Raw genomic sequence first — 268,802 nt, forward strand, 5'->3', positions numbered from 1 at the left:
ATGTCCTAAAGTAGCCCAGCCAGAGCCCTGACCTTAACCCTATCGAACATCTCTGGAGAGACCTGAAAATGGCTGTCCAATGGTTATAGGCTGCAACATGAGGAATTTGAAAAACGTGAAGGGGGACTGAATTAGGGATGGGTAACTTTCACATTTGAACCGGTACGGTACTGATTCCCAGTACCTGTGAACCGATATCAGTACACAATGGTACCCATTTTTAGTACTTTTGAGTGTGAATAATATGTAATAAAAAATGTAATATAACCTCAAAACTTATGAATTTTCAATATCAAAAAACTATCAAATATCAGTGTTTAAAAAAAGTGTTTTTAAAAAATTACTCCAACATGGAAAACCTAAAATACTATAACTACCCAGTGTTTTTTCTTTATATTGCACAAATTAAAACCCAGCCCACTAACTCCTATTACTCTAATTTCCCCTCTCAGAAAAATGTGCGTTGGGGTCCATGGAGGGAGAATAAGTTTAAAACAAATGAACAACAGAGTATGGAGTCAAAGTAACTAAAAAAAATAAATAAAAGGTATAAAATTTTACCGACTGAAGTATGACAAATGAAAGTAAACGCACTACTTCCTCAACCATAAACTACGTGTACTGCACATCTTTCCTCATGCAGTTCTTTTTCCAACAAAACTAAGACGTCATCTTTCCCTGGTAAGGCAGAGTCTGCTCCTCACTCATCAATCAATCATGTGACCGTCCACGCAGAAGCATAAACGTCACACACAGGGTCTGTTACATTATATTTGTATACTGCAAAAAGTTAACAGAAAGTGGCGATTCATTCTACGATGAAATAAGCAGTGAGGACGAGCCTGTGGCGAGCAGGAAACAGTGGGAGCCGATCAGCCATGCTTGTTTTGTTGATTCAGTTAGCTGCTAGGCTGCTACCAACGTCATTGCTCACGTACGTACAATGCTGGGTTCGTGTCCAGCATGGAAAATTGACTACTCTTCCACTCTCTTGCACTCACAAGGATGCGTTTAGGTACTGAAACATGGTACCATTTCATTTTACAATCAGTACTGGGTAGTACCGACAGAATTTGGTCGGTGCCTATAAAAGTACCAAATTCGGTACCCATCCCTAGACTGAAAACTTTCTGAATGCATCATACATAAATAGAAAAAGTGGAATGGCAACTTTTGATCATCTGTAATGTGATGCAACAAGGGCATTACTCCAGTTAAAAAGACTGAAAAGGCTCAAACTGTTGCTAAACTTAAGTGTTGATATAAATGTGCCTTAAAGATAGTGATTCCATAAGTGCTTCTATGTTGTCATTTCCTTATATTTCAGTACTTATTGGCTAAAACAGTCTTAGGCTGAGTGCAGCAGAGGCAAAACACTTTACCCAAAACATAACCTCAATTTGGCTTTAAAGGAATAGCATGCAACCTTTAAAGGTCACATATTACTCAAAATGCACTTTTTCAGGCTTTTCTAACATAAATATCTTCCCCTGGCCTGTCCACAATCCCCGCAAGTATCACAAAAATCCCCCCCCCCCCCTTCTCCACCTTTCAGAGAAATGTGTGCTGAAACAAGCCGTTCTCAGATTTTCCCCTCATGATGTCATGTGGAGAGTTAGCCCCGTCCCCAGGTTCGGTTGGCCCTCCCCTATTGGAAGAAAGTTCTGCATTCCTCTCCTGATCTGAAAGGAGGATCAGGAGAGCCACATCCATTAAACCACATTCATTCCCTGAGAGGGGTGTGGTCAGGGGCGGAGTCAGACAGCTCAGTAACATTTAAAGCTGCAGACACAGAAAAGAGCTTGTTCTGAGCAGGGCAGAAACAGAGAGGTTTTATGACATGCAAGTATCCAATACTGGAGACATGTTTAACCTCTGAGACCAATATAAAACTTGTGTTAAAGGAGTCAAATATGTGACACAGATAAAGCAGCTGTCAAAGACATCCTGGCTAAACATTTTGAGTAATGTCTTTCTTAAAAAGAAGAGTAAAGTGCAACTTTCTCTGAGTTTGTTGTTCTCAGCTTTGTGTTTACACCAACAGGACGGCAATATCTTCTGCTTGATTATGTTTCACTCAAAACCATGTTTTTCTTTGTTTAATATCAATTCCTCCCCGTCCAACCATTAGCTCTGCCCCAATGTGGCAAACGATTTAAGAAGCAGCATGCAATTAATGACTGATACTTCCACAACAATGGTTAATGAAAAATAACTGTGCATTTAAAACTGAAAATGTAACCATTTCAGATGTTGAATATTTGATTCATAAATGTTAAGACAGACCACCAGGAATAGATAACTTAGAGGTCAAATTTCTTAATTGCTGTACCATACCATCATTTTATTAATTTAAGTGTTGAGAAATGTATTTGTCCATCAGCATGCAAAATAGCAAACGTGATTCCACTCTCAAAGACTCCAGCCGCACCTTTCTGTGGTTCTATAAATGTGTTGTCAGCTTTAGGAAAGATAATGGAAGGAATTATTTGAACAGATACTAACGTATTTTGTTGCATATTGCACCTTTAAGTGTAGAGCCAATGTTCTTCAAATGCATGCTTGCACAGAAGAGGCACATTTACGACAGCATAAACTACCAGGCTGTATCTACATTGTCAAAGGCTCAGTGCCGGTATATTATAAATATATCTAACATTGTAGGATGCCGTCTTAGCAGTTTTTGTTTCCAGAGAAAGCTCCCAGACTAATGGCCTTTCATTAATGTACTGAAGTAATAAAAAGCATAATCCATTCTTTAGCCTTCTCTGTTTTTAATATCCCTTTATTCAATACTTTTAACACCACAGTAAACATCGTAAATCTATTTTCTCCCTCATCTTTCTTGCAGGGTAAAAATGTCAAGCTGTTATAAAAAACATTTACAGTAAAAACAATGAAATGACTTTTAAATTTTAGGGCTCATTATCACAGGATATAGAGCAATTTATCTCAATGTTGTAACGATGCCTGAGCTGTGTTAATGGAAGAGCGTGTCAAAGGGATTTTCTCCAGACATTACATTCAAATTGGTTGACACTATTCAGAGTGTGATGTGGTAAAATGTGAATTAAAACCAAACAAAGCTTTCACAGATGTTTTAAACTAAAAAACATCAAGGCAAATGCTGCAGAGCTGAGGCAAATACAACTGGTATGAGTAGAGCTTTAGTTTTTATCCCTCATGGTCAAATTTCTCATTTAGTATAAAGCATGCACTTTCATGTGTCTATATTAATGTGACCAGGAGAAGTGGTCATTTAGAGAGAGTTAGTCATGTCAAGCAGAAAGCTGCTGCTGTGGCGCTCTGCATGTCTTAAAGCTGTGAAAGAGAAGGATTCAAATATGCAACTTTGTTGTTTTTCTTTCAACAGCATTCAGAGAACAAGAAGAGTCTGCCTAGGTGTATCCAAGAGCTGGTTCTAGTAAGATGGGCTGATTTGAGGGTCTGTCCATACATAAAAATGTGGTCAATGCTCAATAAAATAACAGTTACAAGACTCCACAAGATAAAAAATGCCAGAGGGTAAAAAGAAACCAAACTCTTGGCAAAAATGATGGTCATGAAATAAACCATCCTGATGTTTCTTTTTGCTGCAAAAGTATTACACTAAAAAACACTGAGAGCAACCATTCCATCAGTGCTCCAAAATATTCCAGCATTTTGAACATACGTACACTTCATTCATCTGAGGTGCTCTTATCTCTTCAGAAAAGGAACAGTATGAAAGAAAATGAGACTCATTCTCAACTTTTAAATCCCATTCACACCACCTCAGTTCTTCTGGGATATTTTTAAACCTGCAGACTTCAAGAGTCCAAAGAAGGATTCCTTTTCTTAACCGAGCAATCAAAGATCCCTGACAGCTTCTTAGGTTTGCTTCAACATACAATTCACTCACATAGTTATGCTTTAGTTGAACATGTCCATAATTTGGGTTTTAATAAGAAACCATAACACTGTTTTTGGTGTTGTTTTTATGAATAGCTCAAGGGTTCTCCACAGAAAAAGAATTACCTATAACTGTTTTTATTAACAAATCTTTTGCAGACTGAAACAATAGCAATAAATGTAGTAATAAATTCTTCTGAATTATTTTAAGCCTATAGGCCTTTGTATTATTTTTTATTTTAGTTACCAGGTTAGGTTTTATATGCAGCTTTCAGAGCAGATATTTAATACCTGTCTTACTATAACTATGAGTGAAACATGAGCAAGCTGAATGAAGGCCCGTGTGAACACAGAGCACCGATTCAGAATTTTTTCTGTTCACACTGACAGTAAGTTTCAAGTGTCTTGATTTGGGAATCAAATGAATGCATTTTGTGTGTTTTGTGATGTTTTTAATGATCTGGACTTTTAGATTTATTATTTAAATTCCAAGTCTACTGATTATTGTCCTGGCTGATTATTAAGGCTGATATTTGGCCGATTATTGGTACCTGCATTTTATTGACCTATAATTGATCAAATGAATGAATCAAAAAGTACGCTACTTTGGTTCCACTGCAAAGTGTGTCTTCCCCCATGGTTTAAGTTTCACTCTCCACAGCATGGATGTAGTTAGGCCTTTTTTTGCATCTGAAGCCCCCCTAAAATGTTTCTAAGCCCACCCGACAATAATAACAGTGACTAAGTTAATTAAGGAATGCACCAGACAATTCTGTTACTATCTGTTCGATGTATAGCCTTGATCTATACACCAGACAATTCTGTTCAATGTATAAATCAAGGCTATTCCATTAGTTTTAGATGAGGGCCAGTTCCTAAAGCCGGGTGTACACTGTGCGATTTTCCTGCAATTCAGCCACAAATTTAGAGTCGCACGACTCACTTTGAAGTCGACCGACTTTTAGTCGTATTGGGCATCGTTTGTCGTGCTGTGTACAGGGGTGTACGACGGCCGACCACAGCCCGACTATGACCCCATGACCAGCTCCCAGCTGGTTGGAAGGATTTCTGGTATGTTTGATATTTTGGTCGTACGACTCCAGACACTTCACAGCAACAGCAGAAACATGAGCAGAATAAACAACTTTGGAGGATTGTTTTCCTTTGCAAACTGTCAGACAGCGTCCTAAATAACCATGACAACCATCACTTTCTGATGCACGCTCGCTGTGATAAAGGAAATAAATGAGCAGGAAATATTCCTACCCACTGACCTGCAGCTGACACAGAGGTGATGCTGTTTGTGTGTGAGACCTTGAGACCTTGAGACTTTTTAAAAAGGTTTCTGTAACAGTCCGTCCCAACTTCAGTCACACAGTGTGAGCACTCAGGTCGTGCAGGACCGTCAGACCGTGCGCAATGGTCATGCGTCATAAGCGATTCAGTCGCACAGTATGAGATGACATTCTGCCATGACTGTCATATGAAAGGCTTGAAATCGTACAGTGTATACCCGGCTTTAGACAGGTTCCTAAAGAAGGGCCAGAGAGATGTTGCACAGCATATGCATGGTAATTTTTAAGAATTCAGTCCAAGTGTTTTGGATTTTTTCTCCTTCTTTGTATGTACAATACAGATAATGGCAACATAATCTTTTGTCTAACACTCATGCCACCACTAGTGATGCTGATTTAGCACTTTCTCATTCTGCACAAGTCTGTAAAATGATGAACACCTTTGAGGTTACCCAAAAACGTTCTCAGAGGAAAAACTCTAAAACTAAGTGGAAAAAAATGCAGTATCAAAGTCAGCACAAGTTGCATTTCTTCAGCCAGTTTTACCAGTATGGAAGGGCCCCTATTTCCAGTGGGACTTTGAGTGGTCAGTTCCTCTTTTTTCAGCTCCATTTTTGTAGATCGACATTAAACCTAAATGAGCAACAAAGCGATGAGTGCTGGCTTAACATCACAGTTAAAACTGTCACCGTGAGCAGGACCGCTGTGCCTCAACGCAGTCTCACAGAGTTTTGCCTCAGTTTTAACACCCAGCACATATTTCTTTAAATTATAAGTTCTAAATGTAATACCCAGCAATTCTAAATTGAAATTGCCAGAGCAGCCTGAGTTCATGAATAACAATGAATTCATTTCTTTACATTAGAGTCAGACTTTGAAACAGGCTGCTCGTCGTCTCTGGTGTTTTCACTCTGTTGCACCACACCGCGTCAACGCAGCGTGACTGAAGCTCACAGCCGGCCTGTGAACTCAGCAGATAGATTTATGAGGAGGAGGTCTGCTGCTCAGACAACAACTATCCACTGATGAGAGGACACACAAACACTGCATCAGCAAGTTTGGCAATTATTACAATGACCCCCCCTCCTCCTCAGGCACACACCACCCCTCCCTTTAAAGCTTTTACACAGATTTCCTCCACTCACCTTTCCTAATAATTAAACCTGATTAAATTGAATGTGAGATAACGGCAATTATAAAAAAGCCAATTAACAGAGGGCTGATGTGCTTTGTGGAAATTTATAGGACATTACACTGATGATATATGAATTTATGGGGGCAAAAACCCTTTTTTTAATTCAATGATGGGAAAGCTACAATCTGAGCCGCCCACACACACTCTGAATATAATTGAGCATGAAGGAGCCGTACAAGGGAGTCCACCTACTCAGTGTGCTTCATAAAATGGTCATTAAACAAACAATGGCGCACATACAAAGTTGTGGTGTTAAACATTTGTAATGGTCTGTAATTATACAGCAGCGCTAAAGCCAAGCTCTTACTACAAATCTCCTTTCACCTCTCCTCTTGTAAAAAAAAAGGAAGCAACAGAAAACACCTAAGCCAAATTGGATTCGAGAGATGAAAAAAAGATGTGCCTCTTTTTATCAGTGTCCTCTGTCACAGATCTCTGAAGTGCAGCAGTGTACTCAGGCACAGCTGTAAGATAGCCTGGATAAAAATACCACCAAGGCAGGGATTTCTTCTGTTCCTTTCAAGTCCTCTCAGCCTTTAATAAACAGCACAACCCAGTTAACGCCAACAAACCAGACAAATTACATCACAGGTGTTTATCCAGAGCACGCTCCGCTTTAGACAGAGACTCATTTAAAGCGTAATGACCACATGGCTCCTGATACAAGTAGAACTGATGAGCTGTCAGCTGGGCTACATAGGATTTCCTGAAACTCATCCAGTGCAATGCAAAATGAGAGGAAAAGGAGTTATGTAAACCTTCACTTAAGCTCTGGATTCAGCTCCTTTCACACGCTCTGCACACCTGGAAATGGCCTGATTGATATTCTGCATATATATATATATATGTATATATATATATATATATATATATATATATATATATATATATATAGTAAAAATGCAGCAGGTAATATCCAAGAGAATTCAACGCCTGTCCTTCAAACAGTTTGATCTTCGCGCACTGAACTCAGTCGTCTACATTTGCATGCACAACTAAGCTGAACTACCCCTCGGATCATACTATGTCCATTTTGAGGACATTCATCATTTTTATCATCATAATTTGAGCTGATAGTCATATTTTTTTAGATTGTGGCATCAAATTTGGCCAAAGTTATCATTTTTCTTCATATTTAAAAAAAAAAAAAAAAAAGTGTTGCCCATAGAACTCTACTGACGCCAAATAGCTCCATCCTTGTTTGTCCAAAATCTGGACGATAGACTTCCATTAAGAAACCCATTTTTTGACTGTCTATGGCACCAAAACAACATCGCAACCTTTTCTATGCAGTCAGTCAATCACCAGGGCCCTAAATTTCACCATTCCACAGTGATCCAGCAGATAGTGCCAGCACACCATTTTAACCCCTTCAGCAACGCGCCTGCAGGATTTCTTCCATGGACTCAGAGTGTTTGAAGCGCTATTTCATCCACTAAACATCATCAGAATTAAATGAAACGATTCATGCCACCAGACATGGATGTCTGAAAGTGGGCTACATGTGTAAGGAAAAGTTTGTGTGCTCCTACGTGTGTGCTCAGGTAAGAATCTGCATCCAGAATATGGACATACAATGACAGATGGAGCTAAAATATGGCATTTGGCACTACAAAAAAGATTTCAATGCATCAAAATCAATTTCACTAACCATCACTGACATGGCCCAGACTGTATTTATTTTACAAAAGTTTTTTTTTTTTTATCTGGATCATGGGAAATATGGTGTTTTTGTGTTTTTACCATAAAAAATAACAGTGACATGGTGTAAAATAACTGGCATAAAAAGGGTGTAACATAGTTTTTTTTTTTTTTTTTAGTGGTCAGGGTTGAAGTTGTTGAAGAGATCTGAAGTAGTGAAGTAAAAAAAAAGTTGAAAAATGATTATTTTATTACAGTTTTCTGTATGTCCAGAATATGGACAAACAAGGACAGATGGAGCTAAAAATTAAAAGGGAGCAGGAGCTACAGCTAAAGCTCTGTTAGGCCATTTAAATGGACTACTGTCCATCAGGGGATAATAAGTTTACTGACAGAAGAATGTCTGACCCTGCTATGTAAGGATGCAAAATATTTGATTTTTTTTGCGGATATCCAAAATGCAGAAATTTCCTCTTTAATTCTATCTGATACAATACCAACATATCTGCACCTTTTCCATTCTTCTAATCCTGAAAAGTTCATGAAATAACACCAAAAAACACATTATTTTCAATTTAAAAGGACATTAAAATAGCTGATGATGCTGTTTATTTATTCTCTAAGCTGCTAATTCCCAAAGTCTGGGTCCCAGCCCATGGGTTGGTCAGTAGTTTTTTTTTTTGTGTCCTGAGTTTTAAGAATTTTCCTCCCTAATGTGACATGTTTGGCTCCAGTACACGCTAAAGCCACATGGGGGAGCTCTACCCTATCACACTCACCCCCTCCACTATAATAAAATATAAACCAGCCTCTTCCAGCCACTGAATGACAGGAGAGCTAAGGTCACTTCCATTCTTGAGCTGTTTGGTCCGCTTTAAACTCTGATCCATTTCCCTGGATAGTCCAGTTCGTTTGGAGCGGTGTGAAAGCTCCTTTGAACTTGCTCTTAAAAACGCGGGTCTTGGTTTGCTTCTGGGTGACTTCTTGTGAAACACTTAAACTATATGAACACCAAAGCAAGAGCCAAAATCCCAAGTAGGCATAAATCTGGTGTTGCGCCATTGTTTATGTGGTAAAAAAGCCGATGGAGACAGATTTCTGGTTTCTGTTCTGCTTCGTAGGGCTGGGCAATTAATTGCAAATTAAATAAAATAAAAATATGGCCTGCTGCAATTTATAAATCGCAGAAGTTGCAATATTTCTTTAACTTGAAATTTGTCAAAATACCAGTTTGATATATTCATTTTTTGCAGCAGAGATTCATGTGTCAACACAGCGGTCCATTTAAATGACATACTTCTCCCTAATCCCTGCTTGCATCAATGCTGATGCACCATGATGCTGCTGCTGGCAAAGCTTCACCTCCTCCACCCAAGCCTCCTTCTTTATAGCTTAAAGCTGGTTGCACCCTCATATTCAGATTCATGCAACTATGGATGTAATAACTTCATAGTTTTTATTACACATTGTCATGAATGGATATACATAAATATCATATGCACTCCCTGTAAAGTCAAAGCATGCTGCTTGACTAACCCAGGGAGCATCTTTTAAGCAGAATCTTCTCTGACAAGTTGAACTCTATATCCATTTCACAATTAGATGGTTAAATGTATGATGAGTTTACCTTACTGAATGTATGTTATAATATAGAATGATTTATTGCTTGCATTTTTTTGACAAATACATAAGATGAGAAACCTAACAATACTCGCATACTGAATTACAATCGCAATATTGGGGAGAAAAATCGCAATTAGATTATTTTTGCAAATCATTCAGCCCTACTTCACAGTCTCACCAAATGTCTTGTATGCAACAAAATCTGATTGGCTAGATGTCACGATAACCAGCCAATCAACATTTGAGCCTGGGCGCCACCTTCACAGTAAGCACCTGGTATCACTTCCTGTTTTCCTGCTGCTACTGTGATACTCGGTGCCTTTTCTCCTGCAGATGGACTTTGGGCTAAGTTGTTCTGGCCAACAGATGAGCCGTTATTGTCATCTTCTTCAGAAACATATAACAGCTCTGTGGATTGAAAGCGAACCAAACCATATAAAAGTGCAACAATGTTGTCATATCAGCCCCCAGTCGAACCAAAGTCCCAGGACTTTCAGGTGTGAAAACATCCAAGCACGGCCTATGTGATGGAGAAGCCCCCCTTCTGCACTCATATAACAGAAAGTGAAAGCTCAAGACCAGAGTGACTCCAGCCATCTAGCATCAGCCATCAAGTCAACCATCCAACTGAGGACGGCACAGAAGACAGGCTGGATAAGCAATAAGGTGTGGAAAATGAAGTTTGTCAAACAAACTTCATGCTGGCTTGTATTAAAAATGATATGATGTTAAAGCAGTCAAAAACATTTATCTAGGCACAATTAACCTGCCTAATCAGTTATAGATCAGGCGAATCAGGTCATGAAGGGTTGTACCTCCTAAGACGTGGGCTACGTCATTTATAAGCCATTATCTGTTGATAAATACTATGCTGAAAATATTGTGCATTCCTAGTGATGCCCCCTTTCAGCGCATAAATATTGAACTCTTTCTCAGACTCTGGTAGACACTAAAATACTGAATCATTCTGAATTTTCCTTCTATTCATGTGCTTTAGTGTGTTCAACTACGGCTTTCATCTGCTTTTATGCTTCCCAGTAAAAGCCCTGCATGGGAACTGTGGAGCCCGTGCTTGAACTGACAGAGGGGGAAATTTAAGCGTATTCAGGCTCATTGCAGATGACGTCACCCAGCATCTGAGAACTCCCCATGAGGGGCAAGTAGTGATTTATATGTCGAGAAATGCTAACAAAAAGACCATGTTCTGTGCTGTTCATGACTATACCAAATGTTCAAAGAGCAAAAATATAGACATTCTTATTTTTTTAGCTACTTTTGTGTACCAAAAGTAGTGAAATATTCAGGCAAAAACATACAAATCTCAGAGAAACAGTAATAGGCAGGAATTTAAAAAGCCACAGTCTAAAGCCTGGATGAGCAGTGCAACACAATGCTCATGCATGGTCCATTTTTAGAAAGTGGTCCAGTTCAGTTTAGTACAGTTTTGCCATGGTCTGGCACATTAACGCGCTAAGGTCTAGGGGTGTCCTCCCTTTTTACATTTTTTAATTCACTTTTTTAGGTACTTGCACATAACACAATACTCAAGTGTTTTTAGGCCAGGCATTTTTGTCCTAGATGGCTGTGTTGATAGCTATTTTTAGCCCAAATGCTTAATTCTTTTCAAATCTGATCTTTGAAAAACGTCTTCTAAAAACACACCTTCACTCGGGGAGGAATTGTTTTGGTGCTTGATAAAGGTTTACCAAAGCCTTAGCCTCACAAAAGTAGGGGAATATATGAATAAAATAATAGGTAAGTGCAGAAAGCATGTCTGAAATGAAATTGTGTCTTATTGGTTTTTGAAGCATCAATATTATCTGTTGTTCTATTTTCACCAAATGTCCCAAAAATGAGATAAATGAGGCTGAATAATGACTAAGGTTTTGCTTCGCCTTCGTCGATGATCAACAGGTCTAATTCTTTCCTCTCACTTTGATCTCTGGCTTTACTTCTCCAAAAACTGTGATAGGCAGGACCTTAGGGATTCCAGATTCTCCCATTCACATAAGTGTTTTAACCGCATTTCTACAACCTAAAGTGACAAAAATATTAATAAAAACACAGCAAAAATGTCACGAAAACACAGTGGTGCATGCGCCAACCTCAGAGGTTTAAACCCTGATCTTACCCTTGTTTCCTCAGCTGATTTCCGTCTCACCAAACTCCAGCCTTGCTCGTTGCGAGGTATCAGTTTTAAATGTGGATTAAATAACAACAACACATGGAGGAAAGGAAACTGGCACTCAAACAGGAGCTAGCTAGTGGCTCATGTTAAAGAGCGGTTTCGTAGCACAGGCTTGTTCGTGAACGGTTAATCATAACTCAGTGGCTTATGGTTGCTGTGATATTGTATCGCCTCTACACCAGGTAAACTGGTTAAACTTTAGAAAAAATACCTGTTTGGTAAAGCGTAAGGATCATACTCAATGTACACAGAAATTTTCTCAATGATAATTAAAGCATAGAGGTCCATTTAAAGCTGTAAAGTATTAACTTTCCTCCATTCTCGCTCAATCCTAAGGCTGTCCCCCGCCTTCCTGACCCCAACAGACATTCGATATGGCATCAAATTACTGACTGCCACTGTGCTATCTGTGTCTGTTAGTCTGACTTTGAGAAATCTGATTTCAGTCACATGTTCTTCAGTCTTTTAGAAGACCATTTTAGTTTGATTAAGACAATAATCTGACTTTGTGTGTGAGTGTGGCTTCGACAGTGTCCTTTTCTACAATATGTCCTGTTTCCCACTCTTTTATTGGACAGCAAAATTCTCAGAGATCACTGAAGGTCGTGTGTGAATGGGAAAAGAAATGTCAGAAAAATGTCAGAGCAAGCTGTCCTGAAAATTTCAGGTGTATTCTTTGAGTGGGCTTTAGTTGCATGTGATTGAAAAAAGGATGTAAACCATGTAGGCACTAATGAGTTAATACTGAGTCCAGACTTAATTTGATCTAGATTATAGTTTAAACCGGCCTTGTAGTCCCCTGATTTGAGTTGTATTTCAGTTTTCAAGAAGGCTCCAAAAACAGCAGCCCTCTTTGGTGTGCAGTATGTCGCTCCGCTCTCTCATTTCTTGGTCCTTGCTTGCTCAAGGACACGAGTCGCAGGGTTTAAAGGACTGCCAGGGGCAAAAGAAGAGGATCTGGATGTGTGCCACAGCAGTGGGGCACAGGACCACAGCAGTGGATCTTTTTGAAGACAATTACAGATTAAAACTGTCTGCTGAGCAGCAGACAGAGAATCTCTGCAGGGTTAATATAATGTTAGAGGAGAAAGATCCTATATGACAAGCTGCGATGGGGATACCAAAGCATGAGGACAGACACATGGTGAGACAGGAGACAGCATGGGCTGTATGCTTAGTACTTAAAGATGTAGACTGAAGGCTATCCTTGCTTGATCCCCTTTTGGATCTTGTTAAGCTCAAGGATAAAATGAAGGGAGGGAAGATTGGATATTCCTCTCAGGAATCCCACAGAGGTGTCTCATTGGAAAGCACCTGGCGGCTCCAATTAAGAGAGAAGACGGACTTTTAAAAATAAAAGAAATCAAGGCAGTTCTCTAAAGCAGAAAAAGACCTTTAGTCTTTATCTTTTCTTTATCTTAATGACATTTTACCCAGCAAAGTTAAAGCAGCATTTAAGGCCCAGATTGGATTTCTTCTTCGCAAAACAAAGAGTATTGTCCTAATCACAGCAGAACAGCAGAACATTTCCCTCCCTAATTATGCTTCATTATGCTGCGCAGGCATTTTTCTACCACCGATTTGATCCCCTCATTTCCTGGAGCGTGTTATCAATTTTCATCACTATTCGCAGCGAGACGCTGTGTCCTGCAGCTTTATGACACACAATGCTCAATTAGTATCATACTGGGTATGGATACTGAGAAGGCCTTGGCATATGGCAAACATCATTATGATGCACTTGGAGCTGGTGAGTCAGCACTCATCATAGAGCCTGTGTCAAATCCAAGTCATCCTTTGAGCACTGAGAAAGACGCATCGTCCAGGTGGACTTGCACAGTAGACACGTGAGATGCAGGTTGAGTGTTTGTGGCTGACTTTCAGGAGGTGTGTGACCTTTAGTTCTTTTATCTTAAATATCCAATTATTCATAAACAATGCAAAAAAAAAATGCTGCAAAGTTAAACAAAGCTAGTTTCATTTGTTTGATAAAAGCAGAAGCCTTTGAATCCAGGTATTATCAACAGATGCTGACCAAAGCTGACAGGAAACATTTTTCAAAGAGCATTTCAGGTTAAATTTGTTTCCCTCATGACAGAAAGGATTCATTAGCGAGGCCACAACTGCTCTTAAATCTGCACTGTCTGGCTGCAGGGCAGTAAAAGTAAATGCTGCTCCCTTGTTGTGGCACGAAAATGACTCAGGCAAAGCCATGTGCACGGGGAGTGAAATTAACAGAAGCTTTGTTTTAGGAAAACCACAGAGAAAAGCAGACATTTGTTTGAAACATGCAGGTTTTGTCATGTTCTGATTTGAGCTCTGAGGGTCCCTCAACACTGCAGGGCTCTGTCACTTATTTCCTGTGAAGATATTATTGGCAGTGAGATGAATTTTGATGCAATAACTTGAGGAGCCAAGAGGTAATAAAGCCCCAAGGTTTCTGTGGCACAAGAGAATCCCTGTCACATTGAAATATTCATGAGATAAGTATTATTTAAGGCTGCTTGGGTTTGTTGTACAGGTGCAAAGCCACTGACACTTGCTGCAGTGGCTCCCACAAAAAGAACTATTGTCCTGCAAAATAATGCAACATGGCACCTACAGTTAAGTTTGACTGGCACCATCACCCAACAGGAACTCATTGGATGCTAATGCCCTGCATTTGATATGACCCATCTCTCACAAAACCTCACGTGAACCCTTCCTATATGGTTCCCCTTACTTTCTTTTCAGTTTCTTTACGTCTGGCTGCACAGTCGATAAGAAAAAGCACATTTCTCCAGTTGAATCAGGAGACTAGAAGACACACAGGCAATTAGGCTGAAAATGTGCTTACCTCCAAAAAGTAGAAGCACCGACTGAAGCGCAATGATATGCAACATGTTTCTTGGGACAGCTGGGAAAGCGAGAATCCCCCCACTTGAAAAAAAAAATCTAAAAGGAAAAATCGCTCAATTCAAAGACAAAATCCTTCTTGCAGCATCGTTAGAAAAAAAAGGCATCTTTTGTGGCAACAATGTCCTGCTTCATCCAGCATTTCCAAATGCTACAACAGCAAAAAAAATCCAAGTGCATGTGGGAAACAGTTTAAAAAGCCTCGCCAACTATTTCTTCTCTGTTTGTTTTTGTCTGGAGAATTCAAAAGCAGAAACTTGAGCGCAGCTTTGCGTCACTATTTGAGACATTTTTGGAAAAGAAACGCGCAGACACCTGCCAAAATGTCTAATCCCAAAGTGATGCATCTATTGTCATACATGTTGGCAATGATTCTCAGTGAGCTCAGAAAGTGTTTGCAGCCAAAAATAGCCCAGCTGATGTCGTTCTCAATCCCTGGGACTCCTCAGTTGGTGTGCTCCGTCTCCTCGGCATCCCCGGGCTCCTGAAGTTGTCCACTCTGCAGAGAGGGAAGTCGAACACTTGTGGACGAACTGAAGCACTTCCAGCCCGGCATCGTGTGCGGGAAAGAAATAAAAGTAATCAAGTTCAAACAGCAGCCCAGGTCAGCATAAATCCACACCCAGGAAACCTCAGCGTCTGGTGAAGTCCTGAGCGCAACTCCAGCTGCACGCAGCAGCCACAGCAGCGCGCGCGCACGGCTCCGCTCCTCGTTCAGCTGCCACTTCTAATTTCACTTTGGCACCAAGTGGCTCGGATATTCCGCGAAAGTCCGGGTTCAAGCCTCCATCTTTCGAGGTTTATGTAGACGGGCTGTAGGCTTCATTTCCAGCGGAGCTTACGCATTGTCACGCGTCCAATGCGCGTCGAGAGGAGCAGAGGAGAAAAGCCTACAGCGGTGACAAGAACTGGATGTGGCGCACGTCGAGAGGCGTGTGGCGCTCCGGCAACACATCAGTCCTCAAAAGAGGCAGCGGAAACAAACATAGACATAAAATCAAACACTTTTTAAAACAATTACCATCACATTAAACCCTAAAGTCGTCTTCTCTTAGGAGCCGTTCTTTTACGCATCGCTCTCTGGGGACGTTTTTACTAAACTCACATGTTCGCCTCTGCTCTAAAAGCCCTACAGTTTCCCTCTGACACAGCTGCCCTCTGCGGATAGAAAAGACTTTAAAAGTTGTTCTCGGACATGTTCAATTGATTGCTTGATTGCGCCACTTGGCAGGCACTAGTGACCCCGTGTGGCCTGGGAGATGAACTGAACAAGTGCTCAGGCACAGAGAGTGCATTTATAGAGCAGCATGACCACACAAAGCAAGTCAAAGTGCTTTACAGGGCTAAAATAAAACATTTGACCAAAAAAAAAAAAAAACAGCAAAAGATGAAATTTATTGAAATATAACATAAATTGAGTTAAGAAAATAGTATTATGTAAAAATAAAAGCTTAAAAGATCTGCTAAGCATCTGTTTTTGGGACTTTCCAGTGTTTTAGGGCTCTTAAGTCCCTCTACAGAGTCTTACCCTCCCAATGGAGACAGAGTCACCTGCTGGTTTTGCATAATCTAAATGTATTCTGCTTAACAAGTCATCCTAAAACATCTCCCCTAGGATCCAGACCAGTGGCGTCCAAACATTTTTTTCTTTTACAGGGGGCCACAAAAGCAAAATACAAGGAAGCCTGTGCCCCTTTCATATACCTTACCGTAAGTGTATTAAAGTAAATAAAACCAATCCAGTGTAGGATGAGATGTGCTGGATGACTGAATTTGCTGTCAAGGCAAACAGCCAAACAATATTAAGTATTTTGCCATGGCCAACACCAGATCCGCCTCTGGTCAGGATGAGGACGGCACTCTACGGAGCAGAGAGGGAAAACACTGACAGCTCATTTCTACATCTGGCACAAACAAGAGCAGGCTGCACAGAGCAACCAGGCTTTATAGGAGGGTCGGTGCTTGAGGATGAGTGTGATAATCAGGCCTTCAGACAGAGCAGACAGAGGAGCAAATGGACAGGAACTCTGCTCAGAGTTCTTTTCAGATGTTTGACTCAAGATATTATTTATGTCAACATGGCCACCCATGGGGGGGGGGGGGGGGGGCAAGGAGGAGAGCAAAGACGGTCCATTATAAAAAGATTCTGCAATAATTACATGTCTATGCATTTGATGTAATCTGTGTTTTGTCTTTTTAATGTGTGTATTTGCTGTGGAATTGTATGTATTTTAAAGGCCTATCTATAGCGACAGGCATTGCAAATCAGCTCTGGCTACAAACGCTGTGGTGTGGCAAGTTCACTTACTTCATACTCGTCCCTATATAAACTAAAGTTAAGTAAATACATTCTTAACCTAATTACTGGCCAGTTCAATCTATGCCACAAAAATATACTATCTATTTTTACTCAATTTCACCCGTTTTTGTGTAAACTGCCTTTTTTTAAACGATGAAGCCTTTCTTTGGTTTGGGAAATCTTAACATCGTGGGGAGGCCAGTTGGACTACTTCACAGCTGAGCCATGCAGGGTTAATTTTGGTAGATATTTTAATTTTAGTCTTAGTTTCTGATTGATATTACTTTTATTTTTAGTCATATTTCAGATTTTTTTTTTTTTTTAGTTTTAATCTAGATGGAAGACAAAAACAAAAAAAACATAGTTCAAAGTTTGGTCATTAAAATCAAATATCTTATATTTGAATCTTAACTCTTAGTCAAGACATTTATTTTCTTTGAAAAATTGTAAAATTGGGGCACAGATGGCCTAGTGCTGTGGATGATTATCAAAATCAGAAAATGTGCAGAGAGAAATATGTTGTGGTATTAAGGGTATGTTTGAAAATACCCCTGTAGACTCTAAAACATTGGCTTAATGTTTGATCCATTTTGCAGAAATCCTTCTGTCAGTCATTAGAAGTGAATATGATGCATGATAAACATATACTCATCAGACTGTTCTTGATTAAAGCTGCCATTTTCCATGACAACTTTCCACTTTAGGCACTTTGAGAGTTTAATTTTACCTACCAGAGTCACCACAGATCAGTTTCCTGCCCATTTTTCCCACCAATCACAACACAGAATTTTAGCATCAAATCCAGTGATTGACAACATACCAGCCTTTGAAATATGTAGCCTAAATATCGCGATCGTCCCCTAGTGGCAGTGGCAATGGACAAAAACATTAATTTAGTTTTAGTTTTTAGGAAGTTCGGCCCCTTTAGTTAACCTTGCAAAGCAGATGGATACGTTCGTTTCCTTGTTTTTCACTGGTGAATCCATCTTGCAAATCTCCTGTCTGAAAAGTTTGGGCCCAGTTAGAAAGTGACAGGACCAATCAGCGATGAGGACAGTACTTGTAGGTGCGGCGGAGTCATGACATAAGCAAGAAGCAACAAGAAGCCAGTGTAATTATTTTACAGATGCTGCTAAAGTGCCAGTTTTATCAGAACTTGACAACATTTCTTCATTAACAGAAGAACAAAGAACAGCAGTGAGTTGTTTTCTTTTCAAAAATGACAAAAGTCACATACTGACATGTCTATAGTCGCCATGGTTTGCATTATTCCTCAGTAGCTGCGCACGCGCACCTCGGTCACGGCTACGTCACGTGTTTTTTTTGTTCTGATTGGCCCGTAAAGATGTGGCAGACAGAATTTTCATCCAATCACACTTCACCTCTGCCTTTTTCCAATCACTTAGAACTGAAGGTTTACCAAATGGATGTGTGAAACACATCCATCTGGCGTGTCAGGTTACCCTTTAGTGTCTTCAAAGAAAAAACCTGGCTCTTGTACAAATGATGACCCTGGCCGAGTGGTTAGGTCACGCCCCAAGTACAGGGATGACCTAAGTTCAAGTCCGGCCTGTGGTTTCTTTCCCGTGTATTTCTCCCCCACTCTCTTATTCCTATTTATGACTCAGTCCTCATCCCCTCTCTAAAGAAAGAGCCCTAAAATAAATCTTAAAAGACAAACATTGCAAAATAAATACAATCTAAAACACTCATTGATGCTCTATAAATACTTTGATTTAAAGTATACTGATGAAAAGACTGATATGCACAGTAGAGACATGTCATGGATTTTAAATGTCCAGCTGTCCAGCACTAACGTTTTACTCTTGTTTTTGTCTCCTTGATGACAATAAAACATACTTTTTTTATCACCAAAGATTTAATATAAAAGAAAATAGTAACACTGAAGCCATAACTTTGGAGGACCTTTGGAACCCAAAAATAACTTGTATCAATACTTTTCACCTTTAAAAAGAGGTGAATGCTAGCCAAGATGCAAGCGCCAAAGCTACAGATTCCACACAGTTAGTTAATATCAATAAACCCCATCTGTGGGCAGGCATGGTTGTCACCATTTACAATGTTGTCTTAGTAAAGTAGGGGAAAAAGCATGTCAGCTTATCCTTCACGTCAAAATGTTTGTTCACAATTAAGCACACACTTTGAGTTCTTATGTGGGAAATATTTGTTTTCATTTCTAATTTTGTTTTTTTTGTTTTTTGTGGGCCAATTTCAAATTATCCATAGCCTAGACACCCCTGATTTAGGCTCACAGTGTGCTCCATCTGTGTCAGGTATAGTCCGAAGCTGCACCGCAAACCTCCTGCAGGAGTTCAGTGGTGGAAAGTCCACTCACAGTCTTTACACTTCAACCACTTAGACATTGCTCCAGTTGTGAATCATCCCAGTTTTCTTGACCTATTTTTAGACATTTTTGATGAGTTTATTTTTGCTTATTTAAATGAAAAAGTGCATATACTTGTGTGTTAAGTCTGCTGATAGTAATGAAGGATTACTATGAATATTCAGCTCTGCATGCACAACAGACCGTGGACAACAGAGAGATTAAATCAGACAAAGAAAGGAGGGAAAGTGTCTCTAATAATGTCAGAATTCTTGCATTTTATGTATGACAGTCAGATATAAGTTACTGGTAGAAGTTACAGGTGTTTCATTCTAGTAATCAAAAATATTTTCCTATGAAGACAAAGGAGTAGAAGTGCTAATCATATACCAATGCTTTTTGAGCACTTTGGTCTTACTAAACTTAGTTGAAGATCTAAGTTGGCTAATGCATCGCCTACTTTCAAACATATTTTGCCTTGTAAAAAAAAACATTTTAATACTGTACAAATCCTGCCGTGTGCCTGGGATTGCTTGTCAAGGACAGTAGTATTAATTTTTCACCCTTGCAGCCCCTTTTTGAGATGAATTAAGCCGGGTTTTTGTGTCCTGATGTTTTCAGACTCATTCTACTCGGACGTTTATTAAATTTGTTATATTTGTTCCTGCTTTAAAGTGCAGAGAAAAATCCTGGATTTCAATCTGCTTTTGCAGCAGCCTTCTGAGAGGCTTCATGAATACATTTTCTTTAGTATTGCCCAACAAATAAATACACGTTAGGGGGAAAACTTAAGCTTTTGTGCAAGGACATGCAGGATAGTTGTATATCATTTTTAATATTCATCACCAAATCTTTACATGTTATCCCAGGGCACTATGTGCCCATAATTTTATTGTATTGTTTGCTACTTACTAAGTGGGATCTTGTGATGCAGTGATGAGGGAAAACTCCTTTTACAGGCAGAACCAGACTCATTGTGACCAGTCAGCCGTCTGTGGTCACTAAACGGACTGAAAAAGTGGGGTAGAAGGAGATGCATCATGTGTGTTCCTTTTATAAGTGGGACTTTAATGTAAGCTGTTAATAAATTCATCAAAATAAAAGTATCTGAGCTAAGAAACTGCAATGAAATATGGTTAATTTAATCCGATAATTGATTCAACTGAGCGCCACGCAGCAGATTTGTTTCTTGTGTGGAGCAGATGGTGTTGTGAGGCAGAGATAAAACACATTCATGAACGCTAAATACAGAAATATCACATGAGATAGCCACCAGTTCTATTCTAATTAGTATTTGTTTCATTTCTGTACGTCTGCCATGCTGTGATCAGCATTAGTTTGGTTTGAGTTTTTGGATTTTAGGAGTCGTGCTGTTTTAACGTATGATGGATTTAATTCAAGCTTGGTGTCATTCACCAGAGGAATCCCACAGCATGGTAGCAAATGTTGATTCCTTCATTTTAGTTCAGAAAAATGTATGTGCAGGAAATTACCAAACTTTGTGGATCTGAAAGTGTTTGAGTTCATTACATCCAAAGCAAAAATATTTTACAATTTAGTCATTTGCGTGATCATTTTTTCAGTTTGCATGAACTGAATAGAGCTGAAAAGGAACTTCAGCTTAAAAAGTATGGTCTAAACCAGGGGTGTCAAACTCAAGGCCCGGGGGCAAAATCTGGCCTGTGAAAAAGTTAAATCCGGCCCGCAAGATTATCTCATATTTCTGTTATAACTGGCCCATCAGTGTGCAGATTTCCCCCAGTATAAAAATGAAAACTGATCTTTGATGATTTAAGATATCCTTAAGTCATAAAATCTGAAAAAGTAAGGAGTAAAAATATTTAGATAAGAAGTCAGGAATGTGGGAAAATAAATTGATCTGTGTTTTAATTTCATATTTTCAATTTTGCATCTCATAATTAGGATTCAGACTTAGGATTTTTACTTTTTATTTTGTACTTTGAGCATTTCAACTCATAATTTTGACATATTTAATATTTTGGCCTTTAAGATTCATAATTCTAGATTTCAAGTCATATTTTGACCTTTTTAACCCATTATTTTGTATTTTTTATCTCATATTTTCAACTCTAAACTTTGACTTCATAATCCTACAGTTTGACCTTTTAGACTCACAATTCAAAATTTTGAATATTTTGACTTTTAATTTAATGATTACAAATTGTATTCCATATTTTGACCTTTTAAACTTTTAAACTGATTTTGACTTTCTTTCTAACATATTTTCCTTTTGAAATATTATTTTTCAATCTCAAATTCATGGTTTGACCTTTTTTGTACTAATAAATTTACTTTTTTTTACATTGTGAGCCTTTAACTTTTTAACTTTTTAAAAGTCAAAGTCATTTATCATCAGTCCTAATTTTTTCATATGTCATTACTGGTGAAATAAGGTTGACAGTTTATGGTTAAAAAGGTGACCCTGTTAGGCCTTCAGGTTAGACCTGAATCCAGAATCTGGCCCCTGCTGTGATTGAGTTTGACACCCCTGGTCTAAACCTTTGATTTTGTTTGTGGTGTTTGCAGAACTCGTGTCTGAAAAGCAAACAGAGAAAGGAAATGACTCAGAGATCTTTCATTCACAGATGGAGTAGAAGGATGCTTTTCCACTTAGTTGTGATATTTGCAAAGCAAAATCTCTTGAACTACTAAATCACAGCCACAGCCCCTGCATTTGTCATAATTTTGAGCTTTTCTGGCTGTCTTCAAATTCCATTTTTTTCACTTTATTTGTACCTTTGCCTCCACCTAAATGTGTGCAATTTGATCTTGGAAACAAATTGTACAGCTGCAAAAAGCATTAGAGGTACGGGGGGGGGGGGGAGAAAATGTTGGTTTAGAGCAGTCACTTCCAGAGCTGTAATCTTGGGCTGAAACATCACTCACACAAAGTCTGGTAGCCGTCCAAAATAGCCCTACTGCAGCCCGAGAGGCAGTCAAATCCCTTGAAGCCCACGCTACACTGAGGTCCATTCAACTGCTGGAAATCAGAGCGAGCACCAGCAGAGTCAGAGTGGCTTAGGTTACATCTCCTGTCGCTGCAAGTCATTACAGAAAGTAGACGGACTCCTCTCTCGGCTCTGCATATGGTAAGTCCATTTCCCCGGTTAAATTACACCGACTCAGACTGCTGCATAAACCCACAAGCCATCGATCTCCCTCCAAAAAGACGACAAGACCTCTAGATTTGGAAATGGAATTTTTAAACAGCTAGAGAAACTCCAGGCAATATTTTAAGAGATGCCTGGGAGGCAAGCAATTGTGTCTCGTCGAAGGTGACGTGTGGACTCTCCGAGGACAGGTCTTGAGACTTTGAAGTCTGGAAAAAGGTCTCAAGTCTTTGAAGTGCTGGAAAAGATCTGGAGGCTTTCATTCCTCGCAAATACACAGAAGACTGAAATGTCAGGTACATGAAGGTACAACAACAACCTGCAGATTCAGACTCCTATCGCCTCATTTTACTGAAACATTAGACACAGATTTTATGTCAAGGATAAGGTGTTTCTCTCATTACTTTTGCATATTTTTGTTGGATATGAGACATTTTGTGTGAGCGAAAACACAGAAGCTATGTGTTTGAAGTTTCCTAACCTCACCCCATGACCTTCAGTCACTCCCTGGGGTATATACGATCCTCTCCTCTCTATTATACATAATGAATCGCCCCTTGTGTCTTCTTTTTTGGTGGTATCCTTCATCCATGACCTTAGCCAGCCTCGGTGGCTTGTCCTCCAGTCAGATGGCAGACAGGAGGCCCCAAATTCATCACCACCTTTCATTCTCCTCCCCTGGCCTATCTGATCTATGATAGCATTAATAAAAAACCCTGGCTCCCGAATGCCCCATCGCCCTCTGTGCCCGGCCCACTCCCAGCCTGCACAGATTACCAGCAGCCCTCCACAGCCCATTAAAACTGTATTTACTTATCAGCCTCTCTAGGGCCGTCACTCTGTTTTCAAGACTGATGCCCAGAGGGGAGGCAAAGGGTGACCTTCCTGTGGCCTACAGTGTGCTAAGTCAACGATCCCCAATGATTTATTTGCTGCTTAAACACTACTGAAAGCAATCAGTCTGCCTCAAACAAGACATAGATGTTTTGACTATTCAGCAAATGTAATGAGACAACCAAAGAGTTTAATTTGAAATCAGTTTATTAGGACAGTTATGGGTACTGGGCGCAATTGTTTTCTGAGTAGTGGTTTAACAAAAGATCGATACGACTCCTAAACTGGTCCACTGAAGGTAGAGCTAACAGCGCCTTCCAAGTCCCTCTGCTTGTCCTCATCACGACAATCACCAGGAAGGTCTGCACTTCTGAGGGTGTCCATGGGGTGGCATTACACGCTGACATCACTGATTAAAAATATCGCCCTGATAATATTCTTCTGTCGAAATCCATGGGATGTTTAAACACGGCAGGCTGTTGCACGGGACGTGACGATTCTTTTGACCAATCCGCAGTGGGTCTATTCCACTGTTTAGGCAGCATAAGGGTGCCTAAAAAGTAGGATGGTAGGGGTCGGTTGTTTGGGACCCTTATCTGAGCATGCAGACGAAAAGTCAGAGTCTTTCTGTCCCTGGTCCACCAGGTCTTACTCTACTCTTGCAAGGCCTGGATTCTGATTGATAGCCAGAGGTGCCAAATGGACCTCTTTTGCAACTTCTCTTCAGCGCATTTTTTGGTGTTGTGCTGATGCTGATGTGCTCAGCTGAGCAGGTATAGACAGGGTCAGCTGCTAGATACAGGAGCGAAAGCTGTGCTTCTACAGGCACCTGGCGCTCTTTCCCAGGCCTGATCCAGCTCTCCACGTACTGGGTGCCCAGGACCCGTTGGGTAGGACCAGACGTCACGGTGGCCACGTGCATAATGTAGGGGTCAGCTGGGAGGATTTTATAAGGTTTTTAGGGCAGACCTTCAGTTAAATAGGGGGTATTATACTTTTCCAATTTTTAAAACATAAATATAAAGTCACAATGTTAGGTGTCCATCCTTCACGTATGCAAATTTTCAAACAGCAAGATAAACGTATGTGGCAGTAATCTTGGAATTAGGGTTAGGGTAGACTACAAACTGATGAAAACGGTTTGTGGGGAATCTCTCCGAGATCTTCCCGAGAAGAGGTTTTGATGGAGCCAACTGATGAGGTCATCGCAATAGGATCTCCTGACTGGTTCGTCCGTGCTGCCGTCAAAGTGGAACAGACCACCCCCACAAGGCCTTTTAGCCATTTAGCCATTTGTTAACACAGTAATTAAACATTTACCAAACAGATACGTCCCGCTCTATCCTTTGCTGCTGCTGGTTTTCTTCCCCATCTCTCTCTCCAAATTATCAGGGTCAGACTCCGGGTCTAACACGTACGGACATATATCAAAATTCGCCACATTTGACTCAGTCGGACCGGTTCATTCAAAGTTTACATAGCCACATTAGAGGGGGCGGGCACAAAACATTGAGTCCTGCCGCCAGCCAGCCGGAAAATCGGCCAATCGGAGGAAAGCAGGTCCGTGGAGGGGGGGGATGTTAAAGAGACAGCAGCAAAAACGAAGCCTTTCAGACGGAGGTTAAAATAAGGGGTTTTCAGGAAAGATGGTGTAAAACCTTAAAAAAAGGCATAATACCCCCTCTTTAATGAAGATATGACTTATTGTTTCTGAGGATCAATAGAACCATTTATATATTATTGTTTTTTGCGTATACAGTTTCTGTTTTTGGCCACTAAATGGAGCTGCATGTATTCAAGACTTAAAGTTGATCTATTTTTCTCCTCTTGGCTAACTAGCTCCTTTCCAGGAGTAACTATGCAGTTTCAATGTTTTGGCCTTAACCTTTGGTATTTAAATAATATTTTTGTCTGGAGAGTCATGCTCAGGGTTCTTTGACATGTATTTATGTTGATGTATGTATGTCTTTCATTATATATTATTTCTATTATGTGTAAATATATATATATATATATATATATGTGTGTGTGTGTGTGTGTGTGTGTGTGTGTGTGTCTTTGTACAAGGTATTAATGAGCAGTTGTGTCTTTACCAAAAGAACCTAGAGAGTTATTTTGAAAGCTGTACCTGTTCTGCTTGACATGCATCTTGTATTTAAGGTGCTCTTCCTCTTGTTGTTCACATTGCTGAAAGAGACCACAAGTCGAAACGCGTCATTTGTGCCTTACCCTAATAAAACTGCTTACAAGGACATTTTTCAGTGGCCGAACCAGTATATGCTCCCATAAACAGTAACCTTGCACATTGCTTTGTAGCAAGACAGTGCTTTTGAAACCACAAAATCTTCATTCACATCCGCCATGTCTTGTTGCTTCTGTTCTTCAGCCATTCAAGTTAGACAAGAGAAACTAACAGCGCCCTCTGCTGCTCAAAGGAAGGAATACTGCAGGGTATATTTTTGTTGCATATGGATTTAAATTGTTCATAGTTTTTTATTGTATTGAAATTTATTGATACATTGCAAACTGAATATTTAGAAATATGTTCTTGAAATGTAAAAAGGCACTTTAGCCTGGTCAGCTTTGGCCCTAAATGACCAACTGCAGACTTACTGCTCGATAATTGAATTACTGATTGTTTAAATTTTGATATAACTTGGCTAAAGATGGACATTAAAATGCTACAAAGCATTATCATACCATTAATTCAGTGCATTCCTCCTCTTTCCCCAAAGTACGCTGGCTGGACCAAAGTCTTTCACAGTGCTGTGGTCGGGTTAGCTTCATGTGTGCCATTATTTTTGACTGACAGTTGAGCAATCACGATAGCATAAATGGGACAAGGTGAACTCTCCTCATTCTTCCTTACACAGACAGTTATTTCTTATCAGCTCCAATGTGTCATGGTCTACTTTGGGTGTGCTTAACTTCCCCTGACCTTTAAAAAGGCCGATTATTTCCATCCGCAATCTTCGCTCGGCAATACGCTGCCAGCACAAAAGGATATTAGGCCCAGACCTGCTGCTCTGATAATTCAGGCTCACTCTGTTTAACTGAGAGAAACCAAACCACAATGCCCTGCCACTCTATTATCATTTCACTGCCTTTAGCTTCACCGGTGGTATTAAACCACCTTTCACCTCTGAGTGTGGAGCTTTTTTAGGGGCTAAAGACTTCTATATGCATGTGTTTTATTACTTCTTAAAAGTACTTAATATCCATGGTAATTAACTTTCCTTTATGGTACGCCCTTTCGGGACACACCACACACTTTGAATAGTCAAGGGTAGCAGCCTAAATCTCCTTGGTGCTGGGAGGCTCCCATGTCTAAAGCTCCCCTGACACCACCATTTGATGAAAATAGAGAGAATCCAGAGGGAGCCAACAGGTCTAAATGTTTAATAGATTTTTTATTTTAGGTGTGATAATCTGGTAATCTGAGGTGCAGGGGGGTTACATCTATCACTGAGCGAACAAATGAAAGTCTTATTGTGTCCCGCTTCCTTTCACCTCGGGAGGAAATGTGAACCAGATAAATGATGGCCTTGTTTCAGCGGAGGCTCAATCCATTGCCAACGATTTGCGGCCAACAAAGTAATTTCGATACCGTTCTTTGTATTGATAGATGGGACCTAAATTTAATAAAGAGCCAATTTACTGAGGGGTAAAGGAATGGAGCTGCAGTTATCTTCCCTCTTTGCCTCCATCCTACAATCCAGCTCAAAATTAAATGGAAGAAAAGGACAAACAGCACAGAGGGGGATGTTTTTGACAAAGCTTTGCTCTTAATTACAACCATTACTCTTCAATGCCTATAATCCTTGTGGGCTGTTTTCTGACGTATACCGAGAGCGGTCAGACTGTAATGATCGGAAATTTTTGTAACCTGTTTTATGTCTGTTAACTGAAGACTAAGACAAAAAAACAGCTTGGCGGTACAACCTGCATTTCCGAGATTACCTCTGGGAGAATGCAGAAACAAAAGTAGCTGTGGGGATTTTAGCAAAATGCCCTTTTTGGATGACTGCAGAAATGCATCACATTGAGAATGACACTGGCTCTTATTGTGCTCGAATAGTATGGCAGAACTTCCTTAAGAACCTGCACAGTTGCTGAGTCTCAAACTAAGGCACCACCAGGATTTCTAGGCCCCTTGGTAAACTATTAGGCCCCCAACCACAGCTTTGGCCAACCCAATTATATAACTGTAACTACACCTACAATACACAGATGACTCAAAATAAGCCTTAAATAAGGTAATCTAAATTTTCACCTTCACTGTTTAACCATCTAACACATTTGTCTATTTTATAGTATAGGGAAGACGTGACTACTATGACCTCATTTGGTGGACAGCATAAGTACTGGTTTTGATATTAAGGTCCCCATTTTGCTCAATAATTATGCTCAAAGGGTATTTTTGGGCCATAAAAGCAACCAAAAGTAACACAGTAGATAAGCCTTACTATCAGTGACCATGCCAAATGAAGTGATTTTCTTTGAGGGTGCTCACAAATAGAGACACTTACAGACAAGACTGAAAGAGGTATTTCTAAGAACACAGGCAGTAATCTTAAAGCCTCAATGCCCACATACAGTACCTATAAAAAGTGTTTTTGACAAAAAAAGAAAAACTACATTATCAGAGTGATTGCATAAATATTCACCCCCTTTAAAGTGATTGACCTAATTCAACAGAGGTCCAGCCAATTGAGTAGTCTCACAATTAGAGAAGATACCTGTGTCTGGGAGGTCCAGTCACTGGTTAATCCATAAACTGTACCTGGCTACCATTACACCATGAAGACAAAGGAACACTCCAAGCAACTCAGAGAAAAGGTTATTGGAAAGTGTAAGTCAGCGAATGGATCCAAAAAATTCCAAGGCACTGAGCATCCCCTGGAGTTCAGTTAAATCAGGGGTGTCCAAACTATGGCCTGGGGGCCAAATGTGGCTCGTAGTCCATATTTGAACGGCCCGCAGCAAATTCTAGAACATTAAATTAAATGTAGCCCACATGAGATGATGAAGCTTGTACTCAACTGTATTAATCTTTTTAGTTTCAGCACCAGGCAGTGATACCATGTTGAATCTGTAAACAAACATTTTGACAAGATAATATTTTGATCAATAATGTCCTGATGGATTATTGCAGCACCAATAGTATTTCAGGAGAAGAGCCAGTGGTGGCCCCCCTGAAATCTGACTGGCCCCCTCAAATCCTGAAAATAACTGTGTATTTGCCTTTTTAGCCATTAAAGACCCTGTAGAGTGAAATTCAAAGTTTTTGTCTTAACACACTAGAAATGTTGGAATATGGTTGCTGTAAACGTGTAAGCACTGAGATCTACGTGTGACTGAGTTTTGGATTTGGACTGATAGAAAGTTTTTCCCCTCTTTCCTGGCTGGGTTTCATGTGGGCGGGGCCAATATGTGGGCTCATGATGTCATGAACCCACAGTAGGGAATGACCCCGCCCCTCTGACTCTACAATATAAAATCACAGAGCAGTTCATCTCAGTACAGTCTGTTGTTAGCTGATGTCACTGCCTTTATTGAAAGTTAACAGTCAGTTAAATGCTGTTTTTGTTCATTGTGAGGTAAATTTGTCAAATCTATCTGCTACAGTGGTCTATGGATCATTTAAAATATCATAACAGAGATTTGAGCCAGAAAACGGACTTTGTCTCTTCTCTGGCTGCGCTCTGATCACAAGGTCAATGAAAGGTCAAGGGGCGGGCTAATAGTGTGAGTGAGAGCTTGCCTCCAATCAGATTGTAACATTTTTTAGATTTGGTGGATCATATTTCTTCTGAGTAGGCGTGGCTTCAGCACATTCAACAGACACGCCCACACCATCCTGGTGCGGAATTTACTATTTCATTTTTTTGATTTTGAAGCCTAATTTTATAAACTTAAAGATGTTTTATCCGACTAAAATTTGACCTGGGGCCTCATAACACAGTGACCTATCATACATCAAACCTAAATACCGATTCATTTTCACTTTACAGGGTCTTTAAAATTTGCGTCTCAGTCGGCTCAATCGGATACAGGACTGCTCTTATTTGGGGGAAAACAGTTTTAGGTTGACTGAAGATTATGACATGAACATAACTGCAGAAAGAGGAACTTAATATGGATTGAAAAGGAATTAGGGGATCAGTTAAAAAGGTAAATGACTGAGAACACAAGGTGAGGATTACTTTTCACTCATCCACTGAGATCTCTGTGAGGTTTTCTTAAAAGTAAAATGAGATATTTAGCAGCAGTGCTGGACTTTTTACATCAGTGTGGCTGCAGGGAGATGTTTGAATATGCTGAAAGAGAAAATAAAGCATGCAATTAATGTGATTTAAAAAATAATGCTCTAATTGTGGATCCTAATCTTATTGCTATTAATGCTCACAGAATGAGTGAGGAATCATGTTCATTATCCTGATAAGATTTCCTTCATTATGACAGTTATGATTTATGACACATAAAGACATAATTAAATACAAACTTATCTCATTATGTTTTGTGTTGTTCCTATAAATATCAGATGTATTATTATTATTAAGACAGGAACAAATCCAAACAAAATCACATATCCATCTCAGGGCCCCTTCCTCCATCGAGGCCCTTGGTAGCCATCCTCATTTCCCTCCACTACACCGCCCATGGCAGCGTAACTGAAGCAGACTTTTTCCTGGGTGCTTCCTTCCACCCACAGTTTCAGTTGTCTGACAGAAACAGTATGCTCCTGTGACCACACGGTGGCAGAGACACAAATTAACTTTGGAGAGGAAAAAGAAGATTGTCTGCTTCACCAGGGAACCCCGACAGGTGTGTGCACAAAGACGGAGGACACTAATCACTGACAGATTAGTAAAAGGAGGGTAACAGTGGATTATTCATGAACTCATGGCTCAGAAAGCGAGCGCAAATTAAGACACTTCAGGCACATTAGAGAGATGAGTGAGCTGCTTTCCTTTTAGGGAACAATGCTTTATTGATCACTTGACTTGGATGATGAAATAATAATTGTCCTCAAAGAGACTGAGTGACATGATTCATATCTTGATGAAATGGCTGCACTTTGTTTTCCACTTCAGAGGAGGAGATCTCCATGAGCCACACAGACTCACTCAGCTCTGTTTGTTTGTGCTCCTGCACAGCATGCATACAACAACATGATGGGTTTTGTTTGCCGTCATGCATGTGTAAAACGGTGCACTCATGCATGTGCTGTATCATAGCAGATGTGTACCACTGACTCACAGCCCAGACACTTTGTGTATCGGTACTGTGCTGCACTGCTGCCACCTAAAGACGGAGTTCATAGAAACCACCGTCAGCATACTGGACTTCAGCTCTATAATGGACACAACTGCAGTCACAGCTGTGTCTCGCATAATTTAAGCATTTTCTAAATTTACACCATAAATTTTGGTAAAACATAAGGACAATATGAGCTGCCTTTATTTATCTTATTTCTCAAAAATGAACAATACATTGTGTTTTTCTCATTACTGAACATCCTTTTGTTGAATTTAGGTAAGAATGTACTTTTATTTTGCAGCATTAATCTTTACACTCAAAAATTCCACTTTCAGCACATCCTCATGTTTTTCTCTGATTCATCATTCACAAAAAAAAAAAAAAAAAAACACTTCATTTGTGTTGCTGGTGGTCTTACAGAAGCATGCTCAGTCTCTTTGACTAATTTGCATGACCTCACAAAATACAAAACACAGAATTCCACAAACCACATGTTTAGTTAAAATGCGCTGTCATTTAAATATGCTGAGATCAAACTCAGCCTCACAGATGTGTTAAAAATTACGTCTTTTGTAAGCACTCCTTGACGCTTCTCAAAGCGAGCCATCTGTCACCAAACCCAGAACACAGCAGGGGTTTCTCTGCTGAACAGGACAAAGGAGACTGTTAGCAGCCAGATGCTGTCAGCAGAATGGAAAGGTTGTCAAAAAAAGAGAAACATCTGAAAGCTGCTGTCTCAGTATGATGCACCATATGGACAAAAAAAAAGCAGTTTTTAGAGGTGAACAGCATTTAAAATGTAAAATGGTAATCAGCAGTTTGATCTCTGGAAGAGTCAGACAGTAGCAAACTATCTCTTACAAATAAAAGAAAAGAAAATGTTGAGTGATTCATAATTTAACACATTCCCTTTGTCCTGATGGTCAAATATAACCACCATCACTGAAATCTTTAATTATAAAAGCTTAAAGCTACAATAAGCGGATTTTCTTACAATTAATGTAAAACTACTACTTCTATGTTTTAAACATTTTAGTTAAGCTGTGGAAAAGAACCAGACAGCAAAATGTGACTGGGACAGATATGTTCTACTGTTAAGCCCTAGCCTCTTTTATTAGGCTACTGCTTGAAATTTACAGTCCATCTTTAAATGAGTATAACTCTGTAACTGCAAGTTCTATTTGAATGATCAAGCATTTTTGCCTAATTTTGTTTGCAATTTTAGCATATATATATCCCATAAACATAATGCAGTTGAAGTCCAAAAATCTCCAGGAGGTCAAAGCACCAGATTTTGACATTACCTTTTTAAACTTTCCTGCCACTAGAGGGCTATCAGGACAAAATAAGAGAGATTTTAGTAAAAAAAAAATATCCAGGTGAAATCCCCTCTTGTGCCAATTTGGCACCATCTCTGCCATTTGAAAACTCTCATGTGTCAAACTTTTTTACTCATATGCCTTTATAGGTGGTCACTGCATCATGGAATTCTTTTTTTCCCTCAAATCGAACAGACCTCCGTATATTTCCCTTTCAAAGGAAGTCTTACAAATGAACTAAAGTTTGACACCAAGAGGGGAAGATTAATTTTCAGTGGCACAAAAAATAACAAAATGAAGTGCAGAAAACTAAAAGACACTGTTGAAACAAATGGAAAATGCACAAACATGACTAGAATTTTCAGGGAGGCTGGGCCTTCAAATGACACCATGTTTGTGTCTGTAGTACCAGGCACCATCCTGTAGGGGGCAGAAATGTCTAGCTATGTAGCACAGCAGATACTTTAACATGTGGTCATTGATTTGAGTTGGATGTGGTGTGGGTAAAAATGGTTTATTTGAGCTTGTAGCTGAGCTTTTTCTGATGTGTAACATGACTATTTTTGTGCAAAAATAGAGTGCAGGACCAAATTTGGTCCCGCTAGGGCTTAAGAGGCTAATTTTCAGTCCAGATTGGGAAAACATGTGTGGCTTAGTGTCTTTTTGCACAATGGGCCTGATCTGGTGTGGAGTCGTATGACTGCTCTGTAACAGTTTTGGACCAGAACAGGTCCAGATGAAAGGAAACCAAGTTAATTTTTGGCCCAAATCTGGTGCAAAACTGGCCCAGTCTGTGCTGGCTTTGAGTCAGATCTGGACTGAATAGTGCTAGCTTTGAGCCGGACTAACTGGTGTTGGACTAACTGATGATAGTGAGGCAGATGCTTGGGAAGCGTGGCTTTTGAGGTTTTGTGTTTACCTTTTAAATAACGCTGAAAATGCAGTTACCCTGCCTGTTTTTTTGTATTATAATAATTTATTGGTGCTTGTAGGAACACTAACGTTATGAGATCAGGGTTTGAGGCATCAAAAAGTAAGTTTAAAGACTTAAATACCTGAAAAGAAAATATAGGTGACTGTGCAGGTGCTTGTTAAAAACAATGCAGAGGTGACATGCTGTGAAAATGTTTGTCTTAAGTGGGATATTTTTGTACAGGATGGTTATGATTATGATTCAGATGTACTTGGGAATGTTTATACTTATACGTAGTCTAAAACACAAACTGTCAGAGGGATTTGTTCAAACAAAGCTGGTAAGTAGAGTAGAAAGACGTGCTGACTGTGTTAACCTGTGCTTGGTTGTGTTTGATGAAAAAAAATTCATAAACGTTCAGTCTACATGGCAGTACGTTGTGGGGTTTCTGAGTTCAGAAAGCATTAGTAAGCTATGGGAAAATTAAATATATCACTCATTGTTCAGATAATGACAGCACACGATAAACTATCTGACTCATCAACACAGAAAAACCTGGAAAGCTCTTCTGTCTGTGGTGGCTAAGTGTCGTTTTATGTTGACATGCTATGGGGGCATTTTGACTAATACAGAGTTCAATAATTTCACTCTTAACCACAAAAATGAATTCCACAAAATCTTGTCAACTGAACCTACAGTGGTGCACAATCAAAGAGATAACTGCTGCAACATAAAGGCATGTGTTGGTATGATCTGTTTTCAATGCAGGGCTGTCTGAGGGTCCGAAGATCACAAGCATCCAACACTGACCTTCAGCCTCGTCCTTTATGCACCGAGATTTCTCAAGAATCTCTGAATCTTTTGATGATATGTTCATTTTTTCTGAAACTGTTCCACAATTTTGAGAAGCAGTTTTTGCTGATTGGTGAACCTCTGCCCATCTTTACTTCTGAGAGACTCTGTCTCTCTAAAATGCTGCTTTCACAGTCATGTTACTGACCCGTTGCCAATCAACCGAATAAGTTGCAGAATGCTCCTCCAGTGGTTTTTTATTTTTTACCTCTTACTTTACAACCTTTTACTGCCCTATCCATACTTTTTGAGATATGTTGCCATCAAATTCAAGATGAGTTAATATTTTTCATGAAGTGGTAAAATGTCTCAGTTTCAACATCTGCAATGTTGTTTATGTTCTTTGGTGAATAAAATATGGGTTTATCAGATCTGTAAATCACTGAATTCTGTTTTCATTTACATTTACATAGCGCCCCAACTTTTTTGGAATATGGGTTGTATAAATGGTTAAAAGGGATAAGGTGAAATATAAGTAAGTGCTTAGTTTTAAAAAAGACAGTTATAGAAAGTATATTCATATAGGCTAGGTTTGTAGTGACACTGTATTTTAAAAAAGAGGAAATAATGATAGGAAAATCATTGATAAGAGGGCCTTTATGTATCAACCCCTCCCTTTGGAAACCACTAATGTTTAAGATTTCAAATAATAACTCCAGATTACCTTTTAAAAGAAAGAAAGAAAGAAAGAAAGAAAGAAGTGTTCAAGATGTTACTGTGTTTTATTTTTAGCCTATTTTGTCAGTATGATCTGAGTGTGATGTTCCCTTTCTGTTGGTTTCTTCCTACTGGGTTTTTCTTGTTATCGTTTAAGTAATATACACCACCTTAAGGCAAATGGAAAGAACTTTTTAAATACAATGCAGCGTTGCTATAATTTGTGTAAAGTCAGTGGCTCAAGTAACAACCGCTGAGGGGAACCTTGCTTGTGCTTGAGTTTCGGCGGAAGGAAAACAGTGTAGGACAGGTGTGGGCGTTGCTGAGGCTTCATCTACTGATAACTGCCAAGCGTGCGTTTGTAAGTTTGTTTCATTTTACCTCGTTTGAAATTATTTTTGCACATAATTTAGAGGGCAGTGAGTGATACTTTTAGATAGAAATGCTAAGAAGTGAGAATGACGGTTAGCTAGCACGCTAGCTACCTAACTTTATCTCTGCCACACTGAATTATTTCAGTGAACTTGGAAATCCATTGTCTGAAGTTATCAAGCTAGTTGCGACGATAACAGCCCCTTACATACATTCAGACTTTGTCAATGTCCATAAGGATTCAAATATTTTCTCAAGCGTCCACATTAGCAAGTTAGCGTGAAGTGTGACTGAACTATCAGAGATTATCAGCCCTCTGAAGTGAAGAGATAACAGGCCTTAGTATGAGTGGCATTCCCTTTAACACGGACACTCCCTCTGTTAATAAATGTTTATCTGTTTGTCGGTGTCTACCAGTCATTGACTTACAGTTGCAGGGTGAAGGAGCCATGCCGTTCCTCCATGGGTTTCGTCGGATCATTTATGAGTACCAGCCGCTGGTGGACGCTGTGATGTGTATTTTTGGGCTGGAGGAAGGTGGTGGAGGTCACGAGGACAGGTAATGCTGAAGTCAGAGATGTTTTTAATCTTTTTTTGCAGTGTTTCTGTCAAAAATCGAGTTGTAAGTCTTGCTGACTGACGTCCTTCTTTTGTTAATTAGTACATCTAAAGGGTTGTCACACTACCAGGATTTTAAACTTGCATATAACAAAAGACACCCTAAAGATACCAATACATGTTTCAATACCAGGGCAACAAAAAAAAAAAAAGAAACGTCTGCTCACTGTCTGAATTGCAGAAAACATACACAATGCTATAGGTCAACACATTTATGCAGTTTAGACAGCGTACAGTTATTTGCGTGTAGTTTTCTGAGAATTCTTTCTTCTCCAAAACACCTGTAATAGGATACAGATGTGGTTTTTTTAACACTTTTGAAACTTTTTGATCCTATTATTATAATAACAGCATATGTATCATTGAAAGTCACCTGGAAATGGAAAAAGGATCCAATTACCAATCATTTTGACAAACTTATACCTTAAATATTTGGCTTTGTTTGGAGGTTTGGAGAAGTTGCCAGGTGTCTGCAGGGTCTTGAAAAGTATATAAAGTTGATAGATTAATGTAACAAAATGAAGGCTTGTTAAAAATGTGCAAAGGTGAATGCAAGACCATTTTAATTTACATTTTTTTATATTTGTTAGTAAAGGTTGTGGTCTAATTTTTGTGCTTTTGTTTAGTTTCAAGCACAGGTGGGATGCCATTAGATCTGAGGTCAGCCTGCACGCTTGTTGATGTTCTGGCCTGTTGAGCTATCAATACCTCCTGAAAGCTTCACTAAGTCTCTATTTAGCAGGTTAACCATGTGATGAAATGATATGTGCATGTAAATGATGGGCAAATGCAAGTTTTCTAAGGAATGGTTGGAGGAGAAGGTGTTGCAGATGAGGATGGGGGCTGATAGTTGTTAATATTTTACAGGATTTTGCAAATAAAAAGCAGCTTGGCTGTGAAGTTTTTACCAAGTGTAACACCAGCACAGACTCTGTTAATTTAAGCACTGCTACTATGTTAATGAAAGCTTTATTTACATACCACAATAGCAAATATTGACTATGTTGTCACATTTTTATCTTACCATCTGCACAAAACATGCACATAACCGTGTCGCCAGTGTAACTGGTTAGAAATTGAAGCTGCAATGGGGTCTGAAAATATATATTGAGAGGGTCTGGAAAAAGGTCTTAAAAGTATTAAATTATCATCAGATTTCCTGTAAATAGCATGAGTTAGTAAAGAAGTGTTGAGTAGAAATATTAGTGGCTTATATATTTATTCATAGAACACAGACAGGAATATAAATACAAACCTTTAAATGGCAAACTTGAAAACCACATAAAGAAGAAAAAAAATAACAAAACCATTAAGGCAGTCTTTTCCAGATTGCAATGTTGTGTTCAGCTACTCAGACACAGAGACCCTACTGAATAATTTTAACCTCCTCTGCATGTCCACCTTAAATTATGTTGCACCTTTCAAAACCAAATCTGTGCAAAAATCAAAGGTAGCACCATGGATAAATAATTCATTTGCAAATATAAAAGAGAATGTAGAAGAGTGGAACAGAGATGAAGGAAGTCAAAGCTTGAAGTACATTACCAACAAATGAAAGCATGTATGATCTCTTTTAATGAACAGGTCAGGAATGCAAGGACCAGCTTTTTCTCTGATTTAATTCACACTAATAAGCACAGCCCTAGAGTCATTTTAAACACTTTTGACCATCTTTTAAATCCTCTTTGGATTAGTAAGTGTGAATCATCTGCTGAGGAATGCTTAAGATTTTTTTTTTTTTAATAACAAAATCAGTGAAATTCAATAAAATATCATACCTCCTGATTCACTTATTGATGTCTCCTCTCCCAGTCGTGCTATTTTATCTAGTTTTATGCCCATTTCTTTTAATGATCTGATAACTACTGTTGCACAGGTAAAGTGCTCAACAAGCTCAGCTGATGTACTGCCCCCTAAATTTTTCATTGAACTTATGGATGTGACAGCCCCTTGGTTACTTACAATAATTAACAGCTCCTTTTCATTTGGCAGTGTTCCACACTATCTAAAAACAGCCAGTGTCCTTCCACTCATCAAAAAACCTGGTCTCAACCCATCTGACTGCAGTAGCTACAGACCGATTTCTAAATGACCTTTTATTGCAAAAATTCTTGAAAAAATTACCTGCAGGCAATTACTGGAAGTACTAAAACAAAATTACATCTATGAGAAGTTCCAGTCAGGTTTTAGGGAAAATCATAGTGCTGAAACTGTGCTTATTAGGGGGACAAATGATCTTTTTAGAATGGCTGATGCTGGTGTGTGCTCTGTCCTTGTTTTGATAGATTTAAGTGCTGCCTTTAATACTGTTGACCACAGAATTATGATTGAAAGGCTGCAGCACTGGGTTGGTTTATCAGGGACAGCTCTGAAGTGGTTTCATGCATATTTATCAGATGGAAAGTTTTTTAATATCAATTTAGCTGTGGAGCTGTGGAGTCCCACAGGATTCAATTTAAGGACCAATTCTATTTTCATTATATATGTTACCGCTAGGCCAAATTATACAGAGACACAGTATTTCATTCCACTGTTATGCCGATGACGCACAGTTGTATCTTCCGGTGAAACCAAACATCAGCACAAATCTTTCTGACCTTACAAACTGTCTAAATGATATTTCAATGTGAATGTCTGCAAACTTTTAAAAACTTAATCCTTACAAAACAGAAATCTTAACCATTGGTCCTGATAAATTTCAACACACTATAAAGTCCTCCCTCGGTTCTCTGTCAGTAAACCGTGTGTCAGGAACCTTGGTGTAATTTTTGACAGCAGCCTCACATTTGAAAAACATGTCAACAAAATCATCCAGTCCTGTTAATATCACCTTAAAAATATTGCCAGAATAAGATCAGCACTGATTTTTAATGACACACAAACCATTATTTATTATTTTATCTCTTCAAGACTGGAATAGTGTAACGGCCTATTAACAGGTGTTAATCAGAAATTAATAAAATGTCTCCAAACAGTAAAAAATTCAATTGCAAGACTTTTAACTAAAACCAAGAGGAGAGAGCATATTACTCCTGTTTTAATGACCCTGCACTGGCTGCCCATTTTTTTCAGGATTGATTTTATTTTTTATTATTATTATTATTATTATTATTATTATTATTATTATAAGACTAACTAGATATCAGACTTCACATCTTTACTGCGGAACTGTAGTTTATGTAACAAGAAACCAAAAGTTAAAATAGAAATAAGCATGAGACATTGCCAAAAAAAGTATAAAATGCATTATTTTTAAAGTAGTTGGGTACTGTCCCATTTAGGCGTCTGTTAACAAGTTTCTCAGTCGTTTTTGTGCACATCCAATAACAGAGAAATTAACTGATCAAAACATTCATTATCTGATTAATACTTGGCTAAAGTACGTTCCATACAAATGTTATACACTTTGAATTAGTGCCTCTTTCTGCTCTTCTTTCCAGGGGCAGAAGCCCTGATGAAGAGGCTGGTCTTTGTAATTCTCTTGTGGAGCTTCTGGATCGGGAGTCCCAGTCAGAAGTCTTCCTGGAAGGTATCAGCTACGCTCTGTTTAAGATAGCCGAACACGGACTGGTCTATGCAGCTGAAATCCTTCTACGCTACAGAGCTGACCTGAACTTTGAAGGTGAGAAAGTAAATACACACAAAACTGACATAAAGAAGTTCATCAGAGAAGCTAATATTCTCCTGTTTGCCACTCATTAATTCTAATAACTCATTAATTATCAAATATTTCTGATTGGTCATGATGCATCAAGTATAATGAAGCATTTTTGTCAGTCTGCATCTGCAAAGGCATGTTTGTAAATTTAGCTGATGCGGATTTTAATAATAACTGTTAAATATCTTAAACAGCTTTTGTTCTCTTTGCAATGAGGCACACTTTTCTCATCTAAACATTTTTTGAATGTTATAATATATAACATTCTGAAATATTCTGAAAATAAACTTTAGGAACGAGCCACATTTTAGGATGACATCAAATTCTATAACACTGTAAAACTGCAAAAATGTTTTTTTTCATTCTGAGTGTTTTTTCCTATGTTGACTAGCATAGAGTTGTCACAATACCAAATTTTTTTACCTTTGATATGTTTCAAATGAAAGTCAAACTGTATTGGCAACACGGCAACAAAAACAGAAAACCAAAGTACCAAGTTTTAGGTATTTTTTTTTTTTACTCTTTGACACTCTCCATAGAGCACATATATGTTGGCAACATCTCTGTAATGAAACACCACAATGCATTATTGCAATTAAGACCATTCACTCTCTCTCTTGAAGACTCTCTCTGGTTCAAATTACAGCCTTAGATCTCACGTTTTTTAGCTTTGGTATTTCCTAACTATATGAGTCATTTAAGCATCTTATTATATATCACTGGTTCCCAACATGGGGTCTGAGACCCCCTTGGAGATGCCAAACACCTAAAGTGGGGGTACGAGGCTTTTTCTAGTCCTAGATAGTCAATTATTAACTAAAATCATGATGAAACACTTGTTAAAAGTTTATACAAAAGTTTTTCTGGTAAAAAATGTGTAGGCTTTATTTTTTGGGGGGGATTTTTTCAATAAAACAAGTAAATTGCTGTTGATTTTTGACAGCAGTGCATCAGCTTTTCTTCCCGGTGGGTCTCCGGTGTGCTCAGCTTTTCTTAAATGCAAGGGGAAAAACATAGGATCCTATCTTATCCTAGCTCTTGGCTTCTCTTCATGTGTAAATGTGGGTGTCGGCTATGTTCGCAGCAATATTTCATGCATGCATATGACCTTCTTCTTACTGACTGTACTGAAATATAAGTGGAGTTGTCTCCTTCACTTTTTACACAAGGAACTGTAAACCATATGTAACATGAGCAAGTTGTCATCCATATACACACAGAAGGATAAATCTCCCTTTTTGCAAATTGCTTTGGAAAGTGCAGCAAGTCTTGCTGCTGTGACAAAACCTGCCATGGCTCATCCAGACTGCGCTGTGGTGACCTCATGTGCTCATAAAAAAGTCTCTCCCCAGGGACGTAATTAGGGGATCCCGACAGAAGCTGCTTCATTCATCTTTCACTTTTCTTGAATGTCTCTTTCCAGAAAGTTAACACTGACAAATGTTCCCACATAGCACAGAAAATGTTCAAGTTGTACTCTACAGTCTTTTGGTATTTGCTGTCTTTTGCCTTTTTGTTAAGGATATACAGTATGAGCTTATGCAAGCTGTCAGAGAGACTCAGTCCTGGAACTTGAGCATACATCATTTTGAAAGTTTCCACTTTTGTCAGTGCAACATTATGTTCTGATCATAATGTATGCATTAAAGAAAGGTTTCAGGTTTAAATTAGAACATGTGGGAAAGAACAGCCAGATACATACTGGTCTCTGACACTCAAAGATCACTAAGAGGGGACATTTATTATTATTTCCATTATTATCTGCTTTTATAGCCAAGTTGCTGCAATCTACAGGAGGTAGAAAGGTTCAGCATAAAGAAAACAGCCTTACATTCAGAAAAACCCTGAAGAAAAATCACTTCACCTTAACGTTTTGATACCAGGTGGCTCGCAATAACAACATTTTAATGTTTAATAGTATCAAGGAGTGAAACAACTTAAGATCCTCTGTCATATTTTTAACTCAAAGCCCAAAAGAGAAATACAGAGAGAGGCTGCTGTCTAAATTGATCAGAAACATTGGAAACGCCTCTGTAGCAATACCTTGCCAAAGTTTTTGTGCAGTCCAGACAGGGTGCATGAGTTTTCCTACACTTACTAGTTGTTAAAAACAAACAGAAAAATCAGATATTGAGTTCCTTGGACATCCATTTTTGTTGCAAAGGTATCAAACATGACTGGCAGCAGTTAGAGTAGGTGCCCATAAACTTAGCCTATAGTCTTCAACTGCTGCTACTACAGATGAGGACGAAATTGTTGTTGCACACAGACACAAAATTATTTCACAAAAAACAAAAACTACCAGGGTCAAAAATAATAACCCTTTTTGATGTTCATTGTCAGTTGTGTCTCCTTTTTGCTCTACATAAGTTTTAACCTGAGTAACTTTACTTTTACTTGAGTACAATCCCCTTTACTTTGTCCACCTTTGTTGTCTACACAGTAGCACGTAGCTTGAGAATAATTCCACATCAGATTTTTAAACAGCTGTTGGACACAGCAAAGTGTTGATATCTCATTTCTGTGTTGATTTTAACTCCCAGAGTGCAATTTTAACTCCATTCTGAGTGAAATGGTCATCAGTGTTGGAGTTAATCAACAGTCTTGATTTACCAAAGAATAAATTAATGAAAGCTCTGTCTCTGCAGTTTCAAACCTGGGTGTATGTGTGGGCTGATTTCATCATCATGCCCTTGGGCAGAGCATTTGGATGTATTTTAGGTGTTTGAGATGAAACTATAGGGGTGGGAGAAAAAATCAATACAGCATAGTATCGCAATATTTTGTCTGGCGATAAATCGTATCGTCTCGTCCACCAAGTATCCATTTTTTTCAAATTAAATGCTTATATGAACTTAAGTCTATAATAATGGAAAAATAAAATCAATTGTTTGTCCAGTGAGGTCGGCAGAGGTGACTGTCATAGAGCAGGAGAAAGTTACTACAACAAACATGGCAGCAGCAGGAAAAGGACATGGACATGAAATATGAGGTTTGCAAGAAGTGCTACATGAGAACAAAATACTGCAGAAATACGAAAAGATTAATGCTAAATCAGCTAAACAGTTGAAAATCGTACAGATCGCAATATATTGCAGTATATAGTATTGCAATGCTCACTGTATTGCAAAATGTTTAAAATCGCAATAATATCGAATCACGACCCAAGAATCGTGATAATATTGTATCGTAAGGGCCACTAATGATTCCCACCCCTAGTATTTATATTGATTTAGTTGTGTTTGGATGTTGCCTGTTAGTAATCCCTGCTGGGGTTCTTTAGGTCAGTGATTCTCAAACGTTTTTCACCCAAGGCACATCTGACATTAAGCCAAATTCTCACAGCACACCATCTTTATTTCCATGCAGTGTCGCCTCTCTAAATTTTCTTATGTTATTATTAGTTTATTTATAGTTGTAGCAAGAATGCATGCTTGTTCAAATTCACAATGCTACACTATTTGGGAACAACTGAATTACTTATGAAATGCTTATGAAACAAAGGCGCGGTAAGAAAATACTAGAAATACGACAGAAGATGTTACTTTTCTAAGTATGTGTTAGATTTTTTTTTAATGATACTTATGCAGTCACAGTATTCACTCATGGTGGTACAAATTTCCAAGACACCAAGACTTCCCTCTAGGCACACCATCTGAGAACCCCTGCTTTAGGTCATGTTTCTGGTGGATTGTTGTTTTTGATGTGACACCTTTGCATCATGAGTGAAGTTATCCACTGTGTTAGAGTTTGACTTAAGATTTTCCCAAAGGACCCACTTTGACTTGAGTACAACAGTCATGTACTTTCCACCTCTGTTGTGACATAAATACTTGTTTCTCCTCTGCAGACCCGGTGTCTTACTACAACCCACTTCACATAGCAGTTTTGAGAAACAGGCCAAACATGGTGAGGCTGCTGGCCGGACACGGAGCCGACATCGAAAAACGAGACAGGGTGAGGCGACCAGCAGTTTCTAATGTATGTCCTCTCTGTGTCTTGACAGCCTCTTTGCTTTTTTTAGTTAAACGTTATATACGCTATGTTTTAGATCCATGAGAGCAGTCCTTTGGATCTTGCCTGTGAGGAATCCGAGAGGCTCCCCTGCCTGCTCACCCTGCTTGACCTTGGCGCTGATGTGAATGCAAGAGACAAACATGGTAAATCTACATGTCTTAGCCTGATTCAAAATTTGTTTTCACAGTCATTCATTTAACAAACTGATTTCTTTGCTGCCTTCAGCAAAAACACCTTTACTCCACGCCTTGGCTAGCAGCGATGGGCTCACAGTGCACAACACCGAGAACATCCAGCTTCTACTAGAGAGAGGTAATGACAGTAATAGACACTTCATTACCTCCGCCAAGGAGGTTATGTGATCGGCAGGGTTTGTTTGTTAGTTGGTTAGTTAGTTTGTTAGTTAGCAACATTACTCAAAAAGTTATGGACGGATTTTCATGAAATTTTCAGGAAATGTCATAAGGAAAAACTGATTTGATTTTGGGAATGATCTGGATCACCGTCTGCATCCAGGAATTTTTTAAAGGATCTTCACTATTAGGAGATGGGGCTAATGGCAAACGTCTGCACTCTCCGAGTGCTTTTCTACTTTTTACTGTGTCCTCTTTGTGCTTTTGATTATATGAATACCCTTTCAAAGGATTAAGGTTAAAGCAATGCATTTCTTAACTTTTGTTAGTATGATTGATTCCTATCCACACACATGAGCACTGAAATTAAAGTTTCAGTTTTTGTCAGACTAAAATATACACAAACAAATCCTTTGACTTATGCATGTAGCGACAGACGGACAAGATTTTAACCACATCGTGTTGAGCATGAAGATATCTCCTTTTGCCATACAATAGTATAAACGGTCTCTTCTGTGTACTCTCAGTAAAATAATGTGCACCCTGGCTACAAGATGCCTTTTAGGTAGACTTTGCTTAATCTCTCTCGTCATCCAGTGTTTTTGTTTTGGAAAACTCAGAAAACTTGACTTTTTAATAAGGCCAAGGTTCATATTTACCTTCTTAAAAACAGTCACTATTAGTTCAACCAGAACAGAGAAAAAAATGGAGAGACAAATGTCCACTTGGTTGTGACAACCCCAAACTCAAGCTGCTTACAATATTAGGAGTTAAAACCAAATGTCACAAAGAACAAAGTTATAATCCCTTGTGTTTAATCAAGCAATTACCCAGTCTGACAGATAAAGAAAAAGATTTCCTTATCATTAAATTTAATGAAGAATTAATTAAAATGTTTATATCACCACTGTTTTCAGAAAATTAACATTGAGTGTTCAAAAGCTTGTGTAGCTCTTTTCTAGTCCGCTGCCCACTTAAAGTGCTGTTTACACCACAGCAGTGGGAGCACTTTAGAGTTCAGTTTTCCCAAGGACACTTCAGAGAGCTGGGGATGAAACCCCTAACCTACCAGCAGAGAAACAACCAACAAAATGGAAAAAACGAAAAACAATGATTGATGATTGTCTAGGTTTTTTAAGATCTATGTAGTTCTACTGCAGGGTATCTATACTGGCTCAAAGGGAAGTAAGGATATTTTTCTGCATTGACTCTTATCGGTTATTCATGGAAAATAAGCTTGGATTAATAATTTCATATTTATATGTAGAAAAAACATATTTACTCCTCACTCTTTGTTATACAAAATAAACACCACTGGGGGGCGCCAGTGAAGCTCAGTCAGTAGAGCATGGACTACATGTGCAGAGGCTTTAGTCCACATCTGCATGATGTCTCTCAGTATGTCCAGTCTCTCTTCAGCTATGTATTTCTACCTAGTAATCAGTCATAATTATAAAATGCAAATGTAAGTTGGCAAGATAATGATTTATTATTAATATGCTTTTCTTTTTTTTTCTTTGTTTTCTTTTTTTTTTTTTTTTTTTGCTGCTATAGAGAGTTGGGTGTGACGTAGTCAACAAAATTATGACAAAAACATGAGTGAAAAACTGTTAAACAAGACTAAATTTTCCATGTCTAAAGAAGATGTTTGATAATAAAAACTATAACAAAAGTACTTTTTACCTGTGTTACCTGTGGACCTCTGGTAATTTATAAATTATCCCCTGACGTCAGTGTTCGCTGCAGTGCATTCACATGGGATAAGTGACGTCTGTAATGTACTCAGATTTACTGACATATCCGAAGGAAAACATGAATTTGCACTACAGCTCCAGCAATGACAATGCACAGTGAATTTTTATTTCTTAAGTTCACGCAAAAAAAAAGGCAGCGTCATATACATCATATTCTGCATGTGATGTCTTTTTTTGTCGTATACATACTGATAACGAGTTTCCAGGAGACAGCATGTGCTAAATTGTTTTTTTTTTCCTCTCTACATACATGTAGACTTTTAAAACCATTTATTAGATCGGTAGCAAGCTGTCAGTGGCCAATAAGCTAGTGAACAATCTCCCCTAACTCTTTCATTACTCATCAAGGTTACTTAAGTCACTGTGTATCCACAGCTGATCAGACTGAGAAGAAAAGGAAGGTAGTCGTGCATCCCTCCTGTTAAAATATGAGAGAGCAAGATGTCTTATGTAAGATATAAACCTCTCTTGTCATTTTAAACCTTTTACATGCTGATATTTTTTAGTACTCTTTCAATTTGGGATCCAGATACATGCACAAAAAAACAAAATGCCATAAATTACAGAGAGGCTGATTCGCACAGGATTAGTTTTGCCTGTGGACCTCTGTGTGCTGAAATATGGTAGATCATTTTTTCCCTGCAAATTACAGAAATGGTTGTTTAGCAAGGGATTAAAAACACAGATATCCTGTGCAATTATTATAAAGCACCAGGGGTCCCTAGGTAATACTAATCTTGTGTGAATATGGTTTAAGTGTCAGCAAGACACAACCCAAAAGTCAGCTGTGGACTGCTGCACATAAAAAAGTTGAATTTCCAGTCAAAAAGCACATGAGCATCGTGCATCAAATGAAACCAAAATGCAGTTAATCTGACCATGTTCAGATTAGAAAAACTGTCAACTTTCCTGTGAGTAACATTGAGCCATACTTTGTCTGCTGCTACTTTAGGACATTCATTCTCATCAACCACTCAAAAACGCCACCCAAAACTTTATAAAAAGTTTCATTTGTTAAAGAAAAAAGTAATCCAAAATCAAAAACAGGAGATTGAAAGCCAAGTATTGATAGTGCACAATCGGATTATAATACCGCCATAATTATTCGAAAATTTTGCTAATTAAGTTGGCCTAAAGAAAGAAAATGTTCTTACTAAAAAGTAATGTTTAAAATCCAATGGCTTTTTTTTTAATGGAATATAACTGGACTAAATGTTTTGGAGTTGCTGTTGACTACAACTTTAAAGAGTAAAAATGTCTAAACTAACTTAAACTAATGAGAATTTTTAGACTAAATCTAAAACATTGGCCATAATTAACACCGCATGTTGTCTGATGTTGAAGAGTTATTAAATGTCTCTTGCAGAATTTTTCAAGCTTTAGGACTGTTAGCAAAAGTAGCTTGCAGCGCTAACCAGGAAGGCTACTTAATGTATTCATGAAAACTATAGTTCACTGTTTTGTAAATATGCCGTTTGGAGTTCAGATTTAAAACTATTTTATAGTGTCCTCAATTCTACACAAAAAAAGTAAGCAGCTGAGGTGGGTAGAGCTGACAAGGCATCTCTACTAGTAGTAGTAGTAAATTTTAATGTTTTTATTTAGAGTCCCCTGGTTGTAAAATCTACATACTGTGGCTTTCAGGGTATTCATCTTCTAATTATGCAATGTCTCTGTTAAATTGCTGGTGTAATATAATAAACAATTCATCCATACATAGAAAAAAGGGATCTGACATTAGTTGACTGTTTTTGAACGCAGAGTTCTGAGTGATGTTTCTTCTCTGCAGGTGCTGATGTTAATGCCACGACTGTAGACGGAGAAACAGTCAAGTCCTTGTTGGTGTTTCTGGTGAAGGAGGCTCTGGAGGCCAGCGTGGAGGATGCGGCTGAGATCGGTAACTTCTGCGTCAAAACCACACGGCTGCTGCTCGCTCACGGCTTTGACCCCAGCTGCTGTCTTGACTGTGAGCCCTCACTGACGCAGACCAGTCTGGAGCACTTTGACCTGTTCTTCCCTCTGGCTGTGCTCTTGATCCAGAGCGGAGCCACTCAGGCTTGTATATATCACCTCGAATCCTGTTGGTCTCTTCACAACCTCCTCTTCCAGAGACTCCATGCTGCCTTGCAGCAGTGCTCCGATCAAAGTCACGCCTCTGAGCTCCTGGAGCAAGCAGAGGTGCTGCTTGACTTAGCGAGGGTCGACTCCCCTACGCTTTATCGGCATCCCGGGCTGGAGCTCCCAGCGCCCGGTCGGGACTCCCATCCCTATGCTCAGGCTCTGACAGACCTTCACAACCGTGCTCTAAAGCGGGATGCAAGCCCTCCTGCTCTGCGATGTCTCTGTCGGGCATTCATAAGAGGCCACCTACAGCCTTGGCCTCTTGCAGACAAAGTGAAAGCTTTGCCGTTACCGGACAGAATGAAGGACTTTCTTCTTCCTGAGAACACATACACCCCAAAGCCTGGATGGGACCGATTCAAGCCTCAACAAAGCCAGCAGTGATGATGCCACACTTTGCTAAAATCTCAGTTAAAAAGACTGAAAAGGCCCGTGTATTTGTCTGCAAATGAACAAACCACTGAGGCCTTAGCTAAATCTATATCGTGTACAGTCTGTGCCAAATGAACAGACAAATGTGTATATGTTTACAGATTAGTTAGATTGCAATGATTAACAGTTGGTCAAACCATTTTAATGTGTAAAGAAAACTGCAATGCAGAGTGAAAGCCACCTGATGGCAGTGTTGCTCCTGCAGCTCAAGAAGCTGCTCAGATGTCAGGGTCAAAGATTTCGTTATTCATTCACAATGCAGCCTGTTACAGCTGTTCCAGCGCAGTAGGCAACATCTATATTTTATCTCCTCAACATGATGGTGGTGTTGTACTGTGGAAGTTGGTTATCTTCTCACTTAACATAAAAGTGGATGATTAAAAGAGCTGTATGTGCGTCACAATCAGTCTCCTGTAGCTTGTTGTTTCCAGCACATGACATTATTTTATGTTTGTAAACATACAAGTGCTTGTGAGTGACCAGGAAGTGGCAGCACAGCACTGAAACAGACTTGTAAAAATTACCCAAGTAAATGGTGATATTTAGTTGTGTCCACAGAAGAAAGAGAAAGTGGTGAAAATAAAAAGCAGCACGATGGGAAGAGTGTGCCTGTCGTGGTTGTGCTGTGACATAATGTGTCTGCAGTGTGCTGGTGTGGAAAGTTTTCCCAAGCATTCTTAATGCTTATGTTTAAATTCAGATGAATTTAGGGCCCCCTTTCCCTTTCATTTTTTAAAGCCCCTACACATGCACGCAACCCACTCTGCACAGCCAGTCTGTGGTTAAAAACAAGAGCGCCTCAGAGAGACATACTACGATAGTAAGGCAACACCACAGTGCGTGTACATATGTGTTTGCGTCCATGCGTGTGTGACGGGCAAACTAAATAGGACATTGTGTTACACAACTAACCCCTTCCTGACATTGCTGGAGCTGGAGTGGCTCCAAGGCTTGCAAGCGCTCCAGCTCCTCTTGGTTATCTAGGTCACAGCCTCTGAGGAGAAGAGCCTCAGCAGCAGCAAGCAGCAGCAGCAGCCCTGCATGACACACGCTTCACTCTCCTGTCTGTCTGAATCTCTTGACAAAACCTCAACACCGGCCCTGGTCGAGCAAGAGACGGAGGGAGGGAGGGAGAGCAGCGAGGGGGAAAAAAAGTTCAGGCACGGCATATAGGTTGGAACGGTTGTGGGGCGTGCTCATGGAGGACACATGGAAATGGAAAAGGCAATGTTGGATTACACTTATACAATACACAATCTGTAGGAACATAATCCACACAACAATCACAACGCTGAGAGAGGGAGAAAAAAAACAAGCTTCTTCCATAAGAGTCCAATCCCTGCTTGTAGAAGGCGATAGAATAGAGATAGTGGGGGGAGGGCTAAGCCAGTACACTCTCCATCCAGCCTTTATTGGAAAACTGTGCGAGTGAAGCTCGGTACTGAAATTAGTTATTGATCTATTCTCTCCCTGAAGCCCATGGGTCTTTCCCACCACACCTGCTCATTCTCTCACAGCCTTTTCTTTCACCACAACACACTGTTTGTCTCAGCTGCTGCTTCAAGCTCCTGCTTGTTTTGTGGTTCTTTTATTTTCTGCACATCATCTGTATGCACAAGTTTTTTCCAAAAATAACATCTTGATGTAAGAGAAGGTTAATTTTCCGTCAAAATGTGCAAGGTCTCTATGCATGAATCAAGATACTTTTACATAATTTGTATTCAACAGAGCATGCACAGTAATTCCATGATAAACCTTTAGCTTTATAAAAAAAAAAAAATACATTACATAACGTGCTTTCTATGTTGCTCTCTTTATTTAAAATCCTTTCTTTTACATAACCTCTTTCAAATGTCTATTCTTCCTAGCCATCTTTTCTGCTTGGAACAGCGGAAAATTTGATAAAATAGAAGTTTGTTCATTTCGTACTTAAAAAGGAAAAGGACATGTAATAATAGATAGTTGAGTATGTTTTTGAAGGATAAACCTGCAGTAATTTAGAAAAAAGGGCTCCATCCACACTCATGAATTCATAAAAAGCACTTGAGGATCCAAATGAACTTGTGCATTGTTCATATTTGTCCTAACCATAAAACCAATTTGGAAAATCCATGTTTAAATACGCCTGGACAACAAAAACTTCAATTTCAGTTTGGACTGGTTTTGAAAGTAGGTTTGTGTTTGTCTTCTTTTGTCTGTTTGTTCAGGTCATAGTCTGGCCCTGACCCTTTAAGTAGTTATTTTCATTTAATTAATCTGTTTCCATGTTTCACAAGTGTCCCTGACACCGTCCTCTCTATTTGGACCATCTTCAGCACTGAAAGTTACTCAGTATAGAAGCTTGAATTATGCCATAATTGCAAAGAACAAAATGCAGAAGAGGGACACATAATGATGGCTAGATAAGTAGTTTTTAAGTATAAACCAATAAAAAATCTAATATTGGATGAGGGGAATAAAATAGGCTTGATTATTTTTATTATAGTGAGTTTAAAGGGCTACTATTAAGGTTAAAATGTACTGCAGAAATGCATGTATATCACTTGAGCATTTACTTTTGGAGCAAGACCATTTTGCATTTAGATGACAGTTTGAGCGGTTTAAGCTAGTTAACTCTTGGAACCTCAAGCCAGTTTTTTGTTTTTTTTTTGGAACTTTCTTTTTATTTTGCATTTGTATAAATACAACACTGGAGATGCTTTCAAACATACACTTATCAGTCCTTCCATCCTTACATGACATTACTCTTTGAATTAGTTTTTTACACAGGTTCCACTGAGTCGTCCTTAAATCAGTCCTAGGTAGAGGTCCAAGTACCTCAATACCTGTTACATATACATAGACCTAAACTTAATTACAACTACTACAACCAGCTATATGGTTGCGAGGGCTTACATAACTCAAGTCTATTCAGTTACTACCAAAACAGTATTTTTCCAAAAATGTAAAAATATTTTAATACATTCCCATCCGTACTGAAAAATAAAAGTTGTTTTGAACTGAACAAGCGTATTCAAATAAAGTACAAATTAATACACAATGAAAGAGAAAAAAAAAAGAATAAATAAAAATAAAAATAAATAAATGAAAATAGAGGCGACTAGAGTCCAGGCATTGCCTGAATTACTGGAGACCATTTTTCAACAAATCTCTCTGATTTCAACTGTAGCCTTGCTGTAATTTTTTCCATAATCAGAACATTCCTTAGCCTTTCTCTCCATTCCGTTATGCTAGGAGGCTGTGGTTTCAGCCAGGATGCTGTTATTGTTTTCTTTGTGGTTAAAAGCAAAATTCTCAACAAATAGATCAGATCTTTATTGATAGAGTCTTCTGGAGCTATACCCAGCATGACAAGTGAAGGATCCATTATAAAAGTAATACCCAGAATCTGTCTAATTTCATTTTGAATATTTTTCCAAAAACCTAAAATTCTGGGACAGTCCCAGAATATGTGTGTAAAATCCCCAACCTGACCACAGCCTCTCCAGCACAGATCAGATGTACTGCTGTATCTTGAAGTAATGAATGGAGTGTTAAAGTAACGCATTTTTATTTTCCAGTCAAACTCCCTCCACAATGGACTGTTGGTTAATTTATGTCCCTCTCTAAAAGAGTCTTCCCACCTTTCATCCGTTATGATAATGTTTGCCTCTAATTCCCATTTCTCTTTGACCCTTAAGTTATTGTCTTCAGATTCATTTTGTAATGCTTTATAAATCCTTGAAATAACACCTTTTTTTGTTTCAGTTTCTGTAAATGCCATAAACACTTCTTCTCAAGCCAGTTTTAACTTTTTCAGCTCTGCCTTTATTTTTCATGCAAAAATGCACATAGGATCTCAACCCTTTCAAGCACAATCAAGTTATAGACATCTATTTTTTCAAGGCAACCCTGACTATCCAAATAGGTGTGCAGCAAGGATGTCAGGTGAATGTGTCAAAAGTTGTATAACCAGAAAGACCATGTTCAAGAACAAAAAGGAAATTGAATCTCATAGACTTTTATACAAATCCCTCTCAGATCAGCAATGAACAAGTCTTTCTAAATCTGTATTTAGTTCCTACAGTCCTTGTCAATCAGGAGAAAAAGATGCTGACAAACACACAGCAGATACTTTCACTATTGATTATCCCCATAAAACCAATTCAAACTTTGCATGCATGTGGTATTCAGCATAAACAATTGTCATATTATCATGGGTTTAGCAATGTGGATTTGTTGAATCAAAGCTTTGAATAAACACAGCGCTTTGTGCATGGATTAAAAATGTTCTGGAAAGGATGTAAACACCAGGAGCCATCCATACGTCTGCACAAAGGTAGGCCTCAGATCAAGATCTGCTCCCCTTGTGAGTTAAAACAGATACAAACACTTTCTTCAAATTGTCCTCAGAGATGTGTGTCATCTGAGGAAAGCGAGACGGTAGATACAGGTGGGATTTAGTGCTACTGGAAGCCGATAGCAATGGCTGCCGCTAGTGTAGCAATTAGCTTGAATGTAACTATAATATAGCAGCAGTTTCATCAGAACTGGACCACATTTCTTTCTGAAATAGAGTTAATAACACCACTTAAAGCATTTTCATGATGGAAAAAGTGTTTCCACTATTCTACTTACCTGCTTTGGCATGAGTTTGTGAGAGTTATGGGATGGCATTGCAGAGTGAGTCGGCATACACAATGGCTGCTGGTGTAGCTCAGATGTATCGACAGCAGCGGTTTTATCAGACTTCAACCACACTTCTTTATGAAAACAAGAGCATAAAGCCACAATGACAGCTTCTCTTGGCAGAGAAGATGTTTTAGCTCTTCTCCCAATAGGCCTCAGCATGAATTTTAGCCACTGATGAGCTCTGTCTGGCGTATCAGTTTAGGGCAGATTAGCATAGCACAGGAGGCACCAAAAAAGGCACAAACAGCAGTTCTTCATAGTGAATTTCAAATTGAAAAATTTGAATTAAGACATTTTTTGTTTGTTTTGATTAGGGGCCTGAGCACTGGCCTTGGTGCAAGGACCCTATTGGAATGCAGTTTCAGTATTATTTTTCTACCTCTTCAGTCACATTTTCCGTATGCCAGAAAATTTACCAAAGTTGGCATTCACATCAAACCTGGTGAAAATTGTGATATCTCCATGGTTTCATGGAAGATATGCTCAATTGCGTTCCCTTAAGGCCCCCCCGTAGAGGTTGTTTTTGTTAGTGTTTTTTTGTTCTGCATTTTGAATCAGTTTATAATTGGTTCACAGTTCTTTAACACTCAGCACACTTAGCAAATAACCTCAGCCCACATAGAAATTCAGAGCACAGGCCAAAAAAGACCATCATTTTTCTCAATGTGTGTCACTTCATACTTTTAAAAAAAATAAAGAATGGCATATATTTTTTCTACTTATACATCCACAGGACTAATTAGACAAGAACGTATCCAGGCTGAGGCCAGTGGTGGCTATGACAAAGGCTACCCCAGTAGCCATCTTTAAATTCAAGCCTTGCATAGCAGATGGATTGGCAAAATTCTGTCACCGGTCAGAAACATCTTGCAATCTGAAACATTTTTGCCAGGTCTGAGAATTAATTGAGTTATTATCTTTGAAAAACTCTTGAGCACATTTTCACGTCTTAACTCAGATTATTGTTCAAACTTTGCTTTAAAATATGTCTTTGTCCTAACAACTGCCCTTTTGTGCTCAGATTTTCTCTTTGTTCTAGGAATCTTTCATTGTTTGCTCAAATTGAAACCATTTCCTCAAGTTTCTTCAACTGCCTTTAAATCTGCTATGCTCTGATTTATCTCTGTGGGCAATACAAAACTTTGTCTGCTTGTGTACGAAACTTTCTGTGTGCACACAAAAAACTTTCAAGAGAAAGTTTTTAGCATGCTCCTATTTTAACCAACCAATAGGAAACAGATATGGAGTTGATCAGTTATATTTGCTCTGCCTGTTGTCACTGTGCTGATCTCAGTCAACTTCCAAGCCCTATAACTCCAAAACTGTGGCTGCAGAGTGCAGATCTCAGATGTCCCCTCTTGCAGATCACAGCTGTGAGACGCTGGGTCAGTCAGAAAGGAAATACAGGCTAAAACTTTCAAAATATAATCAGATAACTTCTGGTGATGCCAAAAGTTAAAAGTCAGAAACCTGACCTGTAAAAACTGATTACAAAACATTTAATAAAACCGCGTAAACAGACTGCTTAAAGACAAAAGCTTGTCCTCCATGAAAACATTGTAACGCAGCTAACATAGCTAAAGCTAACATTAACAAAGCTACGTAAGCTGTGTAGCTAGAGCTGACAAAGCTAGGGTAGATACTTTAGCTGTAGAGCTAAGTTACCTAATGTTGCTACATTTGCTAAAGCTCACACTGTGTCGCGAAAGTTAGTAAAAGTTAGAAGAGCTACACTGGCTTATATAAAAACACCTACGTAGCTCATGTAGCTACATTAGTTTTACCTAAAGCTGACAGGGCTCAACATTTATGTAACTAATTCTGCATTGATTGGCCCATGATGAATGTGACTGACTGAATGTTCATCCAATCCACCTCAGAGATTTTATTCAGAAGTTTTGCCCTTCCTGAACACAGACTATGGACTATGGGTAGTTGCCTACATGAATATTGAATATATCTCATGCACTGGATATGCAGAACAGATATCACATATCCGTATAACAGATAGAAACAAAGTCTGGCTTCGGTACTGAAAATCAAGAAAGAAAGTGTTACCTCTTTGCTCACACTGTCCCATACATGCATAGAAATGCATGTATAAATGCAGTGATTGTTTTTGTTTTTGACAATCAAAAACAGGTCATCTCTGCTGTGGATAGTGTAAACTGTATTGCCAGGTTGCTGGTGATAGCCTCATCTGACACCTCCTACCTCCTGACAGCAGCATTATTAGGCATTAAAAATAACTGTATAGACATGATAAATCTTGATACTGATGGGTTTATTTGTTTTTGTTAGCCATGTATTTAACCTAGCAAAGCAGGTGGTTTGGCCAGATTCCATGTCTGTCACAAGCAGGGATTAAAACTATTTTAAATTCTTGCTACTAAAACCACAGCCTTCCTTTCTTGTTAATGTGTAATGAACAAGCATGTGCTGTTGTGTACTACTGCAATGAGAAACAGAGCCAGGGGCAGCACAAAGATGGTGTACCCCATGAGGGGATATCACTTTGGGCCTCAGTGCAACAGCTCAAACTGACAATACACAACTACTGTAACCACATTCCTTTCAACCAAATCCCATTTTTTCTTAAAAAACCACATACAACAATGTAACATTGAAATTTTAGCTAGTTAAGAAACAAACTAATGCTAATCCTGAAGCCTCTTTGTGAGCTAAAAACAAGATCATCGGCATAGACGCTTTGTAATATGTACTCATTTTTAATGTCTGAAACTGCTACAGGGGGTTGGTGTTAGATGTCACGAAAACAGACTTCTTTTATTAAATTGTCTTGTGAGAAATACATGAGTAATACTTTACTGTTCATAGCAGGATTACATTTTTTGTTAAAAACAGAACTTAAAAATGTACAGGGCAGATCTAACCTTGCAAAGCAGATGGAGTCCATGTTAGTCACCAGGCAAATCCATCTTGTGAAGCTCCGATGTCTAACGTTCTGTCACACGTGAAAATGGTTTGGACCAATCAGCATCATTTGAGGAGAATGAGGCAGCATACAGGTGGGGTTAAGATACACTAGAAGCCGATAGCAATGGCTGCCACTGGTGTAGCATTTAGCTCAGATGTAGCTAAGCTGAGCTCCATCAAGCATGGACGGTTCTGAACCCTAAACAGAACTAAAAGCAACTAATAAGGGGAAAAAATGTGTTTAAGATTGCATTACTGTGGCAGGTTCTGAGTGCCGGTTTTGGCAGGCAGCTGATCTCCTCTCTGTCCAGTACCGGTACCATTAAAAGATTTTGGTACACAGTTCTGGACCGTACCAGCTTATTTTCATCACCAGGTCTGAAAACAGACTAGACTAATCAGTGTTATTTGTGGTGAATAGGGCAGAAGCTACAGGCTGAGTTTGGTTATACTGGAAGCTGATAGCAATGGCTGCTGCAGGTGTAGCGATTAGCTTGGATGCAGCTATAGTTTATCAGCAGATTTATCAGAACTTGGCCTCTTCATTAAAACAAGAGCAAAGAGCCAAACTGTAAGCTTTTAGTGGCAGAGAAGATTTTTATGCACTTTTCTCGACTGGCCTTGCACGAGTTTTATTCACTGACAAGTTCCAACGATCCTAAACTACGTCAGTGCCTACTGCTGAGCTTATGTTGCCCACCAGAGCTGCACATGCCTGCTACCTCATTTTGTTTTGTCACTCTGATCGGCCCATAATGACTGCATCAGACAGGGAGCGCAGATGGTCAAGTGGTTTAAGGCGCCACCCATGTTACGCGGGCGGCTAGGGTTTGAATCCGGCCTGTGGCCCTTTACCGCATGTCTCTCCCCACTCTCTTCCCTGTTTCCTAGTCTATCCACTGTCCTTCTTCTATCAAATAAAGGCATGGAAAGGCCCAAAAATAAATCTTTAAAAAAAATGAATGCATCAGACAGAATGTTCATCAAATAACCTGCTTATAAATTTTTGGAAACGTTCAGCCCTTCCTAAACACATTGTATGGGAGGTTTCCCAGATGAATGTGAAATATATCAGTGCAGTGGATAAATGACAAAGTCAATCTGGCATTCAAGGCCATCGTGTAGATGCATCACTATTAGTTTTAGTCTTTTTCATAAGTTTAAAACTCCTCAGAGAAGCTTTATAGAATAAAAATGTGAAGCACTATGCTCTTGAGCAGAAAAAAGAATTTCAGCTTTATTTATATAAATCCCTGACAATAAATTCCTTTCTGAAATAAACTGTATGACATTAGTTTTATTTAAAATTCCTTTGATTGATGCCAAAAACAGGCTGTTTTTGTTTTTTGTTTGTTGCTTTCTGTTCAGCTTGTTGGCTGAGTTCCTTGTCGGGTCCTAACCTTTTTTCATTCAGCACCACGTCACCAACTGAAAGACATCAGGGTCTATTCCAGGCCTTTTTCCTCCTCTATTGAACGCAGCCTGAGCAGAATGTGCATCTCCTTGTCTTTCACGAGACATTGTCTAGACACGGGATAATTGCAGACATCACTGAACACTCAGCTGCTGCCTGAAGCCTCATGGGAGACGAGGTGGACTTTGGAGGGAAATGTCCAGCAGTCAGTCAGTCAGTCAGCGGGGGGGGGGTCACAAGCACACAAACGCACGCCCCTTCCCAGATTGCCTGTTTATGTGTGCGTTTGCCTGCATGTGTTTGCTGGTGTGAAGAGAAGTGTGTGTGGGAGCGAGAGAAGCAACGAGAGCGCAGACATTGAAACACACAGTGCTCATAACCGCAGATGTGGTGACTTCATCAGAAGAAAATGTTCCCCGTCCTTCTGCTCTTCCAGCGTTGATGGAGCTTTCACAAATTAATGGCTACTAATGCTAAAATATATGTAGAACTAAATCTCACTCTTCATATTCTGCTCTCAATCTACAGCGTGTATTATCTGCTGGAAGATTATTGTTGTTTGGCTCTGATACCTCTAAATGTAGAGCTTTGGCTGTGGGGTGTGTTTGTGCATGTGTGAGCTGTGGATGGGGGGGGTTGGTTGGTCTCTGAGAGATGGTCGCAGGTCGCCGGGTTCACCCCGGGCGCAGGACTAATCTCAGTGGGGGTTGGATTGGAAGCAGGATAACTGAATCCTGTCAGGGCAGGCCACCTTCTCTGTGAGCTCCAGGTGTTGGTTCCTCTTTTTGGACTGAGGCAGACTAGCTGTTGTGCTAACCGCCCTTTTACTTTAATTTTTCCTTAATATTTAAGGTTAAAACTCGATGATCTGTTTGTTACAGGATGAAGTATTTCAGTTTAGATTCACTGCTTGTAGGAAAGTTGAGAGAACTGGCTGGAGAAATGGCATTTTCTGTCAACTTTCACCACTTTCATACATTTTTATACCAAATTTGCAGCTTTAATTTTGCTTTAAACAGTTTAGACAGCATATCATTACATTTAATACTTTTGGGCTATGGTATTACTGTTTTTAATGTCCTTGACCAGTAAAAGTAACTAATTTTCCTCGTACAAGTTATCCACACACATAAAAAATTAAGTTACAGACTAAATAATGTGTTTCGTTGTGAGGTCAAAACATCATAATGCATTTTTATTGTCGTTCAGTGTACTACACAGTACAGCGAAATACATTCAACACTGCTGAAAATGCCAGTATTGGTATTGGCAAATAAATCCAATACAGCATTGGTTTCCAACCTTAGGTCCAAGAGACCCTGGGGGTTTCCAAAGATCTCGGGGGGTGCCTGGCTCTGTCTTCTCTGAGGTTGTCAAAATAAGATTCAGACCCATTCACTAGAATCATGGTTATACACTGACTGAATAGTTTATGCATACATTTTGGTTTGAAAACCATGTGTAAACTTATTTTCTTGTAACCTTGCAAAGAAGATTAATACACCTTTTTCTGTGTTTCTCACTGGGGAATCCATCTTGCAAAGCTCCCGTCTGAATCGTTTGGGCCCAGTTAGAAAATGACGAGGGGCACTTTCAGGCGCGGTGGAGTCATGACGTAAGCAAGCAGCAGCTAGAGGTTGGTGAAATAATGGTGGAAGAGACTAGCGTGGATGCTGCTAAAGCGCCAGTTTTATCAGAACTTGATGACATTTCTTCGCTAAAAGAAAACAAATAAAAGCGTTGAGTTGTTTTCTTTTAAAAAAACGACAAAAGTCTTGTACTGACATGTCTACAGTCGCCATGGTTCACGTCATGCAGTTCTTTATGGAGTTTACTCCTTAGTAGGGCTGCAGCTCAGTAGCGGCTATGTCACGTGTTTTGTTGCTCTGATTGGCCCGTAAAGATGTGACAGACAGAACGTTCATCCAATCAACCTCCGAGTGTTTTTTCAAAGCCTCTGCCCTTTCCCAAACTCTGTGTGTGAGAGGTTATCTGGTGTGTCAAGTTAATTTTCTTGGTTTTATCAATAAAACAAGGAAGGAAAAAAAGGAATAAAGGCTGGGAACCACTGCGAGACAATATTGTGTGATTTTACATTTTGCTGCATTTAGCCATGACATGTTAGTGAAAATAAGAAATCCATTCTTCTTTGTTGCTTGAAAACAATGCACACACAAACCACCATTTTTAGAGCAGAAAAGAAGAAGTCATGATGAACACACTAAATGTTGACAATGTGGCAGGATAGAGCTCAACAGTGCCTGCCCACTTTTTTGGCAGCGCTGGTTTTGGAACTGAAATTTGCCATTCAAATGGGCTCTATGCACAAATCACTTCTGCATTTGGCGTTAGACGGCTCCCAAACTACCGGTCGGGAGATTGAACACAGAAGAGAACAGCGTATGATGGCAGATACGTTGCGGTTTACTCACTGTTTGCACAAGTTTACCCAAGCTGACTGTCAATGACAAGTTAAATTTAACTGAAGATGTACATTGCAGCACACAGTAATGATGTCCAGAAGTGCTATTAACCCATTTTTAAAACATTATTTTAGCATGTTTGGATGCCATTATGATAAAAAGTAAACACAAAAAATTGAAATAAACAAAAAAACTGTCGAATACACGCAGCATAGGACGGTTTAGATTCTGTTTTGGCTTAGCACGTATCGGTAGGCGGAAGTTGTAAAGCGTCGCACCCTGCCATGCATAGAGCCTATCCCCCATAGACATTTCGTAAAATCCTTACTCAGGTCAGGTCAGGTATGGAGCATATGCCGGTTTGGCACTTTGGTACTGCTCTGTCCTCCTGATGGCCATTACCCAGGCCTGTGCCAGGACCATGCCTCATCTCTCCAGGTATCTTCCCAGCTGACCCCTCCACAACGCACATGGTGGCCCCTGGCGTCTGGACTAGCCCACAGCGTCCTGGACACCAAGTATGCAGTGAGCTGGATCATGCCTGGAAAGTGCACCATGTGCCCTGTATAAGCACAGCTGTTACTCCTGCATCAAGCAGCCAACTCTTCCCATCCCTGCTCTCCTGATCACATCAGCATTAGATACATGGTCTTACTAACGATACCCAAAAATGCGCAGAAGTGAAGTCTTTACAAAGGAAGGGTTGGTAGACATTTTCATGGTAACTGGAGACCCCACCAATCAGAGACATTGCTGTGACACTCAAGGACTGTGGGTGTTGTAGTATTTTTGGCTGAGATAAGGAATAAATTATCTATTTTTTTAATCCAGGTCAGTATCTGGCGAACGTATGTCTTCTACAGGAGCATATACCATCGTTTAACACTCATAAGTCTAGCTAGGATACTAAAGATAATATGGCTAATAATCAAATCCACCATGGAGAAAATGAATGGGATTTTCACTTCCAGAACCACATTGTTGAGCTCTATTTTACACTTAAAAGTCTTTGAGAGGAGGCACTACTGTTTCAGCTTCAACACAACCAATTTCATAAAGCATCGGAAGACCCGTGAGCATAAAGGAGCACGATGATTTCACATCCAAAACAAAGGAGACAAAAGAGAAATTTCCCAAAGACAGAATAAAAGCAATGAAGATGAAGAGGACATACTCGGTAGGTCTGTGAAATGTGAGTTGTCATTTTAACATTTAGCAGTAAAACTCAATAATTAGCAGGAAAAACAACTTTAAGTGTCAAAGAGAGACTATACTGTACATTTGTGTATATGTTGAGCCATGTTCTGAGTTCATTGTGGGGTTGAAAAAAATATGACAGTTTTCCACTGCACAGTCGGTCTAGAAAGTTTACATCAGTATCAGAATCAGTACTGGGAAGGGAAAATGATACATCTGAAAAATCTCTACTGTAAGTAGTAAGACCAGACAGTAACGGATTGTTAAAAAATGGGTTGTGTTAACTAGCTATGTATTTGTATTCACCCAAGTCACGGTTTTGTGCACATAGACCAATGACAAAGGCATATAACAGTGTGTGCCCACTAAACTAGGTGGCAGTAATGCTTGTATTTGCTAACTGCCATTAAACAACATGCAAAGACAAGAAAAAATCAGGGAGAGCAAAACACACGAAGAAGCAAAGTTGTATAGCAAGGACAGCCACAGAGCAGCAGCACCTACTGGCTTCTTCTTCCTCCTCAGCTTCTAGGCACTGTTTTTAAAAGCCTTTGGATATGAAAGTCGAGCATGTCTAAGACATTACCCATGTTGGCACATTTGAAAGACCATCTGCAGATATGTATAAGTAGAGAACACTAACTACAAGTGTTAAAATAGGCACTCTGTTCAAGCTCCGTTACAACATCCTGTCCTGTTTTACATAAGCCAGTCTGGGGTCCTTAACTGACGTATTGCATCTGCTATTTACAAACAACTGTGTGAGGGTGTCATGGCACAATTCATAAATTAAATACATTGTTCTGAAATGCATAGAATTTATTAACGTTGTATTTAGGCATTTCACAGAAGACATAAGGCTTTATATCTCTTTTTTTCTATATCTTTTTTAATGTTTTCCTCTTTTTTGTCTCAGAAATACACACTACTGGCTGTACCAGCTATCACAGGTAATTATGAATGACACAAGTTGGAACACTTCAGTTAGGAACAGTCTTATCATTTATTTAACCATTTTATTGCAAAATGGATGTACTGTTTTACTTGGTGGAGAAGACTCTGCTCAAAAGATGCTCCCTGGGTTAGTAGAGCAGCATGCTTTGACTTTTCAGGGAGCACATGGCTAGAAACCCCCATATGGATAGATAGATTAATGACAATGCGTAGTGAATACAGTAAAATGAGTTAAAAACCAATTAATCCATAGTAGCATTAATCTCAATATGAGTTTGCAACAAGATTTATGCTATAAAGGAAGAGGCTGGGGTGGTGGAAGTTAAGCTTAGCAGCAGCAGCGTGATGCATCAGCATTAATGCAAGTAGGGATTAGTAAGAAGTACATCACATTTAAATATACTGCTGAGAGAAAGAGCTGTGATTGGCTGTGGGAGCTGGGAGGCGATAACTGGGATCAGCTTGCTGTCAGCTGATCCCAATCATCGCATTATTACAGCTGGGCATATGACTACTGTACACCTGAATGAAGTGGTCCAAAGTCCTCTTTTCAGATGAAAGTAAATTTTGCATTTCGTTTGGAAATCAAGGTCCCAGAGTCTGGAGGAAGAGTGGAGAGGCACAGAATCCACGTTGCTTTAAGTCCAATGTGAAGTTTCCACAGTCAGTGATGATTTGGGCTGCCATGGCATCTGCTGGTGTTGGTCCACTGTGTTTTCTGAAGTCCACAGTTAATGCAGCCATATACCAGGACATTTTAGAGATCTTCATGCTTCCTTCTGCTGACAAGCTTTATAGAGATGTTGATTTGATTTTCCAGCTGGACTTGGCACCTGCCCACACCGCCAAAGGTACCAAAAACTGGCTCAATGACCATGGTGTTACTGTGTTTGATTAGCCAGCAAACTGGCCTGACCTGAACCCCACAGAGAATCTATGGGGTATTGTCAAGAGGAAGATGAGAGACACCAGACCAAACAATGCAGATGACCTGAAGGCCACTACCAAAGCAACCTGGGCTTCCATTACACCTGAGCAGTGCCACAGGCTGATCGCCTCCATGCCACGCCGCATTGATGCAATAATTCATGCAAAAGGAGGCCCAACCAAGTATTGAGTGCATAGAAATGAACATCGTCAGAAGCCTGACATTTCTGTTTAAAATATCCTTTTTTTGATTGATCTTATGTAATATTCTAATTTTCTGAGACACTGAATTTTGGGTTTTTGTTATCTGTAAGCCATAATCATCAACATTTCAAGAAATAAAGGCTTGAAATATTTCAAGCTATGTGTAATGAATCTATATAATATATGGGTTCTGAAATGAATGACAAAAAATATTGAACTTTTTCATGATATACAAAATTTTTTGGGATGTACCTGTATTTTATGAGTCAAACTCAAAATTATCATCATACTCAAATGTATTTACACTCCTCAAAGTCCCTGTAAAGTGAAATCCAAACTTTGTAACACACCAGATATTTTGAAATAGGGTTGCTGTAAACATGTGAAAACAGATCTATGAGAGACTGATTTTCTTTATTATTTAGACCATTAGAAAGTTGATCACCTCTTTCCTGGCTTGGTTTTAGTTGGGTAGGGCAAATATCTGAGCCCGTGACATCAATGGTCTTGATGGGGAGTTGCCCCGCCCCCCTGATGCTACAGTGATATAAAATCACAGAGCTGTTTATTTCAGTACAGTCAGGTGATGTTACTGCCTTCACTGAACATTAACAGCCAACTTTAAGAGGATTGTATTTCTCATAAGTGGGTGTGGCTTCAGCTCACTCAACGACACACCCACTCCATCCCAGAAAGGTTTTACTGCCTAATTTTTCATAATTTTGAAGCTTAATTTTCTAAACTTAGTGATGTTTTTCATGACTGAAATTTGACCTGCCATACAACAAATCTACAATTAAGATTTATTATCACTTTTAGTTACTTTAAAAACTTTTACATAATCAGTTACGACAAATGTTTTGATTATTTTAACTTGTTCGGTTTTACAGTGTAGCAATATGCTAAAAAAAAAAGCATTTAACTTCACAAAATCTAACTTTGAAGTGCGTCGAAAGTGTTCCTTTTAATTTGAGGAGCTTTACATTAGATTAATTGTGTTACTGCTCCAACTTAAAAGTACAGGACTCTCAAAGTTCTTCACTATTTTAGCAGCAGACAAAAATCCACCACCCCTTACATTTGTACAACTGACGCCATTTCACAGAAATTCCAGACAACTGGCGCCTGAGCTCTGCCTCTGAGAAGGACATGATGAATAGGACACACCCTTGGTATGCTAGTGAATGGTAGAATATATGGCATACTGCAGTGTTACAGCCTAGATTCATTACAGCCTTCTCGCCGTAGCTCTTTAGAGTGTCGTTCTCTGTGCTTTTCCTCCCTCCTGCGCTTCATGCTGCTCGCTCGCCTATTTTTAAAAAAGCTCCAATCTGAGTGAAATGCACTGAGGCACCAGTAAGGCGAGCTACAGCTCTTTCCAGCGCTGGTTCCTGATCCACCTCTTTGTTGTGGTCTATGCATGCCTGCTCCAGTCACATGACTGCGTTTCTATGGCAACTCGGGTTTGAGTAATCATTTGCGTTACGACCTTTATTCCCTTGAGGAAAGGGGAGGGGGAGGTTAGACTGAGCCTGTAGAAAGAGGGAGCAAGAGGGAAAGAGAAAAGACAGGCAGAAGGGGAGCGGCGGAGAGGCACAGGGAAAGAAAACAGCAGCAGTAGAGGGAGATTTCTGCAGTTTCTCGCCTTTATATTTGCCATTTTTTTTCATTCTGCACGCCAACCTCTTCCTCTTAGAATTGAGAAGGAGACAAAAAAGCAGCCTTTAAACACTGGGCTGTGTGCTTTAAATTCACCCTTTTGTGTTGTGACTCACTCGTGGTTGGAGAGGCAGCAGGCATGTATGTTTCATAAGGGGGCCTACACTCAAACACGCCTCCCCTTCGTTTCTTCTCGGGAGGGAAAGCAGCGCTGTGCCACATGTGCAAGTCTCAGCAGAAACAGATTCTGTATGTTCCTGTTTCTTGCTCTCCCGGCTGCGTTGTCATGGTTACCGAGCTAGTCTCCCCCTCCCTCCCTCCTTTCTTTTTTCTCTCTCTCTCGCCACCGTTGGGTGATTCAACCCATCAGTTGGGTTGTGTCATCTCCTAGATGGAGTTTGTAGCTCCCACATCTCCTAAATGGAGTTTTTTTCTCTCTCAGTTTGAGGCTTGTGTTTCAATTGGATTCTAGTTTGAGAAAATGTTGAGCGCGGGTGGGGTGAACGGGTGGGTTTTCGAGGTGGGGGGGGTGCCCAGCATTGACAGGAGGGGGGCTGGTGATAGACACTATGGGGGTTGTGGTAGAGGTGCTGGTGCTGGTGGTGCTGGCTGCTTCCAGGTGCCTGCATGCGACTGGGGCTGAATATGAATGAGGGGCCCCGGTTCTCCAGAGATGGCGGCTGGGGAGAGAGCTGCTAAATCCAGAGAGCAGTGGAGCCTGGCTGGTTGAGAGAGGGCCCCCACAAGCTGCTGACAGGAGCTGGAGCTAGCCATCACGTTAATTAGCGTTTTTTACTCCGGCAGCAGCAGCAGCAGCGAATAGGGGGAGTGGGTTAGAGAGGGATGTGGGGGTGGTATATGACTCATAGACACAGTATGGTTTATTCATGATGGAGGAAGGGGATGTGTGTGTGAGAGAGAGAGAAAGAGGGGAAACACACGTTTGATTTGCACACACAGTTTTCAAAGTGTGTGTGCCGCCTTAGTTGATCACTGATTGGCACCAGGCCAAGATATTATTACGTCTTGAACATAAAACCCTTCATTGTTGTTGTCATTGAAGGGTCTTTGCTATAATTTTACAAAACACAATTAAAATGAGCTACTTTTACATGAAACTTGAGCTTTCCTTGGATTTTGTCAGTTAAAATAATAAGAGCCACACTCAATCTGCTACATTTCTGATCTATTTCTGCTTCCACTGTTAGACTTTATTGATCCTGGGCTTTTGATTCCTGTCTGGAAAGCATCAGACTGATGAAATGGGTTGTTGGTGCCCCCTCTCATAGGTGACCTGACCTTGTCTCCTTCGTCTCAGCCCCTGACAGTGATCCTCAACCCCATGAGGGACGCATCCGATCAATAGATCGGTCTTTTCCCCATGCATAGATCTCACAGGACTCCCCATCTGCAGGTCCGAGAGTTGCCGCACTATGAGGAAGATTCCAGAAGAAGCATCTCCTCCTCAGTCTGTTAGCTCCTTTCATGCCAGAGCAGGAATACGAGAGCTTTTTTGTGTGTTTGTTTGCATGTGTGTGAGTATGAGAGGGTGTAAGGGGGGGTTACATTACAGCTATGCTATTGTCTAATTGTCTCCTCTTATCATTAGTGACAACCATGACCTCTGTTATTGGCATATCTGCATTCTGCCTGCACTGCAGAGCCTCCACCACACTACACTCGCAGCGTTTTCTCTCCCAAGAGCGGCAGGGCCCATGCCTCATAAATACAAACACAATCTCTCCTACACCTCCTGACTGCAGGACAGGACTCCACACATATCTGCCCGTGGAGCGCAGCCCATTTGCATACATATTAAAGTGACGCCTCAGAAAAAAGGAAGAGAGAGAAAGGGGGGGGGGGGGGAGGGGGGAGTAGAGGGGGGGAGAGAGAGAGAGCGGGTATATGCAAACAAGGCTTTCATCTAATATGCAAGAACCGGCATTGCTCTGGCATAAATCTGCATCTGAGCTCAGGCAAAGAGAGCCGAGCCCATTTGACAGTAAATGGGCTGGGGATGGCTGTCAGATGCACAGGGGAACACTGTGTTACCCCACAGAGAACCGGGCTGATTGATCAGCATGGCATGTCACATATAGCACCAACTACAAGGCAACAATAGCACAAGCTAAGTAAAAGCTATGGATGGTAATAGAGAAGAAATGAGCATACATGATAGAGTATGTGAGGAAAATGTGAAATTCTTGAAGGGAAAGTTCAACTTTTTGCATATTATGCCAGTTCATTCATTGCTGGAGAAGGAAGAATAGATAAGAATTAAATAAGAATAGGAATAAATTAAGCCAAGAGGTACTGGTGAGTAGATTATGTTACTTTTCTACAAAAGTAGGCTAGCTGTTTCCCTTGTTTACAGTTTTATTACCATGCTGAGCTAACCTGTTAATACTATCTTTATATTATAAAAGCTGCTATAAAGTAAAATATTTTCCACTGGATCAGAAATTTTAAATTTTCAAGACTAAGATGATGAACACCGAAATTGTAAATAGCCTTTTAGCATTGTCACTCTCAGACGAAGGGATGCTTTTCTATACACTATAAAGTCAATTATGTGTGGTGAACTTTTTCGTGAGTAAAGGACAAGAGGAAACATTTAACGGGCTAACCAAGTAGTTGTGGCACTATCAACAGGCTAATAGTTATTGCACTGTCAACAAGCTAGGTGTTAGCCAGTTTCCTTTTTAGTAGGCTAACTTTTTTCCTTGTTTCCGGGCTTATTACAAAGCTAGGCTAACCTGTTCACACTATATTTTACATTTAAAAGCTGCTATAAAGTAAAATATTTTCCACTGGATCAGAAATGTTAAATTTTTTGAGACTAAGATGATGAACACCTAAATTGTATACTTGGTAAATAGCCTTTAAGCATTGTCACTCTCAAATTTTCAGCATGCTAAGCATTTAGCTAAGAAACTCAACTGCTTTTTCGAAGTTTTATTTCTGTTTTTTTTCACTCAAGGATACCTTTCTACTCACTATGAAGTAAATTATGTGTAGTGAACCTTTTGAGCCTGAGTTTAAGTACAAAATGAAAACAGATCAAATGGGTTAACCAAGAAGCCTAGTTATGGCACTGTGAACAAGCTAGTAGTTATGGCACTGTCATCAAGCTAGAAGTTGTGGCACTGTCAACAAGATAGAAGTTATTGCACTGTCAACAAGCTAGTAGTAATGGCACTGTCAACAAGCTAGAAGTTGAAGCACTGTCAACAAGCTAGTAGTTGTGGCACTGTCAACAAGCTAGTAGTTAAGGCACTGTCCACAAGCTAGTAGTTATGGCACTGTTAACAAGCTAGTAGTAATGGCACTGTCAACAAGCTAATAGTTATGGCACTGTCAACAAGCTAAAAGTTACTGCACTGTCAACAAGCTTGGTGTTAGCCAGGTTCCTTTTTAGTAGGCTAACTTTTTTCCTTGTTTCCCGGCTTATTACAAAGCTAGGCTAACCTGTTCACACTATATTTACATTTCAAAGATGCTATTAAGTAAAATGTTTTCCACTGGATCAGAATTTTTAAGTTTTTTGAGACTAAGATGATGAACACCTAAATTGTATACTTTGTAAATAGCCTTTTAGCATTGTCACTCTCAGATTTTCAGCATGCTAAGCATTTAGCTAAGAAGCTCAACTGCTTCTTCGAAGTTTTATTTCTGTTTTTTGTTCCACTCAAGGATACCTTTCTACTCACTATGAAGTAAATTATGTGTAGTGAACCCTTGTGCCTGAGTTCAACTACAAAATGAAAACAGATCAAATGGGCTAACCAAGTAGTTATAGCACTGTCAACAAGGTAATAGTTATGGCACTGTCAACAAGCTAGGTGTTAGCCAGTTTCCTTTTTAGTAGGCTAACTTTTTCCTTGTCCCTGGGCTTACTGCCAAACCAGGCTAACCTGTTGACACTATATTTACATTTCCAAGCTGCTATAAAGTAAAGTATTTTCCACTGGATCAGAAATTTTAAATTTTTTGAGACTAAGATGATGAACACCTAAATTGTATACTTTGTAAATAGCCTTTTAGCATTGTCACTCTCAGATTTTCAGCAGGCTAAGCATTTAGTTAAGAAGCTCAACTGCTTCTTCGAAGTTTTATTTCTGTTTTTTGTTCCACCCAAGGATGCCTTTGTACTCACTATAAAGTAAATTATGTGTAGTGAACCTTTTGAGCCTGAGTTCAAGTACAAAATAAAACAGATCAAATGGGTTAACCAAGAAGCCTAGTTATGGCACTGTGAACAAGCTAGTAGTTATGGCACTGTCATCAAGCTAGAAGTTGTGGCACTGTCAACAAGCTAGTACTTATGGCACTGTCAACAAGCTAATAGTTATGGCACTGTCAACAAGCTAGAAGTTGAAGCACTGTCAACAAGCTAGTAGTTGTGGCACTGTCAACAAGCTAGAAGTTGAAGCACTGTCAACAAGCTAGTAGTTATGGCACTGTTAACAAGCTAGTAGTAATGGCACTGTCAACAAGCTAGTAGTTATGGCACTGTCAACAAGCTAGAAGTTGTGGCACTGTCAACAAGCTAGAAGTTATTGCACTGTCAATAAGCTAGTAGTTATGGCACTGTCAACAAGCTAGAAGTTATGGCACTGTCAACAAGCTAGTAGTTATGGCACTGTTAACAAGCTAGAAGTTATGGCACTGTCAACAAGCTAGTAGTTATGGCACTGTAAACAAGCTAGAAGTTATGGCACTGTCAACAAGCTAGTAGTTATGGCACTGTCAACAAGCTAGAAGTTATTGCACTATCAACAAGCTAGAAGTTGAAGCACTGTCAACAAGCTAGTAGTTGTGGCACTGTCAACAAGCTAGTAGTTGTGGCACTGTCAACAAGCTAGAAGTTGAAGCACTGTCAACAAGCTAGTAGTTGTGGCACTGTCAAGAAGCTAGTAGTTATGGCACTGTCAACAAGCTAGTAGTTGTGGCACTGTCAACAAGCTAGTAGTTGTGGCACTGTCAACAAGCTAGAAGTTGAAGCACTGTCAACAAGCTAGTAGTTGTGGCACTGTCAAGAAGCTAGTAGTTATGGCACTGTTAACAAGCTAGTAGTAATGGCACTGTCAACAAGCTAGTAGTTATTGCAGTGTCAACAAGCTAGAAGTTGAAGCACTGTCAACAAGCTAGTAGTTGTGGCACTGTCAACAAGCTAGTAGTTATAGCACTGTCAACAAGCTAGTAGTAATGGCACTATCAACAAGCTAGAAGTTACTGCACTGTCAACAAGCTAGTATTAATGGCACTGTCAACAAGCTAGAAGTTATGGCACTGTCAACAAGCTAGAAGTTATTGCACTATCAACAAGCTAGAAGTTATTGCACTGTCAACAAGCTAGGTGTTAGCCGGTGTCCTCTTTACACCAGGTTCTTTAGACAAATATTTATTACTGTGCTGTTATGAAGGATGAAAAGATCATTCCATCTGTCCAAGAACACAAAAGCAGCAAGGTTAAAACAGAGAAAACGTACTAAAATCCTCTTAAATTGCGGATATTGCGACTCGAAAGAGAGCCATGCTGTTTCCTAAAGACATGGACTGTGGACAATTATGTGGTTGTAAATTAAGTTTCCTGACATTCAGAATGGAGCTGATTTCAAGTACACAAAGCAGAGCCTGAAAGCACACATCAGCCATCATCTTTGATCAATGTGGAACTGAATTAACTTTGAAAGTTTTTAAGTTTCAGATCAGTTGTTTCTCTGTAATCTACTTACTTCTTTTTACTTTACCAAATCTGTATAAAGATCGCTCTGTGGTTGTCAACTCTGTTTTGGAAAATTCTGGCTGTATTTCAAAACCAAACCAACGTACCCAAGCAGTCAAATCCAGATAAATTTTAAAACCATTTGACAAATTCACGCAGTACAGCTCTCAACTTTCATACTGTGACATAAACCATTGAGGCGTCGGATATGTTCACTCCATGAAGCGTTCACGGGAATAAAATCTTTAACAAAATAGTGCTAAACCACACTGTTCCCATGACATGCTATCAGTGCTCTAGCTGTTATTCATACTGGAATAAAGAGCATTGTGGCAGTACGGCAGTAGTCATTAAGAACAGCTACAGTGGCTTCTAATAGTGGGCGGATGCATTACACTTTAGATGGATTGTGGGCCTAGACTGATAACAAAGGAATCTGGATTTGACCGGATAGCCTTCTACTTGCGTGCATCCCCATGTCATACAGTAGTCAGCTGCACGGTGCTACAGATACTAAGGCAGACTACACTACTGTGATAGAAGCTTACTGTTCCAATGAGATTAAGGTAGTTATTCATGTAAAACAACTTCATAGTCTCAGTAAAGGGGGAAACTAAGGGAAAACTGTTGCAGTTACAGTGGTAGAAAACGGGTCATGCAGAATATGGCATTAATGAGTGCATTATGTTGATTAGGGATACACTGATGTATGGGTAAATTGTCTGTATTTTCCAACATCAGTCCTGTTGGGGGACATCAGTCCATCAGCAATAGAATGGGGCAAAGGCCGATGTCAGAAGTTGATGTGTAAATGTTGGTTTGCAACAACTGCTTGCAAGCTAGTACACCTGACTCCTGATTTTTTTATTGAGCAGAAAGTCATCTGTTAAATAAAGTCTGATTAGTTTTCATGGTCAAACATCAAAGAAAATGTCATTGGTTAGGGTCTCTTATATTGTCTCAGTAAAGATCAACAACCTGAATTTCTCAGACTGGTTAAACTGATCAATATCAGTACCAGCATTGATATTTGCCAAGATTTTCAAAATCCTTACTTTTTTAGTATTGACTGATGAATACATTAGGTATTAGTAGGAACTCATTGACAAAATAACATTACATTTTTAGGGAACAAAAAGACCATGGATCCCTTATTTGATATTGCTTAAGAAGAGAGGACTGAGATCTGCCAAAGGGTCCACAGCGTCTGTAAGAATTTTCATTGAAATTACCAACTCATAGCTGTGCATCAGTATCACTTGACCTCTAGTAAATTCTGCAGAGTGGGGCTCAATGTTGGGCTGAAGTAGGGACCTGCCTGTACGTGGTTTGGGATTACATCACAGTTAAGAGGTTCTGGGTGGTGAAATAACAGGGGAACAAATAAATCCAGGTCCTGCTGTTTGCCAGCCTGGTTGTTCTATCCAGATTAGAATATCAACCTAACAGTAAGTGGCTGATTATAGCCTTTGCAGTCACTAAAAAGCTTCTGTACGGAAAATGGAAAGATGCTTCCACCAAGATTTGGGGGCCTTTCCTTTCTTTTATGTCATGACTCCTTATCAACTTTGACCTGGTGGTGAGAAATGATCCATGGAACAAATTTTATAGGCCTGTGTGTGACAGGAAACAATTCATAACCCTAACCCTAACCCTAGGATTGAGTGTTGCATTAAGGACCGTAGTAAGGCACCTACTCTAACAACTGAGTTAAGCTGGCCCCTATTCCAGAAACCACTTTGATAGCAAGGTAATACACTGGATCATACTTATTTAAGAAAAGTCATTCTCATTAAAGTCTGGATCAGTGCCTTTTTTAGAAAAATGGATGCCCCCCCCCCCAAAAAAAAGTACACTATATGGACAAAAGTATTTGGCCACACCTGTTTATCATTGTTTCAAATCAGACCTGTAACCACAGATGTATAAATTCAAGCTCTTAGCCATGCAGTCTCCATTTACAAACATTTTTGATACAAAATGGGTCGTTCTGAATAGCTCAGTGACTTCAAGCATGGTACATGCAATAAAACTCCATCCCTGCTGGATATTCTACAGTCAATTGTGGGTGATATTATTAAAAGTGGAAGTGTTTAGGAACAAAAGCAACTCAGGCATGAAGTGGGAGACCATGTAAAATCCCAGGGCAGGGTCAACGACTGCTAAGGAGCACGGTGTGTAAATGTCGCCAATGCTCTGCTGATTCCATCGCTAAACAATTCAGAACTTCCACTGGCATTAATGTAAACATAAAAACTGTGCAGCAAGAGCTTCATGAATGGGTTTCCATGCCTGAGCAGCTGCATGCAAGCCTCACATCACCAAGTCCAATGCCAAGCGTCAGATGGAGTGGTGTAAAGTGCACCGACACTGGACTGGAACAGTGAAAACATGTTCTGTGGAGTGATGAGTCACGCTTCTCTAGTAGTCAGATGGGCGAGTTTGGGTTTGGCAGATGCCGGGAGAACGTTACCTGCCAACTGTGAAGTTTGGTGGAGGAGGGATAATGGGGTGAGGCTGTTTTTCAGTGTTTGGTCTAGGCCCCTTATCGCCAGTGAAGGACTTAATGCTTCAGCATACAAAGATATTTTGGACAATGCCATGCTTCCAACTTTGTGGCGACAGTTTGAGGAAGGCTCTCTTCTGTTCCAACATAACTGTGCTCTAGTGCACAAAGCAAGGACTATAAAAACATGGTTTGATGAGAACTTGGCTGGCCCGCACGGAGCCCTGACCTCAACCCCATCGAGCACCTTTGGGACGGACTGGAAAGGAGATTGTGAGCCAGGCCTTTTCGTCCAACATCAGTGCCTGATGTCATAAACGCTCTACAGAATGAACGGGCACAAATTCCCACAGAGACATTCCAAAATCTTATGAAAAGTCTTCCAAGAAGAGTGAAGGCTGTTATGGCTGCAAAAGGGGCCCAACACCAACTCCATACAGTGGCATTACAGTGTTGTAATGTTGGTGTAATGGTCAATGCTTTTTTCCATATAGTACCATTATACCACTAATTTGAATGTGAACTGACAAGAATGGTGAATTGTTGCACTTCATTAGTATGTTACCCCTAAAGTTTTTTCTTCTGAATTATTCATTTTACAAGGATATGTTTAAATGAATATGTGCTCCATGACTCCTTTATCTTTTATATTTTTGCAGTCTTATACTTAGAGATAATTAACGGTATAATCTGACTTTATGTTATTATTTAAGCTCATTGGCATTAAAAGTACAGCTGTTTCTAGGCTTAAACTTGTTATTATACTTCTAAATTTGTTGCCTTTGCACCAAAAAATCCCTTGCATGTCTAAATGTACTTGCCAATAAACCTCACTCTGATTGTGGTCTTGATTCTGTTATGTAAATTATTGTCCCGGAACAGGTAGATTTCAGAAGAACATATTTGCACAAGCAAAAGTGGAGCGCATGATGGCAGTGCTAAAGCAACAAAAAAAAGTGCAGTGTTGAAAGTTTTCTGCAGAAGTTGGAGCTCTACCACAAGCTCTGGGTTTCCCCTAACTCTGCGTGTATTTCATGTTGGACACCCTTGAACTCCCTTTCCTGTTTTCCTGCCTGAGCATGTTGCAACGAAGTACACCGCTCTGTCTGTACAGGTGATCTTACGCACAGGAAATGGAAACTCTGAATGTGCGTGCGCCGTGCACGCTTGTGTGTGCGCTGTGCATGTTGGAGTACGAGGAAGGGGGGGGGGCTGAAACAGGATATGTTGGGAATAACACAAAGCACAAAAAAGTGTCACATGATCTGAAACACAGGGTTGATTTATTTGGCTTCAGAAAGAATCTGTTGCATGTGGTTTGGAGGGGAGAATGTTTTCCCTCTTTGCTCGCTGTGTGCTCAGACACAACACATGGAAACATTTTCGGAGAGGCCATGGGTCTGCGAAAGAAAAAAAGCTCCAGACATTTTATTTCTTCTCCTTCTTTTTAAAGCTTTTTCAACTCTTTTTTTCTAAGCTGATTGAATTACATACATCTGCTCGCCATATGTAGACATTTCTCCTTAATGAATATTTGTGATTCATTTAAGGTCTGTTCAGTGCAATTATTCAGTGTTTTATAGTTTATTTTGGTAAATCTGTTGATTGAGTTCTGGGCTTGTCACTGATTCCATACAAGTGAAGCATGGATATATCAATGAACATCCTATTTACAGCCTCAATTTCACTCTGTAATAAATACACTTCCACTCACATGAGACAGTTGCAGGTCTACTCTATTGTCTGCCATAAATATGCTGGAAGGGTTGGTTAAATATTGATAACACCAATTTTCTGCCCCCCCTCAGCCCCCCACATACACACCCTCTCTCCATCACCACACACACAAACACACACACTCACATCTTACACTCGAACCAAACCCCTCCTTCTTTCTCGCCTTCTATCTGGCGGTTATTTCACCCTCACAGTAACCTTGCTTATGCATATTGCATATGTAAATAAAGCCCCCCGCCTCTGAAGTAATTGTGTGCATCTTCCACAGAGCTGCAGATCTCAGCTCTGTGTTTAAAAGGATGCACTGTGGAAAGGCTGAATACGCTTTGTTTGGCATTGATTCCTGTTTCTGTTTGGACTCAGCCAATCAAGTCAAAACTACAGATTTATTGATAAGAAAAGTACTGGAAGTTTATTTTTTGCAACTCGTTTTCTGAATTATTAAGACTAAAAAAGGAATTAGTAACAGATGGGGCTGAGTCTCTTGCTGAAGATTTATCTAAAATCCTCTACAAACACAAATATGAAGAACTTAAGCATGTTTTATCTCTAAAATTGAACTTCAGAGCAAAAAATTGTCTTTATTTGATCACATTTTTGCTGGAGTTGGCTGCATGGTGGTGCAGTGGTTAGCACTGTTTCCTCGTGGCAAGGTTCCTGGTTTTACAGTGCATCCAGAAATGGGAATTTTCTTCCAGATTTTTGCAAATCCTCTCAGGCTTTGTCAGGTTGGGTGGGGGCAATTGCTGGACATCTATTTTCAGGTCTTTCCAGAGATTTTCCATAGGGTTCAAGCCAGGGCTCTGACTGGGCCTCTATAGGACATTCACAGAGTTGTCCCTAAACCATTCCTGTGTTGTCTTAGCTGTGTGCCTAGGGTCATTGTCATGTTGGAAGGTGAGCCTTTGGAACAGTCTGAGGTCCTGAGCAGGTTTTCAGTGAGGGCATCTCTGTACTTTGCTCCATTCAGCTTTACCTCAACTCTGACCAGTTTTCCAGTCCCTGCTCCTGAGAAACACCCCACAGCATGATGCTGCCACCAGCATTCTTCACTGTTGGGATGGTATTGGGCAGTTGATGAGTGGTGCCTGGTTTTCTTTTCCTTTTTGCAAACTCCAATGGGGCTATTTTGCATTTTGCTCTGAGGAGAGGCTTCCATCAAGCCACTCTGCCATTAAGTCCAGATCAGTGGAGGGCTGCAGTGATGGTTGTCCTTGTTCCTATCTGGAACTTTGTCTCATCTCCACACCACACAGGACCTCTGGAGCTCAGTCAGAGTGACCATCAGGTTCTTGGTCACAACTCTTACCAAGGCCCTTCTCCCTCGATTGCTCAGTTTGGCTGAAAGACCAGCTCTTGGAATAGTCCTGGTTGTGCTACACTTCCATTTCAGAGTTATGAAGGCCACTGTTCCATTCGGAACCTTCAGGGCAGCAGAATTTTTTTGTAACCTTCCCCAGATCTGTGCCTTGCAACAATCCTGTCTCTAATCTCTGCAGGTAGTTTCTTTGACCTCATGGCTTGGTTTTTGTGCTGATATGCATTGTCAGCTGTGAGGCCCTCTAGAGAGTTGTGTGTCTTTCCAAGTTATGTCCAATCAATTTAATGTAAAACTGATGGACTCCAATCAAGATGGAGAAACATCTCCTCACTCCTCAGTATTCAACAGGCAACTGTCAGTGGTATTATATCAAAGTGGAAGTGATTGGGAACGACAGCAACTCAGCCACAAAGTTGTAGGCCACTTAAAATGATGGAGCGGGGTCAGCAGATGCTGAGGCGCATAGTGCACAGAGGTCGCCAATTTTCTGCAAAGTCAATCGCTACAGACCTCCATTCTTCATGTGGCCTTCAGATTAGCATTCAGTGCATAGAAAGCTTCATTGAATGGGTTTCCATGGCCGAGCAGCTGCATCCAAGCCATACATCACCAAGTGCAATGCAAAGCGTTGTATACAGTGGTGTAACGCACGCCCCCACTGGACTCTAGAGCAGTGAAGACATTACGAATCACTCTTCTCCATCTGGCAATCTGATGGATGAGTCTGGGTTTGGCAGTTGCCAGGAGAACAGTACTTGTCTGACTGTATTGTGCCAGTGTAAAGTTTGGTGGAGGGGGGATTTATGGTGTGGGGTTGTTTTTCAGGAGCTGGGCTTGGCCCCTTAGCTCAAGTGAAAGGAACTCTGAATGCTTCAGCATACCAAAAGATTTTGGACAATTCTATGCTCCCAACATTGTGGAAACAGTTTGGGGATGACCACTTCCTGTTCCAACATGACTGTGCACCAGTGCACAAAGCAAGGTCCATAAAGACATGGATGAGAGAGTTTGGTGTGGATGAACTTGACTGGCCTGCAAAGAGTCCTGACCTCAACCCGATAGAACACCTTTGGGATGAATTAGAGCGGAGAATGAGAGTCAGGCCTTCCCTTCCAACATCAGTGTGTGACCTTACAAATGGGCGTGTGGAAGAATGGTAAAAAATTCCCATAAACACACTCCTAAACCTTGTGGAAAGCCTTCCCAGAATAGTTGAAGCTGTTATAGCTGTTCATATACGAGTCAAGGCAGGTGAGCAAATACTTTTGGCAATTTAGTGTATTCCAGTTTCTTATTTTTTTGAAATTTCTGTTTTCATGTTGTCATGAAAGTGTATTGAGTTTCTATTAATGAAACAAAAATGAATTTAAATGGTTGCAGCATCAGACTGTGTTACAGATGTTTCACCCATCTGGAAACCACTCATAGACAGTGTTTGGGAAAGGGCAGAGCCTCTGAAAAAACTCGGAGGGTGATTGAATGATTGTTCTGTCTGTCACTGCGCCCCTACCGAAGGAGTAAACTCCATAGAAAACTACATAACGTGAACCATGGTGACTGTAGACTTGTCAGTACTCGACTTTTGTCATTTTTGAAAAGAAAACAACTCAATGCTGTTCTTTGTCCTTCTTTTAACAAAGAAATGTCTTTAAGTTCTGATAAAACTGGGCTTTCGCAGCATCCACGCTAGTCTCTGTTGCTTGCTTATGTCACGACTCCACTGTTTCCCCGAAAGTACTGCCCCTTGACGCTGATTGGTCTGTCACTTTCTAACCGGCCCAAACGGTTCAGACGGGAATTTTGCAAGATGGTTTTGCTAGTGAGAAACAAGGAAACGGGCGTATCCATCTGCTTTGCAGGGTTAGCATCAGACAACAACATTAAAAAATGAATGAAGTGAAGAGGATTTGAATTCTTTCTGAATGCACTGTATTCCTGGTCAGCGAGGAGGTTTGAATGTTCTCCCTGCATGTGCTGGTTCTCTCTGGCTACTCTAACTTCCTCCCACAGTTAAAAGACATGCTTATAATGGTGACTGAAGACAAAATTGTCCAAAGATGTGAGTGTGCCTGCTTGTTTGTCTCTTTATATCAGCCCTGTGATTGGCTGGTGGCCAGTCCAGGATGTATCCTGCCTCTTTCCCAGTGACAGCTGGGGTGGGCTCCAGCCCCTCAACAACCACAAATGGAACAAGAGATATAAATAATGAATGGATAGATTTATCATTCATGTCAAAATTGAAAGAGATTTCAAAACACCCTTATATTTGACATTTTCTTGATGCCTTTGAAAGACAAGAGCATCAGAAAATATCAGTCCATCATCTACTCTGCTTATCTCATTCAGGGTCAAATGTGGGGTGGAGCCAATCCCAGCTGTCATCAGGCAAGAGGGCGAGGAAGATCCTGGACTGGCTGCCAGTCAATCATTAGGCTGACATATAGAGAAAAACAACCAAGCATGCTCACATTCACACCTACGGGCAATTTAGAGTTGCCGATCAAAGGAATATTTCTGTATTTTGAAGCTATGCTGTGTAAGGTAATAGTAGTACCATAAGCCTCTTGTGATTTCAATGAGCATTGCCCTTTAAGAAAGGCTTGCAGGTCATTTCTGCAGAGAAGCAAGGTTTTACATCATAATAGATGGGAACAGTTTCTCCACATAATTTGGGGAGTAGCCTGCAGCCTGCATCACTCCCCATCCAGAGTTTCCTGCCTTACTGGTACCTGACATGCCAGATAGACTGTTTCATCTACTGCATGGATATACCTTACATTCATCTGGGAAAGCTCCCATACAAAGCATTTGGGAAGGGCAGGACTTTTCAAAAAACATCTCGGAAGGTGATTGGAGGAACGTTCTGTCTGTCACATTTATGACGGGCCAACCAGAGCAACAATACTAAGGTTCAGCTCATGCGCATCACCTGAGCAGATAGGCTACCGCTGTGGTAGTTATGAATGGTGGAGCTCTGCTGTGAATAAGATGAATGCCAAGGTCGCTTTTAGAGACATGCAAAAACATACTGTCTGCCAAGACAAGCTTGTGGTGTGATCCACTTTGCTTTATCTACACCCAAGCTAATAGCTACAACAGCAACAGCGATTGTATGCACCAGCAGACCCCACCTGTAACGACTGTAAACCCATGCTGTAGCAGGTGGGCAGAAGAGTGAAGACATCTTTTCCATCATGAAAAGCTTTCAGTGTGGCTCTTTTCTCTTGTTTTAATTAAGAAATGTTGTCCAGTTCTGACAAAACCGCCACCGTGGCTACGTCCGAGCTAATCCCTCCACTAGCAACCACTTTATACAACCACTCACAGTACAACTAACCACCACCCTGTAACTCTCACAGACTCATGCCGAAGATGGTCAGCAGAAGAGCGAAAACTTCTTTTACATCATGAAAAGCTTTAAGTGTTGTTTTATTCTTTATTTCATACAGAAATGTGGTCCAGTTTTGATAGAATTGCCGCTATGTTGTGGCAGCCATTACAATGGCTAGTACAACTGAACCCCACCTATAACTACCATGTCAGAAAGGCCCATCTGAGTGCGATCCCAACCAGGAACCATCGCCAACATCTGCGCCACCATGCAGCCCTATTAATGCATACGTTGTGACCTCATTCAGTACAGAGTTCCCATTTGTTGTCCTATAATCCAGAAGTATTGCATACTTTAAGAAGAGAAATGGATTGTCTTTACATGTGCAAAATAGACTCAAATGCAGTACACTACTAGTGCACTCAAAAACGTCAAATTATTAAGTGTAGAATGATGGACAGTTTGCACCCTAAATGAATATTGGTGACAAAGCAGATATTGTGCTATTAGCATGCTAGCAAGCTAGCTAATGCTAGCAACGACTTGCTAGCTAACATGTTATTAGCAATCATTTGGAGGGGAAAGTTGTGCTTCACATCAATGTAGACCATCAGTGGAGTGCTAAGCCCAAGCTCAAAAATCAGTCAAAAGTTTCCAAAAAGGCAGCACATCTCAGAACCCAAGTTATGGAGGACAAAACAATACAATTTTTACTAGTTTATTAGGCTCACATTACAAACAAATGCTTATGCGTTTCGGCACAAGGCTTTCATCAGAGCACTTGTTAGACTGAATCTACAGATTCCCTTTGAAAACAACTCACAAGAGCAGAGTCACGCCACAGCTGGAGGCTGTGTCTGAAAGAACCAATCACCTCTTTGTCTTTGTTAAACCTGCAGGAGCTGATAACACTTCACAACCAAGGTAACTTCTACAACACAACACATATCTTGTACATCATATTACTTTAAGAAACATTTTAAGCTGAAGTCATCATTGAGTCCATTTGGAGTCATTGTATTGGAAGCATGGATCCAAAACATTTCTCTCTGGGCTAGTCTCCACAGGATGCCTCCTCCTCTACTAGGCATTGTGATCTTGTCAATCCCGTAGAACTTTAATGAGAAGGGTGAACCATGGTTTGCCTCATGATAATGTTTGGCAATTACATAGTCCATGTTACCTGTACGGATTGCTGTTTTGTGCTCTGATATCCGTTGCTTGAGAGGACATAGTAGCATATAGATAACATGAGTGGTTTTACAGTTTATAAGGCCTCGGATTGGGATTTTCTCTCCAGTGTGGGGGTGATTAAATGGTTTTGTATTTGTTGTATTGTTGTAACAGGCAAAGTTACCACAACTGTACATTCCAGCTGTTATCAGCATTGTGTTTTTCTTTTTAGTGATGTTCCCATACATGACAGTGTTTTTAATTGTAGGCACTCTCCAGAATGAAAAGAGGAGTGGAGATTTACAGGTGTTCTTTTAATGGTGGTTCTGCTTCTAAAACATGCAAGTGTCTCTTAACCACCTCTTTCATTTAAGAAGCGCAGACACACATGGTCTGGAGTCCTTGTTTTTGGCTTGTGAGCCAAAAGAACAGAGCGGGAGTTGTTATCAGCTCTCTGTATGGCTTTTTCAATAGACTTATGTGTAGCCTTGTTCTTTGTACCGATTTGCCATGATAGCTCCTTTCAGAGTGGAGGTCATCAGCATCAGAACAGTTGTGTTTCAGTCCTAAAAACTGTCCAGTTGGTATATTTTTCTTAAGATGCCTGGGGTGTTTGCTAGTAGCATGCTGAATTGTATTACGTTCCATTTCCTTCCACAGATGGCGCTGTCGCTGTCCCCATTGCAGTCCCAGCTTGTTGCGGGTACCAGTTGGATTCATATTGCATATACTTGCAACTCAGTACCAGATGTAACAGTTCCAATAGGAAGGTATTTGGAGGATTTTGTGTTTCTTCTCTCTTGGACAGGAAATAAGTAGTGGCATAATTGTGGGGGAATGTAGCCATATAAATTTTCAACATCAAGAGAGGCCAGTATTGTGTCCTTATTTAAAGTATAGTCATTCAAGCATCTAAGTAAATCCTTTGTGTCTCCAAGATGGGCAGGTATGTTTTCAACAAAATCTTTCAAATAGGCGTCCACATGTTTTGATAGTGGTTCAGTCACTGAGCCTCTTCCTGAGACTATTGGCCTGAGTGGAGGTTAGGTGGGGTGTTTGTGAATCTTAGGAAGGCTGTAGATAATAGGGGTAACTGGATGGTCAGTGGTCAGATAGGCATATTCTTTTTCCATAATCCATTTCGACTCCAATGCAGCTTTCAGTAAATTGTCAATTTCAGATTTGAATTCATGCAGAGGATTCCTTTCCAACTTCCTGGAGGTGGGGCTGTTCAAATATTCAAGCATTGTTTGTTGATAATACTCTGTATCTAGGACAACAACAGCTCCTCCTTTGGCAGCAGGACGAATGGTTATCTCTGGGTTTGTCTCCATCTCCTTTAGTGCACCGTGTTCCTCATGATTCAAGTTAGAATATTTGGGGCCTTTATCTTTCTTTACCACATCATCAAAATCCCTTTCAACTAGTTTGTTAAATGTCACAATCACAGGACTTAAGTTGGTTGAAGGGCAAAATGAAGATTTTGGGGCAAAAGGGGAGTTTTTTTGTGACCCAATATCATTTTCTTCATCCACTAATGGTTGTTCAGAGTATTGTACACTTCTATGGCGAGGGGAGAAGAAGTGTTTTAAATGGAGCTGACTCATGAATTTATATGTGTCAACTTTTCGCTGGAAAGCATTCACTTTATTTGTCACTGCAAATGAGAGACCTCAGCTCAGAATAGAAGTTTGAGAGGGAGTGAGAGGAGCTTTGAATAAACTCACCACTGGTGACTGAAAAGTCATGGAGATCTCCTGGGCTGTCCTCTTCCCTCGTTTGCCACGCCTCGTTTTCCTCTTCCACGTTGGTATTGGCGGGGTGGGGCTAAAAAAGTAGCTCCATGGTTGGTTGGAAGATCCTCATTCTCACTTTGTGTGCTTGAGCTGTCACTCACAGCTGTACTGTGCTATACTCAAGAAGATACAGACAGCATTCTGGTGCCCCATACTGCATTTGAGAACTTAGTGCAAATGCTACAGACATCAAAAGCCTTTTCAGTAAACTCGAATATTTGAGAAACAAGTATCAAGGCTGTGGTGGCATGCTGCATTCATAGCTAGTCAACAAAATATTCTGAAGCACCTCTATTTAGGTAACAAATCAGAAAACTATCTCAGCTGAGTGTCATAAAGAACAACATTGTAAAATTTTAGCATGTCTTTAGGCCAATCCTGACTTCCAAAAATAAAATAATACATCTTAAATATTGATATCACACCTGTTCTTCTGCAACGTCTGACACATTTCTTTTTATTGCAAGTCATTTTACCACACAGTGATCTATTGGCTCATTGTTTAAATGCCTATAAGGATCTACTTAAGTATAATTAGCTTGATATGAGGACACTGGGCTTTTTGAGGTGCTTGGACCTTGCTATTGTAGCCAGGGAGTTTTTGGATGTTGAAGATCTATTTTGATGCTATTTATTCCCTCTTGGCTCCTTATTTATAATCAGAATACATGTTGTAATCTCTGACGGTAATTTTAGACATATAACTCATTTGATGCACACCTATAAAGATTATATCTTGAGGCCCAGTGAAGCCCAAAGCCCCAGGCTGTTGCTTAGCTTTGCCAAGTGGTTAAACCCCCTATGCCCAAAGGACACACTGTAATGCGTCAACCTCTAACCTTTCAGGATGCCCTGTATCAGTGCTGCATTTAGTCAGTGCGCATCATTTGACCGTTTTTATTAAGTTGCAACTGTACAGAGTAAAACTAGCACAAAACTTTACTGAAGAGACCAAATTTAATTCATAATTTCTCCATGATTCCATGATAGATGTCAGACTGGAAGTAGTCCAGCAATGGTTGCTATAAAAGGGGGTCTGTGATTGGTGGGTTAGGCGGATCAGTCAGAGAGCCAGCAAAGGGTTGATTTCATAAGAAATTCAGCGACTGTCTCTGTTTTTTTTTGTTTTTTTTTTAAAGAAATGCCTATTAGTGTTCACAAAATATAAAAATTAAATCCACTGTTGGCACAAGCAGTTTTTGTGTTTTTTAAAAAGAGAACAAGTAGATATATGAGGAAAAAAATAAATAAATAAAGGAAAAGAGTATATCAAAAATATGCCTATAAGAGTAATCATGATGGTAAATCAATAAAATGTACAGTATTTATACACTTAAATATGATTACAACAGTACATTAATAAAAGGTTAACCCAAACATTATACCAAATTGATGGTCTATATAGTAATAACTTTAGTAACACTTCAGCTTATCCGAGGCCGGGTCTAAGATTGATCTATTGGTCTTTGAGGTTTATGCTATGGTTTATTTCCAGAATGTTTCTATCACAGCACTGCTCCAAAACATGTGAGTAAGATCTCCTTAGGCAATTTAACTTCTCTGGCACACAGGAGATGTGCTGTCATTAAACTCTAGTCTGTTTTGGATGTAACACATTCTGTTAAATACACTAAATTGAATTGGTCTCTGCTTTGTAGAGACTAACACAGTTTGTGATTGCTCTAATATTTTTGCCATTCTTCTTAATCATAAACATAACCTACGTCTGCCTCCCATTTTCTTTAATAGATGTCACATCATAGCCAGGGAATTTCCCACTAATGGTACCATATATAGACGACATAAGACCTCTACATGTGGTGGATATTATAGAGGCATGTTTCAAAGGGACTCTCTTTGAGTATACATGGAAAATATCCTTTGTGTTTTCTTTTATCCACTGTCTTACTTGCAGGAATTAAAAAAAAATCTGATTATGAAGATTAAATTTCTCACTTAGATGTTGGAAGTTGGCAAATGAGACAGTTACATAGAATTCAGCATCTGTTTTTTTTTTTTGTTTTGTTTTTTTTCTTATTCCAATTTTGCAATGTTCTGTCTACGATATGAATTGAAAGATTTGGGTTACCCCATAAGGGAGTCGTCTTAATAAATGAAGTATCTAGTTCTAGAAGTGAGTGAGATTCTGGCCAAGCATTAGATTTATTGGGTATTATACAATTATCTGTGAGAGTTATCAAGCTTGTTTTTTTGTTTGCCTAAAAATCGAACTGTAGTTAAAGATGTATTCTTTATTTTATGTGTTCTATTGAAACCCACCTAACATCACTGTATCATTTTCATCTTCTTTATCATCTTTAAATTGTGTCTTTGCAACAATAATAATAGTTACAATAATAAAAATAATAATTATGATAATAATGATACTGAAAATACCTTTAATTTAAAGTCTGCTGGAGTAAAAGCACACCGACTTAAGTTTTAATTCAGCTTTCTTCATTGACCGTCACGGCAGCAGCCAGTGGTGGGCAAGCGAGATCTCCTCACCCGTTAATGAACTTTCAGACACCAGTGTATACTGGTTCTTCTCGCCAGCTAACCTGGCTCCTCTTCAGCCTTTGAATCTAGTGATTTTTCACTGAGTCTTTTTGCCTTGTCTTACTGCATTTTTTTCCTCTTTTTTGCAGTGTCTCCATCTCTCTGCCAGTGCATCTGCCAACCATCAGCCAGTATACTCACCATGTTTGCACTGTAGTTGTTGTCAGGTAAAGTCTTTTGACCTTACTGCCTCATCTGGTGCTGTGCTTCTGGGCCCTTGTCATATTATCATCATAATTGTTTCTTAACATTAGAACTTTAATTCTAATACCTATATAGGGGCAAGACATTGTATTTTTTTGGTCTTCTACTTAGGTAGAAAAGTAGCAGAATTATCTATTTAGAATAAAATGTAGCTCTTGACAGGAACATCAATCTATTTAGAATAAGAAACAGCCCCAGATAAAGCATTACCCATTTCTATATGGGTAAAGACATTGCTCTATAATGAGTGGGAAACATTTCTATAAGGAATGAAAAACAGCTGTGACATGATTACAACTGCAACACTGTACTGAGTAAAAATGTCTCTGTAATAAGTAAACTATGTTCTGTTTTACTCTTTATTGAGTTCCTGTAGAGTTGTTTTCATTTTGTTCATCGTGGAGTACATAATCATCAATAAGGGTTAAATAAGAACACTTTATAGAGTAAAAAAACTGAAATATTACTCTGCAAGCAGAGTGAATTTTGCTCCAGATAGACTTGGACCAAATGTTATATTTGGATAAAATTTACCCCAGTAAATTTACTGTGTTCATATCAAACAATGGCAAATCAATGTCCTCAGACATTACAACTGTACTGGTTTATACTAGTGATTACTCTGAGGATTGTTGACTTCATAAAAAATCTTTTTTTTTTTTTTTTTTTTTTTTTTTAATGGCCGCAACACATCTCAAAAAAGTAGGGACAGGGTCATGTTAACCATTGCGTGGCATCCCCTCTTCTTTTAACAAAAGTCTGTAAACATCTGGGAAGTGAGGAAACCAGTTGCTGGAGTTTTGGGAGAGGAATGTTGTCCCATTCTTGCCTGATGTAGGATTCAAGCTGCTCAACAGTCCTGGGTCTACTTTTCTGGATTTTTTTGTTTCATGATGCTCCAAATGTTTTCTATTAGGGAAAGGTCCGGACTGCGGACAAGCCAGTTCAGCACCTGGACACTTCACCTGTGAAGCCATGCTGTTGTGAATGATGCAGTATGTGTGTATGTTTAGCATTGTCTAGCTGGAATATGAAAGTCTTTCCCTGAAAGAGACGCAGTCTGGATGGGAGCACGTGTTGCTCTAAAACCTCTGCTCTTCAGCAATGATAGTTTTTTTCCAGATGTGTAAGCTGCCCATACCAAAGGCACTAATGCAACCCCATACCATCAGAGATGCATCCAAGCTGGATGGTCCCTCTCCCCTTTAGTCTGCAGGAAATGGCGTCTGCGGTTTCTAAAAAGAAAAAGAATTTCAAATTTTCGTCTGACCACAGAACAGTTTTCCATTTTGTCTCAGACCATTTTAAATGAGATTTGGCCCAGAGAAGATGGCGACGTTTCTGGATCGATTGGTGAACCTCTGCCTTTCTTTACTTATGAGACTCTGCCTCTCTAAAATGCTCCTTTTATACCCAGTCATGTTACAGATGTTGCCAATTGGCCTAATTAGTTGCAAAATGTTCTTTTTCACTAGCAGCACTCACTTTTACAGCCTTTTGCTGCACTGGCCCTACTTTTTTTGGGATGTGTTAAATTCAATATGAGCTAATATTTTTCATGAAATGGTAAAATATCTCAATTTTACCATTTCATGAAAAATATCTGCTCATATTTCATCTGATATGCTGTTTATGTTCTACTGTGAATAATATAAAGGTTTATGAGACTTTCAAATCATTGCATTCTGTTTTTAGCATTGTTTTTTTTTTACATTTGAACGTCTATATAAGCCTGTCATGTTTTTGTTGATACACATGTATGTAAGCCTCTCCTGGTCGTGTTTATGACTGTTTCAGATGGAAATGGCACGTCGTATTTTTTCATTCACACTGGGTGGTTCAAATGAGAAGTTAAGGAGACAACAAAAGGCTGATCCAATGAATATCCTTATTTCATTCATTAAGTTTGTTTGTCCTTTAGCATTTAATCACCCAGTCCTGTACATCCATATAGGCAATATTTCTCAGGTTAAAGAAAAAAAAAACAATTTTGATAAAGTATAGCAGCTCCTTCAAAAACTGAGACTACAGGTCCAGCTGACATTTGATCTGACCTTTGCTTCTGTCACAGATTGTAGGTTGTGGTTTCTCTTCAGTGATGCTCAATAAATCGTTTGTTATGGTTTATTTTTTCCTCGGTGTGACATTTTCACACCTATTCCCTTTCTTACCACATGCATCTAAGTAGCAGTGCTATTTAGACACCCATAATATGATGTTTGAAATAATGGCATTTGAAATTCTATCAGTCGTGTTGTGTTTTTTTCCTTCTGTCGAGCACATTTGACCCACTATTCTTTGCAGAATGTGGTAATTCGGCGACATTAAAGGGTTTTTGAGCATGAACTGTCTGTTTAAGGTCATGTCACAGCATCTCAGTCAGATTTCAGTCCGGTCTTTCACTAGGCCACTCCAAACCTTCATTTTCTTTAAGGCATTCAGGGGTGGTCTCGCTGGTATGTTTTGGATCATTGTTCTGCTGCATAACCCAAGTGCTTATAAGTCTGAGGTCACAAACTGATGGCCAGACATTATCCTTCAGGATTTTCTGGTAAAGAGCAGGACCTATGGTTCCATCAGTTGCAGCAAATGGTCCAGGTCCAGAAACAGCAAAGCAGCCCCAGACCATCACCCTGCCACCACCATGTCAGACTGTTGGTATGATGTTCTTTTTATCAAATGCTGTGTTAGTTTTACTCCAGATGTAACAGGATGCAAACCTTCCAAAAAGTTCAACTTTTGTCTCGTCAGTTCACAGAATATTTTCCCAAAAGTCTGAAAGATCATCAAGATGATTTTTGCAAATGTGAGACGAGCATTTGTGTTCTTTGGGTCAACAGTTGTTATCGACTCGGAACCTATCCATAGATGCCATTTTTGTTGTTCTGTGTTCTTTTGTGATCTCTTGGATGAGTCAGCGATTTGCTCTTGGAGTAATTTTGGTAGGCTGGCCACTCCTGGGAAGGTTCGCCACTGTTAGATTTTCTCTTTTCGTGGATAATGGCTCTCATCCCGGTTTGCTGGAGTCCCAAAGCCTTAGAAATGGCTTGGTATCCAGAGTGACTTTGTTTCTCAACTGTTCATAAATTTCTTTAGATTGTGTAAATAAATAGATAGTAATCAGGCCTGGCTATACCTGAACTAACCTTTCCAAAAAATGAGATTAAGCAATTAATTCTAACCTTGCAAAGCAGATAGATACCCTGGCTCCACCTATGATAGTAGACTTGTACAAAGAATTAAAGACATTTTATAGGACAGGTCTAGGGTTCCTATACTTTTCCGCCTATGACCCCTGGAGGTGGTTAAAGTGTACGATGTTGCCCTAAAAATCATGTTCATTTACATTTTAGGTAGTATTTGTACATTTTACTTACATTAGAGCAAAAATCTCATCCAAATCTTCTGTTTTTTTTTTTGACTGAACTCATTTTAACACTATTTTTTTTAAATAAAAGATCAAATTTACCACTTTAAATCATATCAAATTTCTCTCTGTTTTTTTTGAAAGCATCGTAACCCCCTGGGGGTCCTGACCCCCCCGTGCTCTAGGGGATCTTTTGCACTAAAGAGCCAAGGAAACCCCTGCTGCACTAACCTTGCAAAGCAGATAGATTCTCCCATTTCTGTGTTTTTCACTGGCAAATCCATCTTGCAAAGCTCCCGTCTGAACCGTTTGAGCCCAGTTAGAAAGTGACAGGACCAATCAGCGATGAGGGGCAGTACTTTCAGGCGTGGCGGAGTCATGGTGTAAGCAAGCAGAAGAGACTAGTGTTGATGCTGCTAGAGCGCCAGTTTTATCAGAACTTGATGACATTTCTTTGTTAAAAGAACAAAGAACAGCATTGAGTTGTTTTCTTTTCAAAAACAACAACAGACAAGTACTGACATGTCTACAGTCGCAGCATTATGCAGTTTTTTATGGAGTTTACTCCTTCAGTAGGGGCGCAGCTCGGTAGCAGTTATGTCACGTGTTTTGTTGCTCTGATTGGCCCGTAAAGATGTGACAGACAGAACGCTCATCCAATCACCCTCCGAGGTTTTTTTCAAAGGCTGTGCCCTTTCCCAAACGCTGTCTATGAGGGGTTTACGTGCCAGGTTACTGCTGCACACTATAGACTATGATTTGGAACCGTGGTTCTCAACTGGTGGTTTGGGACCCAAAAGTGGGTTGCTAAGCTGTTTTCAGTGGGTCATGATTGTGTGCCTGGGAAAAACAAGGCAAAAAAAATCTGTGATGTATGGAGGCCCTAAGCTGACACACATCCATGTATTCTATGTTACTCCTTATACTCTGATAACAAGTACATTTTGGTTGTTTTCTTAAGATCTGGGCTTATTTATTGTGTTATCTTGGGAAAACAAAGCTGGTTAGAAACAACCCCAGTGTTATTATTTAGGTATTTTTCCAGTGATGTGTTATTATGGGAAACTAAGTTAAATAAAATGTATGCATGAAGGTCTCTGTGCTTCTTAAACATGTTTGTTTCCTTCCTTCAGTCATGTGCTATGCTCAGTCTAAGGTCCAAACTGCAACATTTCCTATTAAAGAAGTTTGAGAGGTTGAAAAGTTTTGGGGACTTTGGGTTGTGGTGTTTCATTAAAGGCTGTGCTGGTGGGTCCTGAGGTTAAAGTAGTTGAGAACCATTGCTGCATGACTTGCACAGAGTGGCAGTTGTATAAAAATGTTGTGTAATTATATGGAAAAATGCAGATCTGGAGAGCATATTACATTAGACTGCCATTATCATCACTATTAATGCCATTACAGATACATTGATTTTGATCTCATTATAATTCTCAAATGTTCTATAAAACTCACATGGCACTGAATCAAATACACACTTGCTTCTGCATCCCACAGCAGTCTGTGCCATAAAATATGATATAAATCTGCTCTCTGCCACTGAAACTATATTCCAGGGAGAGCCAACATGTCACACTCCAATTTACACTATTATCAGAGCATGATAACTATAATAGTGGCTGTCCTCCTGATTCACGTATTTGGCAGGAAATCAAAGTCACATCCAGGTGTGCAGTATGATGTCAGCCATCTGTGTGTGTACACACAAACAGATGTGGGGCACGGATGACAGATAATCTCTACAAAGAGCTCCTACCTCACACATCTGAGTGCAGTGACAATATTTCTATTATGGGAGGCAGTCTTAATGACATCACTGTCAGACTCAGACTGAACATTCATAATTTACTCTGTATGTGTGTTTGTGGATGTGTGTATACTGAACCTGTTATTCATGTACCGTAGAGCCTGGTTTTCCAGGAAATGTGTGAACTCTTTGAAATCATGCATATTGTTCAGCTACTGTTACTTTTAAAGCTATTTTAACATAGTAAAGTATTGAGCTTTTACATCTGATATCCCAAATTCAGCTCCATCTGGCCCTGCCCAACATGGATGGCAAAAGGAACACATTACTATCTAATGCCACACACCAGTTTCATTCATGCATTATATATTTCCCATTCATCTGAGAAACCTCCCATGTAAAGTGATTGGAAAGGGCAGGACTCTTCTGAAAATATGGGCGGAGTTTAGATCAGTTGGTTCTCTACTCTCCACAGAGTTGGACAAACACTGAATGGATCAACACTGGCAAATAACTCTAACACTAAAGACCATCTCATTCAGGAGTGAGTTAAAATGACACTTTGGGAGTTAGAAATCTGAAATGTTTAACACTGAAAATTCAACACTCAGTTTTGCAGTGTAGTAGCCATGTAATGCTCTGGTTTTATTCTGAGCTCGACCCACAGGCGCTGCCGTAGTTTACGAACAGTGGAGCTTGTTGGTGGATAAAACTCATTTGGTGGCAGTTAGGATAAAAACATCTCTGTCAAGAGAAGCACTCCATGTGTTGCTTTGCTTTTGTTTTGATAAGAAAATGTGGCCAATCTCGGATAAAACTGCCACCATGCTATGGCCATTGAATACACTGGCTTGCAGTACAACTAAAGCGGGGTACACACATCAGGATTTTCTAAATCTTAAGAGATTTTTTATCTGTCAGAGACCCCACACATGAAGATAAAAAATCAGGCATTGAACAGTTTTAACTGTACTGTGTGTGGTGTGGGCCGATAATCTCAACACAGCACACCACACACGTCATGATTCTGTCCCACCACCGATCTAGAATCTCGTCCTCCAAGCCAGAAATCTCGCGTGACCACATGTGATCTAATAAAAACGACGAAGAAGAAACATAGCAACAACCGGAAAACAGCACGCAACATCGAAGAGGACATACAAGAAGAGGGAATGATGGTGTTCTTGGGATTATTTTTAATGGAAAAATCACAAACCAAAAAAAAAAAAAAGATAAGACTGTGGAGAAAATCCTGTAGACAGCGCGAACACGGATTTTATAGTCTACTGGGCAAGCTAGAGATGAGTTGTTGTCATAGACATTATATACATATATAATGTCTATGGTTGTTGACAGCTCGCTTCTTGATTGGCTACGTACAGTTCCACGTCACAATTCACGGAGTCGTGACTCGGGAGTCATCGGCTTGCCCCACACACGAAGATTTTTGGTCGTAAATATTGAACAAGTTTAACATTTACGATTGTTGGCCCCAACTGTTTTTGAAGCCAATTATCGGAACAAATTCACTCTTAACACACCTCAGACCACAGGATAATTTTATACCCTTATAATTTTATAACCTTATAAGACATAAGATAATCGGGCGTTTGCTGTCCTTGGTCGGGAACAGGGACAATTGGGACAAAAAAAAGCCCAATTATCTTTATGTGTGTACCCCGCTTAACCCTAACCCTCCTGTAGCTATGGCAAAAGCAGGTCAGGAGAAGAGCGACAACATATTTTCAATCATGAAAAACTTAAAGTGCCCTCTTTTGCTTTTTATCTAAGAAAGAAATGTGATCAAGTTCTGATAAAACTGCTGCTATACTACATACGGGCAAAATGCTCCACCAATGGCTGTCACAAAGGCAAAAAATACAGAAACAAAAGGAGAACCCAAATGCAAATAACTCAAAAAATGATTTAATTAACCAAACAAAAAAATTTACTTAAAATAAATTCAGGAAAGCTACCACTAGCAGACATCAGTACTGTGGTTAAAACTGTGACCCTGTTTACAGGTGATTTTAAATTGAATGAGATGCTGAAAACAAGATAAGTTGCGAAGGTCTGGTTATGCAGTATAATGAGTACATTTTGACATTTTAATGAAAAACTAAACCCAGAAGTATTTGCGTGGACAGCTATGTAGGCATCAAGGCTTTTGTGTCAATGCCTCTGTATGGAGAAACGCTTCTTTCAGTTCGGTCTTCAGAAGTTTCTTTGTTTGTGAGTGCCCTCGAGGTGATTCAGCTCTTTTGACAGAGTCACTGACGTTTTTATCAAGTGTGCTGATTCCATTTTGTTACTTTCTGTTATCATGTTATTGCTACCAAATACACATAGAAGGTAAGTTTCGACTAAAATGCAAAGTAGCCCTATGTCAACTCTGGCACTCAGGCCATCCACTATGGTCAGGGACATCATAATAGTACCATGTCTGCAAAAGGATAGAACGTTGTATTACACTAAAGTAAATTAACGTACAATATACAGTGGCATAACATGATATATCAAACTATATTTTACCTTTCTTTGGATGCAGTACAGTAGAACATTGCAACTATAGGGTCCAAATGGTTTGGTATAGTTTAGTACAGTATAGTTATTAGTATACTATACTAATAACTATACTATACTATAGTATAGTTATTAGTATATTCTATTAGAGTATGTTGTATAATATAGACATTATGGAATATTTTTTGTAATGTTGTATGGAGCAGGGATGAGGTTTAAACAGCCTTTTCTAAGTCTGGTCACAACTTCTCTGTTGGATTGAGCTCTGGGCTTTGACTTGGCCACTCCAGAACATTCACCTTGTTGTCTTTAAACCATTTCTGCATAGCTTTCTCTGTATGCTTCAAGTCATTGTCTTACTGGAAAAGAAATCCACTTCCAAGCTGTAGTTCTCTACCAGACTTAATAAGATTATCCTTTCAGGATTTTGCTACATTTTGCCATGTATATTTTACCCTCTACCTTTACAAGCCTGCCAGGGCTGGCTGCCAAGAAGCAACCCCACAACATGATGCTGCCACTGGCATGGTTCACGGTGAGGATGGTATGTTTGTCTTCATGTGCAGTGTTTGGTGTCCACCAAACATAGCATCTTGTCTGCCAAAAAGCACCATTTTGTTCTCAATAGACCAAAGAACTTTCTTCCACTTGACAATGGAGTCTCCCACATGCTTTTTGGGTGAACTCTGGTTGAGAGTTTTTTCAACAGTGGCTTTCTTTTTGCCACTCTCCCATTGAGCTTTGTGCTGATTAAGAAGCCCGGCAACAGTTGTCGTATACAGAGTCTCCCATCTCAGCTGCTGAAGCTTGTAACTCCTTCAGAGGTGTCTTGGTGGCCTCTCACTAGTGTCTGTCTTAAACTGTCACTCAGTTTGTGAGGACGGCCTGACAGATTTACACATGTGCCATATTCCTTCTATTTCTTGATGATGATTTAACTGAACTCTGGGTGATGTTCTGTGCCTCAGAATGTTTTTGTATCCATCCTCTGGCTTACACTTTCCAATAACCTTGTCTACCAGTTGCTCGGAATGTTCTTTTGTTTTCTCGATGTAATAGTAGCTAGGAATACTGATTGAGTGACTGGACCTTCCAGACGCAGGTGTCTTTGTACCACAATCACTTGAGACACTCTGCACTCTGGTGATCATCATTTCACTAAATGTGAGACTACTTGCACCAATTGGCTTGACCTCTGTTGAATTAAGTCAGTCACTTTAAAGGGGATGAATATTTTTACAATTACTTATTCTAAATCCCATATTCTTATTTAACTGACATTACTTTGAAGAAATCTGTTTTCACTTTGACATTGTTGGTTTGGTTTATTGTACTTTTTTGTCAGAAAAGCCAAATTATGATTGATTGATGAATCAATAAAATGGTCAGACATGCATGTATAGGCACTGTATGGTATGATATACTGTATCTTACAAAATTATATTTTATATTTTACCACAGGGTAGTAAGTTATTTCATACTGTAGTCTGGTGTTGCTTTGCAGATACTGTATAGTAGATGTTATAGTATAGTTTGGTATAGTGTAGTGTGGTATAGCATGGTATATAGTTTATATATAATATATATTACTATTACATATATTTTATAGTATAGTTATAGTTTGTTGCTGGGCAACCAGAGCAGATGGCAAGGCAAGGCAAGGTAAGGTAAGGCAAGTTTATTTGTATAGCACATTTCAGCAACAAAGCAATTCAAAGTGCTTCACACAGGACATTAAAATACAAAGACAAAGGAGAAAAAGAAACACAATGAAAGTATTTTAAATGAAGCATGTAAAAGGTGATTAAAAACAGAAAATAAGACCCACAAAAGATAAAAACAATGTTTCACATTTCTGGCCAATACTGGAAACTTTACATATAATCACTCTTATGCCCATTAAATCTATTTATATTCAAATTAAAATGTTATAGTAAGAAAAGGTGATAAAAACAGCAAATAAAAACCAAAAAAGATAAAAATACACATATTAAAGTAAAAGTTACAGTGCAGAGGTCGAGTGAAAACAGAAAATTTGAAAAGTAAAGCGTTTTTTAGTCAAAGGCAGCAGTGAACAGGTGTGTCTTCAACCTTGATTTGAAAGAACTCAAACTCTCAGCACACTTATTGTTTTCTGGGAGTTTGTTCCAGATATATGGAGCATAGAAACTGAATGCTGATTCTCCATGTTTAGTTCTGACTTTAGGGACACAGAGCAGACTGCACCAGACGACCTGAGCAGTCTGGATGGTTCATACTGGACTAAGGTCTGATGTATTTTGGGCCTAAACCATTCAGTCCTTTCTAAGCTAACAGGAGTATCTTAAAGTCTATTCTCTGAGAGACAGGGAGCCAGTATAGAGACCTCAGAACAGGAGTGATATGGTCCACTCTCTTGGTCTTAGTGAGGACTCGAGCAGCAGCGTTCTGGATCAGCTGCAGCTGTCTGATGGACTTTTTAGGCAGACCAGTAAAGATACTGTTACAGTAATCAACTCGACTAAAGATAAATGCAGCAAGAAAGATGCACTCTTAAGGTATATCTTGAACTTGTAGAGTTATTTCACAATTAAGTTGACAAATGTTGAAACCTGTGAAAATAAAGCAGATGGATGGTCCAGGACACCTTTGAGAGAAAGAACGGAAAATTTCCATCAAGACAAAACCCAAAAAAGGTAAAAAGAAGACCTCAGTATCAACTACAACTCCTGGCTAGCTTAAAAGCAAACAACAACTGCCAGGAACTGCAACGGAACACTGCCTGACAGGAGACTGAATGCTACCTATTGAGGTAGCATGGGGCGGTGCGTACGAACGCAGCGGCCCGGCGCTCCATCACTAGCAGCCAAACAAAGCCCTTCACTTACACCAGAACTGACAGCATGCCCACAGAGTTTATATCTTTCCTGATGAAGATTATCCTGAGAACGGGACGCTCAGAGGACATGGAGCTGTGCAACATCTACAGCCAATGGGGAGGAGGCAGTGATGGCATTGTGCGAGAAGGCGAAAGACAACCAAGCAGGGCTACAGGCTAGGCTAAGAGCGGCCCCACACACACCTGCCGTACTAAGCATCTTCCTCCAGGTGCCCACTCCCTCGCCAGCAGTGTTGCCAGATGAAAAAAACAACAATATCATACTGCAGCTTTGAAATTATCATATTTTACAAATAACTATCGTACATGTACAGAAACGTGAGCAATGAACTAAATACCACAGTAAAGCACTGTCCTGCACAAAGCACTGATGCATCAAGGAGTATACAAGACGGCAACTGTGTGCCTCACACAACATAATGGAGAGCAGTCTATAACGCAAAACAGTACTTCCGTTTTTTTAGTTTACGTGTGACGTGCATGAGTCACAAGGCTGATGCGCAAGCAGGGTGAGAGGTGATGTTTTGATTGGCAGGTAGAGCCTAACACGAGAGCAGAAGGTGTGTCAGTCAGGTGCTGTATGGTGCTGATGTGATCCCATCTCAGTCAAGCTGACGTGATTAGTTGCTCTCAAATCTCACAGTGTTCGGTTGTGGATACATTTGAAAAGGCAAAATTATCGTATATTAAGTTTTTTTTAACTATTGATGGTACATTGTACAGGGGACACAATTATCGTACAAATACGATAGTTATCGTACATCTGGCAACACTGCTCGCCAGCAGGATGGATGATGTGAGGCTGCGGATTTCTAACCACTGCTTGGACCACTGTGTTTGCTGCAACAGAGAAGAATACCACACCTAATTTTGTTGCATTTTTACATTGCAATGACAATAAACGTCTGTCTGTCCGTCTATCTATCTATCTATCTATCTATCTATAGTATAGTATAGTATAGTATAGAATAGTATAGTGTATTATAGTAAATTATAGCAGATTAGAGTATAGTATAGTCTATTATAGTATAGTTTAGTATATAATAGTATAGTATAGTATAGTATAGTATAGTATAGTAGAGTAGAGTATAGTGTATTATAGTATAGTATAGCAGATTAGAGGATAGTATAGTATATTACAGTATAGTATAGTATAGTATAGTAGAGTAGAGTAGAGTATAGTATATTATTGTATATTATAGTATAGTATATTATTGTATAGTATAGTATAGTATAGTATAGTAAAGTAAAGTAGAGTAGAGTAGAGTAGAGTATTGAATAATATAGTATAGTATAGTATAGTATAGTATAGTATAGTATAGTATAGTATAGTATGGTATGGTATAGTATGGTATAGTATAGTATAGTATAGTATAGTATAGTAGTACTGGTGAATAGTATAGCTTAGTTATAAGACAGAAATGTGGTAAGTGCTGTACTGCTCTTGTCTCCAGCTCTCTTCTCTCTGCTCTCTGTTATTTTGGGGGTTGGGTTTTTTCTCCGTACTGAGTCTGCATGCAGAGGCTGAGGCCCTGCTTCATGGAACAGTCATCCTGAGTATCTGAGGAAAGTGGAAAATTTCTACTGTGAGCTCCACATTTACCCTTTTAGTTTGACTACCCTGGTTAGTTTACTTTCCAGCATTCATGACCTACTCTGGTTTACTGTTAATTGTAAGACTGTGTAGCTGATATATTTCATTTTATGAATCTTTCTGTCAGTAACAGTAATTAACGACAGTATGAGCTGTTTTAGTGTACCTATTCTATTCTATTCTATTCTATTCTATTCTATGAGTGTTATGAAATTAACATAACAATAAATTTGCTAAAGCAGCATCTATAACAATACAACAGTAGTTATGACAAGCAGTACATTAAGAATCATATTATCAGCTAATGATGCTATGATTGACAGTTGACCAGTCCTGGGTGTATCCCACCTCCACGCAGTGGCAGCTAGGATTGGCTCCAGCCCCCCGTCACCCCCAACAGGATAAGCAGTATAGATAATGGATGGATGATGTTATGACAACAATAGTACTTACTTTATCTTACTCTCATGCATGTTCTTGTACTACATAACTATACATTACATATTTCCCACTTGGCATTCTTTTCTGAATTCAATTATATCCTGTTCTGTTCTACTGCTCTCCAGCACACTCGCTTTAATTCTATAAGGTACCAGTGTATTTTTATCCTGCTCCATTACAAATCAAAGGCTTTTTCACTCAAGTTTCAGGATCACTGTTTTAATGCGTAAGATGTCAAATTAATATCATGTACTCTATTCAATTCAACTATTTTCTTTTCTTTATTTGGTCATTTGTGCATGCTACTACTCTATTTAATTCTATTCTAGAGTCTTAAGTTTGTAAATAAGGTACCCATATTGCATAAAATAGCATCTAAATAGAGCTTGATAGTCCCGTTGGACACCCTACTAAGTCCAAGACCCTCAGAAAGCCCTACTATGGCTTCATACCAAAGGAATCATAGCAAGATAGATCATGTTAAACTATTGAGATGTGAAGATTCTGAATAATGTTATTCATAAAAGAGGTGGATATAAAAATGTTCTGTAGTTCTGTGGCTTTGTTAATTGAAAAGAAAGATTTCAAAAGTATTTTCTCTAATCGAAATGATATCTTTGAAATGAACTATTATGCATATTAGACATATTGACCTAATTGGATGAGCATTGGTGTTTTCTATCAGTATGTTGTACAAATAAATGTACTATGTAAATTTGTGTTTGGTAGATCATTACTTCTTGGCAATGAATCTTCTTCCATCTACTGTTGGAAAGTCTGTTTAATTCCATGTTTGGCATTGGCAGAGAAGATTTGGCAAATTTTTCATGGGCGCAACCCACAAACTCAGCTCTGCTGCTCATCCCACAAATGCATGTTCCTTACAAATGTGGCACCATTTAAAAGGGAAATAAACATGCTCTCCATCGGTAAAAGATTTATTGCCAAGAAGCTTAGGTTCAACAAAAAAATAATCTACCAAACACAAATTTACTTACTTTTGTGTTAAGTTAAGATGTCTACATTTTGGAGAAAATGTATGAAATATATTCACATTGGCTGCCATTCTGCACTCTTTCAGATGGAACTCATCTCTTAAGATTACAGTAACAACTTTATTGTTATCTTCGCTAAGACTGCACTAGGGTTTGAATTTAAATGGTTGAAAGGATAACACTTAATAGGACAAAGAAAAATGCAGCCAAAGAAAACTGAAAAAAAAAATGTCAGCTTGCATGTGAATCCGTTCTAAAGTTTTCGCTCCTAAATGTGTAAATCAAGTGTTTCTTTGTACCACAGACATATCAAAGACTCTAGTTTTGATCTAATGAAGTCAACATGTCTTAATATGCAGGGTTCCTCTCAGCAAAATGAAGAGGGGCCTCATATTTCTCTTTGCCTGGGGCCTCCAAATTACTGAAACTACCCCTGATTCCATGCAATCACTCACAGTTACGGCCCGATTTGTTCCATAAGTATATGGTGCCCTTGAATTCTTTACACTATTCTACTCTACTACTCTATTTTCTTTTCTCCTAATGCATAGATGTATGAAGTGTGTTTTTCTTTTTGTGTGGATCTTTAACAATAAGCATTCAGTGTTTGCTACAGTGATAGTCTGCACACTGACCCCTCTTTGGAAAAGTTATGAGCAACATTCATACATATATTTACTTTTTCTATGTTAATGACCATTTACTTTATTCTTCTCTGTTATATTTGGCTCATATTCTTCTATAAGGTTCTGTTCTCTCCAGTTCTATCATATTCTATCTCACTCCAGAGCATTATATTTCCTAGTCTCTGATACTTTCTATTCTAATCTGCCTCTCTCCTTCTGCTCTGCTCTATTCTACTTTTCTACGCTCAGTAATTTGGTTGATTTTTTTCCGCACTGAGGTTTAAAAAGCTCAGAACACATTTAGTGAAATGCAGCATGCCAGCTCCTACGTGCATTCTGAATGAGGCTTGTAGTGATATTTGCGTATAACAGAAGCACCGCCTCCCTCCCATTGGACAATGTGTACGTGAGGGCGTGGCAAGGAAAGATGAGAGTTGCAAATCCATGCCCTTACTGGGAAGACATGGAGCGCTATGGACACAGTCTACACGAATGAAGTGGGAATCTCAACTAGAGACGTAAATATTTCTCCGGTGGGTGAAACAAACGTTTTGAGAGACTGAGAGCAACGAAAGGGTGGCCCGGTTGAGGATGGAGTGTGCATTTGACGCACAGAACCTTATCTCCATTTCTTTGAGGAAAATCCAAAGCTCCAGGACGCAGAGAGGAGGCATCAAGCTCCACAAGAACTTACTGGTAACGTACGTACTGAGAAACGCAAGGCAGTTTTATATGAGCAAAAACTTATCGCAAACACAGAGGACGCATCACTACGAGGACGTAGCTGCAGTCCGTGAACGGCACGAATATCTAGAATTGACTGGGAGCTTGTCGGAGTTGACCGATGACTTCTACTGCAACTTTACTGGGGTTGAGTCGGACACTTGGCACTGCGGAGCGCACCAGCCCATCGGCCAGCCTGCAGAGGTGGCGCACCAAGACGCATCTGCCTGCGCAATGGTTCCACCAAGTGACTCTGAACTGATGGTTTCGGAAGCCTGTTGGAGTTGTGCGGACAAATCCTCGTGGGACGTACCGGTCCTAAACGCACAAGCCAACCAAAAGACTGTGCTGGACTTGGACACGCATGTGGTGACTACTGTCACGAATGGATACTTCCACTCAGACTGTTGCGCGCAGTCAAAACAGCCGCAGGGCGCGCAGTGCTACAGTAAAAAGCGAAAGATGGACACAAGTTATCATATTGTTGATCCAGAGTTTTACTTGCCAGACTTTGGGCCGTTTCCTTGTAAAAGGATGAGGACTGATGATGACTCGCACACAGACTCGGATCAGTTGGACAGCACAAACATCTCCAACCTGATCTCAGTGTTGGGCTCAGGTGGACTATCTGAGTTTGTGAGTTGGCAGCAGACGGACCTTGAGCAAATATTCGCAGCTCAAACTATTTGTTTAAAACACACACTGTTAACAGGCAGCGGCTGGACCAGAGCAATCGAAGCATTTTGATTTGAATGATTGTTTTTCTTTGTACCGTTTTATTTTATTGCCTTCAAATAAACAATGACACGACTGCAATCTACTCTCTACTGTGTTATTGAAAAATGTTGTTGAAACGTGATTATATCGAGCAGTTTCTTCAATTTCTGGCAACTTTTGCACTTTTCCATTTACGGTGCTGATAATAATTCTGTCTCACAGTACCAAATAACCCAACCTGTGATTTAAACCTTATTTTTTTGGTTATTTCGTGTCGGGGTACAGGAGTCTGTCTTTGGTTTGTGTTTCCTGAAGGAACGAGTTGCCACTGTTTCACTGGATAGATGTTGGAAGAGCGCCACCATGTGGTCAGAAAAGATCTGTGCAGCCTCGTGCACCAGATCAACAGAATATCAGCCTGTCAATGTAATAGTTTTATCAGGGCTTGCTTTAATAAATCAATAAAAAAATAAAATCATTTAAAAAGAAGTGATGCATTGATTTTGCATTGCATTTCAAATCCTTATAAATTATATCAGGTTACTAGTTTGGCCTGCACTTGCATGCGGGTTTGTTTTAAAGTGTTAGGTGACTACTAGTATTTTTCTCGTCAGCTTTATGCAATAGTTTATTTAACATGTATGACTTATACAACTAAAATAACAATACTAGCCTATACTTCATGGTTTTATGGTGTGCTTTAATGTTGGCTATTCTTCCACTAAAATGACTAGGTTGATGACATGAAGCAAGCTGTAATTATTATACTCAGTATTTCATGATATAAGTGGGGCAGGTACCAAACTCCATTTATAAAAGCAGGAATTTTGGAGTCAGGCTCGCGCTTGTCTTTCCTCGGTGGTCCGAGGGGGGCGGATGGCTCAGAATAGACAGAGTGCTTGTCCTTGAGACATGACTGCCCGAGGGTTTCCCATCTATATTCCCGGGACAGTCAAGTACTTCAGCGCGTCTGTCGGACAAGATGTTTGCTGTTTTTGTCAGAGCCGCGGTGAGTCCACCGTTAATCAGTCTGCATGTATTTTAAATGCGTAATAACAAACGCAGAGACGTAAGGTTTGAGTTTACGGCACCAGGCTGAGTGAAGGGGGTGGGGCGCTGCACAGGACAGCAACAATGTCATGATATTAGGTTAAAATATAACCCGTGTTTCAGCACTGTATGCTGTCACTGTGTTCTGGTGCTATTTGTGGGGGTTTGTATCAACTAAGAGCGTCGTTAGCTGCTCCCCAGTTTGACATTTAGGAAACCGTTAGCCTAGCATAGCCGTTAGCATAGCGTTAGCTTAATGCGCATGTTAAAAAAAAAGCCACAGAAGGCTGTCTTCGTAGCTGCAGTACATAAAAAATAATAAACTCGCTGTTATCCTATTTTTAATAAAATGTATTTTGGCTTATAAAGCCAAAACATGACAAGAATACTGCCGTAACAGTGTCCATAACATTGCTTTATTTTGAAGGCTTCACCGGATGTTCTTTATCGTTCTTCCGTCAAGTGGCGCATGTAGGCCTACAGTTTTAATGGTTTATATCATTACAAGACTAGTAGGTATCGAAAACCTGCCAGCATTTAGCAAACATGACGACCTATATTCTAAATACCTTCATAACGCCATCGTATTAAGTTGTTAAATGCAGTTATATTTATTGCTTTCGCGTGTGTTTGTTTAGGCTACCACTCCTAACTCTGTCACCTTTCTATTTATAAGCTGGCAGAGCCATCACCAGTGTGTCCAAACAAATAGTAGGAGTGCTCTGCTCACTTGTTTTGGTGTCAGATTTCATCGACTGAGTCACCTTACTGCAAGTGTTTGACTTTGTTAACGAATAAACAACACTTTCATCTACTCTTAACTTAAACCCACTTGCACTAGGTTATTAAGTTTTAAAATATGGATTTGCATACATGTAATATAATATGAAACATTTCAACACCTGGATTTATGAGAAAGCATCATTGTTCTAAAATATCAGTCTTTTAAGAGAACTGGAAAATAAGTAAGTTAAATTCAACACTTAAAGCACCTTTGAGGAGATTTTTTATGATACAAAATGCAATAAGATTCGTAACATATATGGCCTGCAAAAGTAGGAAAATTAGTAAGAATAGTGACTATTATTTTTGTATTTTTTAATCGTCAATAGCTGCCACCAGGTTGATATCAAGGAGTTCCTCACAGGAGCTCTCAACATTAATATTAAAGCAGGGAGCCTAGTTGAAATGAGGGATACATAATATTGGATTTTTGCTGATATTTGATATGCTGATATTTACAAATTAATTTTAGCTGATAGCAATACTGATATTTGAATATAATCACTTAAGACCTAAAAATTGAGTCCATAAAACACACAATTTTAAGTATGAGGATGGACAAATAAACAAATTTCAGTTCTTAAAACACACTATAAAGTGTAAGGAATGATGATGAATAAAGAAAAAGACTTAAGCTGACGTAGGTATGTTGTTCCGGCCTTAAACTCCTTTTACTTATGCATTGTACGGCAGATTTTTCTAGCCAAAATATCAGTTGAAAGTATTGGCAGAAATGTTCCTATCTGCCGATACTTAAAATTCACTATCCACTAATATCTATCGATACTGATATCATGCTGATAATATTGTACATCCCTAAGCTAGAACTTAACATTTTGACACCTAGATTTATGAGATATGGTAGCTCATAATACAGTCAGTCTTTTAGGAACAGAAGTAAATACATTGAATGAAAGTAAGTAGTTACTTTAATGAGTTTTTTTGTCATGCTTATGAAACAATGTGCAACTACACTTCAGGTCATATATGACCTGCAGAAGTAAATGAGAAATTTGTGGGATTAGTGACTATTATTTTTTTTTTTAGATATTTTTAATGTCTTCTTGATAGCTACCACCAGATGGTAAATCAAGAAATTCCTCACAGGAGCTTAGAACATTAATATCAAAGCAAGGAGCCTGTAGGTAATTAGTTCAGATTAGGGATGCACGATATTTGATTTTTGGGAATATTCGATAGCCGATATTTACAAATTAATTTTTACCGATACTGATATTCAAATTAAAGTTCAGACCTAAAACTTCAGTCCTTAAAACACACAATTTAAAGTTTGAGGATGGGTAAATGAGCAAAGTCCTTTAAACACACTTTAGGATTTTAGGATGATAATGAATAAAGAAAAAGACTTCAGCTGATGTAGGTCTAACTAATTTATTTGTTTGTAAGACTGAAAAGGGGTGATTTTTCTATAGCCAAAATTAGGGATGGGTATCGTTTGTTTTTTTCCCCTGATACTGGGGGAAAATCGATGCTGTTTATATGGCGTCGATGCAGTGCCTAAATCGATACTTTTGAGGGAAAAAAAGTGTGTTGAAAGTCAGCAGGGTAATTAAGCTATCTGGGTATCTTCGTCTTCTCTTGGGTTTCCAGCAGGCTACATGCCTTGTGACACCTGGCTACCTATTATGTGACTACACAGCTAGTAGTATGTTTTAAAGGGGGTGGTACATTAGTAAAAAGATATTACAAGGGAAAAAACTGAAATAATTGACACGGCAGGTTTACGTCGGTTATAGGCTCTAAATGTTGCTTTTGATTATTTTTCGATTAATTGCCCAGCTCTTAACTCCTTAATCTTACAAATGTTTTATGAAATACATGTGGTTTTTTGAAGTTATATTTAAAAAAAAAAGACAGAGACACTTGGCTTTGTAAAAGTGACAAGCATTTTGACATTACATGCTTGTGTGATTTTTTTTGTCTGTGTACTCTCCACCAGCAGATGAGTATTTGTGCTGACTTAGATTAGCCTATGTCTTCCAGCTGCGGCCTGGCATGGTGCGGCCATGTCGCCTGGTCAGGCCAGTGACCCAGATCCCAGAGAGGTCCCTGGCGCACCAGGAAGGGTTACCAAAGCTACCAGTGCCGCCCTTGAAGCAGACATGTGAGCGATACCTTGCTGCTCTGGAGCCCATCGTCAGTGAGGAGGAGCTGGAACACACCCGGCAGCTTGTGGAAGAGTTCCTCAAGGGCGGGGTGGGGGACAGGCTACAGAAAGGCCTGGAGCGACGGGCACGCAAGACAGACAACTGGGTAATATCAGATATCAGGGTGTCTGAATATTTTGGTGTGTTAGACATCAGTATGGATACAGATCTGTCTTAAAGTTTGCAAATACATTTCAAAACAGAAGCACAGAATATGATGCCCTCTTACTGTTGTGTTTACGTAGCTCTCAGAATGGTGGATGCAGTCAGCCTATCTAGACTGCCGTATGCCCGTGGCGGTGTACACGAGCCCTGGGGTCGTCCTTCCACGCATGCACTTTCAAGATCGTCAAGGACAGATGAGGTATGAACCCAGAATCAACAGTGAAATCTGTTGCTATATGAAACTAATCTCTATAAATTAAGACACAAGAAGAGCTGGGACTTCTGAAGGTTCCTGTAAATGTTTTGAATTCATAAAATAGCATTTTGAACCTTTACTGTTTTTAAGCACATCCACTGTGGCTTCCAAAATATGATTTACACTGTGTTGAAGCGTGGCATGAACTATGAAGCTGGGGTTTCAAGCCGACCTTTGAGCAGGCTTCCTTACACATGCCTATTTAAAGCCCTACGGCTGCTCACAACATTGCTCAGCTGTTTTTGGCTACTATGACCCATGGAATATGCAGTGATGATGGCGGCACCATGGAGGAATACTCCAATGAAAACAGTTAAAGAGTTGCAGGTGTGCTGGTTGCAGTATATGCTTTATTTTCAGCCATACAGTACTATTAGATAATATGGAAAATGCCTCTGTTTCTATTAATTGTCACTAACATCATGGTGTCTTTAAAACAGGTTTGCTGCCAAACTCATAGCAGGGGTTTTGGACTTTAAAAAAATGATTGACAGGTGAGTTTTGCTCATTGGAAAATAAATTTTATCATCAATGATGCATGGTGCTGAAAAATGTGAGTGGTTAATAAGTGATGTTGTGTCACAGTGAAACCCTGCCTGTAGAGTACCTGAGCAAGAAGCCGCTGTGTATGGACCAGTATTATCAGATCCTGTCCTCCTGTCGAATCCCTGGTCCAAAAAGAGACACTGTCATGAATCATGCTATCGGGAAAACACCTCCCACTCATATCACTGTGGTCCACAACTTCCAGGTATACTAGATAGATTCTGTTATTCTTTTACTTCTCAACATGTCAGATAAACATTTCAGCAGGTGAATACTTAGAAATGTCAGTATTGGTGATGCTGGCCCTTCTCTCCAGTTCTTTGTATTAGATGTTTACAACAGCGATGGCACCCCGCTGACTGTCGACCAGCTTTACATGCAATTAGAGAAGATCTGGAACTCCTCTTTGCAGACTAATAAGGAGCCTGTTGGCATTCTTACGTCACAGCACCGCAACACCTGGGGAAAAGCTTATAACAACCTGATTAAAGGTGGGCAGAGAAGGAGAAGAAACTAGGAATGCTCAGTGTCTTCCTCAGCATTGAGAGAAAGTTTGCAATGGGAAAAATTCATCTTAAAGGATTTTTTCTTTCTCCTCAGATAGAACAAACAAGGAGTCAGTCCGTGCCATCCAGAAAAGCATCTTCACAGTGTGTCTGGATGCTCCAATGCCACGTGTGTCAGATGAGATGTATCAGAGCCGTGTGGCTGCTCAGATGCTGCATGGAGGAGGAGCACGCTGGAACAGCGGCAACCGCTGGTTTGACAAGACATTACAGGTCAGTCTCCAGAGAAATAATCTCTCATTTAAAGTAGAAGCATGGCAACTGGGGATGAGAACCTCAGGGTAGCTCATCATACACTACCATTCATGGCCCATGATAACAGTGTCACAATACATCCAATAGAAGCGAGAAAAAATGTGATACAACAATACGTCATTGTTCTCACATGTGATAGGGCTCCCTAGTTTCACCATATAAAGAACACCCTTACAGCAGTAGTCTGTGGAAGGGAATCATCTCTTCAAAATCCTTAGACAGTACAATATTAGAAAATTAACATTCAACTTCATAATATATTTCAGATTTATAAATTGACAACCATATCATTCAGTCAATCCACTAAATGCCTTTGGTAGAAACAGTCTTTTATAATTTATGTTTTATCAACTATCAACAGTCATAGTGACAGTAGACATAGTCTTTAAGAGTTGTTCTTTTTCGGTAATTGTTTATTACGTTCAGTATGTGACAATATAACATATTGCAACAGTCGTTCTAAACTATAAAGTCAGGGCAACATTTGCAACTGCAGAAATCTATAAAAACAACAGCAGAAGCTTCAGTTTTCACCTAAGATGTTGCACTTCAATCAGTGAATTTCTGGGAGGCACAAACCAGCAGATGTCATAATATATTCTCTCCTGCTTCTCTTTCATGGATGTTGGTTATATAAAGATAAAAACAATGTAAAAATACATGGCAAAAAATACTTGGGTGGCTGTAAATACACCTGGGTGGCCCACTCAAGTATTATATACAGGTGCATATCAAAAGTGAGAATATATCGAAAAAGTTTTTTTTTTTTCCTGTGAGTTTTAGAATACCACAAAGCATCAGTCCTATAAAAGGATTTATAATTCAGAAATGTTGACCTTCTGGAAAATTCTGCCCATTTATGCGTTGAGTTAGGTGAGCATCTCGGTGACATGGCATCGAGCCAATCAGTCCATGGCACTGCTGGGGTGTTATGAAGCCCAGGTTACTCTTCAGCTTTTCTTGATTGTTGAGTCTGGTGTCTCTAATCTTCCTTTTGACATTTCCCAAGAGATTCTCTGAGGTTAGTGTCTGACAGTAATACCAGGGTCAGCAAACCAGTTTCTGTTAGTTTTAGCCTCACTGTGGACAGGTGCCAAAATGGTAAAGGAAATCAGGATTTCCATCTTCTCAGCAGATGGAAGCACGAAGGACTCTGAAATCTCCTGGTAGACATCTTACAGCATTCTGTGCCTCTCAGATCTGTAATTTTTTTATTTTTGTGAACTGTACGCCGTAACCATCTAGATTCAAACAAAAAAGTCTTAAATGTTTTACTTTGTCTGAGATGAATCTAGAATACATTAAAATGATCTTTCTGAACTAAATCATGGGAAAGAATGAACTTCTATAGATATTCCAATTTTTTGAGATGCACCTGTATGGTGAGAAACTGACAGATTTTGATGTGCAGGTATTAATAACACCTAACGAGACAAATATTAAAATGTTATTATCACAAATATTGTTCCTTGTTGTTGTTTTATTTTTGTTTTGTTTTTCTGCCCTCTTCCTTCCAAATTGCTGTCCTGCTCTTTCAGAGGCATTGTGCTATACAAGTATAGTATTGCTGGGGCCAAACAATAGGAGCAAAAAAATACTGTCATTTTTATTTAGAAGCGATCATTGAAATAGGCATTTTATATTTGTATCAAAAGGGTCAGGATGATGGTATATTTCCATCATTTAGACTTAGAATGTGCTTGTAAATCTTCCTCAGTTCATCGTCGGTGAAGACGGCACATGTGGACTGGTTTATGAACATGCACCTGCAGAGGGTCCACCCATCGTGTTTCTCATCGATCATGTTGTTAACTACATGTAAGTTAATCTAAATTTTGTAGATTTCTATCCACGTTCTTAAGGAGCTGAAATAAAGTGTTGGATATTTTCCCAACAGGCGTAAAACAGAAATGATTCGCTCTCCCATGGTTCCCCTGGCCATGCCACAGAAATTACGATTCAACATCACACCAGAGATTAAAAGGGACATTGAGAAAGCTAAGCAGAATATGAACATGTAAGTAACATGCAGCGTGATATACTATGAATGTCTCGTGTTTGATTTGACTAACTCCTTTCCTCGGTTTCAGAATGGTGCATGACTTGGATGTGAAGGTGTTAATGTTTACTCATTTTGGGAAAAATGTGCCAAAGCAACACAAGCTAAGCCCAGATGCCTTTGTGCAGATGGCTTTGCAACTCGCCTACTTCAGGTAAGAAATATCTTCCTTTGGCTGAAATTATGCTCCATATTGACAAGTGTGTGACTTACACGGCGTATCCTTGTGCTGATTTTGAATTCCAGGATGTATAATATTTGCTGCTCAACATATGAAAGCGCATCATTACGAATGTTCAAATATGGACGAACAGATGGAATCCGTGCAACTACTGTAGACTCTTTTAAATTTGTCCAGGCAATGCAAGACACAGCTAAAACGGTATAGTGGAATTTACACATTAGATATGCAGTTTAAGGTGTGTCAGCTGTCTGACTGAAGAATAAATATTTTCAACAGAACACAGACCGGCTGGAGCTGCTGCAGAAGGCTGTTCAGACACATAAGGAGAACGCGTACAATGTAAGAACTGGACTGCTCAATAAGTACATCTTTTAAAATTCTGTCAGCATCCGATAAATCTAAAGGTTCACATCAAACTCTTTTTTTAGGCAGTTCATGGACAGGCCATAGACAGACACCTTCTGGGGCTGAAGATGCTGAGTATAGAAGACCTGACCTCCATGCCTGAGATATTCATGGACACATCTTTTGCTGTAGCTCATCATTACAATCTCTCCACCAGCCAGGTATGTTTTTATTTAAGACAATCAACAGTCTGCTATTACTGAGGATGTGATTATTTGTCCTCATGTTTGTCTACGTGTTTGCGTCCTCGTCCCCACGTCCAGGTTGGCTCCAGGACAGACTGTGTGATGTGCTTTGGTCCAATGGTGCCAGATGGCTACGGTGTGTGTTACAATCCCATGGATGAGCACATCAACATCGCCATCACGGCCTTTAACAGCTGCGAGGAGACGCACGCTGCCAAGTTTGCCCAAGCTGTGGAGGACGCTCTGTTGGACATGAGAGCTCTGGTGGAAGACACAGCCTCAGCCAAGCTGTGATTCCGCACAGGAGCCTGGCGTGGCGATTGTGTCCCAGCGGGCTGTGCGGGAGCTGAAACTGAACCAGTGCCGGAGTCGCTGGCAAAATGCCACGCTGACGTTGTTGCACAATGTACTGAGTGTGCTGTAGCTCATGGGAAACTGGCTATCGAAGAGAGTACAGTGATTGACTATTAGTGCACTGCCTTTGTGAGGAGATGGATATGCTTTATTTTATTATATTGTGTTATATATAAACTTGAAATGAAGATAAGTGAATGATTGTAGTGGTATTACTATTTATTTCTTTGGTCATTTGATAACATTTCCTTGTCCAGTCTTCAAAATGATTGTATCCTTGTATGACGTAAAGACTTTGAGTCCTTTTGTTCAGTTTTTTATTTATCTAGCAAGCATGTAAGTGCAAAACAAAAAACAATATTCCCATCAAAGTCTTTCAACTCAACAGAAAAGATGTAAAAGGCCATTACAAACTGTTACACTAAGGAAAGGTGAATTATATACCTCAAACCTCCTTCAAATATTTAATATGAAGTATCAATGACTTATAAAAGAATACTCAGCTCGAAAACTCCCTTTGTTATGAAGATAGTCTCCATGAAATTCAATCTCTGCCATATTTCCAGACGACTTCCACTGAAACAGCTGCTGGCCTTTAAAAACAATCGTCTTTAACACGTCCATGTCTCGAATCTGAGCAGAAGACAAAACAGAGCACCAGTGTTAGACTCATGCTCTTTCCTAGCAGCATTTTAGAAGAAACCGGTGTTAGATTGTGTCCGCACCATTATATATGTAGACTGGGAGTTGGTGGAGTTGAATACTAATCCTATGTGCAGGGCTTGGATTCTGATCTTCACTGCAGGAGGGGCGTTGATCAGGACTCGACAGGTGTGGTTGGTGCCGGACGTTGTTGGGTTCTCAAAGGAGCCGCTCCAGGAAAACAGCTGAATGTCACAGTCTGTGCAGCAAAGACGGTGCTTTAAATGCACAGGGTTAAACAAAATATCAGGGACAACCCTACAATTAATGCAGGTAGTCTGAGATTTTCTGAGCTAAAACGGTTTATATGTGTTAAGATTGTGTCAGATGAAGATTCAGCTATAGGGACAATTTTAGACTCCTAACATGCTAAAATGTTTGGATGAGAAAGGGACAAATTAAACCACGATACATTAAAAAAAAAAAAAAAAAAAAAAAATTATGTATATATATATATATATATATGTATATATAGTAGATTAGTGAAAGCCACTCTGCAATCTTATCTAGTAAAACATAACCTGACATGCTGTTTCATATATCCATTGCATGGGACATATTCCAGATCAATCTGAGAAACTGCACATAGTCTGTTTTAGAAAAGAGCAAAATCTAAAAAAAAATCTTGGAGGAAGATTGGATGAACATTCAGTCATTATGGGCCAATCAGAGCAACAAGACATGACGTAGTCAGCATGCACAACACTGTAAGTAAACTGCATAATTTTAGCTCACCAGGCAGCTGCTACTATCAGTGGAGCCAGCTGGTAAATCAAACTTAAGTCAAAAGCAGTCAGGAGAAGAGTGAAAACATGTTCAGCCAAGAAAAGCTTTCAGTGCAGCTTTGAATAAAGAGTTCTGACAAAAACTACCACTATTGCTACATCTGAGGTAATTGCTTCACTGTTGGCAGACACTGATTACCAGCTTGTAGTGCATCTAAATCTCGGCCAAAGCTACCTCTGCATTCTCTAAAAGTGGTGCTGATTTGTCCATTCAGTCCTGCAGTTGAGAGCCTAATCAAATTATACTTTGCACGGGGACTTAGCAATAAGGTTGGGGTTTAACCCAGAATCATCACATTGTTATTTACATCTGGACTTAGAAGAGACATTTCTGTGAACTGCGGTGAACCTACCACTGCTTTTAGTTTGGTTTCTTAAATATTTTTTGACTCAATACAGTTTTAAATATATCACTTTCTAAACTTGAAAATTTGGAGTGTATTTAGTCAAAACTTACATAATCTCTAAAATGTCATTTGTTTACCTTTAAATTTTAAGGTTTTTTTTTCTTTAAAAAAATTCATAGATCCCCTAAAATTTTCTACATTTCAAAGGGGCCCTAACACACCTTTTTAATGATTTAAAGCAAGAAATTCAGAGTTTAGTGTCTTGCAAATGAATGACTTTATAATCTCAAAAACGTTATGTAAAAAACTTTCAGTCTTTAACTGTATGGCTGAAATTCGAATGTTGTAAACAAATACTATTCCTAGACAGTTTAACAAAAGAGCATGTCTAGACTGTATTCTTTACAGGCATGATGAGCAGGGAACTAAGCAAGTAAAGTTAAAGTGGCAAGAAAAGTTACAGGCGGAAAACCTGGAGCAGAACCAGACTCATGCTGAACAGTGATACACTGCAACTGTGTTGGTCTTACAAGATGATAGATGGAAAGAGAAAAACAGAGAGATTATCAGATTAAACAAATGTATGGCTTCAGTGTCAATACTAATGATGAAAGTATCTGTAGATTAGCAGCAATATATGAAAACCAACTGATCATTCTCCTTTTAGCTCTAACAACTATAATGGTAATAAAATGAGAGGGACTTAATAATAATTATAGCTGCTGAAGTGGAGCAGCTCTTAGATTCAAATAAGCAGTTATAATAATGACTAGGGCTGCAAGCAGCACTGAAGGGCCCTCGCCCCTTCAGGCACGTCGGGATGTGTCGCATTCGCCGATATATATGGGAATAGTGGGGTGTTGGCAAACCCGGACAGTGTGTTTCAGCACAGCAGAGATGTAGATCATCCCAGGAATGCATTAAGTGAGAAAAAAGGGGCACAGAGCAGTTTGTGTATGAGTTATTACTCCCCTCTAACAGAAGGTTGCAGGATGACAAAGGACTATATTCATATGTGGAAGCTGTCAGGACAGGATTCATCATGTAAAATTCTAAAAAGATAAGACACATTATGTAAGAGGTGCTACTAGACCCTTAAAGTCAGGGATGCTACAGCAAAACCCTAAAGCAACCATTTAAATATGTAAAGTGGTAGACCCCGATCATAGTTCAAGGGTCCTGAACCTGCGGTCCTGAAACTGCTGCCTGTGAGCCTGCAGATAGGGACTACTGCAAGAATGCCTGTGTAGATGTGACGCTGTCCATGGTGCTAGATTGACAGCTACCACTCAGAGAGAGTGAGGAAAAAAGACACTCTAAAATGATTTCATGTGCTTCTCTTCAGCTGATTTCAAGTGGGTCATGTAAAGGCGTTATTTGGGCTTGAGGCACTGCTCATTTTGATGCATTTCGTGACTTTTTGTCTTTCTCTGATCGTCCAGAACAAAACAATGACTATTTCTCCTGACTTCAGGAGGTTTCAATGAAATTTTCAACTATGGCATGTCTTCTGACTATACACTTAACATGAAGGTGTTTGAATGAATGCCCCAAGAGGAATTTTGAAAAATGTAACCTCTGCAACATGCTACTTTTAAACCACAGAAATCAAAATGACAGACTTACTATTTGTTACATGGTATGGGTCCAAGAGGCTTTTTTTTAGATCTTTAAATGATGTATAAGCTCAAGAAGTTTCAAAATCCTAGGTTAAACCTGCTGCAGGGGCTGAATTACTGAATTACACTACTGAGTATTTCTGTGCCAAGTTTCATGGCTTTGCAAGTTTTGTAAACATCAGATAATTCTACTTCCTGTTACATGGCAAATGAAAAATTGTCATGGCCACATCGTTTTAGGTAAGGACTCTTGACCTTCAAATTTGAGTAAGGTCAACATTGGGGGATGTGCCTGGTGTAATTTCAGCAGGATTTGGCCAATCTTGTAATAAAGGGAAATTTTCGAATCCAGCCTGTGGCCCTTTACCGCATGTCTCTCCCCACTCTCTTCCCTGTTTCCGAGTCTATCCACTGTCCTTCCTCTATCAAATAAAGGCATGAAAAGGCCCAAAAATAAATCTTAAAAAAACAGAAAAGTTTCATTGCTCTACATGTCTTATAACCATTTGAAAAATCTACTTCCTGTCGCATGGCGAACAAAAAATCACCATGGCCACGCCTTTAGATGTAGATCTTTGACCATCCAATATGTGCAAGATAAACTCCTTGGGAACTGCCTGAGCAAATTTCAGCATGATTTGTCCATCCGTAGAGGAATCGTGACGCAAAAATCCAAGAGAAGTAACTTCATGTTGCAAGAGGGTGGCGCTGTGCAATTTATCAAAATTTCAAATATGAATGTCTTCTGGGTGGGACTGTCATCGAGCACATGAAATGTGTCTCAGATACAAGGATGTATATCAGAGTTATGACTGATCAAAAACTGATGGCGAGACAAAAAGGCGACTTTTTTGTATATCGCCCCGTAGAGGCCTCGCGCTCTGACGAAAAGTTACAGAATTTTGTACAGATATAAATCCACTTTTCTAGGCTGTCCTGACACAAATTTCATGTAAATATCTTCAAAGGACTTTAAACAGCGGCTTGTGCTATCAGCCTTGACACTCCCTGTCACCACTAGGTGGCGATTTGACTGAAAAAAGTTATAACCAAATGAATGTGTGCAGACATGGACCTGCCATAAATCCAGGAAGTTTGAGTCAGACTGGACAATGCATGGCTGAGTTACACCTAACTTCCTGTATTTCCAAAAATACACAAATTTGAGTGCTCGCCATGGCCACACCTTTTGACTAATGAGAAAGTCCTGATTAACTTTCCTTCATCCATGTCTCATCTACCTCTGTGCCGAAGTACAAGTTGATCGGATCAAATCCCTCAGAGGAGTTAATCCAGATACTACCCCTGTAACAGGGCAAAAATACCCCAATTTTTGCTAACTTATTCAAAATGGCGGATTTCCTGTTTGAGATAGAAGAATGGTCCCACTGGGTTTCTTGTAGATCTCCCCAAGACGCATCTGTCCACAAAATTTCATTAATTTATGACAAAGACAAAGGAGGATGGCTTAACTTTTAAAACTTTTAGGGGGCGCTAATGAGGCAATTCTGAATTGGCATGTTGCAAACCAGGAAAATATCAAATTTTTCACAAGATCGGATGCACCTGCAAAGTTTCATAACTTTTTCAATATGTTAAGGGCCTCAAAAGTCCATGCAAACTTTCCGTTTTCAGCAAAAACAATTAGGTCCTTGCACCTTCGGTGTTCAAGCCCTAATAATAGATATCAGACTAATGATAGTTTTAGCAGATGGAGTCGGGCAGATCCATATTAGCAGACCACAGCAGTAAAGAGCACAATATATCGCTCTGAAATAGTTTCAGCTTCCCTGATTTAATTGCAGGCCTCTTCTACTGGATTGCATTAGGCAGTGCAATTGTTAAGAACATTGCACATATCTCTCTGGATTCAGTTTTTGCCTTTTATGTTGCAACACACTCAAACAATGAGCTCACATCACTCATACTTGCATTGACTCTAAAAAAGCCGGTGCAGCCTCCTCTCTCACTCTACTCACCCTGATGGCTCTTTTTTGTGTTTTTCCGTGAGGTGTAAGTGAACATGACTCCGCTCCCAGGGGTGAGCGAAATTTGACGCACCAGCAGTACGTTGGTTCTGGTGGTCAGTTCACTTCCTGCTACCTGCTCGCACTTTTTCACGAATGCCAGTCGGTCGAAAAATGCAACATGCTCCTCTGTAGAAATGCAAAAGAGAAGCAGACGTTTACTACATGCAATAGTCATGAAAACACAGTCATACATATTTGTTACAACCTACTTCTCCTGCAATTCAAGGAGCCAGACTCCACTCTAATATGAATGACCTCATCCAGGGGCCGACCTATGGACACGATACAGCGGAGGCTAACATTCCTTAAATCCACAGTTCCTGATTCTTCCAGGAGCAGCTGTCCACATGAACCTGGGAAAAAAACAGATGCTGTGATGTTAATCCTTTAGCTCCAGCTCTTACTGAGAAAAGCCAAGTAGTCTGAGTTTATTTAAGCTCACTCTGTTTAGGTGTTGGGGCAGTTGTCAGGGTTCGTGTGATGTTCTCTGTTGGACTTGGAGTAGAGAGTTGTACTTCCTCTGAAACATCAACCTTTGCTTTAGTTTGCCCTTCAGTTGTGACATCTGGGGTTGGTCGCACATCTCCACAGGTGTCCATGTAGCAGCCCTGGATGGTGATGGGCTTGGGCATGTGCATGCAGAATAGAGGGCTGATTGGCTCTGGGTTTGAGGGGCCCATGCAGGATACCGCTCTGGACTGGATGCCATACCCACAAGGTACCGAACACTAAAGAGTACACAGCAAGTATTTTCTTCTATTATTACATTCATATTAGCAGCTGGTTACAAGCTTTTTCTTACAATTTTACATTTATTTGGCACACTGCTGAAAATGAAGCTTTAAGATCCAAAACCACCCTGGTGGGGAAATAATTTCAGTCTCTGTGAAGAGTTTTGGACTGGCTATGAAACAGGCTGGGATTAAAACGGATGCCTTTTTATGTTCTCATAAGGCAAAAAAAAGTGTCAATAGCTAGATTTATTACTTACACATCGTATTTTCCAAAGCCTGTAACTGCTGGTAAAACATTTTTCACTGTGAATATTCACAATGAGGGACACATTTGGCTGTAAAAGGAAGGAGGATATCTTTTTTGTTCGTTAAAAAAGGACTGCCTGTCCTTGTATGTATCTTGTATTTATTCCATAAATCAATCATGGTCAATATATATATATATATATATTTTTTTTTTTTTTTTTTTTTTTTTTTTTTACCAAAAAAGTTACCAAAAAAAAGCTCTTTAATGTTAAAGTGAAAACAGATTTCTTGAAAGTAGTGTCAAATGAAAAATTCGTAATGTAAAATAAGTGACTGCATAAATATTAACCCCTTTAAAGTGATTGTCCAATTGCCCAACTCAACAGGGGGGAGCCAATTAGTGAAATGGGGATCGCCTGAGTGTAATGAATGTTTATGTAGTAGTATAAAGACACCTGTGTCTGTAAGGTCCATTCACTGGTTAATCTGTATTCCTGACTACAATTATACCATGAAGAAAAAGAACACTCCAAGCAAACTCAGAGAAAAGGTTATTGGAAAGTATAAGTCAGGGGATGGATACAAAAACATTTCCAAGGCACTGAACTTACCCCGGCGTTCAGTTAAATCCATCATCAAGAAATAGAAGGAATAAGGCATATGTGTAAATCTGTCTAGATCAGGCTGTCCTCACAGAGAAAGTTCTTAGTTCTGATGAGACAAAAATGGTGCTTCATGCCCATCAGACGGGACGCCTGTTTGGCAGACACCAATTCTGCACACCACCACAAACACACCATTCCCAATGTGATGCATGGTGGTGGCAGCATCATGCTATGGGGAGGATTCTTGGCAGCTGTTGAAGGTTGCAAAATATAGCAAAATCTTGGAGGACAGTCTTTGATTTATTTTCAAGCAAGACAATGACTCAAAGCATACCGCAAAGGTGACAAAAACTGACCAAGTGAATGTTCTGGAGTCGCTGAGTCAAAGCTCAGACCTCAATCCAAAAGAGCAGCCTTACTTAACCCTGCTCAACCAAAGAGCCAAATTGTTGAAAAATGACTTTGCAAGAGCCACAATCTAAGTGGTGAAAAGGAGTGAAAATGAGTTAAAGTGGCAATAAAACTAAGTTTACATGGCAAAAATGGTCCAAAAGCAGCAAAAATTTGATGAAAAGGGGCAAAATAGGCCTAAAATTGCAAAAACTTGTTAAAAACAGCAAAACTGGGGTGAAAAAGCAGGAATAATGGGTGACTAAAAAATGAGTTACAGGGGGCAAAAATGGTCAAAAGGCTGTAAAAATGTATCGATAATGAGTGAAAAATGACTTAAACGGGCAAAAAGCAGCAGGACTAGCAAAAACGGGACAAAAGTGGCCCTCAATGGCAAAAGGCAGCTTAAATGGGCGAGAGGTGGGAAAAAAGGGGGAAAAATTGCAAATAGCAGAAAGCAGGATAAAAGTGGTAAAAACTGGTAAAAAAAAAGGGGGGGGGGGGCAAAAATAGGATAAAAGTGGCAAAAATGGGTCAAAACTGTGCAAAGTGCATTTTTTGTGCCAGGTTTCAGGGCAAAAACGAGCTTAATAAGCAACAAAAGGGATTAAGAGTTAAGTGGCAAGAAAAAGGGGGAAAAATTACAAATAAGGGCAATGGAAATACACAGACAAAAAAATAAAGGTTGACAATTAAAGCCAGCTGAACAAGAGTGGGCAACAAACTAATTAATGTAGCTTGCAACTGATAATTTCTGAGGTCAAAGTTTACCTCTTTTTAAGGTATTCTGAGTGAAAAATATTTCAAATGAAGACACAGAAGAGCCACAAATCATCACAAAAGAGCCACAGGCTAAGTATCTCTGCAATTGAGAATTTGTGGCTGTTAACAACTGATCTCCATATGTCCCAAAGGTCAGAACTAACCTGGGAAAAAAGGAATTTAAATTTGCTGGTCCCTCAGCCTGGAATGATTTACAAAAAGAGTTGAAACTCAATGAACTGATCTCATCGGACACTTTTAAGAGAGGGTTGAAAGACTTGGAAGCAGACACATCTGGATGCAAATGCTTTGATTAATTCAGGCTGATTCTGGTAAATAGCTGCTGCTTAAATTCTTGAAGTTTTTTTTGCATATGGACTGTATATCTTGTATTATGTCGTATGACTGTTTTTATGTATGTCTGAAACTCTGTTCCCTGCTGCTGTCTTGGCCAGGACACTCTTGAAAAAGAGATTTTTTAATCTCAGTGAGGTTTTCTCCTGGTTAAATAAAGGTTAAATAAAATAAAAAAATACAATCCCATGATAGAGCTCAAGCAGCTTTGCAAATAAGAATGGAGGAAAACTGCAGCATTCAGCCTAACTGAGACCTATTTACACAGATTCGGTGCTGTGATTGCAGCCAAAGCAATGCAGACCCTTATATGTTTTATTTGATTGGCATCTCTTTGTAGACATCTGTTTTCACTTTTACATAAGGGAGTAGTTTTGTAAATTTTGGGGTAAAAAAAAAGCAAAAAAGCCAAATTATATTGGCCATGATTGATTTATAGGATCAATAAATCATTCAAGGGGGTGACTACTTTTTGATAGGCACTGTATAAAATTCTTTACAATTTTTTAATGCATTTTCAAAGTTATAAATCTGTTATCTCCTTAACAGATAATACCCATCCTTTTTTCTGCTATTTTGAGCCTCTAAACTCAGAGGCGTTACAGCACCCCCTTAGCAACTGAAAATGTTTTTCAGAAGTCATTTACCCCAAGAGTGATAAACAGTCCTAATGTTGCAAATAACTGATAAGAGCCAACCCATGAAATCAACATTTCTACTGTTTTAATGTATAAATTTACTACTCCAATAATGGGTATAATATTACATGGTGCAACAACAGTGACATCATCACTTCATGGTATGATCCCTAATCTAATCTTTGCTATTCTTTCATCTCTTGTGATCATACCTGGCTCCAGGGTTTCACCTCCCACCTAAAGGTGCAGACCTGCACCAGGCAGGGTACTGTGGTGGCTGGTTTGACTGCTGCATGGCAGTTCTCCTCAGGTACCACGCTCTCTCTGCCATGGAGGAACTGGACACATGACACAGTCCTCTGAGCGACACCCAGATCACAGGACACAGAGCAGGGTGACGTCCTGAATACTTTCCACCTGGTGAGACAACAGTGACATTCAAAACATTATTCCTTTGCAAGAATAGATTTCAGACATTTGTGTGTGTTTTTGAGTACAAGTGTGTATTATATTTGTGTGCATTACCTTGCTGGACAGCTGTGTAAGTTACATGAAACCACTGCTGCAGGTTTGACAGAGTCACTGCACTCTGAATCCTCCACCACCTCCTCCTCCTCCTCTGTTTCTTTAGCACAGTACAGCACCCTGTTGGCCACCCCTCCTCCACATGTTACACTGCAGACTCCTTGCTTAGAGCGCCACCTGGTTGTTACAAAAAACATAAGATTTACTACACTTTATGATACATATATGCTGTATATTAAGGTTTTTGAGCTCACACTGGAGGGCAGGGAGATGTGCTGCAGGGCTCAGAATGAGGTAGAGGTTTTGATGAAGCATCACAGTGGAAGTCAGGCACACCCAGTCTGGTCTGATGCTCCACACAGGAAAACCACACCTGCAGGGTTCCTACATAAGCATCAGGCTTTGGTTGACCTTATCTGATGAGGGTGCTGGGTCTTTTTTAAGTTGCGGTTAGTGTATCTTTCTTCTTACCGTTGCCACAGGTCTTTGAGCACTGGCTGATCACAGGGCTCCAAACGTAAACAGGAGGCTGACTGGAGTGTGGAATCAAACCAGACTTCAGCATGGGCCGATCCTGGTAAAAGAAAAGCTGGTTCAGATGTGATTCGCATCTTAAAATAAGAGCGAAATTTCAGAGCTGCTCTGCTTTACCTCTCCCTTAGATTCCCACCCTATTGGGCAAACATCCACCACACAGGGCACAGACTCAGATGGTTTCATGAGCTTTGAACAAAAGCTCTGATCCACTTCAACATCCTGACCATCTTCTGGACGCACACAAGACACGGCACGCTTGGCTTCTCCTGGCCCACACACTGCTGAGCATTCACCGGGCTCTGACACACGCCATCTGTAAGAACATACACAAAGGTTATCACAGAAAACTGATATAGGATAGAGGGAAGCAGTGCAGAAGCTTTGTATTCTGAAGCCAAAGTGTTTTCTGTGATTCCTAGAACTGTTACAGGCAAGGAATGAACATGAGCCTTTTGATTTCCCACCATCAATAATCTAATCTGATCATCCTCGAGTCAATGCTGGGCATCTGTACAAAGTCTGACAAAAGGAAATTCCTAAAATCCTTCAGAAGGCCTTCAGAGGTAAGGTGATCTTGACCTTTGAACCTTCAAAATCTAATTATTAATAATAATAATAATAATAATTCATCAGACTAATATAGCGCTTTTCTAGGAAACTCAAAGATGCTTTACAGAACAAACGAAAACAAAAACACAACACAAATGGGACAGGAGGAAAAACATGAATGGTTAGGAGTCGTATGCATTGTTAAACAGGTAAGTTTTGAGTGATTGTTTGAAAGTGAGCAGAGAGTCAGAGTTTCTGATATGGAGGGGGATTGAGTTCCAAAGGGTGGGGGCGGCGATATAATTAAGTTATCCTTAAGCTATAGCAGACATTTGTGATAAATTTGAAGACAGTCGCTCAAAGCCTTCTAGAGATATTTCTCTGGACATATCTGGACATACTAGTATACCATGCAAATATCACGAGTCTGAGATAAAATCCCTCTACACCATCAATGAAATATCATGTTCACAAGAAAGAGGCCCTTTGACATCGACGTGTGGGCTATGACCTCTAAAAGTGAATCAGTTCATCACTGAGTCATAGGGATGAACATGAAGGATTTTTGAGCTTGGCCCTTGTTCTCAAAATATAATAATTTATAATTGAGTGAAACTAATGATAAATTTGAAGACAGTACCTCAAAGCATTGAAGATATCATGCACACAAGCAAGGGCTGAACTATAGACTGCAGAGAGAACTGGACAAACTCCGTGTGACATCAGCCGTCTGCTTACAATAGGCGGACACAGACAGCTCTTGAAACCAATCCGCTTCCATATTGAAATCGCTGCCTCAACCGAACTTTGGATCAACCTAACAGCCTGCCCACTAAGCGTGACTTCCTGTCAGCTAGCTAGCTAGCTAGCATTCTGGTTGACAGAAACATAGCTTCTGCCAGTCATGCTATCTGTCAATCAAATGAGGTGCGTCAATCAGTGCGCAGTGAGGTTTTTCCTAAATATAATCTAAACATTGTGGTACAAAAAAATTAACCCCCCGTACAGTGAGGGCACATGAAGACAATAGCTAATGCGACAAGTTTGTTTATTTTTTAACCAGGCTGTAAACCAATTTAATTAGTAGTGTAAAAACTGGCGTTTTAACAGGTGTCCAGACAGGACTTCCAGTGTTTCTGCAGCCAGCCTCAAGTGGACACTTGCTGTACTGCAGTTCTTTGCACTTCCGCATTGGCTTCATTTTCCAGGACTGGAGGTTGCCACTTGTGCTGAATATGAGACTCTTTAGCCTCGACCTTTGACCTCCAAAATCTAAAAAGGGTATTCTTAACTCAAAGTGTACATTTTTATAAAAGTTTGAAGAAAAAAAATCCCTCAAAGCATAAATCCTCTAAGACCTTCAAAGTAGTCTAAAGATCTCTATTAACAAACTAGGGATGAACATGTGGCCCAGGCACCTTGAACAAAGTTTAAAGCCAGACAAGCATTCTTAAGGCACCCTGTTCATAAGAATGACCTAGAATGAAAGGGATTAAAATGGGGCACATTGACCTTCTAATTAATTTATCCCCATTAATTTATAGTCAAGTTGGACAGTTTTGCTAAATCTGAAGTCTCACAGCATAAATAAAATATAGTCTTCCAAAGCAAGGGATGAACATAAGGCCCTTTGACTTTTGGGTTATGACCTGCAATAATCTAATTGGTTCATCCCTGAGTCATTGTGGACATTTGAACCACGTTTGAGAAAAAGAATTCCTTCAAATCATTCATTTTGCATTCACAGTAAAGGGATGAACATGAGGCAGTTTTACCTAGACATACAACCTATAAAATCTAATCAGTTATTCTTGAGTCATAGTGGATATTTCTGCAAAATTTAAAGACAAAGCAGTCCAAAGATATTGGATTTACTCTTAAGGTATGAAATTAAGGCTCTTTTATCGGGATCTAGGACCAAGAAATCTCATCGGTTATCCTTGATTCAAAGTGTAAATTTATGAAATGTTAAAAAAAAATACCTCACATTCACAAGCATGGTATAAGATGAGGCCTAATGGCCTGAACCTTTAACTAATAACCTAAGAATTTAAAACGATTTATCTGTGAGTCATAGCGGACAAGTGCGAAGAATTTGAAGCCAAACCCTCAAATAATTCTAAAGGTATCCTTTTCATAGAAATGTCCTTGAAAAAAGCTGAACATGAGGCCCTTTAACCTGTGAACCCCAAAATCTAATCAGTTCATACTTGTGGTGGGATGAACTTTTGTGCAAAAGGTGAAGAAAATCCAACAGAGTGCTCTTGAGATGTCCTGTCCATGAGAACTGACCCGATGGATGGACAACCAAAAGACATAATGCCTCAGGCCTCGGCTATCACCAGAGCAGAGGCATAAGTAGACAAAGAAATAGGGAGAAATTAAGCTGATGAGCTAAAACTAGAAACTGTTAATGAGGTTTCTTTATGTTTTGTGTATGTTTGCCTGCTTTTTCAATGAAAATTTTATGTAAAGCAAACTAAATGAATATGTAAGAAAAAACAGAAATTAATTATCGATAAAAAGCAAACAGGAACTTGGCAGAATAAACCCACATAAATGACAAATAAGAGCTGAGTGTTTTTTAATAACAGTTTTAATGGACCTTCTGGGTATTATGTTGATTTCCTTGAATTATAATTAAAATTATCCAAGTGTGTTCACACGAAAATTAAAACATCTTTCCAAATTTTGATTTTGTGAGTGAGTATTAGAGCATCAATCCTGTAAACAAGTCAACAAAGTCAGGAGTTTTAATTAGAAAGTAATGTGTGATAGTGAAGTGCCAGTGAGACCTGAAAAGTGAGAAACAACTGCTTTTAAAGTCAGAGAGACTCAACAGGATGGTCCAAATTAAAATGATAAGTAGAATCATTGTCAGCAGTATGAAATCTAAAGACAGAAGAATGTTAAATGTAGATGTAAAAAATTGCAGGAAGGAGCTTGTCTGTAGATAACATCACATCTTACCTGGCAGGACAGTGTTGCAGGTTACATTTTTCAATAGTATCTGGAGCAGCATCAGTCGTACATTCAGAGTCCGGAACCATCACCACTTCACCTCCTCGTTCCTGAACGCACCCCACAGGACGCACTCGCTCTCCTCCACCACAGGAGGCGCTGCAGGGCCCAAACATCCCTGTTTCCCACCTGTAAGACAGTGAATTATTCATGAGTGCCAGTTTGTGCTGAGCTGCTTGTGTGCATCAGTTCATCTGGAGAGAACAGTATGAACCTTACCTGGGGGGACAGGGCGAGAGCTCACAGGGTGTGGGTGGTAGAGAGGATGGAGGGGGGGATTCACAACTCTGTTCCTCCAAATGATTGTTTGTCTGTTCATCTACACAGACATGTAAATGCTTCTGCACACCTGTCAAAAATGTGTTTATTTATGGAGACAGAAAAATACTTTCACAAATAAGATTCAATTAAAAAAGCCCTACAAAGATGAACATCTTTAAATTTTAATTTTACTTTGTTTTCATTAGATAGCTAGCACAATTTGGTTGTTTTTTTAAGGACTCCACCTCTGTATCTTGAGAACAACATTTCCGGTTTCAAATGAGTGAATTTCCCAAGATCTCCCAGCATCTCTTGAATTCAGCTCAGGTTCCTCCCATTTCTCTGGATCTTTGCTGAGATCTTTCTATACCTTGATTGGCATCTACCTGTGCTAAATTAAATTGATTGGACACGATTCAGAAAGGCACACACCTCTCTATAGAAGGCCTCACAGCTGACAATGCATACCAGAGCAAAAACCAAGCCATGAGGTCAAAGGAACTGCCTGCAGAGCTCAGAGACAGGATTGTTGACAGGCACAGATCTGGGGAAGGCTGCAAAAACTTTTCTGCTGTACTGAAGGTCCCAATAAGGAAGTGGCCTCCATAATTCTTAAATGCAAGAAGTTCAACATAACCGAGATTCTTCCAAGAGCTGGTCACCTGGCCACACTGAGAAATCGGGGGAGAGGGCCCAAGTAAGAGGGGTGACCAAGAATCCAATGGTCACTCCATCTGAGCTCCAGAGACCCTATGTGGAGATGGGACAAAGTTCCAGAAGGACAACCATCACTGCAGCCCTCCACTGATCTGGGCTTTATGGCAGAGTGGTTAGACAGAAGCCTCTTCTCAGAGTGAAACAAATGAAAGCCCGCTTGGAGTTTGCAAAAAAAAAAGCACCTGGAGGGCTCTCAGACTGTAAGAGACAAGATTCTCTGGACTGATGAAACCAAGATTGAACTGTTTGGCCTCAGTTCTGATTGTTATGAGTGGAGGAAACCAGGTGCTACTCATCACCTGCCCAATACCATCCCAACAGTAAAACATGGTGGTGGCAGCATCATGCTGTGGGGGTGTTTACAGCAGCAGGGACTGGGAGACTGGATGTAAAGAGATATCCTCAATGAAAACCTGTTGAGCAGCACTCAGGACCTCAGACTGGGCCTAAGGTTCACCTTCCAACATGACAATGAGCACACAACCAAGACAACACAGGAGTGGCTTAGGGGCTGAGAATGTCTGTAATTGCTGCAAAAGATGCTTCAACTAAGTTGTAAGTAGAGAGTCTAAATACTTATGTCGATGTGATATTTCATTGTTTTCCTTTACATTAATTTGCAAAAATATCTAAAATCCTTTTTTATTTTGTTATGATGGGGTACTCATTGTGGATTAATGAAAGAAAATATGAGTTTCAACCATAGTAGCATCAGGCTGCAACACAACAAAACTGAAAAAGTGAAGGGGGGGCTTAATACTTTCTGAATGCAATGTATATTTCTAATTCTATTTAACAATTTGTGTTTCTTTCTATTTTGTGTCTTTAAAGCATGATTATTTATTAAATTAATTCAGTAGACATCTGATGGTACTTTTGAGAGGAAAATCAATCTGGCATGTACAGTTCCAATGTTTGTATGAGGAAAAAAACACTGTAAATAGGTTAGAAAAGGCTTTATCCAAACAGTCAATTTTTTCAACACAAATGGCTCCCTTTTTTAATCTTATTTATACAAGGCATTTGCTCCAACATCAAGAAAGCAAAGATTATGATGCAAATCACCCTGTGAAATTAGAACATTCACATGGACTATTTTATGTTTTGCTACTTACCTGAGCCACAGGAAACAGAGCAGGGTGTTGTGATGACAGCCCATTTGCCCTTAGGTTTGCTGTCACTGATTCTGGCTGGTGAGTAGAACTGATAGCTTATATTTGGATTTGTTTTCTCTCCATATTCTTTACCGTACTTGCGGTAAACCTGTAAAAGGTAAAAAATGTGCATTCGTTTTTCCAATCTGGATTTCTTTTTGTGTCTTCTTCAGAGATATAGAGTTAGTTTTTCATTTATTTGGCCTCAGCTGAACAAAATTTGTTCAAATTCTGAATCAGACATGAAATCACACACATCAAAAATGTCCTCTGTCTGACCTGTACGTGTATCTCTTCCTGCAGTGGCCCAGACAGAAGCAGCTCCTCCATCTCAGGCAAAAGATCAGGGGTGAGGTGGAGGTGATACTCCAGGCGGTTATCATCCAGTGGGGAGGGATGGGTCATATTCAGTGCCATGCTGCCCATACCAGACACAATGTACTGATCCCCAACCTTTACAGCTGTGGACACAAATTTGTAAGATTTTTTCTGCCTTTTTGCTTTTTATGATAGGACAGCTGAAGAGAGACAGGAAATGTGGGGAGAGAACCAGGAGCTAGACATCTATCAAAGAGCTAAGGCTGAGAGTGGAACCTGCGCCTGAAGCAGCAAGGACTGTATCAGCTGAATATGCTCTGCCAGCAGAGCTGACCAGGCACCCCAGGCACATCATCATCAAAATGTAGCCCTGCTTACTCTGATTTAGAAGCTGGAATGATGACACTCACCCATGTGTGTGAAGAGGGGTGCCATGTTGACAATATGAACCTGAGTGGCGTTCACTGGCAGAGAGAGGAAGGTGGTGTACTCTGAAACAGAAAGGAATGTAACATAATTGAGGGAATAACATACAGAATTCCGGGTTTTAGACTTTTTTACTGATCAAACTAATCATTCATTTTGTAACAAACTGTTTAAGAAAATCAATTCTAAAACACTGGAAACAATATATTTTAAGTGCCTTTATATGTTATATCCATGCTGTGCAGCTGTCCTTGTGTACATGCTAGAACAACTGAACCTTGCCGAAGCCCACCTCTTGCAGGTGTACCAGGGCCAGGGAGGTACTATGCCTTAGGGAGCACTTACACTAGTCAAGCAAACTGGACTTTGAGGCTCAAGAGTGCTTGGGCACAGTATGGATTACCTTGTCTGAGTGCATCAGGAGGACTTTATTTCCAGTAAAAAACCCTTATATGAGGTTATTTGGTAGCGTTGTTGATCAATCTGGGTCTAAATCCTGACATCTCAGCATACAATTTCTACATATTGTGCCTGAACTATGCATAGAACTGCCTTCTTCAGGTTGAAACCTGGCTATAGCATTTGAATTCTTCTATGGGATGATCTGGAGGTGACATGTGGTGCTAGCTTTGTCACCACAGAGCTCAACAGTGACCACCCACCTCTCAAGAGGCTGTGGTTTCATAAGTAAACTTCTCCATTCAAGTCCTCTGTAGTAAAAATGATCATCAACTTGTAGCAGCCTCTGTAAACATTTTCATAGTGCCTGCTGACTCTGCCAATCAGAGACATCAATGTGACATTCTAAGATTGTGGGTAGCATAGTCCTTTTCAGGTCGGGTCGGAGATGGGAGGTTCTGTTGCCTGTGCTGTTCTGGCCTCCTGATGGCCCATGCCCCATCTCATATCCACTATGGAGAAAATTACAGTGCAGCCAGTACTCCCAGAATGCTTTGCTGCATACTCCAACTCAAGCATGTGTGCAGCAGAGCAAAAATGGAAGATGTCAGCATTTATAAAACAGTTTATTCTCCCTTAATGTATTAAATTCATCCACAAAATGACAATGGCAGTTTACTTATCAGTAGCTACACAATATCAAGTGCAGTTTTCTACATATAATTAAGGATTCCTCTTCCTGATGGTCTTATTTGCTTTTGTACTTCATATGGACACATTACTATTAATTCTATTCTGTTTTATAGGCAGATAAAACTCTTCACAAGGGCTTTAAATAAGTCATAGATAATCCAAAAAGTGTATTTGCTGCTATAGAATCTGCTGAATAATGATCTATAGTTGTTTTCTACCTTTAGCTTGTCCGCCAGTGTAGGAGGCCGAGGTCAAACTGCAGGTTGATCCATCTCCTCCACACACTCCACACACATCCCTCACTTTCCCTGAGAGCAGCACACCATCACAGCCAAACAGCTGACCAGAGACAAACAGAAGACGTGTTAGTCTGAGAGTAATGAACAAAGTGTGTAAGCCTAAGCATGCATCTTTTTTCTGCCATGCTCACTCTCACTGAGTCATCTCTACCTGACATCTCCCTCTCAGACAGGCAGCTGTGGAGCCAAACGGAGGCGGGTCATCAGACTCACAGCGAGTACCGTCCACAAACTGAGATCCTCGGCTCACAATGAAGTCTTCTCCTTCGGACTGGCACATCAGTCTGCACTGCTCATCCCCTGGTTATGATGAGAGAAGGTTTTTAGATTTTTCCCTTTATATGTGGAAAAAAAAGGCTTTCTAAAAGCTTACCTTTTGCAAAGCCTACAGCAGGGGCCCAGGTGTAGAAGGAGGCAGTGTTTGGTTGCAGGTAGAGAGGTTGGAGGTCTGTTTGGGAACACTGCTCTGCCATGAAATCCAGCTGGGTGCTCTTGCATGGCTGCAGAAATATTTTCAAAAGTACAGAAGTACTGATATATTTGTAGCTCCTGACACATCTATACCTTCAGCCACCATATAAGCATTCTGTGCAGGACACTTTTCTTTTATCTAAAATTGATTTTGAGATTATCTGACTTTGCCCCGAGCTCATGGTCCAACTTTTAAATGACTTCTGTGCCTCTGAGTCTCTGGGTCATCATCAATCCATCAATCCTCCTACTTTCTGGAGGCTTCTTAGTGAAACTTTGACTGCTCATTACTCAAAAAAGATGAATCAAAGTGGGATGATTCCAGGTACAATGATCCACTGAGTAAACAGTGCTGACCGACTATATAAAAGCCCATTGTAAACAAAACATGAGCAAGAACCTACCTGCTGGTGACAAAGTTCAGCTTCAATATCCGGGCCCTCACATTCATTCCCTCCAAAAGCAGGTCTAAAAAAATGACACAGGAAATCTTAAAGTAGCACTAAAATAGGCTAAGATGAACAAGTTTCCTTATATGAGTTGCTTTTAATACCTTGGGTTATTGCACTTTCGTGTGCGATGAGTGACTCCCCCGCCACATGACCGTGAGCATGGGGTGAACTCCGACCAGCTGGACCAGGAGCCATGCACCACCACAGACAAGCTGAGCTCATCTAAGGACACACAACGCCCCCTCAGACACCACTGCAAAAGAGGAAAGCACATCATAAAAAGACAGGAAACTGGAGAAACGATTGCACCAAAATGACTTAGATGTGGGGGAATAGTAACCTGATTAGGAGCACACTCAGTCCCATCCAGCAGAGGGACAAGGAGACGTTTGCAAGAGCTGTCATCATCAGGGTTAATGTGACAAGACAGGGCACGGCAAGCTGGCTGGTGGAAAAGGAGACAGAAACAGTAACTAAATGTAGTCATACTGTGTTTGTAATGTAAGATGCCATCTGGTGGAAAGACGATGCTATTGCAGCTGACTCACCAGGTCAGGGTTGGTGAAGGAGCAGGCTCTGGCAGAGCTTCCGAAAGCTATTCGGCACTGATCATCAACTCCATAATATAGTCCAGGTTTCCAGTCCTGCAGGGAGCCTCCCAGAGCTGGCAGGTCCTTAACACACTCAGCTTTACCTTCACTGTAAGCATGCATATAGTAGTTATTTTAGACATAAGAACAAAAGCAGACATGGATTATAATGGACTTTGATTTGAATAGACTTTGATTAATATGGAGTTGCCCCCTTTTGTAGCTCTTCTTGAAAGGCTTTCTTCAGTGTTTCTATAGGAATTTGTGTCCATTCATTCTGTAGAGCATTCATGAGATCAGGCACTGATGTCAAACGAGAAGGCCTGGCCCATAATCTCTGTTCCAGTTCATCCAAAAGGTGCTCGATGGGGTTTAGGTCAGGACTCCGTCAAGGTCTTTTACACAGAACTCATCAAACATGTCTTTACAGTCCTTTCTTTGTGCACAGGAGCACAGTCGTGTTGGGGTAGAAAAGGGCCTTCTCCAAACTGTTGCCACAGAGTTGGAAGCATAGCATTGTCAAAATTGTCTTGGCATGCTGAAGTATTAGGATTGCTCTTTACTGAAGGTAAGTACAAAACAAATATGGGCATCTCAGCTGAAACTGTATAATGTGCCTGTAAAAAGTAGTCACCCCTTTGGGTGTTTTACCCTTTTATCGATTTTATAAATCAGTCATGGTCAATATAATTCAGCTTTTTTTGACAAAACAATACAAGATAACCTCTTAATTTCAAAGTGAATACAAATTTCTGAAAGTAGTGAAAATTAAACAAATATATGCACTGTATAAGTTACTGCATAAATAATTACCCCCTTTAAGTCGGTATTTAGTAGGTGCAACGGCTGCAATCACAGCACTGAGTCTGCACATCTGGACACTGTTACTTAACTCCATTCTTCTCTGCAAAACTTCTCAAGCTCTGTCAGGTTTTTTTCAAGTCCAGCCACAAATTCTGTAGTGGATTGAGGTCTAGGCTTTGTCTCAGCCACTCCAGAACATTCACCTTGTTGTCTTTAAACCATTTCGATGTATCTTTCACTGTATGCTTCAGGTCATTGTCTTACTGGATAACAAATCTTCTCCCAAGCATAGTTCTCTTGCAGACTGAATAAGATTATCCTCCAGGATTTTCCTATATTTTGCCACATTCATTTTACCCTCTAACTTTACAAGCCTTCCAGGGCCCGTTCTCAAGAGGCATCCCAACAGCAAGATGCTGCCAGCACTGTGCTTTACAGTGGGGATGGCGTGTTTGTGGTAATGTGCTGTGTTTGGTGTGTCTACCAAACATGGTGTGTTGTCTGGTGGCCAAAAACACCATTTTGGTCTCATCAGACCAAAGACCTTTCTTCCACTTGACCATGGAGTCTCCCACATGCTTTTTGGTGAGCTCTAGTCCAGATTTAATCTGAGTTTTCTTCAACAGTAGTCATTGGGGTGAATACTTTTCTAGGCACTGTAAGTCTGCGATGTTAAGACAGCATGCAGTTTCCTGCAGAAACAAGAAATTTGGCAAAATATGGTGCCTCAGACTTTTTGTTTTTTCATATATCCAAACAGGGGTCGATATGTTGGATTTTTATATCATATTATGTCATGTCATATCCTGTTGTATTGTACTGAAATTCTAAATTCCGTAATTGCGACACCCCTAATTTCTATTCATGTGATTGTATTAATGTCACAAAAATGGCATTATCAAACTCTTTTTTTTCACTATCCAAAAAGGTGTCAATATTGTTGGATTTTTGTATCATATCACATTGTGTCACATCATCATATCTTATCGTATCATACATCATACCATATCAAATTCCATAGTATCATATCATATCAGAGTTCACAATTCTGGTATTATGACATCCCGAATTTCTATCCTTGTGCTCATATTAATGCCACTAATAAAACAATAACCTTTCTGAATATGTAAAAAGGAGATCTATAAAACAGCCTGAGGGAAAATATTAATATAAGAGCTGCCAAAGGAAAGGCCTTTCAGTAGCATCAGGCCTGCATGATGAATGAGAATCTTTGTCCTGCACAGCTGCTCTGCACAGGTGAGCCCACCTGAAGAATGTGAACAGCTGCTGTCTGCTGCAGGAGGACCAGGTCAGATCCACACTGTTGTAGCCGCCGTCAGAGGCCATCATGAAGCCGCTCCTGCCGCAGGTGTTTCCCACCCCGTCGTGGTTGATCCCAAAGCTGCGTGAACGGAATATAAAACACCAGCAATATAAATCTCTATTGCTATATCAGGAAGCTATCTTAATGACGTTTTTTAAAGTCTAATTTTTTTGGTTGGTGGTGATTTTTAAAGTTTTCACTCCATTGTGTGGCAGAACCGCTCGATGCAATTAAATTTTAAGAGTCTCCTCTCTGAGGGTTTGCTTCATTAAACGCTCTGTTGTTACTGCTCTCTGTACTCAGAATGATTCACTTTATTCTATTAACCATACAACATTAAACTGCACTTTTAATATCTTTTTCAGTCTTTGATTGCCTTATAATTTATGAAAGTGTTCCCAGACAGGCGTATAATCTTTGTTACTTATTATGAGTAAAATATTAAATGTGCTTAAAGTAAAAGCTTTCTTGACACAAAGTTAATGCCAAATTTCTACTAAAACTTTTATTGGACACTTTATTCTACATACATGTTTCATTCTGTGTTTGCCTTAGTGTAGTCTCATAGTTCTGGATATAGCTTGATTTGCTGTGAACTGCCTGCAATGCTTTCTGGATTAAAATGGACTTTAAGTTAAAGTAGTATGGAAGCCCTGTATGGACATGCATTTTAAATCTCTATTTACTCTATTTTCCCATGAAATCAGGTACATTTAAGTTGTTTTCTTAAAATCCTGACTTATAGTTGTTGTCATTTCAGGATAACACTGGTGTTTTGTTATTATACAGACAGATTTATCTCATCATCTTGAGAAAACAAAGCTTGTTTTCCTTTCATAGCACAATAATTTTTGGTGATCTACAAAAAAGCAATCATCTGATCACCATAGTGATTCAGAGGCCTCAGGCAAAGAGCAATAAGAGACTCTTCTTCACTTAGCTAAAAGCAATCATAGCTTTTGAAGAAATAAACATTCTGAAGCATCCCCTCAATTAAGAAAGCCACTGAACTTTAAAGCATATTCTCAGTAATCTACACTAAGAACCCCATCATGACTAAGTGAAAACAGGATTTTAAAATCTGTGTAAAATTATCAAAAGAATAACACTGAAATATCATCTTCAGGTTCCTCCTATTTCTCTGGACCTTTGGAGTCCACCTGCCCACTTGGAGCCCACTTTGCTTTCACATGGAGGTTTTTTCAACCTGTGGGTTTTCAAGTGGGCCTTCATGTGTTTTGCACTGAGGAATGTCTTCTATTTGGCCACTGTGCCATAAAGACCAGATCAGGGCTGCAGTGATGGTTGTCCTTCTTTACCTTGGTCACATCTCCACACAGGACCTCTGGAGCTCAGTCAGAGTGACCATCAGGTTCTTGGTCACCTCTCCTACTAGGCCCTCTCCCCCAGTTGCTCAGTTTGACTGGGTGACCAGCTCTTGGATGAGTCCTTGCCAATTAAAACTTCTTCCACTTGAGAATAATGGAGACCACTGTGCTCTTGGGAAACTTCAGTGCAGCAGAACTTTCTTTGGCAGCCTTCCCCAGATCTGTGTCTGTCAACAATCCTGTCTGTGAGCTGTGCAGGCAGTTCCTTTGATCTCATGGCTTGGTTTTCGCTCTATTTTGCATTTTCAACTGCGAGGCCTTCTATAAAGAGCGATGTTTCCAAATCATTTCCATCAATTTAATTTACCACAGGTGGACTCCAATCATGGTGTGGAAACATCTCAGCAAAGATAAAGAGAACTGGGAGGAACCTGTGCTAAATTTCAAGTGCTGTTGCAAAGTGTCTGAATACTTATGTCAATGTGATATTCCATTTCTTTCTTTGTAATGAGTTTGCCAAAAAATTCAGTTTTCACTTTGTCATGATGGGGTACTGAGTGTAGATTTATAAGAGAAAAACATATTTTTTTAACTGTAGCATCAGGCTGCAATGTGACAAAATCAGAGGAATTAAAGAGGGGTCTGACTGCTCTCTGAATGTAATGTACTTAGCCTACTTGTCGCTTCTTACACGGTTAACAATATAAGTCAGGATTTCCACATCCCTCAAAGCAAGGCCTAAGTTATACAAATTGACAATATGTTCTTTTTATAGGTGTAATAAGTTTCTATGTGACATCAATTGGAAATTGCTGGTTATCATGGGAAAACAGTAACTTAAATAAGGGGATGCATGTCTACTTAAGGCCCCCATAAAACGAGTAAAGTAAACTCAGCAGGTATTTAAGATTTCAAACCTTTTTATCCAATACACACCAAAGATCAAGACAAAATCTCAAGGCACACTTAATTCATATCGATGCAAACAGCCTCTTTTACACATGTTACAGTATCTTTGATTGACATTGGGGTTATTTTTGTTACCTATTATTATTTTTCCTTTTTATGATTCTGTCTTAGCCAAATTTTAAAATTCTGGTTTTCTATTTATTGTGCGGTAGATGTGCTTACAGCATGGACATTTGACAAACTTCCCTTTAAGGATAAGCTTCATCAAAACAGTCCTATCTTATTGTTCTCTGTCTTCAAAATGATTCACTTATATTTTAAAAGAAGTTGTATTGAATATAATGATATATGAGATCTTCAATGAAAAGAGTGATATCATTTTGTTGTTATGATGGGGAAAAATATGAAACATCTCAAGGGAAAGATTTATAATATTAGGCCATGATTTATCCATTCTTGGACACTCTCTTCTCCTTATACATGTCTTGTGGTACTCTTGGTCTATACAGTCATGGACGAAAGTATTGGCACCCCTGGATTTTTTCCAGAAAATACACCATTTCTCCCAGAAATTGTTTCAATTATTATGGTTGGGGCTGACACTTTTGCACCCTGAGTCTGCAGGACAGCCTGAATTTGTGTGGAAGTTGACTGAGGATGTTTATCCACCATTCCAACTATCCTGTGTTGTATTCTTTTGTCAATTTTTCTCTTCCATCCACGTCAGGGAGATTAGCCACAGTGCCATGGGTTATAAACTTCTTGATACACACAGTGGACCCCTTTCTCTTCTCCATGCTTGGTGTGACACATGCAGGCACACAACACAAAGGTTGAGTCAACTTTTAGACATTCTAACTGGCTTCAGGTGTTCTTTCTAGATCGCCAGCACCTGTTACTGCCACAGGTGAGTTAAAATGAGCATCACATTCTTGAAATAAAATGATTTATCCACAGTTTTAAAAGGGGGCCAACAATTTTGTCTGGCCCATTTTCTGAGTTTTGTGCAAAATTGTGTCAATTTTGTCTTTTTCTTCGGATTTTTTGTGTTGTTCCAATGCACATAAAGGCAATAAATGCATGTATACCAAAAACATTTGTAATTGAAACAATTTCTGGGAGAAACGGTGTTCTAGAAAAATTCCAGGGGTGCCAATACTTTTGTCCATGACTGTATATCTTCATTTTGGCTTTTGTACTTGCACCAAAAATGCAATACTTGAAACTTACAAAATGTTTATTAATAAGGTTAAAAAACTGAACAGTGAATGCTGATTCACCTGTGGCCAATTTCATGAGCGATAGTGATCCCGAGGTCAAAGCCGGTGTCCTCTGTGATCACACAGCTCCAGTCAGTGGAACAAGCTCCGCCCAGCTGAGCGACACCTCTGACCTGCTTGTTCCCATCAGGCAGCTCCAGGTCATACCTGTGTGTGATGGTTAACATCAAGTCAGAGGCAGTTTGAACATTTGTGAGATACTGAGATCACATTTATTAACAACACAGTGAGCTAAAGGTGGCATACCTTGTAATGTACACGAGAAGATCAGCATGTAGAGGGTCTGTGTCATTAGAGGGGTTTATCCTCCTGCCCCAGTCACACACACTTCTCAGACACGAGGTGATGTTGGTGGACATCTGGATCTCTGGCTAGAAGAGGAATCACAGAGACAAAAGTAAGGCAGTGATATTCAAAGCAACTACTGTAACAGTATAAGCCTTGTGTCTACTTATTCTTAAATATGATAAAAGCAGTTTAATACTAAAGTAACTAGACTGCATGCCACATAAAAATCTGATTGTATGACTTATAATAAAGCTCCTCTTACCTCAGGCTCTGTAAGGATGATCATGCGGACCAGGTGCACCCTCATGTTGGCACCCAGGGTCATGTCTCTCAGCAGCTCTGAGGCCTGGATGGAAAATGAAGTGTGATTCAGTCTCATACATATATATTTATACAGTTGCTAGAAAAAGTATGTGAACCCTTTGAGATTTCTTGGATTTCTGCATAAATTGGTCACCAAATGTGCTCCGATCTTCAAAAATGATATGTTTTCGTGTTTTTATTGAACAAAACATGTAAACATTCACGGTGCAGGGTGGAAAAAGTATGTGAACCCCTAGGCTAATGACTGGTTGACCCTCTTTTGGCAGAAATAACCTCAACCAAACATTCCTGTAGTTGCAGATCAGACCTGCACAACGGTCAGGACAAATTTTGAACCATTCCTCTTCACAAAACTGTTTCAGTTCAGCAATATTCTTGGGATGTCTGGTGTGCATCGCTCTCTTGAGGTCATGCCACAGCATCTCAGTCGAGTTGAGGTCAGGACTCTGACTGGGCCACTCCAGAAGGCATATTTTCTTCTGTTGAAGCCATTCTGTTGTTGATTTACTTCTATGCTTTGGGTCGTTGTCCTGTTGCATCACCCATCCTCTGTTGAGCTTCAGCTGGTGGACAGATGGTCTTAAGATTTCCTGTAAAATGTATTGATAAAATTGGGAATTCATTTTTTCGTCACTGACAGCAATCCGTCCAGGCCCTGAGGCAGCAAAGCAGCCTCAAACCATGATGGCCCCTCTACTGTATTTCACTGTTGGGATGAGGTTTTGATGTTGGTGTGCTGTGCCTTTTTTTTTCCACACATAGCGTTGTGTGTTCCTTCCAAACAACTCAATTTTGGTTTCATCTATGGACAGAATATTTTGCCAGTAGTGCTGTGGAACATCCAGGTGCTCTTTTGTAAACTTCAAATGTGCAGCAATGTTTTTTTTTTGGACAGCAGTGGCTTCCTCCGTGGTGTCCTCCCATGAACGCCATTCTTGTTTAATGTTTTACTTATTGTAGATTTGTCAACACAAATGTTGGCATGTGCCAGAGACTTCTGTAAGTCTTTAGCTGACACTCTAGGATTCTTCTTCACCTCATTGAGCATTCTGTGCTGTGCTCTTGCAGCTATCTTTACAGGACAACCACGCCTAGGGGGAATAGCAACAGTGCTGAACCTTCTCCATTTGTAGACTGTCTTACTGTGGACACATGAACATCAAGGCTTTTAGAGATACTTTTGTAACCCTTTCCAGCTTCATGCAAGTTAACAATTTTTGATCGTAGGTCTTCTGAGAGTTCTTTTGTGCCAGGCATGGTTCACATCAGGCAATGCTTCTTGAGAAGAGCAAACTCAAAACTGGTGTGTTTTTTATAGGGCAGGGCAGCTTTAACCAACACATCCAATCTCATCACATTGATTGGACTCCAGGTTGGCTGACCCCTGGCTCCAATTAGCTCTTGGAGAAGTCATTAGCCTAAGGGTTCACATACTTTTTCCACCCTGCACTGTGGATGTTTACATGTTTTGTTCAATAAAAACACGAAAACATATCATTTTTTGTGCAGTATTAGTTTAAGCAGACTGTGTTTGTCTATTGTTGTGAATTAGATGAAGATCGGAGCACATTTGATGACCAATTTATGCAGAAGTCCAAGAAATCTCAAAGGGTTCACATACTTTTTCTAGCGACTGTATATTAGGATGCGCAATGGAGCAACATGGCTGCAGCACTGCTTCTATATCTTATCGTATATGATATATATCAGTCCACCAAACTAACACAAACCTCCTCCACCTTCCCCCCTGACCACATAGCTGTCATAGCCCAGACAGCGTCACCAACTTCAACAGACCTAATCTCAGCATGTGCAAGAACTCCAGGAAGTGACAAGGCTAATACTACCCTTCCATGTGGTCCCAAATTGTCCCCACAAACAAAACACAGCAATTCCTGATGCCAACATTATACATGAAGAGGAATGGCACAGAGAGCACAAGAGAAGATAGCGGCAGAGAGAAATGTCTGAAGAGAGAGTTTAAAAAGAGGACAGGGGAAGCAGAGGCAGGGTGAGGTGCCCTCATCAAAGCTTAGCCCTCACCTTCACCAGATCAGGCTGTTGTGTAATGTGGTTGGGTATAAAAAGAGCATCAAGGACAGGAAAAGAGAGGATGAGGAGGGGTTCATCACATCGTGAAGGACTGCACTGGAAAATAGTGCAACAATTCAAGAAAAATGTTTCTCAAAGTAATGGTACAAAGAATCAAGGGATTTCATCCTCTGCAGAAAATGATTTCTTTTAAAGATTCAGAGAAATCAAAGAAGTCTGTGAATGCAGGAGACTAGGCAGAAGCAGGACTGGACGGCTGTGATCCTGCTTTAGAGGCAGACATGTTTATGAAATGTTTGCTGGTATGTTTCCACTATATTTAATAATTATTAATGCATGTATGTATATACTTTATGTGTTACATATTTGTGTGCATATATTAGTCTGTTTCACCACAGGGCCTGATGAACTATGACCTGGGGTTGAAGGAGGAGGGGTACCCAGGGTCAAGCTCGACACATTTCGACATGCATGTCTCTTTTGTATGGGCCTTTTCAGCTCTGGTAATATGCCTGGTAATGTACTCTGCTTCAAAGATGCAAACATTATTTTCAACAGGTTACTGTCATGCTACTGGTCATATGCACGGACATCCAGAGCACTGCCAGGGTTGTGTCAGTCCTGCTTCCCACCCTGTGGTGCCTTCAGGTAGCTTACTTGCCACATCTGCACCTTACATCAGACTCATTTTGTGGCCCAAACATGACTGAAAGTTCTGCAGTGTTGTATATTCTCGCACTTTTTTTTTATTAAGATAGTCTTCAAACGGGATACAGTTGTATTACTGTCTATATTGTTCAGTTTTCCACACAATCAAACAAAAAAAATGAAAAAATAGCTGACACAGTTCTGTAGTGGACATCCCTGCATGGCTAAGGGACGCTTCCAGTCTCAAATTGTGAACACAGTTCATTGCTGCATTCACCAATGCACACTTAAACACAACCTAGATGTGATAAAAAATCATGACTCTGCAGTAAAAGAGCCAAGTTGTAAACTGGTTTACCTGCAGTCCTGAGTTAATCTTTGCAAAGCAGATGGTTTCGCCCGTTTCAGTGTTTCTCACTGGCTAATCCATCTTGCAAAGCTCCCGTCTAGACAGTTTGGGGCCAGTTAGAAAGTGACAGAACCAATCAGTCTCCATAGGCAGTACTTTTGGGCTCGGCAGAGTCGTGACATAAGCAAGCAATGACAAGAGGCCGGTGCAATTATGGCGGAAGAGATTAGCGTGGATGCTGCTATAGTGTCAGTTTTATCAGAACTTGATGAAATTTCTTCCTTAAAAGAAGAACAAAGAACAGCAGTGAGTTGTTTTCTTTTCAAAAACAACAAAAGTCGTGCACTGACATATTTATAGTCGCCATGGTTCGCGTTATTCAGTTCTATATGGAGTGCACTCCTTGGTAGCGGCGCACACATACCTCGGTAGTGACTATGACATCACGTGTTTTGTTTCTCTGATTGGCCCCTAAAGATGTGACAGACAGTACGTTCATCCAATCACCCTCCAAGTTTTTTTCAAAGGCTCTGCCCTTTCCCAAACACTGTCTATCAGAGGTTTTCCAGATGTGTCAGGTTAGTCCTGAGTTGTCACCCAGTGAAAATATCTGGCACATTATAAAACATAAAATATAACAAAGAGGACCCTAATCTATTGAACAAGCAAAATCCTACATCGGTTTGGTAAAACTCATCTACTTGGTTCCCATAATACTTCCAAAGTTTTCCTAAGAGAAGAGGTGAGATACAAAGCGGCACACATGACCCTGTCCCAACTTTTTTAAAACCTGTCTATCATCAGCTCTCATCTTCTATGGACTTTATGGCCACACCTATTAATTAATGAATCCAGGTGTTTAAAAAAAAGCAACTAGCCATGCAGTCTCCATTTACAAACATTTGTGATACAAAATGAGTCTTCCTAGAAGAGCTGCAAAAGGGGATCAGATCCATTTCAAAGTGCATGTATTTGGATAGTCATTACAGCCCCTGTTGGTGTGATGATCAGGCAGCTGAATACTTTTGTCTATATAGTTTATATTGCATATATCCACGTTGGACATTTGTTTTTAATTATGGGGTTTAAACGTTTCACAAATTATCATATTCTCTTTTTGTTCAAATTTTACACAGTGTCCCAACTTTTTGGGACATGAGGTTGTAATCTCTTTTACCAGCTCAGCTCTTATGATAGTGTTTGTTTAAAATTTGGGGGCACACAAAGGTAATCAATACTGTTATCCGTACAGAAAACCTTCCTTTCCAGTGTGTTTGTGCTCAGGCTTACAATGTTGAGGTTGGTGAGGATGTATCGCTCTGTGTCCTGCTTGTGGACCAGCTGGACGTCAGGTCCGACCACCACCAGGAGTTCAAGATGTGTGACATCAGGCACTGCAGCCGATCGAGGCAAACGCACCAACTCTGTAGGTAAGGAGATTATGGTAAAGGCAAAAGACAGTCAACGGTTATATGTTAGGTAAGTAAAAAGACATTTCTCTCCTATATGAATAACTTTTTAATTGTCCCTAACTCTCAGCCACCTACCTGAGGCATCAAAACCAGAAGAGGAAACTATTTCTCTTTGACTGGGGGAGTGATGAAAAGGCTTTAAAAAACACAAACAATGGCAGCATTTTAGAACCTCCACAAACGGCAGCTTTAAACCAGTGTGACTAAACTTAGATCTGTGGCCTAAATCCGGAACAAAAATACAAAACTATTTCAGAGCTTTTGTGTTCTTAAAGTCATTTCCATGTAAATCCAGTAGAACCCAGTTATGACTCTCTGCAGGCTTTTTTACAGGATGATAAACAGTTTAAAGTTGAAGGGTTCAATGTACTTTGCAGAAGCAGTGGAATCACTAACCACAGTGCTGCTGTTCTCCCGCAGCTTTTCCACCTACCTCGTCCAATGGAGAAGTCATTAGAGCGGCAGATCCAGGCCGCAGTAAGAGTAGACAGAGTAGAGTCATAAAAACCATGTTTCCTCTCGTCTCTTCCTGTGCGTCTACCTGCTCTGCTTTAACTCTGGGACAAAATGTGACCTCCTCTTCAGCCTAGCAGAGTGAGTAATGTGGGTTTGAGTAAACAGTGGGGTAAAGTTGATGAAGGACATACGTCATTTGGTGCTTTTTTTTCTCTCTAAGTTTGGGACCAAGAGGGCAGCTATCATTGGTTGAGCCTCCTTTTATCATACTATGACTAATTTTGTCAATTTTGCCTCTGTCATTGAGCAATCACAATCACAATCCTTTAAGACTTTTTGTACTTGAAACTTTTCAGATGATGACATTAAATCAGTGACTGCAGCTGCATGCTAAATTTAGCCTTCAAAATCAACCTTTGAATGGTACTTATATTTATATTTAGCCCTTTCACAGCTGCAATCACTTCTGGATTAAGCCTCATTAACATTTAAAAACATTTTTTGTGGGTTGGTGTTACCCATTGAAGCCATTAGAGGGCAGTCCTGATCTTATGTGGACCAACTGAGAGACACTGGAAGGGAACAGAGGCACACATATCCTCCACAAGAGAGCAACAAAACACATCCACTGTGTTTAAAAGAGCCATAAAATATTTCCAATGCTAATGAACTAATTTATATTCAAAAGACTGGCTGTGAAAACTGTTATAAAAAGCATTAAAGACAGAATTTAAAGTCCTATTCCCCCATTGGGTTATGGCTCAAATAGTTTCCTTTTACTACTTCAAACAGGGCCAGATTTTACAATAAATTCAATATTCAGCATTTGTTGAAAATAAATCTTCATAAGAACATAACTAATCGTGATGATTTTCCATGGACACGTATTATTCTGATGGTTTTCTTTAGATGTAGACAGATTTATGCAATTACCTCTATAAAACAATGATGGTTATTCCATGAAAACATGTTATTCCTAATTCTTCTCTTGAGATAACTCATTTACATCATCAGCTCCAGATAATAATGATGGTTTTGATGAAGGCATGCTACGTAGCAAAATTTTAGAAGCAGGACCACATCTCAACCACACCTCTTCCTGCGTTTCAATAAATTCAAACCTGCCTTTCGTTCTCATATTCCGCAACTCACCCTCCTCTTCCTCTATTTCTCTCTTTATTCTATCCGTAGGGTCCCTGGGAGCTACAGCGGATTCCCTACATTTCCCCAAACCAACCAGCAACTGCCAAATCGCATCCTGTTGATGGTGTAGTCCTTGTTCGTGAAACCATACATTTTCTAATTGTTTTCCTAAGATATAGATTCATTCATGCCATTACATTTAGATGATAATATTTTTTAGGGATGCGCGGTATTATCAGTATGTTATGGGTATCTACAGATAAAAGTGACCAAAGTATCAGTAGATATGAACATTTCTGCCATTATTGACAACCAACTTTGGTTATGAAAATCTGCCTTTATCAGCTGAAAATACTGGCTGTATGGACAAACAAATTTAAGGCTATCGATATAGGCTAAAATTCTTTTGCAAATATTGACTATTGGTATTATTTATTTATTTATTTTTATTATTTTCACTTATTTTCATTATTTATTCCTTATGTACTTTATGTACTCATTTCAGACAATATCCTGTTCTTAGTTCGGAGATTGTTTCCTGTTATTGCTTGTGTTGTTTAATGCCTATACTACTCTTATTTAAGAAAAGACGAACACATTGATATTATTTCTCTGTACACCTATGGTGTGTGACTTTATTTTGCCTGACACTGCCCTAATAAAAACATTTGACAACAAATATTGACTATTGGCAAAAATCATACTATATTGGGCATCCCTATTTATATAAATCTGAATGTTTTCTGGTTTGTTTATGCAATTACTTCTAAATAGCAAATGAAAAAAACATTTAAAAAAAACCCAAAACAAGTATTCCCTGATTCATATTCGTTAACTCCAGATAAAAATGATTGTTTCTCATGAAAGCATGTAATTTGTAATTGTTTTCTGGTGATCTAAACTCATTTATGCCATTATTTCTACATTATATTAATGGTTTTTCATGAAAACAGAGATCTAAACTCAGCAGTTACTCCTAGAAAATAATAAATGTTTTCCCATTAAAACATAGTTTGTGACATTACTTCTTGATCATTTCTGATTACATTCTTGAGATCTAGATTCATATGATGTTACCTGAAATCCTGTCATTTGTGAGTGTTTTCTTGAGCACTAGACTTATTCACATCATTACCCCTATAGATTGAAATGATGGTTTTCCACAAAATTATGTGATTTATAGCCATTTTCTTTCGATCTAGTTTCATATGTGCTGTTACCACTAGAGCAAGGATGTCCAAACTATGGCCCTGGGACCAAATGTGGCCTGCGGTCCATTTTTGATTGCCCCACAGCAAATTATAAAAATAAAATGAAATGTTGTCACATCAGAACTGAAGCTTGTGCTTCACTGTATCGTATTTTTTAGATTCAACACAGGGTGATGCTACCATGCTAATTCTGTAAACAAACATTTTGATTAGAAGAATTTATTGATTTTTTTAAGACACTGTAAATGATAAACATATTGGCAACCAAAATAATAATGGTAGCTTTATAATGCCCTGAATGATGACCACAGCAAATAGCAGAACCAGTAGCATTCCAAGGAGTGGAGCCAGTGGTAGTCAGGGCCAGCCAGGGGCCCCTGAAATCCGATTGGTTTCCCCAAAATCTTTAAAATGATTGGCTATTTGCCTTGTCAGACATCAACTAGCCATTTTAGCTGTTTTAGCTTTTTATTCTTACAAAAGCCCCTCTAGGGACGGGTGTTGCAAATTAGCATTCGCTACAAACATTATTATACTTGCATGGGATGCCTGTTCTCAGTTGTCTATGTTTATTGTATCTGTCCCTATTAAATAAACCTTAAATAAATAAATAAATAAATTTGAGTATAATCAGTCACTAACATATCTTAACCTACATTAGATTGGTTTTTTACCAACTTTAATGTCCTTAAATTACATATATGTTAGCAGCCCCACCACCCTTAAATATTTCTGTATGTGGCCCTCAGTAGAAAACACTTGGATGCCCCTGCTCTAGATAAAAATAATGGTTTTCCATTAAAACATTCGTTTTCTTCAGATCTAGCTGTTACCTCTAAGATGGTGTTTGTGTTATTTCTAGGGCTGTCAAAAGATTAATTTTTTAAATCGTGATTAATCCCAAGATTTCTGTGGTTTATAGCATTTTGAAATTTCACTATTCTGCATTTAAAACTGTTTTTGTGTCATTGTTGATTTTCCTACTGTCTTTAACTAAGGGTAATAGACTTCTAATTTGGATACAGACCTGTTTTCATTAGTAGACTGAAGATTTTAAACATGAATTTGACCATGAGAAAGGAACTTGTTATGGACTGAATGAAAAATAAGTGAACGGTAAAAACAAAAATGCTTGATATCCTCATGGTTCAGATGACTTTTGAGCATTCAGTGAGTTTTTTAAATTGGAATCAGATATTGAAGAGCACTGGTGGACTTATTTTACATGGCTGCAGTTAGGTGCTGACGTGGCTTAACTTGTGTAGTGCATTAATTGGGGATTGTTTGGGGGTAATTGGTTTATTGCGATTAATGCGTTCGATAAAAAGCATGCTTTTATGTTTTTGGGTTAATTTAACAAGATCTTGAGAAAATGACCTCTGAAGATTTTCTCTTGTAAATGAACAAAAAACATCCAATTCCAGCTGACCACTCTGGCACAAGGAGAGTGGATTGAATGCAGTATCAAAAACTATAAATGTCCCAGCAGTAAAAACATATTTTCTTTTGTGTTTGTTCAACAAATCCTCTTACCTACAAATTGGCATCCTCGTATCCCTGGCTTTTGGCTTCCTGGTAAAAAGCAATTAACCCCCCTCCAGTGCCAGCCCATGCCTGCCTCTCTGAATACATGCCACCTGGTGCTTAAGCCACCATTGCTTTTAAAATAAAAGCACTAATAAATACTCAAATATATTCAATAGTAACACTAGCAATACCACACCTATTCTGTAGTATGAATTAAATAACAAAAATTAACTGATAAAAAAATAGGTAAATGAAATGGCAAATGTGAATAGCTCCAGCACCAGTGAAATCAACATCATAGGAAAAGCTGCTGTAATATATGATGAGACAAATAAGAATAAAGGATGCATGACCCCCAAAGGCTTCCATGTTAAAGTCAAACAAGGCCATACCAATACTGTTACCACAGTGCGTGCCTGCTCTGTTGATTTATTTCCATGTTCCTATTGCTTTGCTAATAACAAATGTCCAGCCTGTCCACTTGTCAGATAAACTCTAAAATATTGTTTCACCATCCTGTAAAAAGTGTCTGGCCACCCCCGCTTCTCTCTTTAACCCCCTCTCCCTCCAGAGAGGTTACAGTTTATCTCCACAAAACCAGGATTTGTCCCCTCAAACCCCGTCTGCCATCAGCCTGCCAGATATGTTCCTGTTTTTCAGTCTGAATTAACAGCTGGGTGTTACAGGCATTACACCAGAATTGCTGCTCCACTCAGACCTCAATGCCCTGCTGGATTTACCAAGCTCAACAGACTGTGATAAGTGTTGTTGGATCCCTTTGCCTGTTCCAAGCAGGGGGAGGAATTGTATATTTATGATCTCCTAAATTATATATATGGAGACATATGGGATACTCAAGTGGGCACAACAGATGATGCCTCAGGAAAATGTTGTTTGGATTCATTTATTGAAGAGGGAGGAAGTTGTTTATGGAAAAGCAATGATCTTTTTTCCTCTGTTGGAAAGATGCAGTCATATTTCTGTTATTGTTTCCTTGCACGCCTTTTACTTGACCAGTGCTGCTGTAAAAATGCATCATTTATGTCCTCAAAAGCCTAAAAAAATAAACAACTGCTCTTTGGTTGGCAACAACATTTGGTTAAATAGGTTTTATTTTGAGTCATCTCACCTCGTGTTGTTTCATTTTTGAGAGGCGTTCATGCAGAGTGGCTCTGCTTTGTACATAAAAGGATTCTCGTTCATCTGCCACTCCGCCTGACTCCTTCCATCTGCCAACATGTAGTAAAAGATTCATGAGTGCAAAAACTATAAACATTGACCTACCTCTTTATTGCAGCACCATCATCTCTACTCGTTACATTTAGATACCGTTTTGAGGATATTAATGCTGGACATTGACCTTCTTTGCTGAAAAGTAAATGATGGACGATTCTTTTCAGTAGCTGGCATGAAAACCTGGCTTTTCTTTCCACATCTGACTCACTAAGTGCTTAAATAATCCAATCTCTTCCTTCACAGTGCTCTTCGAAATCTTGCAACTTATCAATTGTTACTGCAACCAGAGGGCGGTGGTTAAATCTAGCACATCTTTCATGTCTGACTCATTGAAGCCGCTCTTCTATTAGGAATGTGACTATTTATAAAACTGACAAAGTGATGGATCAGATGTTGAATCAAAGTTACACTCATACATAAAAACACCACTGCCAAATGGCCTCATAACATCCACTTTTCAAATATATGGATGCTCTTCCTTGCTGTTATGTGCTTTGTTTATGTATGAGCGACTGTCTTCAAGTTATAATGTGCAATACAAATTTGTAAACACGAGAATATCTCCAACCGCTGATGGAGTTTTTACTACCTTCTTGTGTTTTTACAGCTAATTAAGATAAATATTGTGTTGATGGAACATTGTCAGCCTGGAGATGACGACTTTCGAGTTGTAATGTGATGCAGAGGGTGCTTAAACTCTCAGAATATACAGATATTTTCCAATGTGGGGTTTTCTTCCAGCTGTTACAGCATATGTCAGCATATCACAAGGATGCAAAGGCGCTGCAGGGATGTTTAATGATGCTCCTGTGCTGCTGAAGATGATGATTTAATGATGATGGTTTGTGGTTTCTTGTAAAAGGATGGGAGAATAAGGAGAAATGACTGTACTATGCTCAGCAATGGATTTTCCACACTTTAAAATGTACACATCCATGAGATATTAAAGCTTGTGCTGATTTCTGTACCCCTAGTAGACAAAGCTGTTGCCTATATTTTTAATTATTTTCTATATTCTATGTCTGTCATCAGGAAAATCAATCTTACAAAGTTCCAATATGAAACAGTTTTGCCAGGCTGGAAAACTAACCTGACCAATAGGCATCATTTGATGAAAACGCAATAGTAGCTACAGGTGGGGTTTACTTGTACTGGAAACAGCAATGGCTGCCGCAGCTGTAGTGTTCCAGGTGGATGCGGCTATAGTATAGCATTGGTTTTATCAGAACTGGGCCACATTTCTTTATCAAAACAAGAGTGTGGGGGCGCAGGTGGCCGAGTGGTTAAGGTGCGCCCCATGTACGCGGATGGCCCAGGTTCGAATCTGGCCCCAGGCCCCACCGCATGCCTCTCCCCCGCTCTCTCTCCTGTTTCCGACTCTATCCACTATCCTCCTCTATCAAAATAAAGGCACAGAAATGCCCAAAATAAAACCTTTAAAAAAAAACAAGAGGGTGGCAAACCGGGTCTGACGGTTAAATCGTGCCCCACATCAGCAGGCAGCCCTGGTTCAAGACCGGCCTGCAGCTCCTTTCCTGCGTGTCTCTGCTCCATTCTTTCATCCCTGTTTCTGACAATATCTACTCTAAATCCTCTCTAAATAAAAGCCCAAAAAAATCCCCAAAATATATGTTAAAAAAAGAGTAAAGAGCCACTTTAAAAGCCTCTCTTTGCAGAGAAGATTTTTGTTTTACTTCTACCGACCGGCCTTGTCATGAGTTTTATCAACCAACAAGCCCCACTTTTCAGGCAGCGCCTGCCTGTTGAGCTAAGATTGCAACCGGAGCTGATCATGCCAACTACTTAATTTTTCCTTGTCAGTCTGATTGGCTTGTAATGAATTTAACAGACATAGAATTCATCCAATCACCTTCTGTGAATTTTGGGAAAGTCCTTCCCTCCAAAATGCTTTGTATGGGAGTTTTGCCAGGTGGATTGGAAATACATTATATGCAACTGATAAATAAAACAGTCTATCTGGCATGTCAGGTTAACTAAATTCGCCCAGTAAACAAAACTACTATCTACATACAAATGTTGTTACAGTATGCATTATACAGTATACAGTACATAGCGTGTTAAACAGCAGTAGGTATGACTGCCAGTCACTTGGCATTTTACAGCATGCTGAGCCCATTGAGGCTGGTTTCTGATTTTGGGAAACTGAAGTAAAGAACAGCTCAGCTAAAGACTAACTCTATTATAGTAAAGCATCTACTTAGTGCTGAAAAAGGCTTACGAATGATTAACTCTGATTTTCATAGAGATGAACATTTACCTTGACATTGCAAAGCAGATTGACTGGCCAGATTTCATGTCTGTCATCAGGCAGATCCATCTTGCGAAGCTCAAATCTGAAACGACTGTGCCTGGTTTGAGCAGAGACAGACCAATCAGCCCCATTTGACCAGAACAGAGCAGTAGCTACAAGCAGGGTTTAGTCATACTGCAAACTGGTAAACAATGATGGCCAGTGAGGTGATTAGCTTAGATTTAGCTTAAGTATGGTGGCAGTTTTCTCAGAACCGGACAAAATATCTTTCTCAGAAAAGAGTATTGAACACTTTTCTTGGACAAAAAAAAGATGTGTTTGCTCTTCTCCTGACTAGCCTCAACATGACTTTGGGGTATGCTATTGCAAGCCTGTATACAATGGCTGCCATTGGAGCAATTAGCTTGGATGTTGCTACAGTGCCACTTTATTTTTAAAGATATATTTTTGGACCTTTTATGCATTTATTTAGAGAGGACCAAGGTTATAATAGTTTTTTTTATTTCTATTTTGTCATAATTTTTTAAAAATATATTAAAACAGGCTACTCTTCACTTATATTATTTACTAAATGATAATGTTTGAATACAACTCCAGAAGTAAAACTACCACTATGTGAAGTCTTAACTACTCAGATCACACTCCCCAGATTTGGGTGTCAGTGCCAGTCAGAATGGTTGTGTCAAAGACCAAAACTATGGATATTTTGTCTCCATTTTTATTTTATTAAGTTTTTGGTAAAGCTTAGTTTTTATTTTGGTTCAGTTAACTAAAATGATTTTTTTTATTTTAGTTTTAGTTTTAGTTAGTTTTAGTTAACTATAACAACCTTGGAGAAGACATGGTCAGACACAGGTTTGAGAGATAGGGGAGAGACATGCGATCTGCCATCTGGGGCCATCCCAAAAGCGATTGTTTTATCAGAACTGGACAATGATGATGACCACACTGAAAGGGTTTCTTGAGATAAACAGATGTTTTTGCTTTTTTTCTGACTGGCTTTGGCATGGGTTTGTTTGTTTCATCAACTGGCTCCACTAATAGTCAGCAACGATAGCGGCATGCCTTTTGCGTCATATGTCATATTTTTATCACTCTGATTGGCCCGTAATGAATGAAATAGACAGAACATTCATCCAACCACCTTCCAAGACTTCTTTCAAAGGTTCTGCCTTTCCCAAACTGTCGACAGATGTTGCCAGAATGGATTTTATACATATTTTATGCAATGGATATGTGAAACAGCCTATCTGGCATGTCAGGTTATGTTTACCTTCGTGTAACACCTTTATAACAATGAGAAGAAATTAAATTCACCAGCATTTGTTTCTTGTCACTGCACCATATGTAACATACTTATGGCTAATGCTAACACTGATACTCTTGCCATAGATTGATGCTACAAACTGGCCAAATCAATACACTAATATTATAGTATGAGGTTTTGAATTCTGGCTAAATCTCCTGCTTCCTCCAGCACTTGCTGTGGAAACTGTAAGCACGCTGGTAATCCCTTTGTCTGACTGACCTCCTGGCAGCAGTTTTAGACATTCAAAATAAATATTTCACAAAAATCATTCTTGTGGCTGATGGTTTTGTTCACCTTAGTAGCTCTTCAAGAGTCCTCAATATTAATTTAAGTCTGTTTCATAACCAGCAAAAAATGCCAGGAGGAGCTTTAAATAAAAGTATTGGAATTAGCAGTAACTTTAAATTGTTGGTCTCTAATAAGAGGTCTAAATGTGTACAGCTGTAACAAACCATATTTCCTTGAACATATTCTCTTTAGTGGCATACACTTTGCTAAAAGGTTGTTAGAAACTATGCTAACCAATACTGGTCAGATTTGGGGTCAGTTTACCCTCTTCCTTTGAATACAACCCCTAGAGCTGGAGTTAAAACTAATCTATAATTCCACAAGGATCAAGCCTTTACTCAGTCCCACCTGCTCTCAGGTCCATGGCACATAAAGATTAAAAATCTTCCATTAATTTGCCCCATATTGCCATGGCCTCTTTTTCTTGTGCTCAGCCTTGTTCCCTCTATTCCTCTGAGACAACTGTAACTGCAGTTGACTGCAATAAGGGACTGCAGGGAAGGGCACAGAATACTAAGATGGCCAAGCCACACAGCCTACATTTAGATCCAACCCTCCCATGAATGGGCAGAAAGCTCCTCTTGGACCGCTGAATGATAGTGTAGCAGTAGTTAACGGACAAATGCTGTAATTGAACATCTGTCTGCATGTGGCTGATGGGAACAGAATTTTAATGAGCTGCTGCATATAAAAAAATCTGAAACCAAATACCAAAATTAAGTTATATGAGTAACAAAGATGGGCAACAAATGTGATTAATTGAGACTCGTGGGAAAAATGGCTCGGCTTTGCCTCCTCCATGTAGCTTAATAAGGGATCAATATGAGAAGACTGCAGAACATTAATCTTTGATGTCAAACCAGCCTGAATTTCTTTCCCTCTTCTTTAGCAAATTAGCTATCTGAAATCCTTTTGCCTTATTCCCTTATTACATGGTTTCTTACTTGGTTCCCTGCACTCTGAATCGGTAGCCTAATTAAAGTGGGCTATGTTTAGGAAAAGCTAACCTGAGTTTTCCTGGTACTTGACCTCACAGTTTCATGCTTTTAAAGTCTTTTTTCTAATGTTCCAAGATAACGTCCTGTCTCTTTAGTATGTCTGGCATAAATGTTGTTTTCACAGCAGTGAAATTTAAACAACTTAAACCTCAACAACTCCTGATTTCTTACTCTAGAATAGTCTACAAAAACAGTTTGTTGTTTTAGTGGGTCTAAGGTCTTTCCTGGATCTAATATGAATGCATGTTGAGATTTGCTGATATACACTATAAGGACAAAAGTATTTGGCCACAACTGTTAATTATTGTTTTTGACAATGCTATGCTTCCAGCTATGTGGCGACAGTTTGGGGAAGGCCCTTTTCTATTCCACCATGACTGTACCTCAGTGCACAAAGCAAGGACAATAAAGACATGGCATACTGAGTTTGGTGTGGAGAAATTTGGTCAGCTCACACAGGGCCCTGACCTCAAACCCATCAAGCACCTTTGAGATGAACTGAAACAGAGATTGAGAGTCAAGCCTGACCTCATAAATGCTCTAAAAAGTGGGGGCACTCCATATTAAAGTAGATGTATTTGAACAAAATGTCATAAAATTCCCTGTTGATGTAATGGTCGGACATCCCAATGCTTTTGTCTATATCATGTATGTCCGTTTTGGTCAAAGAAAGTAAATGAAAGGTCTCTTTGGTGGAGCCAGACCACTGACAATATGTATTATGGGAAATGTAGTTTTTAGCCTTACTCATGATTAGATTAAACTTGTATCTCAGAAAGGAAGTGCTGTGATTTGCCGGTAAAACGTATTTCCAATTTTACAATTTTTTCTTAGTCTGGCAGTTGCACACATAAAATAACCACATTGCAAAAATTACAGACTAAGCAACATTTTAAATATAAAATAGAGAAAAAGGTCAGGGGTCTAATCCGGGATCAAGTTGTAGATCTGTTTTAGAAGTTACATGAACAGTGGGTCACGTTAGCTTTGTTTAAAGTGTTTTCTTAAGTATTCATAATTATAACTGTTACTAGATGTTGATAGTGACTTGGAAATACTGTCTTTAAATACCTTTGATGCACTTCAACTCGCCATGTCCAACTTCTGAGATGGTTTGTGTGGCTATGTTTTTATGAACATACAGTATGTAATGATTGATCTGATTGATCTAATGACAAGTCAATAAAAACAGCTGAAATATAATACATAAGCCAATGTAGCTAAGATAGCTGTAGCAATGTGAGCTTTAGCAAACGTAGCTGAAGATAATATTGCTAACATTGCTGCTTTGTATGCTTAGCTTTAGCTAAGTTAGCTACATAGCCCCATTATCTATAGATATGCTAGCTTCAGCAATAAAAGCTTTAGCAAATACAGCAAAAGCTAAATAAGCTACCTAGATAACACAACTGCTTTGTGAGCTTAGCTTTAGCAAAGTCAGCTATGTAGCTACCTAGCTCTGTTATTTATGTAGCTTAAGAAGCTAAGTAAGATACATTTGCTGCATTAGACTGTTTTCATGAAGGACAAGCTTTTTTTTCGAGTAAGCAGACTATTTACTCTGCTTTATAAAATGTTCTGTTACTTTAACGCTTACTCTAAACCTGAGGGGAAGTTTAATCTGATTTTATTTTGAAAATTTTAGTGTGTACTTCCGTTCTGAGATATGTCGTGTCTCAGATTCTGCAGCCAGACTGTCTTGGAGCCTCAGTTTCATCTGAATCAGACTATTATTTGTTATCTTGTGAGGTATCCTACTATGCTTACCCCTTTAAGTATATTCTTCCAGGCTATGACCAAAGTAATTTATCCGCCATAATTTTAGAGATAAAACCGTGTGTAGATAACAAGCAAACTTAGGCTACCTGAGGCATTATTTAGAAAGCAATTCATAGTCAGAGGTTTTATGTAAGGTCATTAGTACAGCTCTGTTTAATTAATGCCCTGTTTGTATAACAAGCTAGACTGTAGTGATCACATTATTTATTTGTGTGGTAGCCTGCCTGGTAGTGCAGGGAGATGCAAAAACAGTCATTCAAGTAATTAATTTCTATAAATTATTACCCAAGCTGTTACCATACTGACATCAGTGCTGAGTAACATTGGGCATACACCAAGCTAGCTTTCATGACCACATCTGCCTTGAAGCAGGGAATGAGAATTTGAATAGAAAAGTGTCTGTCAGTAGACTGTAACTTTACTGTGTATGGGACGACACGTGTAGATCCTCTTAAAGCATACAAAGAGTCAGTGTATGACCAGTGGTACCGCGACGTCAGTGTCTCTGGCACTGAGCGGAGTTGGTCGGGGCCAGCAGCAGGAGCAACGTCACTCCCTGACGGCGGCATCAGAGCAGCACGAGCGGCCATCCACGCAGCAGCGACTCGGTCGCTCCGGAACTCGGCGGAGGAACACAACGTCGGTCAGCGGTGAGGGTCTCTCTGCTTTTAGGACTGTCTGGACGACGACTTTCCGTGTCTGTGGCTCAGGTAAATCCTGAAGTCATTTAAAGGAAGAGAGTTTTATTCATTTCAAGGTGAGTTTTATGGTTTCTTTTTCGACAACTAGCGACAAGTAAGAGCGTGGGTACCAACCGTTGCGAGTACAATGACTAGCAAGCTTCCCGCACTGTAGCCGTTGTACTGTAGCCATAAACTGTGTGTTGCTATGGCACTGAAAGGCAACATCCCACCTGCTGCTGCCGCTTATTTGTTTTTCCTGTCAACCGAAAAAGTATTAATATGTATAAATAAAGCGCTCTGACAAAGGTTTTACGTAGGTTAGTCGTGTATCATAAATTTAGGAGTGCGTCTGTGTTTGTTTGATTGTTCACCTAGTCACCTTTTTTAATACGACGCGAATTGAGTAGCAATTTAACGGCTCGCCATTGCTTAATTAGCTTTTTTAAGCTAGCCGTTTACTTTACATTAACCACAGTCCTCTTTCTCCATGCTGCCTCGGGGCTAAATTCGTCAGCTTTTGTAGAGTATAAAGGTCGTTTTTAAGTGTTTTTCCAGTCCAGTAGTCATATGTCTTTGGCTGTAGGTGACAAAAAACTGCATTACCACTACAGCAAAGGAAATAATTCCCTTCCCTCTGTGTCTGCTTTCTATTTTTTATTTTATAGTAAACCCAGGAACACAGGTTGAAAACAACACAAGATGTTGATTATCAGCGCAGCATCCCTCAAAAGGACATCACCGGCCACTGAGACGGGGAACAGATGTTTGCAGTGAAGGTGCATGCAGTATTTCTCAATTTTTTTGGCTCACACAGCTGCCATGGTTAAGCATCAGTGCATGCCTACGCCAGGCCCACGATACAAAGAAATTCCATTATCCCTCATCTCCTGTCTGCTGTGACAGAGATGAGGAAATCACCACACCATGCTGTCGTGAGGCCAGGAGGGAGAATAATGAGTCAGAATAGAGAAGAAAAGAAAACTGCCACTTTTCAAATCCTCCTATATACTCAGTAGACAGCTCACACGCTAATTTTAAAAGCAGGGCCAGCTCTCTCTCCTGCTGGCATTTTGAACTATAAGAGAAGATCTTGCTTTTTCCCCATGAATTAATGCTCAGACATTTAACTTTTTCTTTAACTGTTACGTGTGTATAAATTCTAGGGATTACCCTTAAAGCTTTGAGTTAGAGCAAAGTGCAGCAGGGTGCATCCAAGGCAAGCTCTGTTCATTGTATTTTAGTTTACACACCTCCTTATCTGAGCTGTCAGGAGGGAGGATTCTTTTCTACAGTAACTTACCCAGAGCAATAGAGATAGTGGTGGGAAAGGAGGGGTGGGAGGAGTGAGAACAGAGAATGACTGTGAGGGAAAGAGCGTGCTTAACCCAGCCACTGAGTGACTCTTGTATCCAAGGACGAAGGTAGCAACGCATCCAAACGCCACTCTTCGCCCACGGATTGCTGTGAAGAAATGAGGCGGTCACATAGGCACTCAGGAGCGCTCATATAGACTCAACGCCCTGCCGGCCCTTCTTCACAGTGCCCCTGGGGCTTGAATAGCCTGTCTGGAGTGCCAGGGCTGATGACTGAGCAAGATCATGGCAGCCGCTAGAGTGAACTACACACAACGATAGACTTTTTAAAGCTTGAATGGGAGTTGCTTTACGTTTCTCCCTCTAAACCAAAACAAAAGCGTGTTTCTCCTTTTTCACCGGTGTCATTGCAGCTAAACTGGCCTACGTCTGTGTGTGTTTTTGGCAGAGGAGCAGACTGGAGAGGAGGGAGTAACAGGTGCTGCGTGCCAAGGTGGATTTGGAGGTGTTGAGGAGAGCTGAAGATCATGGGTAAATCAAACAGCAAGCTCAAACCAGAGGTGGTGGAGGAGTTGACAAGGAAAACCTACTGTAAGTACTGTCATGTCTTTTTCTTTTCTGCTTGTTTTTTGAAAGAAAAATACTTCACATCTGTGGTTGAAATAAAAATACTCTAAGGCCTAAAGTAGCTACCTAAAAAATACATACTAGTAAGTTAACGATACAGACTTGGATATGTTATTTTAGTTTATTGAAGCTACATCTAAATATCAGGTAGGAATAAGCCCCCAGTTTGATTTTAATTTGCATTAAAACATTGTGTGGAAATTGGGATCAGTTGAGGTCTAGCAGAAGTTGTAATCAGCATCTTCAAATCATGCTGAAGGGATTAATGAATATGGAGATGCTGAGTTCGTATCAGCCATCAAGCTGGGGGTTTTAAAGATGAGCATGAGGTTTTATATGCAGATCATGGACCCACTGTGCAGTTTTATATGCACACAGACAGAGAGGGATAAACAGAATAAAGACTTTGAATGCTATGCTGTTCATCCCAGGTTTACAAAGGGAATTCATCTATTAAGACTCGCAGACATGGTAGTTCTTTTCAGGGAATTTTAAAATTTAAATCTGGACTAAGTCTGTAACATTATACTAACACAAAATGATCATGGTGCTCCTGTTGATTTATCAGACAATTGTTAAATGAATTATTTTACTTGTCTTAGCCAAAGAGGACCAAATTATTCATTGATCATCTCCTCATAAACAACAAAGAAAATTCCTGTTGGTTATCCCTCTATGTTGTCAATCAGTTTTGAGCAGAGATGATGTTCATAATTACCGTTAGAACGTCTGCTAGGAAGACACTACATTAATCATTTGTGTGCTATTTCTGGAGCAAGTGTTATTATTATTATTTGAGCGGTACTGTGTGCAGGTGTGGGTGGGAGTTGACATCCATTGGCTGCTTAATGACAGTGTTATTTGTGTGGTGGGTCTCCTCAGCAGAGCCAAGGAAGGCTGTTGTGGCAGGAAATTGCTGTGGTGGAAGATTGGGCTTCGTGCTGGGATGGGCTGCTCACTGCTGTCCTTTATACACATACACTTTCTCTCTCTCTCTCTCTGCCTCTCTTACCCTTTCGCCCTGTCTCTCCCGCTTCATCCCCTAATTGCCCTCTTTGAGCAGGGAATGGAATAGTATAATTAGGATCTTATCTGGTTAGCATCGCTGAGAGGGGCACCAAGCTTTCTGTCCCTGTGATCATTCTCTCTTGGTCTGTTGTTGCCTTGTTGAGACGGTATCATTTCTGCTTTCCTTCATCCCATTACCTCTTTCTCTTGCTTCCCCATGAGATGCTTTGTCTGCCATTTTCATAAACGCTTTCCTTTGGTTCTTGACAGATTTGGGACTTATAAATTTCTCTGTGCCTATGTGTCTTTTTGTTTCAGCAGTGAAGTAAGAAGACTGTTTTTTTGGTCCAGCAAATTTTGCCCTTTGAGTTGACAGGCAACCAATAAGGCAAGGACAGAAATATGGTCTGTTTTTTGTAACAGCATAAGTAGATTTTGGTCTGTTTCTTCTTTTATATTAAAAATGAAGGCAATTATTAGGACCTTGAATAATGTTATTTTCAACTAAAGACATGAGCTAGCCAGTGGTTTTCCTGTTCTCAGTGAAAACAGTGATAAATTGTTGAAGCTTCATCTGTACTTTACTCGAGCTCTTTTCAGCCCAGAAGTGCTTTCCCGAGTGACTATACTTGCATCACATGGACGGACCAACAGTCCTATTAAAATGTCTGCAGGATGCAGGCCTGGCCCATGTAACAGCATGGTGATTTTGTAAGTTGTCAAAGCCATGAAGAAGCTCACAGTGACAGAGCTCAAGCTGGATGTGTTCTTGCAGACCCTGTAGGGCCAAGGGGCTGAGTGAGCCCTGCACTCTCCTGCAATGGGCTCATTGCATTATTTCCCATTGCCTCTGACTGAGTTATGTAATACATTTCTTTTTTTATTAACTCATAGCCATGGTAAATTGCCTCAATTTCTGACTACATTGACTTTTCAGGTCAATTTAATGGTAGCTTGGCAAAGCTGACAGTTGTGAGATTGACCCTGACATTTATTATCCAGGAAAGGGTCACATGATGGGTTTCTTGGTAAAATGCTGAGCAGAACAAATTAAGGTGGAGATATGGTGAGGCTACCTGACCTAAATTCTCATTGATGCCCTCTGTGGGATTCTGCTCCATCTCTATAGTAGATACATCATGAAATACACGTAAGTTTCATGGTTAAATATCTGCAAAAATCATGAATATATTTATGAAATAGATATGTATATTTAATTTGTCCTCCAAAATCTATCAATTTCCTACAGCACTTATCCTGTTAGGTTCATGGAGGGCAAGAACTGATCCAATTTTTCAGTGAGTGAGAGGCAAGGTAAACCTTGGGCTGGTTGCCTGTCAGTCATGGGGCTAACATATAAAGGCAGACAACCGTTCATACCCACGCTTATACCTAAGGGCAATTTACAGAAACCAGTTGACTTGAACATGTTTTTACTGTGAGAGGAAGCAAGTCACCTTGCAGAGCCAACAGACTTTCCTAATTCCATCTGTTATCAAGAGGATCCATCCAATAACACATCAGTCTAAAATATTTGTTACTGATCAGAGAATGACCAGACCAGTTGGCGTCACTTGAGAAGAATGAATTGGGAGCTACAGGCAGGGTTTAGTTGTACTGAAAGCCTGTTAATGGTGACCAGTGGGGAAATTATTGTGCTGCAGCCTAAGCTGCATTTTTTTTATCAGAGCTGGACATTTCCTTGTTAAAATAAGAATAAGGAACCACAATGCCATCTTTTCTTTATTGAATTATTTTTGCTGTTCTCTTAACTGGCCTTGGCAAGAGTATGAGTTACCAACTGGCTCCACTGATAGTGAACAATGCTAAAGGTTGCTCGTGAACGTTACATAATTTACTCCCCAGAGTGGTGTATGCCTACAGTCTCCTTTTTTGTTGTGCTGGTTGTTCTGTAATGAATAAGACTGACAGAATGTTGTCCAGTCTACCTCTCAGGGTTTTTTAAAAGTTCTGCCCTTGCCTCACACCATGTTTGAGGTGTTGCCCAGATGGATGTGAATATATTCCATGCCACAGGTATAGGAAACAGTCTATCTAGCATGCCAGTTAGGAAGCAAGAGGACCAGGACTGAACCTGTGCAGATGCACTGGAAAAAGTAAACTCCACACAGCTAAGGCTCAGCCAGGATTCAAACCAGGAACCTTCTGGCTGGAAAGCAATGGTGCTCACAGTCGGACCACTGTGGCCCAGCAAATCTCTAAACTGTTGTAAGTAAGTAGGCTCAAAACTTTTGCCCCCCAGGCTGTGTACCTTTGTAAAATGTTTAAAATCAAGGTTAAACATTAAAGTAGATGGCATTATTGATTAACTGCCTGCCTGTTGTATTTTTAAGGCTCTTCTTTGCCCCAGGCCCAACAAACTAGTTGTACAGTAGCAGCCTCACAGCAACATGAATGTAGAATGCCTCTCTTAGGACTGCATGCTTAAACTAATGCTATTGATTTCTTCCAGCCCTTGTTTTCATTAGTCACCTCAGGAGCCAAGTGGTTGAAAATTGCTTTGGTTTCTCAAGAGAAAGTAAAGAGACAAGGGAGGCCATAAGGGATTGGCTGATTAGATACTGGCAGATAACAGTGTATCTGTGGGCATGATAACACTTCCTGCCTTCTTAACTATTCTCTTCCTGAAATGTATGATTGACCTTCATCCTCTCAGCCTTGTTTGTCTTTTTGTGTCTCTCTTGGGTTTTATCCCACTTGTCCTCTAGTATACTGCCCAGGAGAAATTATTATTCATCGCCTCTGATAGTGATCTAGAATAATTGATTTCTGCACTCAACTAAACATGGCTATTTTTAACCGCCATGTTGTCAACAAGGGTTTAAGATACACTGGTATTGAATAGCATATCTATTAAATGATCAATATTTCAGTATCAGTGATAAAATCAACTTAAGTACTGGTTCCATCCAAGCACTATGTTGAGGACAGCAAAAAAAGAGTTTGGTAATATCAATATATTTACCTCCCACTAGGGAACAAATCAGCAGTTGGAAAATGAAACACCTTAAAAGATGTCTGAAGTAGTCTGATCCTAGAGAGGCAATGATGCCTTGAAATAAAATAAAAAGCCCAATTTAAGCCCAAGATTTGTGATGAGATTATTTGAAACTCACAACTGTTTTAGATGCAACATTCTAAAAGCCTGTCACTTCACACCACTGCTACTGGGAAAAACGCTGTATCTTTTCTATTGCACCACTCACAGTCACTCAATTTAAAGTGGTATTTCTTTTGTTACTTTGCCATAAGTCTGTCTCTGAAAGATAGACAGTGTTGCACAGTATCTGGTTTTTGGTTTCTGCCTGAGGGTGATTCATCACTGATTACCCTTTGTCATCACCAATATATTATGGCAGCAAAATTTCATGGCATATATAAACACTAAAATGCTTTGCTAGCTCAGTCTTGATATAACTAAGATAACTGCCGTAAATATTTTTTTCACAGACAAATTTAGCTACACAGTCTTAAATTCCTGATGTCTTCGCTTGTATAATGCCGCACATTCTGCAGCTGATGGAGGGGACAGCAGTGTTGATCAGGATAAAGTGTCCCTGAGAAAAGGTAATTTTTAAAAGGATGGATGTAATCACTTCGAAAATTCATAGCATGGTTTGATCTAAGCCAATATTCTACTTTGAAAAAAATACTTGTTGGTGTTTACAGCCTATCAAAACAAGATTTCAGTGTTGTCTTTCAAATTTGTTTGCATGCAACATCCAAAAACCAGCTATTAGCATATTGACAAAATCAAAGGCAGACAACACTATTAGCCAGCCTGGTTCGAACTGCGATGGTTCAGTTCACATAGCTACTGTCCCTTGCGAGTCCTTAAATGGTCCTGTTGTGTTGTGTATCTTTGATCTGGACTTGCATTGTGATTTCGGCATCTCTCTTTTGACTCTATTTTGACAAGAGAGACACACAGATATGACATAGGTGAGTCAGATCTGACTCACCTATGTTTTTAAGATTGATAAAAGCATCTTGTATATAATGGGAGTGTAGACACAAGCTGAAAGGATGATGAACAAGAAAATAAACCCAGAAAAATATGCACCAGTAAAAGACTGTAGACTAACAGAACTGTATAATACAGCACATAAGAGTGCCATCTTGGGAAACTGGATGCCCTCTTCTACCTTGCAGTAATGTCTGTTTCAGGCATTCGTATACCAGGTTGACTGCACTTTAGTACACATTTTTATACATTTAGCATATAAACCTTGTGGGGCTCTGGTAAGATTAAAATTACATCTCAGTTCAAGGAAACAAGTGACAAGCAAGTTGATGTGTCACAAACTGGCTGGTTTTAAGAGCTGAGACAGTTACATGCATAATGTGAGCCAGCTCCTGGGCTGGTTTCCTGTTTTTTCTCAATAAAGGTACCAAATGGAAGCAATTTTTAAAGCAGAAAGATTGCTCTTGTTCCTGAGCTTGGCCAAATGATTGCAATCTCTTAAAAGGCTAGAATTCTTATCACTACAGAGGAGACTTGGATAAGCAGCAATTTTTGTCAAGATGCACCAATTGTGAGAATTGATGCTAGTGTTTAACATGACAATTCATCTGATGTCAATGCTCATGTTATTTCTATTACTTCTTTTGGTGCTAGACTCCTAGTTTGCAAACTCAAACATTGGGAGCTGATCTATTTATTTCACATTATGTAGCCCATGGCCGATGTTTGTACACATACCAATATCGGCTGATACAGATGTCCCCTTACTTTTTGGTTACTGATGGATGGACGGATCGTGGGGTAGTCTTACATGCTTGCTAGTACACATGGCATCTGCTTTACCAAACCAGTTCAGGTAAAAGCATCCCAGACCACCATCATATACAGTCTGAGCTAGCGGATATCAACTCTTCTTCAGTAAGTGTTGTGCTTCAACGTCAAGCATTAAGGATTACCACTTGGTATCCAAATTCCCAAAAGATGTATAAATGGTGTCTGATATTTCAATGTGCATTGCCTTGAAAGAATTTGGGCTGCAATGCTAAAAATACAGGCTTTAAAGATGTTTATTTTTATAAGAGATGTTTCCTTTGCTGTACATGTATGCATTTGATTTGGGATTTAGTTTAAATACTGTTTTACCTTGGGCAAGGATGCCCTAATTGATTGGGAACCAACCATTGTTGACTGATTTGCATTAAGAATCTGATCAGTAGCTCAGAATTAATACCTCAAGTAACCAGTCGTCAAAACCAATCACCTCGGGGTTAATACACTGCTGCCTCCGGTTGTGTGCCAGGCATTATAATTATATTGCCAAATTGAATTGCCAGCCATCAGGTGTTAAGCACGTCACCATTTTAAACCAAATTAAACCAAAACCTTTGGATATGTTGTTTTACAACAACTGCATCTGCAACTCGTCTGCTGCCACTGCTGCCTCTGCTGTCACTGCTGTAGCTCAGCCATCCAGAGCTACAGCAGTAGCTGCTTTCCCCCTACCCCTACCCCCCTTCCCCTTTTCAACCCCAGCGCAGAGTGACTTAAGGGAAGGTTTTCTTTGCCACTGTAAGGTTGCTAAATGCTGCTTGGTGCCAGTCTCATGATGATAAATGTCCAGTTTTTACAATAATACTGTATATCAAAGAGTATGGTTTAGACCTGCACTCTTAGTCTTGAAACAACTTTGGTTATGATTTGACGTTCTACAAATTAAATAAAATGAAGTTTGATCCTCCTCCACTCAAAGCAGCTGTGGTTGAGATCCCCCATACGATCCCAAATTTTCAGTGGCAGTTAAAGCTGTGATATTTATGCCCCTGTGAGATTTCCGCTCCCTATGAATGTTGCAGGGTTAATGGGGAGACAGGGTTATCACTCTCTGTGTCCTCTTCAGAGATAGTGACCAATACATTAGAGAGGTAGATATGGAATTAGGAGAGCCATTGAGAGAGCACAGCGCTGTGTGTATGTGTATGTCTGATAGTGTGTGTATATGTAGCTCCCACTGTGCTGTGCTCTCCTGCGTGCTTGCAGAGCTAAAACACACTTGGAATTGACAGACACCAAATATGTTATGCCTGTCTTAAGGTGCAATGAAGGAGGTAGTTAATTATGGCACTGTCACAAGAATGCACTGTGAAAACACCTTATCTATACCGCTGATCCCATTTGGGGTCACAGGGGCCTGGAGCTGATCTTAGATGTCATCGTGTTGAAATCAGCGTTGAAACTGTGAGATAAAAGCTAAAATCAGTTCATGAGGTGACATATTGTTACATTATGATTGTATTTGAGGTTGGGTTGGTAAAATAACTGGTAAGCAGGGCTAAATATACTAACTTGAAGAGAAGAAAATTAAGTTGTTGATGATAAACTTGGTTAAATACATATTTTGGAGATTAAATATGTTTATTTCTTAGAAATACAAAATTTTAGCATCAGTTGCATAATGCAAATTGAAAATTTAAATGAAATAATATTTTTTTTCTTAAATAGCCCTAAATCTGATCTCTGCAGAAGAATTTGAAAATTGTAGAAAATCATGATAAAAAGATACCATAATCTTGATATCCTGGAGTACAGCATATTGTGAATTGAGTGCATCATTACATCCCTATCTGATCTACAAGCATATCATTTGTACTTAACTTGAGAAATGTAGCGCTTTACATTAAATGAGGCACTGTACAACTTACTTCAGTTTTTCTAGAATTAATCTTAATTTCTGGAAAAATTCAGCATACATTTTTAAGTCATTCTGAAAATTTTTTTGGCAGGTTGATATGAATGTAATTGTTGATTACACACAGAACCTTGTAACAGACATTGCAGGCACCTGAATGAATCAAATCAAAACATATTCCAAGCAGTTTTTAAAAAACAGCAAATGTTGTATCATTTTTCATCATAATATGAAACTTTATAATGAAATTTTGAAAAATGCTACAACATTTGCTGGCTGGACTGTGAAAGGATTGGTCAGGGATAAGTAATGATGCTACTACTTGGTTGCTTTGATATAGCTTAACACCACATTTCATTTTTTTTCTAGGACAACCAAAGCTATTCTCTGAGCTAATGTCACTTTTTATTTCCCTTACAGTTACAGAGAAGGAGGTACAGCAGTGGTAAGTTTTTTCATCCATTTTTAATCACAGTGTTTGCATTTCTTATGTGATGTTAGTCATATATTACCAAGTATGTTTTCACTGGCCAGGCTCACAGGAATCAGGGGTCCTTATCTTGACCCAATTGCAAAACCCACCAATAAATATTTCAGCCAAGATTTGGTTTCTTGTGTTTATGGAGGGTGAATTAAAAAAATGTATGATAGTTGGTATGGAGCCATCTCCCTCACACTGCCCTGAAGACAGACAAGCTCTGCAAATAGAATGACTTTGAAGCCTTACTGAGACTGAATGACTTTGAAGGCTGATAACACTGATACAGACATTTCCATGATGCATTCCTCAACAACCTTTTTGCTCCATTTGCAAAAGGGATGTCTGATAACAGAAGAATGCCATGGGCATAAGGTTGTTTCACGCTCAGACATTTAATGACTATATGTTCACAGAGCGTCCACAAGGTTGCAGATTAGTAATCCTTCCTGTAAAACTATGTATACCTGTTAGACAACGTGATCTGCTCTAGAATCTTCTTGTTGCAGCCTATAGTTTAAATGTTTAGACATATTCTTACCTGTATCAAAATTATACAAATTTAAAAACAGAGGCATCCCAGGGCAGGACGAGTCACACAGCTGTGGTGGGAGTGATTGTTATAGTTAAGGTAAACATTTCTGGCAGTACAATTTGATAGCCGCCAGTCATGGATAAGAAACAATGCATCCGTTATACGGAGATGATGATTCCAGCATGAGTGTAGTCATTGCTTTTGTCTTCTGCATGCTACATCTGGGCTATTGTTTCTTTGCAAATGAAAAACAAATACGAGTGTATATCAGAAGAGGGAGCAATGTAATAAAGTGATCACTCCACCATGTTCACACTTCAGTTATCCTGCTTTGGTTTTGCATTTCACGACCTAATTTTGTATGCATGAAAAGAGCTGTGCCTTGAGAGCTAGTCACTGTTCGTGTCCCCTATTAAAAGGGTTTACAGGGGGAGGAAAGAGGCAAGGCACATTCAAAGCTATACAGCAGCAGCAGCATTAGATAAAACTGGGCATTGGCAGGTCCAGAGCCTTTGCTCTGGCCTGTCTCTGGGGCTGCCTGAGTGCAGTGAGGTGGAATATCCCCTCCTTAAACCCCCACTGCCCCCGGCTATGGAGCCAGCTAGCTCATCATTACTCTCACTGTCTTCCACAGAAAAGTTTGCATGAGTCTTCACTTGAAGATCAGTAGCAATCAACACGACTGAGTGTGAGGGATGAGAGGGAATTTTACCAGGGGAAATGCCAGATGGCGTGTAATTAGAGCACAGGCAGAGACACAGAAGAATTAGCAGGGTTAGATAAATGCCTGTGTTGTGCATTAAATTTGTTCCCCTTTCTAATTCCCCTCCAAGGGAACATCATTAGTATGCTCTAGGCTCACCTGAAATCAATAACCTAATACCATAGCGCAGTGATGTCCTCGCCAGCAGGACAGGAACAATGGACACATCCTGCACAACTCTTTAGCAAACCACCATGGTAGATGCCAAGGAGTAGGAGCCAGTGCCAGTGATAAATACTTTATCTTCATGCTGCTCCCCAGTGTGGTCTGATGCACAATGTCACGTCTGCTCTGTCCCTGCTAGTACAGTGCATAGTGCCCCTATTACACTACTTCACGTTCACTCTGACACTGTATGTGTCTTAGCACCAGAGTCACAGGTTCAGATTTCTTGCCCATGTTGTGTTCTTGGCAAGTGAAGATGATCTTGGTTATCACTTTGATGTCTCTGACACTTAGCAAGCATGTTTACACAGCAAGAGCGTCTCAGTAATGTGCTAATGAACTAAGAGGTGTCTTTTACTTATGCAGCTCAACTGGTAGTATGTTAAATGTTGTAGTTAACCCACATGTGCAAATAAATGTGACTATCAGTTTGCTGAAGAGGGGAAAAAGCTCTTAGCAGTAAGTCTTTGATTAAGTAAACCTCAAACTGCATACCAAAATTTGAAAGGGGGGTAAATAAAATACAGGATGGATTAAAATAGAAAAAAAGTGGACATGTTGCTGTTAATCCTTTGAGAAATGATAACCATCCATAAGTGCTATAAAACTGCGCCAGTTTTTACACATCACATTCTGTTTTCAGGTCTTGTGGAGTACAACTGCAAATGTGAAGAAAAGTTGTACAAAGCCTTCTGTGGCTTGAGAGGGAGCTGCATGAAATCTGATTAAGTGATTTCACTAGAGTCAGTGTGAGTTGGGCCCGAAGACAACATGTTTGGCAAGAAACAAAAATCTTAGAAAGAACCAAGTTTGCCAAACCTCTCGGGTGAACTCCTCATCTCTGCTTTAGGCTACCAGCTCGAGGCTTTATTAGCCACTAGCATGAAAACAGATGATGCATTACAAGCTATGGCAGTGATCTTAAATTATACACTTTTTATCTCTTCCGTGGGCTCGAATCTTACTTTTCCCTCATAAAACAGTCAGAAATGCCAACAGCAGTAGCTTTTAAGCAAGGAAATACAAGTTTCTTTTAGTTTGGACTTTAAACTTTGGTTTAACATAAATCTCTACTTATGTGGTTGGAAAGAAAAGCTCTGAAGAACAAAATGAACAGAGAGGAGATATGTTTTGCCAGTCTTATTTTGGGTGAATGCATGGCTGAGAGAAGCCATGTCAGTGTTAAATTTCCAATCATTTACCCATCTGAAAATTTTAGGGTCAGCATATTCTGAAGATATTTGGGTTTTTAAAAAATTGGTACAGTTTTCCTATGGTGACTATGAGGTGAAGGAATCAGTAATCTGTGCTCATGTTCAGTTTTCCTATTTGAGACTAAATACACTTCTTTAATCCCTAAAGAGACGAGGTAGCAATAGAACTTGTTAAACAAATTGGAGATGAACTGATTGTGATATCAATCTAGCAAATTGCTGCTACCAATGCCGGTACTTTTCATTACTTTATTGGTGTGACACTCACTATGCCAACATTTTCTCATGTGTTTGACCATGACAACAGATCAAAGTGTGTCTGCATCCCTTAAACAAATAGAACCAATTACTTTCAGTGTCCCTTTTCTGACAAATCTCAAACCGAAGCACAGATGATTGACTTGTATTAGAGGTAATACAGGGGCCAGGTGTTACAACTTTAGCAGTGTGTGAAATAAAAAATATTTCTCCATTACTTTTGTTAACTTTTGATACTCTTTAAGCAGCCCATTGTGTTTCTGACAATGTTATATAAGCTCAGCGCTTAAATGATAGACTACTCATTTAATTCGCTGCAGTATCATTTTCAAAAGCAACAATTTTAAAAATTGGTCATGGCTAAGAAACCTTCTTCAGGCCCTTTCAGGCATGGGAAAGTTTTATTAAAGAGGTACTCCAGTGATTTGGTTTAACTTACATAACTTTGAGTGACTAATAAGAAACATGAAATCCTTTTATCCTTTTAGCCTCTACATTAAGTATAATGTAAGTCAAGAGCGTCTTTAATTAGACAGCATCTGCCTCTTTAATACCTATGTCTTTCCCCATACCTGCAGTAACACAAGGTTTCTGTAAAAAAAAAAAGAAAAAAAATCATGATTCAAGCTTTAGTCATTCTGAGAAAATGAAAAAGGGCATTCCAAACAGGAAGATGGTAACATCATCTGGGTTGGAATGCTCTTTTGAAAGCCTTTAATTGGAGCAAAATGGTTCAGAAATGAAGGCCTACTGGACCTCACAAGGTCTAAATCAGGGCTGCTGGAAACTGTCATTTATGCTTTGGGTGTTGTTGACTCATCATTCTGTATTAATTTGTTCTCCTTTTGCATATTTTCTTCTCAGAGGTGAGGATCTCTAATTTAGATACATTTCTATGCTGTACTATTCTGCCTAGCTATTTCCTGTTTTTTTTTATCAGGAATGATCAGGGGTGGCTTGGGTGGCTGGGAAAGAATTTGACATCTCAACCAGATGGTCTGAGGTTTGATCCCAACAATCACATGTCAAATTGTTTTCATGAACCAGGAATTGCTCTTGCTGCTATGCGGGCAGCGTGTGAATATGTTTGAATAGATTAGTGCTGTTGAGCTGTTGGGTACTTCATGTAGTAGCCTATTCCATCAGTCTGTGAATATGATATGAATTTATGAATTTGACATGCACTGTAAAAGCATTTAGATTAGTCAGAAGACTAGAAAGCGCTGTACACGTTAGGTCTACTCAATCATGGTTAAATTCTAATCCTGATTATTTTGATTGATATTGAGATCAGGATTTACTTGTTGAATTTTGCATCTTCCTCACATAGAGCTTTTTCCTCAGCTTTAGCAGATTGTGGTTCAGCATGACTAAGTTTCTGCTTGAGGTTTGTGTTGAAACTATGATGAATGTTGTTTAGTGCTGCACTCATGGTGGATTAATGTTGGATTTTTTTTGTAGATGATATAACAGAGAACAGTCTAGACCTGTCTTCTTTGAAAAGGGACTTGAGATAACAGGGTTGAAATGTCTCTCTAAAAATAAGATTGATCGATTGATTGATGTTAAACTTAACCACCTTTAACACTTATGCATTCTGAACACTTTGAATAAGTGTTTTTCACAATAAATGAAAAAATACAGTACTGTGCAGAACTTATAGGCATGTTTGGGCCAAAAATTAAGACTAAAAAAGACGTGTAATGGCGAGAAAGCCCTCCTGAGAGCCTATTTAGGTGAAAAGGTGGATTGACAAAACCCTGGTGTAGCTGTGGATGTCCTTGCATATTATCAACAGTCAGTGGTCGATGTGGTTAGTAAGCATTGCCTAGGGCAGTGTTTCCCAAACTTTTTTTTGGTGACTCACTTTTTAAAAGGTTCAAGCCATCTCGACCCAACAACTTTGTTTTCCACTGAAGGGTGGTGCTAGCTTTAATAATGTTAATTCCTAACTCAATCTGGTCCTGACCTGGCGCTTTCTGTTTTACAAGCCAGGAAATAGCAACTTCACTCTGTCACATAGGCTTTCTTTAAATGCTTGACCCCTTGGGCCCTCGGTGTCTGGTCTGAAACAATGCATTTCTTTTTTTATTAGCCAAGCATCAATAACTGTAGCTTTAGCTCTTTTGCCACCCAGTGGCTAGTAGAACCTTATTTTGTGTTTTATTGTGGTGGAGAGGGTTAGTTTTATAGGGTAGAGCCCCTCATGTGGCTAGAATGTGTACAGTGGAAATAAATGTCACATTGAATACGGTAGCAAAGACATTATGAAAACATATTTGGCTGCCCTCCAAAAACAACAATCTATGGCAACCCAACTTTGGGTGCTGACCCAGACTTGGAGAATGAATGGCCGAGGGTATACCTCCCGGGCAATGGTTGCCATGAGGAACTGGTCGTGCTGTGGATGTCCCAAGGGCCTGTAAACCATCAGTCACTGGGGGTATCACCAGGGGTGGAAAAGCCCAGACAAAAAATATACCATCAAGCCTGACTCTGGCTGCCTTCTTGCCCCCCTCCAGCGTCAGGTTGAAGCACATCGGGCCCTGTGATGAATCCTCAGTGGCCTACATGCCTAAAACTTATGCACATGACTGTATGTAAATATATTGATTTTTTTAACTTATATCAAAATAATTGAGTTACATGTTTTTTAAGGTAGTGGGAATGGTTCCTGTGGCTAAAACACATCAATAAACACTCAAACATTTACCACACAGAGCAAAACCTATGGAAAAACAAGCACAACGTTGCATGTGACACACTATCATTAATCTCAGTTATCTTGTTTTCATGATCAAGGGAAGCCAAAATCGTAATAAGATTGAAGCTCGATAAATTGCCTAGCTCTAATACAAGTCCAAGCCTGTTTTCCATTTACCATGGGCACTGATACAGATATTTCATTGATAGCAGATAAAGCATTGTTGTACTGGTTGCATGTTGCTTGTGTGTGTTCAAAAATATGGAAATCTTAGAAGACACAACCAGCCTCCTATTTAGCAGAAAGAAGTAATTGTTGAGAATGTTGAGATTCTCCCATTGGAGGGCAGCAGATGTTCACTTTGGCCGAATCTGTGGCATCCACAATAGGCGTCTTTCTAAAATGCAAAAAAAAAGGCCAAGATATACTGTGCATATACAGCCATCAGTTACACTATTATACTATACAGTATAATAGTCTAACATTCAGCCTTTTATAGATCTGCTGCCTTGGATGATATTCAATAGTCACACATGGAAAAAGGGAATTCAGGTGAAATGGGTCGGCTTTGGATTATGATATTCATTGTATGTTCTGCACTTTGAATACCAATTAGGTTGTATTCTGCATTATAGGGAGCTAGGCTTTCATTTTTCATGCATATCTCCAGTCTGTTCAGATGTGAGAATTACATGGTTCTACTCTCCTTTCGCTTCTCCTGGTGCCCAACTTTCTCCCAGCTGCTCCTCAAAGAGTCTCTCCATCTCTTTTACTGTATGGAGCTGCCTTCATTATCTCTGAGGCAGATTAAAAGTAAAGAGTTTAAGAGGAGTGAGGAGTGGAAAAGATGTGTCCTGGCCTTTCATTCTTCATCAGAACACACACACACTCTCTCTGTTTTTCTCTCTCTCTCTTTCTGCCTGTCTCCGTCTCTGTAATTACAGCCCAACCTTGTTTTGAACAGTCTTAACTGAATCAGAGACGAACATGCGGTGCTCCCTCGTGTGAACTTGCGTCAGAAGTTATCTAAAGCAAAGGCTCTTTGCAATCCTTTTTATAACTAGAGAGTATTATTATTTCTCTTCTATTTCCACTTTCTCCCACTTTACAACTGGCATTTATTTTTGTCAAGGCTAACGCTCTCTTCCTGAGCTCTGACCTGTTAGAGTGTAGTCAGACTCTGAGGCTGCTGTGCTCCTTTGTAAAGACGTTCAAGGAAACCGCCTACCTTTGAGTGACTGCGCTTGAAATTGCTCATGAGATGCTTCTATATTTAGACTAATAGAGATATTAAGGCGCTCTCCAGATATGTCATTTCCAGTGGCAAGAGGAAGCGCTCAGACTTATCTATCAGCCATGCATATTATCAAAAGAGGACTAGAGAGTAATTTGATTAGAGCTAACCACTCTGGGCTTGCTATTGGATTAGGGTGATCGTCTTATCTGTGAATGAGACAAATAGCTTTGCACTTTAGCTTTTTGATCCAGCACAATCTCCTAATCTGCATCATTAATGGCTGCAGTAAAAGTGAGAAGGTGGTTCTGCTTTTGTCATTGTTAGTCCTGTCTTGATGATTTGTCCTTATACATTATGAACAATATCTTTGAATAATGTCTATCTTTATTTTTCAGGTACAAAGGTTTCATTAAAGACTGTCCCAGCGGGCAGCTGGATGCTGTGGGCTTTCAGAAGATATACAAGCAGTTCTTTCCTTTTGGAGATCCCACAAAGTTCGCCTCTTTTGTCTTCAATGTATTTGACGAAAATAAGGTTTGTGATCAAAAGATATTTAGCATTTCTAAATTTAAACTAACAAAGAAAACGTTCAACAATGAGTGTTTGTCTGGGACTGCTGATAGATAAGAAAAGTGGTGTTAAAAGGCAGCATTGTCCGAGGACAGAGCTTATCTGCTTTTCGCCAGGGGTTGCACAGAATAAAAGGGCATCATTGTATATTAATCATTTTCATTTTGCTCCTGGTATTGTTCCAGTTACTCTTTGTGCTTGTTCTTTTGATAGGTTTGTGTTTAAAAAAAAGTTGTTTATATAAACCCCTTCTGAGGAAAAGATGTTTTGGAAACTGAAATGTGTTGAAATGCTGGGTCTAAGTGTAATGAAATCCTGTAGCAGAGGCAAGTGCTTGAAATTTCCTCTTTATGTTCCATGATGATTTTCCTTTCTTTTGTCTTTTTGATTTCTGTGAGGTGGGCACAAACAGAATCCTTCAGTGTTTCGAATTTCCTGGAAGCCAGTGATAACAAAACACCACACATACTTTTGAAATCTCTCTCCGAACATCATCAGTGTTTCCATTTCACAGATGATTCCTTCCTCTATAATGGTAAAAAATAACTGAAGATGATTCACAGCATCAGTAGTAACACATAATCAGAACTCCCAGGCTCATGCCAGAAATGGCAGAGTGGATGCCAGTTTTTTTTTTAAGGTATGTGGGTTTTTTAAGGATTTGAGTAAGTGATGAAAAAGCAAGATTTAACAGGGTCAAAATTTACAAGCAACATTTGTCTGAAGTAATTCACCTCATTGCTGCCATGCAGGATTATTCAAATAGCATCTAGAAAGACAAACTGTAGAGGAGCTGCTGCTGGGTTGTTGGTGAGCCCCTGGTGGTTTATTGACTTCAGTTAAGAGGCTTTGTGTCAGGAAGATCTGACAACCCCTTTGTCTGATGTTTATCTGTGACCTTCATTAGTGTTAGGCACCCCATAGTTAGAGAATGCATTGATCTTAACAGTTTTTATGACTTATATAATCAGCAATGCATGACTTCAGCATTGTCTAACTGGTCAGATGTCTGGTCGTGATAAAGTAAGCTGACCCTTAAGGCCATGATGAGAGCTTGTCTTGTTTTCTACAGCTGTGAGTGAAGTCACAGCGGTCACAGGTAAGCAGATGTTGAAGCAGGATGTTGGAAAACTTTTGTGATGACACACAGACCTTAAGTATTTGGCAAGAAGATGATTTAACCAAAGCCCGAAGGCTCCACTACCACGGTGTCAATATGCACTTGTGTCTACAAGCTGTTGTTTTCACTTGGAATATAAATAGCAATTTTTCTATGTAATGTTTTCATTCATTGACTCTGAGTCAATCTCATATGCTGGTTTGAGGCTGGGCTTTATAACTTAATGAGTTTGTCTGAATAATCCACTTTGAGTGCTCATTTAATGCTTGAGCATATTCTATGGTAAATGTTTATCCTCACTGCACAAAAAGCTGAAGGCAACATTTATTTATCAGAGTCACTGGAAATTTTGAGGATTTTAATGATATTTCAACATAGCAGAGAGGGGGTATTGGTTTGGACGGGATATTTTCTACTGTAACATAATTATATGCCATGCCCATTCTTGACCTAGAGTCACTGGAAAAATATTAAACAACTCCTCACCAAACACTTAGCAGTTGTTTGTTTGCTGGAACTTTTAGACTATGAGCCAGTAGCATCCATCTTACTAATGACCAGAGGTGACATATTTCTGCCTGAGGAGAGAGCCAGGTGCTGGGCAAAAATAGCAACTGACTTGGAGCAAATGTCTGGCCCCATTTTAAGAAGAATATAACAAGGACATCAAGAAAAAAAGGATGAAGCTCTTCAAAGTAAAGCAATAACAAGTGCCGAGTAAGATGCTCATCTTGTCGCTGGGCCATTTCCTCTCTCACAACCTCTCTTTCTCTCTCCCTTTTGTCACTCTGCAGGACGGACGCATCGAGTTCTCTGAGTTCATCCAGGCCCTTTCTGTGACCTCCCGGGGGACTCTGGATGAGAAGCTGAGATGTAAGCACCGTCCTCCCCTATTTTTTTGACATTTAAATGACAGGATTTAAGATTGACCACCATGCTTGCATATGAAAGAAAACATGCTAGTTCCTAGAGAAGCAAATTGAAAGTTATTAGCACGATATAGCAAGGCTCTGCAACCTGAGGTCACAAATGAATATATTTGCAGCTTTTTCTGAAAGGAGAACACTCTGTAACAATAGTGACTTGAGCTGTGAATGTGTACCTGACACGGTGAGATAATAATTTACATCCAGAACTACTGTTAGCTTTCAAGCTGGAATTCAAACATGCAAGTCTGCTTCCTTTATGCCAGTTTTACCACCTCAGATGACCTGAAATACTATGTTCTGAATGAAACCCCCGTGTAATGCTTTGCTTAACATTTTTAGGTCCTGGTGGCTTTCTGTGGGCTTGCCAACTGCAAACAAACCCTAATATTTTATCATCTTTTTGTAGGGGCTTTTAAATTATATGACCTTGATAACGATGGCTACATCACCCGAGATGAGATGCTGAACATCGTAGATGCCATATATCAGATGGTGGTATGTTTAATCAAACAACAGACCTTTAAATCTTACTTATTTGAATGGTACATACAGTAATGATCTCTTATTTTAGGGGAACACTGTGGAGCTGCCAGAAGAGGAAAACACACCAGAAAAGAGAGTGGATCGTATTTTTGCAATGATGGACAAGGTTAGTATTTTTTAGTCTGAACACTGAAGTGATTTGACATTGATTTATGCACTACTTACTCAGTTCTTTAACGTCAACCCTTTCCTGACACTATTACAGTGAAATAATGACTAGTTTACCATTAAAAGGCCTGAATCTGTCTTTGTTGCCACCCTCAGGGCTTTGACGTAGACACTGTTAAGTTTAGAGCTGATATCTGCAGCCATCACAGTGTCACTAACACCGACCGCAGTCTATAAACATCATATATAGTCCCCTCCACCTCTAACCCTCAGTGCTAATGCCTGCTCTCGTTCCCAAGAATTACCTCAGCTTTAGTGAAAGATGAGACATGGGTGTGTTTGTCAGCCCACTACTGCCAAGATCAGCCCTTTAGACTAGCTGTTCAGCACAGCAGCACTTGATTTGTATTGGCAGTGAGTGGCTATCATCCAAGTGCACTGAAGCAAAGATCAGTCCAACAGCATAAAACAGGGATAACATGACTGAGCTGAAGATGTTCTTTTGCCCCCTGCTGGTTGCTCTGTATTAAAGGACATCAAAGGGCATCAAAGGGCTTTTCTATCACTGAGTGTCATGTTCTTTTTACAGAACGCAGATGGAAAGCTGACTCTGCAGGAGTTTCAGGAGGGTTCAAAGGCAGACCCATCTATTGTTCAGGCTTTATCGCTCTATGATGGACTTGTGTAGCAATGCAAGGTGAGTTGGATATTAATGAGCGAGCACCTGCATACTTCTCTGCTTGAGTGATTTTCAATCCCAGGTCATGCCTCAGCTCAGAGATAATACTGTGTAAGTCCCATTTCATCAGAGCATAGAATAAAAGAAAGGAAACTCAGACCGAGCGCTGAAACCCAGAGTAAAAAAGCCACTTTTCTGCTCGCAGTTTGTTCTTATGAATTATTCAGAAGGCCCACTTGTTTGCTGGCAATCAAATAATCTTGCAGTGCTGAGTGAGGAGTGAGACAGCCTTCTCCTCTCCCTGCCTAATGCAAAGCGTGGCTGCTGCCAATTGTTGCAAACATCCTGCTCAGCGTTTTGTCAACTGTGAAGCGAGCCTGTGAAGACATATTTTACTGATGCAGTAACACTGTTTACAGATTATCTTGCATGCTCTGAGCACGCCCAGATTTTTTTATGTTTCCGCTTTCCATCATTTCCTCACTGGTGAACATTCTTACAACTTCTCAGATGGATCCAATTCAGCATCCTACTGCGCATTATTCACTAATCCAGCACCATCACACCTGTAACGGGAGGATCCACTTCCCTCGAAGACTGCAAAACTTCTGTCGAATGACCGTACGGCATCTGTGTAGCTGTTCGTCTACATTTCCAGTCAGGATTGTGAACAAATATATCTACTGATGTTTCTGCAGAATACAAACATGACAGCAAAATCCTACACCATTTATCCGTGCTTCTACAGCTATGTGGTCCCACGTACAAATTTGAGTATCATAGACTGTGTAGGAACATCTCTACAAGCGCAGTGTTGTGATTTCCCCATGGACAGCCCAAGGGACTGAATCTCTTGTAAGCCAGGACTACACATGAGCTGCTCAGAGGAACCGTCTGCTGCTTCCTCATCACATGGAAAGACTCTAAACCTGGGAGAACCTGGATAAATGTGTTACATAGTGATGATTAAATGAACACTAACTTAAAGTCACAAAGCAGTATACTGTACATAATATCATGTAAATACAATGGTAATTTATTTTCTGCTTTGCTGCATTTATGGGAAAGTTTCCCATAGGTATGGAATGAAGTTTTATTTTTTATCAAAGGTGTTGAAATGTATTGCACTGTATTTTTCATTATTCTTGTGGAGTTGTTTTTTCTCACATTCAGAGATTTCCTTTTTCCTGAGAGAACAGGGTTTTTATTTAACGACAAGTGTTGAAGGAGCGGGGAGTTTTCAAAGGATTATTTTACTATGTTTGCATCCTTTGTGTTTTCACCTCCTTGTTAGCACGAGCACCCAGTGTCTGCAGCATTGCACAGCCACATCCTGAACGACATGACCAAGCAACACAAGTGTACTCACAGAGCTTACAACTGAATTGAGGCTCATTTTGTCTTTTGAAAGCATTATACTCCGCCCTCTGCACACAGACACAGTCAACCATTGAGAGGCACAAACAGATCCACTCTGGTTGTAAAGCTTTTGTGAGCGCCTTTGTTGTATTTATCCACTTTGTGTTTTTTTCCTTGGTGAGGCCAGAGCATGTGATGATGATGATGATGATGCCTTTCTTCATTCCTGGACTATTTTACTTACAGCATTAAGATGTTTTATCAGCTTCACTGATTTTATGCCTTATGCAAATGATAATTTACTGAACGATAAATGTCATTTACATGTTGATTAACAGTATAAGAGCACAGAATAAAACGCATTTAAGTGGCTGACTTTTCTAGTGTTTTTTTAGTCTTATTTGACATAATTTGATCTGTTTGAGTTTTTAATAAGCTCCAATAATGCTTTTAATGCTTTACTCCTGATCAAATGTGTTCCTTTTTGTGTTCCAATGCATCACTTTTTGAAACAATCCAAGACCTCACACTCAAAATTACACTCTACAGTTTTCGAGTGTTATGCTGATCCCCCTTCACATAGAAGAATATGTCATCCTTTGAAACACAGACTCTTACATGGCAGCTCTCTGTGGTATAAGCTAGCCTGTATGATAAATGAACCACAGAAATCAGTGACGTCTTGACATTGATGGGTGGGTTAATGAGGCTCAGTGGCTTTTGTGTTGGAGCTGCTGAGTCTGTCTGCTCTCTTCTGGGCCTGCCCAAACCTGCTCTCTTGTTTTCTTTTCATCAAGAACAGATCCAAGTGATATCAAGAGGAGGAGGTCAGGGAGGTCCAGAGCTTCTGACTGATGACTGTTCAATCCTTTGGGCACCTCATGGATTCACTATCTTTGATAGAGCTTTTTCAAATGTAGCATCTGGGACTAAGGCAGCAGAAGACAAATGAACTAGCAGCTTCTTGTTTCAGAGATTTTCTCCATGTTACTTTTGCGAGGCTACAGAGAATTCAACTTAAAGATATGGCATCCGATATTAAGTGCGTATCTTACAATAAAAAGCTTATTTCTACCCAGATCAGCTACTAAGTGATAAAAAGGACCGTGACATTTCCGTGTGGCACGTCACGCTATTCCTCCCATTCATATGCCGAGGGGATATTTCTCAGGGTGTGCTATGTATAAAATTAGATTGGTGTCAGCTGAATATAAACGTTGTCTATTTATAAAAACTAGGCTGTTACTGAGACAATGTTATCTGCATGTCCAAAATACAGTCTGCACTCCGCTGGCTGTGTGCGTAAAGCTGTTAAAAAACTGGGGGCCCACCTCGATTACGGAGAAAATCGAATTAAGGAGGTGAGGAGGGGGGAGGGAGGTGTTGGAGAGAGTTAAAGCCTGGAAGTCAGAGTGGGGTCGAGGTACACAAAAAGTCTCACACACTCACACAAATCAGGTCGAGTCTCGGGAACCTTTTAATACCCATCTCCGCCCCCGTTTGAAGCGTCAGAGCAGCAGCTCTCAGGGGGCTCTCCAACACTCAGCCAGTCCGCACGCTCCTCCAAACTTTACGCACGGATGTACTCCTGTGGAAGTATTTGACTGTGGATTCTAATGTGTTTCAGCTGAGCTGTGTTCTTCCAAATATCTTTTTTACCGATTGGACGCAGTCCCAGACTTTAACCTGCTTTGAAAACTTAACTTTTAAGAACTTTTTCCTGTTTGTTCTTTTTATTTGATTCGCCTCATTCAAGCAGACAGATGCAGTAAATCTTTTTAAAATGACCGCTTTCTTATTAAAGTGCCTAGTCTTGGCGCTGTGCATCAGCGCGCACAGGCTCTTGGCAGACCCCCTGGCTGAGGAGGATGATGGATCCGGTGACAGTGCCTCGACCCTGGCCTTTGTGTTCGATGTTACCGGCTCCATGTACGACGATCTGAAACAGGTGATCGAGGGCGCCTCACGGATCCTGGAAAAGACCCTCAGCCGGATTACCAGACCCATCAAAAACTTTGTCCTGGTCCCCTTCCATGACCCAGGTATTTGTTTACTTAACATACTTTGTTCTTAAAAGATCAGCTTGAAAACTGGAAACTTATTTTAATGACAATGTGGTGATCCCTAGTTGTTACATGTTGTGTAATTATGCATGTAATCGATATTTATGGCAATACTTTACAAAGCAGGTTGTTTTTCCAGGTACACTTATGGCTTTTTGTTATATTATCCCTAATGTAGGTTTATTACCCCTAATTTAATTATTTAGGTGTCAAAGTTAAATGCTTTCATTTTCCCTCACAATATCACAAAAACAACAAACTCCTGAGATCATGTATTACAGATGGTATCTATTTCAGTAGGAATTCCCTAACATGCAGCACCCCATTTAAAACAAACTGATACAAGATGTTAAAGAGTAATATTTGCACTTTTAGAGTGAGGACTTCCTGAGACAGGTAAGGCTCCTCACCCCCAGCATCTGCCCTCCTATATGGGAAAGCTGCTGCTTGAAAATAAGAGTGCTCTAATGGGGGAGGGTGTCTGAGCACTGATGAGAAGCATATGCTGTCTGCTTGTGTGTAATTACCCCAATCACCCCCCTATCCCCGACTCACCCCCACCCTCTCCTCCCCTCCATCCAAGCCTCCGGAAAACCCTCATAGCCCCTGCTTTAGCCAGCCAGGGGGGGTGGGCTGCACTAACACCACACATTTTGTCAGTGTTTAATGTGCCCTGCCCTTGGGGACCTTGTAAACTTCCAGGATTGCAAAGAAGCCGCGGCGGGTTGACAAAGAGGCGTGACAGTCCTGTCAGTGTTTTACAGTCACTCATGAGGAGGACAGGAAGACTTGAAAGCCTCAAAAGCTGGAAAAGAAAATGAGAATGAGTTAAAAATGTCATCAGTTGACACATGTCTGCAAGCTCTGTATCATTAGTCCCACAATGATGCTTCAAAATGGTATTTGACAGTAGGAACAACAAGCACAGACAGAAATCATGAGGCTCCACCCGAACTGATAAAAGTCTGCTCAGTAATAACTATAATGATGAAAGGCTTGTGTTTATGGACAGCAGTGTTCCATAGTAAAACAATGCATTCTCTGTGTATTGGTTAATGTTTACTGTTTGGTGGACTAGACCCCTGAAGGCGTCCAAGAAAGTGTCAGGCCCTGACAGGCTCTTATCCATCATGCTGGGGTCTGCTGCTGCTGCCACTTGGGACCTGAGGAAATCACCCAGTAGGAAAAGTGCTGAATACAGCTGCAGAAAATAATTATTTTCTCATCATGAAACCTTGGCAGGATTTTAACAATACGAGGAAAACAAAACTTGAACATTGTAATTTTGTCATTGCACTCTTCTAGCCTACTCTTGTCTGGTGTTTCTGATTGATATTCATGTGTTGCACATAGCTGCAGGGAATCAATCTGGTCCTGATAAATGAGGATGTGGCTTCTAAGTGTTTGATGCTGATGATGCTTTTTCTTTGTTTACAAAAACTAAAGTGCTGAGAGGAAACATAATATGGCATTGTTGTCTCTGATGGAAAGTCCTTAGAGAGACAAAAGAGTTCTGAATGAATACCTTTAGGTATATGCTATTGTGTAGCTGCAAGACTGTCTCTCATGCAGCAGACCTGATTTGATTTAGTGCAAGTGTCTGTTTTCAATCTTTAATGATTTACATTTCAAACCTTGCAGATATTGGTCCTGTATCCATCACCACTGACCCAAAGAAGTTCCAGCAGGGTCTGCAAGAACTGTTTGTCCAGGTAGAAACCAAAAACACATGAATGAATTTATCTTTGGGTCTTAGACCGCTGTTTTGTTCCAGGTTCATCTAAGCTGCAGCTACATAGTGAAACAATAGCATCATTGAAGAAGTCATCAAATAGACTCAGGGACAGCTATGTGTATGTATAGATTGCAGTAGAAGCAAACAATACGATTGAAGCGACACACGGTCAACTTGTGTGTTTTTGATTGTGCATGGTTTCTTTTGTTTATAGGAATCAGCTTTTCATGTTTACATTGTATTTCTATTTCCTGTGTCTTCATTTAAAAGCTACATAGTACTTCTTCTATGAGTTTTATCTTAGATATTTTTATGTAACTTTCTATTTGATATTCAGGACATGTAATTTTGCTTCAGTGATCTTTTATTGATTTTGTTTCATGCTATTTTGTGCTTCTATTATGGATGCTGATGTCTTTTGTTTTTTATGCTCTAGGCGCAGGACAACTTCTCATAAAGGCAATAAAGGTTTCATATAAAATGCTTGCCAACTGTCTCTCCCCTAAACAGGACCTTGTATTCCAAAGCAGAGTAATGACAGTGGTTATAAAGTTTAACTTATATAAAGATATTATATTTCAGGAGTATTTGATCATTCATAATTCTGCTTCCAGGGTGGAGGTGATTGTCCTGAGATGAGTATCGGAGCCATAAAGAAAGCCTTGGAGGTTTCACTGCCTGGATCCTTCATCTACGTCTTCACAGACGCCAGAGCAAAAGACTATCGCCTTAAAAGAGATGTTCTGCAGCTGGTGCAGCTCCGACAATCACAGGTACAGTCTGTGATACTGTGTGAAGATCTCATAGTTGATGACTAGAAGCATACATACTGTACTAGTCTAGTTGGGGTCATTTAGGTTGCACAAACAATTGAGGTTCCTGGAGATACTTCATTGCTGACATATGGAAAGCCTGTAAAAATAGAATAATGACATGTTTCAATGCATTTCATTAGCATTGTTAGACTTTGCCACTATGACAAAGGGTTTCCCACAGGGTTTGAAGTATCTTTGCATGTGTCAAATGCTTTAACAAAAGAAGTTCAGCGGCGTGCTGAGAAAGATCTACATTCCAGTAAAGTTCCCCGATGCTCAGCCGAGCAGAGAAGAAGTTTCTTCAAAGTTACACATCCCCAGCCTCTACATTAAGCACGACAATGAGCATTAGCGTCACTTTGGAGCCAACTGAAAGCGAGTCTGTAGAAAGCAAACACTGAACAGCAGTAATCCTCTTAACTCTCCCTTGTTCCCAGGTTGTGTTTGTGTTGACTGGGGACTGCGGTGATCGCTCTCAGCCTGGCTACAGGGCTTACGAGGAGATCGCTGCTACCTCTTCCGGACAGATCTTTCATCTGGATAAGCAACAGGTCAACGAGGTGAGTTCAGACAGAAAACATGCCACGCAACTGTCTTTTTCTCTCACCAAGCTCTTGCTAACCCACAGGATACATTAATTGAACTCAGTTGTGTATATTTTGATAAAAATGGTTACATCACCTACTAATGGAGAACAGAAGGAGCAGGACTGAAACAAATTTTAACTCACTGATGTAATAATAGAGTTTTCATTCAGAGTGATCAAATGATTCCAAGCTGATATTAAACTTCCTGGTTATGTGATACGGCTGAGTGACTCTTTTATATCGGAAGCAGCATGTAACAGAAGCTCAGTTAAAGAAGCCAAAGACAGCAGGACTCACTTCCCAGGCAGACGTAAAAGAAGCCAGAGTTTCCTCTGGAGGAGACACTGGTATCCTGCATGTCAGCACAGGAGATGGCTGGGCAGCGCTGAGCCCGAGCCAAACGCCCCATATACTGCTGGCCCACTGAACCTCTGAACTCAAACATGTTTGTGTGATTGTGTGGGTCTGTTTCCTCTCAATTCATGCTTGTATGCAGCAAAACATGCATTGCCTGTGTGTGGGGCGGCAAGGTTCATTATCACTTCATAACCCTGGCAGCTGTTTAAAGAGTGTTTGAATGTCATTTTTGTGTTGCAGTATTAAGGGAATAAGAGACGGAAATTATTGTAGCCCCCACACCTCAACCCCAGATGGTTTTGTGCTAAAGTAGCCCCAAGAAATTTGACATTTTCTCAGTGTACTATTACATGTAAACAAATTCCTTCGAAAGAAGATATTTTTCTTGGATACACACTGAATTACAGTAAGTCAGTCGTTTGCAGACCTGTGTGATTATAGCTCTTGGGTGGCATGCTTTTACTAAATTAATGCAAATCCTTTAATCCTTAAAAACCTCAGAAGTACCACAAATCTAACCAAAATATTCCCCCTTAATAGCAGTTTAATAAAGTGCGGACGAATCAAATATACAAACTGTTATTGTTGTCTCCAGGGGCAGAGTGGAGTGAAAACAGACTGCTTATTTTACTCTCTAATCCCAGGATACGATCTGTCATGGCTTCTCTCCTTCCAACACAGCTGCCCAATGGAGCTGGCCCCACGTCCTCACACAACAACTCATTGTCAGCTCTGCTTATTGCACTCTTTACACTCTGGTTATGATCAATGAGAGGGTCTGCTAACAAGAGTGTGGACAGCTAATGTGCTGTCAAACTTGGACAGTGATCTATGCTCATTGTGGCTACGATGCCATCATTTGTCACCCACAGCCTGAAGCACAGATCAAAAATAAGGAATGTGATGTTAAAGCATCCAGATAATTGCTGCTGTGATGCCTGGTTGGAGACAGGAACAGCCTTTTAAAGAAGCGTGTAATGAAGAGGCGGTTTTGAAGCAAAGGATACAGCCAGTTGTTACGTTATTCCACCTTGCAAGCTGCACATATGCTCATTCTGAGTGCCTTGTAGAGTAATTTAGAAAATCTCCCTTCTGGTTTCCTCATCACCCAGATGCAGTGGTGAGTTAAGGGTGTTATGTTCATTGAATTGAAAACCCGGTAACATTTATTTAAGTACTTTTAGTTCTCCAAACAAAGATACCGTCTATGATTTTGCTGTGTCTTTCATAAATAGGCCACCTGTGACCGAAAAAGTCAGCGCAGGTGGGTTCGAAACTCCAACTGAGAAGGAGCAGGGAGTCCATCTGGGACTGATTTGCTCTAATAACTTTGATTTGTAGTGGGACATCTTCTTTCAAACGCAGCCACTTGTGTTGTTTAAACCCGGGTAAGGACTAGACTGACCTCTACCTAGTGGGAGGTCTGGAGTCAAGCTGCTGTGTTCGATACAGCATGGCCATGTTTCTTCTGCAGGTAATGTACAGTACCTGGATGAGTAAATGGAATACAGCATCATTCCAGCCTCATCTAACCCTTCTCTTTGGCTCATCTAACATACTTCCATGAATAGCAGAGGGGGTCCTTCCTGTAACAGCCCTTAAAGTCTGTTGACTTGAGACACGGTGGATGAGGTTTCACAGAACTTAAGATCCTCTGCATTCCCAGTGGTTGAGACAGGGAGTGGCTGCAGAACTCAGCATGCTCCTCCAGACCTACTGTGGCCTGGACAGCAAGTCGTCCCATCTTTGGGCTCTACTTTCTTTTATCTGAGGTCTCAGAGCAGTTCAATGCCCACTCCTTTTTGCTCTCTTGCATAAGAAAAAGACACCATCCTGGGGCAGATGTAGGTCACTTCTTAGCAGTTTCCTGCCCTTCTGGTGATGGCTGCACATGTGGCAGACATTACAGCTGTTTCCAGTTGTAAAACGGCGAGAAGAACCAGCTGCTGTCAGCACTGACAGACAAAAAGTGGAGGCTTGATAATCAAATTATCAAAGGCACCCCTTGTTTTCAGCTCTTGCTCATTTTCTTTTAATGTTTTTAAAAATGTTGCCATTGGCACCATATCCAAAACCCACTGAAAAATGTTCTCAGTGTGTTTCTTAGCAGGCACAGTTCAGACATAATGCTTCTCTGTATGCGGTCAAAACAAATACTAGACAGCAGTTGCTTGTTAAGATTTTGGAAGACATTTGGTCCTTTGTGGCCACTGAAATGAGACTGCAAAAAATCAAAGACGTTTTTCTGCTTCTGTTTTCATTTAGAGAAAACAAAAAGAAACTGTAGTCCTGTGCACGGTCCCAATAAAGATTAAACCTAGAAGGTCAAGCACCTGTCATAACAGAAATTCTACACAGCCAGGTATTCCTGTAGAAAGCCACCTAGGGACATTATCGTCTAAGTAGTGATTGTCTTAGCCATTAAATATAATCATACTGTCAAACATTATGTCAGACTTTGGATAATCTTTACTCAGAGTGGTGGAATGACTCATTTAAGAAGTGAGCCTCCTGTAATCCCATTGTCTCACTGTCTGACCTCATCTGGCTCCTTAATTGTTACCAATACTACTGAAAAGTAGCTAACAGACAGACTGAAAATGATTCTGCATATTAGTCCAGTTGATTTTTTTTGAACATACAGTTTACGTATCATTCTACAACAAAGGCATCGCTGCTTTCTGTTCAGAAGAACAAGCCTTATGATTCATGAAAGCTGTGCTGCAGGGGGGAAACTGCTGCCTGACAGACTTCCACTGTGAGAGACACTCCTCTGGGAATACATGCTTGAGAGTGCAGAAAACTGTATGTTATCAGTTTGACAGTCGAGCTGTTTCACTTTTCTTTTGTTTAGGCAAAATCCCTCCAAGGACTGCTTTTGCGATGAAAGAATAGCCTAAAGACAAAGAAAGAGCTGCCTGCTGCTGGGGACTGGAAGGAGCTGGTAGGGGGAGTTTAGTTAAAGAAAATGCCACAGTGGTGTCCTTCCTGTCCTTAAACTGCCTTTTAAAGTGGAGAGGGTATCCCTGACAGTTTTGGTTTGATGGGTCCCAGCTTCACCCTTGGATGGCTGTGTCCCTTCGTGTGACATTTTACTCTAACAGTGCTGGGATTGTTGAAAGCTCTAGTGATGAAGCCATTACACAAGCGTTGATAACTGCAGTTCCTCAGGTGTCAAACTGACATATGTCCTTAATAGTTTAATATTAAAATGCAATTTCTTAAAGCAGAATAAAGATGTTTACAGCCAAGTGTAGAAGACAAATTTGGTGTCCGAAGCTTGTTTCTTAATTGGCACTTTTCTAGGTGTTTTTTGTAACTCATCTGTTTTTATTTTATTAAGCCTAAAAGTTATGAAAAGTTTGCATCATTAGGGACATGGGTAAGGGGACTGACAGGTGGATGTGTTGTTGCTACTTTCCAGGAGGCATAAGGCCCATTTCATCTCCATCTCTTTGCCTGCCCTTCATCTGATTAACAGTCAGATTGTAACAGCATTTCTAACATGACGACTGCAGCTTCATCACGGCTTCCCAAAAACCAATGTACAGCATGGTGTCAACGAGATAACATCCATGTGTTATACGGTCAATGTTTGTCTCTTCCTTCCAGGTCTTAAAGTGGGTAGAAGAGACAGTACAAGCCATGAAGGTCCACCTGCTGTCTTCAAATCATGACAGTGCCCAGGAGAACAAGTGGGAGGTGCCGTTTGACCCCAGCCTTCGAGAGGTCACTGTGTCACTCAGTGGACCAGCACCACAAATTGAGCTTAGCGATCCCTATGGTATAAACCAATACCGCACATTCATATCTATCCTTTCCTGCTTAGTTAAAGAAATCCTATAAAGACCTCACTGTTTTCTTTCCCCTTTCCCCATATAGGTCATGTTGTTGGTGAAGATCAGGGCCTTAAAGAGTTGCTAAATATTCCCAACTCTGCTAAAGTTGTCAACCTGAAGTTCCCCAGACCTGGAGCTTGGAAAATGAAGGTTTTTCTTTGATGAACACAGCCTGCGTATGTTCTCTAACTACTTTAGGGTAGTTGGCTGATTGAATACTTCTGCTCTCTTGTTAAAGGTGAGCTGCAGCGGGCGCCATACTCTGAGGGTCACAGGAGTCAGCAATCTAGACTTCCGTGCGGGCTTTTCCAGTTTGCCTGTTTCTGAGTTCAACCAAACCAGAGAAAGGCCAATAAAAGGTGCCAGACATGTTCCTTTCAGCTACTTGTATGATGGAGAACACATGTAGAGGATGACCTTATTACAATCCCACTCTGTCTCTCAGGACTTCCAGCTCATGTTTTGCTGAAATGCACAAACCTGAAGCCTCCTGGTCAGCTGAGCCACGTGGAGCTCATGTCAGGCTCAGGCCGCTCTTTACGCACCATCACTGTGCCTCTGCCTTCTGACCTTGGTCAACAAGGACTGTGGAGTCTCCCGGAGTTCCGCACGCCCTCCCAGAGCTTTTACATCAAGGTGACGGGAAAAGACGCAGAGGGTTACCGCTTCCAGAGGCTGTCCAGTGTCTCCTACACCAACATCGTTCCAGGCAAGACAACCCCCTCCCAGCAGACACATTTCAGCAATCCCCTCTGTAGTGTCTCTCACACCTCATCAATCTCTTGGACCTTTAACCTTTGTTTTCCTCCCATGTGTAGATCCTCCAGTTGTGAGCATGCCTGATGTGGTGAAGGGCTACTACATGCAGCCTGCTGTGATTGGCTGCTCAGTGGAGAGTGACATTCCCTACAGGCTTAGATTCACCAGAAGTGGGATTATGCTGGGAGAGGAGAAGTTCTTTCAGTAAGTCCGACCTCTGTTTGTTTAGCACTGGGCCCGTCTTTGTGCAGATACTGCAGCTTCCTACCCCATTAACTTCTGAAAAAAACCCCACTAATTAGGTCACTCACTACTCTTGAGCACGTCTGCAAAGCATTAGTGCTGCTTTATTCTTGGCTTTTATTGGCTCATCTGTCAGGAGATCTGTATATGCAGCCAGTATTGTGAACATTACATATACGATTGTGTCATCTAGTGATTAACAAAGCGCCCATTCTTTCATGATGTGCATGCTCTGCTTTGAGTTACGTTCATAAAGTAAAGCTAAGTTGTGGTATAAACTAGAGATGCTAAATGAATGTGACATTTAAAAGGATCTTGTAATTGTCACACACAAGCCAACAAACCATGCGTATCTTTGCATCAGGAACTCTGCTATAGCATCATGGGAGATTTCCCATGTGTCGGCTGAGGACGAAGGCCTTTACGAGTGTGTAGCCCATAGCACAGCAGGACAAGGACGTGCCTTAACACAGCTTACTGTTAGAGGTATGTTTAATACACTGAAAACTTTTAATCTGCACTAGTCACAGAAAGACTTTGAAAAGAAGCACAGCCATTTCACTATCTTCTTCTTCAATTGTAGCTAAAACAGGGACATGATAAAAAGCATGCCAGCACAATCATTGGTATCAAAGAGTAAACTGTTTCTGCTCTGTTTGTTCACCGCTGATAACGGTATTTTAATGCTTTGGCTGCTTTTCCACTAAAACAGAGCCTCCTCCGGTCCTGAAACCAGCCGTGAATGTGACTTCCTCCGTTGGAGGCGTGGCTGTGCTCTCCTGCCAGGTGGAAGGCTCCATACGCCACAACCTGACCTGGTACAGAGCGGGCCGTATCATCCGAGCCCGTGCAGGGAGAGTGAAGCTGCTGCCTGACTCGTCCCTGCAGATCAGTCCAGTTAGGACTCAGGACGCTGGAGAGTATCGCTGTGTGGCAACCAACACCCACGGAGACAGTAGGATCGCAGTGTGGCTTCTTGTCCCAGGTACAGTTGGACGGTAGCCTGGGGGTCATGTGCTTAAACACTTAACACACCGGGCCTCTTTGCTGCTCTCAGGACCCTGTCATCTGTTTTCCATTATTGGCTTAACTTCCTTAGAGTCAGAATGAGGCACTTCCTTGTCAGAAAACGTTTCTCATCAGCAAAAATTAATTCATGTTGAAAAATGTGGCTTCTATTATGGGTATTCACTCAGATGTTTATAATAACTTTAAAAACAGCCAAATAAATATAAAACTTCATCACTGTAATCCCCCAGTCATGACGGCAGACATGGAGTGCTAGTTTACTGGATTGTTTATTGTTGTTAAACCAGTGGTAGAGAACTTATAAATGACATCATGTTGTGATGACAAGGCCCTGAGTCATCGTCAGCATTCTGCCTCTGTTTGACTCTAATTGTAGAGGCTCCTTCTGTAGAAGTTTACCCCCAGAGCCAGGCTTTCTCCCGAGGGGACGAGATCCGCCTCGTCTGTTCGGCGTCCGGCTCCCCTCCTCCCCAGCTCTTCTGGAGCCATGGAAACATGTTCCTCACTAATCGGCCGAGGTAAGGGAGCTCTCAGCCCACTCAACACCTCCGGTACAGAGGACTCCAAGAGTCATTACATTCCACTTTAAGTACATTTACAAATGCCATATCTTGCTCGGATGGCTGCATAGATTTACATGTACTGATGCTGAAACGTTCCAAACCACAAATACTTCATGTGTCTGTGTTAAAAAGATATTCAAAGGAAAAATGTGTCACGATACCCAAGAATAGCAGAAAAAGTTTGAAATTCATTTCCGTTTCACATCTGCATTCATCATTTGACATCTGTACATGTCATCAGGAAGAGTTAAAAACATGAATTCTGTTGATGATGATCAGGTTCAGCCTCAACCAAAATGGAGTTCTGACTATTAGAGGGGCCTTACCTGAGGATGCTGGGAACTACACATGTTTAGCAACCAATGAGGCTGGGACAGACTCTCAGTCTGTGTCACTTACTTATGCAGGTAAGTCAAAATCTTAGCCGATGTTTGAGTTTGCAGGATTTAAATGTGATGAAACCTCCAAACTGCTCTTTAAAATCTCCATTGTTATGGATTTTAATACTTGATTAGGGCATTCTTTCTCAATGGGAGTGCCGTGGCCCCCTGGGGTTCCTTCTGGCATCATCAGGGGTGCCTTCCAAATGCTTTAAATCAACCAAGAAGTACCATGAATATGCAGATCATTAGCTATCCCAGCATTAATGACGAAAAAACGAGAATTTTTTTGTGTTCAGTCCAACACATTGGCCAAAATGTATTTTTAAGGTTTATGCACCAATCCCATGACAATATAGGAATTTTAGTTGTTTAAAGGTCACATATTTTACCCCGTTAAGTCAAGCTTATATTGGTCTCAGAGGTCCCCAAACATGCCTGTGAAGTTTGTTTCTGAAAAACACTCCAGTATTGGATTTTTGCATGTAAGAAAAAAGAAAAAAACTCCTCTGTTTCAGCCCTGCTCAGAATGAGCTGTTTCTGTGTCTGTGCCTTTATATGTTACTGTTCTGTCTGTCTCTGCCCCTGACTCCGCCCCTCTCAGGAAATGGATGTGGCTTAATGGATATGGCTCTCCTGATCTTCCTCTCAGCTGGCAGCTGAGTCTGATTTTTGGGGGGATTGTAGACAGGCTGGGGCACATATTTTTGTTTAGAAAAGCCTGAAAAGGTGTGTTTTGCATAATATGTGACCTTTAAGAAAGTTCCTTAGTGCAGTGGTTTCAACTCATCTAGCCTCAGGACCCACCACAGCCCCTTAATGACAAATTGTAAACCCAAATTTTAAAAATTAATGAAAAACATTGCAGTTATGATCTTGTATGGACCAAATATATAACTGTAATAGAGAGGGCAAAACAAATACATTTTACATATCCAATTTCCCATGACAGCGTGTACGTTGTTGCCAAATTTACATGGATCTTGTGGAATTCTTTCATTTTAGTGGGAAAAGCTGCTTATTCTCCTATAAAGAAGATAAATGAGCTGTAGTATTGAGAAAACCTGTATATTTGCCTATTATCTCTGCAAACAGTGTAAAATAAAATTATATGGATGTATGTCCACTACTGGCATTAGTACTTCATGGACTCTTGTCAACAATTTTTTTTCATGGCATAAAGTAAAAATACCTTCGCAACTGACTTTTGAGTCCCGACCAACCTGTTGAAAGCCACTGCTTTAGAGGTTTATCTTTTTAAACCGATTACTACATGAATCTCCCAGCAGTCACTGAGATGCAGAATGTTATTTTTTTATCAATACATTTTGACTGGGATGACTTGAGATTTTTCAAATTTTTAAAGGGTGCTTTGACAGAAAAAGGTTAGAAAACGTTTCCTTTATTTTGGAAGGGGACTTTCCTTCTGGAGTTTTTGTTGTAAATCTGAGTCTGTGATCTGTGATTTATATCTGATTTGAGTTGTGTAGCAGTTCTATCTAGAGCACAGGCTGGTGTTGGATGTTGCCTTGTCTTACACAATAGGATATTTCTCTCCCTCTTTTGTGAGCGCTGACAGTTGTAAGGTTGAAGCTTCAGTCAATGCTTGTCAGTTAGTGGTTGACAGAAACCTCAACACTGATGGACTGTGGCAGCCTCTTCCTGGGGCATGCTGGTGTTATACACACTTTATTCTCAGACTGTCATTTTTAACAACATCTATCTGTCAAGGCAGCGTGAGCCCTGTTAGGTAGAACATCTCATCTTTTCCGCTCAGCTGTCTGCCTCCTCCCAAAGACTCTATGGTGTTCTTCTGGCACAGAATCTGTGTAAAGCTTTTATGCACCCCTTAGATCTGTTCTGTATACCTTTGTGGTTTAAAATAACTGTTCTTTGCTTGTGTTTCCATATATGGAGGCATTACTTTCAAAATTATAAAGTGCTATTAAATGAAAATTCTCTGTATTTCTGCCTTTTAAGATTCCTTTTCTTTCCTCCAGAGGTGCCTAGAATAACTGTGGCACAGCAGGCCGTACTAGTATCTGTTGGCGGTGATGCCACTTTGGAGTGTAAAACCACAGGTGTTCCCCCTCCTCTTGTTCACTGGTTCAAAGGTGAGTTAAGGGCAAAAGCAACTCAAGCAAGCTCATGGGTAAAAAAATCTAGCAACAGTCCAATGGAATTGTTTAATTGTGTTTTCAAGGTGAGCTCGAGGTGGGCTCTGCTCCTTTTGTTGAGCAGGATGTACACCGCGGCACCTTACACATCAGAGGGGTGCAGGAGGTCGATGCCGGTCAGTACAGCTGCGTAGCCAGCAACTCTGCTGGAACCTCTGCTCGCACTGTCAGTCTGGAGGTTGGAGGTGAGGCTACAGTCCATGATTCACTTTAAATTTATGTTTTTTTTAAACTTCTTTTTAAAATAAACTCTTCCCTCCACAGCGGGCCCATTGTTCTCTGAGGCACCTGTTGATGCAACAGCCAGTGTAGGGGAGAATATCACCCTCCCCTGTAATGCCCGAGGTTTCCCACTGCCAACAGTAACCTGGCACAGGCAGGGTGGCAGACAGATTCCTAAGAGGACAGACAGCCACAGTAGAGCAGTGCAGCTGGAGAACGGACATCTTTTAATCCAGAGTAAGTTATCCATCAAACACTATCAATGCAAACAGCTTTGGTCTGCAGCGCAGGCTAGCTAGGGGTGTAACATTACTTGATATGGTAATGTATCATCATTCTGGCTCATGTAATACAATTATCAAATCACTGATATAGATATTTTATTTTAAAAAATTGAGCTCTTAATAGATTTCACTGCTAATTTAAAACCACAGTTCCACTTCTCCAGAACTCCTGATGGTGGGGCTTCAGACAAAAATGATGATAATGTGAACAAACAATAACTGGCCAAAGAAGACGTTGGCTGTCAGTTAAAAGAAGAAGAAGAAGACGGCGGGATAATTTCTGAAAATGATGAAAATATTTCAAAGGTAGAACCTTGATAGGTGGTGTCCTAACACCAAACATGCAGAGAATAAATACATTTCAGTCTGCCAGCTCATGTTGGTAAATGTTCAAGCATTTATTATGGCAGCATAACATTTGTTTGGCAGCAGGCTTCAACTTCATCACTTCTCCCAGATTTATTTTACAGTGCAGAACTAAGGAGTGATGAGGTAGCATCTTAAGCTCCTGACGGAGCCTGCAGGTGGATGCTGGGGTGGAGTGCAGATTCAGGGCAGAGCTGGCAATTGCAGGGCAGAAGAAGAGAACAGAAATCCTGTAGCTTAAATAGACTGCCAAATAAGAAGGATGCACATTAAGTGATTTATGTATGATGCATGTCAGATGTGTATCATGGAGTTCAAGTTTGACTGCCTGAACTAGCTTGCAGGCATCGCTCCATTAATGGTCGATCTTTCCTTAATTGGAGCAGTTTATACTTTATGGTTTCATATCATATAATATCGCATTGAATTACATGATATTGTATCATATCAAATGGAATCATATCATATTGAATTGTATCATATCGAATCATATTAAGTCATATCATATATCATATCATATTGCGTCGAATCATATCGTATTGTATGGAGTTGTATTGTATTATATCGTATCAAATTGAATCGCATCAAATGGTAACATATTTCATCTAACTGTATCAAATCATAATGTATAGGATCATATCTATTACATTCTATCATATCATGTATCAAATCATAGCGCATTGAATCAAATGGAATTCTATCATTTCAAACTGTATCTAATCCTATCGAGTCATATCGTATTGTATCATATTGTATCGAATGGCATTGTATGGAATCGTATCGTATCATCTTGTATTATATCATATATTGAATTGCATAAAGTAATACTGAATCATATCGTATAGTAAACAATCAGGCTGTGTTACAGCCTGATTGTTTCCTTAAACTGAGGGCAAATATAAGAAGAAATGTAGCCTCATGTATTAGATTAACCTTATATCTCTTAAGAGAATGGAGCAACACAAAGTCTCTAGTCTAGTCTAGTCTAGTCTAGTCTCATTCTTCAGAACCTCCACTGGCTCCCCATAACCTCCAGAATCCACTATGAGATTGCTCTCCTCACCCACCTCTGCATCCATGGCAACGCCCCAGTCTACCTCAAAGACCTCCTCACCCCGCACACATCCTCTCGACACCTCCGGTCCCACGGCTCCAACCGGCTTTTTCAGCCCCGAACTAATCTCCGGACCATGGGAGGCCGGGCCTTTTTCTCCGCAGCCCCCCTGCATCTGGAACACCCTCCCTGACCATCTGAGGAATCCTCAGCCTCTGGACTCTTTCAAAAAAGGCCTTAAGACTTTTCTGTTCACACAGACCTTTCCAAACTGCTTTTGATGCTGTTTTTACTCTTTCTGATCTTATTGATTTGGTGTTTTTTGTCCTTTTGATTTTTAGCGTACTCTGTAGCACTTTGAGATTTTCCTTAATGAAAAGTGCATTATAAATAAAATGTATTATTATTATTATTATTATTATTATTATTATTATTATTATTCTAGGAGCCATTTTCATTTTGTGAGAGAACAACATTCACTGGCCCTCCACTTGATTCTTTGGCCCTGCTGTCAACCGAACCTAGACATTCAAACTACTTGAGTGGCACAAAGACATTGTGAACAAGAAAGCATGTTTAATAACATATGACCCTACAGATGCTCATTAAACTTAACCAGATGGCTGAAAGCAATGACAGTATCACTGCTTTGATAAAATGACAAACTGCAGATGGCTCTTTTGAGTGTTATTAATTTGCCTATAGCTTCTCCTCTGGTCTTTGAAACAGTAAGCGTTCCTTTGTTTATTTATTTTTCCTTCATTGTAAGTTTGTATCCAAATCAGCCAAAGGGGATTTTTTTTTTTAAAATACAAGTTAGCCCGGCCACTTACGGGGATCCTTTATGTTCCTAAATATTTATAACATTTGTACTATTATGATGGAGGGTAGAGGGCATATTTGCATTTGTTCCTTCTGTCACTGTTTCCATTTGTGGCTGCACTCTGGCCTAATTAGCTCAAGCTGTTGCAGATGGCTTTATCCTACCTGCCATTGTTTTAGAAAATGTTTCTATCCATACGGTGTCATCCACAAACTGTTCCTCGCTTTGTTCTTTAGGGCTTAATGTCTTGCCATCACATGTTTAAACACCAGCTTTACCGTCTAAACACCAGAGATGAATCAAAGGTTGATATTCCATCATGTGATCTCCAGAGAATTATAATGGCAGAGGGGCATGTGTGTTAGTGGTCTAGCAGCTGAACAAAACACTTAATCCTGTTATTTTCTATTTTTGTCTCTTACTTAGAGTAGAGTCAATCCAGGAAAACAATTTGTTATTAAATAAAGGACAAAATAGCAGTTTATATTGACTTAACTATCTAGATTAATTGTTTTCTTTCTTAGCATGTGTATGTATGCTGATTACCTCAGATGTGCTGTGTTTTGATACTTCCTGAGTTTACTGTGTCTTTGACCATAGGTGTGTGGCTGGATGATGAAGGGCTGTACATTTGTGAGGCACAGAACCAGTTTGGAACCATCAAGACTGAAGCCAGAGTTAGTGTCACTGGACTGGGTAAGTCCTTTAACATCTTTGATCCCTCTACCATTTATTAAGGTGACAATGGTAGCGTCTCAAAAACTCAGTGCATTTACATGCATTGTAAAGTTAAAGTGTGGTTATGGCTCAGTTAGGTAAATCAACCTGAGTACTGTCTTGTCCTTGTATACATACACAGAAGGAAAATTGATTTATTGATGAGCTCATGTCCAGCTCTGCTTTGATAGCTAGTGATATTCCACTTTCAGCTAGTTACTGGACCTTCTTCCTGTTTACCATGTCAGCAAGTTATCAAGCAACTAGCCGGTTGTATGTCAAACATGGAAAATGTGGACATTATTACAACTCTGTATACATCATACAAACTCTTCGCCAGTAATAGGAGTTATTGCTTGAACTTATTTAATGAAATGTTGCAATTTGGACCCTAAAGGAAAAAAAACATTAAATGAAAAAACATGGCCAAAAAACATGTTTAAAAACAAGTAATCAAAGAAGGACATGCATGCATGCATTATTTATTTACTCAATGTGCTTCTTTTTCCAGAGACAGCGTGAAAATTAGGTAATTTCTCAAGGAATTTTCTCATTAACCTTTGGAAAACTAGCTGTTATAAAAAAAAAAAGGATATAAATAAGAAGAAATATTGAGACAAATGCTGAAATTTACTTGTAAGTACATGGAAATTCTAAAAAATACATCAAATAAAATCTAATCATCTTTATTAGGCATTGTTATTCTGTGCAAAAATTCTTTATCGTTATTATTCTTCTTCCGCTCACTTTTTCGCTGCGCTTCTTCTTCTACAAAATTCAGCCAATTCAAACCATTCAACCTTCATTACATGCAGCCTAATTACAAATGGTTTGAAATGACTTTTCTAAGAAATATTCATTGAACTTTCAGAGATATTCGGCAATTTTCAAAAAAGTTGGGACCATTTAAATTAATGGGTAGAATGTTCAAAAAGGTTTCAACTGCCAAATTTCACACTTTTCTAACCTTCATTCAAACCCTTAAAACTCAGTCATACTAACACTTACAGACTCCATTCAATGTCTAAAACATTCACAAGAAATTCAGCTATTCAGCTATTTTTCAGCTCCTTCATATCATTTTTTTTCACAGCGACCCTTCAAAGTTGATTCACTTTTTCTCAGCCTTCAGGTCATTTCACATCCATTTTAATGAGATGGAACACACTGACAGTTGACAGTGGCGTTGAAACCTTAGAGTGGGAAGACTGGGCCCAGTAACAACAAACCTTGTTGAATAAATTGCAGTTGCCACCGCAACTCTAACACCTCAGACATAAAAATCAGATTAAAACAGAGGAAATTTTGTCCCGCTTCAAACCAGGAACCAAAGCCATAGCATCAACCCCTTCCCCAGAAATCAGCCAACTATCGCAGGCACCCAGAAATCTCTCCCATCTGCGACAATGTTGAACTCTGGGAGAAACTTCTAAGTCGACATAGAAGAGAGGACCTTTTCAACTTGCCATCTTGGCCACATTTCTCACCCAAATAACATGAAATTAACATGACTGCTTCATCAAAGCTTTGTCTTTCTTACTGTGCGATCTGTTTAATACTAGCAGTTACGGTCTTGACACAGCGACCTGAGTTTCAGAGCATGTTTTCAGGTCAGATCCCACTAAAAATCCCACTGAACTGTAGTGAGTCTCCTATCTTCATGGTAAGAAGTTCCTAACAGTGTACAGGCTGATTGGACGAGCAACCCTCCCAAAGAAATTTCCACTGACGGTGTGGTATGGGAACAGGAGCTCAGTGATGTAGGAGGGGGCCAAGCCATTAAGTGCTTTATAAACAAACATAAGGATTTTACATGTATGAATTTACCATATGTCCATTTAGGGAGTCTGCTCCCCCTTTTTTCTCCTTGCACACATTTGCAACCCACTGGAAAGAACTTCTCAACCCACTTTTGGGACCAAACCACCAGCTGGGAACCACTGTACTACGCTTTTGGCACAAATGAGATGAACGCCATACCTCATGCTCATGGTGATATCAAAAGGCACATGACAATGGGACACTTGCTACACTTGGCATTTGTGCTGTTCAATTTCTTGGTCAAAGCCCAGCATGAAGATTGAGGAGGAGCATGCTCAACATGCCTAGTCCTGATTGGGTTTGATTGAACTGTAAACATGAATGAATCGCTCTCCAACCGCATTATATAGCTGTTTTAGTGCAACTTTGAGAAATCTGATTCAGTACAAACTCAGTCAGACTAATGTGTACATACATTTTTAAAGTACACTTTTGGAAAACATAATAAATTGACTTTTCTAACTGCATGTCATCAAACTGACTGATTGTTGCCTTTTAATATTCAAAACTTCTGCTCTTCTTTAGTATTAATATCTTCACACTTATTTTCCTGCAGAGCCCCCTCTCTTAGCCCAGAGTCCCCCACTCATCACCACTGGTATCGGTCAGTCCCTGAGTATCCCCTGCATGTTACTGGATGGAATACCTCTTCCAGAAAGACACTGGTCCTACAATGGAAAACCTGTAAGACTGACAAGTGATTCACTTTCAAGTGCACTCATCATCCAGTAGTGTATTTGTTGTGATGTGACATAAATAGTTTCCTTTCTGCACAGGTCCAGCTGAACGGGAGAATGTTCATGAGGAGTGATGGGAGTTTGTACATTGAAAGAGCCAGCCCAGAGGACACTGGGACATATGTCTGCACTGCTGTGAATGTAGCAGGCACTACGAACATCACAGTTAGCCTGGAAGTCCATGGTAAGAGCTCATGTTAGTATGGAAGGTTAATTCGCTTTCTTGCTGAGAAATATATGGGATGAACAAAACATGAAAAATATCCTGAAAGATGAGCAGACAGAGGATCAGGATAGCTTGGTTTTATTCGACCTCCTTTTGCTATAGTTGTATAGTCCAGTAATTCTTAAAGTGGGGCACATGGTGCCTAGTGAAGGCCTGGAGCCATGACAAGGAGAGCTCAGCAAGGCTGAATAGAATAGAAACAATGCACACTGATTTGCACTGTGACCAAAGCATGTCAGATTTAATGGGAGGACTTTCAGGTAAATTTAGGGTTAACAATTAATGTACACGAGGTTTCACAACTACTAACACAAAGACAAGATACACTATATTGCCAAAAGTATTTACTCACCCATCCAAATAATTGAAATCAGGTGTTCCAATCACTTCCATGGCCACAGGTGTATAAAATAAATCACCTAGGCATGCAGACTGTTTCTACAAACATTTGTGAAAGAATGGGTCGCTCTCAGAAGCTCAGTGAATTCCAGCATGGTACTGTGATAGGATGCCACCTGTGCAACAAGTCCATTATTGAAATTTCCTCGATCCTAAATATTCCACAGGCAACTGTCAGTAGTATTATAACAAAGTGGAAGCGATTGAGAACGACAGCAACTCAGCCACGAAGTGGCAGGCCACGTAAAATGACGGAGCAGGGTCAGCGGATGCTGAGGTGCATAGTGCGCAGAGGTCGCCAACTTCAATGCCAACAATTGCGACAGACCTCCAAACTCCATGCAGCCTTCAGATTAGCTCAAGAACAGTGCGTAGAGAGCTTCATGGAATGGGTTTCCATGGCTGAGCAGCTGCATCCAAGCCATACAACACCAAGTGCAATGCATAGCGTTAGATGCAGTGGTGTAGCCTGAGTTGTATTAACAATCACAGACTCTGGTATATGCAGGAGAAACAGTCCATGTGGAGAGAAAAATGGGTGTAATGTTTCCCATGCTATTGACATACTAGTGTGTGTTGGCGGTATTATATCAATGATTTATTTGGCCCCGTTAACAAATATCTGCATAGTACAGCTAACATTCCATTATAGGGCAAATAATTTTGAGCAAGATTTTCTTCTTGAGACTTAGGTCCACATGGTCTCAGGTTTTGTAATTGAGTTCTTGTCTTGTCTGGGTACTGATGGGTCTTATGATGTCATGTGAAGTCTTCGTTCTGGTGATGTCTTAGAATGTCTTAATTCTAGGGATGTCTTAGGATGTCTTAGTTCTTGATGTTTTAGTGCCAATGATGACTCATGGTGTCTGGGTAATAACATTGTTTGCGTTTAATATGTAGGTTGGGGTTTTGTTTTGTTTAGGTTCTTCTACTGTGAGGGTTCTCTTGATGTTGTTTGGGTATGTGATCTTTTGCTCTTTCTCTTTTTTGGGGGGTTCTGCTGCGTTGTTTTCTGCATGTCAGGGCACTTTGAAAACCCTTGTTTTTAAAAGTTCTATACAAATAAAGTTATTATTAGTATCCATCCATTCATCCATTTTCTATACTGCTTACCCCGTTTGGAGGCTGGAGCCTATCCCAGCTGTCACTGGGCGAGAGGCAGGTATACCCTGGACTGGTCGCCAGTCAATCGCAGGGCTGACATACAGAGACAGACAACCAGGCACGCTCACATTCACACCTACAGCCAATTTTAGAGTCACCAATTAACCTGATGAGCATGTATTTGGTGGTGTGAGAAAGCCGAAGTACCCGGAGAGAACCCACATGTGCACGGGGAACATGCAAACTCTGCACAGAAAGGCCCTGACCAGGAAGTGAACTATTATTATTATTATCATTATTATTATTTGTGTGACATGTGTCTCCTAAACCAATCAGATTTCAGATTTCCAGACTACCTGGCATGCTTTAGAAACAAAGGATCTGTGCTCCTTTTAACAAATATCTTAAAAGTTATCTTCTTTTTTTGAGGACATATCTAACAAACGTAGAATTTTACTTTCAATGATAATCTTTGTTGTTTTGCAAAGTTTGTCAGAGTGAAGCTGTGTACCTTCTGTTTTACTACTGAACTAGACTCACATGCAGCCAAATAAATAATGCTACTCTTGGGGTTGTTATGAACTGAGAAATGACAGCATTCATGTCTGCAACATACAGTAAACACTTCATGGCAAAGGAAGTCTTGGCTAGAAGTTGCTGGCTGAAAATTCGGCATCTTTTCCCAGAAGTATCATTGACAGCTGATGATTGCCGGTAGTTTTGAAGATTGTCTTTGTTTAACCGTAGAAATAGTTTGAAATGGCTCTGTTGGCTTGTCCCAGTTGTTATTAGTGGAAACTTGGAGAAGTCAAACATATAGCTGAGAAAATGTTCTTGGACACCCTGATAAAATTTCAAATAACTGGTTTTGCATTTAAAGCTAGGATAGGAAACATTAATGTAAACAACAAAACATGGTCAGCTCCTCAGACATCTGCTCATGAGAGCATTTTTGAGAGGAGCACAACTTAGTAACTATAAATGTATAAAACTCCCTTTCAGTGTGAAGCTAGCTCTATAGATTCAAGTTGTGGAAGACTCTGCTCATAACCAGTGAATGCCAGAAGTGTGTGACAAATCTGATAGTTGTTGACAGGCAGATGGCTCATCCATAATTTTTGGTGACCCATCTGCCTGTCAATTTAAGATAAATACACTTAGTTTATTTGATACATGATTTTTTTTTCTCTACCATGCATTTTAATAAACATTGTTCTGGATGAGTTAAGGATCATTATTGCTGCAAGCATGTTGGCATAAATCAAAAGCATACATTTGCTACAGTAGCACAGAGTTATATTCATAACTGTAGGTCGTTTGTCTTTCCCTGCATTTAGTCTTTATGCTCAGCTAGCTCTGCTGACTCCAGCCTTATATGTGGACAGAACAGAGGTATCAATCTTCTGATCTTACACTCAGTAAAATAGAAAGTAATTGCATTAAAAACTGTTAGAGAAGTAGTGAGTCTACTTCCTGAAACATGCATTATTTTTTTAGTGTGGCATTTTTGGACAGCTGGGTCACTAATTTGCTGACTCAGCATAGAAAACAACAATATGTCAATGAGTTGACCACCTGCTGTCATCATAGTTAGAGGGTTCATTTACTGCCTGCTTTGATGAAAGGGTCGTTTTGTTCATAGGCATGTAATGACAGACAGGCCAGATTACGGTTCATCATCAGTTTGTAATGAAGAAATGCCTCGAGCGCTGATGCTGCTGGCCGGCTTAGTCCAGTGATAATACTGTAGGCCTGCTTCTTCACGGTCAGTCACACAGCTGTGTTTTATGACCTACTTCTTCCACAGTGCCCCCTGAGATCATCGCCGGTCCATACCACTACATAGCCAACGAGGGTGCAGCCATCGCGCTGTCATGTGAGGCCAGTGGAGTTCCCAAGCCAAAAGTTGTCTGGTCCAAGGTAAGATGTCACACTCACAGTCGAAAGCTTATTTTCTTAATGACTGCTTTGGCTGCATCCCATACACCAATGCATGACTAATTGGACAGCACTATTCCCACAACATTATCTAGTGAGGATCCCACTTGGCATTCATTAGTCTGGAGACTAATCATCATTTAGAGTTTGTAAATAACTGTGGAAATAATAGCTAGACTTTAAATCAAAGATCACTGTCTAGTTCTGTTATGATGATGTGAGCTAAATACTGAGCCAAATTATTCATCAGAAGATTGATGCAGTCAGTCTTAAGTTATAAATATTAATGTTGATTAGTCATTTTTCCAAAAATGAATTCTCTCAGCATTAACTAATTTGTCTTAAGCCTTGTTGGCTCTGCTTTATTTAAGTGTAAACTTTTTTTAATTCTTTTGAGAATTGCTTTTAAATAAAGTGATTATTTGATTTTTATTTCCCTAATGTAGTCTAACCGCAGCCATACTCATCCCAGTGTTATTTTCTTTGCTTTGTGAGAAAATCTCAAAAGCAGGAACAATAACGGTTGTACTGCAATCACAATTTGATTAACCTAAGACGGATGCAACCATGGCAACTTTACCACGAAGGTGTTTGACACTGAGGAACATCTCAGACGTGAGGTACATTAGGAACCCACTACAATTACTCCTCACAGCACATCGAACACTTCAGCAATAAAAGAATCACATCATATGAAGAAAACTTTAAAGATAATATCTACTTAAGCTGAATGTGTGCAAAGGCAGCCAGAAAAAAAAAAACATGAATCTTATTACCTCCACATTAATACTGCATGTAATACAGCACTGCACATCTGCTTTTCAAAGCTGAATATATTTATGTAGAGTATAATCTTTTGACTGTTTTATGACCGGTAATTATTCTGTTTGTGAGTGTGACACTACTATCAGTGAAAGCAGTCACTGACCTTTTCAGTGAAGAAATAAACAGATCAATTTCATAACAGCATAATCTCAAAAAAGCACTACAGTCAACACGGTTGACATGCTTTCATTTTCTACATATTGTTGAACTGAGCCAGATTTTTCTTCCCTTCTTTGTTCCCAAACATTTTCTAAATAGTACTCTCGAGTTTAATAAATTTCTTTTCTTGTCAGATAAAAGTGAATCTGTAAAAGCAATTCCAATGTTCAAAGCTGGTGCGTTTGCAGCAGCAGCTGCATTCTTGGGAGTGCGTATTGGGGATAGAGAGTGACTTAAAGGGGTGCTCTGTAATTACATTCCACATCAAAGGTTGGGTCATAAACTTTAAACTAAGCTAAGTGTCCCTGCACTGTTGTGCAGACAGCTTGTATTAACTGAATATTTTGTCTGGTCTTACGCCTGCTGTTCCTACAGGGGAGGCAGCCTCTGCCCAGGGACCGCTCCACTCTTCAGTCTGACCCTGATGGATACCTCCACATCCCCCACCCCACTACTCAGGATGCAGGGATCTACATCTGCACAGCCACCAGTCCTGTGGGCTATGCTAGCCGAGAGATCCAGCTCAGTGTAAACAGTACGCATGTTAAACCACAGTCACCCAAACATTGAGGTGTTTGACTTTAGAAAGGCTGAAGTGTCTGCACATAGAATGATGTTTGACAATATGGCATCCTGAGAGCCACAAATGAGGTTAAAAATCAAGCCCACAAGTTATTCCGACAATGTTTTTTTTCCCTCCTCTCCAGCCATGCCTAAGATAATGGGAGTGAGCGGCCATGACAACACGGTGAAGATGGCTGCAGAGGTGGGCACAGAGGTTGTTCTCCCATGTGACGCCCAAGGGAGTCCCTCTCCACTTGTTACATGGAGCCGGAATGGGCATCCTATCCCCCCTGTCACAGCTGGGTAAGAGGAAGCATGACCTCACTCTTACAATGAAGCAGTAAAAATAAGTGAAACATCATGCCACAAAAACTTCTCACCGTACCTTACCTCAAACTTTTTAACATCTGACTCAGCTTTACAAGGGACTAAAGCTGGCTGCTATTCAAAGTTGCTGCTAACGTTTGAAGCTTGTTTAGCGATGCCTTTTAAAGGGCGGTTAGGCAGAGGCATCAGCAGTCTGCCAGAGCTGTGTGGGGGGCTTCTCTTCACTGGCTAAACCGAGGAAGAACATCTGGTCCTGCACGCTCCGCTGATTCCTGACTTTCATGTGTGGTCACTCTGGGTGCAGACAGGACACAGACTGGTTATATGGCAGACAGACTCTCAGCCATGAATGGTTTTAGGGAGATAGAAGAATGACAGAGTGGGTTGAAAGCTATGGTGACTCAGATACAGCATGACTTGTGTGGGGCCAGGAAGAAGGAAAAGACGGGGGTGGAGTGGGGGGTGCCAGGAAGAGGGGAGGAAAACGAACTGACAGAAGAAGAGATACAAGCACTGTCTGCCTGATGTTCAGAATCCCTGGGGGGCTTTAGCTATAAAACGACATGCTGACTCTTTACTAGTCCTGTCTGATGAGAATAACACATCTTTGTGAACAACCCCCACATCGGGCTGTGCTTTGCATATGCAGGACCTTCGGAAATGAGAAGGCCATGAAAGAGGGAGAGCACGACTCTGTGGGTCAGAGGAAACGACCAGAGGGTGCTGATTGTTGAAATAACTTAAATCAGTGGGCGGTGGGATTTCTGCCATAGTCACGTAAAAGGCTAGTGCCAGCAAAAAACAGTAGGGGGGTGGGAGATAGAAGACACAGGGCTACTGAACACAGAGTAAGTGGTTCATTTCAGACCTAATACTGATGAGGCCAGTTTGTCCCAGTTAGTCTTCATGTCAGACTGTCCACAGATGACACAGCACCAGTGTGGAAAGTGATGGGCAGAGAGAGGAGTGGGTTATGCCTTGAGTGCTGAAGCTTGTGTCGGTCCTCTTGGTGGCATTGCTGTCGCATGCAGCGCTGCAGTCTGAGCACAGTCCTCTGCAGAGGCAGTCATTTGGTTCCAATGTGAGACGCTGCTTCTCCTCGGGCTGTTTGAGGAGGTGGGGGAGCCACATTACACCATATGTGCAGCTGAAATAGAGAGCTCTTTGTGCACCGTGCTCATTTCCACTTACATGAACATGTTATTGTTATAATTCAGTTGCTTAGCAGACACACTTATCTAAGATAAATCACAGAGGTGTGTTTACATTCCTTCATATTATGCATTTATACAGCTGGACAGCTTCTGGATCAACCCAGGTTACCACACAGTCTTTTAAAGTCACTGGCCGACATTTGAGTAAATTTAATGTACATTTCGTCATTGTTTTATGACAAAGTATGCTTCTGGAGTGGAGGTTAGTGTATGCGATCGCCTCCATCTGTCTGCTTGTTTGTCTGTGAAACTGAATGGATGAAACAAATAGCTTTGGCATAAAACCTGCTTTCCATGAGGACTTTCTTCAGGGAGTAAAATATAGTCATTATGGAAATCTGTGTGACCTTCCATCTAATGCGACCAACTTTTTGAATTTTAAAACACTGTAGCCCCTTTATAATAAATGCACATTTGTTGCTGCCTAAAATTATTGCCAGCAGAAAGAACAGCGTAGATTTATGGGAGTCTATGGCGTTTATCACCTTGACATCACCAGGTCAAACTTACAGTAACCTTTTACACTGTAAATTTCCTGGATTAATTGTGAATAATTAGTTGTCAATAATATGTTGATTAATTGTAAAAGTAATTGTGAACGTAACAACACACTAGCCTTGGCTAAGATCCAGACTCCACTTTCCACAAGAAGCCATTAACAGCTTTACAATTTATTTATTTATTATTTATTTATCCTTTATTTAACCAAGATTTATTTTCATTGAGATACAAAAATCTTTTTTACAAGGGAGTCCTGGCCAAGACAGCAGCAGCAGGCTACGTTTCACACATAGGACATTAAACAGGACATAGAACAAAGGTTACATCAATCAACAAATCAGCAGCTTTCAGCAGAAAAACATGTGCATATCAGCTCTGTGTCACTTCACATAGACTTTGTTTAGACTTTAGAGTCCACCAATTCATTTTTAAAGAGGATGAAATACGGCACAACGGACAATCAAGCTTTATGCTCCATTCTTTCCACTAATTGCTAAAACTGTGCATATTATCTAATTATTTTGTGCACTAATGAGCCACTTCATCAGCAAGCCTCTGGCAGTGACTGTTCTGGCAATTCTCTGTCTGAATCTGTTTACAGGAAATGTTTCCATCCATTACTAATAATAGAAACAGGCAAGAACGGCATCTTGAAAACTTTTCTCAAATACACAACAATCAGTGTTGAAATCAAAAATATACATTGTGATATATCATAAATATACAGTTACATTAGCTGCAAGCACTGTAAACACCAAGCGGTGTTTGTGAAGACATGGCTATCTATAGACTTACATGCTGTGTATGTCCCTTCTCTGCAGTGTAAATAGGTCACTAAAGAAAAACACTGCTTCAAAACAGGAAGACCTCTGGTTTCAAAATGCACTGGTTGTAGATCTTCATTGACTCAAAGTGATATTTTCTCCATCTCTTTGCCCTTGACCCCTAACCACTCCCCAGGTTCACGGTTTTGCCTTCAGGCTCTCTGAGGATCACTGATGTGCGCCTGATTGATAGTAAACTGTACACCTGCACTGCAGAAAACCCAGCAGGCAATGTGTCCCTAAGCTACAATTTACACGTCCAAGGTAACTACACAGGGCTTCTTTGGAAAGTGTAACTTCCAAGAAACCCTAAAACTACTACAGCATACTGTTAGGCTGACTGATTCCATCTGAATACATCACTCCTAAACTATGTCAGATATCTAAAGTATTAAAGTAGGTGTTTAACAATCTCTGATTCTTGCATTGAGGATATTTGTTTTTGTCCTTAGCTAAGCCTAGGATTCAGCCAGCACCTTCCCTCCTGAAAGCTCTGATGGGCCAAACGGTGACTCTGCCATGTGTGGTCCAGGGAGAGCCAAGCCCGGAGATCAGCTGGTTTCACAATGGACTTCCTGTTGGGGTCAAGAATACTACACCCCTCAGGATCCAGCGGGCCAGCCTTGATGATCAGGGCATTTATCAGTGTGTGGCCAAGAACAATGCTGGACAAGAGACCTTGGAGATTGAGCTTCAGATACTAGGTGAATATCTTAGTGGAGTTTATCAAACCCTGTGGTATTATGCAGAAAGAAAGAAATGGTTCCTCTTTGTATATAGTATAATGTGGATCTTGTATGCATTGTTTAAAGTAACAATTCCCTCACACTGGTGATGTGAGCAAAGAGAGTGTTTGAGTTTTAGGCTCTTCCAGTTAGAAGACAGTCTCTGGAGGTGCAAGAGGATGAGAGCCAGGTTTCACTAAAAAAGAAATTACTTCATATTTGACCCACATTTAAATTCAAAAGTGTTTGTAGATGATACAAAAAGCCACTCTGAAGTGGAAGTATGGGCAGCTTTGTATATTCTTTGTCTATTATCAGTAACTCTTTTTTTAATGATGAATGTATGCTTCAGTAGTTCCACCCCAAGTCTCCCTAGAATGCCTTCCTAATACCCTTAAATGCAAGCAGACAACTTGGAGACTTAAAGCTTCATCATTAGACATTTTTAAGACTTTATTTTCTATTTTCATGTTTGATTTTTTAATGTCTTGTAGACCTGTGCTTTCTTTTTAACCTAAAAAATGTCAGCTCAGTTGTTGATGTGAGAGATTGATGTTTGTAATCTGTTGCCATTGTAGTTTCCCTGACGTGAACAGTTTTCCTAAAGCTTCCCTCCACTGACCTTTTACCTGAACTGAAACATCTGTTATAAACTCCATTACTCATCACACATTTAATTTAATGTTCACTGTGTTAACTGCACATGCAGAGACAGAATCCAACATGTTTTTTTCTGTCGTCACAGAGGCCCCATCCTTTGCAGAACCTGGAGATGCAATCATGGAAAAAGTAGCAAACAGCAAGGTCATCATCCCCTGCCCTGCTGAAGGTACGAGATGATTCACACATGAGTCAGCTGTAGAAAGGTAGAGGCAATCAAATGCCTGGAATTTATAAAAGACACTTTACAAGGTGTGACTAAAGTTGTTTGAGCCTAAAATGGAGGTTTCTTTTTATGGCACAAGAGAAAATTTCCTCTTTAAATGTTGACCATATGCTTGTTTATGTGCCATCGAAGGAATGGTTCGCCGTAGCTGTAAACTTTAAGATGCCGTTTGAAAAGCTTTCCTATGGGAGCACCCAGAGACATGCTGTTCTCTATATAATTTAATGTTGCTGTGAGAACATGGTGGCATCGCAGATGGATGTGGAGAGCCTGCAATTATTACCAAAGAAAGAGGGTGTCTGTTTATGTTAACCGATTACAGGATAGTTACCCCTGACAGTCTATGCAAACAGGTATTGTTTGTATCAGTCTGTGCCGTGGTAACCAGCTCGGACAGAGAAGGTGAGGACTGTGTCTAATGTGGAGCAACAGCTGGAACATCAGTCCGCCTGCTGCCTTGGTGAGCCACATCTGCTTTCCTCTGCGTCCTGGCCTGCTGGGAGAGGAATCCTAATTACAGGCTGCTGCTGGCAGACGAAGGACCGAGATGTCTGAGATGTACTGAGAAGCACAGGAAGAGAAGGATGTAGCCATACCAGCCCTCTTTCCATACAAGTCATACTGGCAGGCCGGCAGGCTGTACCAGGCCTCAGAGGGTTCACATAGAACTGCTTGATGTTCTTGACACCCTAGAGGGCAGCCAGAAGGAAGAAACAAGGATCCTGTCATTGTTCTCTTGAGATCTGTCTATGAAAAAGATAAAGTGCGGTTTCTGCCAAAAGGATACTATTAATTCACCAACAAGCACACTGCATTTGATCAAGGTAATTATTTGAAAAACACATGGAAGAGATAATCCCTGACTTCGTCAGCCCCAGTGTATAAATTCAAAGTTGACTAATGAGATCTGTTAACATCGAAAATAGAACATCTGTATGCATTTCCCCCCAGCAATGAGATAATGAATTTCCCTTTGAGCTCCTTAACTGTAAACACATGTACCGAGAGGCAACGGAAGATAACATCACCTTTGCTCGAGCTGCATCTCATGTGGTTGGGACTTTGCAGATTGAGGAAGGGAGCTGTGTTTGATTTCCCCTTCTCGTCTGTGGTGTTTGTATATGTAACACCTCTGTAAATAGACAGAGCTGTGGCATTTGGATCACTCCACTGCACTCCTCTTTTAGTAATGCTCACCAGTCTGTCCTCTTCCTGGGAGTCTGTTGTGTTTGATACAAAATCATCCACCATTCCCCCTATTCCACCATCCTCCTCTTGACCATTTCCAGCTCTTTTCCACCCAGTATTCCTCAGAAGACATCTGTTTCAAGCTCCTGAGTGTACACAACACTGTCTTTGAACTGCTTGCAGAAACACTCCTATTCTTACTGCTCAAGATTCTCGCCTCACTGTTTGGTAATAAATCTTTATGCTGGTGTTTTAAATCTTACATTTTGCACGACTCAGGCATACTCTGTCTTACCTTCTTATGTGACTGACCTTGAAATCGTAAGCATGCAGGCTACAAGGACTCTAAGCATTTTGGCATGAGCTCCCCCGCTGTCCAACAGATAAATGTAGAGCCTGCCTTTTCTAGTCTGGGCCGCATGCCCATTAAGTTCTCCTGTTGAGAAGCAGAGAGATGGAGGTAACTTTTCTTTCTGTCAGATGCGATCAATAAAGCTCAGTTTATGCTCTCTTTCTTTGTGTGCACCTGCAGGCTCACCTCGTCCCAAGGTGCGCTGGTTTAAGAACGGCCTGGAGATATACCCCGAAATATCTGAGTTTTCTATGACGACGGATGGCACTCTGGTAATTAGCACAGCGTCTGCCAGCCACAGTGGAGACTACAAGTGTGTGGCCACCAATGAAGGCGGTTCTGTGGAGAGAAAGACAAGACTCAAAGTAAATGGTGAGGATTTGATTACTGCCATTCCTTTCTCCTTACAAATTGATTTAAATGGAACAAAACCATTGATTATTCAAATTCGCTTTTGTTGTGCATTTCTTTAGTCCACCCAGAGATCCAAGATGACGGCCAGCCACTGAACCTCACTGTCACCTTGAAGCAGCCTCTCACTCTGGGCTGTGATGCCTTTGGTATCCCCTCCCCAACAATCACCTGGACTAAAGATGGTCATTCTGTGAGTTTTTCACCTTGAAATCCCATTCATAATAAGACTATAACTTTGGCTGCATGGCAATGTGGAGCATCAATGTAGAGTAATACTTAGCTGTGCAATGCCACCAAGTGGCCGTTGTTCTAATTACAAACTAAAGATGGAGTAAACCCATGTTTGTATGTCCAGGTTGACAGCCCTGGGGTTTACCTGCAGAATGGGAACAGGATGCTGAGAATCTACAGAGTTCAGCCAGAACATGCTGGAAAATTTGCGTGTACAGCTCAAAACTCAGCTGGAGAGGCCCGGAGAGAATATCACATAGTGGTGCAAGGTGAGCTGTCAACACTGCTACAGTGGTATTAGGTAAAAACAAGAAAAAAGAGAAGATGGATTACTGTACCAAGTAAAGCATTAAAAAAAGCCACCAGTAGAATTCCAATTTCTTGGGAGAGTAGTCCAAGATCTGTACCTAAATTATTGATTTTCTATACACCACACGATGTAGCAAACCCTAAATGCTGACATTTAATGAAAATTACTTTCTTAAGAACTAAAATGAGTCCACTATGAATTAAAAAACTAATCTTGTTTTCCCCTCACATCATTGATTTTTAAGTCTGTCAGTTTCAAGTTTGATCTCTTGATTAATTTTTTCAATATTTATGGTTGGTTCAGCTCCACCGGTGATCTCAGGAACATCCCGCCTGCAGGAGCTCACTGTGGCCCTGGGCCAGGAGGTGGAGTTTCAATGTCGAGTTAGTGGAAAACCAGCACCCAAAGTGGAGTGGAGCCGCGATGGAGAGTAAGCATTTCTCTTTATTAAAATGACATTTAGTGACATAAAAAGACGTCAAAATTCAAAGAATAAATCAGTTAATCCCTCCTCAATCCCCCCAGGGTTCTGTCCCGTGATGGAGACCCCCATGTGGAGTTTCTGGAAGATGGCCAGGTGTTGAAGGTGAAATCTGTAAGACTGAGGGACCAGGGGCTTTACCAGTGTCTGGCCAGTAACAATGCAGGAACTCAGATGCGCCAATTCAGACTCACAGTACAAGGTCTGAAAATTTTCAAAGAAATCTCAATTTCTTTTTCAGAAGATTCTAGAGAAGACAAAACATAAATCAAAGTATTGCGTTCTGCATTTCTGTTTTAGAGGTTGTTCTTCATTATAAAGGTGAAATCCCCTTGGCTGTTTTCATGCTGTGCTATTGGTCTGTTAAAATATTACTGGCTGTAAAACACATGTATTGCTGTTTCTCTCCAGCTCCCCCCACCATCAAAGGCCCCAGTGAGACCTCAGAGGTGTCAGTGGTGCTGGGTTTTCCCACAGTCCTGCCCTGTGATGTTGAAGGATCACCCACTCCCAGTATCACTTGGTTGAAAGACAACCAGCCCATCGTGTCCAGTCCCCAGCTCACATACACCCGCGGTGGTCAGGCACTGAGGCTGGGCTCAGCACAGGGAGACAGCACTGGCCTCTACACCTGCAGGGCAACCAATCCAGCTGGCACCGCCATTAAACAGTATTCTCTCAGTGTTTTGGGTAAGACATGCCTGCACCACTTCTAGATTTACAGTCTAAAACGTAATTTTTAGTAAGAGTTTTGATTTTTTCTTTCATCAGTCCCACCACAGATCGAGGGTGACTCCTCAACAGTTGGTGGTCGTGAGAAAAAAGTGCGAATCAATGGGAGTTTGACTCTTTCCTGCCTTACCAAAGGATTCCCTGAGCCCAATGTTCAGTGGTTCAAAGATGGACAGGTTGTTGTTTTAACCATGCTAGCTGTACATCTTTAAATGTTAAAAATATTAATTTTATTTAGTTGATATTAATTTTCAAAATAATAAAAAACGTGTATTTTAATTCTAGTCACATTTAAAATAAAACAAGCTCTCACCTCTTTCAGCTCCATATTGCATCAAGCCAAATAGACATTAATTGTATCGAACAAGTTGGGGCATCTCGCCTATGCTCTTTCCATGACCTCCTATGCTCCTATGCAGCTTTATATGTCATCTAAAGTAGTTTACTTATCTTTAGTTAATTAAGGGAAAAAACCATCCTGGTCTACGGGAGAGCGGCCAGCTCCTTGAGATAGAGAACGCCATGATGTCCCATGAAGGGCAGTACACCTGCGTTGTCACCAACTCTGCAGGAGAGGACAAGAGAGACTTTCATGTCACCATTCAGGGTGTGTTCAGCCAATCCAGATAGTCATGCTTTATTTTTTAAACATTTAGTATTTTGGATATGTTTCATGCTAGATTTGGAAAGAAAATGACTTTGTGTAAACTTGCTCTTTTCTTGGTAGTTCCTCCTGTTTTTCACCGGGTGACTAACAGAGAAGCAGCCTGGGGTCTGGGACATGAAGATGATGAAGATGACATGGTGGATAAGCGGGAGGTGGTCCTGGGCCATTCAATAAGCCTGTCCTGTGAGAGCAATGCCATCCCGCCACCCAAGCTCAGCTGGTACAAGGATGGTCAAAAACTCACTTCTGCTGATGGAGTGGTACTACATCCAGGTCAGAGGGTGCTCTTAAAATGATAATTGTTCATGTATGCTTGTGTCTTCATTCTCATGTATGAATGGGTGTAACTCTTCAGGGGGACAGGTGCTTCAAATAACCAGAGTTCAGAGAGAAGATGCTGGGAGGTATACATGTCAAGCTGTGAATGAGGCTGGAGAGGACCGCATGCACTTTGAACTAGAGATCCTAGGTAAGCAAAAGCAATGAACCTTTTAAAGTTTTTGTTTGGATAAATCAAAATAATTTTACGTGAGGATGTACGTTATTTTCAGTCCCTCCTGTAATAATGGGAGCGACTGAGTTCATGGAGGAAATGGGAGCAGTGGTGAACAGTACTGTAGTCCTTCACTGCGATGCCACTGGACACCCTGCTCCAGCCATCTCCTGGCTGAGAGATGGGCAGCCCGTGCACTCAGACTCTCAGCATCACATCAGCAAGGATGGGACTCAACTCCAGGTAAGACTTTCAGACAAGTATTAGAGTTTAAATTGATCCAACTGAGACATTTTTATTAAGAAATATTCTACTCTTCAACCTCTTAGCTCCTCAGTGTCCAGGTTTCAGACATGGCTGGGTATTCATGTGTAGCAGAGAACAAGGTTGGAACAGTGGAGAAACATTTCAGTCTAACGGTTCAAGGTAAGAAAAGTTCATGAGAGCATGTTTCACAGAGGCAAATTCCATGTAATAGGAAGGTTCCTGTTAAAGTCTTTCATTATGGATGTTCTTTAATGCAGACTTGTGCTCTCAACTGTTTTTTCTCTCTCAGTTCCTCCAAAAGTAAACGGTCGCAAAAATGAGGAGGTCAGTGTGGTTGAAGGCCACATGGTGTCTTTACTGTGTGACGTCCAGGCGTACCCTCCTCCTGAGATCACCTGGACAAAAGACGGGCAGGTCCTCCGATTTAGCACTGGTATCCACATTCTGCCAGGTCAGATTTTGGCCAACAGCAACGCCTAAATAATCCCTTTATCAGGGGCATGTCTTTTGTTTAAATTTAATAATGTCACAGATATTACATTTTGTATCATTTTGTATCTATGTATTACAGGTGGCCAGATGCTACAGTTGCCCCGGGCCAGATTAGAAGATGCAGGGCAATATGTGTGCACAGCCACCAACCCTGCAGGCCAGGACCAGAGGAGTATTATTCTCAGTGTTTATGGTGAGCAAACATAGTGACCCATCTGCACGATTCAGCTCCATATACAGATGATCAAATCTTAAAAACATTGTCAAGGCAAGAAAAATTAAAAAATCTTGTTTACTACAAGCCAGCTGTGACTGAGGAGAGTTCACAAGTGAATCATATCACTTCTCAGTGAGATCATACCCTCTCTTTATGTGCAAACCATCAGTCCCACCCAGCCTGAAGCCACGTCCAGATGCTGAGTCAGACCTGGTCACCCCACAAGTTGGCTCCTCAGTCATGCTGAGATGCGAAGCCCAAGGTGTACCTCAGCCCGAGGTCACGTGGTACAAGAATGGGCTGCAACTGGCTGCAGGGAATGGACTGAAGATTGATCATCACCAGCTGGAGATCGTAGGAGTTCAGGTCAGGAAAAATGTTTTTACATTACGTTTGAACCTGCAAGTTGAACTTAACATTTCAAATGCCTTAACAATAGACAATTTAATTTCATGTCTGCAAATTCACAGACTGGGAAAGACTGGGAAGAGTGGTGACTTTGCTGAATGTGTAAAGCACATTCAGCAGCAACATAAGCAGCACTGCCCAATTATTGACCTGACTGTTTATTAATTAAGTTGATTTACAAGATTAAGGGCACAACATGCAGCAGCAAGCACAGTATGAAGGAGCTTACTGTCTCTGCTCAATATGACCCTCCCTAATCACAATGACTCTCTGTTCTGGTTACTAGTTGGCAGACGGTGGCACCTACACCTGCAAAGTATCTAATGTGGCTGGGCAGGTGGACAAGGCATTCAGACTGACAGTTCATGGTGAGAGTACACCTGCCTTATTCACAAAAAATACACCTGCCTCTGAAAGAAGTAGTCTGCATATTTGAAATTTTAATACAAATATGTTGCCACAGTTCCACCTGTCCTGGACGGGCCTCTCAGGGAGTCCCTGAACTTCACCCTTGGCTCCCATGTGGCCCTACTGTGTGAAGCCTCAGGGGTCCCTGTTCCGAGTATCACCTGGTTCAAAGATGGAACTCCTATTGGTAAGAGGAAAGCAGTGTAGGTTTACTCTCATACAATGTAAGGTGTATGTCTCATGTGAAAGATTAAGTGTCTGTGTGATGTCCAGAGAGCAGTCTGCAGTGGCAGTGGTCAGTTCGAGGGAACAGGCTGGAACTGGGTCCTCTCACTCTGTCTCATGCTGGATTATACACCTGCGTGGCTAAAAACAGCGAAGGACAAACACAGAGAGACTACTTTCTCACAGTGCAGGGTAAAGAGAAACTTGAAATCTGAGCAAAATAAGACTCTGTTACCCTAGAAAATGTTGCAAACTTGTACATGGAAGCACTGAGTATTACAGGTATATAATTGAAATCTTTGCCCATCTTAGTATCACCTACCATCCTGGACTCTGAACACCCATCTGATGTGAGTGCAGCTGTAGGAGAAGAGCTGACCCTGGAGTGCAGAGCCACAGGAATTCCCACCCCACGCCTCAGCTGGCTAAAAGACGGAGTGACTTTAGAAGGATCAAACACGCGGCACGTCTCGTAGGTTATTCACATTCACAATTTTTTGCAAAGGTTTTAAACAAGCCATCATTAAAGAGTAATATTAATGTTACACCTCAAGCACACTATGCTCATTTACAAAAGTATGATTTGTTTTGCAAGCAGCACAAGATCAGTCAATGCCATCCCTAAAGGCTTGAAAAGTAAAACATTATCGTAAAAGATGTGCAGGATGGAGGGCTGCATAGACAGACAAAATAGAATAAAGTCCCTTGCCTAATTTCATCAAGCAGAAGAGTAAGAGCAGCTGTTTCACAGCTGTTCAGCAGCTTATATGGTCAGTGCAACTGACCACAGAAGTCATTGAAAGTGTGTGTGTGCACTGTGAGAAAATCGTGGGATGATGATGATGATGGGAAAGCAGAACTCAGAGGTTCAGAGGTGGGATGAATAAATGATAGCTGCTGGTTTAAAAAGGATGAATAATAAGGTGTAATGTAAAAACACAAGATGTATATTTAACCCTGCAGTGTGACCCCTGATGGTAGCACACTAACATTACTGAGGCTGAATCCTGAGGATTCTGGGACATACACCTGTTTGGCTGCCAGCCCAGCAGGACAGGAGAGCAAGATCTACACCCTCTTTGTACTTGGTCAGTCTGAATGTTACATTTACACGTCCACTATAATATTAACGGCTTTGAGTAATTTGTTTTTATTTGTTTGACTTGATGTAGTCCCACCATCTATCTCTGGTGAGACCACCATCCCTAGAGAGGTGCAGGTGACACAGGACAGCGCTGTGACTCTGGAGTGCCAGGCAGCAGGAAGTCCTCCACCTCAGATAAGCTGGCTGAAGAACGGGCGTCCAATGCTTCTTTCTCCACGTGCTCGCCTGCTGTCTGGTGACTCTGTGCTGAGGTCAGTTTAAATAAATAATGCTCACTTCAAATCTGATTAATTTCTATAAAAATAGCATGTTTAGGTGAGGTAATGCTAATGTTCCTCTTTTTTTTTCTCACAAAGGATTTCTCCTGTGCAGCTGTCTGACTCTGGTGTTTATACATGCGTGGCACGTAGTCGAGCTGGGCTTGCTGAGCTCACCTATGATGTCCAGGTCCAAGGTATCATCATAACATACAACTTACTGACTTTTGCATTAAAGTTGGAATCTTAGGGGTTGATTTATATCTTTTTTGTGTTTGGTCTACAGTGCCCCCTGGTGTGGATCATGTTGAACCAGTGGAGCCTGTAACAGTGGTTCAGGGATCTTTGGTGACATTAACTTGTGAGGCCCGAGGTGTTCCCCCTCCAACACTGACATGGATGAAGGACAACCAGCCACTCTCTCTTCACCGTAACCTGCTGCTGGACGGACGAGAGACAAGGTTACAGCTTCCTGATGTTGCACCTTCAGATGCAGGCCTCTACAGCTGTGTGGCCAGTAACCAGGCTGGAAGCAGCACAAAGAGCTTTAACCTCACCGTGCTTGGTAATCTCTAAGTCGATTATTTCATTTGTGTCAAAATTGAAACCATAATGAACATTTTTTTGAACTGGTACAAAAACACTCTGCTTCCTTATCCAGAGCCTCCAAAGATTTCCAGCTCTGGCTCTCCAGAAGAACTGACCATAGCAGTAAACAGTCCACTGGAACTTGAATGCGCTGCAGTGGGAGTCCCACCTCCCACCCTCACCTGGCTCAAAGATGGTCATCCCCTGGTAGGGACTGACATTGTTCAGCAGGATGGACAGTTTGTCAGGATAAGCAAAGTTCAGGTAAGATTACGTGTAACTAAATCTTCAATACAGGTTATTTTAATTACAGCATGGATGTTAAAAAAAAAGACAAATGCATAAATAAAAGTATTTTTCGTCAAAACTTTTTATGATAAAGCTGGAAGACTAAATATCGAATATCAGTCCAGACAAATATAGCTTTGTCATGCAAGAACCACTCAAGCTGATTAATTTAATTCCATTAAAGGTGGAAGATGCAGGCCTGTACACCTGCTTGGCCAGCAGCCTAGCAGGAGAAGATGGACAAAATCACTGGGTCCGAGTCCAAGGTGAGACAAGCTCATCTCTTCTTTGCTTATTTGCAGCTTAATGAAAATATATCATCCCCACCTCTGTCTTTTTTTTTTTTTTGTCTTTCCTGCCCTTGATACATCCTAGATAAAGCACTGTGAACATTCAGAATCAGAGTCTCTGCATAAAAGTAAAAAACAATAGGCTTACATGTTCAGGCTTTATCACTTTTCTAGCTTTGGATGCAAGCTTTACACATGCATGTTGTTTAACTTAATGGAAATATATTATTTCCCCATATTTTCTTAGTGTCCTCCCTACACCTGTGACATCATAAATAAAGCTGTGGGAACATTTGAGCTGCAAAATCCCTTTGGACAAATATGAAAAAACAACAGGCTTACATGGTCAAGCTTTAGCATTTTCTGGTCATGGTAATAAATAAAAAATACTCTGTTTCTACTGTAATGCACGCAATATGACACATACACTGTGCTGTTAAAGGTCATTCTCATGTGTTCTGATAGTCGGGCACCAGACAGCTTTGGGGTTATGTCGTGCCCAGCGTACAGAGGTTATAGTCTTCAACACAGGCAGCCAGGTTTGACTCTGACCCTTGGCACTTTACAGCATGTCATTGTCCACTCTAACATCACTATTTCTCACTCTATCCACTGTCCTCCTCCACAAGAAGGCATAAAAGGGGGGAAATGTTGTTTTTATGCGTTTTGATGGTGAGGGCAGCTTAAATGTGTGAAACAGTCTGCAGCTCTTTTCCTGTTTTTGTTCATGCCAGAACAAAATCATGCAACTATAAATATGATTATACAAAATACTGTTGGTACCCATTCAGCTGCTGGGATATATAAATAATGCTCTAGGTGAAAAATGCAAACTCATGCCATCCTCTTTTTTTGTATTATGATGATACACCCAGCCTGAGTCATAAAACCCTGAAAATAATAGCAAACCATGCACTCTTACAGCACTCTGTATACATGTTGCTCTGATCATATATATTCTTGAAGTGCAAACATGATATACATTTGGCCTGACCTTCTGACATTATCTGTTCCATATTTCCACTTGGCTGACGTTTTTTTAAAAAGCTGCATTTTAGTATGTAGGAATTGTTGTCTCATTATCTAATCTCTGTGTTTATGTCTTTATCACAACTGAAATTTGAATTCCATTGCTCAACAATCAGTGAATGTTTTTTAGTACCACCTACCCTCGTTGGCTCAGACGATGTGAGGACACTAACTGTTCCAGTTAATGGACATCTGACCTTGGAGTGCCTTGCTGATAGTGACCCTGCTCCCAATATAGAGTGGTACAAGGATGAGGCCAAACTGCAGGTAAACAGTTCAAGAGATAAGGATGGTGTTTAGCTGAAAGTCCCTTCCTGTGTCTCACTCTGTTTCCTTTCCTCCCCCTATTGTCTAAGCTGGGTGGTCGTATCCAGCGGCTGGCCGGGGGTCAGTACCTGGAGATACAGGAAGTCAGGCCAGAGGATAGCGGCCACTACAGCTGTGTGGTGACCAACATGGCAGGAAGCACCAGTCTGTTTTTCACTGTGGAGATTCTCTGTAGGTTGGCTTTTCAATCATGAGATAGTTTAACAGTTTCACATTATAAAACAACTGCATTATACATCTCTTTGTCTCTGTAGTGCCACCAGTAATAAAGGAGGGCAGTGCAGTGGTGACTGCACATGTCGGTCAGGATGCAGTTCTGCCTTGTGAGGTTGAAGGGGACCTTTCTACTACAGTCATGTGGAGGAAAGATGGCTTCCCTTTAAGTCAAGATATCAAAAAGTAGGTCCTAAGCTTTACTTGGTTTTAAACTAATGTCTATTGGGTCTTTCCTTGATGCTTTATGTGACTCAGCACATACAGCACAAACAGGAAGTGTTCAGACCCCTTTCACTTTTTCAATCTTGTTGTGTTGCAGCCAAAAAATCTCATTATCTACACTCAGTACCCCATACTGACAAATTCAAAACAGGATTTTAGAATTTTTCATGAATTTCTGAAAAATACAAAAATGAAACATCGCATTAATAATTGACTCTTTGCAACAACACTTGAAATTTAGCCCAGGTTCCTCCCATTTATCTTGATCATTGCTGAGATGTTTCTGCACCTTGACTGGAGTATACCCAGGGTAAATTACATTGATTGGACATGATTTGGGATAATTATTACTTGAAAAGAGTTCTGCTATACCAAAGGTTCCCAAGAGCCTCCATGATTCTCAAATGGAAGATGTTTAGCACTAAAAGGACTCTTCAAAGAGCTGGTTTCCCGGCCAAACTAAGCAATCGGGGGAGATGTGCCTTAGTAAAAGAGGTGACCTAGAACCTGATGGTCAATCTAAATGAGTTCCAGAGATCCTGTGTGGAGATGGGACAAAGTTCCAAAGAGACGACCATCACTGCAGCCCTCCACTGATCTGGGCTTTATGGCAGAGTGGCTGGATGGAAGCTAGTGTAAAGCATGAAAGCCTACTTGGATTCTGTAAAAAAAAAAAAAAAAAAAACAAAAAAAAAAAAAAAACCCTCCACATAACAGGCCACTTGGCTTTGTGTTCATGTTTTGCACTGAAGAGAGGCTTCCATCAGTGGAGGGCTGCAGTGATGGTTTTCCTTCTGGAACTTTGTCTCATCTCCACTCAGGATCTCTGGAGCTCAGTCAGAGTGACCATCAGGTTCTTGGTCACCTCTTTTACTAAGGCCCTTCTCCCCCGATTGCTCAGCTTGGTTGGCAAATTTGAGATTTTTTTTTCAAAAATTGTTTCTTCACTTAATAATTATGGAGTACCGGGTAAAGAGAGAAGAAAGAATTCAACGACTGTAGCATCAGGCTGCAGCATAACTAAAAAAACTAAAAAAGTGAAGGGTTTCTGAATACTTTGATTACTCTGATTTCACTGTATAATGCTAAAAGTGCACCTTGTCAGGCACAGTCTATTAATTCAGCTTTTATTTGTGATTTTGTTCAGGTACACTTTCTCATCAGAGGGCTCACTGCGTGTACATGGGGTACAGCTGAGTGATGCAGGTCGATACTACTGCACTGTGTCCAACCAGGCTGGCTCAGATCACAGAGGAATGGATCTACGGGTGTTTGGTGAATCTTCTCTCTCTTTTGGTGCCTTTTCCATAATGCCATTCTACAAAAGGAGGGTGATAGCAGATTTATAAAGATTTAATCAGTGACTCTCAACTCAGGAACCACCAACACCTCCTTAATGGCAAATCAGCCAAATTTCTGAACACTCAACCACTCATATTTAATCAGAGAAAAGCAAGTATATCACATCAACACAACAGCACAACTATCTCAGAGCTTAATCAGCAGGTTTTGTTTCTAATGCTGCTTCAGTTTTGAGGGTATCATTCTTTCATTTGACAGAATTTAACTGAACACAAAACACTTCTGTTTTTGTCGCCAACACAAGGAAACCTACATGCTATGCTTTCTGTGTCTTTTGTTTCACCCTGACAAAATAGCAGCATTGAAAGGTTGTGTAACAGCTGTTGGCAACCAGTGTTAAGGAGCATTAAGCTTTTTTTCTAGACAAAAATCTGCATGCCACTAAAATCTGACTAAAATTCTGATTGTGATATTGTCCTGTTTTTGGCTTTTTCTTTTGTGTAATGTATTTTATTATTATTGTACAGTGTCTTTGAGTTTTTGAAAAGCACTTTATAAATAAAATGTATTATTATTATTATTATAAAATGGCACCACAACCCTTAAGTTGACAACAATGGGTTTTAGTCACACATATAGTAGGTCTCTCTGTTAGTTCTGGTCATGATTATTTTGCAAGCTTAACTTCCTCTAGGCTATCTCACAGTGTGGAAACAGTAATGCGCTCAACATGTGTGAACTCATTCTGTCTCCTATCAGTGGGTCCTTCAATCAGTCCGGGTCCATTTAATGTGACAGCAACCACCGGGATCAGAGCTGTGCTGAGCTGTGAGACTACAGGTATTCCCTCACCCACAGTGTCCTGGAAAAGAAATGGCACTCCACTTGACATCAGCCAGCAGCCCAGTGCATACAGGTAAAGACAAAGCCAAAGTTGAAGCACAAAATGCATACAGTGCAGGTGTATCACCATAGAAGTTTAAAAGCTGATTGTGCTTATCTGTCTAGGTTACTCTCCTCTGGGTCACTGGTTCTTCTGTCACCATCCAATGAGGATGAAGGTTACTTTGAGTGCACTGCTGTCAATGATGTTGGAGAGGAGCGCAGAGTCATCGAGGTCATCCTACAAGGTATTGATCTTAATTTTTTTTAACAATAAGACAGATTTCAGAAAATCATTTTGAGGTGCTTGTACTGATGAATGGTCTTTTTGCTCCTTTAGTTCCACCATCTATCGAAGACGACGTCACAACAGTCACAGCGGTGAAGATGTCTCCTGTGGTTTTACCATGTCATGTACAAGGACGACCTCAACCTACTGTCACCTGGACCAAGGGAGGAGCCAAGCTGGGCTCCAGAGGAGGATCTTACCGTGTCCTTCCCACTGGTAGGACAAAAATGTCTTAGGAACTTTATGATGTTGAATAGGATATAGAAACACCAGTCTTTTGTAATGATAATGAAGGAGGGTAAGGAGTTATGTGTCATTATGCTCTGCATCTTTATACTCATTTGAATGCAGGAGTGTTGGAGATAACTGCTGCTGTGCCGAGTCATGCTGGCAGATACACATGCTCAGCTCGCAACCCAGCTGGAGTGGCTCACAAACACATCACTCTAACTGTGCAAGGTAAGCTGAGAAAGACCCACCTATTTAAACCCCAGAGAGTTTAACATGTAAACACAAGTAACAACAGATTAATTTCTCTTAGAGCCCCCAGAGATCAGGCCAATGGCAGAAGAAGTACAAGTGGTGTTGCATCATGGTATTGTTCTACCCTGTGAGGTCCAAGGCCTCCCAAGGCCTTCCATCACCTGGCAAAGAGAGGGGGTTCCCATAGCAGCAGGTAATATTTATAAAGAACCTTTTCAAAAAAATTAATACACAAACAGCTTGGTACTGTATGGAAGATGCTGTTTTTGGTGTCCTCTTGACCTCTTATTCGGCAGATTCATGTAAAGTTGATTGAAAACAACTGTGTTTGGTGATGTTTTTCATCAGGTCACAGGCTGGCTGTGCTCTCAAACGGAGCTCTGAAGTTTTCTCGTGTCACGCTTGGTGATGCAGGGACATACCAGTGTCTGGCAAAGAATGACGCTGGTGTAGCTGTCGGCAAGACAAAACTTGTCCTTCAAGGTAATGTGGACTCAGTGAGCAAGTGGTTCATCCTTTTCCTTAAGAAATATACTTTAAGAATTGACAAATGAAATCATAATTAAATCTAATGTTTCCACAGTTCCTCCGGTGTTGAGTGTGCCTCGTGTGGAGTACACTGCAGTGTTAGGTCAACCAGTCAGTCTGGATTGTGTGGCTGATGGGCAGCCTCAACCTGAAGTCACCTGGCAAAAAGAGAGGAGGCCTTTAGTTGATGGCACTCATATACGTATCTATGCCAATGGAACCTTGGCTATTACTTCTACCCAACGCAGTGACGCAGGTCTGTACACATGTACAGCCAAAAACCTTGCTGGTAGAGCCAGCAATGACATGAGGCTGGTTATTCAAGGTGAGTTTAGAGGGCTACTTTATAAGAATCAATATAGCAAGTCCAGATTCACCATAAAAGTTCGACAGAAATATTAACTTTATCGCTTTCCAGTTCCACCCATGATTCCTCCTGCACAGACTGAACTGTCAGTCATTCAAGGATTCCAGGCGTTGTTGCCCTGTGCTGCTCAGGGTTCACCTGAGCCCAGGGTATCATGGGAAAAAGATGGAGTGTCTGTGCCCAACCTGCCAGGAAAATTCACTGTCCTGAGATCAGGAGAGCTCATTATTGAGAGAGCGGAAGTATGTATAAGTAAAACCAGTATTATTTATTGACACACTGTTTGCATGTCTGTCTAATTCTGGAGATATGACCACTCTGGTTGCTCTTCTCACACAGGTTGGGGATGCTGGTGTGTTCACATGCGTGGCCACCAATGCAGCAGGCTCTGTGAGACAAGACATCCGCCTGTCCATCAACATGAGGCCTGCCTTCAAGGAACTGCCAGGTGATGTTACCCTCAACAAAGGGCAGAGTCTGGCTCTGTCCTGCCATGCTCAGGGAACTCCCTCTCCTGTCATCTCCTGGACCGTTAACAACAATCCTTATCGAGGTACTCAGTGTTGTCTAATTCAAACTTCTGTTGTGCACATAATGTTGTTATGTTTGTCAACTAGTATTAAGAGTTTTAACAGAAACATGTTTTCCACTGCCTGGTTACAAATATTGCAGGTGCGACTGTAGATGAGGCAGGCAGGAGCTCCGTGACTGTTGACAATGTGACGATGAGTGATGCTGGGACCTACGTGTGCATTGCAGAAAACAGCGTTGGCTCCATTCGAGCACTCTCATTTGTCCGCATCAGAGGTGAGCAGTCCATCAAGGATGAGTCAGGTCTATTCATAGCTTTTACGTGATGTCACACACTCATCGAACCACCCCCTGGCAGCCAGTTTTATTTTTCAAATGAGATAAAATTATTGTTCTGGATATACTTACTGATGAGGAGACTTCTACAGAATCCCATCAGATAAATAAAACTGACACAAGCAAGTTATCAGACACTCTGCTGTCCCTGTAGGTCACAAAAGACTGCTAAACCTGCTGTACAATATTAGGTTAACTTGAGCATAATATGACTGCCTCTAACTACCCCAGAGCATTGCCTTAAAGTAACTGCTGACAGTGAATCTGATGCTACTGTTAGTATATACTTCCTAGATAATGTTAACCAATTAGCACTTTCACCCATGCTTTGATGATAAAGAATTTATTGCCCTTCACTTCTTAGACAGCAGCATATCTGACCTAGAGACACATAAATGCTCAAAACTGTCCAAGATTTTGCAGACTGCAAGGGGTAAGATTCTTTACTGCTGTAGATAGAACAGTATTTAAACATCACTGAAGCAAAGTTCAGGCTGAAGCTTTCTGGTTTTAGCAGTTTAAAAAGTATTCTGGGTGTATAAGGGCTTCAACTGAAAAAACTCAACATTAACATTCTCAGGGGGAGCTTTGTTTGTCAGGTAATGATGGTAAATAAAATTGCCCATGGCTGCAGCTCCACATAGTGGTCAATGGTATTATCTTTACCTCTTTTTGCCCTACAGGCCTCCCTGCAGGTCCTGTCACTGAGCGCTATGATTTAATTAAATTTTCTGCATATTTTTATATCTTCCTGATTATGTTGTAAGTTCTTGCTGTTTGTCTCTAGAGCCACCAGTGTTGAAGGGGGAAGCTCACATGTCTCAAACCATCATTCAGGGCAGCTCTGCTATTCTTGACTGTCCCATTCATGGCAACCCCAGTCCTGTCCTCCGCTGGCTCCGGGATGGAAGAGCACTGTTGCGCTCTCACAGAATGCAAGCGCTTCACAATGGATCCTTAGTCATCTACAGTGTCACTGTAAATATTTTTCTATTTATGCTTTCCTCTTCTCTCCTACAAATCAAAGCAGCCACCGTCTCACTTGACAAGTCCTGTCAAACCTAGTAACTCACATCTGAGTGATTAATCTCCCTTGAGCAAGCCACTAACATCACTTAATGTTTCTGTCTCTGAAATCATGGCAGTTTTCATCTCATCCAGTTTTCCCCTGCAGTCCCCTTGAGTGGGAAAACAGTGAGTGACTGTCCTGCAGCTTCCTGCTCCCAGTAAATCAGATTCACTTCAGTCAGAGTGGCTAACAGCATTAGCAGCAGGAGGAGGAGGTGAGCAGAAAGCTGGATGTTCCCAGACTCTGCCCCTCTCTCCTTAGGCTGTAACCTTGTTAGGTGTCTAACTGCTTCTGTAATTGCACAGCCTGCAGTTGAGACTTTCTCACAGACTGATGACTGTCCTTCCCACAGAGCAGTCTAATGTGAAATTTCCTCCCTGAGGCCCATAATTTCTATTACTAGAAATAATTTAATAGAGCAAAGTCTCGACAGCCCTAAAGAAACAGAAAAGTCTTTCCCCCATAAAGTCTGATTTCTGGATCAAAAAAAAATGTGATTTGAGGCAAAGTTGTCCTGGAGCTTTGTGGCCTTTTCAGGAGGAAATTGTTCCTCAGAATGCCAATCAAGTTAAACTGTCCTCCTCTACCTGTTTGATCTCCAGGCTGCTGATGAAGGAGAGTACCAGTGTGTGGCTGAGAGTGAAGCTGGAACAGCTGAGAGGACCATTACTCTCAAGGTTCAGAGTGAGTTCTCAGTAATACACATTTAACCTCCAGCCCCAATGGTTTCCAAACCTTTTTGGATAGTATTTGTCTAATAAGATCTCAAAGTGCCACAATTTCTCTGCTTTCAAGAACAATTTGCCTAAAATTGATAGTTTATTTTAAAATAATCAAGACTCAGCACTCTGCTGTTTTCTCATTTTATACAGTCAATGGAGGCTACTCAAACTGGGAGGAGTGGGGTCCATGTAGTAGCAGCTGTGGACAGGGCTTTCAAGAACGAACCAGATTATGCAACAATCCAGAACCAGCCAACGGCGGTCGATCATGCAGCGGTCCCAGTATTGACTCACGGAAATGTCAAGCTGGTCTCTGTCCAGGTACCATTTCATTCTTTCTGCTCTAAAAACAGAGGCTGTTTTTTTAAATGTCACTGTTTCAGTGTTTTATTCTGCTGGAGATTTATGGTCCAGCGTGCAATGGTATTCTGAATCTTCTTGTTGCATGAATGAGCAAAATATAATAAAGCTTACCTTTGAGATACACAGACAAAAACAAACACTTTTGTTTTTTGAGCTTTAGATATAACAGATTTTTTCTAACTAACATGTTTCAAATTAAATTCAGTTATAAAAAACTTTTGAACTCATGACTTTTTAATCTGCTTGCTGCTGAAAGGAGAGAGTCCTCGTAAGACCAGAGGCAGCCTGATCGGCATGGTGAATGAGAGAGAGTTCGGTGTGTCTTACCTTGAGGCCAACATCACAGACAATGAGGTGGAGGGAAGTAGCACTCTGAAGGCACGCCTGGACAACATCCCTCCCAGTGTGGGTGAGTAATCACTCATCAAGAGGACGATATCTTCATATTCCAGCATGTTCTATGGAGACGACATGACAGAAAAAGAAAGTTGTGTTGTCACTGCCTGTGAGACGACTACTTAAGTAAAACACAAATGCAAGAATAAACTGTTAAGAATTTAAAGGTGTCTGGGGGGCGCTACCCATGTACGCAGGTGGCCCGGGTTCGAATCCGGCCTGTGTTCCTTAACCGCATGTCTCTCCCCACTCTCTTCCCTGTTTCCAAGTCTATCCACTGTCCTTCCTCTATCAAATAAAGGAATAAAAAGGCCAACAATAAATCTTTAAAAAAAAAAGAAAAAGAATTGAAAGGTGCCAAATGTGCTGAAAAAGATGTTTATAGTAGATTTGTTTGATTCATAAACCTTATAATCCCCAAAACCATTATTACAACAGCCATTATTTCAGCATCGTGGTAGTCATTATTTTAAGATTTTACAATCATAATGATCATATTGGTCAAAAGGACATCTTAGCTCTGTAGTATCACTGTCCTGGTTGACGGGTATCTGTGCTGGTAACTTGACAATTACTGACAGTCAGAACCAAAAATGTCTACTGCTTACTCTAAATAGGGAGATAACGATGCAAAACTTGAAACCATTATTTAGTAACAAGAGAGATGTGACTCTATTGATTAAGACCATTTACTCATGAGGAAAATTTTTACTGAGGTATTAACTCATATTATATTCTAGTCTGCTTCCTTTTGCCTCCCTCTGCTGGCCATTTGAAATAATACCTGTTTAAGTCACCTGGTACTGGCTTTTCTTTTGAGGCCAATTTGACCTTTTTCAGACTGCAAACTGGGGGGTAAAAAGTGTTAAAATGTAAACCTTTGAGATACAAATCCATACAGTCCAACTATATTAACTCTAAGTTATTATCTCATTTAAGAAAGCAATCAATTATAATGTTTTACTATTTAAAGAGCTACCCTCAATTTACTTGATGTTTTTTACCACATCACTAGCTGTTTCAAGCAATCAATCAGTCAAACTTTAATTTTATAGCACTTTTGATACAAAGCAATGTAGCTAAACCCTTATAAAATAAATCATAACTAAAAGACAGGAACTTATGCACCAAGGAAACGCTTTCATAAGATTCAGAATGAGGAAACACTGGAGGTTAGGTTAAAAAGAAATTTAAAAAACATAAAATTAAATAAAAAGAACTTAAAATGAAATAAAAACAGAACAAAAAGATGCAAAAATAGGAATAAAAACCCAAAAAGATAGCTTAGTGACGTAAGCTAAAATAAGAAAATAAAACACTTCAAGAGAGGATAATAAGAGGATAAACTACTAAAAGATAACTCTGAAACTGATATAGACATAAATATTAGGTGCAACCCTCAGATCTGCAGGTAGGCTGTTCCACAGATGTGAGCTACAGTGATTTAAAGATACCTTAAAGATACCCGTGTGTCTTAGTTCTAACTTTGGGGACTATTACCAGAGCACTTTATGAAGACCAGAGGTCTCTACTGGGCTCATAGGGTAGAAGAAGATAGAGAAGGTGCAAGACCATTAAGAGCTTTAAAAACAAATAAAATAATCTTTAAATAAGAGACCTTAAAATCAGTGTTAAGTGTGCAGTCTTTCTGGTCTCTGTCAGCATTTGTGCAGCCGAGTTTTGAAGGAGGTTCAGCTCTGAAATATTCTTTTTTAGGGAGACCAGAAAGAAAGAGCATTACAATAATCAATTCTGCAGGTAAAATTAGCATTAATAAATGTCTCTGCATCAGCTTGAAAGAGAAACGATGATATGCTTGATAACAGGATAAAATGCATTTTGTGTGTCATCCAGAATAGGTGGCTCAAAACTAGGGCCTGAGTCAAATATGAGGGCAAGAGTTTTAGCCTGCTGACAGGGATTAAAAAAATGATTTTGCTCACTAGTTTCTCTCTCTCTGAGCCCTGTACCAATGACTAAAACCTGAGTTTTGTCCTGGTTGAGCTGTTTGATATAAAACATACAGTTAAAGACAAGAAATTATATGTAGTAGCTATGAATTTGTGTTTTTTCTGCTTTGAACTTCTTTGAAGAGAAAAAGGAGATCTCACTTGTGAGTTTACCTCTACTTCATGGAGATTGTATTAACTTCATATCTGTGGTTCTGTAAGACACCTGGAGCTAATGTTGCTGTGTTTCAGGTCCTTTAATGAGGGTGCTGGTGTCTGTGTTTGCTCCCATCTACTGGACCACTGTGCTGCAGAATGGAGAGGCGAGAAACGGATTCTCCTTCACTCAGGGCCAGTTCAGACAGGAGTCCCAGCTGGAGTTTGAGACTGGTAAGTTTTCTTACCGTAAATGTAAACTGAAAGATTGCAGCTAAAAATAAAACAAAATAAAAATTTAGCTCCATATTTTCTTTGGTAATTTACAAAACATCCAGCAGATGGCGCCAGTCTCTACCACAGACATCCAGGAATTCCACATGAAGACAATTACCTCATAACAGCTTCCTGATGCTGCTTCATGCTTCTGAATGAGATGTCATTGTGCTGTTATTTATTCTAAACAGGGGAGATCCTTCGTTTGACTCATGTGGCCAGAGGTGTGGACTCTGAGGGAGTTTTACTAATTGATATTGTTATTAATGGGTTTGTGCCTCCTTCACTGACGTCATCTCATCTAAGCCTTCAGGTGCGTTCACTGCTGCTCATGTAGATTGTTCACAGTCCTGAAACACATCTCACAAGATAGTTTAACACACTGAAGTTCTGACCTGATTTCTCTTGCGTCTCTTAGGAGTTCGATGAGTCATATGTGCAGACAGGCCAAGGGCAGCTGTACTCGTGGTCCTCGCAGGCCCACCAGAGAGGAGGAAACCCTCTGGTGCTGCGCTGCAATCACACCATTGTTTACGAGGGCCAGGAGGAGCGCCAGGGCCCACTGCTGCAGCTGCTCAAGGTTTCTGGGATGAACAGCGTCTACAACATGTTTACCCTCACTGTAGACTTCCATATCACTGCCAGCCTTCTCGTACCAGGTCTGAAGAATAAAGATACAATGATTTAAACCCTCACCATTACTACAGCTCATGAAACACTAAAAGTGAATGTTGAAACAGCCATAAACTCAACTTTACTGTTTGCAGATGGTTATGATGAAACATGCCCTAAAGGTTTCATTCTTGACACGGCCTCCTACTGCGCTGGTATGCTGCTTTCACTTTCCATGCTTCATTTATCTTTAACGTTTACCTTCACATTTGTCACTCCAGTTTTGTTTTCATAACAAATGTGTCCCATTCTAGATGAAGATGAGTGTGCTCATAACTCTCCCTGCTCACACTCCTGTAACAACATCATGGGAGGGTTTTCCTGCGCTTGTCCCTCTGGCTTCACCATCTCTACTGATACGAACACATGCACGGGTGAGACAAACAACAACATACTAGTTACAGCTACTATGAACAACAAGGGGACGCACAAGGAAAATGTTAGTAGAGTTCAAAAACAATCTGCTTTAGCTGTTGGCCTTGAACTTGTGTTTTACATAATATGATGCAGATATCGACGAGTGTTCCCAGGGCTCACACATGTGCCACTACAACCAGCAGTGTGTCAATACAGTGGGAGCATATCGCTGCCAGGCCAAGTGTGGACCAGGATTCAAACCCAGCATCACAGGAGCCAGCTGTGAAGGCAAGTCATTGTTAATCACACAAACAGCTCTATCAATCATTGTTAGCTGTAGTCAGAGGAGAAAAATCTCGTTGCTTGTCCAATACATTGTAAAAGAATCAAGATGGTTGCGTCAAATATGTTACAGATGTGGATGAGTGCCAGGAGTCAGCTCTCTCCCCCTGCCAGCATCAGTGTCTCAACACTCTGGGCTCCTTCCGCTGTATCTGCCATCCAGGCTACCAGCTGTCAGGACATCGCTGCATTGGTCTGTCATTTATATTTATGGGCCTTCATGAAATTATAAGAGTCAAGGACAATTAATCATTATTTAGGGATGCAAAGATTAATCATGATTAAGGCCCACAATTAGTGCTCTTTTTTTAAAATTGCAGTTAATCTCATGCTTTATTGGACCTTTTAGCACACTTTGGTTTAGCAGTGTCAGTGTATCCCTGCAGCAACAGAGATATAAAATAAATCCACCAATGCTCCTTAATATCCTATTTCACTTTAAAAACTCACAGACAGCTCAGTGGACAAGTCAAAAGTCATCCATACATTTTATTTCCTTTACGATCCATAATAAGGTCCTTTTTCTGTTTTGTTAAAATCTTCAATCTCCCTGTTAAAGCCGGTCTACATCCAAACAGGAAGACAGTCACCCATAGGTTAGGGCAGCAGAAAAATACAAAATGACGCAAAACAGTTGTGTTTGCAAAGAGGTTTTATTTAAGATGGGATAAAATGGATGTGATTAATCGCAATTAACTACAGAAATCCTGAGATTAATTGCAATTAAAATCGTAATCTTTTGACAGCCCCTTTACTACTTTGAAAAGGATATCCACCTTTTTCGAGCCCCCATAAAACTTTCTGGTGTCTTCTGTCATAGCGGTATTTTCCATAGCAACGAGATGCTAATCCTGATTATTAGAGCAACTTCTTTGTACAACCACAGAAAGTGCACAAGGCACCAGAACTCAGACGTTTCAGAATATATAAGTTCAATCAACATTTGGCTGGTTGTCTGATTAAAAACAAAGCAGTCTCTACTGAATTGAGGGTAAATCCATTTCAAAACAACCACCATTGGTGGTAAACCTTGATAGTTAGCCACTGGCAGAAACAGATTCGTTCTATGTCCATTATATCACCAGAAGTTTCACCCAAAATCATATCTACAGTAGAGTTCAGAATAAAAAGTTTGATTGGTTTTAGATTATTTTAATATATCTTAAAAATATATTACCATTCTGCTATTAATAGGCCAGCAGCTTGCATAAATGTTGTTTAATTGTCCATTTTTCAGACATTAATGAGTGCATGAGGAATGTGTGCCCGGCTCACAAGGAGTGCAGAAACACAGAGGGAGGATACCAGTGTCTCGACAGCTGCCCAGCAGGCATGACCAAAGCAGAGAGTGGAGCCTGTGTTGGTGGGTGGCTTTTATCCTTTTTCACTTTCTTCATTGAGAAGGAACTAATTGTCGTGTTTGACGAACCACAAAAGGCTTCTTGTTTCATTCCCACAAAATGAAGTCCTCAAAGATCTTTATTCAAACTACTAAGGAACCACCTGTTTTCCCTGACTATTCTCAGATATTTAACCTGTGACAGTTGGTCCAAAAGTAAAAAAGCTGCTCTTGATTGCATTAGTATAATCCATCAAATACAAACAGAACTTCTGGCAGCTCCTACAGACCTCTTCAGTGCATTTTCTGTTACATAACACTGAATCAGTTTCCACAGGACTGTGTTGGGACACAAAACAGCAGGAACCTTCCACATGTCCTTAAAGAAGAAAGATTAAACTTAAAAGTCCAGTTTGCACTCTGAAAAAACTTGGATCCTCTTTTTAACAAGACACAGAAATGTTTTAGTAAGTTAAATGTCATATGTGTTTTTTTCTGCAGGATTTGCTGATAAACATTTGTTTACTGCATATTTTCAGATATTGATGAGTGCCAGGATGGAAGTCACATGTGTCGCTACACTCAGGTCTGTCAAAACACAGTCGGAGGTTACGGCTGTGTTTGTCCAAGAGGTTACCGGTCTCAGGGAGTAGGCCTCCCATGTCTGGGTATGACATTTCTCAAGAAAAAAAATTTAAATCTTAAAAATCACTAATGACACCCTCATGTGACAATATACTTGAGCTTTGTTCTCACCTTTCAGATGTTGACGAGTGCGCTCAGACACCAAACCCCTGTGCCTTCCAGTGTCGCAACGTTCCTGGCAGCTTTAGGTGCCTGTGCCCTCCTGGTACCGTGCTGCTTGGAGACGGGCGCTCCTGTGCCGGACTTGAGAGGGGGACCACCTATACTAATGGCACCAGAGTCAGGGCAAGACTTAGACCACAGCTGGTGTCGTCTCTGGGCAGGCCAATCCTTTCCCGTTCTCAGGGAGTGTCTCGCATTACCAGACAGAGCTGTCCTGCAGGGTACAGCAACAGAGACGGCACATGTGTTGGTGAGGCCACCTATACATCAGTAAAAATTACAGAACTAAATGGTTGATTTAGGGCATACCAAATACCAGTGGTATGGTGGGCTACACCAGTGGTTCTCAACTGGTCAGGCCTCATGACCAGTCACCACTTTCTTAATGAGAAAACCACACCTAAACTTGAAAAAGTTTTCAACCACTCAAATTTACTGTACTTAATGAAAAGTGTTTAATTTTGGACATCAGCTGGAACAAAACATATGCCTAGACAAAGAGTCAGGATATTAAAAACATGTTTAGTCAGTGCATTATTAAAGAAGCCCTGGGAGGAGATGCAGGCATACTATTTAGGCCAAGGGGTTTTCATATCTTAGACTTTTAGTCACGTTTTTAATCAGGCACATTTACAACCCACTGAAAACAGCTCTGAGACTCACTTTTGGATCCTGACCGAACAGCTGAGAAGCACTGGGATAAACAATATCTATCTTAGCCCTTACTTAGCCATCTATGGTGACTTGTTCCACCATCCGGTAGAAGTGAGGCCTGTTAAATTTTCCCCAGCTCTTCAAACTCTGCTGGCTCAGAACTATTGTTGCTGTTATTTAAAACACAACCAGAAATCAATTCTTCTTCGCCTCTCCAAGACAGTAGTCCAAGGTCTCAGCCTTATTACATCCATGACAAAAGAAGAATGCATTTCTTGAAAAGAAAAGGTCTGTTTTAATTTCCTGGCTAACAAATGAAGGTATCATATTATATTGTATTCACAGACATCAATCCTACAATCCTGGATACACTATCAGAGGCATTCCCCACACTGCTTTTAGCATTAGCTCTACAAATGCACACTTTAAATATGACTGTTCCAGGAGGATTTGTTCTATTCATCACTGATCACAACAGGCTTTTCTCTTCAAATCCTCTCCACAGATGTAGATGAGTGTCTGCTCAGGAAGCCCTGTCAGCACAAGTGCCACAACACCATTGGCAGTTTCCAGTGTCTGTGTCCACCTGGTTACCAGCTCCTACCAAACGGCAGGAGCTGTAAAGGTGAAACATCTCATTTAACAGTTATCTCATGAACCGCTTTTCCCTTTATTGTAACAGCCAAACTACTATCTTCTGTCTGTGTCTCTAGATATTGATGAATGTGTAGAACAAGGCATCAAATGTGGACACAATCAGATGTGTTTTAATACCCGAGGGGGATACCAGTGCCTGGACACACCCTGTCCAGCATCCTATCAGAGCGGAAGAAGCCCTGGGTAAAAGCAGAACTCAATAATACACAGTGTACACAGTACATTTTCTTGTAATATTAATGCTAATGATATGTTTCTTCCTCTCTGTTGACCTTGAAGAACCTGCTACAGGCCGTGCACTCTTGACTGTCCTGCAGGAGGCTCTCCTCTGCTCCTGCAGTACAAGCTGCTAACGCTCCCCTCTGGTATCGCCTCCAATCACAACGTGGTACGACTGTCCGCTTTCTCAGAGTCAGGCATTCTGCAGGAACGTACGTCCTTTACCATACTAGAGCAAGAATCAGAGACGGGTGCAATGGGCCGAGTATTTGGTATCAGAGACGAGGCAGGCAGGGGGATCATCTTCACACTGCGACCTCTGGACAGACCAGGACTAGTACGGCTCAAGGTGCAGGCTACCACCATCTCACCACAGGGCCGAATTACCTACCAGAGCATCTTCATCATCTATATCTCCATATCAACGTACCCCTACTGAGACTTTCCCCAACTGCTTTACAAATGACTGCCTCACTGTGGCCTCTGAATGCCTCTTTAAAGACTATTGTCAAAATCCTGTGCTTTGGCCACCACAGCCCTGCAAAGAAGCTAATTAACAAGCTATTCAAACACCTTAAATACACGGTGGAAATGGTAAGGAAGTGAATCTGTTGAGTGTGTGATCTGTTTGTGACTGACATGATGAAAAATGTGGAAATGACAGTTTCCTAAAGAAAAAAATCATTTGTTTCTGCAATGTCTGAAACGATGCAACATGGGTTAGGTTGGTTCCTTAAAACTAGATTTGATAAGTTTGTTCTTAAGGAGTTACATTTTAAATGTGTTCACAGAAAGGATCTAAAAATGCCAGAAAATCATGATGTTGCATTTATTCATTCACCACATGCCTTATGGAGCATCTTTCTTATCAATGGCTGAAAATGCAGAATGTAAAAAAACTGTATTCTCATTCAAGCTTTGAGTTTTTTATATTCTGCTATTTATCATTTTGTATGTTTGTTGTCCTGATCCTGAGATGGTATTATTCTTCAGTGTTTGCATCCCGCACTTAGAAATAGATGTCTGTCCACAGCTTTGAAATTGTACAATGTTTTCCCATTATTTTAATTTATTGAAGTCATTTGAAGCATCACTGGTTTACACAATCTTCTGTCCCAGAAGGTTTGAGGTAATTATTATCTACTTGCATTGTAATGACAATCCTTAAATGGCACATTGTAACAGTGGCTGGTAGGTAGTGACCGTGTTTGATCCATGTTATGTTTTTGTACTCTTTTTCTAACATTTTTTTATTATGTGAGAATGTTGAAAGGTGCTATTTGAATGTAGTTTAGTTGATAATACTGACTTCCATGTGCCTTGATGGAGTGGTGAATTGGCTGAAAAATCTCTCATCTTTTCCCTTATCATGTCACTTCATACAACAGTCTAGTTTTCTTATTTATGTATTTGATATTAAGTCATCAAACATGTGCCTTCATATTTACAAATCTGCAAAGGGAAGTTGTCTAAAAACCCATAAAATGCAAACAGATTAATCTGAAATGTTCACTCTTCTTTTACAATCAAACACATCCCTGTTGTTGTAAATGACTGTTTCATATTTGTAAAAATAAAAAAGGCCAACACTTTTGCTTCTGTCTGTGATTACCATTCCTTTATCTAAGTACCTCTAGGTTTGATATCTCATATTAATGATAACATATGACTTATGATAAAGATTACTGCCCCAAACATTTACGATAAAAAATGAGAACATAAACACACAGCTCTGTCCGATAAAGCTATTCAGCCACAACATTACTGATGCCTCATTAACTCTGAGAGCAGATCACAATCTGATCTTCACATTATTTCCACAGAGGCTCATTTTGACTTCAATGAGCCTAGAATAATCCTCTGTACTTGGTCATGATGTGTGACAACAAAACAACAAAAATGTTTACAACCAGATTCACATGGAAAACATCAATTTTAGTATCCAACCACAGAGGAAGGAGTCAGTCCATGTGTCCTTTAACACACAACCATGGCTGGCCTCTTGCTTGGTGGATGGATGGCTTAAGACTAAACGGAATAAGAGTGTTGAAATTTGGTCTCTTGCATACTAACCAACAGCCTCAGAAACATTTCTCTTAGATTCTGAGGTTAAGACAGACTTCTTACTTTCAAATCTATGCATCTAGGTCTTTAATGGCCAAAGACTCAAGAGAGTGCAGTCGACCTGACGAGCAGGGGTGGTTTAAGAACTTAGGAGGCCCAAGGTAAAGACCAATATAAGGCCCCTTAGCGTTTAGCTGAAAGCAAGTGAACAGAGTATTCTATAACCTCTATTTTTAGCTAACATAGCCAGAGAACTACAGGATATACTCAAATCTGACATAAAAATACTCAAATACCCATCAGTACCTGCCTATCACTTCTTTAAAGAGCATCATAACTCAAACTAAACTCAGCTGAATATTCATAATCAAATATGTTTTTAAGTCAGAAATTACTTATATAATGAAGTAAAATGTATGCTCCCTATTGGTGCAATATCCATCCTTCTGTATCATACTCTTTTATTCAGTGCATGCCTTTGACCACACAGTAATCCACCAATTCATTGTTTCAGTATGTCAGTATGAATCTACTTAGAAATCATTTGCGTCGTATGAAGACATTTGGGGCTTTTCAGGGGTCTGGACCTCACTGGGGACTTTTTTTTTTTGATAATCAAAATCTATTCTGATGCAATTGTATTCACTCTTTGACCCTTACTTACATTCAAAACACACATCTGAATCTTTGAAAGCTTTGAAAGCCATTAGGAAGTATAATTAACTGATTAGATGCACGTCAACAATGATTATAACCTGAGGTTTCGTGGTGTGTTAGGACTATGCTGATAACTGGTGTGGACGACACCTCTAAGCAGCAAAACATGGGTTCAAGTTTTTGTTTTTTTTTTTAAGATAACTGCTCTTTGTCTTGTTCTGTTTATCTTTGACTTGCAGTGAAGGAGAGGAGAAGAATATAGGAAACTAAGGTTAGTCTCCAAGGAAACATCACACAGCATAGCCATCTATTCAAAGTCAAGGATTTCTCCCTCAAAAGACCTTTACAGGTGAATCAGAGAAAATTAGAATATCATGAATATATTCTAAATTAATGATTAAAAAGGAAATATTCTCTTTTTTATTTCAATGTTGATGATTACAGCTTATACCTTACAAAATCAAAAATTCACTATCTCAAAATGTTAGAATATCACAAAACATCAGTCCAAAAAAAAAAAAAACTTATGATACAGAAATATTGACTTTCTGGAAAATTCTGCTCATTTATCCACTCAGTAACTGGTTAGAGCCAATCAGTTGGGGTACTGCTGCGGGTCTCTCATCTCCCTCTTGTCATTTCCCCAGAGATTCTCTATCGGGTTTAAATCAGACCAGTTGGCTGGCCAGTCAAACGCAGAGTCAGCAAACCAGTCTCTAGCAGTTTTGGCTTCACTGTGGGCAGGTGCCAGGTCTTACTGGAAAACAGAAATCAGTTTCTCCATAAAGCAGATGGAAGCATGAAGTGCTCTAAAATCTCCTGGAAGACGGCTGGCAGTGTTGACTCTTGACTTGCTAAAGCACAGTGGACCAACAGCAGAAGATGGCATGGCACCCCAAACCATCACTGACTGTGGAAACTGAAAACACTGGACTTCAAGCACCTTGGATTCTGGGCCGCTCTGATCTTTCTCCAAACTCCTGGACCTTGATTTTCAAATTTAATCAAATTTTAGTTTCATGTGAAAACAGGATTTTTGACTCCTGATAGTTGGTCCAGGTCTTTTCCTCCTTAGCCCAGGTGAGAAGCTTATGACCTCTGTAGTTCTGGAGTGGCATGACACCAGGAACACACAATATTTTGAGAAAGCAGATTTTTTTGAGCTGTAAGCTGTAATCATCAGGATTAAAACAAGAAAATTCAAGAAAGTCAATTACAAGAAAAGTTGAACTTTGCCTTAATATTCTAATTTTTATGAGATGCACCATTAGATATTTCAGCGTGAAAATTCTACGTCCTAAACCCTTAAAATACTGTAACTAAAAAGCTGTATCCACTTAGACACATGCAGGTTGAAGCAGATAGGAGCTCAGGTAATACCTCGGCTGCTCAGCAGATGGAGCAGGGTTAAGGTTGTTTCTATTATGTTGAATCTGACGTTGATCCCTCAGTGCTGGATATTGTTGGTCTCTTTGCTCTTATCACTGTCATGTGTAGAGCTGCTGGTTGTAATAACTGTCCAAAGGAGAAAAACAAAAATTAGACTAAGCTGTTTTGCCTGTGCAGTAGGGAAATTCACATTGACCTCACTTGAGGATACACACGTGGCTGTTAGATGTTTGCAAATGTCTGAATAATGTTGGCACATGACAAAACGGTTCACATTTGCAAACACATTTGTCTTAATCCGATGTTAGAGACAAATCACTGACGAGGTTAAAGAGCTCACACGGCTCTGCATCTGTAACAACTTATTTATGCATTTAACTCCCCCGAGATGATGACTAAAAGAGAAGGTCAAGGTAAGCTGACCTGAACTGAGCCCGGGGAGAGTGTTTGTTGATGCTTCAGTGTTTTAGTGTTTCAGAGTGTGTGTGAGTCTGTGTGAGTGGTGGAGGGAAGTTGCTTCAATTTGTTTTGATGTTTCAGTCATGGGATCATTAGTTTGAGTGTGATGTCAGGAAATGTGAAAAACAGTTTATATTCTGCGCTGTGTTTAGGTTCTTAGTAGGTCACAAAGTTGTAATATGAGTCAGCTAACCTAGATTTCTTTCCAAGATAGATTATCTAAATCCACAACAGAGCAGTACAATTATAAATACCATGAAAGTCAAATATTTATAGTATGGCTAAAACTGGTGTCTGAGGTTAATCATTTCTCTGCAAGTACCTGACATAGAAAGAACTTGTAAGCTTCCTGCAAACCAGGGATGGACTGACTGATCTTGGCACTGGATACCAGTCTGATACAGACTTGAACTGCTAGATATGATATCCACTGGGTCGATTCTTGAAGCCGATAACAACTTAGTCAGTTCCATGTTATTCTGTTTACAGCAAGTGTGCATCTGCAACTTCACTGTCCTCTGTTTCCTGGTAGAAATGTGTACAACGTAGACAGGCTTGTTACTCCAGCATTATTTGGAGCCTGTGTCCACAGGTGGCTTTTTTAAGCAGCGACAGCACCTCATTTTTAAAGTGCTTTTCACCAGCGTTCCTTGTTGCTATATCACAAAAAATGAATCCCACTTTTCTCAGTAGAATGTGTAATGTTTTAAAATGGCTCCTCACGCTTTATATTTCAAGGAATTATCACACAAAAGACAAGCAAACAATGTAAGGGAATCCTGTCCTGACACAGGCAGTGTCACAAGTAAGGTCAATTTCTCTTCCTCCTTATTGTCAGAAGTCCCATCCATTCTTGACTTTAATTGGTAAGTGAGGGAAAAGTGACATTTATGAGGACAGTGCTGTTCCAAAAGTTTGACAGTGTGCTGTAAGTGCAGCAAAGACAGGTTATGCTGAAGGCAAAAATAAACGCTGCCTCCTTAAAAAGACAGCCATAGGCACAGGTCTTTTGACTACAAGCACTTTCTGCACAGCTCACGTTTCCACAGGTAGTAGTTTGACCATGAGTTTAAACAAAAAAAAAGAAGAAAGATAAAATAAAACAGTGGTCTGGAAGAAACATCTGGAACTAGGAGTGAAATTATTTACTTTTTCAATAGTCTACTAGCCATCAACCTTCAAATTGTTTAAACCAAATTATGTCATCGACTCTTGTTGACAACAAGGAATCATTTAATCCCTACTTGGAACCATGGGGCAGTTCATCAACTCTGTAAAGGCACAATGCCTGGCCTCTAAAAGAACAAATGAGGGCATTTATCAACAGACAATGATGTAAAAGTTACACTATATTGCCAAAGGTATTTGCTCACCTGCCTTGACTCGCATATGAACTCAAGTGACATCCCAGTTTTAATCCATGGGGTTTAAGATGACGTCGGTCCACCCTTTGCAGCTAAAACAGCTTCAACTCTTCTGGGAAGGCTTTCCACAAGGTTAAGGAGTGTGTTTATGGGAATTTTTTACCATTCTTCCAGAAGTGCATTTGTGAGGTCACACACTGATGTTGGCCGAGAAGGCCTGGCTCTCAGTCTCTGCTCTAATTCATCCCAAAGATGTTCTATCGGGTTGAGGTCAGGACTCTTTGCAGGCCAGTCAAGTTCATCCACACCAAACTCTCTCATCCATGTCTTTATGGACCTTGCTTTGTGCACTGGTGCACAGTCATGTTGGAACAGGAAGGGGCCATCCCCAAACTGTTCCCACAAAGTTGGGACCATGGAGTTGTCCAAAATCTCTTGGTAAACTGAAGCATTCAGAGTTCCTTTCACTGGAGCTAAGGGGCCAAGCCAAGCTCCTGAAAAACAACCCCACACCATAATCCCCCCTCCACCAAACTTTACACTTGGCACAATGCAGTCAGACAAGTACCGTTCTCCTGGCAACCGCCAAACCCAGACTCGTCCATCAGATTGTCAGACGGAAAAGCACGATTCGTCACTCCAGAGAACGTGTCTCCACTGCTCTAGAGTCCAGTGGCGGCGTGCTTTACACCACTGCATCTGACACTTTGCATTGCTCTTGGTGATGTATGTCTTGGATGCAGCTGCTCGGCCATGAAAACCCATTCCATGAAGCTCTCTACTCACTGTTCTTGAGCTAATCTGAAGGCCACATGAAGTTTGGAGGTCTGTCGTGATTGACTCTGCAGAAAGTTGGCGACCTCTTCGCGCTATGCGCCTCAGCACCTGCTGACACCGCTCCGTCATTTTACGTGGCCTACCACTTAATGGCTGAGTTGCTGTCATTCCCAATCACTTCCACTTTGTTATAATATCACTGACAGTTGACTGCTGAATATTTAGGATTTTCACAACTGGACTTGTTGCACAGGTGGCATCCTATCACAGTACCATGCTGGAGTTCACTGAGCTTCTGAGAGCGACCCATTCTTTCACAAATGTTTGTAGAAACAGTCTGCATGCCGAGGTGCTTGATTTTATACACCTGTGGCCATGGAAGTGATTGGAACACCTGATTTCAATTATTTGGATGAGTGAGTGAATACTTTTGGCAAGATAGTGTATAAGCTTAACCACAGATACTGTACATGGAGCTTTGAGGTTACAGCACAGCACGGTACTACAGGCTAAAACTTCCACTGATCACAAACCCATGACTAGATTTTTCCTGCCATTAACGCAACATGAAAACGCTGTGGACAAGGAAGGAGAGCACACCTTTAGCTGCTTTACAGTGCAGCTTAAAGGGATATTTTGGTGATGAGAGATCCAGGATCCAGATACTAGTTTTATATTTGAAGGTTTTATATTTTAAAGAAAATGAATAGTAGTATTGTATTCTAGTTCAAGTTCAGAGATTGAAGATGCAGGGAGCAGTTTCTTTTAGCTGAGACAAGTCGAACAAAAAAAATGAATATTCTAGCACGTTCTCCTCCCAAACACTTGAAGTTTTACATTTTTAGTTATCAAAACTTTCCATTACAGCCAGTAATTTTAGTGTGCCTGTCATTGTATCTCACTGAAGGTGGCGTATATCTTGGTCAGTGTTCAGAGAGAAAGAGACTCAATACAATTTGAGTTTCTTGACAGTGAAAACATATATAGTCTTCTTTTTCCAAAAAGAACATTCACAGGAAGGAATCGCTAAAGAATAGAATCTATGAAGCAGAATCAATAATGGCATTGACATCAATAAAATCTTATCAGTTCCCAGCACTAGTTACATATAGTTATTAAAGTAGTTCTTGAAAAGCTGGGGAAAACAGATGCTTCATTAACATAAATGATTAACAGTCTAATATTTGTGAGGAATACAGGTTAGTCATTTAATACTGCTATCTGTATCTGATCTGTATTGAAGCTAAAAAACTGGATTGGTAAATCACAACTAAAAACACGTTACACATTAATAGCTATTTAACTCCCTTGTTCACTTTGGTACATGTGGAGCTGATTTAAACGAGCCTGACGTGTTAATACCTCTGAACTAATGCCAATAATCAGCTGTAATGCAGTTGTATTAGGATTTTAACACATACATCTGAATAAAACAAGCAGCAGAAACAGCAAAGAATAGCATCAAAAAGGCAACACAAAAAAAGAGCACAAGATGTACTTTCTGACAAAACAGCAGGACTCACACTAAACCGTGAGCTAGTCGTTCATTAGGGTTTCATAAAGCTTCACAAATCCCTGTAACACATGGTATGTACTTTAAGGCAGACTGTGGGCTTTCTTCCTTTTCTATAAAACATAAAGTATTAGTGAGAATTAGCGCTTAAGGCTGAGCGATGTCTCCCAGTAACATCTCCCCTACTGCTTTACACAGTCAGGATGTCAGGAGAAATGGGGATCCACTCACTAATGAGCACAGCGCTGCAGCCTGTGACAGAAACGGAGCTCAGAGCACACCCATCAGGACCAGATTAAACCTGCAAACAAAAGGATTCAGCAACTTAAAGTCTGTTTAAACATCTCATGCCACTAAACCCGCACCACCAGTTAAATTGCTAATAGGGAAAGCTAACAGGCTAGCATTACAAAAAATTAAAGTTGTTCCTTTAAGTATTGTTAAATAAAACTGAGTCTAAAGGTTAACTGTGCTACAAAATGTATTAGAGAAGTAGAAAAATCACTTAATTCATCATCTTTCTGCAAACTGTTTTGTTTTACGGCAGCTTTTCAAGTGCTGGTTTAGTCTGAGAGCTTTTCTTAGCATTGTTACTGGATGCTGGCGGCTGTTTTCAGCAGACAAGCTCAGATAATGAAACTATAAACCACCTGCCTCAACACAAAAAGCAGAGACAAAGTTAGTAACTGGCTGAGCATTTTGCTGGTGAAGGGCCAAACATTCCCTCAGATGATGGAACAGCAAAAAAAAAAAAAGAATAATAATAAAAAAATGAATAAAACAGAAGAAAAGAGTATTTATTGGATGAACATTTGACAGTTGATTAGAAACCAAATGAATGTTTATGCCTCTCAGCATCTGCTGTATGTGTACATATGAAACCGTTTGTTCCACATGAACAATAACAACTTTATTAGGTGATATGTTTATGTTCCATCAACACAGATGGCCAAAAATGAGCTAATGCAGCTTCATTAGATCATGCTGTGTAGTTTTAGTCACTCTATTAACAAACAACTTCATTCATTTTGGCTTCAGACCTTTAAAGATATGATCTCTGATAGTCTACATTAGCTGCCAAAGCCTGTTCAAGACTTCTTTTTGTCATGGTAGGATTGTAACTCATATCTGAATCTGCTCTTTGGCAGCTAATGCAGACATGATCTCTGATAGTCTACATTAGCTGCCAAAGAGCAGATTCAGATATGAGTTACAGTCCTATCATGACTAAAAGAAGATCTGAACAGGCTTCACATGAGGTCAGATTTTCCAGCACCGACATGTTGGATTCAATTTGTCTTTCACGCTGTACAAAGGGGTGTCATTGAAAAAGGCAGACTAAGCTTTTTTTTTCTCAACTACAATTCAAACCAGTGATGATCATGAGTAATAGCCCAGCTTTAGACTGTCATAACACTAATGTCTGTAACCAAGCGTGGGTAGACTGAGTAATACTTTGATGTGGTGACCAAGAACTAATGGTGAAAGTGCGGTGGAGGATGTGGAAACCAGTCCACGCTCCATTAACAAGGTAAAGAACAGAGCCTGACCTATATATTGGAGTTTAGAGACCACCAACTAGATTGTAATCGATACAGGGATAACTTTTATTGGAATGGAAACAAGACTTCAGAAAATTTCCAACAAACCTGAAAATGTATGCCTTTGCAGAGGTGTGTGGATGGCTGCTTTCTACAACTAATAACTTTATTCTAAATGTAATCTGCATTTCCTGGTTGGTCCATGTTCAGTTTTGATCAGGCATTCCTGTGTAAATTGCACTATTTCTGAAACCACTGCATGCACCATGATCTGTTTTTAAACAGATAGTGTATATAAATATACAAACTAGTACAGCACTACAGTTTAGAGTGAAGAGTACATTTTCACAGGATCTGTGTGAACATATTACAAACTACATGTTTCTTTGCCTTTCCAAGGTTGATTTGCTGTTCATTTATTTCTTGTTTTGACCAGGGGCGGACTGGGATGATAATTCAGGCCGGGAATTTGATACCATCCCAGACCACCACCACCCGATTAACGCAAAACACCAAGAGTGAGTTAAGTTGGGCGCCTGCTGATGTAAGAGTGTAAAATAATAAAACAAAGGCCCCGCATGTGCCCACACACAGCTTTTTCTGTTTCTTTTCCCAAAAAAAGAAATGTTTCTCTTGTGTTGCGATAACCTGTGCTCAAGTCACATAAACTGGAATTACTCTGTTTCGTCTAGCGCTGCTGACTGTGCTGACACTGCTCGCTTCTCTACCTTTGTAAAGAAAAACCAAAAGCCACCCATAATTCCCAAGCTATTCAAAATCACTGACTGACATTTTTTGAGATGCATTGGTTATGTTCATATAACAAGGAATATGTTCTTAATCTCAATTGGATTTTACCTGGTTTGATAAAGGTCAAATGAAAAAATATAACACAAGAAAGTCAATATTCATATAATTCGTTATTTTGTGTCTATGTAAGTTAACTATATTCTAAAATTTGCAATATCCTTTGTTAAAACTTAAAACATTTGTTTTATTAAGTCAGTTTTAGCCCCATAAGCTTCTACAAAGTGGAACTAACCGCCTCATTCAGCTAGTGGTGCTGGACAGGCTAAGGTTGTGTGTCTGTTGTCACCACTAGTGTTTAATTTATTACCTGCTCCCTTACTGACAAACATGTCGGTAATCTTACAGCACTTCGCTGCATCTTTAGCCAGTGCTTTTAATTTTATGAGCCTCTCCCTTTCTGCTCCACCTTTCCTCTTTGGTTGGTGATCTCGCTCCATTTTCAATGTTGTGTAATGGACTGTTCATGGCAGGTGCACTGTCCAGTGTTAATGTTAAAAAATGTAGCCAGTTCAGAGTGTGACTGTTGGCGGAGTTCTAAGATTTTCAGAGTGTCAGTGAACATATCAGTTAGAGAGACGCGAGAGTTTGCTGCACGATGAGAGACGAGCGAGATTCTAGGAAGTCACGGCAAGTAATGTTTGTTGTTTTGGTGGCGACTACGGCCACAGTAGCCTGTGTACTTCTGCAAAATAAAGTTGCGGTGAAACTGACTAACATCGCACCGTCTGCTTATTAAGGGATGTTACAGTAGAACTACGGGTGCGGGAGGAGGGGGGTGGGGGCGCAACTTGGTGTGTGTCTGCCTGTAGTAGAGAGCCTCAGGAAAAGAGAGGAGGGGGTGTGTTTGTGCCCTACGTTGCTGCTCATTCTGTGTGAGCTTCATTGAGGCAGATACCTTGAGCCGCACGATGGATTTTTAATTAAAAAAATAATGAGCGACCTGATCTAAGCCTTTGGTCCCGACTCTCAGCAATCGCTGAGCGGGCCAGTTCGGCCCCCAGGCCACCGGGAAATGTCCCGGGGTCCCCAATGGCTAGTCCGCCACTGGTTGACATTATGTATAGTGATATAAGTGATATATAGTTATACAACAAACTATCAAAAATAGACTCTGCATTTATCCTGAGCAGAGCAGACTGGTGCTTCTGACATGCAGCAGAGACACAACAGGAGGGAGGACTTGCTCTGGAGTGTGCAGTGCACAGAGAATGCTGCACAGATGGGCCCTGTGGAAATTGCTGGTAACAATGGTAGGTGCCCAGAGTTGATGGGGAACAGCCCCACACAAAGAACAAACTGTACCACTCAGCCATCAGGCAGATCCATCTTGCAAAGCTCCAATCTAAAAAGATGCTGTCATATGTGGAAACAGACCAGAGCAATCGTCATTTGAGAAGAATGAGGCGGTGGCTACATGAGGGTTTAGTTGTACCAAGATAGTGTATGGCTGCTGTTTAAGTAGTGATTAACTCAGATGTAGCTAGAGCATAGCGGCACTTATAGCAGAGCTGGACCACATTTCTTTAGTGACTAAAGAACAAAGAAAAGCACTGTGAGCTCTTAATGATGAAAAAGATGCTTTCACTCTCTTCTTGACCTGCTTCAGAATAAATTTGTGGCTCATGGGAGGGATTTAAGTAGCACTGTGAGATATACAATGGCTGCTGCCAGAGTAGCACTTAGCTGGGATGTAGCTATAGAATAGCAGAAGTTTAGCCCACACTGGCCTCGGTATAAGTTTTACCCACACCCAAGCTCAACTTTTCATGAACTACAGCAGTGCCAGCCTGCAGAACTCAGGTTACACCCGGAGCTGCGAATTCCTGACAATCTAATTTTGTCTTGTCACTGAGTGGCCCATAATGCATGTTGCTGAACGTTCACCCTTCCCAAACACTTTGTATAGGAGGTTTCCCAGATGAATGTGAAACATATCCATGCTATGGATATTTGAAACTGTCTATCTGGTGTGTCAGGTTACATCACATCTGGGGGATGTGATTTAAGGGGGTTCCAAGGCAGATTAACCTGCATTTTCCATATAGGACGACTGCGCAGTGCACCAAAGCGCCACGGGTTTGTTCCAACTGAAGGAGAGCGACCTCGCCCACTGGAAGTGAGTCTGGAGCGCTCCACCGCAACGCACCGCCCTGATCAGCAGGCATAGATCACGGAGAACTGCGAGTTCACTAAGGAATAGTATGTCAACAGCAGAATACTTTACCTTTAGGAGTTAATTTATCATCCTTTCCGACATGTCCATGATATTATGGCTTCCTCCATTGGGTAAGTACATTAGGAAGTTAAAAGGTTAATGTTTGCTTAAAGGATCTGCGGTTTTATGTATAATTCTTTGGCTTAATGTCCTCACAAGTTAACTTTTCCTCGTCAATGGCACAGTTGTAGCTCTGTGACCCACTGACCTCCCCTTCGCTCTCGCTACAGAATGAGACGTAATGTTGATATAGTGATGAGTTGCGACCGGGAGTCCGTGCACTGTGTTGTATTTTGAAAGAATGCTGTATTATTGGTCAAGCTGATTTTTCAATACTCTACTTCATTGTCAGATTGCTAAAAGTGTCTGTGAAGATCAGAATACTTGTTAAAAATGTAGGACACTTAAAATTACTTGTTAAATTGTCTGTAAAATAAAAGGGAAAAAACAGGTATTAATATGTGAGCTTGTATAAGTTTGAGCCCTATTCATTTGATGAGGGTCACCTAATGCCACAAATGCAAATGCAATCAGGCTGCACGCTGCAGTGACTATGTACAAGTATAAAATTGTTGGCAGCGTGTTTTAAAAGCAATAAAAAAATTTGCTAGCACACACTTTGTCAACATAGCACTCCAGTGTGGAGACACATTTATGAAAGTGAGGTACATTTTCCAGATGACATATTAAATTTCTTGCTTCATTTGCTTGTGCTGCCAATGAACGTGATAATCAACGCAGGTCTGCAGAGCGTTTCCAACCAAGAGCATTACCCTATGCCCTGTTGGGATTACTTTAGCATGGAGGAAAAGGATGCTGTGGTAATATTTACATGTCACCATAGCAGCAGGGAAACATACATGTAGAATAATCTTTTAAAAAGTAGGTCAGTGACAGAAAACCTAAGTGTGGAATAATGCAGACATGCCACAGGGAGATAATTTGGGCTAATTTGTGCGTTAAAAAGCTACAAGGTTATTTATAATACACGTGCACTGCTTTTTTACTTTTGTGTTCTGTGTGGAAATTGTATTTCTTTTTTTGACATGTCATTAGAGAAAGTGACATCAATAGAAGTTGATATCTGGGCCAGACTTTTCCGAACATGCATGAGCTCATGGAGATTCACATTATGAAGGCAAAATGCTGCTTAAATGAAGCGCTGCTCTCAGAGCTATCAACCCCCTCAGTGGGGCAATAAAAAGCGTGCACACTGTGTGGTACACTTTTTGACATCATTCTTTTCAGCCACCTTGACAATATTTCCTGCACACGTAAGCGAGCAGCTTGCCAAGAACATCAATGAGTTTCTGGACCAGTCTTTACATTTTACAGGCCTGTATAAGTTTTCATACGGCTGTCTGTAGAATTTGCAGCCAATGATATCATCACAAAGTGTTGCTGGGACCGTCACGCTTCGCCAACCACCCACCACGCTCCCCCTTTTCTGATATCAGCCTCAGGGAAACGCAGAAAGTCACCAGCTTGTCGATATCTTGAAACACATTCATGTGCTCTAAACATGTTGGCGAGAATGAAGCTGTTGTGTGAGCGCAAGCGCCTGTGTGACTTTTAATGTGGGCCAGACGCTGACTTCATCGTCACAACGCTTACCACAGTAGTTCCATCCATCCTGCTCCCCAACTCGCCGCCCAGGCTCTGCTTCCTACCATTACTCCCAGGGATTGCAGATGGAGCGGAAAAAGAGACTTGTATCAAATCCTCACATTTTGTATCCATGGGTGGAAAGAGGTAAAAAGACCACCATGCTGATGAAAGTCTCAACGCTACTGTTTTGGGTTTGATTCTGTGTTAAAATTCAATTCACAACAGCTCAGGCATTACAACTGATCAACTGACGCCAGATTTCCTTGTTCCCCACAGTCACATTTTTTCCTAGAAGAATGACTTTCCAGGCTTGAATTTTAAAAACTATTATATAAGTATTTACACAGAAGGGCCAAGCAAATTCAAAGACACTCAGCATACTTGTAGCAGCAGTGAGAAGTAAATACTGAACTTTATTGAATTAAGCATGCATAATTCAGTAGCTGCTGTGCAAATGGAGAATTACATTAAGACTTAATGCTTAATACAACTATAAACACAAGCTTAAAGCTTTAATAATCAAATTAAACATGGCCCTGATGGCTAACTGTAATGTTAAAGGGGTCTGTGTTAAGTGAAAAACATAGGGCTACAACCCAAATCTGAAATTCCCTTCATTTCTATGCAGCATTGTTATCTTTCAATTAAAAACAGTAAATGGATGAATCCACATTTCACATTCATCCATATCTATATACTGAAGGAAGAGGATTCTGTGTATTTTTTTAAATCAGTATCAACCAGTCCCACTTACAGTATATACATGCACACACCAAGGTCAATGCCACCAGGAGCAATCCAGGGCTCAGCGTCAAGGATGCTTTGAATTGACTGAACTACCAGACTTCAGTTTAAAACCTTCCAACTCTACCACTGATCCACGCTGCCCCAACTCATTCAGCTCACTGTTCCAATCACTACTTAACTGTTTTGTTTATTCTCACCCCTTTCTTAGACATTGTACTCTATTCAAAAATTCAGAATGAAACAAACCACTTTTGACTACAACACACATTGGCTGAAATGCATTATGGGCATGGACTAATGGAGAGACGTCAGGGTGAGGGTTTCTACCTGCAATTGAGCGCCACCTGAGTGGTTAGGGATTTGGTGCTCAAGTGCATCAAAGCAGTACTTGGCAGTGTGAATTTTGACAACTAATTTAAACTAAGTTTGAGCCTTTGTCTTAAAGGGATATTTCAGTATTTTTTAAGTTGGGTCGAATAACATACTTGGCGACAGTTGGCATCAAGGGGCGTGGTTTATCTGACTAATAGGAGAGCATGCTATAGTTAGTTGCCAGGAGGCTTAAAGAGATATTTTGATATTTTTGAAGCTAAAGTGTCTGGCAGTACAAGTGCCATTAGCCTCCGGTGATTTCAGTAAGCGTTGGTCCAAGCTTCGGCTAACAGCTACATGATCTTACATCTCAGAGCATCTGAACAGCTGTTTGGGCCTTCAGGCTTCGTCAGAGGAAACAAGTTACTAAGCTCAGTAAAACACCGGCAGTAAGTAAGGCAAGGAACTCTGGATGGGGAGTGATGCAGACTTCAGGCATCTTTGAGCTGCTATCCTGAATCAGAAATGTCCTGAGAAAGTTTCCACACCTACACCAGCAGGTAAGTTAGGATCTCTCCTGCTAACTATTCTCCACAAAAAGTTTCCCTCACCTCTGTCTTTCCACTGAGTCTCATGTGTAGAAGTTCCTCTGTGTGCTCTGGTTCATAAAGGTATCCTCACGTATCTGCAGTAAATGGCCCGTCATCTTCACTCGAGTCGAAATAGCTCATTTTAGTGTTGTTTTAGCTTAGTCACTTGTTTCCTCTGATGAAGCCTGAAGGCCCAAAAAGCTGTTTAGATACACTGAGGCAGCTTAGCGCGTAGATGGTAGCCAAAGCTTGAATCACAAAATAGTGCCAAACACAAAGGCTGTCTGAGTGAAAATCTAACGCTTCAAAACTGTTTTAATATAGTGTAGAAATAAGCACCTTGAACAACTAACTTCAAAGATATCAAAATACCACTATAAGATTATATGTCTGTTAGTTTTAGTCACATTTTAGTCATTTCTCTTCACGACAAAAAAGTCAAACATTTTTGTCCAGTTTTAGTTGATACAAAGTCAATATATTTTAGTCTTTACTTTTAGTCTAAACAATTATTTTCTTTAAACTAGTTTAAATAACCATATTCTATAATAAATATAAATGTAAACCACTCATACACACTACCAGTACTTTAAAATACACTGATAAAAATTCTGGCAGACCTTATAAAGACACTGGAGAAAAATCATGGATTTTGAACATTTCTGTTTCATTTTAGTCTCCTTAGGAAAACTTAACTTAGCTTTTTGTCAGAGTTAGTTTGATCTATTTTTAGCAAGTTTAAGTCTCATCTCCCTCATGGAAAAAAAGTAATGAACAAACATTTTTAGTCAGTTTTAGTCAGGGAAATTAACACTGCTCAAGAAGTGAACTGGCACCTCTCCAGCTACCAGAACAATTGCCTGACTTGGTTTGCATTACAGCGGCAACCTTCCAGTTCCAAACTAAAACAGAATGAGCTACTGTGTATCCTGCCATGATGATTACATGATAAGAAAACAATGTGATCTGTATGAATGAAAAAGTAGGGGACAAGAAAATGTGCAAAAGGTGAATGTCAACTTATCAAAAAGTCTTACAATTAATCATGCTCCATTTCTTTATGTCTGGATCTGAAAATATTTGACAGTTTAGCCAAAAAATTCAACAAGGTGACCATTTGTCACTGTCTCCAAGCATATTTCAGCTGTTGATACACACCCAGAAAGTGTGTTTATGCAGATTCAATAGAATCAGTGAGATCCTGATATTATGAAGAATGCAGCAGTAGTTCTGCAACTTTCCTCCCAACCACCAAGCTAACATTCAACAGAGCGAGCAGGTTCGCTGCCCCCTGAGGATGTTTTGTGTCCGCTCCATCAGTGAGGCCAAGGCCTCTATTTTCCAACCCTGCAGTTGTTCACTAATTACTCTGCTGAGATTTACTACCCTGCTGGACAGGTAATTGTCAATCTTGCTCTGGTGATTACGCTCAGACACAACCCATGCTGTGTAGGACCCCTGGTAAAGACGTACTTTCTCACGCCATAGCCAGAGCACCTCAGGCTATCTACAAAATAGCACTGTGGTAAAAATAGGACCATGCTCTCCAGCAATAAAACTGTCTCCTCTGTACATTTTGTTTAAAGATGTACAGAGGAGACAACTAAGAATTAAAACAATTTAGTCTAGGTTCCAAAATGTGTCAGAAATCCAGGGTACAATCAAAGGATTACTTGCTCGGGTTGCAAGGCAAAAAAACATTTCTTAACTCTACGCAACCCTACGTTTCAAGTCCTATTAAATGCTGCTTTGGAAAAATAAACTTCAACCATGTATGCAAAGCTGAAAAACATTCTTGAAACTTGACAACAGGGAAACCAAACCACACTTGTGTTCCCTGTTTTCAACCAGATGCCCTGCTACTCCTGTCTGTAATCAAACAGTCGTAAAATGACTTTTTAAAGTTCAAGTTGTTCATTTTGAGTGTTTTTGACAGCTGTTCTCCGATCTGCAGACGTTTTCCAGACCAGTGCTTTTTCAACTATGAGAGATAAGCTTTAATACTCAAATACCTCTAATACAGTAATACCAGCAAGCCCAAACTGGCTGAGTGCAACCCTCCCGACACCTCATTCACAGGCCTGGAAAAGGATGAGATGGAAATATCATCGTCATAAATAGCTTTGCAAACGCGAGGTAAAAGCAAAGCCAAAAACAGCCTGCAACTGTCTTGATCCTCCCACATGGCGGCTATGGTGTAACTGTGGTCGTGACTTTGAATGACCTGTTGCATAATAATTCAAGGAAAATCAACTTCTCATCATCGCAAGGCTACATTTTAGATCACTTGACAACACTTTTAAATCACTTGTGGCAGGTAGTGTTGTTTCCAGAAGAAACAGATGTAAAATGTATCTGTCTCAAAAAGATCCAAGAACCTTTCAAGATTTCTCGACTTAAGCCTCTAAGCTGTATCTGTAACTGGTTGTTTCCTCAGTCTGATAAGATGTCAGACACTGAACATATCTTAAACTAATCTGAGCAGATAACAGAGTAAATGGCTGGGTGACATCACTGGATACACGCCCTATATAATCACAAACTCAGAATCACTGAAGAAGAAAAGAATGGAGCTTTGTAGTGAAAATAAAAAAGGTCCAAGAAAGGCATGTCCCACCTTTTCTAAGAAGGGATGATCCCAAATAGTCACATAGTATTTGACAATCCGTTCTAAAGAGTCTAATTTAACTGCATATCGCACAGTAGCAAGTCTGCTTATAAAACGAGGATCATTCCATTTCAGCTGTAGTCCTTTTGCACTGATAGATAGATATAGCTTGAAATGTTAGTATTGAATGACTGCAAATTATTTATAAAGCATAGAACATGAAGCATTTTCTGTTGCGTTGTCTAATATGCATCAGAAGCACAGCAAAGGCTAACGCTAGCAAACAAGTGTTTTAAAAATGTAACTGTTTGCTGGTAGATTTCCAGATGATGTTATAAACAGTACTTGCAAATGTCTCTGTGCAGTCTGATGAGTGTATTTTGAAATTTTAATAAAAACTTAAACAGAGAGGAATTCACAAGGACAGCAGTAAGCATCAAGGCTTTGTATGCTTTAACATCATCGTTTGTGTGTCAAGAAATGCCTCTTTCAGTGCAGTCTTAGGCCGGCCACACACTGGACGATTTTTTCAATCTGGAATGATTTTTAAACTGTGGGAGACCACAGACTTCAGGACAATTTCCGAAGATATTTCATCTTTAATCCTCTGAACGCACACACTAGACGACTCAGCCAGACTGTCAGATCACTGGAGACCACACACCTGCCGACCTGCCTACAACCTTGCGTGATCACATGACTTCAGAAAAAAAAAAAAAACGAAAAAAAAAACACGGATGTCTGTTGATACCGTCTTGCTGTCTCTCCGCAACAGGCTGTCCTGGCATGCGTTACAGGTGAAGCAAAAATCATAATACAAGGGAAAGATTCGGGATGAAATCCTGGCTGAAATTAAGTTAAAGTTGTGTTTATGGTTGTGAGTGGTGAAAGTACGAATGATCTTGCGTATGATCAAACGTGTTTGATGTTTACGATTCGGGATTTTCGGAGGCTACAACGCGATTTAGAGCAGTAAAACAACCATGTTGACACCACACACATGCAGACTACTCAGACAAACAGTTGTTTGCGACGAGGCTCCTCTCGGGATACGCCCCCACAATCCTCGGGGAGGCCCAAATCGGGCTTAAAATCATGAAGTGTGTGGCCGGCCTTCGTAAGTTTCTCTGTGAGGACTCTCAAGGTGACTCACCTCATTTTACAGAGTCACTGATATTTGTGTTATGTAGACTAATCCCATTGTATTGCTTTTCTTACTTTCATAGTCCTGAAATACACCTGAAATGTAATAATCAACTAAAATGTATAATGTCCACAGCAGTACTTAAACCATCCACCGCAGTGAGTGGCAGTAATTGCGTGTCTGCAAAAGGTCTATATGGGGGACTCAATGTCTAATTTAACATAGATTTGCCTTTTTCCCCCAAATAAACCATGATTCATAGGCTATCTTGGTATTAATATCAGCTTAGTTTATATTCCATCCGTCTTGCAAAGGAGATGGCTTGGCCAGACTCCTGGTCTTTCATCAGGCAAATCCATCTCATAAAGCTCCAGAAATGTCTGTGCCAGGTCTGAGAATGGACCTGGCCAATCAGCATCATTTTAGAAGAGTGAGGTAGTGGCTGCAGGCGGGGTTAAGCTGTACAGGAAGCCGACAGCAATGGCTGCCATCAGTGTGGCATTTAGCTTAGATGTAGCTATAGTAAAGAACAGTTTTACCAGAACTGGACCACATTTCTTTATCATTTATAGAGACTAGCTCAGATGTAGCTATAGCATTTTTTTCATAACTGGGCACAGACGACGTTTTTGCACTTCTCCCAAGTGGCCTTGGCATGAGTTCTATCCATCAGCAAGCTCAGTTTTTCATTAACTAGGCAGCGCCTGTCAGCTGGGCTCAGGCGTCTACCAGAGCTGCACATGCCTACTACCTCAATTTGTCTTGTCACTCTGACTGGCCCCTATAATGAATGACATACAGACTGTCATCCAATCACCTTCTGAGATTTTTTTCTTTAAAGTTTTGCCCTTCCCAAACGCATTGTATGGGAGGTTTCCCAGATGAATATGAAAGATATGCACTTCATATATAAAACAGTCTGGCATGTCAAGTTACAACTTAAAACTCATGTATACAATTCAAAAATTAACTCACACTTTTAATTAATCTACTTTGCAGCATAAAAAATAAACCATGTAGTTATACTAAATGATCAGATCTAGTATATCAGTGTGTTTTGTTTTCTTTATAAGTGGTTTGCAGTATTAGTTTATGTTAATGTGATGAAATCCCTCACCTGATCTTATCTGATTTATAGCATCAAGGGATAAAAAAGGGTATTAAAAAAGAGATGAAAATCCAACACATGTAAGCCTGTTTGTTTGTTTGGCTGTCAAAATGTTAATTTGCAGTGATTTTTGCCAACTAATTAGTTCGCTGCAAGCAAAATCTAAGCAATCACATTTGACATTTGACTAAGCCAGGGAAACCCCGCCCTCCCACTTTTTGAGACAGCTGAATTTTAGCAAATACATTTGGTTTCCTTCAAAATATCCTCCATACTGTGAGGACTGTTCATCTTGGCACAATTATCGTTTAGTCATAACCAGTCCAACATTCACATTTTCTGCTTTGGCTCCATTCGACATTTTACGAGCGTCTAGGATGTACTGGATCAGAGTTTTTCTTCCTGGAATTGGCGATGAGCTTGTGGTTGACTTCCAGAGAGACGCGACCTCCAGCGGTGTGACCTCAGGAAATGGGGTTGGTACAGGGAGGGTCTGACAGCCATCCATCACAGCCGGTGCCCTGGGACCATTGTGGAGCGCAGCTACAGCATGATCTCTGGCTTTCCCTAAGCACTGACCGGTTCACGCTTCTTGAAATCCAATACATGCATATATTTAGCTTGTCCTTGCAACATTTTACAACACAGACACAGCCAGCAAATGCCAATGACTTTAATATGAGACATAACAGTTTGTGGTTGTTGTATAAAATACAACAGTCCATAGCAACGAACGATTACTGCTCTGTTGTTTCTCTGCTGCTGCAAATAACTCACAGTGGCACATTTGGTGACCTCAGAGATGGAGGCTAAAAAAGAATGATAAATGGAAGTCAGCTGCAGATAGTAAATCATGACACACCAAGTTGGAATTTTATATTTTTGAAGAACAAGTTAATATAGCTCGTGCCTGAAACCTTTCATCCCCTCTGTCATGTATTAGGGTCAGCTCAACAGTTGTAGGAACAAGAATATCTCCTGAAATGTAGACACGTTTTTTTCTTTCAGCAGGACACAATGCATTTATCCTCTTACACATATCAAAACTTTGTACGTTCCTGTTCCTCTGTTCAATGAGTAGTCATGGGAGCAGCTGAGGATCAAGCACTTAGGTGAATTACACATGTGGTATGAGCAGACTTTGATCTACCAGGCTATTCATGTCTGCTGATCAAATCTAAACCCTAATATTTAGCTCTGCAGCATTTCTCCAAAATAGCTATTATCACACTGGACAGTAGTGTAGGTTTAGGACATGCACTCAGTCATTAAGGGTGTCACGGTGGCAGGTTCAAAGAAACAATACCAAAGCACTATTCAGACAGCAGCACACTGAGACTCTCAAGATCAGCCAGGCTATAAGACAAAAATACAACCTGACACTGCTACAAATCAGCCACTTTGCAGAAATGGCGCTGGACCCTGTTCTCAAGTAGAGCTGAGTCTCAAAATTTACACTTCACCAAAATATGCCAGACTATTTAGTTGAATTTCACCTCATAAATACAGCAAAATTGCTGCTTGATGAGGACTTTATTCTGAAACGCATGCGCTTATAAACTTAAACTGGAATGTTACTATTTTTTCAGGGAAAAGTGTGTTTTCTTTGACCCTTAGAGCCCTTCTTTGATCACATCTTAACACTCGAACAGCAGTTTACAGCAGTAGATTGGAAGCCTGGTAGCCCCAGGGCCCTCCAGCAGCACAAAAACAGCTTTTTGTTTGTACTTGTAGTTTTCAAGCTCAGCTATAATCTCAGATAATAATCTTGTAATAATGTCCAATTTAACAAATTGTCTATTGGTGTCATACTTTCCATTTACTTAGAAATTCCATTTAACTCTTATGCCTAATAGGTAAAGATCAAGCAACAACCTCTGGTGTTGATAAATGAAGCTAAAGTGGAGGTTAAATAAAAAACTGTAGTTCCAAAAGAGTCAACTGGAGGCTGGCAACAAAAGCCCTGAAAGTCACATAAACACCCATCCAAAAGAATAACTATTTTCACATCAGAAATTAACATTTTCAGTCATAGAGGGCATGCAGTAGATGTTTGCCAGGAGGCTTAAAGTTATATTTTGGTATTTTTGAAGTTGGGTTGTACAAGGTATTGGATGATAGTAGTAGCATTAGCTTCCAGTCATTTCAATGAGCACTGCCCCTTCAAACACGACTCGCTTGGAGAAGCTAGGCTAAACAGATTAGTTAACAGGTAGGGCAGCATTGCGTAATTTAGCGGATTTAACGTAAAAATGGGCAAAAAACAATGCCAGCTCAAGTGCCGACTGTATCGAGAATACTTGAAGCAATTAATTTTTCACCCAGAAAGTTTCTGAGTTTACTCTGCAGTGTGAGCTGAGACTACTGGAGAAGCCCACAGACCCGAACAGCTGTTCAGATACGCTCAGGCAGAAGAGCACGTAGCTGGTAACAAAGCTCAGATTGCAAAATAGTGCCAAGCACAGAGGCTTTCTGGGTGAGAAACAAAACATTTCAATTTTTTCAACACAGTGTACTATTGACCCAGCATTGTTTTGCTGCCCAGTTTTACCTTAAACTTTCTAAATTACAGAGAGCTGCTGTACCCATCTGCTATGCTGTGTAGCCTAGCCTACAAATCTGAAAAGGTTAGTAAACACATCCCAACATTAGAAAAACTACTTTTTTCTTAGGATTCACTGCGGTCTAAATAAGAGTATCACCAAAATACTTAATTTTGTTATTATAAACGTATGTTTTGTTATCACAGATGTAGCAGCATACACTTCTTATGATGACACTAATAAGGCACCAGAAACACATTTGGCTTTTCTTTTTTCTTTCATGCAAACAAAACACAGCCGAAGACTGAATGATATCACAGCCAAGTGGATCAGAATAAAGCCAAACTGTTATATCTCTCAAAGCATCATAAAAACTGGCAGACTTTGATTTTTCTGTAAAACCTGATACAGAACTGCTTCAGCCAAAGCTCACAGCACACTTCACACCACAAACCAATGTTTAAATTTCACTATACTCTTTCCTCTTTCACTTTTGTAATGAAGCCTTCCCCTAAGCTAGGTCTTCTACAGTAATTCGATACACACCTCAGGTGCTTACACAAACCCTGGTCTTTTACAAGCTCCACACTGGTTAGTACTGGGTCCTTGTTTCAGTAAGGCTGTGGAGAAATTTAAGCTGTTTTTCTGTATGTTTAAAGTACTGGAAAGTTTTAGGTGTAAAACTCACCAAACAGGTCAAGTACTCTGACCTGACTTTTACTTTACTCCGTGGGACATTCCTACAAAATGACCTCATAGGGGACAGCAGGCCTGAAAAGCAATAAAATGTGTCTCAGTGGAGATGGCTTTTCCATCAGCTCCACAGCCTCATTGTTCAGGGCTGCAGTTCAAAACTTCAGTCTAAGACCCCCGACAGCAGCTTCAAGGATAGTGGAAGAGGTTGTTACGGCGTATACTTCTAAAGGTACGAGCCATTACATCTTAAAACCTTACATCGGCACAGCCTGCATGGGTTAACTTTATAGAACGATCAGTCTGGCTGCACCAGGTTAATTTATGCTGTATTGAAAACATCAAGACTAGTATGCATTCAAAGATTTGGGAGGATGGGAGTGAAGGAACTGTTAGAATCATCTCCCAAAACAGGCATTCTGGCTTTCAAGTTACTGTTGTAAAGACAAAAGCAGAAAATTTGTAGCAAAACCCAAAAAGACAGATGTAAATGCTGATAAAATACAAGAAGAGTGGCTTTACAAGCCAGTTATAATACACACAGTGAAAATCACTCATTTTTGTCATAAACTAGGATATACAGTCTGTGGGGATGACATCACTTATCATTTTAAAGGCCCATATCCAACGTTACCTGCAGGCTTTATAGTCAGAAGTTGAGAAAATGTTGAATTTACTCCAGAGCCAGTACTTTAGTCTTGAATGACAAATCCACTGTAAACATTCAAGGTTATGTTGATGTACTACTCAAGACTGTACCACACACAGTTAACATCATCTGAGACTGTTTCACAGGCCAGACGGACAGTATACTAAAGCCCGTCTGGGGCTCAGGCCTTTGAACAGCAGTGCTTTGCCTGCTCAGTGGAAATAGCTGACTGGATATTGGCAAAAACTGTGAAAACTAAATTATTGGCTGCAAGCACATGGCAGCTATGACTGACAAACATTAGGTAACTGTGGTTCTTCTCATTCAGTGTAAGGTATTGAGACAGAGTGGTAATACAAGCCTAATGCTTGCCACTTAAAATAATCAGAAGGTCACGACTACTTTTTCTGTGTTTTGTAAAGTAGTGATTAATACACTGTTTCCTGCTGTTCTACTTAACATGCTGTAATCAAATATGGCACCAACCATAAATTGTCATGTAAAGGAGGGCCTGTGTGTGATTAAATGTCGGACCAAAGCGATGCCCTAACTTGTTCTGAACAATAAAGCTTTTGAGGAGGGCTAGCTCCTCATCCAGGCCAGGGTGCAAGAACAGGTCTCTTGGAAAAGAAATCTGCTGCATTGCTCTTGAGGAGTAGTAAATGTTATAAAATTTTACTTCAGAGACAATTCAAACGACAGGCACCCTATTGTTCCAAGAGAAAACTGGCTGCCAGGGTAACTAATAAAATGTTTCATTTGCTTGCCATTGCTGGATTAGTGAACTCTTTAGTACTTTCAGCAGGAATTTTATGTCTGACAGTCAAGTCCTAAGCAATGACAAGTGACAGTTGCAACGATGTGTCAAATGGGCATTAATAATGACTACCGGCTTTGCCACTTAGAGGAAATTGAACACTTGACACCCTATAGTGTGCACTGTTCATGTCCATCTGCAGGAAGCCATTGGATAAAGGGTAACGTTTCACTAATAAACAGAGAACAGAGTGCATACCATGCTGACCCTGGTTTTACAATATTTCTGACTGATGAATGATTTTCCTAAGGCTTCATAAGGAAATAATTGGGACAGTAAGTTTATATAACACGCTGTGGTTAAGTGGCAGAGTTGGTTGTCTTACGATTGGAAAGTTGTTGGTTTGATCCAAGCTCCTGTGGTCACACATCAGGGTGTCCTTGGGCAAAACCAAACCCCAAATTGGTCTCGAGGGGATAGCCAGCAGGCTTCACAGTGGTAGTGGTTAGCGCTGATGCCTCACAGCAAGAAAGGTCCAGGTTCTAATCCCTGTGGGACAGGGCCTTTCTGTGTGAAGTCATGTTACCCCATGCATGCCTGGGTTCTCGTCAGGTACTCCCGCTTTCTCTTACAGCTCAAAGTAGGAACGGGCAGTAAGAAAGTCATCTAGTATCCCAGGGTATTAAAAGAAATAGCCTTGGTATTGTTTTAATTACTGTCACGAAGATGGTGCTGCGTAATGATCACACTTTTGAAATAAATGCTTTGAGATGTCCATTTCCACTTGCAGCATCACTGCCTGTATGTGAAGATGCTTTCAAAGTGATTAGACATTTTAACATTTAGATTATTATTATATAATTCATATATTATTTGATGATGATGGTAATGATTATCTCTTGAAGGTAATAAAATGGCAATAAATGATAATAGTAATAAATTCTAAACTAACTACACCTCTACAAATGATTTTTATAACAACTATTGTTATAATAAATTATCATTATCAACATCATATCATCATATAAACATTACTGAATCATCAAAACCATTATCAATACAAAATTATTATATCTTCATAAGAATTCTGGACTATTATTGCAATAAATGGAAATATAACTGTTATTACTATTATCATTACTAATATTTCTACATAGTTGTTATCATTTCTCATATTAAATTAGGGAGGGTAGGAGAGAAGGGAAGAGAGAGGAAAAGAGTGCACGTATGTGGCATAGATAGAGAAGAAAAAGAGAGGAACTCCTCTGTCCATGATGTTGCTCAGTTTGCTGAAGTGCAAGAAAAAATCTTCAACTATAAATCACTTTCAGCACTCCTGTAAACCTGGCCTCATTAACATTGTTATTTTTAGATCTGAAGCAGTTTGATAAAGGATTTAATCAAAGGCCGGTGGAAGTGCGCGCTCTGCTCGCTGTGCTTGCGCATGCACGCCAACAAGTGCCTGAATAATGGGATTTTACAACATCTGGTGGTAATACCATATACCCTGGTAAAATTCAGGGAGAATGACAGTATAAAAAAATACGTACCACCCAATCCTGGCAACCAGTCCAGGGCTCACCCTGCTTATCACCCAATGAAAGCACGATTGCATCTGGCCCCCTGCAACCCATAATGGGATAAGCAGTATAGATACATGTTAATGTATCTATACTGAATTAGTACTGATGGGCAGCATCCTCTGTCACCAGCATGTGTACAGGTGAATGTAACAATTAGTGTAAAAAATCCCTACAAAAGTGCCCTGTAAGTACAGTCCATTTAAGTTTTACCATTTATACTCAAATGTTTCCCTATAATTTATTACTTTATGAGTAAAAAAACAGATATGATGTAAAGTTTTGTCTATTCATTGGGTCAGTTCAGTTCAAACTCTCCAACAAAAATAAAGTCTGAGGGTCATCCTCTTTCACAATCATCACTGCAACCAAAGACGTGGAATAAGTAAGAGACTAGGCAAAAATGTTTCCAAGGTAAACTTCCAAACTAAACACACGAAGATTGCTGGTGTCCACAGTAGGAGCACAGGACTGGTTGTCTGTTGCAGTCTGTCCGTTCAGTACAAAGAGTCTGCAGACGCTCAGCCAAATCATGAGCTCAACACTGGCCTGTGAAAGCAGCCAGGGCTGAGAGGATACTAAGTGTACGCATGTGTTTGTTCAGAAGTGTGGGCTTATTAAACTTGTCTCGTTTTCTGATGTGGTCCAGGAAATGCCTCGCTGCTCCTCTTAAGCCATGTTTAGGTTCTTGCAATAAACATTTTGTAGCCAGATTTCTCCATGCTATAAGACTCATGGTATAAGAGCCTTAATAAAGGGATCTGAAGGCATGTGCTCATTATCAGCTATAAAACTTGGAATAACGTCACTGCAAACTGTTCCATCTGATGACTTGTACAGGGCTTTACTATTTCTCTATCAGTAGCACTAATTTCTGAGAGCATGCTGATACAAAAGTGTTTTTCTAGTCTCAACTCAATGAAGCTTCTCTTTATAACGGACCTGTGAAAAATGGAAATTACACTTTAGTTTGGCAGCTGAACTCTGGCGCAACACGACTGGCAACCTATTATCTCATGCAGTGGAAAAAGCAATTCCCATTCTGTGGTTCCTTTGGTTTTCTCTCCTGTGAAATTGGGGTCTGTCTTAGGAGTGGGGGCATAGGAGCACGCTTTAATCTGGAAAATATTACAGGGGGTGGAAGAACATGGGAAACAATAACACTAGGAGGATTCCTCTTCCATCCTCTGGGCTCTGTGATTTAGAGATATGCTTTAGTCTGCAATTTTAGCTCACCACAACTACCCGCTTGGCCCCCATCCTTTAATACTCTTTTTCCACCTCCCTCCAACGTGGACTTTTGTCTTGGTCGACCCATGAAGCAGAAAAGACTGGAAAGCAGCTCAGGAAATCCCTCAGGTAGCAGTTTGGGTAGTTTGAACCACAATAAGCTGGCCTTGCTCCAGATCATTTAAAAGACAAATGCTCCTCCAGCTTTCAGGTGCCTGTACCATCCTTCTGCCAGAAGAGCTGTAATAGATGACACTGGTGTGTGATGAGGTCTTGCTGCCCTGAGTGGAAAACTTCCCGTGTTCAGTCAAGGACTTCCTCTTCACACATGGAGAAGTAATCAAAACACGGAGGCAAATGGTGCAGGCACGTCTTCCTTTAAAGCAGGATGATTCGCTTCTGTTTTAAACATTGAGACAACCAAAGCCTTCCGGCAGCTGATTAACTGCTGTTTTCACAGAGGAAACCATAACAACTGATTCGTAAGCTGTTGTCTAACAAAAATCACCACAGGGACGGTAAATGGAAAATCTAATCCACACTAGCTTCCTGCTGGGATGAATAGTGGAAAATACCTCATAAAAAGGTAAGACTACTGAGACTAAAGGGAGAAGATGTAGCAGTAAACAGCTGAAAAATCACAACACTGACAGTCAGCTGATAGTTTAGCCATTTGTAGGTGTGATGCATTCATCAAGGTCCAAATAGGATCTAACTGGCGTCTTCTGCTCGGCAAACCTGCATGAGAATGAAGTGCTAATACTCTCCACTGACTGAAGTTTTGGCAGGGATATTTTGAAAAGCTACTGTAAACTGAAAGGTGGCAGAAAAGTCATCAAACACAAGTGCAGCTGCTTATTTGACCAGGAATGATCCAACACAAACAGTCTGCAGTTTTAAGGTATAGCTACACTGACTGTGTGGTCCGTCTTCACCATATTGTACCCATAAAGACCCGTGCATACAAGCATGTAACGGACACTGAATAAGACGAGCAAAAATGCAGAGCTGAAACTTAAAACAGACGATACTCCTGACATTAGCTGAGAATTAGCAGATGAACTGGGGGAGCAGATTTAGCTCAGTCTGCGGACTAGAGTCCAGGTTTGACTCCTGGTCCTGCCACTATTTGATCAGTTATCCCCACTGAGTCTCTCCACACGCCCTGTCTCTCCATGGCTTTCTACTAAACAAAAGCAAAGCCCCAAACATAATCTTAAAAACAGTCTGAATTAAAAATAAAGTCCAAAATTGAGGGCATAATAGCTGAACCTTTTCTAACTTGCTGTAGGCTATTCTTCCAGTCTATCAGGAATACTATGGTAATTTCCTACTTAATTATGGTCGCACTTCTCAAGTTCATGTAACAACTCACTTTCAGTAAAACCTTAACTGGAGTATGGCAAACTGCCAGGTTATACAATTTGAGCTGAGGAAATAATGTAGTTTTAAGCATTTCAAAGGCATATGAAACAAAATGTAGAGAGGCCAAAGCTGAATATTTTTGGAAATATCTCTTTGTTATTTCTACCACAGAGTAAGATGAGGAGACAGATACCACTCATGAGTTTGTAAGGTAAATATGAAACAACAGCCAGAAGCCAGTAGACATTTCTTATCATGATGTCTGGAATCAGGGGGAAACAGCTAATATAGCTCCGTCCAACATTAACTTGCTGACTAACTTGCAACATGACATAACAAGTCTTGTAGTGATGGTGATGTTTGCCTACAACACAGGAGGAAGCATTAGCAGAGGGTATCTGCAGCAACAGTGACGTGCAAGCCCAGTACAAGACCAAAAATAGTAATGGGGATAAAGACACAGCAGGATAGCAGCTCTGCTTTAACAGGATCTCACTAGAAAAAAACTTGCTGCCACACCCAAACTTACAGAATCCAGTACTTGATGGATCCTACTTATTCAATCCTAGAGATGTTCCAATACCATTTTTCCTTCCCAATACCAATTCCAATACTAGAGAGTCTGGTACTGCACACTCTGGCACTGAGTACCGGTTCAATACTGGTGTAAACTATCTGGACCGACTGTGCTGAGGAAAAGTGGCACGTTTTTTTCAGCCCTACGGTGAACTCAGAATAATTCACCATAATGTGAACCACAATGTACACCCTCTCCTTGACACTTAAAGTTGTTTTTCCTGCTAATTATTGTGAGTTTTACTTTTAAATACTAAAACGGTGACACAGAGGGCCACATCACATCTCTTTGTCTTTCTTTCTCTCCATTATGCTCTATTCAGACCACCACCATAATGATCTGCATGTTTAAGCATGTGCAGTTTGACACAGTATGACATGATGAAAGAACAGCCAGCCAGTCCCCTTCTGGGAAAGCAATATGGTGGTTTGCATTCAAGCTAGTAGCAATACATGATCGAAAATGGATTTTAAAAATTGATAAAACGAGGTTCAAAATCTGATCTACCAGTGTGGATGGCTAACTTCAAGAGGGTAAAAAAGTAAGAGGCTTTTATTTATGGTTCAAGTTACTTAACTTAAAGTTACCTGTGTCACTCTTTGTCGAAACCAACAACGCTGGTCTTGAGGGGTTCTTAACAAACACATACAGAGAATAATGAATGTCATGCAGCCTCCAAACTTTATTTGGATTATTTATTTGGTTCTTCTAGTTGCTCTAAAAACAGAAGTTTGTGCATTGTTTTCAAGCAGCAAAGAGAATTTATTTCCAGTTTACAACACTAAGAAATCACATGAATAAACTAGAAAAGCACTCGGAGAGCGCAGACCTCTGCCATTAGTTCTATCTCCTAATAGTACAGAATCCTTTATAAAGTTCCTGGATCCAGATGGTGATCTGGATCACTCCCAAAATTGAATCAGTTCTTTCTTATGCCATTTCTGACATTTCCTGAAAATTTCATCAAAATCCGTCCATAACTTTTTGAGTTATGTTGCTAACAAACTAACAAACAAACTAATAACTAACAAACAAACAAACCCACCCTGACCTCCTTAGCAGAGGTAATGAATTAAAACATAAAGTTAAACACAGCTGTATTGGACTGGTGCATAAACATGTGTATTCACCAATACCTGCATTTTCAGCAGTACAAGACATATTTCCAATACTGGTGTCCAAATCAGAACAAAGCTAATCAATACCAGCCCTTGTCATTGGCTACTGCTACGATCTACTGTTCAGAGATCAATTTCTCACAAATAAGAGCCGTTAACCGTTCCAGAAACAGAAAGGAACAGCTTCTCTTTTTTTTGTTAAACAGATTAGTCCAACCCTGCACATGCCAAAATGGTTTATTCTGATTACATGATTGAAGCATGTAAATCTATGGTGATGGACTGGGGTAAGACATGCATCAGACAGTGGCGGGATTGGGACTAGTATATCAAGACTCTAGCCTGTGTATATGGGTGCCTGTTCAACAAACCTCGCTAAACCAGCGCTCCAAACAGAGTGATTTTAATAGGATAGAAGAAATATTGCCTACACGGCCATGATCACTGATTGACACTCAAGGTATCCTCTGCCAACAGTGAGTGAATGTGGTGTGTATAGGTGATTTTGAAATGTATTATGATAGCGCACTGATTGGTCAAGAGACCAGAAATGTGTAATTTAACTTAAACTTATCCCTAACCCGAAATGTAGTCCCTGTTAAGCAGGCATCAAATCTACTTTTACATAACAGAGGTTTTAGAGCCAAAATGTTACAACTGTTTTTCTGTTTAAAAAGATTCACCTTAACAAAAGTCCTTTGTATCAAATGGATGTTTTAGCACTACTGTACTTGCTTCAGTTACTGCGTTTTAAGTGTAGCTGAGCTGAGGGCTTAGTGTTGCCTTGCTGCCATCAGTGATTCCATAAACAGAACAAAAATGAGCTATGGACTTCTTTGAGCCACACTGTTCCAGTCAAACCCCCGGCTGTTCTTTCCTAAGGACATTAAAGACAGCAGAGCTCTACACACTACTGAATAGGGCATGATTTCCAAAGTCATACAAATAATGGTAACAGATTATATCTCATCTGTTTAATCTAGAGAAAAGAAATCAGATTACACCAGATGTTCTCAGCTCTGATTTCCTATTGGCCTTGTGCTGTTCAAAATTTGCAGATGGGCTCTGCGTATATTGTGCTGTGTGCTAATGCAAAATCCACAGCTTGCCGGTCACTTTTTAATGATGTGTTTATGTGATTCTCATACCATGTGACCATGTTGTATTTGCCAGGTGCTTGCATCAAGGTGGTCAGCAACCACTGGTAACTACATAAGATGAAGTAGACCAATAAAAGGAAACAACAAGGTGTCGGTGACAGAGGCCAGGCAAGAAATTCCATTGCAACAGGTCACATTTTTTGTTAATTTCTATACATCCTGTATAATTTGTAAACAAATTATTTGCCTTTATGTTTTGCTTACATACAAATATATTATTACAATATTCACTATCTACTGTGTACTATATTATTCTTATGTCATTATAATAGCAGTATCATATTAGGTTGGGTACCATGGTATTTGCCCACATGGTGTTTAACATTTTGCCAGCTGCTTGAGGCCAGCTTTCCAGTTACTGAAGTGGAAATTTCTGATTTCATGAGTTGTCAGGCCCCATCTAAACACAGCATTAGTCTTGGGCAGAGGAACCAGAACTCACAGTGATGTAGGCCTTTATAGTTAGGGACAAGGCACTTTTTCAGCTGAAGGGTTCAGTAAGCTGTTGGCTTCAAATACTCTGTGGCATAAAATGGCTGGTTTGGATGCGTAGGTAGCTCAATTACTGAACAAAGCATGGAAGAGACAGATAACCCCTTTAATTTCTCACCTGATTTTACAAAGCAAGAAAGTGGAAAAAAAAAAATCTACATTTTGGATGAAATTGTTTCCTTTTTTATGGCAGGGTCAAGCAAACACGCATGCTTTGTTGGGTCACTGGGATGGAAAAGGTCACACTTAACTGGAGCAAATGCTCCCTGGGAATTTCAGGTCAATGGCTTTCATTTGGAAACCTAGGGTGACCTACGGTGCCAATTGGTGCAGGGAGCGATTCAGTAATTCAGAGGTATGTTTAAACCTGCCTTTGATTAAGAACGTAGAAACTCAAAGCAGAATAGAGGCTGAGATTTAAAATGATTTCATTTAGCATATATGTTAAAATGATATCCATTAAACCCATAAAATATTCAAGGAAAAAGCTGCATTGTCAGGGCCATGATAGAAGCTGGATCTTTAAGTGTCAAGCAAATTTCTACAGAGGTCTTTGAACTTCCCCTTTTTGCCTTTACTGACAGGAAACTAAAGATAGATAGGAAATGTGGGAAAGAAAAGATCGAGCCATGAGTTGAACTTGCAGCTAATGTGTCAAGCTTTGTAGCAGTATATGGGCATGCCTGCTTTAACCAGAGGCAAAACGGCTCCCCATAGAGAGGCTTTTTAACTGTACATGTAGTACATACAACTGTAGAATATAGCTCCAGGCTTTACTCATTTTTACAAGCTTCTTCAGAGAAAGAGAGAACAACGTCTCTGAAACCTGTAGGCTCAAGCAGACATGGCTGAACTGACTTGGAGTATTTACATTGTGCACTAGTGTGAACAGACATTTTAATGAAAACATTTCCACTTCCGTGGGCTCCCTTTTCCACCACTGGAGTTAAAGAAGAAGAAAAAATTGCTACTCTCCAGGTGTGCATAGCATGTTTTTTCTATCATGAAGCGAGCAAGCTAGCTGTCAAATGTAAAATGTCCCCCTATACTTGAAAGAGTAACTACACACCCATCATAAAAAAAAAAAAAACTTCAGAAACAGAACCAGGTATTTTAAACAAATGACATCTCACTAAGCCTGTGCATGACACAGAGCCCATCAGGACATCTTCACGTAGAGAAAACCTTTTATCTGATTTATGCTCTCCTGAACTTTTAGATCATGTTCAGTTTGGAACTGGAGGGAGTGTACAAGCATTTTTCTGTGTCCAACAAACAAAACAGACAAACACCAATTAGTGTCAGACCTGATATGTGGATGCTCTGCGAAGAAGGGATGACAGAGGACCAGTAATTGTTGGCTGGCTGCAGAACAAGCATCATCAAATACTGCCTGACTGGTGATTCATGCCAGAATTTGTGTTTACAAGTCCTCAAACAGAAATACTGTAGTATTATTGGGTTGGTCATTGGCATGCACATTGACTGTACAAGTGTAAGAGTAGGAGTGTAACTAAGTGTAAGACCACACAAACAAGGTAATTTTTTTTCTAAAACTACCCAACACAAGTACAACATACAAGAGGTACTATTTAACCTTCTCTGAGCTGTACTTCTAATCTAGGTAAGGGTGTCTGTTGCAAGAACTGAAACACCAAATGACCCCAGGTACTCTCACCGATGATGTGTCCAAGCCAAGGCTATTATAAAAATATATAGATTTCCAAAGAGGACTATGCTGACCAACCCTTAAGACTGCACAAATACTGTGCAAATTTCTGCTGTTTCTGATCTTTGAATTGCACTGTTGTTGCCAAATTTCAGTCAATGACACGCTGTTTGCAGTGCAGTGTGCAAGGCTGCACAAGGGCTAATAACAGCCTGATCATCTGCGACTTGGACGAATGTCTGGCATGCTTGAAATTTTGGCCAGTCAACTGTATACGCTGTAACCCCTTAAGTCCATGTACTTTTCCTGCACTGCGTTTCGGTTGCACAGTGCTTTGTTCCAACCGATGGCAAGTGACCTTGCACGCTGGAAGCATTTTAGGAGCGCTGCAGTGCACCTTACAGCCCTGGGCAGCTGGAGATTCGAGATCACAAGATCACAGGAAAACTTCAAGTTCATGCAAGAAGACTATGTAAGTAACAGATTATTTTCCCTTTCTTGAGTTGATTTGCCCTTCATTTTGATATTATTCCATGTTGGTTTTTTTGCTTCCAGCATGGGTGAGTAAATTAAGAAGTTGAGAGGTTTGTGTTTTCCACAAAGGGTGTGTGGTTTCCTGTAAAATTCTGTGGGTTTCCACCTCAGAAGTTAGCTCTTCTTCATGAATGGTGCTGTAGTAGCTCTGTGACCCACTGACTGACTGATGACCTGTAGCTTGTAGCACATGATGTTGACATAGTGGCGATTCACCATCAGGAGTCTGTGCATTGTGTCGTCTTTTGAAGTTGACCAGAGTCCTTGCATATTTCTCTGGCTGTTTTGATTGATCTGCTCTATGTGAGATTAAGTCTTTTGGCATCGGCCGCCTGAAAACAGACCTGAGGGGTACCTCGAGCAGAGCAGATTAAAGTGGCATTTCTGGTAAACACCAGTGGAACTGCAAATACTCAGTAGAAAGGAAGCAATCTGCTCTACAGTGCACTTCGTGAGCGGATCATGATGCAGGCAGAGTATGTGGAATTTGAAGGTAACAGTGAGAGCAGAGTTGAAAGCTGACTTCCCAACTTCATGAAGTTTTTCATGTGCCTGTGCAAATTAAAAGCAATACAGCAGAGGGTAAGCCTGCATGATGTATCTCCCTCCTCCTTTTATCAGAAAAGATATGAATGAGAGAAACATGGCCAGGAAAGAGCTTCTGACCTACAGCTGCCAAGTAATATTTAGCATTATTTAGCAGGCTAGTTAGCTTGCATTTGTTGGTCGTGCTGGGTGTGTGCTAGTAAGAGAGTGAGAGCTAACATATGGGACAAAGGAGAAACACAGATCTTACTTCAACTTCCATTTTTAGGGGTTTTTGAGGAAACTTTGTTGACAACTGTCGATGCTTCATCCTGACTGAACTTGCACAGCATGGTCTCTTGGGTTAGGGAAAATTCTAAATAATCTAAATGTACACTAAGAGCTTTGGTTGTGTGTAGTAAAAAATCTACCCAGACAGTGTGAGCCAACAGCCCGCTATGACATTTATACAATTACACAGTTTATGGTCAACCTATGGAACAACTACCTTGTTTTTTTAAATGGTTTTGGGTGTACCAATAAACATGCTGAAATTCTATTTATGATTATTTTCCACAAAATCCCTCTGTAATGATACAGTTTGCTGTCAGACAGTATAGCAAAGCAGTGAAGCGAACAGCATTTAAAGTCAGGTTGAGTTGGGGGTTAAGTGTTGTCCTTGCTCCCTTCAGTGAATCCATAAACAGTAGGGAAATGAGCTATGGTCCACCATCAGCCGGGGTGCCGTTCCAATCATTCCCCAGGCTGTTCTTTCCCCAGGACATCAGTCATAAAATCTAGCAGACCTGAACTTAAATACACAGCTACAGGATACACCTTGTTCTCTATGGTCCAGCAGCTGAAACCAGAGAGAAAAACAGGCTACAATCCCTGCGTAAGTGTGGCTTTTCTCCATGTCACACCTGAATTGGATGCTGGCTGGTTTAAAATGATAGTGTTGCCTTGTAAATGTCCAATAAGATCTGACAGACCAAAGAAGATGACATTTAAAGACGTATCATGGTTGCTATAAAACAAACCTGTCATATAAACTTGTGGGATGACCACATTAAGTAAAGAAGGATCCAGGACTTATGAATTGCTCCAACTGTGACTTGAATATGCCAGCTTTCACTTCTAATATAGCCTGTCTGTATGTAAATGCCCCTCACAGTTAGAAAACACACAATGAGCCAAGAACATCAGGAACAAACTTGGTAATACCAATCATATTGAACCGGCAGGGAACAGTATTTGTGAGAAATCTTGTTTTTTGCCGAAACCAATGGTCATTAGGCTGAAAAAGTAGGTCAAATATGCTGCTGACATAATCCACACTAACTTGAGAGCACCACTGAGACACCACTGAGAGCTGAGCTTTCTGAAACTCGAACTCTTACTCCCCCGATGACAGAACTATATGTGTTTACCATGAAAACTTCACTACTCTCCTATATTACAACTCTGTCCTCAGGAGTCTGACAGGCCTCTAAAACCCCCCATACAGACTACCCATGTATACCTTCTGCCATTGCCTTTCACCAGCTCATTAGGTCACACATAGTTATATTTTCAGGCTGATCTTCTACAGGACAGGGGTTTATTTGTTGTTCAGTTCGGCTTCCATGGATCCCAAATCACAGCACCTGTAAAAAAAAAAAAAAAAAAGTCTTTACAGTGTGTTCCTTTGAATTCTTTCCAAATGATGTAAAGACAACCCTCTTGTAAAACATGTCTGGAAACCATAAGCTAAATCTTTAACACTCATGACAAATAGGTATCATAACCTTGATCTTTTAACTCCAAGCTACAAGGCAAGATGTCAAGCCTGATATTTGTGGGATACTAAGTTGGCTCTGGGTTTTATGCTCGTTAGGAAACAGGCCAAAACTGGATGAACAGCAGAGGAACTCACTTATTTATCAATGGTCTGAAGCCATGTAAATAAAAGTTGGTCATTTGCATTCAAGGCCAGATCTCCTGATGTCTTTTGCAGCTCCAGCATTGTTGCAGATAAACTGACAGACTTCAGCATGCATTACGTCAGGACAGCTTCAGGCAAGGCCACACAGGCTGCTCATGCTTTCATCATCAATCTAATGAAGTCTGAATGAAATCCTGTTCCTCCTCGTTCTCGCACGTCCCGTCTTTACTGCCCTCATTTGGCAGTTAATGCAACAGTTGGGGTGAGCTTGACAAAATCCTGAGCCAATCCCATTCTTTCCACTCTGATCATAAAACTCAAAAAAAAAAAAAAAAA

General features: G+C 40.2%; 6 protein-coding genes across 9 annotated transcripts; 5 read left to right on the plus strand and 1 right to left on the minus strand.

The window, feature by feature from the left end:
• The first annotated feature begins 34,637 nt into the window (after positions 1 to 34,637).
• Positions 34,638 to 48,572, plus strand: asb6 (ankyrin repeat and SOCS box containing 6). Its single transcript, XM_041788529.1, has 7 exons — positions 34,638 to 34,701; positions 35,130 to 35,271; positions 38,771 to 38,952; positions 42,839 to 42,945; positions 43,040 to 43,148; positions 43,231 to 43,317; positions 46,902 to 48,572. The coding sequence occupies exons 2-7, from the start codon at positions 35,162 to 35,164 to the stop codon at positions 47,615 to 47,617; spliced, it is 1,311 nt and encodes a 436-aa protein (XP_041644463.1). The 5' UTR covers positions 34,638 to 34,701; positions 35,130 to 35,161; the 3' UTR covers positions 47,618 to 48,572.
• Positions 48,573 to 99,038: 50,466 nt separating this feature from the next.
• Positions 99,039 to 100,369, plus strand: LOC121510122 (immediate early response gene 5-like protein). The gene has a single exon (XM_041788039.1). It carries the CDS (start codon positions 99,169 to 99,171, stop codon positions 100,045 to 100,047), a length of 879 nt encoding a protein of 292 aa, XP_041643973.1. The 5' UTR covers positions 99,039 to 99,168; the 3' UTR covers positions 100,048 to 100,369.
• Positions 100,370 to 100,878: 509 nt separating this feature from the next.
• Positions 100,879 to 109,191, plus strand: LOC121509702 (carnitine O-acetyltransferase-like). The gene is made up of 14 exons (XM_041787293.1): positions 100,879 to 101,026; positions 103,855 to 104,124; positions 104,264 to 104,382; positions 104,880 to 104,933; positions 105,025 to 105,190; positions 105,302 to 105,476; positions 105,586 to 105,764; positions 107,524 to 107,624; positions 107,704 to 107,823; positions 107,897 to 108,019; positions 108,112 to 108,247; positions 108,326 to 108,388; positions 108,478 to 108,615; positions 108,718 to 109,191. Exons 1-14 carry the CDS (start codon positions 101,000 to 101,002, stop codon positions 108,931 to 108,933), a joined length of 1,887 nt encoding a protein of 628 aa, XP_041643227.1. The 5' UTR covers positions 100,879 to 100,999; the 3' UTR covers positions 108,934 to 109,191.
• Positions 109,192 to 109,406: 215 nt separating this feature from the next.
• On the minus strand, positions 109,407 to 140,202 carry adamts13 (ADAM metallopeptidase with thrombospondin type 1 motif, 13). Of its 2 annotated transcripts, XM_041787291.1 has the most exons (29): positions 139,829 to 140,200; positions 139,471 to 139,531; positions 139,214 to 139,347; positions 134,813 to 134,896; positions 134,509 to 134,633; positions 134,263 to 134,409; positions 130,689 to 130,823; positions 128,576 to 128,726; positions 128,368 to 128,472; positions 128,129 to 128,280; positions 127,980 to 128,043; positions 127,478 to 127,604; positions 127,256 to 127,404; positions 127,024 to 127,144; positions 125,698 to 125,778; positions 125,249 to 125,430; positions 124,931 to 125,078; positions 123,057 to 123,186; positions 122,787 to 122,966; positions 119,382 to 119,580; positions 119,202 to 119,304; positions 118,985 to 119,114; positions 118,731 to 118,907; positions 118,418 to 118,622; positions 114,919 to 115,204; positions 114,686 to 114,829; positions 114,426 to 114,602; positions 109,719 to 109,894; positions 109,407 to 109,626 (listed from the first exon to the last, which is right to left on the minus strand). In XM_041787291.1, exons 1-29 carry the CDS (start codon positions 139,904 to 139,906, stop codon positions 109,471 to 109,473), a joined length of 4,107 nt encoding a protein of 1,368 aa, XP_041643225.1. In that variant the 5' UTR covers positions 139,907 to 140,200; the 3' UTR covers positions 109,407 to 109,470. The 2 variants fall into 2 exon arrangements, with proteins under 2 accessions (XP_041643225.1, XP_041643226.1); XM_041787292.1 differs by lacking the exon at positions 109,407 to 109,626 and having other exon boundaries at positions 109,753 to 109,913; positions 139,829 to 140,202.
• An 11,800-nt stretch (positions 140,203 to 152,002) lies between these two features.
• Positions 152,003 to 174,950, plus strand: ncs1b (neuronal calcium sensor 1b). 3 transcript variants are annotated; one of them, XM_041786559.1, is made up of 10 exons: positions 152,003 to 152,371; positions 152,963 to 153,073; positions 154,059 to 154,201; positions 162,337 to 162,361; positions 169,666 to 169,804; positions 171,755 to 171,833; positions 172,296 to 172,384; positions 172,461 to 172,538; positions 173,130 to 173,237; positions 173,730 to 174,950. In XM_041786559.1, the coding sequence occupies exons 3-9, from the start codon at positions 154,138 to 154,140 to the stop codon at positions 173,226 to 173,228; spliced, it is 573 nt and encodes a 190-aa protein (XP_041642493.1). In that variant the 5' UTR covers positions 152,003 to 152,371; positions 152,963 to 153,073; positions 154,059 to 154,137; the 3' UTR covers positions 173,229 to 173,237; positions 173,730 to 174,950. The 3 variants fall into 3 exon arrangements, with proteins under 3 accessions (XP_041642493.1, XP_041642494.1, XP_041642496.1); XM_041786560.1 differs by having other exon boundaries at positions 152,003 to 152,324; XM_041786562.1 differs by having other exon boundaries at positions 152,003 to 152,264.
• Positions 174,951 to 176,361: 1,411 nt separating this feature from the next.
• On the plus strand, positions 176,362 to 231,451 carry hmcn2 (hemicentin 2). Its single transcript, XM_041787745.1, has 81 exons — positions 176,362 to 176,620; positions 178,283 to 178,353; positions 178,991 to 179,149; positions 179,629 to 179,751; positions 183,748 to 183,919; positions 184,018 to 184,124; positions 184,213 to 184,333; positions 184,420 to 184,683; positions 184,793 to 184,937; positions 185,341 to 185,462; positions 185,689 to 185,961; positions 186,382 to 186,523; positions 186,848 to 186,975; positions 188,949 to 189,062; positions 189,152 to 189,310; positions 189,390 to 189,584; positions 192,475 to 192,570; positions 194,969 to 195,096; positions 195,189 to 195,333; positions 198,686 to 198,798; positions 200,176 to 200,335; positions 200,508 to 200,667; positions 203,367 to 203,494; positions 203,683 to 203,934; positions 204,701 to 204,784; positions 206,562 to 206,753; positions 206,855 to 206,985; positions 207,151 to 207,295; positions 207,640 to 207,766; positions 207,862 to 208,019; positions 208,229 to 208,507; positions 208,589 to 208,725; positions 209,006 to 209,156; positions 209,277 to 209,489; positions 209,572 to 209,685; positions 209,768 to 209,952; positions 210,039 to 210,135; positions 210,266 to 210,427; positions 210,548 to 210,661; positions 210,855 to 211,051; positions 211,380 to 211,461; positions 211,557 to 211,688; positions 211,775 to 211,918; positions 212,039 to 212,198; positions 212,690 to 212,814; positions 212,899 to 213,082; positions 213,188 to 213,285; positions 213,375 to 213,653; positions 213,750 to 213,940; positions 214,149 to 214,230; positions 215,414 to 215,550; positions 215,640 to 215,781; positions 215,865 to 216,009; positions 217,196 to 217,323; positions 218,110 to 218,266; positions 218,359 to 218,480; positions 218,573 to 218,737; positions 218,873 to 218,980; positions 219,063 to 219,197; positions 219,353 to 219,487; positions 219,588 to 219,857; positions 219,951 to 220,141; positions 220,239 to 220,452; positions 220,572 to 220,706; positions 221,554 to 221,744; positions 222,438 to 222,519; positions 222,708 to 222,878; positions 223,177 to 223,329; positions 225,518 to 225,655; positions 225,889 to 226,010; positions 226,116 to 226,356; positions 226,465 to 226,524; positions 226,624 to 226,743; positions 226,880 to 227,014; positions 227,142 to 227,261; positions 228,306 to 228,431; positions 228,947 to 229,075; positions 229,171 to 229,464; positions 230,374 to 230,493; positions 230,582 to 230,708; positions 230,805 to 231,451. Exons 1-81 carry the CDS (start codon positions 176,362 to 176,364, stop codon positions 231,181 to 231,183), a joined length of 12,591 nt encoding a protein of 4,196 aa, XP_041643679.1. The 3' UTR covers positions 231,184 to 231,451.
• The last annotated feature ends 37,351 nt before the right edge of the window (positions 231,452 to 268,802 follow it).

Source organism: Cheilinus undulatus, linkage group 5, assembly GCF_018320785.1.
Source record: "Cheilinus undulatus linkage group 5, ASM1832078v1, whole genome shotgun sequence".
NCBI lineage: Eukaryota > Metazoa > Chordata > Actinopteri > Labriformes > Labridae > Cheilinus > Cheilinus undulatus.

Excerpts from the sequence above, each read along its gene's own strand:
- asb6 (XM_041788529.1), top strand. The coding sequence starts at position 35,162 with ATGCCGTTCCTCCATGGGTTTCGTCGGATCATTTATGAGTACCAGCCG. Across the intron at positions 42,946-43,039 it reads ACATCGAAAAACGAGACAGG|ATCCATGAGAGCAGTCCTTT; the intron begins GTGAGGCGACCA and ends GCTATGTTTTAG. Across the intron at positions 43,318-46,901 it reads CCAGCTTCTACTAGAGAGAG|GTGCTGATGTTAATGCCACG; the intron begins GTAATGACAGTA and ends TCTTCTCTGCAG.
- LOC121510122 (XM_041788039.1), top strand. The coding sequence starts at position 99,169 with ATGGAGTGTGCATTTGACGCACAGAACCTTATCTCCATTTCTTTGAGG.
- LOC121509702 (XM_041787293.1), top strand. The coding sequence starts at position 101,000 with ATGTTTGCTGTTTTTGTCAGAGCCGCG. Across the intron at positions 108,248-108,325 it reads TGCAAGACACAGCTAAAACG|AACACAGACCGGCTGGAGCT; the intron begins GTATAGTGGAAT and ends TATTTTCAACAG. Across the intron at positions 108,616-108,717 it reads ACAATCTCTCCACCAGCCAG|GTTGGCTCCAGGACAGACTG; the intron begins GTATGTTTTTAT and ends CCCCACGTCCAG.
- adamts13 (XM_041787291.1), bottom strand. The coding sequence starts at position 139,906 with ATGGTTTTTATGACTCTACTCTGTCTACTCTTACTGCGGCCTGGATCT. Across the intron at positions 134,634-134,812 it reads TCATCCTTACAGAGCCTGAG|CCAGAGATCCAGATGTCCAC; the intron begins GTAAGAGGAGCT and ends TTCCTCTTCTAG. Across the intron at positions 130,824-134,262 it reads GCTCATGAAATTGGCCACAG|CTTTGGGATCAACCACGACG; the intron begins GTGAATCAGCAT and ends CCGTTCACGCAG.
- ncs1b (XM_041786559.1), top strand. The coding sequence starts at position 154,138 with ATGGGTAAATCAAACAGCAAGCTCAAACCAGAGGTGGTGGAGGAGTTG. Across the intron at positions 162,362-169,665 it reads GAGAAGGAGGTACAGCAGTG|GTACAAAGGTTTCATTAAAG; the intron begins GTAAGTTTTTTC and ends TTTATTTTTCAG. Across the intron at positions 169,805-171,754 it reads ATGTATTTGACGAAAATAAG|GACGGACGCATCGAGTTCTC; the intron begins GTTTGTGATCAA and ends GTCACTCTGCAG.
- hmcn2 (XM_041787745.1), top strand. The coding sequence starts at position 176,362 with ATGACCGCTTTCTTATTAAAGTGCCTAGTCTTGGCGCTGTGCATCAGC. Across the intron at positions 200,336-200,507 it reads GATCCAGCTCAGTGTAAACA|CCATGCCTAAGATAATGGGA; the intron begins GTACGCATGTTA and ends CCTCCTCTCCAG. Across the intron at positions 208,508-208,588 it reads GTATTCTCTCAGTGTTTTGG|TCCCACCACAGATCGAGGGT; the intron begins GTAAGACATGCC and ends TTCTTTCATCAG.